We start from the raw sequence: 264,438 nt of genomic DNA, 5'->3' as shown, positions 1-264,438 counted from the left end.
ATGAACGCTTTTTGCAGATGCACATTGTGTCTCACAAATTCATACTGAATGGTGTTGCAGTCAATGTGCAGTTCCACAGGAAACTGCTCAGGAGTTAGCAGGACTGGCTAATCTTGGAAATGTACCCAGCAACCCAGAGATGTTTTGATTTTGAGGAGGCATTGTCTAAATCAGGAAAAGAAGGAAGTTTTAGAAAATGTGGCAGACAAAACAGAGAAACAAAAGGAATCAGTAAATCTGAAATCCCCATCTATGATATTAAAACCTGTATGACACATGTTTAAAACACATGTTTCCAAAAAGAAATGTCCATAAAGTCAGAAGCCTACAGAGTATATCATAGGAATCATAAGGGAACTAAGGCTGAGAGGGCTTTTCCTGACACTGTAGCAGAATTAAATGTGTAGCACCCAATAATCCTCAGTTGAACAGCTCTTGAATGTAGCAATATGATAAAGCTTACTTTGTGCCAGGTCTCTTTCATGTGAAAATGTTGTTATTTGACCTCCACTCACAAAGGGTTCACTGAATGTTGACAGCAAGGCTTTCCAGTACAATGTGTAAGAGTAGACCAAAGAGTGGTTTGCAGACAGTGTTGGCATACTGTGTTTCACAGTTGTGCAGTCGATGTGTGCCATCAGCATGCCTGGAATAGTCAATTAATTTTTGTCATGGACTGTACATATATACAAAACCATGACTTTGGCTTGCAGAGTGCTTACCCAGTCCCTGTTCTCTAAAGGACTATAAAGAGTACCTATGAAGATGAGGGATTACAGAAGTCACCATGGGAAACAGATAACTGGATTTGAGTTTAGCCCCTTCTTCATTGAATCATTTCCTTCATTGTTGTAAAAAGGCAGAGTTGGAAGGGAAGAGGGCAGGACTCAGCTGCCCTGCTAAGACTGGGCTATGAAGGGCATTTTTCTTGTGGCAGCATATCATTGCCTCAGACTTCTTTGGGTACAATGCTGCTGGTCAGCCATCAGTAGGGCTTGTCCTGTTGGTAAGTTTGATGAGGTTTTCAGGTAGTAGAATGTCCCACTGAGCCAAGACAGCTGGAGGTTAATGGACTGGGAAATTCAGAGCATGAAATTTGCTCACTGTCTTAAACACTTGCAAGGTTTGTCATCCCAGCTGCTGCTGCTAGTGAGCAACACACAAAAGGAGGCTCAGCACGACTGGCTGTGAGAACACACATTCGTGCAGCTGTATGGGGCAGCTGGTTTTACCATGTGACTAAATTGTGGGAGTATCTTAGAAACTTACTAAGCCTTGTAACACACAAATTTTTTTAAAGATGGTGAAGGTTATTTCATCACTAACTCATACCTAACATAAAAGCCAAGAAAGATATTCCAGGATTTTTCTTTCTAGGAAATTTTGGGGACATTGGTTATTCCTTTATTAATATATTTAATAAAATTTTATTAGATATAATATTAGTTAGCATACATTTGCAGAGTATTGCAGCACATACACTATGCAGCTGCAGATCTCACAGGGGGTAATGTTCCTGCCCTGTAGGGGTTTGTCCTGTGTGTGAGGGTCCTGAGGTTTTGGGATAGTATGGTCATACTGAGCCAAGTCAGTTTCTCTTTAATATGTATTACACTAAAGGCAAAATAATTAGTGAAGTTTTGCTGATACATAAACCTAAAACAAATGCACTTGACAGGATTACTTTCTGGTTTTCTTATGGGGCTCTCTCACTGACTGTCACAAGTATCTTCTGCAGTTCTAAGGCTGAGAAGGCAGACTTTGTGCATGAAAGCGTGGAAGTTTAATGCTATGAGACAAAGCTTCTCTCATAGGCTTGTAGGCATCCATAAGTATGCCCTTTAGCCTTCAGAATACACGAGATTCTAATGGAGTAGCCTTTGGCACCAACCAGGAAGGCTTACATGGGTGCCAGTGCAAACCTGGACTCCATTTTTCCTGTGTTCTCAACATGTAGTGAAGACACCCTGACCTTGTAAGCAAATTGATTTGATGACATATGCCCAAACGATCCAACAGAATATTACCTTCCACCTGCAAAAAATGTGTAAAATCAGCTGATTGTTCCAGTCCAACCTTAGAAAAAGGTCCCAGATTATAAGTCTGCTGATGAGGCTGATGGATCATTTGAGTATCCAAGAACAGACATCTTGGTATCACTCCTATGCTGTGGTCACAACCGCCTGACGTTTTTTGTCTAGCTGTGGCCATCATCTGGCACTTCAGATAATGGTAAACTCCACCCCACAGCCTCCCTCCAACCCCTGCATAATATATATGAAGCTGCATGTGTTGTCCTCAGAAAAAAAAAGTCATTCTAGGTTTTGGGTGGTGTGACTGCATGAACCTTGCAGAGCAACAAATTCCAAAAGGTACACCTGAGGTGTCTTCCCTGACAGCTCTCTTGGGAGACCCTGGGAAGAGGTGAAGAAGACATTATGAAGATTAATGGGAATGTACATCTTCTCAGCAAAATTTAAGACTGATAACACTATAAAAGTGCTTTTTCTTGTGCTGTTTCCACAGTTGTACAGAATAAACACCAGTGTCAAGGGACCAACAGTACAAGAAGAACCACTGTGTGGAAGTTAAAACTGCTTCAATTCAGTCTTGAAGTAAGGCAGGAATTTTTAACAATAAAGCCAGTTAATGCCTGGAAATAATACTTTCTCGGAGATTCTTCATCGCCAGCATTGGAGGTTTGTTGAAAAGCAGTGCAGAAATGCTCAAGCAGGAGGTACAGACTTGATGTAGAAATTGCTGAGTATTTTTTTCCAAACTTACAGGAAAAAAATGTCTGTCTTCAGAAGCTCTGTGCCAAGTGATTAAACAAAACACTTCCTCAGTGTCACATGCTGCCCTTAAAGTTATTACCCTCAGATCTAATACTAAAAAATTAAACCAACACATTCTGGCTAATGCTGATGTTTTCTGATATATGAGATAGGGTACTACTGTCATGTTTGGAGGGTTAAACAGTGCACAAAAACTAGAGCAAACTGCATGAGTCAAGTGGTGAGATGAGTTAGTTTAGGAAGCCAAACAAGGATAAAACCATTCATTTACTTATTTGATAGGGCCGGTGTTATGTCAGCTTAACCCTGTGATCAAGCTGGTCAAACAAGCAGCAATAGTGTTGGAAGAGGAGCAGCAAGCACAGAAGAGTGGAGAGAGAAGTAGGGCAGCTGGATAATTTGACCACTGTCTTCAGCAGTAGTTAAAATTATAGTTCGTCTGAACTGTTCCCTCACCCTGAGAGCTGCTTTTTTTTTAAGCAGACAAGGTAGCCAGCCACTTAACTCCACTTCCTCTTTTCTTGTGGGAAAGATGAGTAAGAGCTGGTGTTATTTTGGTTAGTATTTATTGTTTGTATTTTACTGGTGCCTCATGTATTGTACTGGGCCGTCTTGTGTGCCTGTCCATTAACTGGGCATTATTCCCTCCCCCCATATTTGATTTCCTTATGATAGATATAATAGTTGGTGAGTTCCATCCCTTAATTCTGGCAAGATGGAACCTTTGTAAGGCTTGTCAAATGACATGGCATTCAGATACTACAATGATGGGATGAAGTGTAAACACATAAACTGTTAGGGAGTACAGACTTGCTTCTGAAATTATCCGGGTCTCAGATTGGAAGAAATGGTTGATCCATGACCAGGATAATTTTTTAAGCCCCCAGACAGCTGTATGGCAGTGATTAGGAATGTGGGAGGGCCTACAACTGACAAGCAGCAGGCCAGGAAAAGCAGGGAAGCAGGACCTTCTCAGGAAAATTTCATCACTGAAGTAAAGGCAGCACTGAGACAGGCTGTTGGGTTCTCCATTTTTGGATCCCAGGTGACTTACTCTAGTTTCTTTTGTTTTGAGAAGGGGTTGAACCAAAAGCCTGAATACAAATTTGCAAATACAAAGAGTAGTTTCACATTTAAATTATTCTGTGACCTCATTTTAGACCTAAACTAAGCACCATGCATGAGTGATAAGGTGGCTTAGAGAGAGAGCAATTTTGCAATTACATATAAAAATTCCCTGGACAACTATAATATCCATAGTTTGTATTTGATCTCTAGCAGACAACCAACTTTTTTTTAATGATTAATTATCCTCAAATAATGAAAGTCTCAGTCTCTAATACATAGGTGTAACTACCAGATAAATCAGGAAGGCAGTAATACATCCATGAAGACCTTTCACCATAGATGAAGGCAGAAAAAAATTTAAGTAATGCTTAGTCCCTATCTGTGATTTCCCTATTTGATATTTTTTTTCTTTTGTATTCTTGTGTTTTTAGGTATCTTGTCATTGTTCTCTATGACAGCAGATACAGATTGCCTAAGTGCATGTCAAATAATTTCAGTCTGCATGAAAGCTTCTCTCTTAGCCTATATCAATTGCAAGTATATATTTTTCTTTCTATGCTTTGCATTAAACATCTGAAAGGTTGTGGTAGAGATTAGATCTGAACTATAAGCACATAATAAAAGATGTTATCATGTAATTGAAACTAGCCTGAAATGGATTTTTTTTTTTCTTGAACTTATGTTCTTCAATGATCTTTAAAGTTCTGAATGGAGTACTGTATTGATGCTTAAAAAATAATGTCTTACTTGAAGAGCATCTTTGCGATAGGTAAATAGTTGGCTGAAAATGCTATAGGGACACATTCAGGTGTGGTCCATTGTTCTCAATATAGGTATCACATTAGCTGATGCTACATTCCATTAGACATCTATTTAATTTTTTTTTCAAATGCTGCACTCTGAAAGCACAAACCAAGTTAAAAGAAACGGAGAGGCAAAGCTTCATTAATACATTCATACCCTTCTCTCAAACTCTTACATGTTCCACCTTAACCTTCTCAAAAAGATGGTTTCAAAGCACCCTGCCCCACTAATTACATGTATTTATTTTCTGTTTTTGTAATGTTTTCTCTATACAGGTTTTTAGAAAATTAACAATTTTACATTCACAAATTGTCACAGCTAAGTAGTGTTAATATTCCCAGAGAGAGAGAGAGAGAAAGTGTGTGTGTTTGTGTTTTTGTGTGTGTGTGTGTGTGTGTGTGTGTGTGTGTGTGTGTGTGTATGTATATATAAAATTATGGACAAATTCAATCAGATGTGGTAATGGAGTTTGTCTTTTAAAACACAGTGACAAAGCTAAAAGATCACAGAATTGTTAATGAAGAAAAAGATCTCTAAGATCATTGAAACCAGCTGTTAACCCAGCACCACCACACTCAACCATTACATCACTACAAACACCACATCTACATGTTTTTTGAATACTTCTGGGATGGTGATTCCATTACTTCCATGGGCACTCTGTTTCAATGTTTGACAACACGTCTGGAGAAGAAATATTTTACAATATCCAACCTAATCCTCCCCTCTCACAGCTGTTTCTTCTTGTCCTGTCACGGGTTGCCAGGTAGAAGAGACTGACTCCCACCTGGCTCCGCCCTCCTTTCCAGCCGCTGCAATGCATGATGCGATCTCCCCTGAGTCTCCTCCCAGCTAAACACCCCCAGCTCCCTCAGCTGCTCCTCATACAACTTCTGTTCCAGACCCTTTACCAGGTCTGTTGCCCTTCTCTGGACTCACTCAAGCTATTTCATGTAGTGAAGGGCCCGGAGCTGGATGTAGCCCTTGACCTGTGGCCTCAGCAGTGCCAGTCCAGGGGGACAGTCACTGCCCTCCTCCTGCTGGCCACATTGTTGCTGATGCAGGCCAGGATGCTGTTGGCCTTCTTGGCTGCCTATGCTGGGTCACGTTCAGGCCCTCATTGACCAGCACCCCCAGGTCCTTTCTTGATAGGCAGTTTTCCAGCCGCTCTGCCCCAGCCTGCAGTGCAGAATGAGGTTGTGACCCAAGGGCGTTTCACCTTGTTAAATCCTCTTGAACTGGCTTTGCCTCCCCACTTCAGAACGGAAATTTGCAACATAAGACTACTTATCAAGAGCTAAATGATACTTCAGATTCACATCTGTCATTGCTCCAAGCAAGGGCTAACACCATGAGCTAACTCTTTACTCCAAACAGCCTGCTGAAGAGAATTCTTAGCTAGTATCAAACTGCACCAACACTTAACAGAGATGCACAGAATGAATTTTTTGTTTTGTTTTGTTTTGTTTGTTCTCAAATGACTTATGACTTATCTCAAATACCATGTTTCTTTGTTGGTGCCCTTTCCCTCCAGCCCATGTGGGAAACAGAGGGCATAATTCCCTCCACTTAGACTGTACTGTTTATAGCACCTTTGAGAAGAAAATTTCTGCTCCTTCAAGCTTTGGATTTGTTCTTATAACTCAAAGTGGCTTTTTGTTACTCTGTATCAGTCCTGCCTGTTAATTTTAAATTAACACTGTACCAACTACCATTTCATAGCAGCTAAGCCTATGTGCAGTTTGGATTTCTAAATGTATTTGCATAATAATAAGATATAAAGGTACTCCCATGCACAATTATCAAACCTTCCTTGATTTCATTGTAAGATAGTTATTTGATCTACTGAGATATTTTAGGAAATCTCCTTCTAAGGCTACCAAGCTTTGCCTGTCAATCTTTGCTGCATATGTTAGCTGAAATGTTTTGGTCCTTTGCACATAGTGATTGAGAAGATGTGCCATAAATAAGTACGGGAATGGGAAAAAGGCAGTTTTGTGCACTTATCTTTTACTCAAATTGACCTTTTTTTTTTATTGTGGGATGGGAAAGAAAAGGAAAGACACTGACTTAAGTAAGATATATCAGGAGCTCTGAGTATAATCGCAGTTTCACTGTTGGCCACAGGACTGGCTTTGCACTAAAGGCCTTCTTTGAACTGAAGGCTGTACATTTAGATTTCATCAGCAAAAGTACTTTCTGGTGCAACTGGCTTGTAGTATTTTCATGCAAATGACACAGGTGATAAAACTGGATCCTAACTATAAGATCACCAGGCAGATTGAGTGTAGCAAACACATTGCAAAGAATAATAATCATCAATGACAGGAGTGAGTTGATTCTTCCCACGTTGTGCAACACTTTTATGCAATATTCTTCCTCTTAGCATATGATTTCTTCCCACATTTTGCACTGCTTTTCTGCAACATTTTTTCTCTTAACATGATGCTTCCCCCCCCAAGATTTTTCCACTAGTATGATACAAACAAAGAGAAGCTACATTGATAAATGGTCAAAAGTTCAGTTTAAGGAGAGTAAAAGCTCTGAATGCAACTAGACACACATTTGTTTCACTAAGAAAAAAATGCAGAATTCACAATTTTTAAACCAAACCATCATTTTTTGTGTTGGGACTCATGACTTCAATGGTAAAATGGGCAATAGATATACAGATGTGTTTAACCACATGTCTTCATCTTTAAAGCCAAAAGATAGATAATTGCAGCATGGTGTGTTTGGGAAAATTGCAGCTTGGGAATTCTAGCAGTTATGGGCTTTCTGCATTCTGGTTTTGTGATGGCTCTGCATTCTCAGTGTATGATGGCTCATACACATTGGTGATTTTAATAGCAGCACAGCTTACCGAATCATAAAGTTAGCTGGGGTCTGCAAAGAGACAGATCTTTTCAAACTGTTAAGTCTCATTCAACATGATTTCCAAGGAAGATGGGTGAGGAAGTTGAAATACCCAGACTGTTGGTATATGAGTTATTATTACTTGTCTATCTGAGCCTTTTTTTACTAAATTTTTATATAGACTCTGCTGTGTGCCTTTTACTGATGGTTTCTAGCTGGTCAGTTTGCCAACATAGACATGTATCTGGAGATGAGCCCCTTTTGAAAACAGCTATGAGTTTGATTAAGGAAAGGTTGGTGAGGAATTAGCAACGCCCAAAGGAACAAGAAGGCAAACATTTGAATAATTTGTATATATTCTCTCTTTAAGCCATAATTATGGGAGTGTTGTAAGTGCAGAAGGTGAGGCAAAAAGAGATGGTAGATCCTGCACAGGTGTGCCTGTGATTTGGACATCACAGCAAACTCTGAGAAAGTTGCCACATTTTATAAGTTGGAAAATCTCCAAAAAAGCAGTAAATATGTGACTGTAAGTTTGAAATACTTGTTGTAATAAGAATATTTACTTGAATAAAACAAAGCAAGGAAGGTATTTACAAACATATGGTTTTTTAGCCCAAGCACTAATGACCTAAAACCTTCAGCAACCTAGGTAGAAAATAACAGGGTAGTAATTCATAAATGAAGAAAAAAAATGAGGCTTGTTGTCACCATTCCTCAGCCTAAGATCACAGGTGCTCTTTATTACCTGCAACATAAACCTGCAAGATTCATCACAGCACACTCTTTCCCAGCTTTGAAAGACCATAGATGAAGATCACACACAGTTGACTATTCTCAGACAATCCACCCAGAATTTACAGAAAGCATCCTAAATGACTCCTCTGCTGAGGCACATGGCTAAAAATATTTCTTTCTAGTGAAAGTATCCTTTTCTAATTTTGCACTCTGCAAAAAGCTTCTTCAGTAGAGCAGTGCACTTGGCATCTCTCTTTTAGCAAAAATCAGTGCAATAAAAATTTTTAACACCAATGCAGCATTAAGAAACAAGCATTCTTTATTTAGCACCAGACACATGAGGGGGTATTTCCTCTGAAATACCATGCATCCTGAGTACAGAAAAGGTTCCTGTGTACCTACTATATTAAAGATACTAGATAGGTTTTTCAGAAGAAATATGTATATGATAACGGTTTCCCCGGAGTCATTAGCTTGTGTTTCCTCTCACTGGCACAAGCATTCTCTTGTCCCAGGTGTCCCTCCAGTGGTCTCTGATGGCTGATGATCCTGAAGTTATACTTCAGTGCCTAATGAACTTGGTAATACGTCCTAAATTAGGAGAAAAGTTGGCATAACTGGCCTGGTTCATTAACTTGCAAGTCCTCAGATCAATTAAGTATAGTCTCTTATTCCTTTCCTTGGTTAATGTTTATTGTTGTTGTAATTGTATGGTTCCACCCACTAATGATTTTGCAAAATGATCATTGTATTAACTCACCAGGTGCAAACAATTCCTCCTTCTCTCCCATATTCTTTCCTTTATTGTGGTGGGGAAACTGTATAACAAAATAGTTCGAAATGTTGTCACTGTCCATGCAACTACTCTACATTTTCTCTGCATGAAGAGTTTGTAGCAATATGTCTTGTCATGAGAAGTATCATAGGAAACTCTGTGATCCTCTAAGGAACTTGAGTAAGCTGGACAATCTGCTGTCAGAATCAGAGATGTATCTGTGTCTGCAGAACCACAGACTTCTGTCCAGTACGTGTGTATGCACAGTATTAGAAAATGATTCTGTGCTTCTTGCAGACACCAGTGTAATGTAGTTTTCATTAACACCTCTTTTCTTGGAAAATCAGTGATATGAATTGATACTTGCACATTTTTGACCAGCAGCTTTTAGAGTTTCTGTGTGTAAAATCTCAATCTGAACCAGAACCCAATCTGAACCAGTTTGTCCCATGTGAGGACTGCTCTGCTTACAACACCAGAAACACCAGTTTGTGACAGACTGCTAAATTATTTGAGGGCCAGTCAGCACAGTAGGGCCACCTCACTATCAGTCTTTGTGCAATGGGGGTCAGAGGATCTCAGAGAGTGATCAAAAATCCCTTATCTTTTCTGTCTGAACTTTCAGTTCATCATTAGAAGTTAACATGGGTGACAAGAATGTCAGTCCTCAAGCCTCTGACACCCAGACATTTGCATTCCTCAGAAAGGGAAAGAAATTACACAATGCTGGCTATCTCCTAAACCAAATGCCAGCCCAATTCTTACTCTCAGAGGACAGGGGAGGATCACACAAAAATAGTAGACAGAGCATTTTTGTAAGCACGTAATGATTAAAACAGTACAGAGAAAAGATATTTTCTCTTGATGTCTACTGTACCCTGTTTTTAAGTGCAGCTTTGGTCTCATACTTGAATACCAATATATTTTAAAGCTGTATTTCACAGAAAATAGAACATTAGTGAAACTTGCTGTGCTTCAGATTAAAATGAAATGCCATAGAATTTTTCCAGAAGTATTATTGATGAATTATTGTGAAAAGAAAGACCTTTAACTAGAGCAGATACAAACAGAAATGACCCAAGAATACTAACACTTTGTGTTAATTCCCATTTACTTCTTAAGTTACATCAACTACTTGAATTTTCTGCTGGATCAGAAGGGAAGTGAAACAGCACATTAAGTAAAAACCAGGATATCCAAGAGGACAGATGACTCTGGGTCATACTCCAGCATTAATTTCTGATGTGTCTTTGGGCAAGTCAAACAGAATGATTAAACCCAACCAACTATTGTTGCAGTAATGCCTAATTAAAACTAATTGTGTAAATTGTTCCTGAAAAGGGGGTTTTTATTCACATGTATGAGCTGTGTGCTCCTTGGCGGACATGGCCCTCTCTCCATTTACATCAGAAGAAAACTATGGGCTCAGTTAGATATTTAGCTTGTGCCTTCTTCAGATATAGGTAACTGAATCTAGGGATTATTTTTCTTGAAGTTCGAGTTTAGACTTTATTTTCTCTAAATCCATACGTTTAAAACATAGTTATTCTTCTTTTCATCTTGTCTTCTACAGCTGAGTGTTTAGCTCTTTGGAGATGGGACTGCCCCTCGATAAGTGCATGTAGTACCACACAAAATAGAATTCCTGGAGGGTTAAAGCACTACTATAAGACAACTTCTTCTCTGACTCTTGTAATGGTTGATATTTGACTTGCAGTCTGTAGTCCAGTGGTTACAGTACAGTCTAAGCTTTTGCTTCAATCAGAAGCGAGTTTATTTGCTAGCGAAGGTGACAAAAAATAGGAAAGAAAGGCTCAAACTAAAAAGAGTTAAGATCAGTTGTTTATCCTTTTTTTAAAATTTTATTTAATCCCTTGTGTTGGAAATAACACAGTACTTACAGAGGTAGTAGGTCTCAGCTGGCTTCTGGCTCTGAGAATGTTTCACCTCATGTTGACGGAATAGGTGGATTCCAGCATCTCCTGACATCCAGGGCAGGAACCTGATTAGGAATGTGTGTTTTGAACAAATTTCTGTTTGCAAATCTCTTCCTGAAGTACTTACTGTTTTGAATGTCACAGAGAAGGGAGAATATCTTCCTGCTCTGTCTGCTGTTAACTCTGAGATCAGCAGGGCCTTAGTCACCACTAGCTGTGGGGAAGTTATTATGTAACTGCAATGAGTTGTCCATATAAAGGGTTTATATGCTCTGGCATAAACACAAGACATCTTGTGGGAACATATCTGCCCTCAGAACAGCCTCTGGAGTTCCAACAGCCAGCAACCTCACCTCTGGTCTGCAGCTACTGCAGCCCTGGTTAAGGACAGTGGCAGAATAGATGAATGCATTCTTTAGAGCCTTCTGTGGGGATGGGTATTTCTTGGGTAAGAGAGAAACTTCATGAAAATTAAACATTTTTACCCCAAATTTCTTTCTTTAATATCTACATCCCCAGTTTGTTGTCTGAAAAACACCTGCACAGGTGTTTACACCTGCTTTTGCAGTAGGGTCCACACAGAGAAAAGTGTAAGGTGAGCATAGTTCTGTGTGCCCCAGCAGCAGATACACATGTCTGGCACCACCAGTGCCCAGCTGTCCAGACAGCAAAGAGCTGCATCCCAAGTTTGGTTTATTATCTTTGTCACTTCTTCCTTTGTAGAGTATGGCATAATAAACATTAGGATCTTTAGAGCAAGGGCTACCTTTTCATTATTTGTCAGTGCAACATCAATCACTGTGGCATCCCTATCCATGCCCGGAGTTTCTATACGTTACTCACAATGTAAATAGTAACTAAGAACAGTAACTGACCCCTGTGTGCCAGCAGCTGAGGTTTAAGGGAGTTTATGTCTGTAGTTCATAAAGAGCTGTGGAATCCTCCCTTTTTAAATAGCACGTTATAAATCTCAAGTCATATATTTTTCAAAATTTTACCCATTAAAAAAAAAATATTTTGCAGTTTTAGTTGAATGATGGCAACCATCCTTATCCTGAGTTGATCTGTAGATAAAAATCTGAATACTATAGAGCTTGGGGTAAGCTCTGGGGTAAGGATTAGAGACACCGTGCACTGCATGGTCAGCTGATGCCACTGTGACAGTGATGACCCTCGAGCCCTGCCACAGCCCATGACATAAACCTGATGTAAACCACGGGTGACCAAGACACCAGCTGCAGTCCTTAGGTACTCTGTCAGAAGTGCTGTGTCCCAGGTTTGCTTGTATGCTGGATGAAGCAGAAACCCAACACCCATGAATTCACAATGACAAGAGCCTGCATTGAGCCAGCCCCCCTCTGACTGAGCCAGTGCTGATGCAGAACAGGAAGACATCAATTTATTCAGGAAAGGAGAAAGAACAGAAGGATCCTAAGCTTTAATTTATTCAGAGGACATAGACCTGGCAGTGAGCTTAGGATTTAGAGGTGGCATAGATCCTGCCCCACACCTCGTAGCAGCAAAAAATGAAGATACCATTGCTAAGGTTATTGATATGCAAAAACATAATTGGATAAATTTCTTTTTATTTTTAATGTTCTGGCAGGATAATGTAGTGGCTGGAAGGAGAAGGTCACATTGCCCAGTCTCAATAGTATTTATCACATGAGGAGCAGAGAAATATGGGCTACTTTTACTTAAGTGTTAATTTCAAAAACAGCTTTTTGTGTAAAATCAACAGGAATAATGAATGAGCTGAGTAGCTGCATAAAAATGTGTAAGCCTCTTAATAATTCTTATCCCCAAAGTCAGTCTGCTATCATTTACTTGTTTTCTAACACTTTACATGGTCACTTCAAGCAAAGACCCTTGAACAAGCAGGATGCAAGCATGAAACTCCACTTACAGCTTGGGCTCAGGCAGTTCTTCAATAAGTTTTCCATTATTTGCTCCATTGCTTCCATGGGAACCTGTAACTTTGTTGCTAGTAATTGAGAACGGAAAGATTCAGAAAGTTCAGCAAAACCAGTTGATAACAGTGGCTGCAAGCAGTCTATGTGGCCTGAAAAAGACAGAATAAAGGGAGATAGGAGGGAAGAAACTGTAGTCTCTTGAAAATAAATCAGTATACCTGAAGAAACAAGGTATTTATTTTTAGTGTATTGGTCCCGTCAGTCCATAGAGAGCAAAATTCAAGTGAAAGTACATATCACACTTATGATAGCTCCAGGCATTATTGAAATTGCCATATTAAGGGCAAAATTTGCTTGACTGGGTAAATTGCAAGCAACAGACAAACTACATGTGAAAGTAAGAAGCAGCAATGCTTCCTTAATTTTGGCCAGAGCATGAAAAACTGGACCTGGCCACACTCTTGGTTTTTCCTTGTAATTTACTGTATTTCTTGGGCTCTTAAGTGCATTATACCAGCTTCTGCTCCTTTATTGCCACACTAGAAGTATATTTTTTGCTCAGTAGAAATGAAGGTTGGGGCAAAGCTTCCTGAGGCTCTGTTTGCTGACACAGCCTTCAGTCCTGCTAAAATTGTACCAAATGAGGGAATGTTGCCTCTGAAGTATGAAAACCAATACATCATGACTTGTCAATAGACAAGGACAAATGTCACTTTAAATGTATTTTATTAACAGAAATATATATATATCAGTGAAAAAAGAGATCTATGGATTGAATCCTTCTATTAATCTAAAAGAAGGAAATTTACTTTTTCTTAAAGGCAACTTCTTAGATTTGTACAGTTTATTTGTTAATTTGTAGAGTATAAAGTTGTAACCTAGAATTTTATGAAACATTAATTTTATGAAGCATTAATTATAATATGAAAATTTGAAACCACTGTTCTTGATGCTGAGTTTGTTCTTGTAACATTCCTGAATTAATCCTACTAGGATTAAAGGAAACTGTGTTAATTTTTGAGCAAAATCATGAAAAAAATTTTCTAGCAGAAACTAGTTGCTAAGTTCTGGGGAATTATTTGATTTTTGTCTTCCTGGAAATTCTCAACTTTGACAAGCTCAAAAATTGTTTCATCTACTGTCTCTTTTAAAGTAGTACTTCAAGGAATATATTTGGCAAATGCGGTTTGATACTTTTGCTAGCACATGGAGTGACGACCATTGCATGCTGATATTTTTGATGATGGCTTGGCATGTTAGTGTTGTTTAGCCATGAAACTAAGGCAAGACATTGCAGTTCTACCCTATTCTATTGCTGATAAGACGGGAAGATGAAAACAGGAATGCAGAAGCTCAGGGATTTGGGGATTTATTTTTATGTTGTGTGGCTGGGTCGTATTGCTACAAAGGGAGTAAAACATCTGTGAGAAGAGTGAAATTACTGTCTTTAACTCCAAGGTGAATCACTGTGCAAGTGCTCCTACTGCTCATTGCTAGGTAGCTTTAGAAGTCCATCACCAGAGCAAAGGGAATCACAGAAGACAGGTTTACATTGAATTAAAGAGCACTGATGGAAGACTTTGCACATGCACTACAAACTTGCTTTCAAAGTGATTTGCAGTAAAGCTTGTGCAGAGTGATGCTGTTGAGTGCAGCTGTCATAGAGAAGGATGAGGGTATTGGTACTGGAGGGGGATAGCTGGACTGCTAAGTGAAATTTCACCAACTGCTGATCTCTCTGGCTGACAAGAAGAAAAGTAATTTAGTCTGGAGTCAATGAATCTCATTTACAGCTGGGTGAAGTAGATTAATGCTTTTGAGATTCCTTTCTCTGAATTGTTCAAAAAACTGAACAAAAATAAACCTTAATTTTATCACCTTAAGAAGGCCACTGAACTTTGCATTTCAATTATCCTTTCAGCAAAATGTGGTAACTGTATCCACTTGCCTCCTTGAACAGTTGTGAGAATAAATTGTTGTTCCTAAACAGCTTGCAAGCTGAAAAGAGATGAAAAAGGGAACAGTTAATGTTAACATTTAGGAAAAGGAGAGCAGAAAGAGGAAAAGGTTACAGATATGCTTTTTACTGTTTCCTCACCCAATATAGCAGTCACTTCAGAACAGAAGAGGCCAGGAGTGTGAAAACAATTCTGAGGCACTGCTGTCAGGTTTTGCAGTGCAGGCCAGTACTGCAGCCATATCTGCTCACGGGTCTTCAGGATCATCTCTCATCATACGGGAAATGCACACGAGAGCGGGGGTTGATGTACAAGTGCAGGAAGAGATGGCTAATCATTTGCTGTTGCTTAACATGGGCTCAGGCAGTGTTCTTCCCAGGCCTTCTTGAACACACCCTCGTACCTGGGAACACTTTCATATGGAACGGTTATGAAATGCTGTGGCTGATGTAGTTCTGATAAGAAGCTGTAGCAATATTTATAAACTGCTGAGCTCTATAGATAGCAATACACTTGGTAACAGGAAATGGGACATGGTTGCTTCACCTTGCAATTAGTGAAGCAAGTCTCTGCATGTTCATATACTCTTATACAACATGAACTTGATAAAAAGACTCTATTGGCACTTAGGCTCATCAAAATGCCATGGGGATAGTAAAGTATCAGAAAGCACTGGGCAAAACTAAAGAGCTTAGAATGCCCTGCCTTCTTCCAGTAAAATTCTCTAATACCTGTACTGCTGTGTAAATAATTACAGCACTGAAAATGCTTAACTTTTGATATGAATGGTATACATTAATCTCAAGTTGGGATTGCTTTTTTCATCCATACAGAAAGGTTTTAATTTTCTAAAATGCCTGTCAAACTAAGGAGCTCTGTGAATGCTGGGCCTCTGGCTACAATCAAAACCAAATAAAGCAAAATAAATGTAAAATCATAGAGAGAAATTAAAATCTTAGTCACAGCATCTTGTGTTAAAGTTTTGCTCATGTCCCTCAGCAAACAGATGTAATTTACTTTTTCCCAAGCTCTGAGTTAAATTGCTTATAAATAGCATTTTCCCAGCTCCCTCTCCCCTAAATTCCAGATCCAAGGAATTTAGTCTGATTGGAATCAAAATTCATGGTCTCAGTGGCCATAAACTTCAGATCAATGTGGTCAGGTTTTGTTTAATCATTACCAAATTTCACACCATTTCAATTCATGTAATCTGACAGTGAGTCAAATTAGCTTTTTTCCTAAGAGTTAAGATTTCAAAACATGTTACATAAATATGATTGTCTTACTTTTAAGAAGTTTTGTCAGAAATCTACTGTGTATATAGAAGGGGAAGGAAATGGAGAGTTAAACTAGATTATCACTGACCATCTGCTGTGGCGGAGAGGGGGCTTAGCACACAGTGGAAAAGCAAGATGGGGCAAAAATTTGGTAAGTTTCTAAAATCTTTAAAAGGCATGACTCTAAAGACACAGAGACCACATAATTGTAGGGTTCATGGTTAATATTTGTAATGGGGAAAAGCTTCTGTAAGATGACAGCAAGTGTGATCTTGGTGGTGGAAAACCACTGCCCTGACAACATGAATAGAAACAAAACCCTACTTGTCTCTGAACTGGCTGCAAATAAGTACAGCATTTTAGTCCTGTCTGTTGTGCAAAAAGGAGATTTTTCTAGATCTCAAATACCTAAAAATACAAAATAAAAAAATTAAGAAGTCATGTAAGTGGATATAAATTAGAAGAAAAAGTTGAAAAAACATGTTGAACCTTGGGAAAGGAGGAAGAGGTTTATTTTCTCTCCTGTGTATTGCTGATGGCATGGTTGGCACTGTGTGCATTGTAATCACAGCCATTAGAGATACACAAGTGTTGCTGCAGATATTCTCAGCAAAGTTCTTAGCTAGTAATGACTTCTACTAGTGTTGCCCTTCATTACATATCAGCAGAAATATATTATTCTGTGGACCAAACATTCCTGCACATTGCTGTGCCAGCTGGCCACTAATTCATTTCAGTGAGAAATCCAACTTGCAAAACATGATTAGGGTGTCTCTCTTTGGTAAGCTGCACACGCAGTGCTTATTGCAAGCTAGACACACACGTGGGCTTTGACAGGGTGCCACAAAACCACACAGCACATGGGAATGTTTCCAAACACTCTTGCCACCTATTTTTCTGTACTACATTCTGGTGACTGTCAATGTTTATGAAGGCCTGCACGTCTCTGACTTGATCCCCTTTTTCTGTTGCTGACCCAGGCTGAATTATTTTTTTTTTTCCATTTGGTTGGTTTAGGATTTTTTAAAACAATAACCTCAGCTTTTTGTTTTACTTTACTACAATACAATTTCATCCTCTTTTTCTTTTGCTATGGGGTCCCTCTTCTCAGGTATGTGAGATCTTTTCTCCTTTACAACAGATTTAAAGAAAAAGTGGTAATAAAAGGAAAACTGCTATATCTATCCAGGAGAGAATTTTTCTATGCAGGCACTTCAGAAGACAGAAGGCATGGCATTGAGAAACAGAGGTCAGTGTTCTCTGAGCATTGAGAAACAGAGGTCAGTGTTCTCTGAGCCACAGACCTCCTTAGAAACCTTCTTTGCAGGAAACAAATGGGATGGTGAAGAAGCTGGAAAAAGCTGCATGTGCTGAAAAGGGTCTAAGCAGATGTGTAGCCTGTAGAAACACACCAGAAGGCTTTCGGGACTTCAGCTAGTTCTCCAGGACTAAGTACCTGAAGAGCTTCTTTTTGCTTGGCCTACATCTATGGTAGACAATCTCAAACCTGTATTTTAAGTATGACTTACCATGTACTTAATTTTCCTGTCATTTGTATCAGTGAGACTGCAGTGCCTTAATAGCTCTCTTTAGAAGTCAATGGTCTGAAAAGACATCTCAAGCAGGTAGTAAGAGAGATGAAGTTAGACTGAAATGAAGAAATTACTCATAAAACAGAGTTTAGGCAGTGTAGGCTCCTAACTATTGAACACACAGCACAAAGAACTGGATGGCTGGAAATTTTAGGATCAAGTTACAGTGAGCAGTGAGAGCACAAGAATCTATGTGCTGTGTCAGTAAATGCAAATAGAAGGCTCTAAAAGTGAGCATTGGAACAAGGGAAGTGCTCGGGCAGCAGGGTCACTGAGAAGACATAGGTTTTGAGGTTCTCCAGCCTCTGAAGATCAAGATAGCTCTTTGAACATCTGGCTCTTCATTCCTATATCACTGTTCCAGTCATTTACATCAAACACAGCAAATAAATTATACCAAGTCTTTTACAGACTTTTGGAGTACTCATTCTCATATTTTAAAGTAGGCCTTTACCTTCCCTGCCCTCTTACTTCAAGCTCATTTCAGCCCATTTCTTCAGGAACAGATCTCCTTCAGCTGTATAATGGGAGTGATCTTCTGAAGGGAGAGAAAGAGGGACAAAGTCAGAGCAGAGTGTCCACTGCAGATATTGGGCAGCACAGCCAGGGTGCAGGGCAGAGGAAAGCCCTTTGAAGTCAGATGGGCACTCTTCTCTTACTCTCATGTGTAAAGGATGAGGTTCATAAAAACGAGAATTACAGATTCACAGATTCAATTAGAAGAAGTGCATAGCACACAAAAATGCAGAAAGAATTCAGGGAGCATTTACTTTGCTCAGAGACATCTGGATATTAAGTGTATTGAAGCCAAAAGTTGAATCCGTAGACAGTAATCTATATATAGCACAGCAAAAAATGTGTGGCATTTGCAGTATCAATGTCACCTCTCATATTACCTTTGTGCTTTGGAGATGTTCTTATGGAGCCCTTTGCCACCGAATATGAGCCCAGTTCTTGGGTGGAAAGGGTTTTTAACATGTTGTTTCCTTTGTGGTTCCAAAGAGGATGCAACGTGTCTCTGAATATCTGTACAATAGACAGACCTGGTGCTTTACACTAAGAAAGCTGGATGTTAGAACAGATTCCCATTCAGAAAAAAAAATGGGTAGATTAGAAAAATAAGAGAAGTGCAGCAAGCTTTGGGACTAAAGAGGGAAAGTGTTGAGATATGAATATCAGAAAGTAACAGTCTTATTTGGATATTAAACTAAGAAACAATATACTAGAATAAAATTAATCTTCATAATTTATTTATTCTTCTTTAGTGTCTTGAAAAACAAGCCTTAATTCATTGGAGCTGGCAGATTGGAACCACTCTAATGTTACCAAATTTCTTAGAAAGAATAAGAAAGAAAGAAAGAAAGAAAGAAAGATTCTTTTTCAATGAAAACATTTCACAAAACACTAACCTTCAGAATCAGAAAGCAGCTCAAGACTGTTGTAACAAATATTTAGTATTCTGTATGCCCTGAAGCCATTTTTTGCTGTTTACAAAGCTTTTAAAGTTGCTGAGGTTTATTTCAGTGTTCTACCAACGCATCCACTGAACCTGCCTTTACTTTTAAGTTGATAACAAACAGAAGATCTTGGTAATGTGCCCAATGAAAGGGACACAGAGGTTACTTTCTTAAGGAGAGCATGATTTAAAATTAAGCCCGAATTTAGGGGCATCTTAGAAAGTGTTTTTGTACCTTAAATAGAAAAATAATTTTGTAATTTTTGAATAATTTGTATTTCTGGGTACATGGCAATTACTTGCATTCTTATTTGCCAAAATTATCACAGCAAAACTGATTCAGCTACTGTGCTTAAATAGGTGCTTTATGCTCTAGTATTTTATATTTGTTCTGTTGCTCTAGAGGGACTATGAATTGGATTTCTATATATGAAATGAACATCTTTATACTCCACAGTATTACAATTAAATCTTTTAGCTGTAATCTTAATTTCCCTTATTTATTGCCCCATCTTTGTTTATTGCCTTTGTAGAATAATGACTAAAATCTGACAAGAAACTGCTTGAGGAACAGTCTGGTCTCTTTGTAGTACCACAGAATATGCAACATACTTAGAGCAGAAGTGAAATGAATTATACTAAAAAAATCTAGAAGATTTTGCATGTAAGTACCCATGATTTTATCACAGTAAACATTTAAAAATTGCATTAATTGGAAATTGTAGCATTGGGAATGATTTTCCTAGCTCTCAGAAATGTGGGTAAAAATTACAAACAGATATATAAGAATGTTGGTATTCCCTGTGTCAAAGGAAATAATCTGTTAGCAAAAATTCAATTTCATAAGTATAGATAAAGTAGGAAAAGATAAATATAAATTAATTGGCATGATCAGATGTGAAACATCATATATTTTAGGTACCACAGTATGATTCAGGAGAGCAAAAATTGGATTTGTTCTGTTTCAGTCTTTGCAAAAGGGCGGGCACTGAGGTTTCTTTAAAACTTCAGAACATTTCTAGGACAAATAAGAAAATTTCAATTATTTCTTGGACATGAAGCATGGACTTACTTTAATATCTAGAAGTGGGTCTTTTTAATGTTGGGCCAGGCTTTAGGCTGGTATAGGTGAATATTCCATTGCAGTCAGGGTTAAATACTAGGATACCAAAATAGCATCCTGGGCTGCATTATGGAGAGCATTGCCAGGAGGTCAAGGGAGGTGACCCTGCCCCTCTATTCACCCCTGGCAAGGCCTCACCTGGAATGCTGTGTCCAGTGCTGGGCTCCTCAGTACAAGAGAGACATGCAACTCCTGGAGCAGGCCCAGCAGAGGACTATGAAGGTGATTAAGGGACTGGAGCATCTCTCGTGTGAGGAAAGGCTGAGAGAGTTGGGCGTGTTCAGCCTCAAGAAGAGAGGACTGAGAGGGGACCCCATCAAGTATTTGAAGGGAAGGTGTTAAGAAGCTGGATCCAGGTCCTTCTTGGTGGTGCCAAGCAGTAGGACAAGGGGCAGTGGGAATAAATGAGGAATATGAGGAAGGATTTCTCAACTGTGCAGGTGATCTTGCACTGCAGCATGTTGCCCAGAGAGACTGTGGAGTCTCCTCCACTGGACATTTTCAAGAACCGTCTGGACATAATCATATGCCATGTGCTTTGTATGACCCTGCTTGAGCAGGGAGCTTGGAACAAATGATCCACTGTGGTCCCTTCCAACCTGACGCATTCTGTGATTGTGAGAACTGTCAGTGCATTGCATCAGTGTGGAGTCAGCTTTGGGACACCAATTAGGACAGCTGCTGACGTGTTGCTTACTCTTTTGCTTCAGCAATACTTTGTCATGGGCTACATATTTAATGCATAATAGCATGTATGAACATATATTACCAACCTATCCTCCCCTTAACCCAAGTGCTGATATCTGTCCTTTAAATAAGAGGGTATTTACTAATGTGGTAAAACATAGTGAAGTAATTTATTTTGCATTTCTCAGAATAAGACAAATGCTGTGGAAGTATTCACAATCATAATTTAATATTCCTTAATTAATTGGCTTTGTCTGTCACATCATTTTCACATTTCCTAGATATTTATTGGTCTCCATACAAGGTAGAATACCTGTAGGCAAAGGTACAGATGAATATTTGGGACTACTTTTGCTGGAGCCTTAACTCTAATACATCTACAACCTTTAAGTACCTAAGTGTAGAATTGTACCACTGTGCCAAACTCTGCCCATAGGACTCCAGTGGTCTGTGCTCTCACCCCTTTAAGTTTCCCTAAAGTTTCTCAAAGAGGTTGCACTCAGACCCCGTGTGATATGCTTGCTCCCCATTAAAGGTCTGACACCTGCTCCTTATTCCCTAGGGATGGAGAGAAGCACTGCAGTCAATATATTCCAATTTCTTTGAGCCCCCTAACCAAAGAGTAATTTGCCGTGTAAATGTCTGGATCAGCCAGAGGAATTTTTTTTCTAGCCTTTGGAAAAGCTGATTACTTCATGCCAAGCATAGCTGTATTGCCCAATGAGAGTTTGTTTATCAGCCCCACTCTCACAAGTAGCTAACTGTGAAAAGACTCAGTGGTGAATAAGTTCCTGCTGGAAATAGTCTGGAGTTTCTTTCAAAGCCACACCTGTTCATGTGATACAAGTCTCTTAGCTGAGCTGCCTGCTCTCTCATGGCCTTGAGAAACAGAATGTCACAGCCCAATGAAAAGCAAGGTAAGACCATATTGGACACACAAACACGTATGCAAACAAGGAAATGGCTTTAGACTGCAGAGAAACATTGCCCATTTAACCATATCTAATGTTTGTACTCTCTCTCACACACAAAACATTTGGTGCCTGAGTAGTATTTCTATTTGCTTGAGAGGGAAAAAGAATGAAAGAGCAAAGGACAGGTTACTAGGAGGGGATGCATAAAATATTTCTGATTCAACTGTGATGAAGCCAGCTGAAAACAAAATGCCTACTGGTTTTCTGAATTACCCAGGACCTTATGGTTGTGATACACAGAAACAGAATTTTCCATATTCAAACTTACAAAAATTACATGCCTGAAAAGAACCTTTAGCCATAATAAAAACCAGAACAAGTCACAAAGAAATGGATGAGAATATATATTCTTGCAATAGTCCTTTGGAGTCCATGGAGGATGTAGTAATTTGTAGACTCTTGCTTCCTACTTATCAAAATCAACTGTCACACCTTACACTGACACCATGGGTTTGGAATACGTGATGCAATGCAACAATGGCTCATGATGACGAGCACGCAGAATTAACCTGTTCCCTGTATTACAGCTGATCCACCCAGTTATGACTCACTGGTAAAGGACTGAACTTTTTGTCCTGAGGGAAAAGGGCACAGCAGCTGTGTCTCCCAGACACAGTGCCAATGCTTTCATGACATCTTCAAGTGCACTCAAGATAAGACCGATCCAAGAGCAGGTTTTTTGTACCACAGGGATTTTTGGCACAACAGACAAGTAGAAGGCTTGCAGACAAACAAGAGAGATCAAAAACTCCGTGGCTTTCACTTTCACTCTCTGGGCTGAGGTCTCAAACTTAAATGAAACTGGGGCAAATTACCCAATCATTTGTTTGTTCACTTTTGTCAGTATCTGAAACAGATCATGCTCCTGAACAAGGTTGTCCTGGTTTAGAGGAAAGTTGGGAAGAAATTTGGGGTGAAATTTTGATGGATACTGCAGCTGTTCCCACTGTTTCATCCTTGATGTCCAGATTGATATCACTAACCTTAACTCAAAAACAACCAACTGCTTATACTTCTGTTCCTGGCAAGACTCTGCTCTTACAAATGTACGCAAGGCTGAAGACAGACACTGGTGGTTGCTAAGACCAGTTGATTCCAGAAGTAGGTGAGTCGATATTCCATTTCAGGAACATCCTTTTGGAGAGCATTCTACCATTTATCCACACCAAATCACGTTAATTCCAATCCGTACATCTTGATATAACAGTCACCCTCTGGGTCAACATGAAAACTGAACTGAAGAGAACTCCTGAGTAAAAGAGAAGTCACTCCCTGAAAAGACCATGATGCTGAGAGCTCTAGTAAGCCTCTATCTCTTCTACTTCTGAGCAGTCCCCAGCATGAAACTAGTTCACACAACACCTAACAACTTAGTATTTGCAACAAACTAAAACAGGTTCTGCTTAGAGAAAGGAGAATGTACATAGAATTTGTTAATTCACAAATTAACAAATTCTATTTAAAAAATAGAGTTCTTTTATCAGAGCTGACTCCATTGTAATTGTAAGAAATCAAAATTCAGCCTTCTCTCTCACCTGTTGTGCACCTGATATAAGAATATTCATTTGCAAAGAACTTTAGAAGAACATAAAACTGTAGTGCTTTTGTAATGGGCTTAAATAGTGACTGAAAGTTGATAATTTCCTCAGCAGTTTTCCTCACATTTTGAAGAAATAAGCCAAGGACAATGTAACAGCGCAGCTAAGGATGATGATCTCTCCTTTGCAAAGAACAGGAAAATGCTATGGAAATACTGAATGTTTTTAAAAACAGAAACTCAGATAGCATCATTTATATTGGTTATCTAGAGAGAAACTGAAAACTCAGGTTTCAAACTGTGCCTGTCTCGAGTCAATGTATGTTAGTCTTCTGAGCCACTGAGCTGCTTCACTGTGGAAGTGGTAATTAAATAACCACAGCAAAAATACAAATGACCGGCAACACAGGAAACTTGGCAGATCAGACATCTCAGGTCACCCTGATTGCTTCTAACTGGATGCATATCCCTGTGCAAGAGTCTGTAACTGCTATGGAAAACGGGCAAAGGTCAGAAGAGATGATCCCTGTGAGCTAGGTAAGGAACATCCAAGGCACCAACTGCAAACACTCTGCATGAAGGACTGCACTGTTTCAGCTAGTCTCTGCTCACCAAACCCTGTGCACCTCTCAGACATGTAGGAGTAGCCTGCTGAGTAGCCTACTGAAGTCATGACCTATCAGCCCAGTTCAGCACACAACTGGGAAAATGGCTCTGCTACTGCAAGTCCTGAGCAAAACAGTTCTTTTGTTCTGGAAAAAAACACATTTCTCTGTTTGAAATAACAGGTCTGGACTAGGCTATAAACACATAACACAATTTGGAACAGCAAAGCTTCTCAGGTACAGGGGCCTGTTACTTGCAAATCCTTTAAAGAAATGCAAGTACAGCTTTTGCAGGATGTATACCTGTATTAGACATGGTAAATAAGAGTTGTTCCCAAAAAAGAGTTGGGAAGACTTGCTCAATGTGGTTGTGAAATATATTTCCATAGCGGCTTTTGTCATGTTCCTGTGACCTCTATTATTGAGCTTAGTTTCACAAAATAAAGGAACTGGAATATCAGAAAGCATTGTGGTGAGATGGGGGAGCAGCAATAACAGCTACATGAGCAACTCATATAATTAGTATCTGATTGAAATATCGTGTTAACAACTATTTAGAAACAACTGTTTATAAACCACTTCAGGAATTGCGTTTTAAAATAGTTTTTTAAAACAATATTTTTAAAATGCCAGACAAACTTTCCTCGACAATTTTAGCTGTGTATTTCTGTCTTTAGGTTGCACGGTCCTCAGGTTCTTTCAGCAGCACCCAGGCAGAAACTGAAGAAGTCAAGATGTCCCTTTCAAACAGTGCTATGAAACTGTGACTCGTTGCGATGAGAACCAAATACGTGGCTAGAACAGATGTCTCAGTGCATTCTGGCTACTTACACATAACCTTTCTGTTCATCTTCAGTCTGTACCTCCACTCATATTGTGGGAAACTACATGCAAATACTCACAGATATCAGGAAGCAGATCCCAGCACTCCATAAATGAGTGCAGAGTGATTCCTGGATGCTTGACAATTCTGTAGTGGTTGGGAAAGATTCAAATACAAATCATATCTTCCCAGCCATTTGGAAAAGAGGCATTCCTTAGGGATGCCTCTGATGAAGCTAATGGTGTATGCTGTAATTGCAGCCCTTGAGACATGAGTAGGAAACCCTGTGAGATATCCTGGACTGTATTCAATCACAAGTTATCTTGTCGTCAGTGTCTTAATGTCGACTTGAGAAATTGCTGGGCACTCAGCTTCAAGGCGGGGCTGATCCTGATTTCTAAGACAAATGTCTTTCTAAAGCACTTAGTCCCTCCACCCTCTAAGCTTTAATAAGTAATGACCAAAACATCTTTACAATTTTGCTCACCTGTCTGGCCAAGGCAGTTTTGCTTACAGGCAGTCATGGCTGTAGTAGTGAGAAAGGACTATGAGCTTTCCAGCTGCTCCTGGATCTGCTTTGACTGAGCTCAGGTACCAGCTCCTACCCTAGCCACCATTTTTGTACCGTGGTGCCACTGTTGGGGCCCAGGAGTTTCTTAAGGCCTAATCTCAGTGTCAGTATCCATAGAACAATTTAAATTTATTGTGTCTATATGTATTCTTGGAGTATTGTCAGGATCCTGGTTTCTCTGGGTCTGGATTGAAGACACTTGAGACAGTAGTTCATGCTTGGACTCAGGTGTTTATTATTTCTTATCAGTAAAACAGTCTCACAACCATGAGTTCAGCAGCAAGGCACAAAATTTAACTATCTCTTGTTACAAGGTCTTTTAAGACTAAACTGTCCAATTAAGAAAGGATGCCTAGATTATTTTCCCTTTTAACCCAAAAACTGATCCCAAAGAGCCCGCAATGTGGACTTTTCTGTCCAATTACAAAATGCCACCCAAACCCACGAAGAAGAAGGAAGAAGAAGCATGAAGAAGAAACCCAGGATGACACCCTGTGCCCTCCATCTCGCTTCCATCCACAACATACTAAAAACCCCAAACCTAAATTTCTCAGCAAGTGATATACCTACACTGCTCTCTATAAACTATTTCCCACTTTTGTGGATTCTAGTCTATCTTGAAGTCTAGGAAACTTTCTCCATGAATGAGGGTCAAAGTCAGTGCTCCCTGGGGGATCATGACACCCTAGAGCAGACAGAGAAATATTCCTGGTGCCCTGAGTTTCCACAGAGCATCAAATACTTGTTCTTGGAAGCAACAAACATTACCTTTAGATATAGTGTCCCATTCAGCCATGAAACATCACTATTCAGCTCACTTCTGTGGTAGATTCTGTTTCACCCTTTTTGGCTTTTGCTCTTGGCTTACAAAAACACTCATGTTTTTGATCCCCAAGGGGGCTCTCTGACCACAATTTCTGTTGTGTTGCTCCCTGACTAAATTCTTTCCCCCAGTTCAAGCCCTTGATGTATGTCTTTGGTTTCTAATCCCCAAAACAACCTGCCCTTCATTGAATCCACTAAAACTTTAGAATAGCTCTTGGCTATCCTTGCTAGGGTTAACAAGAATGCAACAGTTTTGCAGTAAAAAGGGTTGAGAGATGCAAAGAACCCTGAGTGTCTGCTTGGGTCTAGCAGGTGGAAAAAGAAATTTGATTACATGTTTCTAATAGCAGTAGTATACCTTTAACTTGCACTCAGCATTTTTAATTTCCAAGAAGGTTTGCACTGATGCAGACTCAGAAACTCACCTGTAAAATGAATGCTTACTCTTCTGAAAATCATGAAATATGTAGCTAGCTAATAAATTTGCAATTTTGCTGGATTTTTTCCTTATCTTTATAAAACTGAGATATCCATAGAAGATATTGGCCATTATGAGATGATGCCAAGGGCCAATTGAGTTCCATAAATATAACAATAACTTATAGTCCTCGTGAAAAGTCCATGCATGGTGTGTATACAACTGGACAATTACCAGTAAGTATGTTTTTAAGATACTTGTGAAAAAATCCAACTTAATTCTCAAAAGTATTAATGAAAAGTGTAAATTTAAAACATTACCCAAACAGATAATTACCTTCTTAATTACGGTGATTTACCTTCTTCTTCCCTCTCTATACTTGTACTCAGTATTTCTCTAACATGTTTCTTGGTTAAAACCAACAATTATATTTTGAGATATATTCTGCTCAGCATGTGAAATTCCATGTACGCATACTGTTGTCAGATGAAGAATTATTTGCTCAGCTGGTGGGAAAATACAATGCTTATGCTGCAAAACCAGTAGCCAATGGAACAAATAAGCCAATGTTTATTCTGCAGGATCATGTTAAATGCTAACCAAGAAGAGGTGCAAAATAATGAAGTTACTTCCATGTTTGGGTAGTAACGCCCAACTTTATACAGCAGTCAGCTGTAACTTTAGCATTTAGGACCACCAGAGGAAACCCCAGGGCATAAAAACACATGTGCAAAGGGGAGGGAACTTTCAATAATAATAATTTCAGGGAAATAATTATCACATGTATGTTTATTCCAGGAAAATCAATTAATATTATGTAAAATTCAGTATAAAAGCAAGAGCATTTCTATACTCAGCTCAACTGGTAGAGATATCCCGTGTGCATCCAGTGCCATAATAAAGAATGCCTGCTTCTTAATGCCACATTGGTAATTAGGAGCTTTATTTTACTGATTTTTTTTGGTAATAATATCTGCAACAGATTTTGTTCTTAAAAGGAACCTGTTTGCTTAATACTCCTTAGAGATATGACTTTTAAAACACTGGAGGTGGTGGAGTCACTGTCCCTGCAGATGTTTAAGGAAACACTAGATGTGGCATTCAGTGCCGTGGTCGAGTTGACAAGGTGGTGTTAGGTCAGAGGTTGGACTCGATGATCTCAAAGGTCTTTTCCAACCTAGCTGATTCTGTGATTCTGTGAAATATATAGAGATATAGATATAGATAGATTTCCTGTTTCCTTTTGTACTTCAGATATGAAAAATGTCATAACTATCACACTTTTTCAATCAGATGCTCTCACCCCGATCAGCACCCTCTTTTTCTCATACGACCACACAGGGAGAGATTCCTGGCCATCCTGGCCTGTGGCTCCACAATAATCAAAATACTGTGTCCAGATGGTTTTGGTTTCCAGGAGGTAAGGATAGCATAATATGCCCTAGAAGGAGCATGTAATTTGTTTATAGGACATTTTTTAAAAAATAAAAATACACTGGTGTGTAGATATGACAATTTTGTGACAGTCTGTATATTGAAAAAAAATGTCTTTTCATTTCAGAGGGAAAATCCTTGTTCTGAAAATTTAAAAATAAAAATGGAGAAAAGAGAAGGTAAAGGAATAAAAAGGGAGCAAATAAAAATTGAAAAAAAATTACCTGTTAACACTTATAATAAAGCCCCATTGTTCTTGCTCACTGATAATTGTAAATTAAAAGGAGAGACTCTGGAGTACATAACAGAGGACAAGCCAGAGTAGACATTTGGAGGTGGGTCTTGGAGAACAAACCCTTACAAAATGTGGCTGCTGAAGTGAAGAATAAGAACTTTGAAGGAGAGTCAGGAAAGAGCAGTAAAGAAATGCTTTATATTCAGAGCATATAAAGGAAAAAGGTTGGAATGACCTGTATGAATAAGCAAGGTCTCCTCATCAAAATTAAGTAAAAATGGAATCTTAGAAGAGGTGGGACTGGCAGCTCTGAAGGAATACAGACACTCTTTCTGAGCACAGAGGGAAAGCCACAGAGCTGAATCTGATGAAGAATGTGAAGGACAGTGAAGTACCCTGTAGCAAAAGAAAGATCACAGAACACTACTAGAGCAGGGAGGATACGTGGTGACAAAGGCTGTGGATATGACTGAACTACTCAGTGCCTATCCTCAGTGGAGGAAGATCAGGACACCATTCCACCTGATAGATGCACATGAGTGCTGAAGCAGTGGGCCTCTCCTGATTGTCTTTGACACATCAGCAGAACATGGTAGGTTCCTGAAGACTAGGAGAAAGCAAATGTCTCTCCTGTTTCCAGCAGGGCCACAAGCTACAGCCATGAAACTACAGGCTGATTGGCCTCACCTCATTGGTTGGAAGGCAATGGATCAACTATCCTGGAAACCATTTCTAAACAAAGAACAATAAAGCGATTGGGAGTAGCTGGCATGGACTTATGCAGTGGGAATCAACCTTCTATGCGCTTTCTGTGAACAGATGACTAGTTTTGTGAATAAGGGGTGATAACTGGATGTTATGAATCTGAACTTCAGGAAGGCTTTTATGACTATCTCCCACAATATATTCCTAGACAAAATGACAAGGAATAAACCAGATAAGGGTGTGGTGACGTAAACTGAAAGCTGGCTTGGGCAGCCAGGCTCCAGGCCTTGTGATCAGTGGCAAGAACTCCAGCTGGAAGCCAGTCACTCTTGGAATGCACCAAGTGTCAATAAGTGGGGCCAGTGCTGTTTGAACCCTCAGAAAGTTTTCAAATGATATAAAACTGGGAGATGTGGCTAATAACATACATGGGTGGATTGACATTCAGAGAGATTTTGACAGTCTGGATGGATGGGCTGAGAATAATTACATGGAATTCAGGCAGAACTCATGGAAGAACATTACAAGCCCATTTCCCCCTGGGGAGGAAAAACCCAAGGCAGTACACACTGAGGGCAAACTGTCTGGAAGGCAACTTTGCAGAGAAGAAACCGGTGTGCTGGTGAACACAAAGTTGACCATAAGCAGCAATGCACCCTTTAGACAATGAAGGCCAACATCCTCGTGGCTTTCACTGTTATGTGCATTGCCACTGCATGCAGCAGCATGGAAATAGACCAGCTGAGGGTCACAAAGATGACAGATACTGAAGCATCTGAAATGAGCAGTGACAAGAGAGTCAGGATTGTTCAACTTGCAGAAGGCCCTGGGGAAATGTTATCAATGCACACAAATACCTGGTTGGGTGGAGTAATGAAGACTGACTCCAAACTCATTACTCTCAATGACCCTGTTCAAGCAGTAAGTTGGAATAAATGATCTCCAGAGGTCTATTCCAAACCCAACTATTCTGTGACTGCAAAATTATTTACCTTGATTATCTAAATGTAACTATTCTCCAACTATTCCACAATTTATTGCTGAGTGCACAAGCCTAGTTATTTCTGACAGCAATACTTGGGAGGTTTATAGGTTAATCAGCCTGGATCAACTTGTCAAGAAAAATACATAGAGCTGAAACATTGTTTGAGTTTTTTTTAAAAACTGCTTTCATTGTTTATGACAAAATTATTTCTCAAGATCAAAAGTACTGAGGCTTTATTCCTTTCAGACTTCTACTTTGAGGTTTCACTGCAACCTGTAGTTTTGACTATTTCAGTCCTTGGGCATAAGAGCTCTGGTCTGTTTTTTCTGGTGTTTAATTTTTTGAGACACAGTAACAGACAAGACAAAGACTGTGTTATGGGCTAGCCTACAACTACATTTGTTAAACCTCACAAGCCACTTCATACAAGCAGATCAGATTGCTTGTTACTGTCAAACAAAGAGGATACTGGCAGAACTGTCTCTTTTTGGTCTCCCTCTCTTGCCCCTCCTAGACAGGCTTTTATATACACAAGTGCTCTAGGACTTCAATATAAGTTCTAAACTCAGTTAGGCATGGAGGCTAACAAGCAGGGAGCTATTGCATAGATTTCTCTTTCAAATCCAACTAATAACTGCAAACTTTATTCTTAATGTAAACATTTAAGAGGAAGATGCTAGGCAGTGTATTTATATTGTAAAAAACATGCCAATACACACATTTCTTTGATTTAATTCAAAGGAACAAAAATGGATTTTTAATAAAAGAAGACAGACATCACAGAGTTTAAATTACTAGAACCAAGTTTTGAATACACACAATCCTTACCAATGCAAGTTCCCTTTATAATAAAGCATTTTACAAAGCAGTGCAGTTCAGAGTGCACATGCACTAATGGATCTAATCATTAAGCAAAGAGAAAACTTCCACTGTCTCCTTATTTTATATTTTCATAAGGAAAATTACATATAAGCAAGAGAAAGCAAATTTATTCTTGCCTTCTATTTGCCCAGAACCTCAGTGTACCATTCTAAATGGAAACATTAATAGCAAAGTGAACTGGAGAAAATGTACTTGAAACACTAATAAAAATTCTGATATAGCATTTCAGCAGATTTTAAATACAATTTTAACTGAAATCTAGGTGACAAGCTGTCTTGCCACCTGAGGATGGACACTCAGATCAATTTTATCTCTCCAAAGCTTATGTAAGCAATAGTTTTCAACAGACACTGATGGTTGAGAAGAAAACTGGGAGGTCTGTATAGGGTTAAAACCTTTCAAAGGTATACCAGTAAGAAAAACTTTAGTGGTTTTGGTTTCCACAGCCTTCTCAGCATTAATACCAGTATCATTACAGGTTAATCCACTATTGTTCCTTTGTTAACTAATTATATTTATCCCTTTTTATCAGTTCAAAATTACATGAGTGTTTCTATTGCATCATTTTTGTTGTTGGAACAAGTCACATATCTAGGCCACCTAAGACCTTTATGACGAAGATTTGTATTAAATAATCTTTTTCAGTCTGCAACAAACTACACTCAAACGCTGTTAAAATGAATCAATATTTTGGCAAAATGATGAATGAACCAAGAACAGCAGCTCTATAGCTCATGGGAAGGCTGATTTTGTTTTTAATTTAAACATAGTACACATTTGCATTAAGTCCCAAGCACTGAATTAAAACACCAGGGTGTATCATGCCCCAAGGCATAATGAGGCACCTTTGAGTAGGCAGATTTGTCCTGCTTGAAGAACACTGCTCTCTGTGAATTGTTGCACTCCATGCTTACAGAGGGGAGACCAAGTACACCTCCCCTGCTACTGAACTGTCACAACTCCAGGCAGCCCCATGCTTCAGGCAACCTTTACTCTTTGCTTCCCCACTAATCTTAATATGCCTGCTGAAAGAATCCATGTGGCAGCAAATTTTACTAGAGAAATTGCTCAGGTTGAAGGCTTTACTATACCTGATTTTCCTCCATTACAATTCTGAAAGTATACTGAAGATTCTAGTTTTAAACCTCACATCAACTTGAACATTGCGTGCTGCAGCTTTTTACCTTAAACACCTCATGAGAGAGCTCTTTCTCCCCATAGAACCAGAGGCAAAATGACATCCCAGAGAGGATGACAGAAAGGTGGATCCTTTTCTAGACAAAGTTATTTGACTTAGCTTGGTGTTTCCCCACAAAACACTGCTTGAGGACTGCTCATTCATCAGTGTTGCTGGCTGAAGTACAGGAGTCAGTACCTCTATTCATTTCATTTATGAAGAAGCCTCAGCAAAGTTTGTTTGCGTGGTGTCATTGACCCTACCTGTTGCACAACAAGCAGCCTCTCAATCTAATCTCCCAGGCAAACACCTTCTAGGACAAAAAAATAAGCTTTACTGCTTCAGTTTAATAAACTCTGATTATTTGCTTTACTGATTACTGGAGACAGGCCCTCAATCTCCCTCAATTCCCTGTACTGTCATATTTTAAGCCAAGACTATCTTTTGCATAGGCTGTTTCTGCCTTAGAAGAGAGATGCAAGACAACCAGGTAAGGGTTATATGAGCTATATTCCAACAATTAATACATATCAGCTCTGAATTCTCTGACTCAACTTGTCTTGCGACTGTGCCAACATTGAGCATAGCAATTCAAATCATGGCTAAAAAATGCCTATAAAGCTCATTGAGGCAATCCTAAATTAATATAAATGTGATCATTAGACTCTAAATGAAGGAACAATTAGGAAAAAAACTGCCACTTTCAGTTACAAATGACATACAAACACAATAGGGGAATTTGAAAATTAAGGTAATTTGTTTTACTTGAAAAGTTATTTTTAAGGAAGTTATAATAAGAAATCACTGAAGCCAGTGAAAAGGCATGTTGCTGGCCCCATGATTTATTTATGTGGAAACTAACATTAACCAGGAACTACAGACTATACAGGCAGTCTTTGCACTAGAATGGACTGATACCTCACCTCTTCTCACCAGTTATTAGTAGCTTTTCACTTTTAGTTTTAAATTATACTTTTAATTTGGTCAATTCCACACCAGATGAGATCCCTTTTTAAGTTGCCTTTAAATTACTATATCTTAACTTCTCACATACAACTAGAGCTAACTTGAAACCCAATTCTTTCTACAGTTGTTGTGGTGGCTAGAATACTTTTCAAAACCACAACTGAGGTCTTAGCAGAATTTATGAACACTCCTGAACCTACATTAATAAGAGAGAGCTGTGGAGGAAAAAAAAAAAAATTAGAGAACATGCATACACTGCAATGTTCAGCTTGTGTTATTGGTGAAGACTCCTGAGAAAAAGTATACCTTCTCATGTACAGGTAAACATAGTCCCTTATGTAAGGCTATGCTTATTCTGAAAAGCTCAGTATAGTCAAAGAACAGCCAGTCAAGTCATTTTATCCTCCCACAGCATACCCCAGATTAATGGAGTTAAATTTAAAACAGCTAATGCAATGCATGTTTGCCTATTACACAATAAGCAAAAAAAAAAAAAAAAAAAAAAAAAAAAGAAAAAAAAGAAAAAAAAAAGAGATGAATTGATATTTCTCACCCCAGATCAACAATGCTGAACTGTAAAAGAAAACAGAAGTGTTGGGAGGTTTCTGCATATGAACCCCCCCAAAAATGAAGCCACATCACAGTAATAGGAATTGCCATAAACACTGTAATGAAATAAAGGCAAGAATAGCTGGCTCACAGGATTAGCAATGAGCAACGTACTCTTTCATTAACTGGGCACTAACTCAAACGTAGCCAAGGCTGGTAGTCACCAGGTTGCTTTAGCACTGCTTGGGCTCCAGAGATGTCAGTATGACTGCTGGAATTACCCCAGTCCTTGGTGCAGCTGCTCTGACTCACAGAGTTCAGTGCTGCCAGCAACTTACAGGTGCACACCTATGCTAGAAATAGCAATCCTGTCCTGCAGCATTCAACATCACCAAGTAAGTATTCGGACTCAAAAGCAATAAAGAAAAACAACAAAGGCCATGCAGCCCTATATCAGAGCCCCTGAACTAGATCTCAGAATCAGAGAGCAGTTAGTGTTGGGAGGCACCTCTGGAGATCATCCCGTCGAACACCCCTGCCAAGGCAGGGTCTCCTAGAACAGATGAACCAGGAACAAGTGCAGGTGGGTTTAGAATGTCTCAGGACAAGGAAACTCCATGACTTCCTTTGCGTAGCCTGTTCCAGTGTTCTACATGTGTAAAGAAGTTATTTCTCACGTTGAGATGAACTTCTTGGTGAAACTTCTATTTTAGTTTATGGCCACTGTTCCCTGTCCTGTCGCTGGGCCTCGCTGAAAAGACTCTGGCACCTTGGTCTTGGCACCCACTTTTGGGATATTTATATGCATTAATGAGATCTCCTCTCAGTCTTCCTTTTTCCAGACTGAACAGCTCCAGCTCCCACAGACTCTCTTCAAAGATGCTCGGCAACACCGGCAATACCCGTCTGCCCCCGATCCCCGCCTCTGTGCACAAAGGGCTGCGGTCTCCTCAGCCGCCAACACCAAAGTTGGACGATACGGAACCAGCGCCTCCGCCGCTCCCGCACCCCTCCCCGGCGGCCGGAGCGGGCGGGGCGGGGTACCGCCGCCCTTCGCCTGCCGCCGCGGCCCCGCACCTCCCTGGGCGGCCCGAGGGGGACGGACCCAAGGTCAGGCGGCAGCGGCGGCGGGCGGGGGCCGGGCCGGTAACGGATGTGCCCGCCCGCCCCGCCTCCTGCGCTGACAGAAAGGCGGCGGCGGCGGCTCTCGGGGTGCCAGTGGCTGCCGCGCGCAGGCCGGTGCGGAGCAGCAGCGGCGCCTCCGGAGCCGCCCCAGAGTCCGCCCGCAGCAACCGCCGCCCCGCCGCCCCCGGGCCGCCCGCGCCCCCGCCTCGCTCCGCTCCGCTCCGCCGCCGGCTCCTGCCCGGGCCGCCGCGCCCCCCGGGGATGGCGGTGCTGGCCCTGGCCTCGGAGGGACTCGCCATCTTCGGGCTCATCCTCTTCGTCGTGCTCTGGCTCATGCACTTCATGTCCATCATCTACACGTAAGCGCTGGGGTGCGGGGGGATGGCGCCGGCGTTGTTCCGTCACCCACCCGCCATCGCGCCCGGAGCGCCCGGGCAGCGGGCCCCGTCCGCCGCGCCGCCTCCGCCCCGGGCTGGCGGCTCCCCTGCCCCGGGTGTCAGCCCGGGGACCCGCCTGCCTGCCTGCGGAGTGGCTCCCGCAGACCCCGCTGAGAGAGCCGGGGGTCGGGCTGGCCGTGCTTAGGGCACGGCTGTGTCCCTGCTGTCGGTCTTCGGGTAAAAACCGTCCTCTGGTTTTCTGCGTCTTGCTCGGTGCGGTGATCTTTGCTCCGTAGCCCTTAGTGCTGCTGGGGAAAGCTTGGTGGTTGTTGTGTTGTGGTATACACTTGTAAAGTGTGGCTTTCCCGGTGGTAGTGGGAGACGAGGGTGCACAGGAGTTACCAAATGTATGATGTTTGACTGCAAAGACTGTGCGGTGGAACAACTGAAAGAGCACAGCACTCTCTGCCAGCCATAAGCACACTTCTTTTTTCTATTGAGAAATAATGATAGTGCTAGTAAAACAAGTATATGTAGTGAGTCAGATCCTTCTCGGATAAGTCCAAGTAAAAAATGCCTTTGGAGATTGTGAGCAGTGTTTGCATTTTAGTGACTGACAAAGCAGATAGAACCTGGCAGAGGATTTTCTGTGGGTATGTGGGGAAAGGATTAGGAATCCATCTCTTTGTAGATAGTTGTTTTGCTCTCTTAAGTAAAAGGCTACTCTTGCATCACTACTAGGATTAGAAAATACCTGAATTTCTGTTTGCTTTCTTTGTGCTTATCTGTTCTCCTTTCTTGCTGCTTTACTGCATCTGATAGGTACCTGTGATAAACCTCAGCCCTTACTGAGAGCAAAGCTCACAGAATGGGTCAGGTTGGAAAGGACCACAGTGGATCATCTAGGATTTTAGAGCACATAGCACAGGACTGCGTCCAGACAATTCTTGAATATCTCCAGTGAGGGAGACTCCACAAGCTCTCTGGGCAACCTGTTCCAGTGCTCAGTCACCCACACATTAAAAAAGTCCTTTCTAATATTTAGGTGGTACTTCCTTTGCACCAGTTTCTGGCTTTTGTCCTATTGCTTGGCACCACTGAGAAGGGCCTGGCTCCATCCGCTTGGCACCCTCCCTTCAGGTACTCACAGACACTGATTGGGTCCCCTTTCAGTCATCTATTTTCAACATTGAAGAGGCCCAGCTCCCTCAGCCTTTCCTCATGTGAGGGATGCTCCAGTCCCTTAATCATCTTCGGAGTTCTCTGCTGGACACTCTATATTGTCTCTCTTGTACTCAGGAGCCAAGAACTGGACACAGCATCCCAGGTGAGGCTGCACCAGGGCTGAGCAGAGGGGCAGGGTCACCTCCCTGAGCCTGCTGGCACTGTGCTCATATTGCAGCCCAGGATGTCACTGGCCTTCTTGGCCACCAGGGCACTGCTGGCTCATGGAGAGCTTGTTGTGCAGCAGGACCCGCAGCTCCTTCTCCGCAGAGCTGCTTCCCAGCAGGTCACCCCCAGGCTGTGCTGGTGCCTGGGCTTGTTCCTCCCCAGGGGCAGGACCCTGCACTTGCCTTTGCTGAATTTCAGGAGGTTCCTCAGTGCCCATCTCTCCAGGCTGCTGAGATCCTTCTGAAGGGCTGCACAGCCCTCTGGGCTATCGGCCACTCCTCCCAGCTTCGTGTGTCAGTGAAAGTGCTGAGGAGGCCTCTGCCCCTTCACCTAAGTCACTGATGGATAAATTAAACAAGACTGGGCCCACTACTGGACCTTGGGTGTCATCATGAGTGATGGGCCTCCAGCTAGGGCCTGTGCCACTGGTTAAGAATCTGGGATCTGCTGTTCAGCCAGTTCTCACTCCGCTTCACTCTTCACTCATGCAGTCCACACTTTCTGAATTGAACTTATGGGTACCAAAGATTTGCTTCTGCTTACTTTTTTTTTCTTTTTTTCTTTTTTTAATTCCTTTTGTGGTTTTTTTGTTGGTTTTTTGTTTGGTTTGTTTTTGGGAGGGGTGTTTGTTTTTTTAAAATGTGAAGATAAGTTCTAATAGTTCTATTTTCTTTTACTGTAGTTCAGTTATCCTTAGATCTTATATTCACTCGGATAATTGACTTCTTTCTTGAAAAATACCTGTATGGGTTGGACACAAGTGGCAGGATTTCAATACTGGGGGGCAGAAAGGGTGCTTAATGGGGGAAAAGACTACTTTGGGCCTGGCTGATTTTGTTCAGCTTTAAAGATGATTAAAACTGTCTATTGCATGCTTAAATCTCAGCCTGTCAAGTGAGCATGTGTGGTTCTGCTGCTCATAGCTCTTCTATGAGTAAGTGACAACTGAAATGGGCAGGAGACACAAATGGGCAAGATGTGCAAGTGGATGAACAGGAGGCAGAAGGATGAGATATGCTAAGATGTGAGAAGAAAGAACAGGGAAGAGCTAGAGGGAAGAGTACACTTTTGGGCAGATGATGCCACAGGAGCTATCCCCTCAAAGGGACTGCTTCCTATGGAGGCAGTACTGGAGCAGGGACACTCCTGAGTGCACTCTGGGCTGCAGGTGAGGCACTCCTGAAGGGACTGTCACCTGTGGGCAGCCCATGCTGGTGTAGAGATGCCCTGAGGGGCTGCAGCCCCATGGCTGACTCTCCCCTGAGGAGACTGCAGCCCGTGGCAGGCCCATACTGGGGTACAGACTTTGCCAAAGGGATTGCAGCCTTTGGCAAAGGTAACTGCTCACAAGGAACAGCAGTCACTTGTGAGTGGTTACACCTGCTAGAGCAGAGTAACAGCTTAAGAAAAACCAGCTGTGGAAGAAAATGAATAAGAAGTAAGGCATGGCAGAAAAACCATTATCTGCTGACCCTTGCATCCTGTGTCATCTTGTTGAAGGGCTGGGGAGGACTGAGGGGAAGGAACCATGCAAATGAGCAGTTCACATAGAAGGGTGAGGGGGAAATATTTCTTACTGAAGCAGAGCCTGGGGAAGGGGGACAAGAAGTACTTCCCTAAAAGTTAGGTTGTCTTTTTTTCCTCAGTACCCAAATTGATAATTAGTTGCCTGATGGTTGCCAGTAGTTTAAATTGAATTGCCTGAGTTGAGGCAGTTTTGCCTGTAGCAGTAGTTGGTAGGGAATGCAGGCAGCAGCTGAATCTGGTATGGCCTGCATCTAGAGTATTTGCAGTGGGGTGAACTCTGGAAGGAGCTGTGTTTTTTGTTAAGGGGAATTAAAAGTGCATTAAATTAAATTGTGTGTTAACAGGTGGAAAACTTGTCAGTTGTGGATGGAGTGGGTAAGAAGTGGGATGATCCAGTCTCAGCCTCTGAGGCTCCTGTTCTGCTTCCAGCATGGCTCTGGAATTGCCCTGTCAGTAGGGCCAGGGTCAGGAGCTGACTTTGACAGAGTAATGGGCTGATGTCAATGGGGATAGTTAGAGTTCAGATCAGCAAAACAGTGTCCTGTGGTTGGAAGTGAGCAGCTGGTAGCACTGTGGTGACCAAATTGCAAACTGTTCTGGGCTCACAGGCGGTTGTGGAGGAGCTGCCCTGGTTACAGTGATTTGGCAGATCTGAGGGAAAAGGACCACAGCTCCACGCAGTGTCACCACACAGCTGCCCTCATAAATGAAAATAAAGAAGTGGGGGATACCATCCCAAGCAAATGTCCTTGCACATCTGTGGTGGTGCTGGGAAACAGTAGGTGATGGGATGTAGCCGGTGGCTGGAGAGGGCACTGTGCTGGTGCGTTTGTGCCACTTGTTAGCATTGCCTGTGCAAGGGAGGATGGCTGGGAGGTTGTCTGAGGGAGCTGCACGTGGAGGAATGGCCTGGTCCTGCAAGCAAGATAGTCCTGGGAAGGGAAGGTGAAGGAGGTGATCAGTGGTATTTGCTTTGAGTGCTGGAGCATCTTTATGGGGTAGGGCTCCAGATAAATGATGATTGCTGGTGTTATGGCTGAAAATGCTGGTGGCTGGACACTGTTACTAGTGCCCTTCATCTCATAGAGACTAGTTTTATTCTGGATGGCACAGCGCACTGCACCCCTTCTGAAAGCCCTGAGGTAAGAAAGGATCTTCACTTATAGACAGAAACTGCTTTTTATGTTGGAAGATGTGGTATTAGAATAGAATTAGATGATATTTGGCATATACTGAATAACACATTGTTCCTATTACAGGCAGTAAAGAAGAAGGATGAAAGTAATTAGTCTTCCTGATTTCTCCTTACAGACAGTATTGTTGGTTTAATTTTTTTGAAGTCATTGAGGTACTGCTTGTACTCAATCTACACTGTGTGTAGCCATGCTGTATTGGTGAGTTGGAAAGTCCCATCTGTGCCACTGGAGTATTATGATAATGTTGTAACATGTCAGTAAAGCTGTTGTGGACTAGACAGTCATCCTTCTGTGGTTTCCCATTGGTATTTAAGGAGTTTGATTTAGTAAAACACTTAGAATGTGTGAATTAAGTAGGTAAATGGAGGTATTCAAGAAAGTAAGCTTTTTTGTCTTGAAATGCTTTCAGCAGTTGTTGAGATCAAGATCAAGTCAATATTTCTTTTGCATTGGTTCATACTATACTTATATTCAAAGTTGTAGGGTTTGGATATCTAAGGTATTGTTCTTCCATTCTATATTTGCAAAATCTGGTTGTTGCCACCTCTTTCCTCTACTTTGAATGGGTTTGAAACACAGAAACATCTAGGTTGGAAAAGACCTTCACAATCATTGATTCCAACCTTTGACTGATCATCATTGCATCAATTAAGCCTTAGCACCAAGTGCTATGTCAATTTCTTGAATATCCCTGGGAAAGGTGACCCTGCAACCTCCCTGGCCAGTCCATTCCAGTGCCTGACAACCCTTTCTGTGAAGAAATTCTTCCTGATGTCCAACCTGAACTTCCTCTGACAGAGCTTGAGGCCATGTCCACTTGTCCTGTCTGTAGTTACCTAGAAGACATCACCCCCCACCTGGCTACGCCCTCCTTTCAGAGCTGTGGAGAGCAATAAGATCTCCCTGAGCCTCCTCTTCTCCAGTGTGAACAACCACAGCTCCCTCAGCTGCTTCTCACAGGACTTACTCTCTAGACCCTTCTTCGGCTTTGTTGCCCATCTCTAGACAAGCTCCAGCGCCTCGATGTCTTCCTTGTTGTGAGAGCCCAAAACTGAGCACAGGATACAAGTACCAAGTAAAGAGGGACAGTCACTGCCCTGGTCCTGCAGGCCACACTATGCCTGATATAAGCCAGGATTCCATTGGCTTTCTTGGCCTCCTGGACACATGTCTGGCTCATGTGCCGGCAGGTGTTGATGAGGACCTCCAGGTCCCTCTACTGGGCACCTTTCCAGCTACTCTGCCCTCAGCGTGTAGCACTGCATGGGGTTGTTTGACTCCTGAGCAGGACCCAGCAGCTCACCTGGTTGAACCACTGTCATGGTTTAAGCCCAGATAGAAATTAAGTACCCACAGCAGCTCACTCACAGCCCCCACTGCTTCTGCCTGGGTGGAACACCACCTCACAATTGATCCTGGCCTATTGATCCAAATCCCTCTCCAGAGTCTTTCTACCCTCCAGCAAATCAACACTCCTGGCCAATTTAGTGTCATTGTGAACATACTGTGCACTTGATGCCATTGTCTGGGTCCTCAGTAATGATATTAGAGATGTTACATAATATTTGTCAACTCTCTTAAGCTATTTATTTATCTTTTTGTCTTTATTTAACTGGTAAAAAAACCTGAACTCATGTGAAGTCATGTTCTGGCTTTGAGTCTTCATTGTTCTTGTCCCACTTGTCCCACAGTGGCAATTCTGATTACAGCACTTAATGGAAATCACTTTAAGGCAGCCACAGTCAGTTGATATTGAGGTTGCTCATTTTCTTGGTTCCTAGGTGTAAGTGGGAAGGGTAGTTCATGACCCTTAATTGGTAAACATACTGCTGGTTTTAGACAATTATTTTAAAAAGCTTTTAGTTACAGTAGTAAATGAAGAAATAATGAATTCTCCATTTATGTGTCATTTTGGGTAAAACTGGGCCTTGTCTGCTGAGTGAAAATCAAGAGTTTTCAGAAACATATACAGGTAATAAGAAACCCAGACATAACTAAAAGTAATTAATAGCATTATGTGTATGGACACTAGGAGGAAATTCAGTTTGCACAGATGCATAAAACTCAAGTTTCCTGAGGTACTTCTGCAACATCAAAAGGCTTAAATATGGCTTCCAAACCTAAGCAAAAATCTCCACAGAGCTGATGTTTAGCTGCTGCTTTTTTTTTAATGTGAAGGTAACATTTTGGTTAATAATTCCTCATTGCATTGTAATTGTGATCTTAATTCTTAAGAAAATAAAAATTTTATTTCCCTTGAGCCTGTTTGTCTTGTCAGCCCTTTTTTACTCTTTGACCATCTCTTGCCGGTCAGTCTATTTTGTGTCCAGGTTTATCCCACTCTAATCTCTCTGCTGCTCATTGGCATCTCATTTTCACCTTTTTTGTGTGTTGGTGGGACTGTCTCATCTTTTAAACTTTATTGTATTTTCCAGGTCTGGCAATAGACTGGGTAAGATCACTGTTAAGAGCAGCACTAGTTATGCAATTAGCCATGATGGAGTTGCATTTTCTTTGATTTGTGGAACTGCTGCAGACACATCTTGTTGCAGATAGGAGCTAGGTAGGTTGTAGCTGTTTAAATCTAATTTAAAAGGCAATGTTTGGAGAACTCTCCTGTTACTATCAAGTGTTACCAGACATAAGTGAACAACCGCTTTGATAGACTCTGATGGAGATAATCCAGCTACTCTTTAATGAGGTGAGAGGTACCCTTACCTCCTGATGATAACCAAACTTGGAGAACTGCAAAGCGTGATTGTACTGGAGCTTCTCCAGGAAGGGGCTGGCATATGTCTAGCACATGCAGAATACCATGTGTGGTTTTGGGTAGGTGACTTAAATGAACTTTTATTCAACTTGAACAACTTGCACTTAAATGTCCTATGCAGGTTATCTTCCTCAAGGTACGTAGTTTTTCCAGTTATGTAGCTGATGACAAGGATGTTGTAGAGTGTTGGTGACTCTAACAACAAACAGATTGTTGTCTGTCATCTTGTATGTGTGGAACAGGGAATGAAGCAAATTCATGATCTGATTAGCAGTGTCTTTTTGCAAAAATTCTTAGAGGGTTAAAAGCAAGCAAAATAAATACCTAAGTGTTTGACCATAAACTGGGACATTGGAGAGGCAGGAAGAGTTGGAAAGTTATCTGAAGCTTATGTTTGATCTGAGGTGACATTTCATCTTCCTGATTTTTCCCTGAGTAACCCTTTTTGCCCATGATCTGTGCATTAATGATGGGCCCTACTTTATGCAGAAATCCCAAGGTGTTTGCTGCAGGTGTTACATCCATAAAACTTGATGTTGTGTGGGTTTTCGGCAAGCGGATAACAACATTGTAGCGAGGCAAATCTGAAAGATAGCAACTCAAAGATTGGAAGTCAAGTATAGTTACTGGGGAGGAACAAAAGAAATTGATAGGGCATGGAAACACAGAAGCCAGAATAAACAGAATATCCTGAGTTGGAAGGGACCCACAAGGATCACAGAAGTTGAGCTCTTCTTCCTGCACAGGACCAGCCTTGAGAGTCACGCCACATGGCTGGAGCTAAAGAAGTGCAAACACTTCTTTAGCTCCAGCAGGCTTGATGCTTTGACTGTGTCCTTGCAGGGGAATCTTTTTCTAATATCCAGCTTAAACCCTCCTTGACCTTCAGGCCATTTCCTCAGGTCCTGTCACTGTCACGATAGATCAGTGCCTGCCCCTCCTCTTCCCCTCACAAGCAGCTGTACCTGCAGTGCGCTCCTCCCTCAGTCTCCTCCAGGCTGAACTGACTTCAGCCACTCCTCAGAAGGTTTCCTCTCCAGACCCTTCATCTTTGTTGCTCTCCTTTGGATATTCTCTAATAGCTTTATATATACTTTTTTTTGATTGTTGTGCCCAAAACTGCACACAGGACTTGGGGGGAGGCTGCACCAGTGCACAGCAGAGTGGGACAATCTCTAGCAACTTAGAGGTGAAAGCCATTTTTTTCAACACTGTGAAGGAAAGTGGAGTGCTTTAGGTGGGAAATGCCAATTGAAGGTAAAGTTCCATATTTTGCTTGAAGCTGAAACAAATTTTCATAGTTTGCTGTATACATGTTGCATTGATATGATAATAATAGCTTGTGATAGAAGATGGAAACTGTTGAAGGAATGTTAAGTTTGAGATGGACAAAATGAACAGGTGTCAATGATTGCTGGGGCCATTTGTCATCTTCATTGAGATATGGACTATGTGACATGAACATCAAGTTTGCTCATAGTACAGAACTGGAGAGGGTGACTAATACACCATGATGGTGCCTTCAGAGAGACCCAGACTGGCTGGAGAAATGGTCTGACAGGAAGCTCATGAAGCTCAACACAGGAAAGTGCCATGTCCTACACCTGGCAGAAGTAACTCCATCAGCACAGGATAAGGACTGAGAGGCTTGGAAACAGCTTGGCAGAGAAGGACATAGGAGTGCTGATTGGTGCCAATCAGCCTACCAGACATCAGTTTCATTATGAAGAACAGTGGCATGCTTTTGGTGAGAAAGCCATTGCTGCATTGTTAGCAGGTTGAGGAAGGTGATCCTTCTGTTCTGCACAGCACCAGAAAGGCTGTCTGGAGTGCAGAGCACAGTTTTGGTCTCTCCAATATGAGTCATGGGTATGCTGGAGCAAGTCTAGATTAGGGCTGCATGGGTGATGGTGGGACTGCAGCACCCTTCACTCAAGGAGGCACTGAGAGCTGGAACTCTGCCTGGAGAAGGCTCGGAGGGGTCCTGTCCATGTGTGTGAGTACCCGATTGTTTGGGGGAGTGAAGGGTGTGAGGTCCAGGGCTCATGTCAGTGGTGCTGTGTGACAAGATGAAAAGCAACAAGGACAAATTCAAGTGGAAGACTGTAACTTAAGGCAAAGAAGACACTCATGGCTGAACCTTGAAACAGGCTTTCTGGAGAGTTTGTGGAGATAGGAAAAACTGGCTGGTCCTTAGCAACCTAATCTAGTTACCCCGTTTTGAGCCAGGTGTTTGGAGTAGCTGACCTCCAGAGGCCTTTGGGGTAAACATTAGACCTCTGTTGTATGGTGATTTTTTTTGTGTGAAAGATGACACTGAGGTGACTGTTTGGACTATTAGAGAGAAATAAACTAAGAAAGGTTGTGTGGAGGCTGTAAGTTTTATGTGGTGCTTGTTTGAAACAAGCTGAGGTTTACCTTCAGCTTACCTTAGCTGAAACTAAGTTAACCTTAGCCCATGTAATCATAGGGCTTAAATTTAGTTAATCCTTAGTGGAAGACATCTGAAAAAAACAGGAGGTGATTCTTTTGTATACTAAGATTGTGGTTGGATGAGTTTCTGTATTACAGGCTTGATAAATGGGGAAAACAAAAGAGTGCAGGACCAGAAATCTGAGAGTGGTAAGTGTGGGAGGAAACCAATAATGTTGAAGGCAGTCAAGGCAGGCCAGTTCTTTAATAGGAGAGTCAGGAGGATGAGACAGACTATAAAATTTGGGGTAAACATTAAGGTATTAGTGTCCCTGAATGATTTACCAAAATGCAAGAAACCAAAGCCTAGATTAAGGATTGTCTAGTGTTCATTTAAAGGAGAGGAATCATGGCAGTGGTGGATGGTGTACTTATGTTGAGAAGAGAAAAGATAGTACAATGGATGTATTTTGATTTTAAAGCCTACTTGTCACATCTCTTGGAGTGGTTTGTGTGGAAGGGGAAGATAGAAGGCTGTAAGATTTGGAGTATGTAATATAGAAATGAAACAGGTTGAGTTAGTGGAGCTCTTATAGGGCAAAAAAGCATCCAGCTTTGTATGTGAGCTGGAATGGAAGAAGCTGAATAGTGGGATGGGGAAAAATATCTGTCAGATTTTGTCAGGATACAAAGATTTTAAAGAAGTTGATGTTTTACATGAACTGTTTCCATAAAAGCACAAATTTTGATTAAGGTGGATGAGTAGAATGGTAGATAAATTTCTCTAAAAATTGAAATCTGAAATTTCTGTCCTAGCTGCTCCATGACATGCTGAGCACATAACTAGATTTACTGGTTTACTAGAGCTCCCTTCGGTATTTCTGTCCCTGAGAATGGTGTAATGCTAAATAGTGGTGTCAGAGTTCATTAGGATTTTTAAATTGCTTTTTAACGGAAATAAAATACCATAGTTTTGACACATTTAATATTGGTTTTGCATTTTACTGAAGACTACTGTTTAAAATAAGTTACTGATTACTTTATTGTGAGAGATTTTCTTATAGACTAAAAAAATATTTTCATTTTGCAAATTGCAAGGTGACTTGTTTTGCAATTTCTTCTATACATTACTTTTAATAGTAGGTTATGAGGACATATTGAAGACTATATCTTCTCATAAGTAGTCTGGGTGAATTCATACCCTGAATCAAATTATTTCAGTTTCAGCATGTATAAAGTTTTCTACTGTTCTTTGGACAACTAAGGTAAAAAACATTCTTACAAGTGTAAACTTGTAGAATAGAAAACTGATGGGATGCATTGTGCTAAGTGGAAGATTTGGGCTTTCTTGCCAGTGCTACTTTCCTGAGGGATTGTTTTATTTCTTGTGGCAGTTTTTTGAACACCTGCTGGGTGTTTCTAGTGGACCAATCTTTTTTCATTAAAGTAGCAGGATAACTAACAACCTATCCTTGCCCATTTGTGCTGGTAGCTGATCTGCTCAGGTTTTGACCGCTTGACTTCTGCTCTTGGAAATACCACTTTGTAAGCTACAAATTGTTTTGTTTTCTTCCCCCTCTGTTGATAGGGCTCATCTTGGATTTGTTAATAATAACTCTATGAGGGGGAATCTGTAAATGAGGTTAACCATTCACTTTTATGTTGTTTGCAGCTGTCCTATTCTTGTTAAGCACTTGCCTTGATCTTGATTCAATTTGCCCATGTTGCAGTGATTTCCCAGATGACTGCTGCTTTGGTTTAATAATGGGTGGTATGCTACACCTTATTTTATAAAGCGGAAGTATCACTTGTCTGGTCATATGCACACATTGTTAAAATATTCAAGCTCATGAAAACCAGATACTGGTCAATGTACTGAGCTTTTATTGTGCAAATATCCCATGTGTTTTATATTGAAATACTTTGAGTTAAAAATTGGGTCCAAATTGAGTTCAAAATTGTTAGTTCACATTTTTTTTGAAGCATTTTTAAGAGAGATAATACATATGTTTTATGCCTGCATTTCCAAGAAGATTCTTTTGTGCAGGTTGTGTAGTGGTGAGGGCAGTAAATTTTTTGACAGCACAAGCCAAGTATTGTGGGGTTTTTGTAGACATAAAACAGGTAAAATTTGCGAAGTTAGTTTTTCTGGTTTGTACCTGTCAGAAATGTTAAAAAAAAAAAATTACCCTTCTGAAATGCAGTCAAACATGATGTTGAGTGTAGAAGTGTTATTTTAGCTTTATATTTTCTTTCAATGCATTTTTGTTTTTATGTAATTGCTTCCTTCTGTTTCTGATGTTTCGTACAGGAGACTTATTCAAGCTTTCCAAGCCATTTGCAGCATGAGGGCAGTGACCCTCTCACTGACAATTGTGTAGTCCAGACAAGATTTACAGCTTTTTTATTACCACAGCTGTGGGTAACCTGGTCCCAGACTGTGCGCTCAGACTTGTATGAATTGGTGTTTCAGTGTCTTTTTCAGCAGTATGCTGTTTTGTACTCTGGAAACACTTGTTGCTGAGTTAATGAAATAAAAATCAGACTGTCCTACACTGAAAATAAAGAAAAAATGTTGGCATGGTACCTGCAGTGTGGTTGTTAATATAGTTTCTGATAAGCCGCTAACATAATTCTGCTACTGGCAGTGAATTGTTTCGGAAGTTTTGAGGGAGAAGAAACCGGAAAAAACTGCACAAAAGGAGCAAGGAGCAACCCGGGGTCTGTAGGATGCACATTACATAATGTTTAGCAAATCATGTTGTAATTTAAACTTGTGCTTTATGAAATAATTGAGGCTGAGCTAGTTTAATATTAAGAGATTTTCAGAATAAAAGTCAGAAAGCCAAATTGAATAGTCTCAAAATAAAATTGTTGTAAAGCTTTGTGTTTTAGAAGCTGCTGAAGACTGATGGGTTGATCCTGTATTAAAAGCTGTCTTCTGTGGTTGGTTTTTCTGGCCCAGAGTTAAGGCCATCCCCTGGAGATGCTTTCATAAACAAAACACGAATTGTGTTGGATGCAGCAGTTCTCTAAACTTGCTCAGTATTTGTTGCAAGGAGTGCCAAAAACATTTCTGTTTCTATGCCTTAGTGAATCTTGATTTGATGCTCAAGGGGATAATCTAAATCCCTTCCTTCTGTTATACTTTTCTAAACATTTCTGCCATTCTAATCTGCCTTTAGTGAGCATGTGGCTATGTGGTGACTCAGATCAGCAAGCGAGTTTTTTCTGTGGGGTAGTTCCCTGTTTGATCAGCAGGCCGATCCAATTTGTCTTGTGGTGCTGCCTGTTTTATAGCCACAAGTGGGCTGAGGGTGTGGGAAAGCAGATTCAGGGAATAGGCTGCTGTTTTGATGTCAGACTGCAGACAGACTACAAGGAAAAACGGTGTGTTTATTTTAATGGTTAGCAAGACGCAGTAATGGGTGTGTTGTCTTGCTATGTCTTTGTTAACTCCATTCAACTTGCTGAATTGTGAGCTATCAAAGATTCGGTCACTAAAAGGGTTCCTATTGCTTCAGGTTCAGGCACAGCCTATTGTATGGCTGTTTCTTTCTCCCTTTATCCTGAGGGAGTGGGAGGGGAGCTGGAGAGGAAGTGTGTTTGCTGGCTTTAAGCTGAGGTCTCTAGTGTTTGCTCTTTCTTACTCCTAAAAGATAGGGTTGGGGTTTTTTCTACTTGAAACTGTAAAACAGATTTGAAAGCATTTTCGATTCCCCCCCATTCAATTCCCCCCTGTTTTAGAAAAGACTGTATCAAGTTATGGATTGCAGGTACTGAATGTGACTTAATTGTAATACTTGGAAAATGCTGGTTAAAGAATTTCAGTAGTGCATGGAGGTTTTAAATTTGAAATGGCAAATACTACTAGATAGGACTTCAACTGTTCTAGATTTTGTCATTTTTGTCCTTATTCTTAGCCACTGATTGAACAACTCCTTTCCAAAATTGAAAAAGCAAATTGGTGTTTGGTTTTTGAGAACATTTACCTTCTGAAAAATAACAGTGATCACAATCTATGTTCTTTCTTGATAAATTCCAGTTCAAGACCTCTAATTTGACCCTTTTTTTTGTAAAGTTTAGATTCTTGAGCTTTTTTTTGCTTAATTTTTTAATGATTTGTCTTCCTCTCCACTACCCATTGTGATTTCAGTGCATTACATTGTAAGATCATTTTCACTTTGTCTGTGGAGGTTATGTGTAGGACAGGAGAAAATATGCATTGGAATTGAATGAAGTGTTGTATTTGCCTTGTACACTCAGCTGGCATGTGATGAAGCTCAATTGTAACATGCTTTTCAACATAAACCCCTAGTATGCAAAAGGCAGGATTGCATTTTTTGTTTTCAGTGGTTTTGCAGGCATTAACAAACCTATGACTGTTTTTCTGCTGGCAGACAGCCACAAGAAGTCTGCTACAAAGTGCTTACCTGAATCACACCTGGCATGTTCTTCTTTCAGACTCTTATACTTCCCCCTATCTCTAAACATTTTATCAAGGCCAAGTGACTTGTTAAATGTTTTTAATTACATTAGGGTCTCCCCTGAAGTCCTTTCCTTGTTGTCCGCAGCTGCCTGTTTCTACTCCTCCTAATAGTTGGATCTGAGGGTTGTGTAACTGTCAGGCTGGTGAGTGGGTGGATTGACTTGCCATGTGTCCGTATGGCTGTTGAATTGGATGTGAGCAGGTGACAAAAGTGGAGGATGGGAAGGAATGCCTCTCTGAGAGCAATGACTGCCTGGTGCAATGGTTTGACCCAGGCCAGCAGCTAAGCAAGGGTGCCTGGCACTAGCATATTTCTATAGGCTGATGTCTTCCTTTCAGTCAAGAAAGGTCGAAGAGGGGTATGCCTGAAGTATTAATTCAAGAGTCACTTTTGAACACAGGCATTGTTTTCTGTTACTAATTAACTTAAGTTAGCTTTTTCTGGCAGATAAGGAGCAACCTCTAAGGGAGTGAGTGCTGTGAGGGAAAACTATGATGTGGAGTTGGTTGTGGGATAGTTTTTAGGGGCCTGAGCCAAATCTATTGTTGGCTCAGCTCTTCTGGAATCCTGCTGATGCATGAGGTAGAAGGAGACCCTATTCCTGCTCCTCTCCTGTGATCCTGGCAGCACATTCAGAGCCTTCTTGAACATACTCTGGAGCTTTGTGCAGCCTTCCATGAGATGCCTGAACTCTAATTTGGCAGAAGACAATCTGAAGTGGAAGAAAACAAAATCCAGATTTAACTTTCAGTTGTGAGAGTGATTTGAAGCAGGATTGTATGTGCATCAGTACTGACACGATGTCTTGCTTGGCTGGTATTGATGGCAGCGCTGCAGAAGGATTGCTGGGGGACCTTTGCTGCCTGTGAAGCTGCATGGTTATCTTGCTGCATCCTTTCAAGCTTGCTAGGTTGAACTGATGAAATTCTAACATTATATGTTGAGTAATAGTTATGTGGTGGTTTATGAATCTCAGCTAGTTTACTGTGGGATCAGACAACTGCCAGCACAGGAAATGCCAGAAAAAGAGGAGAAAGGGGGAAAGAGGGAGTGCCTCTGAGCAGTAGCCTGCACTTAAACTGGTTCAGCTACATTGTAAAGCTCCTCTCAAGGGGTGGAATGGTTTAAAACAAGACCAAGGTGTTTAATTCTTGCTTTAGGAATAATTCTTTCAGTTTACTAAGAGACCAGTGGCCACAGGTGTTTCTGGGTTTTCTGTTTGATCTGTCTTTCAGTTTTTAAAGCTCTGATGTCTGTGAGGTCCATAAAAAAGAGTAACACTGTACTAGGCTTTCACAGTAATGCAGCAGTAGTATTTCTGTGGGCTTAAATCTGGACAGAGAAGTATGAGAAACAGATACTTGATAATAGTATGTTATTCAGCCTTACTTGTATCATTGCAGAGTTCTCTTGTGTTTCTCTGCCTCCATGTTTTGCTTCCTGATGGGATCTACTAGAGCTATGACAATGGTTGCTTATATATGCCCAGTTCCTCCCACCTTCACATGCAGACAAAAACCTGCACATAGATATTTATTATACAAAATGTAATTATATTCATATTTATTATATAATATTATGTATAGAAAAATATTATTCCCTTAGGAAACATAGCAACATATGGAGTCATAGAATAGTTTAGGTTGGAAAAGCTCTCCAAGATCATCAAGTCCAACTGTTAACTGAACACTGTCATGTCCACCACTGAACCGTGTACCTAAGTGCCATATCTACGCACCTTTTAACTATCTCCAGGTTTGGTAACTCCGCCACTTCCTTGGATGGCCCATTCCAATGCTTGCTAAGCCTTTGGTGAAGAAATTTTTCCTAATATTCAACCTAAACATAACCAACTTGAGGCCCTTCCTCTTGTCTTGTCACTTGTTGCTGGGACCAGAGACTGACCCCCATGTCACTACAGTCTCCTTTAAGGAAGTTGTAGAGAATGTTAAAGTCACCTCTAAGTCTCCTTTTCTCCAGGATGAACACCCTCAGCTCCCTCAGTCTCTTCTCATCAGACTTGTGTTCCAAGCCCTTCCCCAGCTCCTTTGCCCTTCTCTGGACACACTCCAGCACCTCAGTGCTCTTCTTGTAGTGAGGGACCCAAAACTGAGCACAGCACTCACGGCACAGCTTCACCACTGTACAGGGGGACAGTCCCTGTCCTGGTCCTGCTGACCACACTACTGCTGGTACAGGCCAGGAGGACACTATTGGCCTTCTTGGCCACCATGGACACAAGGCTGGCTCATGTTCAGCTGCTGTCGACCAGCACTCCCAGGTCCTTCACCTCTGGGCTGATTTCCAGCTCTTCCCTCTCCAGCCTGCAGCTCTGTTGTGACCCAAGTGCAGGACCTGGCACTTGGCCTTGTTTAACCTCTTACAACTGACCTTGGCCAGCCAATCCAGGCTGTCCAGATCCCTCTGCAGAGCCCTCCAGCAGATCAACTTGGTGTCATCTGCAAACTTACTGAGAGTGCACTCAATCCCCTCATCCTGATCAGTGATAGAGATATTAAATAGGACTGGATCTGATACTGATCCCCAGGGAACACAACTGCTGACTGGATGCTAATTGGATTTAAGTGCATTCCCCACCATTTTCTGGCCTGGCCATCCAAGCAGTTGTTAACCCAGCAAACAGTGCATCTGTCCAAGACAGGGGGAGCCAGTTCCTTCCGGGAGAATGCTGTGGGAAATGGTTTCAGTGGCCTTACTGAGCCAAGGTAGAAAACACCTATGGCCCTTCCCTCATCTACCAAGTGGGTCACCTTGTCACAGAAGGTGATGAGGTTGCTCAAATAGGACCTGCCTTTCCTAAATCTGTGCTGATCCCCAGGTTGTCCTGTACATGCCATATGATGATAATCTGCATCAGAACCGTCTCCAGCACTGAGGTCAGGCTGACAGGCCTGTAGTTAGCTCCCCAGATCCTCCTTCCAGCCCTTCTTGCAGGTGGCTGTCATGTTGGGTAGCCTCCAGTGAACTGGGGCTTCCCTCATTAGCCAGGACTGCTGGTCAGTGATGGAAAGAGGCTTGGTGTGCACTCCTTGAGCTCCCTCAGTAGCCCTGCATGGATCCCATGTGGCCTGAGGCACTTGTATGTCTAAGGTTTGTCCCAGGTTATGGGGCCTTCGTTCTGCTCCCTGCTCATTTCTTTTCACTCAGGGACCTTGTTACCTGGAGAATAACTGTTCTCACTATTAGAAACTGAAACAAAGACAGTATCTGAGCCTTTCCTTATAATTTCCCAGTTTGTTTCCCTCTGCATCCAGTAAAGGATGGAGGTTTTCCTCAGCTCTCCTCTTGTTGCTAATGTGTATATATATATATATATACATACATATATACAAAGTCTTCTATGGCAGTAGCAAAATCAAGTTCTAATTGTGTTTTGGCCCATCTAGTTTTCTCTGTCCATAACTTAATGACACCAGAGCTGCCGGCATTGTCTTTCAAAGGTCATAAGCTCTCCTTTTCATCCTGAGTTCCAGCCAAAGCTCCTCCTTTAGCCAGGTCATTCATCTTCTCTGCCTTGTCTTTTGGCACATGGGGATGGCCTGCTGGCTGTGTCTAATGTGAGGATAGCCTCCCAAGGTCCTCTGTTGAACAATCTCCTAAACAGGCCAAAGTCTGCCCTCTGGAAGTCCTAGGTGGCAGCTCTGCTGACCCTTCCTTTTTTTACAAGAATTAGAAACTCCATCATTTTTTGATTGCTGAGCTGCAGACAGCCTCCAATCATCCCAGCATCCACCAGTCCACAGACTACAAACAAAAGATCCAGTGGGGGGGCCCCTCAGTGGGCTCACTCAGCTTCCTGACACCATTGGTATCTTCTGCACACTCCAGGAACCTCCTAGACTGTTTCTTCTTTGCTGTATTGTATTCCCAGCAGACATCTGTTAAATTGAAGTACCCATGAGAAAAAGGGCTAATGATTGAGACTTTTCCCAGCTGCTTGTAGAATAATTAATCTGTTTCTTTTTCCTGGTTGGGTGGTCTATAACTCCCACCCAGGTTTCTGCCTTTTTGGCCTATTACCTTGATTACTGCTGATAAACACTTAACCCTGTCATCACCATCATTAAACCCTAGACAACCAAAACAGTCCCTAACACACTGGCTACCCCACCATCTCTCATTCCCTGCTTATCCCTTGTGAAGGGCTTGTAGCCATCCATTGTAGCACTTGAGTTGTTGTACCGTGCTTCCATGGTGATAGCTATGTCATAGTTTTCCAGCTGCACAATGGCTTCCAGCTCCTCCTGTTAGTGGCCTATGCTGCATGCATTGCTGTAGATGCACTTCAGCTGGACAATTAATCCTGCTGCCTTTTTTTGGAGGTTTGTGACAGTTTTCAAACACTTCTGTTGTTTCTAGGACATCAGTAACTCTTGTGTCTTTGCTGCAACATAGATCTCAATCCCCGCCTGCACTGAGATGGCCAGCTGACAGACCTCACTAGCACACTGTCCTTTAAATACTGACAGGTTGTCCCCAAGCTTATTTCTACCATGCCTGATATTTATCCCTTCCCCCTTTAAATTAGTTTCAAGCTCCTACAATGAGCTGTGATAATACCTATGCAAAAATCCTTTCCCCCTCTTTGAGACAGGTATACCCCATCTGTTGCCAGCAGCCCATGGTGTCACATAAACCAACCATGGATCAAGAAACCCAGAATTCTGCTGATGACATCAATTATAGAGCCCGGTATTATATTCTGCTTGATCTTCCTGTGATGCTTCTTCTCTCATCCTTCTTTGCAACTGGAAGGATATAGGAGGAACTATTTGTGTTCTGGCCCCATAACCAGTTGTCCCAAGGAGATTATTCTGTGAACATTATTTTTCATATGGAAGTCCTATTTCTGTATAAAAAGGATTCTTGGTTACTTAATTTTAAAAGGATCAGATGACTGTATAAAAAGTTACTGCTCTGAGATACTGGAACTTTTTTGTTACCTGTCTATGACTTCTTATGTGGAACTATCTTTATACTATTACATTAAGGGTAAGATTTTAGGTCTGCTAATATTAGTCTTGGTGAAGCAATGAACTTTCATGAATATAGTACTTTTTGAAGTCCTCCAGTCTTTTTCAGTTGTATTTAATGTACTGACCAATGTGATATACCAGTAGCATATTTCATTGTTTTTTCTTTTGTGGATAAAGGTACCAGCTTTTGGGTGTGTTTTAATTATATATACATGGTTAAATATGTAGTTACATAGATAAATATATTTCATTATATATGTAATATGTAAAGTGAGAAGATAGGAGGAGCTCATCCTTTTAACCTTTCTGTTACCAAAAGGAGAATAATCTCACATTTTCTTATTCCTGTTTAGGATGAGATCTTATACTCTCTATTCCATAGCAGACCAACACTCCACAAAGACTTGTTTGAGATGTTTCAGATCACTAAAAATTCAAGCAGGAAAAACAAGTCCCTTTCAGAAGTAGTAATCTGCTATCTTATCTTGATGGTCTGTGAAACCACAGTCTTCAAGGAATGTCATAAGTGCTTTCTGCATCTTGTTTTGCTGTCTGGCAATATTTAAGTATCTGTTAAAAATTTCTCATCAAGATTTGCTTACCTCCCTCTAACAGATAGTTCTTTAGTTGATCTTTAGTTGAACCAGCTGCTGAGGAAGGTTGACATGAGGGAATAAGGACTGTCGAGGTTTTTTTAGCTGTGTTTAAAATGTGTATGTCTGGGAGACCCAGCAGCTTGTCTTCTGTAGCAAGGTTTTTGGTTGTGCTAGAAGAGATGGCAAGGGACTTTCTACAAGGTCATGTAGTGATAAGAGAAGGGGGAGTGGCTTCAAACTGGTGGAGTAGGTAAGATTAGATATTGGGAAGAAATTCTTTACTGTGAGGGAGGTGAGGCATTGGAACAGGTTGCCCCAAGAAGCTGTGGATGCCCTATCCCTGGTAATGTTCAAGGCCAGGCTGAGCAGGGCTGTTGGCCACCTAATCCAGTGGAAGGTGTCCCTGCCCATGACAGAGCATTGGAACTAGATGGCCTCTAAGGTCCCTTACAGCCCAAGTCATTCTGTGGTAATACTCTTCTGCCCTTAATGAGGGGAGAGGAAGTGTTGTCTTGGCCTTTTTTTTTTTTTTTTTGGTTGCATAATTTGGTACAGATTAGCAAGAATTCATTCTGAACAGTGATAACTTGTGGGGAATTTGTCTTTGGAGACTTTTTTCCCCTCTGCCGAGAGGAAATCTGGGGTACAGGCTTCTGTGGGTTAATTATATTGTGATAAGCAACCAAGTTAGAGAAGATTTTACAGGTGCTTTTTCCATGATGCTGGATAGTGAATCTGCAGCCCTTGACATGATTTCCATATGGCTGCTTTTTCTTTTTTCTTTCCTCATCTATGTATGCCAGTAGCAGGCTGTATAAAAAAAAAGTCTTTCTCTACCTATGGACTGCAGGCTGATTAATTTGATAAATGTGGACTTAAATATAACCTGGCTATGTTCATACATGTTATCTGAAAGTGCTTACGAACACTGCTCTGCCAGCAGCTGTTTTAGAGTTCAGAGGTCATTGGTGGTTTTGACTGCTTGGAACTAATATCAATGCAAAATAACATATATTACCCTGTACACGGTATGAACCTTTGAGAAAGGATTGCTTAGCTTTGTAATTTTGAACTGTATGTGTTAGACATGCAGAGTAATGTAGGAATTAAGACCTTTGTGATCACAACGTGTGTCTGAGAGAAGTGAACCAGCATAAGCACAAGTTAGTGCTCAAAACCACCATCTTCATCTTACCTCTCTTTGGAGACTTTGCTACATAGACTGTAGCAGATTAATTTAAAATGTACTTGCATCAACAGTGTTAATGATCCTAAAATTTAGTCTGTTGTTTTTACTTTCACATACGTGAAATTAGCCTGAATTTCAGCACTGTAACTTTTTTAATGGTTGGCCTGTTTCTCTGGTAGGTTTTCAATTTAATTCTTTCTCAGAATATGCCACTTCACAAATAGTCCCCAGTGTAAAATGATGTGGTTTACTGTTAATTTGCTGCTTGGTACATGGACTCTAGCAGAGCACCACAGTTACTGTGGTGTCACAATGCCTCAGTCCTTTCAAAAGGGCAGGCTGCCCCTTTTGTGCAGTGTTATGAATAGCACATGAACTGAAGTCTTAAGATAGAATGTTAGGGACAGTCTTGCCAGTTGCTGTCAAAACTGTATGCTTCAGAGCTGAATGGATTGTGATAATGCTGCATGTCTTGTTTGTGTGCATCTCTTTCTTTCTCTTACTGTAATTCAGTCACCCTCATAATACTGCCAGCATGGTTTGTAATATGTTGCTTTGCAAGAGTCTGCAGTTTTTTTGCTTCATGCTTACTCACCACAGTCCTGCCTCAGAGCTATCTTCACAACTTAGTACACTGACACTTCCTTATAGTGCTTCCTGTTTGTCACAGCTTTTGTTGCTGTACAAAGCTCTATGCATTGCTACACTTTTTTTTTTCTCCCTTGCATTATTTACTTTCTGACCCTCCTGGTCAAAGTTGACACTCTCCCTTTTTATTGGCACTAAAGGCCTTATTTCCTGTTATGTTTTTGAACATTGCAAGGCAAATTTCTGCCTGGGGTAGCTATCTGAATTACTGCCTTTTTTTTTCTTTTGGTCTGACCATCCCTTGGCAGTTAAATGGTCAGCAAGACTATTTCAATTTACCTCTGAAGAGCCCAGGCCTAGACTCAAAAACAGCACTAGGACATAATCTGCTTTGTTCTTCTGTCTTTTTGGTCAACCCCTTGTTTATTTTCTGTAGCATGCTCATGATGTCTAGCCGCTAACCTACCTAAAGGCAAATGTGCTGGCTAGGGCTGCTTGGGTATCAAATGACACTGTCCCACTTCAGGGGAAAAAATAGCTAGAGATCTACTGGAGTCTCTTCTCTTTCTGGAGCTTCTTCATAGTTCAGTAATTTTACTTGGTGAAGATGAGGGTTGATATCATTGGATACAAATTGCAAGAAAATAGTCTTTCAATATGATTACTCTTCATCCTAGAGAGTTCCAGTATGTGGTACATATCTTAGTTTACAAATTTTGTTTCTACAGATACTTGTCCTTCAGTTGCTTGTGTATATGTATTTTCTTGATGCAAAATTGATTGTATACTGGCCCATTGTTACAATGTGGTTTACCACAGAAAACCAAAAAAAATGAAGCTTCTGTGAATAAAAGAGATTGGACCCAGAAAGTTTTGAAAGATACCCAAAAAATGTGATTAAAACCAAACCAGGCTAGGTGCTGGTACCAAAAAATGATGCATTTTATGTAATAGTAGAAGAAGCAAAGAGAAGGGAAGAGGAAAGAAAGAAAGAAAGAGGTGTGCATGGGGGGTGGGGGGACAGGGGGAGAGTGACAGGGGTTAGGGGGAAGCATGTCACCCATCTGAGGGTCCCAAAGACATCTCGTTTCTCCCCTCTGTCTGATCCTCTCGGTGGTGAGGGTCCCCTGTGGCCGCTGCCACACGCCGAAGGGTTCCGAATTCCGTGGGTTCATCCCCACCTTGGGCAGGTGGGAACGCCCAGGGGCCCCCTGGCAGGGGCCAGTTTGACGCTGTCCCTTGCAGCACTGAGGGTCTGGTGCATCACCTGCAGCGCTGTGGTGCAGGTCTGGGGACCCTCTGGGGGCCTTTGGTGGGCCATGACGCCCCCGGCTGTGAACAAGCTGTTCCCGGGGGGAAGGGGCCCCTCCGGGGATCCCTCTGCCCAGCTGAGGATGGGCAGTCACTGTCCCTCTCCAGAGGCTTCCCAGCAGGCACCCAAAAGCTCTCCTCCCCCCAGCCTTTGGTGCCAGGGTCTGTCTGGCTTGGGGATGCCATCTCCTCCCTGAAGGTGCTGAGCTGGAGTCCTGTGTGAATGTATTCTTCTTTCCGAGACCTGAGTTTACTGTGTCTTATCTCCATCAGCGAGCAGTTCACTGCCTCAGTCAGAAGGTCTGTTCAGGGTGTGGAGGTCTTTTTGTAACACAGTTTCACTATTTCAGTGAAAGTCCTTCATGAAGATGTTTAAGCCATAAATTATAACATTCAGTCTCCAATACTCATCAGTCTTTCAGATTCAATTTTGTGTTAGTTTACACAGGAGTGTAGGATTAAACATAATGAGTTGTGATGTTATTGCCATACATTTTATGTATTCATTGTGGCAGTTAGGGACGTGGTTTAGTCGTGCACTTGGTAGTGCTGGGTTAACAGTGTGACTTAATTATCTTAAATGTCTTTTTCAAAGCCTAAACAATTCTGATTCATGTGGAATTACCAGAGACTGTTTGAAATTTTGTGTAAAAGTTTATCTATGTTTCTGACCCAGCCTGGTGTCAGGCTTTTAAACTACAGTTTTGATCCTTAATCTTTTCTCGAAGTTGTTAACAAACTGATCAGTAGGATCAGCTGTTGCACCTGTGTTTTCAGTTTGCTCTGAATTTTGCATAACTTGATGCAGGAAAAAGCACCTGAGCCCTTTTTGACTTGTTTACAGTAAATTGTTTTTCATTATTATTTTGTTACAATACTATATTATAAAATTACAATATTATATTGGCTTTTGCATTTATGTATTAGCGTTTGCATGTTGTTATTAATCAGAAGTATTTTGATATGGTACAATATCTACTTACTTTTAACTTCTTTTGGCATAGTATAGTCTCTCAGTTTATGTAGGCACCATGTAGCTCCTTTAAATAGTAGTGAAATATATATATATATATATACACACACACACATAGGTAGATAAAATTTCTTAGACTATAACCTAATAGGGACTGTAGGATGTTAAAGTGCTTTTTCATGTAACTAACTCAGCAAATGGTGTAAAATAATTAATTTCCCACATTCAGGGACTATCTTATCTGAAAGACAAGGTAACTCCAGCTAAAATGAGTACACCAAGAAAAGAAGAATTTATTGACCCTTGTTATCAGGGTGTAAAGCCACAAGAAGAAATAAACTGTATTGAACTAATCAACAGGATGGCATGCAGACAAGTCAAAGGTTAGAAACTGAGCAGGAAAATCCCTGAAACATCTAAAAGAATGTTGTAGTAATGAACGGAACTCATGAATATGTATGTGTTTTCTATCCCATCGCCAAAAACACCTCAGCTCTGGATATTTGTATTTTTTTTTTTTTTAATCCTGTATTAAACTCTTAAAAAATTCTCAAGTGTGAACTTTGTTTTTCACATTCTGCAAGTTTTAATGCTGTGAAGGAAGGCAGAAAATTCTCATCTCTGCTGCAGTTAGAAGAAAGGTCATATTCTTATTGCTCAAAAATGCATTGTGTAAAATGCATTAATCTGAAATACCTATTAAGTTAAATAAAGCTGAATGTAAACTGCATGTCATGCTAAGGTTTTTTTAGGCATTGTCTTTGACATCAGCTGTTGACATCAACTATTGGATAGAAAAACAGCTGTTGTTTCAACAACTAGATTTAATTATTTTAGCAGCGATTTTAACTCCAAAGCTTTCTTAGTTCTGATTGTATTTTGAACGCCTTTCTCTGGCATATTTTCTTAAGTGGTGTTATATGCTGTTTCTCATTACAGACGCCTCCACCTCAATAAGAAAGCCACGGACAAACAGCCATATAGCAAGCTTCCTGGTGTTTCCCTTCTAAAGCCGTTAAAAGGCGTGGATCCTAACCTGATCAACAACCTAGAAACCTTCTTTGAGCTGGATTATCCTAAAGTACGTACATTATTTTGTGTAGTTTTTTTCCCTGTGTCTCAAAAAGTCACATGACAAGCTTGGATGGGAGCTATGCTGCTTGGTTGTCTTGTATTGTTCTTCCTTCTGTAGAAGATGTATTATCACATATTTTACGTGTTGCAAACAACACTTCTTTTTGAAGAGCTGTCTATTGAGGAGCATGTCGAAGGCTTAAGGGTGAAACATACACTACAATCCTCTAAGGTTTACTTAATCAATATTCCTGTGTTGTGGTGTTTATAAATTTAAGTGTTTCATACTGCTGCAGGAGCTTACTTGAGAGGCAAGAAATTCTCCTGGTTGACTGCTTCTCTCTAAGAGATCCTCCAATAGAGAACACTTTAACTGATAGCCTGAAACTTTTTGGTGGTTCTTACTGATGGCTCATCTAATGAAGAGTTGCTCAGTGGTGAGATACACTATCTCACCAGTTGTTGATGGGTAGGGTAATCTCTAAGCTCTGTGTTAGTGTTGGGAAGCAAATACTTCATAAAAGCTCACATTTGCTGTTGAGCACTGTTTGAATGTGTAATACAAGCAATAAGTAATGTAATTGTAAGTGTGTCAGATGCTCTCCTTGCTCTAAAGAGCTTAAAAGAAGTCTGTGAATGTTTGCTGTATCATTCAATATTTGAAGTATGCTCCTGTGGGTAGGAAGAGGTACATTTTTTTACTGAATTTCTGTCTGCTGAATTCTGAAATTTAAAATTTAGCTTTAATATAAAAACTTCTTTTCTCAATTCTTCTCAAAACTGCATCTTACACTGCTTCTCCAATTGTAAAAGGTCAAAGATTTGTGTGAGCTGTACAGTAAGTGTTTGTGTATTCTGAGAGCCTTAAACTGACACCTAAGTAGGCAGGGTAAAATATAAAAATAAAAATCCCTAGCACTTGGAACTAATCAGAAATTGGAAATTTTTTCTGTAATGAAGCTTCGAGCCTTTTGAAAAACTTCAGACATGAACATATGAATTCTTTCAGCTCAAGAAAATGCAATAAAGTGTGGCCAAGCACGTTTTAAAGCATACTTGAGGCAAGCTGCCTATGCCAATATTGCAAACAGTGCAAAGAAGGTTCAGCAATACCATAAACTGTTATATGACCTATAATGAACATCCAAACATTATGCAGCTCAAACATTTGGCTACAAATAAAACTTGTTTAATAATTAAAAAAACCAGTTATGTTGGATCTTGCTTTACAAGAGGTTGTCTTCGTCCTTAGTTCTGGAAACACATGGATAATAATCTTAAAATGTTGCTACTCCACACAAATCTGAGTTTCAGATAATAGTAGATAATCATATTTTTTCCAAGGAGAGTGAAAATGCATGTGGGAATGCTTCAGTTTACTGCAGCACAGATTAGACAGTATGAGTAAGGTCCCCAAACTGTCGAAAAACTTTCTATAGTTACTGTCCAGAACTACTTCAAGAGATTGCCTGGTATTCAAAGTTCAGCTGTGCAGTGAAAAATCACTATGAAAGATTAATCTGAAACTTTTTCCAGTGAAGCTGAATTCAACCTGCAGTGATAATGATTCTCTTCTGTGATACTCCATGTGTGAAATACTCTTCTCTTGAATGGAATCCAGTTATACTGTCTCAAAACTGCAGGACTTAAACATAATGTTGTTATCAGTGAAGAGTTCTCACCTACTGTGCATATTGTAATTTTGCAAAAGTTTCTCTATTCATGTGAAATTCAAATTAATCTGATGGTATTGTTTGTGTCAATAAGTGTGTGGTTTTTTTTTACTTTGCTACTGCATACAAAGGCCATTTGTTTTGAATTTTTCTCTTTTCAAGTATTGTAGTCTGAAATATCTGGTTTACTTCTGGTTGAATTTCTTGGAGAATATGGATATAGAAGTGTCATTACTGCTGTGGATTGAAGATTGATTGTATAATGACTTGGAAAACCAGTTTTATTTTACAAATTTAATTCAATGTGCAGTAAAAAGATAATTTCCTCAGTTATTTATTTCTATGGTGTTCATGCTATCAAGATTCTGTTGTTATGAGAGGACCTGTCTGCTCTTAAAATCCATTTTCCTTGCTGTAAGATGGTAGAAGTCAAACACTGCATGCTCCTTAGCCAAATTGACTTTAGGTTTGCATTCTGAGAGGTAAAGATATTTGCCTGATAGTTTGTAGTGCTAGAACAAATTTTAACTCCCATTTAATTGATTTTAAATTTCCTCAATATTCTGAATGGAGTTAGAGTAGATCAGGCTTTTGTGTAAAAAAATGCCATTTATTAATTTGAAATATATATATTTAACTTAATATCTTCTGTTGTATTAGATACTTTACCTTACTGAACAAGAACATCAAAAATTTTCATCATAGAGCTAATAGGAAGCTTTCAAAATTCAGGTAGTTTTTGCTTAAGTAGTTTAGTGAAAATAAAGTTTAGTGAAATGACAAAATAGTATAAGGGAGAATAAGAACTGTTTTGATTGCTAGTTGGGATTCTTTTTTACAGGAACTACTACAAATGTCCAAGAAAATTGGTTCTTCTTGTGATTGAATTTTTCAGTCTTGGACTGTAAAAATGGCTTCTGGGTATCTTGATCAGATTTTTTATATTTTAGTCTTTGTATTGGAGCTTTAATAGCTCTAATTTTAACAGGGTAAAAAAAAAGTTATATGAAGTATGAAGTATGTGCTTCATTGCAAAAGCAGAAGTACCTTTATCAAGTGATTTATTTCTTCGCCCACTATCACTAACTTGTATAAGCATGTAGCAGCTAGTTTTCCCTTACCACTTGTTTTTTCAGCCATTATTCTATTAATAAGAGAATACAGATATGTTTCATATACATGTTCCTGAACTTTGTTGTACAACTAAGTATACATATGTACATATACTGATCTCTGTGGGTTGTCTTCCAGCTCTGTTCTGCATATGTGTATCTATAAAGTAAAGGAATGGAAGATGTAGTTCAGTGGTATGCAGTCATATATGCAGTGTGTCATAACCCCATTTTTTAGTATTTCAGGTGCTGTCATTTCACTGAATGTAATATTGGATTTAAAATTTGTATGTGAGCAAAAGTGGAAGGGGAAACAAGAATTTTACCTTGAACACCAGAACATCTTATTTCATGACTAATAGAAACCCTTCAATAACAGCAGAAGTAATGTTCATCAGTAAAAGAGTTCATTGAAACACAGCCTTGGTTGTTTTTTCACAAGTACTTGGCTGTGCATTAAAAAACTAGACTCATTTAGCTGTAAAACAACCCCTTTGTTTTTGATTCTATAACAGCACTCTTTATTTTTTTAGCTTACTACACTCTTAAGCTTTATTTCATAGAGGGTATGGATGTTAGCTGTATGTATGTAAATATATATGTGAGTGTATACATTTTTGTTTTTACTAGTATGAAGTACTACTCTGTGTACAAGATCATGATGATCCAGCTATTGATGTGTGCAAAAAGCTCCTTGGCAAATACCCAAATGTTGATGCTAGACTGTTTATAGGTAAGCAGTGCAACTTGAAGGTGGGACTCTGACTTGTAAAATGATAGGTCTTCAGCTCCATATGGAATACTCTACATGGAGTTGAAGACTCCATATGTATACAGACTTAAATAAATAGTTGTCTTGTTCAGCCCATGTTGTTTCTGAAGTTTAATCACCAGTTTGCAGTAAAAAGTAAGTTTGTAGTCAGTCCGTGACAAAAGTCCAAGAAAACTTTAGAAGGAATGGTTTGGGTAACCCCCTGCAATTTTTCCTCCTAATTCCAAAACAACAGTTTAAATCCTGTCTTTGCACTGAACTGAATGTGCAGAAAGTGACTCAGAGTTGTGGCTGTATTTGAGCTTGAGGTCCTGCAACAATCCTTTTTACTCTGCTTAGGCTGTATGGCTCTTTCTTCACTTCGTATTTGAATTAGTGGAGGAAAGGGGTATTAGAACAAGGTAGTAAAATGTAATTGATTTTTTTTCTCTGATATAAAAAAAACAACTTTACCATGTCTGTCAGTTGGATGTAAAGGAGTGTGTCTCACTTTATTCTGCTCCTTTTTAATTTTTCTGCTGAAATTACTGTACAATACAATCTTCGTAATCGTAGTCTCAAAGAATAAGAGATGAATGATGTTTACCTTACAAGAATGTAGTAACAAGCTTTATAGTACTAATGTTCCTTTAATTACATTAATCTTGCTACCCTGCCATTTTAAGGAAGCATTTGAATATTTTTTCCTTTTATTTTTCCAATTATAAAATATAGAAGTGAAGATATACTTAAAATGTAGATATCTTGTATAAAAGTGGACTTTAAGAATTGGTGGGTAAAAATTTACGCTTCTTCAGTTCATATATTTAAATATTTTGGATATTGAATCTGAATTCCAAAAACTCCCCATGCGTTAATTTTGTATGATGTTTGTATTTTTTAGGTGGTAAGAAGGTTGGCATCAACCCCAAGATTAATAACTTAATGCCTGGCTATGAAGTTGCCAAATATGATCTCATATGGATTTGTGATAGTGGAATCAGAGGTAGGTGTATATGTGCTAACTGTTAAACTGTGCTTATTCACCATAAGCAAGCAGATTTTGGAGACTATTTTAACTGAGACTATAAGTAGAAATTAAAGTTAAAAGTCTGCAAAGAAATGTTTTTGTCAAATAAAAGATTAGCCTCTAATTAGAGGAGAAAATGCCTCTAAAAATATTATTTGGACTCTTTCCATTTTATTTTTTGTCTATCATAATAATTGTTAATCACTAATATTATTTTTAAGAAACCATTTTTATAAGATAGGATGCATCACAGCATATGTACTCTTGATACTGGTAATAAAATGAGAATTAGTGTCTCGCTGCAGTAGCCTGCTAATGACAGAGTTGCTCCATCAAGTGTCATTTTTTCATTTGTCACTTAGTAACACCAGACACACTGACAGATATGGCCAATCAAATGACTGAAAAAGTGGGCTTGGTCCATGGGCTTCCCTATGTTGCAGACAGACAGGGATTTGCTGCTACCCTTGAACAGGTGAGTGCAGTGTTGGGGGGGAATCTTGTTTTATTCTTTTTGCTTACAAAACCTTGCTGAGTGAAAGCTGTGTTGTGCCTCTTGTACTCTGTGAGTGAGGAAATGATTATTTTTAGCTGCAGTCACACTTCCAACTCAGGGTAACTAGGACAGCTTCTAAGTGCTCCAGAATTCCTCTGTGGTGCTCTGTCTGTTGATTCAATGTTTAAGTTTACAATATGAGCAGTAAAGATTACAAGATACATATTTTTGAGTTTATATTTAAAATTATTAAAAAACTGAAGAATTGAACTGATGAATCCTTTCTAGTGCTTAGTCAGAAGGACTAATTAATTCTATTTTGATATCTGAAAAAGCACACAAAAATGGTCATGACAAATCTAAGCTAAGTTTAGCTCACACAGTATCTTACTTCCAGCAGGATTTACAAACAGAGCCTTTATGGAAAGTAGAATAAAAGCAAGGCTTATATCCTATTTTCCTGTAATACTGCCTCAGTGTTCTGTAATTTTCATCTGAGAGACTACCTGAGCAGGAGCTAGACTCATATATTTACTAAACCTTAATATAATAGTATTCTAGTGAGAACAGATTTCTTAAATCAACGTTTCCATTTTTTTTTTTGAGTCCATATAAGTTTTTAAAACCTGTAATTTTCTATACCAGGAAGCTGCATAGATCTGTTTGTTACAGGATCTGTATCTGGTTTATTCTGACTCTTGTTCTGTAGTGCTATTTCATGTCTCATAATTGCATTGTGAAAGAGAAAGTGAAAGGTTGATTCCTATCCACCATCTTCATATTACTCATTCTGTTCTATTCTTCCCTCTCGTCTTTCTCAGTAAGTTCTCTTTGGTAGAATGAAGAGGTTGAGTTTGCTTTTTTGTTCCTTGTGTCTCAAGGCATGTAATCTAATAATTTTTTATTTGGAGCTGGCATGTATAAGATATTTTGGCCCCAAAGCTAACTGTATGGATGAAAGACAGAAATGTGAAAGATGAAAGTATGGTGAAATTCAGTACTCCATTATTGATCTAAATAAGGGATGGTTTTGTGCTGCTTTTTTTTTTCTTCCTTTTTTTTCCTTTTTTTTAATGATACAAAGTCTGATTTTTTTCTTACAAGAGAAAAGCAGAGGTCTATAGCACAGATTTCCTAGTGCTGCTACTTGTAAAAGCAAGAATTACAACTCCTGCTCCTATATTCCTGGAAGAGCTTTTTGCCTGCTGATCCTGTATACTGCAAGATAGGCATGCCTTTTCTTGAATGAGTTACTGTACCAGTGTGAAGGCAGTCTACACTAAATAATAATGAGAGGCACTAGCACTCATTCCCTCTGTTTTGTAGGTCATTCCTAGTCTTCATCTACTGAATCTTGTAAAAAGATTTTCTCACAATCTGAGTTTTTTCTTCATTGTTTTTGTTTGCAAATGTGCTAAGTAAACAAGTTTCCCATGCTTCTGTAGAGTCATATAGTAATTTTCTAAGAACATCTGTGCAGGAATGCAGTTAATTTTCACAGGAGGAAGGCCAAGAGCATGTCTGTCAGTTATCACCACATAATACATTAATCTTAGTGATTAGTTGGTTACTTAATGGATTTTTAATACATACATTTCCTGAGAAAAACCTCAGTAAATTAGAAATTAAATACAAAATGAAGTGCAGTAGTTCAATATGTGGATTTAAAACCTGGTTATAGATTTGCAAAAGTACAGGCAATATCACCAGTAGATTTCTCAGATCTGGTGATACACTAGGTTTTTTAAAGTAGTACTAAAGATCTTTCCAAATACATCATCATAATTGGTCACACCTAGTGTTTTTTGCCCTCCATATGTTTCCAGAGGAAAAAGTTGTCAGTGTAGTACTTACATACAGAGTTTTAAATGCCTTTTGTTCTTTTGACAGGTCTATTTTGGAACTTCACATCCAAGGTCATATATTTCAGCCAACTTAACTGGCTTTAAGTGCGTAACAGGAATGTCATGCTTGATGAGGAAGGATGTCTTGGACCAAGCTGGAGGACTGATAGCTTTTGCACAGTATATTGCAGAAGATTACTTTATGGCCAAAGCTATAGCTGACCGGTAAGATGACTCTGAAGTAAGCTTATTCCTTTAAGTGTAGTTTAAATCTTTCTTTTTGTTTGCTTTTTGGGTTTTTTTTAAACACATGGCACATACTGTAACTATAGGTGTTCACGTCAGCTTCACTTATATATAGCAAGCATGTTAATGACATGTGCTTTGTCCTATCAGTATAAGGCTTTTAGAAATAATTAAGGCATATCATTGTCAATTCTTCTAGAGAAAAGTTTCAGGACTTAGTTTAAGTTCGGAGTTTAAGTTCTTGTTTTAAGTTCTTAGTTTTTTTTCCAAAGAAGAGTCTTGTTGAAATACAGGGGTTTTTTTTTTTTGGTTTTTTTTTTTTTTTGTTTTGTTTTGTTTTGTTTTGTTTTGTTGTTTTGTTTTTTTTTTGCCTACACCCATTGTAATAATAGGGCACATATGCCAAAGAAACTTCTCAAGCCTAATAAAATTCTTCTGCTTGTTATCTAGTTGGTTTTTGCATCTCTTATTTACACATTTTTATTGTAACAAATTCCTTTTTCAGGGGCTGGAAATTTGCAATGGCCACGCAAGTTGCTATGCAAAACTCTGGTTCATATTCTATTTCTCAATTTCAGTCCAGAATGATCAGGTAAGATTTTGATCTTTACTTCCTCTCCCACCCATCCCTGCCCCCTTCTTCTGATGGGGACAACCTGATAATGAGAGGGAATACATTTTTCAAGCTAATTTGATCTGATGCCCAGTGTGCTAAAGTTCAGTGCACAGCTTGATGCATGCTTCTTTGTTAGTGCTGGGAGAGAGGTGCTGACTTTCCACAGAAGAATGACTGCTACAAGTGTTAAAAAAAATTAATACACCCCTGCCCTTAGTATCTTTAAAATGCTATCCATAGCATCTTTGAAGGGGAGGTTTTTTGCAGTATTTTGTTTGAAGGGGCTAATTAAATTTGATAAGCGTTTTAGAAAATACCATGATGGCTCATTTAGTGAGGCAGGGGAGGAGGAGGTAATGAATAATGCAAAGTCAAAACTGATTTGTTTTTCTTTTCTAGGTGGGCCAAATTACGAATTAATATGTTGCCTGCCACAATAATTTGTGAGCCAATCTCAGAGTGCTTTGTTGCCAGTCTAGTTATTGGATGGGCAGCCCATCATGTGTTTAGATGGGATATAATGGTATTTTTCATGTGTCACTGCTTGGCATGGTTTATATTTGACTACATTCAACTAAAAGGTGTTCAGGTATGTAACTTTTTTTTCCAGGAGGTTACTAAAATTACTCATTGCCATTGGTTTCAGCAAAAAGCTAAGCTTAATTACAACCATAAATAATTCTATTGACATGCAGGAAATAACAGATCCAATCCTGTTACTCGTCAGTCTTCTAGGTTCAGTTACAGTATCATGAAAAGGAAGAAGTAGTTTTGGTTGTCATTTTGTATTCTACAAAATTCTGGACTTACCTCTGACTATGCTCTGAAAATTTGTCTGTGACGTTAATTAATTTTCATATTCCAAATCTGCTCTGCATGGGCATATGCAGAAATTTTAAGCTCATTTGATAGTACAAGAGCAGAAGCTTTGTGGGATTTCATTTTTGGGGAGGGGGGGTATTATTTTATTTTATTTTATTTTAGTTGTCACTTTGTCTTATATTTGTTGAGGTGTATGTGGACTCATACATACATTTTTCACTTCATTTTGTTAATAATGGGCAAGGAGAGCCTTGCAAGGAGAATCTGTTACCTACTTCCAAGGCCTCATAAAACTTTTAACATAGAAAGGTGCCACAAATGTGAACAGTATTTGTTCTTCTAATGTTGTAGAAAACACTTAATATGGGTAATTGTATCTTGAACAAGAAAATATTTTTGGGTTTTAATGAAGGGTGCTATTGATACATAAATCTGCCTAATAAGCTTTATAAAACATTTTTAAAAGGTTTTAAGTTACTTTAAAATTTCTCTTGAATTATCAGTATGATTAAATACCTTGCTTTTTATTATTTCTAGGGTGGTGCTCTGTGTTTTTCAAAACTTGATTATGCAGTAGCTTGGTTCATCAGAGAATCCATGACAATTTATATTTTCCTATCTGCTTTGTGGGACCCCACCATTAGCTGGAGGACGGGGCGCTACAGATTACGTTGTGGAGGCACTGCAGAAGAAATTATTGATGTATAGCCACACATTTGTAGCTGTGAATGTCAAAAAGTGAAGGGGGAATGAAAAGTATTATAAGTTGTTTATATACTTCCAAGAAGATCTACCTTCAGTAGTTTTATTACTTGTATGTTTGATATCTGTTCTTCAATTTATTTTTGCATGGCACTTGCATCTGTGAAAATACATATGTAGTCTTGGCCAAATGGTACCTTCCTTCTATGTACAAATAAAAATAGGGAGAATCGGTCCTGACATCTGCTTTCTATTTAAATGCTCTGCAGTAGACTTTTTTTAAAAAAATATCCTCTGGGATATGAACAGCTTCTTACTCCTTGGTATGCTAGGCTAGCGAATCTAGGGTTCACATAGCTATTTTCCTGCTGGATTGCACAAGGCTGTACCTAGTAAAATCAAAGAGGTACAGCTGATTTTTGTTTTATCCCACTAAATTGAGCCAGTAATGGGACCTTGGGAAAGAAGCTCTGAAATGTTTTATGCCTACCTCTTGTAGTTGCTGCAGAACAATATGAATAGAAAGACTTAACTGCTTTGCAAAAACAAACTAAAGTAAACCTGTAGTCTTGTGTTTATATGTATATAGGAAATATTTTAATCATTGCAGTAACCAAAAGTGGACTGAGTTTGATAAGAATGAGTTGGAAGGATTACTGGTCAGGCACGTATTATGGGCATCTTTTGGCCAAGTCAGATCTGGTTCTGTCTCTTGAACCTCGTTAAGCACTGTGCTGTAACTAGCCAAGGTGATCCCCTCAGTACTTCCATCCTTTTTTAAGGGGTGTTTGTTTTTCCCTGTGAGTGAATGCTTTCGTGGTGGGGGGTGGGGGAGGGTATTGGGGGTGTGTGCGGGACAGTAGGGAGCAGAAATACATTTCAAAAACATTTCACACATGAGCTATTTTCTTACACAATGTCTTAAGAATGTAATTTCATGATGCAGGTATTTAATATCTTTGTAAAGTGAACATACATACCTATACTAGTCATAATTAAGTATTCAATTGCAGTAGATATTGTGAATATATTAAAGGGCCGGGTGAGTTTGCTGTTACTGATTAAAACTGTAGTCTTAATTTAGATATCAAACTAAGTTTACTCTTGGCTGTTTGCCTGTTAGTCTAGCCTTTAAATTGGACTTCTGTATTCCAGTGGTATGACTAAAAGGACTAGATTATAATGCATGCCATGGTTTTCCTCTCTCTGTTCTCTGTAATTTGGTTTTCAACCTCATTGTGATATTTCCTAATTTGTGGTGAACTGGACTTGTTTTCTTTGAACACTTTTTAATTAAAAAAAAATAGCAAAGCTAGAGAAGACTGTTGCATAAGCCTTTTGTTTTCATAATTGTATTTGTGCTGCTTTACTTTTCTTCATATGGAATAACATATTGTCACCATAAACGTGAACTGCTAATAACAAGGTCATGTCAACAAAGCAGCTTTAAAAGTTGGATGATGATGTGTAGCATATTAGCAATAATGACATGTATTTATTTATAAAAAATGGATTTTTACCTTACTGAGCCAATCCCCTACCCATCATATGCTACACAAGTGTAATGCATAGGTATTTGTTGTAAAACATACTCTGGGCCAAGATGCTTCATCCACCTTAATATCTCTTTTGCCTTATGGTAACATTGAACTTTTTTAATGGGCATTTCTGTATGAACAAAGGCTTGTGATGCATGCTTCATTCTTTTCATGTGAATCAGGAAGAAGCACTTTTCCTGAGGAAAGATTTACACTGAAACCTAGTCTAGTTGTGACCCACAAAAACATTCTTTTTTTAATATTGTTTTTGACATAGTTGAATTTTACTGACAATGTTTGTATCTTTGTTTCATGAAGTTTGATGCCATTCATTGCACTGCTGAAGTGAAGCTTAGCTTGCTACTTAGCTTTATGCTGATTTCTATGCAGGCAATGGAACAGAACCAAAAAAAAAAAGGCTGAACAGACTTCCGTTTAAAAAACTTGGTGGGGATAATTGTTTAACAGGTGCTTTGGTATTAGTAGAGCCAACTTTGGCTGTGAAAAATAAAGCTTCACTTAAGCAAATGGTTTCATTTGGGTATTGTTTGGTTGATGATGAAATGGAAACCAACAGTGTCAAATGTTGTAGACAATGCTGCAACAGAACTTTTAAAAGTTAAAAACAGTTTATGTAAAAGTTATGTTGATTTACAGCTGTGTAGAATACACCTTGTTTATTTTAAATAATTGTATTGTTTTTTCCTTTATTTAAAAATAAATTTTGAATACAATCTATTTGGAGTACTTTTTTTTCTTTCTTCAATGATGCTGTTATGTGACAGATTTAAGTGCTTATGGCAGTTTTGTTAGATTATATTTCTAAATAATCTTCATAGCAGTAAAGGGATGTGCCTTTAAATTTTTTTTTACAACTACACCATCTCTTTTGGATTTTATATTTGACTGAAATTGACTCAAATGTGCTAAACTGATTTTGAGTTACTCTTAATTTTTCAGAGTGGCTTCAGTGCACAAAAATTTTACAAGTGAACAGCATAGTTCCATATCTACTGTACAAGTGAGCATAGTTCCATATCTATTGTAACTAGCTTGGATTCAGATTTTAGAGACTTTTGCCACAAAACATATTCCGCGTGAGAAATAATGTTGATCCTTTGCTTTCAGGTGCACTAACTCAAAAGCACTCTGAACTTGCCCTGCCATCTAACTTGGCTGTTTTTTGTCTCTTCCCTACCATTTATGAAGATCATGTGAAACTTAGTAAGAGACTGTGTTTATGAAAGGGTTGTTGGAATCCTGCATGCATGGTGTAAACAAACACCGCTGGAATTACTTGAAAACTATTTATAGAAACTTAAATGCTCCCAAGTGTATTTTGTGCTCAGTACGTTTGCAGCCACACAGCGCAATACTTAAATCCTCTTCCCTCAGTCATTTCACTACTTTCCTGCCTACTGCTAAAATAATGTTGTTGTTTTATTCTGTACTTTCAGCTGAAGTCTTTCTCCCTTGAATTCCTTTTGCCACTCTCCTGTTTCCTGCTGAATGCTGGCTACCTACATTTCCTCTCAAGTCTGTTTTGACAGCTGGAAAAGCTTGTCTCTAACCACCTGTTTTCACAAATCACTTCTGGAAGCTGTTACATTCATCTTAAAACCTTTTAAGCCTCACACCTAATTTCTGATCATCTAATTTTAGGGTGAGTTTGAGCTCCAGCTGTTCTTCCAACTTGTTCCCCAACAGCACTGATAATGATGATAGCTGTTGACACTGGGGAAGACTTAAATTTAATATAGCAGATAAAATTTTAATAGTGTTTTAATAGTTATACAAAAAGATTTCTGCTTTTATAGTGTCTATGCTTGCATAAATAATACTTAGAAGAGAGAATAGCACTGTATGGAATGGCAATAATTTCAAATTTACTCCATCTTTTGGGTCTGAGAATGTGTTAGTTTTGAACTAATGATCAGATTATTCTAAATGGTTTACTACTTTGATATTCAGAGTGAATGCACAGGTTTAAATAAGGTTTTTTCTTATCTCCTAAACTAAAATCTGTGTCATAGGCAGTACTTAGTGTTATAATGCAGTTATCTGGGCAGATGAGAACTTCCCTCCACAAAGTCATCTCTGCTTTTATGTTGGCTTTGGAGAATATATGAAAGATTCTTATGTTAGTGTTGTAAAACTGCACTGTAATTGAAATCAGGGTCCTGGGATGTGCTTTTAACAAAAAAAAAATCATAAAACCAACCCGAAACACAACAAACAAACAAGAAACCCCCACCAAACAAACAAAACCAAACCAAAAACCACCACAACCAAGGAAACCAGCAACCACAGAACCAAACGGTGCTGACTTTGTGCATCCTGCTGATTCTGAGCCTTTAGAGTTGGACTGCTTAAAAGGTTGTTATCTGTTCTGCACTGCACAAACCAATTTCAATTGCCAGCTATGCCACAATTGAGAATAAGTGATAATTCTTATGGTTAAATTCACCACATTCTGCTTTTGTTTATTTGGCAGGTCTCTAAATGTTTCTTTGTAGCAGTTTCTAAGGACAGGTGGCTGTGTTTTCAGTTTTAAGTCCTACCTGTAATCAGTGTCCAGTTTCCCTACAAATCCAACATTAAATGTAAGCCTACCAGCCAGTCTTGTGGATCCTAAGGCTTTGCTGATGTTCAGCTGTAACCTTGCAAGGCTGTGACCTTGCAAAGGTTTCCTTTTCAATGGCAGATCTGGGTTAGTGTCCTGCAAAAGTTCTATGCTGGAGCCCTGCATGGTCCATCTGAAGGGACAAGTGTCAAACAACCCTTTTAAGTGGAAGATGTTTGTGCTGCCCATCTTTACGTTTAGCTGAGGTTAAAATAACTAGCCATCTTAATTCTGTAACCTAAGAGACTGCAAAAAGTGAAGTATTTTAAATGCTTTTCAACACAGCATTTGGAATGCTTTATTTCTTGAATTCTCATCAGATCAAGAGTGGACTGCTGTTTATATGTGGTTTGTGTTTCTGGGGAGAATAGGATTCTTCTTGATCTGAATCAGACCTAATGATTTTTGCTAAATTGTTGGTGTGACTGCAGATGCTCCATTAGGAAATGCAGACCAGGGAGCCCTGCGCTAGAAGTTTATGGATTGCAGCTTCTTTCTGTCTCATCCCTCCACACATTCCCCCAACACTTTTTTTCCCCAGTTTCAGACAGGAAGGAAGGGCCTCAGCCAAAAGCCCATGTGCCAGCTGGAATTAACAGCCATTTTATATGTACAGCCAGTTTGTGGGTGAATGGGAAAGGTCAGGCTCATGTCCCTGTGCAGGAAGCCAGTAAATTCACAGGGAGCACAAAGCAGGAGCTGTCAAAAGAAATCTCTTCACTGGGCTTTCACATGAAGTGAATTATTATTCTTGACTTTGTCTTTTCATCCTCTGGGCCTCTGTCAAACTTAGATCTGCTCACAGGGTGGAAGTGAGCTCAAGCCAATTTAAAGCTCTGCTAGCCCTCCCCCTGCCTTTACTGTATGATGAATAGCTTTTCTTCTTTCAAGGCTTGCCTGATGCCTGGAAGAGCGTATTTTTACATGTTGAACAGTAACTTATTTTTGGTGGCAATAACTTTGCCTTTTCTCTGATACCAAAACGCTGGAAGAGGTGATGAGATAAACACAGGCCTGTAGAGTACACATGTAAAATGCAGTAACACATTCAAAAGTGACTCCCTAACCCTAGAGAAATGAGAAAATAGAAACTATGAAGCCTTTGGAGGAATCTGTACGTACAATTTTTGTTTTTCTATTGCATGTACACACTACATACATAAAGGTATAGGTGCATGCATTTTTATGTATGAACTTTTATATATAGATATGTACTAATGCCAGAATAAAACCTTGTAAGAAGCCTTGAATTTGACAAACCTATTCTTTCTGCAAGTGGACCATACAGATAAATTAATGATTTGCTAGCTTACAAAGTTAAATAAATCATGAGCCACTGGGTCTAGTATCCAGTGGCTCATGATTCCATTTCACGTCTCAGTAAGCAGACAGAGGAAAGCCCAAAACCTGGCATTTTCTTCCTGGACTTTTTACTTATAAGCTTGAACAATGTTTTATCCATCTAGGTTTTGCATCTTCTACTAAGAATTCAGAAACTCTGCTTCCTTAGCTGGCAGCACCCCACATCTGAGCAAGACAAGGCACATACTTTTGTCACTTGCCTCCTTTCTGTTCAGTTTCATTGGCTTCTGCTCCTCCCTTTTTGGGGCAACTGTTGTTCCTGAGGGTCTTTATAAAAGAGTTTTCCCAAGGAGAGAAACATGGGAAGGAGAAATAACAGCAATGAGAGGTGAATGCAGTGTTAAATTTGCTTGTGACTAATGCTCCAGAATGAAGTATGGGCAAATCTGGCCACCTTTGCAACATACTAGGTAACAAGGAAGAATAAAAGAGGTGAATATTTAGAAAGATTCTTTAAATTTTAAGAGTCCTCGCTCAGAGAAAGGCTGGAGACCTCTGAGATATTCCAGAAGGCTAGACATCTAGGATAAGCCTGTTTCCATGGATTTTAGGAGGCTTTCAGCATGATTTGTTTAAGGGTTATGTTGTATGGCTGGAAAAGAAGGAAAGCATTTCTGCAGGGATTGCAGCTCACTCTGCAAGACGTGGGAACTTACGCCTGTTGTCTCTGGTTTACAAACCTCTCCAAGGCTGCTTTATTTTGGCTTCCCATGTCTCTAGGCATTCAGCTTGCCCTCCTGCAGATGATTGGCAGGGAGGATAGGGACAACTTGTCACTGTTGGGCCATTGGCTGAGCAGGGAGGGAGCTCCAGCTGGAGCAGGCAGGTTTGGACTTTCCCCTTATTTGGGAATAACTGCAGCCACAGACTTTATTTGAGATGAAAATGTTAACTCTGTGATATGGTGGTGCCTGTACCATGAAGGATCTCTGCTGATGCCGTGGGACCAGGGTGTCTAAAACAGACAGTGTGTCTAGTAGAGAGGAGGCAGATGTTGGAAGGAGTGTAGCTCTGTGAGTTCCACACTGGTGGTATGAACTAGGAACCCTCTCACTAGAACTTAAAATCTCAGGCTTAAAATTTTGGTGTGTTTCAGGCATCCTCCTGCAGAGATAAGTGCACGTGATCGTGAAGCATATCTTGTCTGTATGCAGACTGACACAAACAATGATCTCATCACAGTGCGTCAGCAATGCGCTAGCTCTGCTAGGAGTCAACAGTCATATTTGGCATTCATATTTTTATGTGTGTACATAAAAACAATCTTTCTGCAGCCAGAATATAACTGCATAATATTTTCGTGCTTTGCCTGTCAAACAGATTGCTTTTGTATGCAACAGGTGATGACTAAAGAGATTATTTCATTTAGTTTAAAAACATAGCTGAAATGAACATCAAAAGTAAAATTTGGCATTTCCAGCTCTCTGTCCAGTGATTAAAAGAGAGTCTGGTGCAATTTTGCCTCAGGCAGTACGTTACTGCGAACAGTGGAGTCATTCTTCATGAGCATATGAAGTCATAAGCCAAGTCTGTGTAGCAGGAAGGACTGCACTTGTCCATACAGTCTGTCTCGAGGCTGGTTTTTGTGGCATCACAGCAGAGTAGCCAGAGTTGACTTATGCCAGGAAGCCATGTACCCATTGGGTTTTCAATGTCAAAATGCTACAAGTATCCAGAGAAAATTGCCCTTCAAGTCCTTCAAATGGGTGGTGATAGCTGATTAGTAGGGTCACAGAAGCCAAGTTTCTAGCCACAAAATTATGATTTGCGTTGCATGAGTAGGTAGCATTTCCTGCTGCTCTTTCAAGCCTAAACACAGATTATATCCTAAAGGAAAGTATGTTAGAGAATAAAGAATACTTTATTCTTTAAGATACTGCTGCTCCAAAATCCAGCAGACTTCCCTCTAAAAAAAAACCACCATGGACTTTGTCTAATTTATAACTCCCAACATCATGGGGTCTTTTCCCCCTTGTAGGCTGTGAAATGTTTTGAGCTTCTCAGTCCCCAGAAAGCTGACGTTGTCATAAATAGGCTGGACACAGTTTTCTTCATTTTTCTGGGTGGGAGATGGCAAGTGTCTGAAGGGACTGAAGCTCTACTATTTCAGTGCTCTGCTGCCTTCATCTGGTTTGCACTGCAGCCAATTTTGATGTCCGCTGCACCTGTGGGAGCCATTTGCTCCCACTGCAATACTGCAATCAGTGGATAAATGCGTTTCCTCCTGTCAAGGGAATTTTACCATCTCCTCCCTGCTGCTAGCAACGTGTGAAAATCAGAGAGCACTAAAGGACATACTGCGTTCCAGGCTGGAGAACCTAACCTCCGTGTACAACAGTGTGAAGATGGTGTAAGTCTGGTACACTGATGCTTGGCAGCTGCTTTTGAAAACTGGTTCCTGCCAAGGTGGTAATAAAAGGAGTGGGGGGAGGGAGCGAAATACTATTTCCTTAGCATTTATTTAGAGAAAAAGACATTGTTTGAAAAGTCTTGCTGTAATATTCCTGTGAAAAAACAGTCCTTGCTACACATCTAAACCTTGTTTCCAGTTTCTGGGCTATTCTCCATATTTAGCTGAAACCTGTTGTTTTGCATGGAAAAAGGTGCATCACTACTCACTTGAGTTTGATCAGATCAGCACAAATGTCCATTTTCCTTTATGTGCCCAGCTTATAGATCCTTAAGGATTTTTTTCCTGTATGGTATGCTTTAGTCCTTTTGTGACAAGCTCACTTTGTTTAGTTACTATCTCTGTGTCCTCTAGGAGTACTCCACAGATATCCACAAGTCCACAGGCAACAAATCAGAAGGCACTACTCTAAGAAAACTTTGTGTGACAAAGAAATTTCTGCTTCCAGCCAGAGAGTGTCTGTGCTACCACAAGGATCTCCTCAGTAAAAATGGGTACTGGATTTTCAGTAGAAGATTGGTGATCACTGCTGCTTCAAACAGCTTACTAGAAGCACTCTTGCAGAATAGGAACTTCTTGCCCCCCGCTCCATTCAAGACTGGATGTGTGAGCTGGTTGCTCAGGGCTGGGTCCAGGTGGATTTTGAGCATGCAGACAAAAAAAATCTCTGGCCATGCTGAGCATCCACTCTCACAGCAAAAGTGTTTCAGAAAGTCCAAAAGCAATATCTCCTGTGTTTCAGTTTGTGCCCACTGTCTCTAGGCCTGGCACTGTGCACGGAGAAAAAAGTCTGTCTCCTTCTCCTTCACCCTCATCAGATATTTGTACATGCAGATAAGATGCTCTTGAGCTTTCTCTTCTCCACACTGAGCAGTCCTAGCTCTCTCAGCTTCTCCTCATATGTCAGATTCTTCAGCTCATTCATTGTGCTTGTGGCATTCCCATGGACTTGCTTGAGTTGTGACCTCACCAGTGCTGAGTAGTGGGAAGGATCCCATTCCTCAGCCAGCTGTCATCACTCCTTTCTGTGCAGCCCAAGACACCATTTGCCTTCTCTGTGGAAAGGGCACACTGAAGCTAAAGTTCAGCTTGGTGTCCACCAAGACTTTCCTTCCTTTTCTGCCAAGCTGCTTTTCAGATTGTCAGCCCCCAGGCTCCAGCTGTTCCCATCTGGGTTCAGGATTTTAAACTCCTCCTTGCTGAACTTCATGATGTTCCTGTTGGGCCATTTCTCCAGCCAGACCAGGTCCATCTAGATGACAGCATGACCTCCTGGCTTTCACATGTACATGAAGATGGTGTAAAAAGGGAGCCTGAATCTGAAGTTATTTTACTTCCGTATAAATATGGAAAAAAAAATCTATTTGTGTAAACCAAAAGCAAAATATATCTTTCTTGGTCTGAAATGGAAACAATACAGATGGATTACTGATGGTAATCACTGGCTGTGACTACTGGCTGCATCACTAATTCCTGAAATACCTGGGTGAAAAAGAGAATAAACGAGTTTTGTTAATCCTTGATGTATCCAAGCAGAGAGTCTGAGTGCCTTCATTGCATGTTGGATATGAGTCGTCTTGTCTGGGTGAGGGAATCAACATCTTGTACTCCACAACAACAATTCCTATTTGCCTCCAGTCCCTCTGCTAGGTTTCCCCTTCCCCTGCCCAATATTTCCAAGGCCAGTATCTTACTTCTAGATTTCCTGTTGCTGTTTTCTCTACCTCTAGGTTAGCTCTCTCTGCTCTTCCTTCCTATTTCTTCTCTGCCAGCCAAGTACAGGTACAGGCTGCTGCTCCCTGTCCAACCACCTATCCATGGGACTGAGGTGCATTTCCTCATCTCTGGGCCTGGTGCAAGGCCTGACATGGTTCTCTCCACCTTTGCCCTTCTCCATTTCTAGGAGGTACCAGCTCACACAGAAGCCAACCATGTGTTGCTGATGTGCACCCTCCTGGAGGACTTGCATGTGGCATGAACCTGCTCCTCGATGGAGGAGATGCAGAGGCAGCCAGGGTGCCTTGATTGTCACCATCCTGCTGACCACCTGTCAGTCTGTCCCACTGCCTCCATGCCCGGGGGGATGGTAAACAGTGGGAGCAGACAGCGCGTGTGGTGGGTGTAGCATGGCTTTCAGCTGAGCTCAGGGCGCCTCCAGCCTCTGTGCCCATTGAACCCATTGCTGAAAACCTAGTCAGTGTTGTCAGGGACTGCTGGAATGGAGTCCTGGATGCTCCAGAGATGATTTGAAGCCAAGCTGGAGGATAAAACAAAGGATTGTCTTCTGTGTTGTGTTTTTGCCTAGCTATCCTGGCACCGAGAAAGATGGTGCAAGGAGATGCAGCGTGTCCAGCACCTGTGTCCCTGAGAAGTGCAACTCTCCTGGCTTAGACAAACCAACATGCTGGCTGTCCAGTGGCCAAGGGCTCTTCAGCTTGACAAGGCACTGCAAATTGTAAGCTTTGAAGCACATCCTCCACAGCAGAAATCTGAGCATCTTCCACCGTCCAGGCTCAGGTACATTGGGGCACAGGCCAAGGAGGTCAGACGTTAGTGAAAGCCACTCCATTGTGCTGGCTGCAGGGATTGATAAACCCTTTGCAAGCCTGTTTTGGCAAACTAAATCCAGTTGCAAAGGAAGGGAAGGAGTCAGGTTTGGCAGTTTTGGGGTCGATTTTTCTGTTTGTGTACTTGTTTGTTGCTCTAAAGTTGGAAGACCTCAGTGGAGGATCTGGTGGCTGGCAGAGGGAAGCCACTGCAGTGACCAACACCAGTATAAGCTGCAGTAGGCTCACACCCTCAGACAGCAATGCCTTTAGTGGCTTAGCACAGATTTCAGTGCACATGCTGGGCTTTGCGTGTTGGGTTAAGTGATTTAGATTTTATGACTGGCCATTAAAGCAGCAGCTTAGTCATAAAATGTATTAAGCTGTGGGAATTTGAGTTGCATATTGGATTAGTTTTAGCTCTAAGCTAGCTAAGAAACATTAACCCTGTGCATGTTTTGTTTATACACAATATATACATGTTCAAATGAAACACATTTACTTTCAAATTAATAATTAGTTTTTATTCTTTAGCAGGATAGATTTTAAATAAATTTAAATAAACATTAGATGTGATTGCTATATCATAGGTTTTGTTTAAAAATAGAAATAAAAGGAAAATGGGGACTTGATTAATTTCTTCCCTTTTATTTTATATTAAAGATATGAAATTTTTATGCTAGTAAATGAAAAAAATGTAGATTCCATGCTTACCTGAGCGCTGTCTGGGTGTGTTAGAATTCCTAATTGCTAAAAAGACCTTTTGTTCAAACACAGTATTCTTTCAGCTGAGTACCAGATATTAAAGAAACATAAACAAACCAGTTTTTAGCTTTGAATTTTTCCACCAGGCAATACAGTCTATTCCTGAGAAGCTTTATTATCTATCTGGCAGCTGCAGGGTTGGATTCCTCATTGTCTTAATTTGTTCCAGTGTGAAAGAGAGGAAAGGAGTATAAAATGCTGCCATTTAAAAAATCTAGTACCTTCCACCCTCTTTATTCTGGTTTGACTGACTTAATGGTGCATAAGGCAGTGGATGTGTTCTCTTTGTGTTTTGTTTGAATGGTGGTAGTGGTATTTGCAGCAGTGTTACTTGGAATTAATGTTTTTTGGCTATTACTGCTTTTTCCTAACTGATATCTTATTGAAACTTGCCTTTCTAGGGTGCCTTCTTTTGCAAATGTGTCCTCTAGACTTACATCACCCTGTGTGTGTACCTTAGATTTGCTGTCTCAGGCTATGTTTCCTGCTCAGGAAAGAGCACAAAATTTTGTGTCTGTCCTGACAAAGTAATGCATACAAAGTAACTTATGCTGATGAAGTCAGACAAAGCCTCTGGACATTGCCACGGGAGAAGATCAATATTTTTTTCTCGGAAACACATCTGTCAAAATCCTACACGCCTCCCATAGCACTGCATTCGTGCCTGGGACAAAGGGCACTGAGAAAACCTTGCTGTGGTATTTGCTGTGTACCTGAGGAGGTGGCAGCATCCTGCAAGGGCAGGGACCAGGCTCAGGACCCTGAGGCTTCATTGATGTCTAAGTAAATGCTGTGAAGACCCAAAGCTCCTGCTGTGCATGATCACAACCCATGAACTTCCTCCTAATCTCCGATCTCAGAACCATAATCTGAACCAATGCAGGCTGAAGGTGAGTGCTTTTAACCCATGCCATGTACTAAGCTGTTTTTCTTCTAGGCTGTTTCTAATATTATTTTTGTCATCAGTATTTAGTCATGATGACCCAAGAAGGGATATTGAATTAGCTTTTTAGATGTACTTTGCAAATAGCACTGTTCTCTTGCCTATTTCTTGCATTGTTTCTCTGGTGACTGAACAACTCTTGTGATGTAAGCTTTTTGGAAAGCCTGCTCTAGTATCACTGCCTGCTGTTGTTTTTCTCATTAGCAGCCCTTTGCCCAGTCAGCCAAGAGCACAGCCCCGATGCTGTGTATGTCCTTTTGCTCTACTTTTGGGAAGTGGAGCCTATGGGACATGTGGTGCCATGGCCACTGTGGTTCTGGGAGCAAGGGAGTTGCTGAGCAGGTGACAGTATATTTTGGGCAGCCCAGGCCAAACAGACATTCCTCAGGTGTCCTTTTTCCACGTTAACTAACTACATGTAAACCTTGAGCAATCTAAAAATGAGAACTCTTGGCTACAGATTGTGCAAACCTGTAATCAGTGCCAATTATACTGGGCCAGAGGCAGGTCTGAGGATGCCTTCAGCTGGTTTTAGGTTACTCATCCTTCCCAACTTCCTTTGCTAGGAAATGGCTGTCCCAGAGTGTGGTTCCTCCTGCTGCCAACAGACAGCCTTGACTCCCACCAGGATCAGGCCTCGGCTGGGCAAATAACTCTTTCACTTAGAGGGAATGCAGCTATCTGGACCTCTTCTGTCTGAGCCAGGATGGATGGAGCAACATTATGCACACAGTTAGCTGCAAGCTTCCTAGTGTGGCAGCCAGGAGGCTTCTGTGGGCAGAAGCTGGGGGAAAAGCTTTCAGGCAAATTCAGAGAAAGACAAGGAGAGCAGATGGAGACGTGAAGGCCTTTTCTAATTCCTTAAAGCATGTGTTCCTCTTCTCCTTCCTGGGGCTGGGAGGAAGTAATTTGGAATTATATTCTTAGGAGTCCTCCTTCAACCCTGCTGGAGTTATCACTGCACAGGGAAGCAGAATTAAGTGGCATCCCTCTCCATCAGCGATGCCACTGAAATCAAGTAGTCGGCACAATCCATTTTCCCTCATGGCACTGCACAGGTTGAGCCTCTGCTGTGGTCCATGGAGTGGATTTTGCTACTGTGCTCTCTTGCTGGAGGAGGGAGCACAAAGAGGCAGAAGTGGCAGAGTTGGCACAATCACCATGTGCAGCTGGTGCTGCCAGTGCAAGAGGTGCTGCCACCCTGTTGTGTCCTTGGGAACCAGTGTCCAGGTTGTATAATTAGGTTTCCATTCTCCAAGGAGCTGACCCTGCTGAAGTCTCTTTGCTATCCAGTTCAGAGGTGCCAGTTCAGTATCAGGTCCCCACAGCCTGCACAGCACCAGCACTCTGAGATGTGTCACAGGGTCCTGCATGCCCCTGCAGGGTCTGAGCATCACGTTCAGGATCTGTAGGGCAGCCTGCAGGAGGTGTGGACAACATTTGTGAGACGAGTTGTTGCCTAAAAATTTTGCTGAATCTGGAGTTCAGACAGAGCCAACTGTCTTATATTCACACAGAGGGCAGGACCCTGTGGTAAAGGTTAGGAGTAACTAGTATCCTTTAATCAGAGAGTTCCCTGTTCCTTATTCTGCCCTATGGCCAGCTCTGATCATCTAGCTGCCAGTGGTGCTGCGCTGCTCAGGGCCCCATTTGTAGCACAGCAGGCTCCCAAAAACAGGTACCCACTCTCCAGACACCTTGGTGATGGGCCTCTCCTACCAAGGGTAGTAAACCTGTTAGTGACTCTCACAAAAGCTGCCTTTAATTTTTTGTGCTCTTGGAAGTCTCTGCTGTGAGGTCAGGTGGGAAAAACCAGCAACCTCTCCTCCCAGCAAATGGTGCTGTGGCATTGCACAACAGTGCTGGTTATTCACTTGGCACATGCTGAATACCACAGAGGTCCTTTTTTCTTATTTTTTTGTTCTTTCCACAAAGGATGAAAGTAATGCAGTTTCCAGAATGAGGGGCTTTTTGAAGCATAGTGAACAGAGTTATGCTTGGAGCAGTAATGCAAGATTTGTCAGTGCTGCCACTTAAGAGAAGCACATGAAAAACATCCTCTGCCCAGCTGCTTTTGTTGTGTACACATTACTCATCCCCTTGCTGTCTGGATAGGAAATAGCAATACTTAGCAGCTTAATCCAACCCACTGCCAGATAATGCATCTGTTCTGTGCAAGTCCAGTTCCTCTAAAGCTTAGTTTGTCTCCAGAGAAATGACAAGAGCCTGTAATCCCTGATGCTAGAGAGAAGGTTCACACCTCTCTGGAGCTGCTGACCAGCTTGTAGGTTTTCTCAGACATTTTGGACTTGCATTTTGGAGCATGAAAAGTGTTCACAAATGCCAGAAGAAATAGCAAATTATCAGCACCAGGGGTGACAGTGTTTAACCACAGACTGGATCTCAGGTGTAGCTGTGTAAAGCAAATATTTCCCATGTATGTCCTCCCAAGATATCAATGAGACTGGCACCTGGAGGGCAACACCTCACATCCCAGGAAACTGCTGATTATCAGAAGAGGGTTAAAGACCAGTTAAACTCACATGCACATGAGCAATGTCCCAGAGCCACCTAGATAGCAATGTTGTGAGATAGACCTTCTGTCAGTGGGCAAACGTGCTGCTGGCCCATCCCTGATTAATCTTCTGAACACTAGCCAAAGGTTCTAGCAATAAGTTTTACAATGCCACAACAGTCAGCCAGGACAAACAGGCTACTATTTGCACAATATCAGAGCTTACTACAGTCACAGTAGACTGTTTTAGCTGCAAAGCAAGGCAAAATGGCTAAGCTCAGGTCCCCTCCATTGTAAGGCCTGATAAAAGGAGTGGGAGGTGAGATCTGAGACTCCAGCATAAAGTAAAATTACTCTCTGACCAATGTAAATTGGTGCAAGTCTGTTGTTGGTCATCACTGTTGCCAGTCAGATTTTTGTTTCACCAGCAGCACTGATAGATTTCACCCTGCTGAACAGAACAGAAAGGAAAATAAGAGAGAAAAGCAACAACATAGTCTTTCTGAGAAAGGAAGCAGATTGCACAGGCATATCTTTAGTCTATTTGTCTTGAAACAGTCCTTGGCCTCTTTCTACCACAGCTTTACTGTGTGATGAGTCATAAATTAAAGCTTTATGCAAGAAATAAAAGAAGTAAGTCTGTGGAATATGCAGGCATCGAAGCTACCTGCAGCACGATTCCGTAAGCTGAGATAGTTTTAGAAGGAAATTTTTTCAAAGAAATGTTTCTACTTATGCATTGGGGAAAAAAAAAAAAAGAAAGAGAAAAAAATCCTCAAACTTCTAAATTATGGAAAGTTCTGCATGAAATCAGTCAAAAAACTTTGGATTGCAGCCCAAAAGGAAACTCTTACATACTGGTGCATAGCAATGACCTGGGACAGGCTTGTGGAATAAGGCTTAACAATTCTGCCTGGTAGAGGGGCCTTTCATTAAAACACTTCTTGAGAGAAGTCATGTGCCAAGCCAAAATATCCCTGGCTGTGGCTGTAGTGTGGATTTTGTTCAGCATTTGCTATCAGCATTTACAGAAAAACTGGGCATGGTGCAAGCAGACCTTGGGACATCTTGTCCTCTCTCTTCCACACTCCACAGCAACAGTGGCATTGTTGACAGCTTTAGCGGAGAAAACTGGCCCTTGAGTTTGTGCTGCAAATGGTGACAGAGGGGTTTTTTTCTCCTGACACCCCACCCTAGACAAGACCACTTCAGGCAGACACATCTAGGCTCCAGTTTTTGTTTGCAGGAAGACCCATGTGGACCAAACAGGCTGTATGGGGACAGCAGGCAGCCTGCCTTTTAGGCATCAGCACCTCCTTGCAAACTGCTCTCACATATTCACATGCCATAGCTGGCTTGCAGGAAATGGCTACGGAAAAAATTGTAGGTGGTGCAGCCTTTAATGGTGCAACCAGCGTAACATTGGTGACCTGAGAGGCCTTAGTGTAGAAATTAGGCCTTAGCATCTTTATCCTGCCTGTCATATCACAGTTGTGTTTTTTCTGATTTGTAAGAGAGGAAATACTTTTGCCTACTTACAGTTTTTCTTCCTGAGATTTTTTCCTGTGAAGTAATGAGCATGCATAAAAATCAATGCAGTAAGTAATTTAGCAAATGTTTTCACTTAAAAGAGAAACAAGAGCGTGTCTATTTTGGAGAGGAGTTGGTAAAGCTGCTACTTTCTAGGAGTCCTGAAATTTTCTATTTTCCTTACCTCCCTCCAAAAGTCCAAGTAAAGGCAAAGCACCAAAGGAAAACTTTCTGGGCCTGAGGAGTTATAGAAGTGTATCTGGAAAGGTCTAGATAGAATTTTGACTTAACAAAGTGCACAAAAATGCATTTCTAGAGATCTTGGAGACAGATCCTGGATCTGCTGGCCAGTGGCTGAGGCTGACCAGTGTGAGGGGTAGGAGTACCATGGAGACGGTGGATCTTGCAGAATGGGCAAAACCAATGGGAGAAAGCACTGCCATGGGAAGCATTTCCTGCAGTGCAGCTGGCACTGTGCTTTCCCAAGAAAAGGAAGAAATGGGCTCCTGCCCTCAAACCCCAAAAGTTGCAAACACCATTGATCCCTTTGACTACCAGCTTCCAGATCTCCTGTCTAGGAGTCATTGTGCTCTTCTGGTAAATGCCGAAAAAAGGGCTTGGTTTTGGTTTTTTTTTTTCTCTACGAGGTTTTCTGAGGCTGTTCAGTGCTGTGGGGCCGGGTGGCCAGGATGGCTGGAAGTCACTGCTCGGTGGGGCCAGGGCCCAGCGCATGCCCCAAGGCACTGGGGGCACCATGCACAGCAGGTACTGACCCTCCTACACAGAGAGAGTAAGGGATGTCAGCTTTGGCACCTTGGGCTCATTGCCAGTCTCACAGAGAGGTCCAGAGCGTGTGACACTGCGTGTTGTCACCTGTTGTCTTGTGGCATGTGCTAGAGGAAGATAACTAGAATATGCACATCTGTATTCTTGAACTCAATATTTTTGATCTACTGGGAGTTTATGCTGGTTTCACAGTTTAAATTTAATAAGAATACTGGGTCTAGGGCAAATTACAAATTATGTGGTGTTTGGTAATTGCAAATGGCATGAGCTAGTTGTCCCTGGGCTTGGCCTTCAGAGGGTAGTCCTTGCATATGTCCAGCATGCTCGCAAGGTTACTGATTCTTCTGCAGAGAAGTGCCAGGAATGCTTGGAAATACAGCTCCAGGCCCTTTGTCATCTTTCTGGACTTGGTCCAGTATATCCATGTCTGTCATACAGGAAGCCCAGAAAAAAAAGGTAGAGAAACCTGCATCAGAAACCATCAAAAGCATGAACCAACAGAAAGCAGCTGGGATTGGATGGGGCCCTCGGTGCCATGGTTTAGTTGAGGTGTTAGGGCTGATCTTAAAGGTCTCTTCCAACTGAATGATTCTGAGATTTTCTCCTTTCAATTCAGTGAGAGGGATTCAGCTGTGTGAGTTTTTCATTTTCATTTCAATCTCTCTGCTGAACTCAGTTGAACATTGCATGTTTGGAGAGTTTCATTTTCAGTGCACTTTAACAATTTCATTTGCAAGTAAATGTCAGGTTGTGGTTTCTCTGCTACCCTGCACTGCACTGGTGGTTTTCTGCCTACCAGGCCAGCAGAAAATAAATCAGTGGAAGAAACCTATTGCTCAAGGGCTTCACTTGCCAGATACAGGTCTCTGCTTCTACTAGAAAACCTGGAAGCTTTGGATACAAAAACAAATTGAAAACCACTACTGTAGTGTCACTCCTTTAATTCCAAACCATGCTGCCAGATCCAAGCACCAGCATTCATCATCAAAATGCAAAACAAAATATCCCTTTGCTTGACTTCATCCTGAGCAGAACACAATTTTTTTTTTGGGGGCAGGCACCAGAAGCATTCAGCAGGTGGGACAGGGTCTGTGCCTTGGTTTTTCTTCACTAGAAATGGGAACAAGACTGAAGAAAAGATATAGGTGCATGTTTGGTTGGTTGTCTGATGTATTGAAACAGACCTGAAATACAGAAGTTTTTTGGGCTGGAGAAAGTAGCTTAGTATGTGAAAGGAGTAATTTGACTTTTGGTTTGTTGCATTATCTCACTCACAGTGGGGAGCACTATTCATGGATCAAGCCTTCCAAGTGGCTGGCACAGAGCAAACCCAGAGCAAGAGAGTGTCTGAGGCAAACCCAGGTGTTTTCCTTCACCTGCACACTCTGCTCAAACGCAGCCTCTCACTTTGCAGAGCACCTGTAAAACGTGCAGGTGAAATAGAATGCTACTTTTGCAATTAGCTGTTGCAGCTGCATTGACACAGCTAACAGCCTGGCTGCAGGTGTAAGCCTCTTGTGAAGGCTATTGTAGCACACCTAACAGGGGACACACCTGAGCAGTTGCAGCCAATTTTACACTTCAAGGGATGAGCTGCAAGTCATTGTATTGAAACAGCTTATTCCCTTTTTCAGTGTCACCTGTCTTGTAGAATGGGGCTGCCCAGAGCAGCAAGGCTGTCTATCACTACAGCAGCAACCTTACTGAAATGCACACTAAATGTACTCCTGTTGAAATCCTAATGCCACACTTTCAGGCTTGGACCTGGCCTGCTTGAGCTAGTTCTAATGTATTTGAGAGTGTTTGAGAACTGGAATGTTCTAAATTCTGTGTAAACCGAAATTTCAACTAATTGTGATTTTGTGGTTTTAAGGAAGTTTTATGTCTGTTTCATAATTTGTCAGTGTGTGAGTTCTGTACTGATATGCTTGTGATTTTTAAATCACTTCTGTTTTTTTTATGTGCAACAACTTGGAATAGAAGAAGGGCTTAGATCTTCTGAGATGAGAAGCCAAAGGGGAAGTTGAAAATGCAACATCTGATCTCTGGAAACATGGAACTCACAGGGCTGTAGACATAATCTCCTTGTAGGGGGTGAAAAAAAACCTGAGGGAAAAATGTATCTTTTGCAGCTGATGTCTCAACTTGAAATTCTGACTCCAGGCATGACACCTAACATGTTCCTCTCAAAATTGATTGAGTGGTAGCTAATTTGCAAATTTTGTGACCACAGATGTCATTTGTTTCCTTTCAGGAAAGTGCTTGCCCTCGGTGCTGCACATTTTGACTTTACATGGTCAGGAATGCATTTGAAGGCAGCTGTAACAATGGTTTAAATGACTGCCCTTTGTCTAATTCAAGAACAACTGGTTTTGTCTAAGAGGAATTTGCACATATTCATCATGTTCCTTCAGAAAATGCCACTTATGTGTTGGATTAGATGTCTCGCTCAGACATACAAATTCCCAAATTTATCCCGAAATACACGAATTCCCCCACTCCCCCAATGTAAAGAAACAAACCCAAAAACCAGAAGCTGACAATGAAGCCAGCTTGGGCTGCAGGCTGAATGCCTTTTGCTTGTCTGCCTGCACTTTCTGGAGGTGGATGCTCTGTTTTGTGTGCTCTGGAGTGGCAATGCTTCAGTGCCATTTACAACAATCCAGGACAATCCAGGACAATCCAGGATAGCTGTTTTTAAAACATATAAACATATGTCTGAAGCATAGTTTTAAACAACAGGTTTAAAGCAATGTCCTTTGACACTTCAAAAATAATCTTCAGTTCTTAGACTTGCATCAGCATAGAGATGCCTACATATACTTATGTACAATAAAAGTGTGTGTGGTTTTTAGTCTAGCAAGCATAGTAATTCCCTGAATTCATTCTCTCAGCTAAAGGCTGTCATCTGAAGGGTGTACTTGAGTCTTGGCCAGAGAAGGACAAACGCATTCAGCATTTCCTTGCTTCAGTGAGTCTTGTGGGAAGTAGTTCAAAGGAGGAGGAAACAAGGACTGTCTCATAAGAGCATAAAGTGAGGTTTTTCCTTTTTTTTTTTTTTTTTTCTCAAGTTCTCTGATATTTTCAATATACTGGGTTTAGCCCTGATGTACACAGCACCAGTGATGCAGCCCAGTGATATTCTAGATGACTGCGCTGTGGTCCTGTTGAGTTTATGGCTCAGTGTACTGTTTTCCTTAATTTTTTATATATATCTTATATATTAAGAGTTTCAACATGGTTTATCCTGTAGTTGCAAGCAACCATGTGGTAGCTGTGTCTGATACTACTTGGAAGGAATTAACTCAAGAGTAAGGTGAAGCAGGCTGCAGAGTGGATCCTAAAGTGGAAAGTGGAGAGAGGTTGGTATGTAAAGGGGAATATGGAAAAGAAGTTTGAAATAATGCTACAGGATGTAAGATTCAGTGAAAAGGTGCAACATCCTGAGACTTTGATGCTGTGGTTTGACTTGAAGTGGTATGATGGTCAGTGTAGCTGAGCCTCATTGGCTGAACAGCCAGAGAACAGGGGTGAATGGGGGGGATGGAAGTGTGTGTGTGTGTGTGTGTGTGTGTGTGTGTTTGGTACAAGAATTTACACTAGGGATGGCTTTGCTGCAGATGCATTGGCTTGCTAATCGTAAGACTCAAACTGCATGTTGTAGTCATTATGTGCATGTCATAACATGTTTGCACAGGCTGCAGTTTTCCTTATTACTACAGCTGGATTGCACAACTACTCAGATTAATTCGCTTTGCAGTTTCATTAAACCTTATCTTCACCTTTAAGGTTGTGGTTGAACAATGACTGCTGCTGCTCTAAAGTAATTATTCCCAGAGCTGCCTCCTCTAACCTTTGACATGATCCAGACAGTGATTGCCATCAGAGCCCTTTGCAGCATGCTGGATGTTCATGCCACTGTAGGCTTTCTTCTGTGATGGCAGAGACTTTGGTCTCCCCTGTGCTGGGGTCTGCCTGCCATTCATGTACTCCTTCATCCTCTGCTGTTTACTCTGTAGCCTCCCAAAATATCCTCTGCTGGTGCTTATGTTTGCCTGCTGCTCCTCTGAGGACTCAGCTCCAGAACAGAGGCATTGTCTTGGTGACATTAAGACTCAAACTGTGTGTTCTACTCATTATGATAGAAATCTTCTAGTGTCTTCTGTTGAAAGCCATTTTTATCTCAACAAGATACTTTCCGTATAAGTCAGTCTGTTCCCCTTTTCCCTGTAAGTGTTAATCTTGTAAACCTGCTGCTCCTGTGTGAGCAGCTTCTTTCCATACAGCTAGCAGGGGTTAATATGATTCAAGTACAGCTGCCAAAGGTTAATGTCGTTCACACAAAGTTGCAAGATTTAGGCCTTATCTGCCTTGCCTGTATTGCTGCAGTTCAGAGGAGAGTCACAGCAGGGCTATCAATGGAAAGTTTGGGTCTAATTTCCACCAACTAATCTAGGTCTTTCCAAGATGAGTCACCACTGAAGCCACGGACTTGTGAACCTCCATCACGGTCCCACACAGATTTTTCTGCAATGGCTGACTAGTCACTATCAGTTAATGGAAATCTAGGCATGCTGACCAGGCTTGCAGGGTAAATTAGGCCCTGGGTTTTCTGGGCAGAGGATCCTTCAGTGTCCTGTGGTAGTCGCAGGAGGCAGGTGTGTGCTGAAGAAGAAGCAGGAGAGGCTGAAAGAGGCACAGAGCAATCTTAGGGGTACGTGCATTGTTGGAGGGCAGTCTACTAGAGCAGCCAGTTGAAGGTGGAAACGCTTTAGAGTTTTCACAGCATGTGCAAAGTTGGGACTCTCTTGTGGTTTAAACCTAGACAGCAACTAAGGACCATACAGATGATCACTCACTCTCCCCTGCCCCCTTGATGGGGAGGAGAATTGGAAAGTAAAGTAAAATTCCAATCTAAACCTCACATCACACAACTACAGCCCACTCCCTTGGGTCCTGTCACTGTCACCAGAGAGAAGAGATCAGTGCCTGCCCCTCCTCTTCCCTCACAAGAAGTTGTACCTGCAGTGAGGTCTGCCCTCAGTCTCCTCCAGGCTGAACAGACCAAGTGACCTCAGCCACTCCTCACACAGCTTCACCCCGAGGTCCTTCACCTTCCTCGGGGCCTCCTTTGGACACTCTCTCACAGCTCAGTGTCTTTTTTGTGTTGTGGCACCCAGAACTGCCCCCAGCACTCGAGGTGAGGCTGCCCCAGAGCAGAGCAGAGCGGGACAATCCCCTCCCTTGCCCGGCTGTGATGCTGTGCCTGATGCCCCCCAGGACACGGGGGCCCTCCTGGCTGCCAGGGCACTGTGGGCTCAGGTTCACCTGGTCATTGACCAGAACCCCCAGGTCCCTTTCCTACACTCATTTCTGCTTTCCAGCCTGTCATTAGTTTGTCTCTCTGTACATCCAGGGTTGCCCCATTGCAGGTGCAGACCCCAGCACCTGCCCTTGCTGAATTTCATACATTTGGTGCCTGCCCCATCCTCTCATTCGGCAAGGTGTCTCTGCAGGGCCTCCCTGCCTTTGAGGGAGTCAGCTGCTCCTCCCAGTTTTGTATCACCTGTGACCCTACTTAGTAACCCTTCCTGTCCTGTGTCCAAGCCATTGATGAAGCTGTTGAAGAGCACAGGGCTGAGCCTGGAGCCCTGTGGAACCCCCCAGTGACAGGTGACCAGTCTGGTGTCACCCCATTCACATTAACCCTTTGTGCCTGGCCTGTGATCTGGTTGCTCACCCACCACATGATGTGTTTATCCAGCTGTGTGCCAGACAGTTTATCCAGAAGGATCCTCTAAGAGACAGCATCAAGGGCTTTACTGAAATCCAAGAAGATTACACCAACTGGCTTCCCTAGATCAGCTAGGTGGGTTATCTTGTCATGAAAGGAAATCAGGTTTGATAAGCAGAACTTTCCCCTCATGAAGCCATGCTGGCTGTGACCAGTGACTGTGCTGCTCTTCAGGTGTTTTTCATTACCTCCCAAAATTATCTTTGTGTAATTTGACTGAAGACTGAACACTGAAGTGAGACTGATAGGCCTGTAGTTTCCAGGGTCATCCTTCTTGCCCTTCTTGAAAATCTGGACAATTCACCAGATTCCAATCAGCTGGGACCTCTCTGGGTTTCCAAAGCTGTTCAAAAATCACTGAGAGAGACCTCACAATGACATCAGCCGGTTCTTTGAGTGCTATTGGATGAATCCCATCAGGCACCATAGACTTACAGGGATTCAGCTGGAGCAGCAAATCCCACACTAGTTCAAGATTGACTAGGAGTTTATCATTCTCTCAGCTGTGGTCCTCCAGCTCAGGCCACTGCAGTTCCCAGATTCTGTCACTGGTGTTGAAAACCAAAGCAAAGAAATCATTAAACTGCCTTGTCTGTGCCCATGTTTAGGAGGTGACCATCCTCATCCTGTAATGGGCTGATGTAATTTCTGCACTCCTTTTACCCATTAATATATTTTTTAAAACTCTTTTTGTTCCCCCCAGTATTGGCTAGCTATAACTTCAATTGAGCTTTGGTTTAATGAATTTTATTCTTACAATAGCATAAACCATCTCTGTATTGCTCCCATATCACCTGACCTTGCTTCCACTGTCCATACACCTGCTGGTTTTGCCATGGCTTCACAAGAAGATCCCTGTTCAGGCAAGCTGGCCTTCTGCCTTTTCTGCTTGACTTCCAGTATTTGGGAATTGCCTGCTCCTATGCCCTTAGGGAGTGATGTTTGAAAAGTGACCATGGGTGCTGGCAAAAGCATTTCCCCTAGGGACTTTACACGTTAGTGCCCTGAGCAGCCTGAAGTTTGTTCTCCTCACGTCCAGAGCTGAGGTTTTGCTGGCACTTGACAACAACTCGATGCTCTGTGGTCACTGAGGCCTGGACAGCCACTCGTCTCCACTTTGCTCATGAGATCCTCTCTAATAATAGGCAACAAATCCGATAACTGTATCTTGAGGTTATAACCCAGGTATTTTAGCACTCTTCCTGACCTGATTGTGTCATCTGTGTGATATTTCCAGTTAACATCTGGCAAGTTGAAGTCCCCCATAAGGACGAGGGCAGATGATTTGGAGGTGTCCCTTAGTTTCTCAAAGAATAGTTCATCAGTGTCATTGTCCTGGTTGCATGGCCCATAACAGGTTCCCACAAGGACATCTGCATTATTTATGTACCCCTTAACCCTTACCCAGAGGCTCTCAGGTGTGCCACTGCGAACTGCAAACTCCATACACATTCCAGCCCCTCCTTTACTTTTCCTTTACAGTGCCATACCACCTCTACCTCACCTGCCCAGCCTGTTCCTGCTGAAGAGTCTACAACTATCCATCGTGGCACAGCAGTCACAGGACCCATCCCACAGGTTTTGCTTATCCCAGTGATGGAGTATCTCTGGGACTGGGCCAAAGCTTCTGCTTCCTCTTCCTTGTTCCTCATGCTGTGTGTGTTGGTATAGGAGGGTTTCAGGTGTGGTTCATTGCAACTGTCACCTTGTGGAGACAATTTAACCATCTCACCAACAATTTCTCCCTCAAATTTTGGTGCAGCATCCTGCTGCAGATCACTGGCAAGACTGATTTTTTTCCCAGTCCCCCTTCCAATCTAGTTTAAAAGTCTAGCAATCAGCACTGCTAACGTGCAAAAAAGGCTTTTCCCCTTCTGAGAAAGGTGCATCACATCAACTGCCAGTGGATCCACTGTTGTAGATCACTCCATGATCAAAACATTGAACAGTCCTTCATTTAGGATAAGCTTAGCAACAGACAAGACATCTGTGTTCTTCAACATTATTTTCACTCTGAATCCAAAACAGAGCACTGCACCAGCTACTAAGGAGAAAATTAACTCTATCCCAACTAAACCAGGGCAGATTCCCAAGAGAAGAAGCTTTGGCTTTGCAAATTACCTTTTCCCACAGCCTGTTTCTGCTGTCTCTCTGTTGTCCCACAGCATGGTGCCTACTTTGAGAGACCAACCTTGCTGCATGTCACAGCCCTGGCTGCATCCTCCTCTGCAGCAGGGGAAGGTTACTCACATACAAGCAGCAGTGAGAACAGTCCTGCAGGAGGACTTGTCATGGACAGGCAGCTGTTACTGTGTGCTTCAGGATCTCTCATCTCATGGCTGTGGACTTTGCTATTGTTATTGAACCATTTAGCCAGCCCTGCCATCCTATCCTTACAAACATCCCGTTCAGCAGCTGTCCTTTTGCACCCTGGGGCTTGCCAGTTCCTCTAGTCAAAACAAAAGACCAACACCTGATGTGTTACCAACTGAGTTCTGCAGCCTTTTTTCCGGGAGAGTTATTTTTAGCTACAGGTACCTTTACCCTCCTCGATTTATTGTGAGTTGAGAGAGTCTTTACTCTCTCCACCTTGCCAGCTGCTAATATCTGCCTTTTGCAAGACTGCTTTGTGCTCTCACTGTTCACCTGTGCAGGGAACAGAAAAGCAGGGTGGTGCTTTCATGAAGACGCTTCCACAGACACAAGAAGACTCCTCAGCCCTTGCAGAAATGGACACTTGCATTTATTATTTATTATTTACCTGACACTGGCCTTGGAAATTAAGCCCTCCCAGCAGACCAGGTGGCACAGTGTTTCTGTGTGTGTTTCTTCTGGCAGGCAGGGTTTACAGTCTGGCCTAAACACCAAGTGACAGAAGTGTCTGCTTACAGTTAACAGGCAAAACCATTACAGCACACCAGAAGCAATGCAGGTGCAATGAATTTTGCATGAGCATATTTGCTCTTTGCCCATGACCCTCTGCAGTTTCAGGAGGGAGGAATTTTTAGTTGAGGACAAAATGCAAAGCAAAATAATCCTTATACATCCAAGGCAAATACTTATCATTAATCCAAACTACATAAAGCTGAAGAAATATCTTCTGAAATGAAGTGAGACTAAAATAGCTAATATTTCTAAAGCTTGCAGAAGTAAATTCTTGGTGAAATGATAAGAGAGCAGATGAGCTGGAACAAGGCAGAATTTTACCTCACCTGTTGTGATATCAAACCATCACAAAGTGAAATTATTGTCATATCAGACCACTACCATGTAGGTGCAGGCATTTTCTGCACCTAAGAACACATAGCCCCTCTTTTGGACTATGGGAAGTCTTCCTCCAAAATCCACATTTGGTCAAACATATTGGCACAACCATTCTTCCACTTCTCAACTTACAACCACACTTGATCCAAGGCAGTCTCTGAGATGAACTTGATCCATGCTTTGGCTATTTTTATAAAATCTTGAATATTAAATGGGAGCCATTGTGAAAACACAGCCAAATCTGCAGCTGTGGTAACTCTGGACAAGGGCGTGTGGACAACATGTGGAAGGCAGAGAGACAGACGACTGCAATGGCTGTGTATGGTGTAAAACTGTCTTGTCAGGCTACTCTGGACCTCTGGGAATTCCTACAGGCTTTTCTTGAGACCCTTATTGCTTGTGCAATAATCCCTGTTTTTTTTTTTCCCAGCTGGATAGACTTCACTGTATCAGCATCAGCAATAACCTTGTTTTACTCTGGAGAAATATTTCTTTTCTCCTCTGTCTCTCTGGTCCTCAGTTCTTGTTGATTAATTTTTCCCACTTCTGGGCAAACAACAGCATACATGATTCTGCTGATTTGCCCTTCCACTAGTGTATTTCCATGCTAAATTTTTTGTGTGATGCTATTTGAAGGCAGCATATGTCTTTTTCTTCATGGCTGTATCACCAGGACCACATTTAGAAGCTTTTGGCTCTCTTCTTAATGGTATTTTCCTTACGAAAGTAATACTATTTTAGTAAGAAAAGCCATACCAGGAGCCTGACTATTATGAAGCTAGACCTTAATCATCAACAGCTGATGAAGACCTCTTGTTGTTTCTGACGTAGAGCACAGGAATGAAAGATGTTAATTGCCAACATTTGTGTGAAATCAGTGAAAATAAGCCAGACTGCTGTGAATGTCAGAGAACACACTCTGCCTGTGACAAGAATAACGTTGTGTAATCTCCTTTTATTATGGGCCAGGCTAATAACACATTATCTCATGTTTTCTTCAGCTAAATGCATGCACACAGACCCTTACCACAGATCTACTGGTCTCCATACAAATTAGGATCTCTACTCCCCCTGCTCTTCTTGCATTCCACACTTCTTTCCACCTTTCCTACCTCACACAGAACCCCTTCATCCATCCACTCCCCTTAATGTCACCTTCTTTTTCTCCTCAGCCTGATTCTGCATCTTGTTTGGGAGACAGGGCTGGGGGGCTGCAGGAGTGGTGCTCAGGCTGTAAGTCATACAAGTGATGTTTGTACCAGCATTTGTGCTGGTAGTACCAGGCTCCTGGGGGCACAGGAGTGCCTGGCCCCAAACATACCTCACAGACAAGGCCCAGCCTCTGCTCCAGCTCTGGATGGCTCAGGGGACTGACCAACTTCTGTTGATTTTGCCCTGTTCCTCTCCCTGATGGATGCCACCATCTCAGTGTTCCAACTGGCCGCAGATCCAGCAGCAGTGCTGTGGGGAGATGAACAGCCACCCTGAAACTCTGTGGATTCCCTTTGAGTGGGGGCTCTGGAGCCCTAATGCTCCCATTATGCTTGTAGATATTTTGCTCCTCCCATTAGTTCTCTGACACTTGTTCACCCGCACCTGAGGGTCAGAAGATGGGAAGAAATGTGGAAAAAATAAGTGTTTGAAGGTTATTATGGCTGGGCTGTCTCTCTGTAAATATTTCTCCAACATGTAATGAAATAGGAAATCTGGCAAAACACTGCTTTGCTCTTTATTTTTCCCACAGTGGGGGCTTTTGGCATCTTATTTAGTTGTGAGGGAAAAAATCCTTCTTTAATACAAAAATAGGTGATGGCAAGTCCATGCACAGAGAGCTGCAACAGTCAACACACAGCAGAGTGTTGAAAACAGGAAATTCAGCAGCCTTTCAAGCAGGTGAAACATTTTAAAAGAGTCTGAAAATATGTGCAAATTCTATTTCTTCTCTTTTCCAGATAATTAGCTTCCCACCATGGATAGTGGGTTTGCCTACGATTCCTGGTAGAGATGCCTTTTTCCATTACTTCAGTAGCTAAATGATGCAACTCAGTGGATGAGCAATTGCTTCTTGACAGAATGCAGGAAAGACCCACCTGGAAAACGATTTACCTTACTCAGTCTAGCTGACTTAACAGAAAAAGGAATTACTGCACTTTGACAACGCCTCTTCCTCCATACTCTAATTTTTTTCTCAGCAGCAGAATTTTGCACACACCTCTGGACAGCTCTGTAGTGGCTTGACACCTCCCTGGAATGACTCCATGCAGGGCTCTGTACCATGGGTGTGGGATGATGCAGCCTGGCAGAGTTAGGGAAGGTGCTGTCACCCATCTTCACTTCTTGGTGTGCCTGCAGCTGAAGAAATACTCTGTTTCGCTTCCAGCAGCTTGAAGGTCTCTCCAAGAAAAGCAGGGAAAGTTAATCCATTTTGATCTCTGTGTTAGCCATGATGCTGCACAAACTTCCAGGCGGGCCCTGGTGTGTCTGTTAGATGAGGATGGCTGGAGGTCAGCCCAGACTCTCTTAGTATCCAGAGATCAGGACTGTTACTGGTGGCGCAGCTCAAGCAGCATCACCTGTTTGAAACAGCCCACAGTAACACAGAGGCCCCAGGATGACCTAATTTCAGCTCTTCTGGGAGACTGCCGGTGCTTAGGAGATTTCCCCTGGACTGCAGGAGGCTGAGGCGCAGGAAACATCCATGCCATGCTTTGAAGGCACCCAGCACTCAACTGTAGGACACATCAGTGCTTTCATACCTGACCCTGGATGTCAGCAACAATGTTTAGTGTGTCTTGGGTTTGTGCCCGGTGCAAGAACACAATTGGCCACCTGATCTGTCCACACGTGGGAAGCTCATGTCACTGCAGTGATGTGGAGGCAGAGAAGCAGGATGGTAAGGGAAAAGAGCAGATGGATACAAAGGGGGTTTTGGCTGTTTGCAGGGCTGCAGCTTACCATGGTAAAGGTGGTTGCAGACTGTCTTTTAGCAGCCTCCTGCACCCACCCCTGCAGCTCCTCTGCAGCAAGGTCTGAAGCCATTGTGTGTCTGGCCTGTGTGCAACAGCATTTCTTTTGGGGGCAACACCCCTGCATCCTTCTCCATACATCTTATCCCATCCTTACCAATACACCAACTATCTGAGAAGCAGTAAAATGAACAAGCTTCCATGGTAAAGCATGCTATCTCAGTGCCTGTCCTTCAGCCCTGAATCTCCTGGGAGTTTGCTGCCTGTTTCCCCCAGGTCTGCTCATTGCTGGGCTCCCTGCCTCAAGCAATCTGCAAGCTCCCATTCTGTCCTGTGCCAGGACAGAAACCTCACTTCCACAAGCACAGCATCCTGAGCTTGTACAGGCAGTTCTTATGAAAAAGTGTGGCACACCCATGTTCAGAGGCCTGACTAGGGATGTCAGTAAAACCAGCTTGATTAAAAATGCTGCCCAAACCAATCCTGAAGGCCTCATCGTGCTTTAGTTTAGTTCTTTTGTCTGGCAAATATTTCTTAATATCTACTGGGGAACGCTGAAGTTCACACTGTTTTGCAGATTTTTTTTCATTTTGGTTAGGCTTTACCATTTCTGGTTTTGTGTACTGGAGACTTAAGAGCACTATGGTGCAGGAAGGAAGTGTGTGGAAGTGATTTTTAAGCAGCAAGGCAGAAATTTGCTGGTGTTGCAGCATTCTCAATGGCTCCAGAGATGTCATGATGTGTTGTCTGCCGCTTCTCCCTGATCATCCTCCTCTTTGTGTCCAGGAGCCAAACTGAGCTGTGTGCTGCAGCTGTGCAGAGGTTTTTCAGTGGGATGCCTTCACCAGTGCCAGTTTGAGTGACCACAGGGCTGCTGCTGCCGGTGCTTTGTGCTGGTGTGGCCCTTGTGGTCTGCAAAAGGATGAAGGGCACAGAACAGTTTTGACAGGCTACCAGCTAAAGGCCTAGTGATTTAAATCATCTCAAAGGCAGCAGCTGAAGTCAGTCAGTAGTAGTTCTGCTGAAGCAGGAAGACCGTATATCAGAGGGATGGAGAGAGAGAGAAAAAATAAACAAGAAAGAATAATTACACTGAAACTCTTGTCCAAGTAAGGGAGTTTTCGTGGCTGTCTCTGTTTCTCAACCCGTCTTTCTCTACCTTTCCTGTTGGACAAACATTGTAGTTTTGTCCCTTACTTAAAGCAGACTTCAGTGGTTTTTCCAGCAAAGCTACCAAGATTATTATGATGTGCTTACCTTGTAGGCTATTGTCCTGGCGTGACAAACCAGGTGGTGTCCAAACCAAGACAGCTATTAATCCCAGGTTCCTGCTAGCAGGTGTTTCTGTAGAAACTTTGTACTGTAGCTAAAGTGTCTTTTTCCAAGTAATCCCAAAACATCAGCACCCTGGCAGGCACCATGTCAGGGCTGTGCAATAACTACCACACTGGAACAGTGTCAGGCGTGTCAGTGTCAGCATTTCATCACTTACATAGCTATTTCCATGCCAGGAAGAGGACTCCTGGCCTGTTCCCTTATTGCCATGAAGCACAGCCTTCCAACACATGCTCACCTGGTGATCAGGTTGGGAGGAGTCAGGGCTTGGGGTCATTTAGTTTCTGTACATTATAGGAAAGATGCAAAATGCATCAGACTCTGAAAAATCAGATGGAGGTTTGATTCTGCTCACATCAGTCAGTTCTGAGGTGTTGTACTTCCTTCCCACCTGAGATACCAGAAGCTTTGTATGTGTGAGTATGGCTTGCTCTCATAAAACACATCCTAGAAAAGGAGGAAGAGTGCTGCCTGCATGCCTGTGCCTCCTCTCACACCCTGCTTCTTTGCTAGCTCAGTGGAACCAAGAGTTCACCTCGTGGCCTCCGCTTGTCTTTGTTCAACTTCTTTTTATGGAAACACTTTTTTACCCCCCAAGTGCCTTTCAAACAAATGGCAGAATCCTATTGCTGGGCTCCCTACTCAGTGCTGTGATATTTATGAGCTAAAACCACAGTTGAAGACAGAAACTTTGGCCAACAGGAACTTCAGTGTTGGCTTCACACATGAAGTAATGCCAGGAACATAGTACATCTCAGCAGATACCCTTTGGAAAAATAAGTATTAGAGCATGCGATCCTATTGTAGGAAACACTTTGTGCTACTGTAGCTTGAAAATCAGAAGATTGAGACAAAACAGAAGATGAATTTCTGCAGAGAAGTCAAGCCTGTCTTTGATTCAGAGTGCTTGGGAGTGGTGGAGGGAAAGGAAAAGGAAAAGGAAAAGGAAAAGGAAAAGGAAAAGGAAAAGGAAAAGGAAAAGGAAAAGGAAAAGGAAAAGGAAAAGGAAAAGGAAAAGGAAAAGGAAAAGGAAAAGGAAAAGGAAAAGGAAAAAGTTGCTGTCTTATTTTAGCGAAGGTTTGCGCTGGAAGCACCCATCCCCACCTGACATTCCAGCTATGATTATTTCTGTCAATTCTTTGATTAGTCACTGAGGATATTTTTCAGCTCTTTGTTACATGTGTGGCAGTGAGGGAGACTGGGAGACATTCCTCTGTCAGCAGTGTTTAAGATTTTTGGTTGTTTTCACTTAACAGGTTCCTGCAAGTTGAGAACAATTGAGGGAGGGAGAGACAGGAGAAGGAAAACAGCTCAATAATATTTGTCATTTCTAAAACCTTTGGACAACAGTATTGTATCCTCCTCCTCTGATGTCAGTAGTAAGGTGAGGTTTAGATTCAAGGACAGGCTGCTCACTGACACCTCCCTGCAAATAAGGTTTTTGGGAGAGTCCTTATGAGTGTGTTCAGAAAACAATTACTTGCAGAGCTTTTTATAGTCTCATTGTTCAATGGCTTTTTAAAAATACACAAATGTCATGTACATAAGAGATGTCAAATGGATAGCTAAAGTTTAGGAGAAAAATCAGCCTTTTTTTTTTTTAATGAGGCTTTTGTTTTCGATAAAGAGCTCAAGGTCTGCTCTTTTAATCTTCTGTGGCATTTCACAGAAACACCAACTTCTAACTGCTTCTACAGAGTACCAGCTCTTTTCAGAGCTGCTTTCTGTATGAACACAAAACATATGGGAATGCTTAAAACTTATCTTAAAGAAGTAGCTAAAAAAAAAATGCCTGCCCAGCTGACCTGAAATAGCAATATTTGCTGACATAACATTGGAGTGTGCAGCACTTGCATGCCTGGCAATTTCACAGTGTTTACTATGTTGAACTTGAGATCCACTGTTCGTCCTCACACAGTGTTTAGTGATGCTGGAGAAAAGAAACATGGGAGACGACTTACTCCTGTTCCCCCTCTGCTACTAGCAGTGTTTTTAGGGATGAGCTGGCATACAATCAATTAATGTGCATGAAAAAATGAACTTCTCCCAGCCTGTATTTTTCAGAAAAGACAAAATGGGCATGGCTGTATTCCACTGGCAAATTATGATTTCAAAAAGGATTTCAGTGAATGTGTGTTCAGAATTGTGTAAAAAATTTGCAAAGCTGAGTAGCTGATGAAGATCAACCAAGCCTCCAGTTCTGCTGTTGGCTGCCTGTCTTGGAATAGCATGTATGAGATTAATGGGCAGATCTTAAGAGGGAAAGCTCAATCACTTTCTTCTTGATGGTGTCCCTGAAAGATCGAAGCTTTCAGGACAAGAGAGGAAGGATGGTCCTTCCCAGCTGGCTCAAAGCCACCTGACATTGACCTGACTAGTCCAGGATGAGAATGGAACTGATCCCTGGGGAGCACAGTGAAATTATCATCCTGACTTGATGGTGGCAGCAATTGTGGTGTTATTTACACAGACATGTATTCACAGCTCTGCAGCATCTTTGGCTTCACCTGGTCCACTCCTGAGGCTGCCACCAACCTGGGGACTTCACACTTCACACCAAGGAGCACAGCCTTGGGCCCTGCCACTCTAGATTTGCCATGTGTACTGGGCACATCAGTGATATTCACCATTTCTGGGTACAGAATTCCTAAGATTCCTCAACTGTGTTCATCAGCTTTTCAAAGTGAGGCATGGGACTTATCTGGCAGATGGCTGCTGAAAAACTGCTTCTAACACCATCTGTCTGCCAGATAGGTTTTTTGTGGGGTACTAAGTTGTCCATGTCTTTGCTGAAAAACATCCAAAGAGGGGGAGTTGGGGTGGGAAATAGGCAATAATACTTGGTAATCAATTCTGTATATATCAAATGGCAAATCTCATTAAATTAAACTGATTTTCAAACACACAGGGAGACTTGCTTAAATAACTCTGATGTAATATATAGACACTACCTCAGGGCAGAAAATTAGGAAATTAGAAAATTAGATGTGTTTCCATGTGTGGAGATCCCTGTGGGTTGAACCTCCACAGGGTGGTTGTTAGGCTGCCTTTGGTAGTGCCGAACAGCAAAGTAGATGTTTCACAAATCCACAGGAGCAATGCCACATCCCACAAGGCTTTTACCTGACACAGTCTTCCAGATATGTATGTAGGCTGTAGAGGGATAGAGGGCCCGTGGCTGGTGTTTTGAAAACCAAGCTGCAGAAGGATATTATTTTGGGGCTGAGAGCCAGCAAGCAGTGAGTTCTGGGCGACCTGTCAGGGTGCACCCATGGTTGTGTGGGTCTGCTGCCAACCCTCAGCCCACTGTGCACTGTGGGTGGCAGCCACAGTCACATGAACAGGGATTTCTGTTTCTGCAGAGGGCTCAAACAGTTCTGGTGTATCCACAGGGATTTTAAAGGCCTTTGCTAGATTGCCTTTAGAAGAACAGACAATTTTCCATAACAAAAACCAGGTGGATGTTCTCTGTCGGTAATTCTTCCTCTTGGAAATATATTTTTATTGCTATGATTCACAAGGACGTAGATGCTTCATGGGAGTTGTGGGCATGACTCAAAGAAAACAGAAATGGTGACAAAAAGGTGGAGAGGCTTGCAGGCTTAGCAACAGTGCCATTTTCCTGACTTGCTCAGTCAGAGGGTAGCCTGCACCAGGTTTCAGATTGCAGCAGAAAATCTTTGGGGTAGCTAATGTCCTCTCATCTTGTAAGGCACACATGTTTTACAGCAACCAGTCTAAACAGGGCTAAATATTTAGGAGTGAATAACCCACATTATTGACAATAACTCAGGCAAGCAAACGTTTCTGCCTGTAATATTTCTGATTTTCCTACCTGTATGGCTTTTCTCAGGATTGTTATGTGCCAGATTTTAACTTCCTATTGCCAAAAGTTTGAGATTTTGCTAGCCCAATAAATGTGAGTTATTTTGTTAACAGAAAAGACCTGGTCTTTCTAAAATGGTTTACTGGTTTCTACAAGGCCCCTTTTCTTGACTGAGCCTCAATTCATTATTGTGAAGAGCTTTTTGAAATTGTAAGGAAAAGAAAAAGAAAGAAGAAAGGGACTGTGAGTGAACCAAGAGGATAAGCCACAGAGTTTAGCACACATTTGCCTGTCTCCTCCTCTTTCTCTTTTTGTACTCGGTTGCTTTGCTTTCTTCCCACACACACCTCCTTTCACAAACCTGAGTCCCAGGATAAGCACAAGAGATTTTGTATTTTATTATGTTGTGCTTGAAAACTGTGTTGGGAGGGAAAGATCAGGCTTTTTCTTCATAAATACAAGCATAAAACATCTGATTTATCCTGGCGATGAGGGAAGTTGAAAGAACAAGAAGGCTAGAGAGAAAATGGGTAATAAACCTTTAGGGTTATTCTACCTATTTAATGTAAATATTTCTGTGCTTTCTGGAGGTCCCTGGCTTCTTCCCCACCTCTTCTCTTCCGTGTGTATCACCTTCTGGATGGACACAACTGCGAGCAGAGTCTGGGTAGCGTGGAAGGCTGAAATTGCTAACCTGGGAAGGAGGAAAAAGGGGAAGGTGTGGGAGAACTATGCCAGGTCCCTTTGTACTGCCACTGGAAGACAGCACTCCCTGGCATCCCTGCCTTGTCCCCCAGTGATGCTCCTGGGACCAAGGCAATAAAGAGAACAGTTTTCAGGTGACAGAGGTGGAAGAGGGGGTGCAGCATCTCGGAGCACCAAGGTATCCTCATCATCAGTGAGGTGGGATACCCTCTCTGCCACAGGCCATGGACTAGCCCACATATTTTAATTTTCCTTCTGAGGACACCAGTCCAGACTCTGTTGTGTGAAACAGAGGTGGTAAGTCTTCAGAGTGCCACAGTTATCCCTACCAAATGTTTAGTGGCTACCAGAACAGGAAAGCAAACATGACACAGGCAAAACTATGCCAGTCTGACCCCAGAGGTTCTCTGCAGTACACAGCCCCAAGGCTGCCAGGAGAGAGTAGTCCTCTGTCTCTCCAGCATCTGCTCAGCTCAAGCACTTATGCAGCACAGCTGCTTTCCCAGGCAGAGATGTGGTACACATCCTTATTGCTTTTTCTTGCCTGTAAGCCAAGTGTTGTAGGAAATTGAAAGAGCAAATACAGCTGAAAACCTTGTCCTGTAGCTGTGTCCTTGAGGAGGTGCCCAGCAAGCAAGGATACATGTGGTGAGGGCACATGTACCTGCCTGGTTTGGTCCCTGGGCATGCTTGCTCCAAACGGCCCCTTTGCCTCCCTGACACATCCCTGGTGGCCATGCCTGCTGGCAGCAAAGCAGCCCTCCTTCCTCTGCCTTCTCTGAACACATCTCACAGAGCACGCCTTTTCCCTGTCCCTGCAGGCCATCAAGGTGTCCTCCTGCAACGCAGGTGTCAGCCAGAGACCGAGGTCTGTCAAGGGCAATGACTTTGCAATTGGTTAGACCCACTTCAGGCAGGTCAGCTTCAGGTGGATCCCAGCTCTGAAAAAAGCCCCACAGATTTCCACACAGCTTGCCTTCTGCCAGAGATAGTACTGTGTTTTGTGTGTTGCTGTCAGAACAGCTTCAGCTGTATAAATCCAGACTATGTAAACAGTAGACAACAATTTTTATCATCAGTGCTGAAACACAACAAAAACAATCAATCTTTCTCTCCTGAACCATTTTAATCAACAGGTTTTCAGCATGACTCACTTCTTCTTTTGTCTGTCACATGCAAATTCAGGGAAACTCCAGATCCTGCCCCTTCAAAACTTTACCTATGTAAGCAGATTACCTTACACAGTTTTTGAAATACTTTATGCCAAATTATGTTAAGCCGAGGAAAGCAGAAAGGTGATTGACAGTAATTTTTGGTCCGTGCTTTGTTTTGAGTGCTCTTTCACACTTATAGCCGCTAATGCATGTTACATCTGCGTTATTGCATGTTGCAGCTGCTGGCCCAGCAGAGAGAAAGAATCTGCTTTAGCTACAAAATTATTGTGTATCACAGGAAGGGACCGAACAGTCATCTCCAAATTGGCTATGCTGCTGTGGCTGAGACCTCATTAGGAGAAAAAACAATCTCTGTGCAGAGAGAGAGGTTAGGACTGTTCTCTGTTCAGCAAAACAGCTAACCGCAGGCTCAACATTGTTCCCATAAATTGCTCTGCTAAGCCAGCTGCCATTACCGTGAGTGCTCTTTTATTTAAATCTGCCAATAAACACGTCTTTCACTTTGCTGTTGAAAGCCAACATTTGGAACAGACTAGCCTTGCCTAGGATGTTGTTAACACCAGCGTGTGCTGGTCACAGTTCTCCAGTCATGGCTTTGCTTCTCTGGTTTCCTTCCTAATGACTTTTCTCACTTGGCTGCTTCTTTTAGTTGCTTTGTTACTGCTTTTCTGTTTCTCCACAAGCTTTCTGCCGAGTGATCACAAAAGGGAGACGTCCTGCCTGCTTCCTCTACCATCCCACTAATACCCAGGGATGACACAGACACATTTCACTCCAAAGCTTGCAGCTAGAGCAGGTACCTTCCACCAGCAGAGAGAAGCGGTTCAGCATCCAGTGGTTTGCTTGAAATCTTTTTCCACCCAATTACCCTGGAAAGCTGCTGCTTCTAGGATCATGTGCTTGTCATTTTGAAGCTTGGGATGATGGATAATAACAGTGACCCACCAAATACAGCAAGTGTTTTTGAAAATATCTGGAATGCAACCTGTGGGCTCAACTCATCTTGCCAATTAACAAGCCTGAACAGTTTAAACAAGCAGAGGACACTCTGGCCCTCAGACCTTAGTTACAGTTTTTTTTTCTTTTTTTTTAACACTAAATATTTCAAGTTTTGAAGCCTACAAAGGACAATAGAGTTTATGAGAGATGCATTAATGTGCAAGTAACTTAGTGATCCTCTTGGATTCAAACTATTCAAAAATTCAGAAATGAACCCAAATGTGATAGAAGAAAAAGGTTTGGGGTTTTCTTCCCCATCATATCTGCAGCTGGCTGATTGCTGAAAGACAGTGATGCAGGAAGGCAAGTGTAAAGTGCTTCAAGAACACAGGCCTTTTACTCCCACGGGGCTGTACTCCAAGGAGGCAGCTTGCAGCTGGGTGATTATGGGACTGGAAGGGGACCCACAGCTCAGAGAACTGGCAATGGGCCTGTCATCTCCAGATCAGTGATTCCCATCCAGCCTAGATTAAGCCAGGTCTCAACACTGAGGACTTCTCTGCTGGGCTGGGCAACTCATTTTTGGATGTGGCTATTGCCACAGGCAGCTGTAACAGAGCAGCAATTACAAGTGACCCAAGGAAGCCAGCAAACCCGATTTTCCTGGAAAGAACAGACCCAGCTGGGGAAGGGAGCTCTGCTGATTTGTGAACCACCTTGGAGAGTTTCCTCTTCTCTTTTGGATAGTTTCAAATGCGCATTTTACTTGCTGTGTTTCCTGTAGCACTTACAAGAGCACTTCTAAGAGCCTAAGGGACAGAGTGTGGACATGTTTGGAAGTCCACCCAGATCATTCATCTGCTCCTAAAATTTTTAATGGGGAAAAGGCAAGTAAACAGCAACAATTAAACACATTACCCCAACTGCTGCTCAGTGAGAACAAGTCTGACATGGGCCTGGCTCCTGACACCTCTTTGCTGTGTCACTACTTTAAGCATGGTATGAAACTCATCAAGTGATGTCTGAAAGTGGACAGGGTTCTGGAAAATCCAGATCCACTCTGGCAGCATGAGCAAGGGTAGTTGCTAGCAAGTCTCTGGGGAACAAGGACATCCAACAGAGCAGGAAATCCCCTGCAGTGGGAAGGGCCTGTGTGCAGTCGAGCTCTGGTTTAGCACAGACTACACAAGAAGTGTTTGTGTGACACTGAGTTGCGGCGCTCCTGGGAATAGGATACTACCAGTGTCACACCAGAAACTGTTTATGCTCAGATATCAAGGAAGGGAGGAACAGTACAGCTGTGCTAGGGAGCTCTCCCTGAATTGCTGTGTGATGCTTTGATCTGCCTTTTTCAAAGAAATCTCTGTGCTGGAACGTGTCACGTAACATACATTCACTTTGTGCAGCGGTCTGTGCAGTGTACCGAGCGGAGAGGAAATGGAGCGAAGGCTGAAACATGAAAGGGGCCTTAAGGTTAACATTTGGCTTGCTCATCTGTCTTCTGGGAGCTGGTCCACTGCTGGACAAACCTTTGGTTTACAGAGAAAGCACAAGATCTTTGCCTCCAAACCTGACCATCCTGCTGACTCAGGTCATTTATCTATGCTGGATTGATGGGGCAGTACTGATTTGCATTGACTAAATCATAGCTTGGCCCACCATGACAGCAGGTGTCAGACCCCATGGGCCCTTGGGAATGGCCAGAGAACTTCAGGTGACCCTATTACCCTCATCAGAGATGTTACTAACAAGCCCTGCTCTGAATATGGACTACCGTTTCACGTTTGCTGCTCTCACCATTTTGACTTTCTACCTGTCCAACACTTTGACTGGGATTTGTTCTGACACTAAAAGGTTGAAAATACTTCTGCAACCCAAGGTTTGCCTGGATTAGCTGCATTACCTGGATTACCTCAGGCCATGAGTCCTGTTGAAACCATGAACACCTGCCCACCTGGACCAAGATACAAGGTTGTCTTTCTCTGCTTTTGGGAAGGGAAAGCCAAAGCATGGACTTGGCCCCCACTTGCACTACATGCACTCAGGCAGTCTGTAAAAGTCCTGTGTTTTCTGCAGCTCTAACAAGCATCAGAAATTACCAATTTGGCTTTATACTGTGTATATATTCTCTGCTGACAGCAGCTAGAGGAGATCTATGCAGGTCTTAGAGGGAAATGCAGACAGGCTGTGCAAGGATTCCCTGCCTGCAAGGGTGGCTTCCAGTTCCGCACACCCACCCACAAGTGAACTGTTCATCCCCAAATGCAGGAAGAACCAATGAGTTCAAGAATTGGACAGGGTCTGTTTTTCCACGCCACAGCTGATCTCTGTGAGGATATTTTGTGCACTGTGATCTATCTCTACATTTTTCATCAGATGTAAAACAGATAAAAAACACAACAAAATTTGTATGAGACACACACATGGTCAGTGGTATAAATGATCAATTCTGCAGCCAAATTTACAAAAAATATTTTATAAATTTATTAGATCGACAACCAAAAAAAAAAAATATTATAAAACTGCCACAGCCAAGACAGCGTCAACCCCGGACTTTGATGCTGGGTGAACTTAGGTCGAGCCAAGGTGGTGTCAGCGTCTCCCCAGAGTGTCACACCAACTGCTCCATGCAGCCAGCTTATATACAGTTTATTCTGCCTGGAGCAGAAATGACCTAAGGTTTCTGTAAGTTCCTACATATGTATAACCGGAACTATACAGATGCAGTCCTGTACAAAAGCAAGTCCATAGGCTTGGATGGCTGTCTGGGCTCCTCGAAATGGTCTTCCTTTCAGTTGTAGCTGAGATGTCACCTGTTTTTCGATGTAATCTCTCCCAGGTGTTGTTCAGTGAATGCTCTGGACATTCTTGGGAAATGGTCACTGATCACCCAGGAAAGACTCATTCACTCGTTAATGGCCATGATTTTATCTGGGCGAGTCCGGGAAATCTTTTGGAAATGAAAAGCCCTGCTTCTGGCCATGGGGGTCAGATGCATGGTTGGATCTTTATGATTTTTATACAATCTCCAAAGCATGTATTATCTACATCATATACTACAGTCAGGATGATGTCCAAGCTGTGTGCTTCAGATCTGCCACCACTCTGTTTTTCCTGTTGGAAGGAAGGATTATGACAGCAGCCGTGCTGCAGTCACTGCAGCGTATAGCAGTTTCACGTTTCCATTCACAGGCAGCAGGTTTGGTCCCATCTGGCCAGAGGAGGGGCCAGGCTAACAGCTGACTGCAGAGCCCCCATTACCCAGCCCAGGGCTGCTGCTCTGCCAAGGTAACACCATTTTGGCGAGAGCCAAAATCAGAGCACAGCATTCAAAACCACTGAAGCATGTGGAAGTAGCCCAAACCCACAAAACACCTATGATTCCTCCAGTGCCCAGAAATCATAGCAAGCCAATGGATAAGACCCTCCATCTGAAAGATATTTTATTTGGATTGAGAAAAAGGAAGAAAATGACAAAATAGAGAAGGTAGAGAGTACCTCTCTCAGGAAAGCCCAGAATACACTTACTTCCAGGTTTTGTCAGCTAATCTTCCCTCACAAGCAGCTGCAGTTATCAGTCTCTTGAAAAGCTTCATACCAATTGTGTTGTGCACAGACAGTAAACCCCAACTAGTTCCCTAGCTGCTACACTACAGAACAAAAGCAAAAGAAATGACGTGGTGGAACCTGAATGTCTATGTGACTTTGAACGTTTCTTTGCACAAATCACTGATTTAATATATGCACACTGTCTAATGACAAAGATCAGTATTTATGTACTGGTACAAAAATTTTTCTATCTTTTTTCTCTTGGGAACATTTGGAATTCAGCACCTTTTGGCTGTGTCTTGGATCAGTTTTTTTAAAAAGGAGACCATTTTCCTAACTGCATTAAAGAAACGCTTTGACTATTTAGGGAATTAACCACTTTCAGTGTCTGATGTAGGTTCTTTCCACTCTTGATGTATGTTAAAAAGACCTTTACAGCTGGAACAAATTTTTTAGCCAAAAGAAACTTCCAAGTACCGCTGTGGAGGTTGGAGGAAGTGATTGAGAATCATAATGAAGATAGATTGATTTGGATCTTCTTAGGCTGCATCAACAGTAAGTGAAGTCAGTATTGATTCATGCACTGATTTTATCCTTTCCTCTCTGGAAGCTAGAACACCTTAAAGATCTCTACCTCAAGGCAAAACTGTGTATCTTTTTCTGATGAAGATCTGAAGTCTGGGTCCTCAGGCTCCTCACAGCAACTCCTCACAGTTTCCTTAAATGCCCTAGGGAAAAGTCCAGCCCAGAGGGAAATATCGTCATTATGTATATTGTTTTATTACTGCCAGATGTTAAAAAAACCACCCAGATTTTCATGAGGAGTGGGATGAGGTATGTGTGTTGCTAATGGCTCTAGGCACAGAAGGAGGTTCACACCACTGAGTAAACCTGCAAATAAGGAAAATAATTCCATTGGTGTTTCATGAGGAGAAAGGGAAAGAAAAAGAAGAGTTTTCATTTTACTGTCCAGCAAAATGGTAAATATCCATTGATGACTCTGTTATTTTGAACATATTTTGACAAGTGTTGACTGCATTTGACCAAGGGGCTATGATCCCAAGTAACATCAGTTCTTTCCTTTTCCATTGAAACATACACTTTCATAGTGTCCTTCTTCCTCTAGCATTCTCCACTGGAAAATGTGTTTGGCCTGTATTAATCATCACAGTAGCCCAATCACTAGGCAGATTAGCAAGGCAAAACAGGCTTCACTGATTCAACTTGCTAATTATTATGAAGCCAGGGAGACTTATGTCCTGCTGCCACCTGGGCTCTGTTACAAGAAATCAAGAACTGGAAGCAGGGCAAAATTACAACATAAGTAAGAATTGTACCAGGCTGTTAATTAAGTGATAGCAGGGCTATTCAAACACTATGCATGCTGTTTCAGTGGCAAGATTATGGATTTAAGGATAGTTACAGCAGAAGTCAGTGGCCATTGCTCAGTACCTGGCACAAGCTGACACTGAGACTCCTAGTAAAGGATGATAGGTGAAGGATGATGCCGGGGAGCACTGGCAGTACATGTTGGCACTCTAGTTTGCTACCATCACAGCAAGCTCGTTTCCAGGGCTTTTCTTCAATCTGCATTTCCTTGCCCTTGCTTGTCCCAGAGAGAAGCCCATGCAGATGACTCACTGTGCATGCATCATTCTTGTGACTGACCTATAAAAAAATTGTTCTGAAACTATATCTCATTCTGTGGCTCTTGAGTTTCAAAATGGGAGAAGTCCCAGACCATCCCATATTCCCTGCAGTCACTGGATATTTAATGCATGTCATGTGTCAGGTTGACTCAAAACAAAGAGACTGAAAGAGGGTGTATTCCCTGTGACTCAAAATGCTTTGTTTGAAAAACAGGAGAGTAGTTAAGACTACCAGAATAAAAGTGAAGGTGATTGTCTAAACAAATAAAAGTTTGGGGGTTTTCCTCCACTCAAGAAAAAGCAAGCTTCTGAATGTTTCTAAATAGGCATCCCTCCCCCAGAGCTGGTCTTGTCAGAGCAGCTGTTTGATTTCTTCTTGCTAGGTATCCCTGGAGGAGACTAAGGTGAGTGGTTTTCTGCATTGTAGCGCAGCACATGGGCTCTGGCCACCAGAGGTAGCTGGGGAGGTAGTAGGACCTATGGGTGGGAAGTGTGGAGGGGAGATGTCTCCCTAAAGCCCCTGCATTCAGCTGCAGCTTGGGATCAGCTGAGAGCTGTCACACAGATGAATCCAGGCACTAGGGATAGCTGAGCTTTTAATCTTTGTGTGTCGCAATGTGCCTGACCCGGTGTCCGGGTACAGACATAACGTGTCTGAGGTCTCCTGCCGTTCATCCCTAGGAAGTGGCTAACTCCCTGGGTGAAAAGGAGCAAACAGCCTTCCAGGAGGTTTAGGGATTGGCTTGCAAGAGAAAGGCAATTGAGCATAATGACTTTCAAAATCTGAGCTTTTGTGGCTGTCCCCAGCACGTATCTTTCAGCTTAGCTGCGATTACCAGAGTCAGGGGTGTCCATGTGTGCCACAGGAGCTTGAGGATCCAAGCAGCCTGCAATTGCTCTGGTGGGGATGGGCAGAAAGGAGCACAGAGCAGATGAGAAATGAACCCGGTAAACAGTTAGCAATTCCCCAGGAGTTCCCTCCTAAACTTCATTAGGTTAAAAAAGCAAACACACACACACCCTCAAAAAGAAGAAAGCACAGCCCTTCTTCATAGGGGTTTTAATGCAATTTGCAAGAACAAATCTCTGTGGGACAAAATGGGACAAAATTAAATGCTTTCCAATTCATAATTTTTTGTGTGGTGATTTGGGACTGCAGCTAGGGACTTAAAGCAGGAACAAGTGGCAGTATCATGAAGGAAACACCACTTCATTTCAGAAATGTCCATGTGACTTTGAACTTTCCCTGTCCATGGCATCCTTTTGCTCCGAGATTCCTTTCCAGTTCACATAAGGTGATAGCTGCACAGCTGAACCTCAGTATCAGTGTCACTTCCATAAGTCAGTGTACAGTATGATCTGGTACTCTGAGTGAGGAAAAACAGAGACTGATTAAGTTGGGGAAACAGAGTGACTCTTATAGTCTTTTGCTCTTACAGAATAATTGTGCAAAGGAGGAGATAAAACAGAACTGATGACTGTGAAGAAGGATGGGGCTAGTGATCACCATTTGGGTAGTGATATTGCATTAATACAGCAAGAAGAAAGAAAGAAAGAAAGAAAGAAAGAAAGAAAGAAAGAAAGAAAGAAAGAAAGAAAGAAAGAAAGAAAGAAAGAAAGAAAGAAAGAAAGAAAGAAAGAAAGAAAGAAAGAAAGAAAGAAAGAAAGAAAGAAAGAAAAAAGAAAGAAAGAAAGAAAGAAAGAAAGAAAGAAAGAAAGAAAGAGAAAGAAAGAAAGAAAGAAAGAAAGAAAGAAAGAAAGAAAGAAAGAAAGAAAGAAAGAAAGAAAGAGAAAGAAAGAAAGAAAGAAAGAAAGAAAGAAAGAAAGAAAGAAAGAAAGAAAGAAAGAAAGAAAAAAGAAAGAAGAAAGAAAATTTTTATGATTTTGACCTACTTAACAAGAACAACGTGTAAGCTAGTAAAAACCTTAATTAACAAGCAAGGTTTGGCTGGGTAAAACTGTAGTAGTAGTAGGTAGTAAAGCCAGCAAATATTCAGAATGTAACCACAATTTTTTTTTGCTGCAGAGACCAAAACAGAGTTTTGATCCTACCATGCAAGTGAAAGCAGAATGAATGGCAGAAGGGATTTTGGTGCTCATCTGTCTGCTTTTAAGGTTCGCAGATCCTGCTTACACCTATAATAAAGGCAGAGCCTGTCTTGGTTTTCATGGCTCAATCTGTCTGCTTGCTATCACATCTTTTATTATTGTTTTATATGCACATGTGTATGTAATGTGGTTCCTAGTGGTTCCTAGGGCATGTGCACAGGCACAGAGCCTCTCTGCCTGCACTGCCCATGTTTTCACAGCGCAAGCTAACAGTCTCCACTTGTCCTGTCTGCAGACTGCTGTCTCAAGAGATGCTCAAGTCCCTCAGAAGCCTCCAAAGTGGCATATGTACATGAAAATAGTCTGCCCCACTCCAACAAGGTGGAGCCCCAAGCCTCACGTGCCTGCTGGAGAAGCAGAGCCTTTGAGCACACTTAGACTGAAGGAACTGGTCTTTCTCTTGTGACAGCCTCCCCTGCCAGTCTCTGAGAACACCAAGATCTAAATGCTAAGGTCTAAAGGAAAACAACTCCTTCCAGATGTTCTCACGAAAAGAAAATATCTCAGAGGAAGAAGAAATGCAGAAAAGAGATCTGACAGAGAGAAAGGGAGATAGAAAGAAGTGGTCTGAAAATATTTTTCCTTTAATTATGTTTTATGTGAAAAGGGAGTAATATCGTGGAGTGGAGAAAAGTTTGCCATTGTATCAGGTGCAGAAGTCTAAGCCAGCTCATTATTCACACATGCTTGAGCATCTTCTTCACTTGCAGCAGCAGATTCCAGCACTGCAGCAGAAAGGCTCACCCCAGAGAAAGTGAACAAATGAAACAACCAAATGAGAGTGGGGAAAAAAGGGTAGGAAAATTTGATGAAGAGCAATTTAAGAGAGAACAAAAGCTGTCTGAGACCCCCTCGAAACTTGAGAGGCTCTGTTTATGTTACAGAGCTACTTATTTGTTATCTGATAACAGAACCCGTTTGATGGCTGGCACGGTTTACTTGGGCAGATATAGGAGCTGGAGGGTGGCAAGTTGTAGCTCGAGTTTGTAAGAAAGGAACAAGAGGAATAGGTTGCTCTGCTGTATCCATCCAGCACCAGGAGGCCTTGATACCCACCATGAGTTTTGCAACTTGAAAATGTGTAAGGGTTACATTGGAAGGGTGAAATTCTTCCAGTGACCATCCCAGAGGAAGACTTTAAGAGAATGATTTAGAGTTCTTTTTATAGTTTTTATTGAAATAGTTGGATAAAACAAGTTTTCTTGTTTTAGTCATGTTTGCAATTGGGAAAACTACCTCAGCAAACATCAGGAAGTTGAGATTAAGCATCAGCGATTATTGACGGTGTTCAAGTTCAAGTTTCTTGCAGCGAGCCCTGTGTACACCAAGGCTGTCAGTGAATTAATACAGTTATCTCGACATCAGTGAGAAACAGAAGGAGATGGCAGATAAGGAGAGATAAGAGAGAAAGAAACCATGAATCAGTTCTCCAAATAGCAAAAATTTTTCCAGTATTACCATTCTCTACAGAAACCTTTCTGAATCTGTTTTAATCATGTCAACTCATATTACCATTCTTCTGTGGTCAAGTCAGGAAATCAGTTATCTGATGTTACAACGTATCTGAAAGTGCAAAGTATCAACATTGCCTAAAAGAAAGCCCCACCAAAACAACAACAACAAAAAAACCCCAACAGCAATGCCCAGTAAATACAGAGTTTTTGGTTTGGGCTCTGAAATCACTAAAATATTTGAAAAACAACAAAAGAGTCTATTGCATAGGAAATATATCTTTAGGGGCATTGTTCCCTGATCTCCACTTTTATCCTGGCTGCAGTGGGAAAATGCAAATAATTATCAGCCTTGGGTTAGCATGAGAGTTATAATATATTCATTTTTTTAATCACAAATGTAGGAGGAAAATGAATTATAACCATGCCCAGTGGCTTCATGTTCATTCAGCATAACCAAACACATTCAGAGATTGTCTGCGTCCTGAAAACAAACCCACACATTTTCCATTTTCATTGCTTCCCCTTTTAGAGTTCAAGGCTCTTCTTTCCCACAGTTGTTCCTACCAAATTGCTACAAGTAACACCGGGCTTGATTTCATACTGCCACTCTACCACCCACTTCAGGAGCAGAACTGTCCCTTCCCATGGGTGCATTCCAGTAAGGAATGCACTCAAGCCTCATGCTTCTCTTTGGAGTTGTCAGATGAATATGAAGACCTTTTCAAGCAATAGGGGCTTTTCTTAATATTTACTAGGAGTATGTGCTCATGGGCATCTTAAAACAGAGATTGTATTTCCTGTTGGTATCAGTCTGCCTGGTCACAGTGACTTTAAGAAGGAACATCTCAATCAGTTGGGCTATTGCAGACAGTGTGGGGCACCCTTGGTGCCTTGGAATGGCTACCTACAACAGGGGCCAGACAGAACTAAAAGAATAAACTAGGCATTTATTAAAGGCCTTCAATAGGTACACCTTGGGCAGTGCAAAATCCTCTCAGAAGCTACCCCCAAGATGTGGACGGTGTTCATGAGTTTTTCAGACAGATTTAAGTTTGGTCTATTTGCATATCAGAGGTCAAGTGTCCAATTGCACCTTCAGGTTAGGAAGTCACATACCCCCAGTTTGCTCCCTCCCAATTCACTCTTGTTTGCACTTTTCAGGGCCTGAGGCAGTGACGGTGACCTTGGTTCTCAGGCCTGGAAGGATTGTTTGGTCTGAGCAAACAGTGAAGAGAGCCCACTAACGCTCTATATGGAGTTTGGAGTTACACACTAATGCAGTAAAGTGTTATACATTAATGCAGGATCTTAAAACTATAAAAGCAAAAACTTAAGGCATCACCCTTCTACCAAAACTTATTGGTCTTTGAATTACAGGCAGTAAAGAACAGTGCCTAAGCCAGCACTGTGCAATCTGTTTGGCCTAACCTTCTGTTTGCAGCTATGTAGGTTGCACTTTTAAATAACAACAGCAAAAGACAAAGCTCAAGGGTGCGGCATTGCAGGTAGGAAGGGAAAAGAGCTTTGTTTTCCTTTTCTAAATTGGTTTGGATAATGGGGACTACAAACTGAAACTTAAGAATGACTATAGCAAGCGCCAACAAATTACAGGTTCTTCTGTCTTATTTCAGGTGAATCAATAATTGTTTACTTATTGGACTCTCCTTTTTTACAAATTTATAAAGTTAATTTCAGCCAGCATGATGGCATGGCAACATAAGGGCAAATTTGTTATTTTCTATTTCCTGTAAAGCTATCAAGAAATTCTTCTCTAATCTGTAAAGTCCCTTTTGGAACCTCTGACACAAACCATGTGATCAGTTCAGCAATAATCTTATCAGGCTGCCATTGTACTTTACACAAGCACTAGCAAAGAGGGACAGCTGGCATTTATTTTTAAACCTAAACATGACCGTGAAATCTGGAAGTGCCTGGGGACAAATTAGTCATGGTTCACAATGATAATCTTTGTTAATGAAGCTCCAAGAAGACTTCTATCCAGAAGCAGCAAGTAATGAGGTACAGAAATGTTTACAAGTCCATAGAGAATTCATTAACCAAGCTCCTGTAGCAAAAGAGCTGCAGGAGTCTGCAGGATTTGAAAGGTGATATTTTCACCTGGGAAAAAGTTAAAATACCAGGCTGGCAGTACACACATAGGCAGGAGCTGGGCTTGTTAGCAGTTTGCTGACTATGCTTGTAAAAATCTTGCATTCAGCTGCCCCCCCTTCCTGCCTGTTGAGGGAGCAGAAAGATGGACATCGAGCTTTTGTTTAAAGTTATCTGTGATTTGGAAATCTCTGCAATTTCCTTGGTGACAATATAGAAATTCAATGCCCACACTGCCAAGTTTTTCCATGAGAACTGCCTCCTCCCACGCTCATTGGTCAGTGATCCAGAAATCAGGCCCTTTGTGACACAGGGCCCAGCAGTTAGTTATGGAGAAGGACTATCTACAATGGATTGATGACCACCTGTACATGTTTGAGTGGTCATTTCTGAGTTGGAGATGGCCTTAGGCAGACATCAGAAAGGCTGAGTGCATGTCCACACCTGGAAGGTTAAAGCCATTGAAAAGCTATGTGATGCCATGCCTGGGGCCAACAGTGACAGATGGGAGATCTTCCCAGGGGTTCGTGGCATAGGAGGGATAGCACATTGCAGAAGCAAGACATCCGAGGTCTTGGGCATTCAGTTGCTGATAAACAACAGCAGATAGCTACTGACTCCTAAGCCTCCCATAAGTATGAGGGATCATGGAAACAAAGGTGTCTTGATACTGCTTCTGCTTGAGACTTTGAGGAAATCTCAAAATCAATGTAAAATGCATGTGAATGTATGAATTTCTGTCCTTCTTGCTACTCAAAAATCAGAGTCGCTGAGCCTCCTTTGGCTGACAACAGAAATACAGCACTAACAAATGCCGCATGCTGCAATCCTGTCCCTGGAGGAAACTCCCTCTGAAGTCAAAAGCAATATACCCTGCTCTGCCCCAGCACTGAGCTCTCCCTGCTTCCAGGGGTGATGCCTCTCTGCCTCTCATGCACAGTGGGGTGCTGACATGGGAGACCAAGGTGCTCACAGCAAGGAACAGCATTGCTTTGACATGTAGGCATTTTCTCTATCCCTGTGAAGGGTTACTACTAAGCAGGAGTGTAGATAGGCATTTGGAGTCAAGGCTGCACATTGCGATCCAAACTTTGGGCTGAGTTTTCCCTTGAATACATTCGGACTCTCACATTGCATGAGAGCTGCACAGAGCCAGAGGGTCAAGGGTAGTGATTACCATCTTCTCTGCTAATCCTAAAGGAGGATTATCAAGAAGACAGAACCATAGTCTTTTCAGCAGTGTTCAGCAGAGGTAACTGTAAAAAAATTCAGTAAAGCAGTTTCTGGCTAGACACAAAGGCAAAGTAATTTGCCTTGGGGATGGTGAAGTAGTGGAGCACAGTGCCAAAAAAGAAAGTGGAATTTTCCTCCTTGGGAGCTTTCAAAACTAGGCAGAATAAAGCCCTCATCAACCTGACCTGGTGCTGAAGGTAACCCAGCCTTGTACAGGAAGCTGGATGTGAGTTTTCTAGTGATCCCTTTCTGCCCATACCTGTCTGTGTTTCTGCTTTTTTGTGCTCCTGAAGTTCTAAGTAGCTTTTATACTTCCTCTCAAGATATCTCTCAGACTGGGAGAAAGGCTTGTTAGGAATGATGGATTTAAACTAGAAACGCCATCTTGCCGCAGATTTTCATGTCTAAGAGAAAGAAGAAAATGTCCAGAATTTCACAAATTTCTTGTGGCCATTTCTGCAGCATGTACAAATTCAACATGATCCAGCTGCCTTCAGGTTTTTTGCATGCAGAGGCATGTAAATTAGGCAGAGGCATTGTCTCCTGGTTCAGGTGCTTTCTTATTTTTTTTTTTTTTTCAGATTATTTGCCTAGATTCTGTCTAAAACACACGAAGTTTCAGATGTCTACTGGCACAGTTGTCAACAGGCAGTTGGTTCTGAATTACATATCTAAGGGAGTGATTTGCTTTATCTTCTTCCTATGTCTTTTTTTTAAATTTCTTTTTTTTTGTCTTTCATTTCACATTTCTGAAGAAATTCTTTAGTCTTGTTTGTGTCACAATAAATACTTCTAAAAAATAAGAATCACTTACTGGAAATACTGGTCACCTGTAGTTGACCCAAATGGGAACAGTGTGCTCAGGGGCATGGCTGGGACAGGAGGAGAAGGCTGGGACAGGGTGAGAAAGAGGCCAGCTTGCATGGGGCAGTCCTGTCCCAGACAGGCAGAGCCCAGCAGCTCTGGGCAGTCCAGAGCACTGGAGCCAGGGGCAGTTCTGTGACCTGGCATGGAGCAAGCTGAGCCAGGCCAGTGAGGCTGGAGGTAGGCACAAGCTTTTTTCCCCAACACATGCAGCACAGGGAGGGGAAACCACCTCTGTCCTTGGAGATTTCCAAACTTTAGCTAGATAGAGCCTTGAGCAACAACATCTGATCTCATTTCTGACCCTGCTTGGAGCAGGAAGTTGGTCTTACAGACCTCTCAAGGTCTCTTCCCCTCCTTGCTAATTCTATTTTATTTTGTTTTGTTTCCTTGCAAGTCTCTGGAGAGAATAATTACATAGATACAAAGGCTATAAAAGCTTTATATTTAGATTGGAGAAGACATTATTCTTTTCAAAGACCTTGTCCTTCCAATGTCTTGCCAGATGCACACAAAGAACAGTAAATTGAGGAGATAACAGAAAACAGAATCAGAACAAAACAGAACAAGAAAACTCCAAATTTTGGTGTCTTTCCCCAGTCCAGAAACTTGGAAAAATCAGCTGAGAACCAGCTGAGTTAGCCAATATTACACAATGTAATACTAAAAAAAGGAAGATTAAACAGAACATCTGCTGAGTGTCCCCCATCAGCCAGTTCAATGAAATTGGAAACCATGGACATTTTTCAGCTATTTACAGAGCTAAAGCCTTCAGAGATGCTCCACAAGGTAAATTAGATACTTCACACCCTCATGCTAATGCTTGGTCTGCTGACAGCTATCAGGTGGTAATTTGTTAGCCTTTTTATACAAACAATACTAAAAAACCATCATATGGAGTGTTATACCTGAATCAGTGAATATTTTTGCTTTAAGCTTCCATTATTTCTGCAAAGGAGAAGTGTTTTGTTTTACTCTGATTACTCAGTGGGTAAAGGTATTCCTGACCTCCGTATGAATCTTGGTTCTTGTAAGAGAGGATGTAGATTTTAGTTTCTAAATCTAACATAGGGAGAGCAGCTCTGAGAATTGGAACAGGCTCTTTGATTTTTATTGGGAGTTTTGATTCTCTACATGAGACAGCATGAGCTTGGTCACTAGGACTCTGGTTTAAGATGATTTTCTTAATGGGATTCTTAACAGCACAGTATAAGGAGTTACCTTCTGGTTAGCAGCCACACACTGCAGGCTGACAAGAACATAAGAGGCTTTTGTTTTTCCTGGGCATATTTCTCTCCTTATCCTCACAAGACATGTGGTTAAATCACTTGACTGTTTGGAGACAGGAAAAGCTGTCCAAAATACAGTGTGATGAACTGCAAGGATGCCCCTCAAGGGAGAAAAACTGCTGATCCAGAGGCCAGTCTGTGCTGGATGCTGTTTGGAAACCTGCAAGAAAAGGCAGACTAGTTGTGGAGCAGGGGCCACTGCCTCCTACGTGACCAGCAGATTGTAAATTTATAAGCACTGTTGTGCCCAGCTTTAACCTGAGCTCAAGCTATGGTACATGAGCCAGAGCTGATTGGGAATCTGCTTGGGTTTGACGGGGGCTGCTGCCTAGACTGACAGAGAGCAAATTTTCCCAAGTATTTTCTAGAATTACCCACAGCAGAGAGTGTAAGTCAAGTAACTAATTTTTTTTTTTGTTTGTTTTTTTTTTTTTGTTCTGGTTATTATTAAGCTCTTTAGCAAATAGCGTGATATTAAATACAGAAACTTTTTTCTTTTTCTTGGGGTATTATCTGTATGTTTGAAGTTACAAGGTTTGCTATTTTGTTAATATGTCCTTGTTGCTATTTTTGCACCACCAGCAAGCATTTCAGCCCTGCACAGGGTTTTTCACTGCATCCTCTTCACTTGCATGTCTTTTCTGCATTTTCTGTTAAAGGGAAATATATGAACAACCTAGGGACTGAAAGAAACAAATCCACTTTGATATTCTTACAATAAGGAAAAAAACATTCATCATCTGGTGAATATTAATTTAGAATCACAGAAAAAAATGTAACTTCAGCTATTAAACACTAGAAAAATAAAATATGGTTTGTTTGTTGGAAATGCTTATTTCCAGGGTTAGTTGTCATATGTCTTCATTTGGTAATTCTTTTATCTAATTTGAAGCTTTAAGAAATGGAAATAGGATTTGGTGCAAGTTTCATATATCTCTGTAATTAATAATCAAAAATAATAGAATTATAATAAACACTATCAAGTGTATAAGAGGAAATTTTTTATTCTGACAGAATTGTTCTAAGAAATGAAATTACTTTAATGAAGACTTTTTTCATATGAATTTTGTATATTTCTATTTACAGAATAACATACAATTTTTGCTGCTTTGTAATATAACATTTTAATAATTAATATATAGTTTTGATAAGAAACAATAAAAAATAATGTTTTCTACTACCCCTCCAGGAACTAATAAATTTTTGTTTGGGCTGCATTTATTTCCTTAAGGTTAAACCTTTCTACTCTTAGCAAGAATAGGTTTAACAGAAAATGTGGGTAAATTACAATGCTGATCCTAAAAGAAACAGTAATTCAGTAGCACCATTTGCCTGAAGAATAATTAGGATTATTTCTGGCTTAAAATCTTTGGTAAATATTGCTTATAAATTTATCTGGGAAGAGTAGTAACCATATAACTAGACCAGCTGATAACTGATATTCCACCTGTAGACTCTCTACCTTTCTGCTTGGATTAGTTCATCTCGAGGTTGAAATACAGCTGGAATATTTATTCCTGCTCATGACAAACATTCTCAAGGAATTTTTATGTTCAAAATTTTTGAAGTCTTCACAGGAATGTGGAACACTAGTGAAATCACATTTAACGCAGGTTTGGACACTACAAACTGTCCCATGTTTTGTATAAGAAAATGTAAAAGATGATTTCTGGAAGATCAAACTCTTTCAGATGTTCGCCTTGCTAGTACAGACAGCTGTTACATCACCCTGTTAAATAGAAGCATTTTTTGGGGTATCACTGGGAACAATTTGTGCAATAAACCTTATTTCTCTTTCTTCAAGTAGACATACAAATTTTATTGACAGAATTACACAGTTTATCCACAGTATTATAGAGGAAGGCAACCTGGACTCTGAAGTGGCTTTATCAGGTAAACATTTTTAAAGTCCTGTCTCTTTCAATCCTTCTCAAACAGTGATTTTGCTTTGTGAATGCCTCTCTTTGGTTTTTCCACTACCAGACTTCTAAGAGATTAATAATTACCATAGAAAGATATTGACCCTTTTGATTTCACTGCTGGTCAAAATACTCCAGTCCTGAATAAAAAGCACAATCCAGAAGTAGCAGCTGAGGTTCAGTAAGGCCTTAAAATGCCATTTACCCCAGGACTCAGTCTGCTAACAGGACATCCCAATTCTCACTACAGTTTTCTAAAATCTTTTTTAAGGATAAAATTTGTTATTTTTATTGTACTAGACCTTTGAAGTCAGTGAAGAATAGCTTTATTTTAGTGTTCAGCAGTTGTGTGTGAGCTTCACAGACCTCTCCGGCAAATTATGATCTTTCATTGGAAATAATTTTAAGGTAAAAGGGCAACTTTGCTTTAGGATAATTCTAGCAATGACTTCTGAAGAAGTACTTTTAAGACTAAAGGTTTCATCCATTTTTCAAAGCTGTTGTAGAAGCTACTAGTACTACAACTATGATAAAAACTACTGGTTCTCAGGTGTTTGCGGAAGTGACCCCAGAGACTTGATCTGGACTTCAGCAGGAAACTGGAAATTGCTTCTGACACTATTTTACACTTAATTTTGTAATAGGTAACTATTACAAAATCTTCAGTAGCAGTAAAATTTGGAATTCCCACTCTTAGTGCATTTCTGCAGCTTATTGCTTACTAGAGGTTCTTCTATGACCTTTTTGCTTCTTTTCATCTGAAATTCTTTTTAAGTGCCACCTTCTCCCTAAGGGTTTTCAAATTTCCTTTCTGTGGCTATAAGGCACATGATGTCTACCACAAGAATTAACTGTAAAGCATTGCTTACTTCCTCTCTATAGAAAAAATGCTTTCAGGAATTGAGATGATGGGGGAATTCATCCAGGAATTTATTTTGCCTGATTTAACTGGAACTGAAAAAAGCAAAAATGTTTTATTTTGTTTTGTTTTTTTTAATAGTATTTCTTCTTTTGAGTTGAAAACATGACCTGCATATCTAATGAACTTCTGTCATGTTGGATCTCCAGTGGTCCAGCCAGCTGCCTCTGCAGCATCAGGAAGAACATAAATACTTGCAGAAATGGGCTGGCTGGTACCTCCTGCATGGTGGTCTCCAACCCAGGATCCTTCCCACCCTCCACGACACCCAGCATCCAGGGCAATACAGGGTCAGAACTATTTGCATATACCCGTCTCTGCACTCTTTGACACCTGTGCAGATCTGAACTGGAGAGTAATTGATCAGGAACAGCCTCACAGGGATCTGATCCAACCTCATCTACCAGAGACAAAAGAAGGATACCTTTTTCTGTTAATTCGAAATATAGGATTTAAGGAATCTAACCAAATTCTGTCCTTGTAAAACACATAATTAGTTTGTTGTTCTCTTCCATTTAACATTTCCATTTCTATCAGAGTCAAGAGCCTTGATGCAGCTGGAGCCTGCTCTGTTCATTCTATTCACCTGAATACCTTCAGGACAAAGGAAGTCTTCCACTGCAGCAGGGTATTCCTGTTTCTCTGTCTATTCTCTCCTACAGATGAGGACAGATCATGGTCATCAACTAAGCATAACACGGTGTTATAGGATGGAATTTGCTCAATCTCTACAAGGCATTTCCAGATTATAGTATTAACCTTTCTAAAGCACTCAATGAATTGCTACTCAGAAGTGTTTAGACATTTTAAAATACACCTTGTTTTAAAAGTTTACAGTTTTTTGTTTTTCTTTTCAGCATCTTTTTCCAAACTAATACCAAATACAGCTAAAAAGTCCATGACTCTGCATCTTTTTAGTCCTTCATCTAATTTAGGAAACAATTAATGTTGACAAAGCTTTGGACTGTAAAATTTTTTCTGCAGTTATTACCTTGGTTTCCCTAACTGAAAAACCCTGAGCCAACAGCACCGAGCTCCCATTCTGCTGCCAGACCCTGAACACCTCCCCCTGCATCTGCAGAACAGCAGATGTGAGCTCTCAACACGCCTCATTTTGTTCCTGGAGATCACAAGGGAAAGGTGCCACAGGAAGAACTGGAGCAGAAGACAAACCATAGAAATGTCCAGACAGGGATGAGCCAGGAGATGGGGATCAGCCTGATGGCAGCAGAGTCAGCGACCGTAAGGCACCCTACACACTGTCCATACCAGATGCAGCGAGATGTGGGCGGATTTAGTTTCACAGGTGGAGTTCTGGGCCCAGAGGTGCTCTGCAGCTGCAGTCGGGGCCCCTTCAGTCCCTGCTCCGACACACAAAACACCCGATGGGGCACCGGCTGGCTGCCCGCTGTTGTGTGCCTGAGTTCTCACTCAGGTGAGGGCAGCTGGCAGGTCACTTGCTGCCACCGAGGACACTGAGAGGTGCCGGCCGAGGTCCCCTGGAGCACGTCTCCCTGCTTTCCCCCTTCTTTCCTTTCCCAGGACCGTGTTACTTTGAGGATGCGCTGGCCCTGGGCGCCGCCGTCCCTGAGGGAGAGAAAGGCCCCTTTGTGCAGGCGAGCTCAGGCCCCGGCGCGGGGCCGGGCCCGCGGCGCTCGGCTGCAGCAGGGCTGGGCCCGGCCGGGCAGCGCTCCGGCTCCGTCTGCACGGCTGCCTCGCTGCGCTCACACCTTCCTCATCATCAACAGCCTGCTGTGACATTCTGCCGCAGAGCAGGAGAACAAAGCCACAGTCAGCAAAGGCAATCACATGAGTGCCGTTTCCAGAAATGACCAGTTCTGTTGCCAGACACTACTGAATGTAGGTTGAGTTCTAAGGTAATTAAACAAGAAGGCCCAGAAAACCCAAACCCATACTGCATTTTGTTTTCAGATTACCTATAAAGAATTAACAGTTTCTGTGTGATGATCTGATGGAGATAGAATGTGCTCTCAATCCTGATGCTGTAGAAAGATTAGTGGCAGTTTGAAGAAGACAAAGCCTACTCCTCTCCTGAGGGCTTTAGATGAAACAGGATTAAGTAGTATGTCATTCTTTGGATTGTCTTGATTTGCTCACCCAGTGATATTTGCTGAACTAAATTAAAACAGATATATCACAATTAAAAAAAAAAAAAAACACCAAAAAAACCAAACCAAACCAAACCAAAAAAACCAAACCAAACCAAACAACCAACCAACCAAAAACCGAAGGCAGAATAGACTCAAATAATAGGCATCTCAAATACAAGGATTTAAAGTTTATGAACTATTTCATGGTGGTGGGATAAAAGTAATCGGACCCCAAGGCAGAATGGGAATTTCACTATTCCACTCAATACGGCTTCAAAACTGATAAGTACATGTTTGTTGGAGAACTGCTGCTGCTAGACCAAACCACAAAATTTTGCCTGGTCACAGGGAGCAGATGCAGAGGGAAGGAAGAGCATTCAGGAGGTGTGAGAAGAACTCACCCTCTTACAGTAGAGTTGCTTTGCTGGTGGGGGTGATCTGGCTCTACTGGCCTACACTAGTTTTTCCAGGCATTCTTACCATGTGAAGAAAATATAAGGCTTTCCTATGAGACTGCAGGCATGCATTTTTTGGACCTGAGCTTTCCCTGGGACAGTGCCTCTGAAGGGGAAAAAAGTACTACTTTTGGCCAAGGGTTCTGGCCAAGGGTCTGTCTTAGAAGAATTGTTGCAGAAGTATTAATGTCTGCACAAGATAGCTTGTGGCTGCAAATGGGCTTTTCCTAAAAATGTTGTCTTTTCTGGATGCAGAAAATTCAGTGACCTCTCTGTGTTTCTAAATGACACAACATGTATCTATGTAATGAGCCTGCATATACTAAACAAGAAGGTCTGCAGTGCTTCTTTTCGACAGTTTTGTACCACATACCCCACCTCAAGCCCTGCTTCCCCTTTTAGTTTGTCCACTGCAGTCAGTGGGCTCACCAGCTACTTATTGTTGCCAGACCTCCAGCACTGAAAAAAACAAAAATGATGCTAGCATAGCCAGGCTGATATCTACACTGTGAAAAAACTGTCTAGAAGGGAATGCCTTACCCTAGCCAAGGTCTCAGTGGAATAACAGTCATTACTACCCATATTGCACAGAGGAGAAACAGAGACAGAGAGGGCATAACACGCATTCCAGGGAGGTGAAAGCTGGAGACGTGTGGAACAGCTCTATAGTGACTGTTCTGCTGGCACTGTACTCACAAATTCCTCCTTCTACCATGTGCTTTAACAGTAGCTGTGCAGTTCATATATTTTAAAGGTGACTTGTAAGTCTCTCTCTAGCAAAAGAACTTTATTCAGTGAACTTCCACATCATATAGGGATGCAATGAAAAATATACTGTAATACTGTGTAATCAAACACATGGCAATGGAAGCTGCAAAAATATTGCATCATGCAGAGCTAGAGCAGGACACAGACCTGTGATTGTATCCACCAGAACTAGAGCAGGACACAGGTCTGTGATTGTATCCACCATTCAACCCCTCTACATGTATCAAAGGGATGCTGGAGGGCTAATAACCAAGAAAGAAATTTTTAAAATCACTACTAAGCAAACATTTCTATGGCTTAGGCATTATCCACCCTATTGGAGATAAAGGGCATTGTTTTTTTTTGTGGATCTGATTTGGCTTACACACTTTGGACTGCTCTTTGAACCCTTCCTGCTGGAGAATAAGTAAAAAGTCATTCTTCACTTGTCGTGACAGAGCTCTTCGCTTGTAATGCCAGAGCCTTCAGTTTTCTGTGGGGTGCAGTAGCTGTACCCATTACTTTCTTTCCAGTTCTGTAAAAGTTACTCACAGTAAACAAGACTTGTCTCTCCTGTACATCCAAAACATCTCCAGACACCTCATGAAACCCAGTTTGTAAATGCATAGGTACCTAGATCTTTATGGGTGTTCGACCTCCCCCAGAAGAACAGCTAGCACCTAAATGCCTTAGAGAACATCTATCAAAATCCCAGTGGAACAGACCAGGCAGAGGGTATGCCTTTGGATGTGAAGTTCATGCTCAGAGGCAGAACTATGAGATTATAAAGGAATGTCTTCCTATTTCTCCAACTCTTCCCTTACATGGGGAAAATGTGGGGGAAAAAAAGGTGGCTTTAAATCACTGTACTTTTGTAGTTTGTACCTGAAAAAAAAAAAAAAAAGCCTATTTATATATGTTTCAGCAATCCTTTTCTAAAATTTTGTTCCTCAATAGCAAAAGGAGTGGCTTTGTTACAAAATTATCATTGTTCTTGTAAAAAAATTCCAAAGCCAGTACAAGTCCTTTGATATATAAATACCAACAACTATTTATCATCTGTGGAAAATACTATGAGGCTGTGAAACCCACCTGTACCAGATTTTAACAGTCCAAATTTCATGCTTCTCAAAGTCAGTCTCACAGAGACCCTGTGTGTGGGGAACAAGGCTGCAAACAGGTCAGCAGTGCCAAAGCAGGAGCTGTTTTTTTGGTTCACATATATCTCCCAAACAAAACAAAATAAGAGAAGAGGAGGCACTTTGTTTCAAGTTACCAATTTTTAAAGCCCTTTTTTGCTAAAAGAAATTCTAGTTGTCAGAGGGCAGGCTGCAGTGCCAGACAAAAAAAATGGGTGAGGTGTGGTGGAATTCTACATGCCAAGACAGCACAGCAGCAGTCCCATGAGTATCAGAGGCTGCAGCTGGTCTTCCTGTGCTGTGCAGCCCAGACTCAGCCCAGCAGCTGGTGTGCAGCTCCTGCTCAAGCTCACCTCATGGCTCTGGCTACACCTGCACACGGCTGGAGCATACACACTGCCTTTGTGCTTGAGTATAAAAAAAGTGCAAACACCCTGCTTGTTTGAAAAAAAAATTAAAAAGAAGAGGAGCAAAAAACAAGAGCAAGCTTTTCTTTTCTTAAGGTGATCACAGGGAGCTTAGCATTATTAGCATTGGAATATGATTGGCTGGGTGGATGGGGATGTGCTTTCTATAGTTACTATGAAAGTATCTAAGATTACAGTATTCAGGGCATTCTGCATGAGGAGAGATTCAAATTGGAGCTCCTGCTCTCAGTCGCAAAGAGAAAATCTGCCTTTTGATAGATGCTGAACTACCAGGTATAAAGCTGTGCACAAATGCCTTCTTCCCCCTGAGCTTTGCCGAATTTAAGTCAGGGGAATTTTTTTTGTATTTCTGGAAGGGGAAAAAAACCAGTCATATTAACAGGGACAATTATGATCTCAGCTTTAACTTCAGGCTGCTTCAGCTGTTCCCAGTCCTCCCACTACACAATTTTTTCTGTGTAGGTAAATATTTTTCTGGAGAAATAAATTTCTTCTGCTCCCCACATGAGCCTATCCAGAGTCACCACGACATTGCAATCACTACACCTGTGTTGCTGACCTGCAAATGACCTGTCTGGCTGGACTCTCAATCTGACAGCTAAACATGGCTGGCTATGAGGAACTGCAACAAAGAGGACATGGAAAGAAAACAGCACAAAAAGCAGAAGTGGTGCATTCATCTCTTTCCAAATTCTGTCTGCTTGCTTTTGCTTTATCTCTTGAGCAACTCATTCCACTTTTTAATCATGTTCTTGTGACAGAGTTTCTTATCAGTGGCTTCTCCCTGAAGTGATAATGGTCCTTTCCCCTCAAGAATGTCTGTATTTTCCACAAGTCACTTGAGTGTGGACCAAAAATATGATTGTAAGCCACAGTTTAGCACTTTTTTCCAGTTGTCAATGAGGTGTTTCTCACAAAGCAGGAGAAATAAAAAAATAAAATTTCACTAAACATGGTTGCTTTTTATTTTCCTTACTGCTCCTCAGGCCCAAAGGAATTTCAGATGTTTGCCATTCCATAGCCACAGTATTCAGATCACAACTGTACGCTAGAGTTTCTGATATTTCTACTCCCCTCATCTGTTTCCTTGTATCACACACTAGCAGATAGAGACTATCAGAGGAAGCAGATAACTCCACTGAGATCCCACAGGAAGTGCTTCCCTGCTCTGCCTCCCAATACTGTTTTGGAGTTGTGGAAAACAGGCCACTGCTGGTGGCCAGTTTAAAGCAATGGAAACTGCAAAGCTCACACCAAGACTGAGGGGAGCTGTGCAGGTAACACTGCCTGCTGCAGTGATACCACGTGTACAGGATGTAGACAGGGTGCTCTCCTCACAGTTTTTTCAGATGAGTAGCTAAGAGATCTAATAGAGACTTATGACCTCCTCTTCGTGATGAGAACCAGTGTCAGGCATGCAGCTACAGAGCATACATAGATAAAATAACCCTTCAGAATAACATTCACACTGATAATTTTCACCAGTTAAAACATAAAAATGCATTAATTCCTACAATGGAATATTTATATTTTCTACCCACTCTCAAAATCTATTCTATTTGATTTCATTGTAGACATCTACAGATTTCTACAATGGAATATTTATATTTTCTACCTACTCTCTAATCACAAGCACAGTGGTAGATAAAAATGCATGGGAAATGACCCTATATTAACAAGCACTTTACGTAGCCTTCTCATTCAGCAATGTAATGTAAAATCAGGCTGTAGTATGAAAACCAGGCCTTGATCACAGTCAGGTATATGTAGTAGAAGCAGCTTTTAAAACGTAAAAAATAGTTATCAGAGAAGAAGGGAATAGCAATGTTGCTGTTGAGATGGACACATGACATACACACATTCTTGTGTAGACACAACAATGGCTTTTTCTTTATTACAAGTTGTTCTCAAGTTTTATACTCTTAACAAAGTGTGATCTTAAGTCATTAGTTACATCAAAACAGTTTATTATATTCATTGGATAAAGCAATAGCTTATTGTATTTTATTGGTATAAAGCAATTAATGTCAATAATTAATTGTAAGTGTTTATAACAAATCTTTATAACGGCACATACACTGCTCACTGAGGCATGTATCCTCTAACTGTAAATATCTTTCATTATCTGTTTTTATGCTAATGGCCTTGTTTTTTCCTTGCTATGTATAAACTCATTTTTTTATCAATTTCTTCTTCTGTTAACTCAGTCATGTGGCCTGAGACCAGCTGCTAAGCCTACCCATACTTCCCCCTTATTGTATTAGATCTACAGATACAATTGTTAAGGATTTTTGTAGGGCCCTTTGTAAAATCTAATAGGAAGGGGAGACACAAACCAGTAATTACAATCACTGACAAAATTAGCAATCTAGTCTTCAACAAGGACCTAAGCCATCTAGTGATGCTCTAATAACTATATGTTAATAACAAAAAAAATTAGTAGTTGTTTTATTTTGTAAAGTGGCACATCTAATGATGTCTATATCTAGTAGTAACCTATTTAAAATTACGGATGTGTTATTACTTTGTTTGGTTAGTTAACAACTAAATTTATTTAATGTGGTTAAAATGTGAGCTGTAGCTACTATGAGTGTTAAAACAGATGTAGAAATAATAGAACTAGGTCTTTAAAAGGTTACATCATCATGACACTGAAAAGTAAATTTGTGTTGGGGTGATCATGTATTTATTTTTATTTTTTGATGTATTATTGTTATGTTGGGGGTTAGTAGGGTTAATCACTCTAAACTGTAGGGATCTCCTGTTATTTTACTTGGAATAACAAGTACAATCACTGCAGGTCAAAAGGACACCTTTTGGCAGGGTATATTAAAAAAAAAAAGAAGTTTTTCCCTATAAAATAAAAAATTTAGCACATAAACTACTTCATCTAATCCTACTTAATCTTGGTCTCTAAATCAGTGTCCATGATAAAAAATTGACAGTCAAATGATAACAGCCCTAGTTTAATGGTTTTTTACCAATTCTGTGGCAGTCAGGACAACACCTAATCTCTCTGTTCCTCATGCTTTCTTGTGGCAAAAGTGTTTTGGGTTCTCTGGGAAAGAAGATAAGTATATCTATATATGATATAAAGAACACAAAAGGACTGACAGGCATCTGTACTCAGAACCAGACACAAGATTTTTCATCCCAGTCAGGGGCATCTGAAGATAAATAACTCCAGATAAGCAGCAGAGGAAACATTATAAGAATTTTCTTGTACAAAGGGAAGAAAGAGCATTGGACACTGACATGGTTTTTCCAAAGTACAAAGGAGAAGCAGCAGTTCAAAACAAATAAAGAAGTGAATACAGGAATGGCTAAAAATGCAACTTGTTCATAAAATCTACATTTTTTTTTCTGAAAAGCAAAATCAATTTTAATAAGGTTTTTTTAAACAAAGCTTTATATATTTTTTTAAAACCTCTGATGGTGTTTATCAGTATTTTACAAAAAGGAAAGGAAAAATGAATCTATAAATGATTCAAAGGGGTACCAGTATCTCTGTTGCACAGAGGCAAACATGCATACCCTGACCACCAACACGTATACAAGCCTCATATCCAGAGCACTCTCTTCCTTCCCTAAAGGCACATACCCCAGATCAACCTTCCAGGAAAAATTTACCAGCCTTGCCTTGGTGCAAATCCTTATGTACTTCCGCAACATCTTGGGATCTATTTACATTATGCTTTTCCTTCTTAATCAGATTTTATGGTTTTGGTTTGGTGAATTTTTTTTCCCAAGGAAAGTGTACACTTCCAAAAGGAAATCTAAAGAATTTAAGGACACTGTCTCTCCCTGAACCTGGTGCATCATTTTTAGAAACTGCAACTTCAAAACAACAGCAGACCTTCAGCCTTCCCTCAGAAGGAGACCTATTTGCAGGGAAATGGTCAGTCTTGATATCATCAGTCTTTTTTAAAAAAGCTCAGCAATTACACAATAGGATGCCTCTAATCGGTCTCAGGTCACTTCCTCATTATCCATTTGGGTCTTTAATTGGAACTGCGGTAATGCTTCCCTACTGACACATAAAAATTGCAGACTTTGACAGCCTGAAGTTGCAGAGGTTCTGTCATAGCTTTCATTTGCTGATCCCTTGATTGAAAATCTACTGGGAAAGATCATCTCAAAAGCAAGTACTGGATAACACTTCCTGTCAGACCCACTAGAAAGGCTGACTGCCATGAGTGCTGGTCTCAAGTCACAGGCAGTCTGTTTCAAGTGCTGTGGAGAAATGCAAAGGCTAGACAAGCAATGAATACTGTGATTCCAAAATATATGTTCTCAAATGGGATGTCAAGTGTTTTAAGAGCCTGTAGGGAACCATGACAAAAGGCAGATTCAATGACTGGCAGCAGAAGAAGAAGTTCCCTCTCAAAATTCTGATAGCAAAAGAGCCAGTCACATTTGGGATGATGTTCTGAAGCAGTTTGGGACAATGTGACTCCTCACTGCATTTTTTACAATATGAACTCTCACTAGAATTTTTTTTAGATCAATAATTTATTGTGAAGAATTAGCAAAGCTTTGTTCTTGTCAGATTGCAAGACAGGGGTTAAAGTTGCATTAAGAGGCACTTCTTTATCTCTCTCTGATTCTCCTCCTGCTGAAAAAAGTTTCAAATTTAAAGTATATCCATGCACTTTTTCTGTCTTGATTTGAAATGTAAGTGGAACAGTGCAAAAGAGCAAATGTCGCAGCTAGTACATTTGAAATCATCAGGCTGGAAGACTTTTTAATTAGAATATATTTCCTAGATGATTTTATTTTTTTTCCCCACAAAAGAAGCAGCAATTCCTCTCCCTCTTTACTCCAAAGAGGAAAAAAAGGCAATCCTGTATTCCCACAGGATGTTGACTCAATTGGGAAAAAGACAAAAGGAAATTAATGCAACTTACAATGCGGGAGAAAATTAATACAAGATAAAAAAGGTAACAAAGCAAAAGTCAAAAAATGGTAGGCTTGCTCAGGGATGTCAAAGGTAGGAATGAGAACCATTTCTATTGGTTTTGAGAGCTCCTTTTATACTTTGAAAAACAAGGACTGATTATAGTGATTTGCATTTGGCGATGGCAGGAAAGGAAACTGCTGCTTTTGCAGTTTCAAGACCTGTATTTGTTGTCTGTGATTTTCCAGCAGCTGGTCACCAGATTTCTACAGCTGTGAGAAGCCTAAGGTTAAAGTGAGGACTTCCCCTAGGTAATTAAAAATCAGCACATTTTTGCTAAAGTCAGGCAACAGCAAATTTAGCAAATAAACTACAAGCTGCAAAAACAGTAATAAATTCCTGCTAACACACACAAGGACCTTTAACCTGCAGCCTCTCATACAGAGTGTTACAGACATAGGTTCAGACATTCATTCTCAACAGTTTCTTGAAAGAACAATAATGGGTAAGAGCATGAATGGGGTGTGAAGAGTATGGTTTTAGTGGACATCCTGGAAAGCCCACTGTAAATATCTGAGACACAAAGGTTTTTTTAATCTGAATCTAAATGTTATCTTGATTCACTCTTAAAATCTTCTGTTCAGTTATGCATACCTGCATAAGCCTGTTTCCTCTATTCATATTAACACCAGGGTTTAGTTTCTCCCTGCATGACATATTCTCTAGATATTGTTTATGCTGTGTCCATGTTTCCCAGAAGACCAGAGTTAGGGAAAACCACGTTCCTCAGGGAAGACTGAGTCCTTTTGCTTATGTGTCATCATTCTGGACCAGCAAATATGAGAGATGACCTATTTATGGAAAGATTGCACTTACATTATATTTTTTTCTCTTAAACAGGGATAGATGAGTTCAGAGAATTTCATTGTTCTTATCTAGTAAGAAACACTCCTGTGATTCTCTATGGCAGCCACCTCCAGCTCCACTGATTTTCTGATTCTCACAATAGGCTTTAAGAATTAACAGACTGCAAATGAACAGTGGAAAAAACCACTGCTCTATAATACTTTAAATCGGTCTGCAGAGAACAGTCTGCAGGGATGCTAAAAGACTTTAGATAACAAGCAGATCTATGAACACTGAGTTCAGTCAATCCTTCTTTGGATTTGTATCCTGTTACTGACCTGAATTCTTAACATAACTTGAGCAGTGTTATTAAATGAATTCAGCTCTTAGAAGGCACAGGAGACTAATCACATGCTAAGCAGTAAAAGGTTTTCATTGCTGTTTGCATGCAGGAAACAGAGAACTGACTGTGCAATGGATTCTACTGTATTCCACACTTCATAAGGCTTGGGCAGAACATCAATTACTAGTGCAATGGATTCTCTGGGGTCTGACAAGTAGAGAGGCTGGATTCTTGCCCTTCTCAACTGACTGCTTTCGCCAAACTCAAACCACAACAATTTTAATATTTCTGTTGCTCTCAAATGTGCCTTAACACAGACAGGAGGCAAAGATATTATTGTGGGAAGACAGAGTTTGTAGCACAGTCATTTCTTTAGAAAACCTAAAACTGCGAGACAGCTACTTACAATAAGTAGTGCAGAAGCAACATTCATAATCCCAAGATTATGAATGAGAGCAGTGGGGGTCAGCAGAAGGGGATATGCTGGTCTCTCTCTCTGGTGACTAGCAGTGGAAATGGATAAAGAAATGGAATGAAGATGCATCAGGGGAAGTTTCAGTTGAACATTAGGCAAAAGGTTCTTCAGTGAGAGAGTGGGCACTGGAATAGGCCCCTGGAGAAGTGGTCACAGCACCACACCAAGTTCAAGTTCAAGAAGCTCAAACATTGTCATACGGTTTAGTTTTAGGTAGTCCTGTGAAAAGCAAGGAGTTGGACTTAACGGTCTGTATAGGTCCCCTCCAACTTGAAATATTCTATGATTCTATGAATTTAAGTCTTGACTCATATTCCACTCACAGGAAAATATACCTTAAAAATGGAAAGGGATAAAGAAGTGAAGTTCATTATAAGAGTTTCAGGTTCTTAATGACTGCTGAGATAAGATTTTTAAGAGGGAGTAGAAGTCTTAAAAAAATTTAAAATCAGGACCTGATATTTAGACTGTTGAGAAATACTATCTCTTTTAAATATTGTAGTCTCCAGACACTGTATCAAAATATTTGAAACCATTTTCACCATGCCTTTATTCCTATAATGAACCATATCCTGACTGCAGCAATTTTACCCATACAGAGAAAACTTATAACTAAAAGGAAAGGATATGACTAAACACAGGAAGCAATTAGTCAATAACTAAAGCAGACTTGCAAGGAAAAAATCTGGGAAGGGAAAGTCCAAGTACCAGATAAAATGCCTGGAGGCAAAAGTATTTTACTATCATACTGCTTTACTCTTGTCTGCTGTGATTTGTTTGCACAAAACCAAGTGACATCTAAATGACATTACACTGGATTCCTTCTCATATTAGCTTATTATTCATGCTTGCTGGTATTCTACCAAGTGTTTTGGGTTGATCACTCCTGTGATTACAAAATCATTGTATATTCAGTCGTACTCTGTCACCTTAAATACAGCCCCTTTTCAATGCACGAACTCTGCTTTTTGCTTTGGAGGATGAAGCTGAGCAAAGCTAGAGCTGCTGCTTGCAGTAAGTCATATAATTGACAAAGGAATACTTGTTGCACCTTGTCAAAGATGGCATGGCTTTTCATTGCTAAATGCCCAAAGACAATACATTAAAAATGTGTTTAAAAATTTTGGTTTATTTGAAAAATATTAAACAGCCTTATGGTAATTATCAGGTTGTGCAATGAAAAAAAACATCAGGAGTTCCAGCAGAAAGTAGAGCAGAACAACAGGATCCTAAACTAACTCCAACAATCTTATTTCATCTCATATGCTGTTGTTGAACAGATTAAAAAAAGAAACCTTTCAAGAAGGAACACACACACATAAAGTATGAAATTGTATCTTCAAACAATAAAGGGAATTGCACAAAGGCAATGTGCAGTGGGAAATTCCTATCCACCTTGCTTCACACTGACCTCCTGTGTAGACAACAATGGATAAATAATAGTACTGCTGAAGATTCTGTGGATACTTCTGTGGCTATACCAGGAAACATTCTTACATCTATTGTTTCAATTTTCTTAAAAAAATACACAATACGTTCACCTCTCTGGTCTCTTCTTTCTGCCTTGAGTTAAACCATAACAGTAGATTCTAAACTAATGTAAATACACGTCTCATTGAGCTAAATTTAGAAATAACAATGTTATATGGCACAGGGTGAGAATATGCGTGATTCCACAAATTCAAAGGAATTTAATGAAAATCTGGGGGAAAAAAATAAATTCCTCTGTATACCTTGATCTAGGCCCATTTTTGAATCTGTTTTACTGTAATAAAAATGAACATCTGGCAGATTGAAGTCTTGAAGAGTAATGTGATTAAGGTAGTATTTAGGTGAACCAGAAAGAGCCAGATATCATTAAGCCATAAACCACTCAAATTGTCACACTGAAACATGCTGTATAATCACATAATAATATTCATTTGCCAATTGGAGATTGGCATACTGTAAGAATGCAGAACTGTTGAAGCACTCTTTCACGGAATCACAGTATGTGCTGAGTGGAAGGGACCCTCAAGGATCATTGAGTCCAATTCCCAGGCCCACACAACAACGTTCCCAAGAATCACAAGAGCCCAAGATTATTTTCCAAATTTCTCTTGAACTCTGCTGTGACCATTCCCCTGGGTAGCCTGTTCAGTGCCCAACCTCCCCTCTGAGTGAAGAACCTTTTTCTAATACGCAACCCAAACCCTCTGACACAGCTTCAAGCCATTTCTTCATTTACCATGGAGAAGACATCAATGTCTGTCCAATCCTTCATGAAGCTGCTGAAGAGCACAGGGCTGAGCATGGAGCCTTGTGGAACTCCCCAGGGACAGTGACCAGTCTGGTGTCACCCCATTCACTGCGACCCTTTGTGCCTGACCCCTGAGCCAGTTGCTCACCCACCACATAATGTGATTATTCAGCTGTGGGTTGGACAGTTTTCTCCCGAAGGGCTTTTCAAGACTGGAGGGTCAATATTGAAAGCTTTACTGAAATCCAAGAAGATTGCACCAACTGGCTTCCCTAGATCAGCTAGGTGGGTTATCTTGTCATGAAAGGAAATCAGGTTTGATAAGCAGGACTTTCACCTCATGAAGCCATGCTGGCTGAGACCAGTGACTGTGCTGCTCTTCAGATGTTTTTCAATACCTCCCAAAATAATCCTTCTATAATTATACTGCCCACTGAAGTGAAACTGACAGGCCTGTAGTTTTCATGGTCCTGATTTCCTTTTTCAAATCTGGAACAATGTTCATCAAGTCCAATCACCTGGGGGGTGTCTGGATTCCCAAGATTGCTCAAAAATCAAAGTAAGTTTTGCCATGACATCATCTAGTTCTTTGAGAAAGCCCTTCAGGCCACACATATTTGTAGATGTTCCATTGGAGCAGCAGATCCTGCACAATTTCAGGGTCAACTGGGAGTTGATCATTTTCACAGTCGGGGGAGACTCTCCAGCTCACGGTACTGAGACCCCCTAGGTTCATTATCCATGTTGAAGACACAGGCAAACAATGTCTTAAACAATCCTGCCTTGTCCCTGTGCCTCTCAGCAGATATTTACAATTGCTACTAATCTGGCATTCACAGTGATCTGATTCTGTTTTTCTGTGTATGAAGGAATACTCCAGGTTAAAAGAAAGAACTGGACAAGTGAGTGCATGAAAATAATATAGCCAGAATGGGTCAGAATACACAGGAATACAAAACAAAATGAAACTTCCTAACATTTTCATCAGCTAAGAGAAAAACTGAGGCAGCCATTTTACACAGTTGAAAGGAATAGCTGAGAGCTGGCTTTCATCAACCCTACCCTTTGTTATTGTTACATTAGTCTTTATTCAATGTATTGGCACAGCTGATTTGTGGTCATTAGCTTGGAACATCTTCACCAGTCTGCTGCCTTTTCACTTCTCCCAGGATGACTGCAGGAGTGACTTTTAATGAACTGTTACCAAATCAGGCTAAAATATTCCATGCTAAAAGCTACTCAAGAAAATCTGGGCCTTCAGAAATTACTTTCTGTTAAGAATTTTCTTTATTTCTCTAATTCTTTCTCTGTTGCTTCCCATTCTACTAGTATTTTTTGCTAGTCTTGGGGTGGAAACTAAGGTTCTCCACTCTTGGTGGGAAATTTTGACTGTATCTCCAGTTAGTTAAGTGCAATGGAACAAACAGAAAAAAACTATGTATAAATATACACACACACATGTATATACATATCATACATGTATAATGTAGAACATGGTAATCCAACAAGGACTCCAGGGAACATAAAACATGAACTGCAACTGAACTGCATAAATTTTGCTACCTCAAGGTTGGGAAAACACTAATAAAATGCTGATGTTCCTTATTCCACTGTGAGATTGCACGAACAAAAGCACTATTTCTGGAAAAATACACAAAAAATTTGAGGTAAGAGGGGGAGGAGGAAAAAGAGAACTCCAGAGCAAGTCTCCCCTTTTTCTTCTGTGACTGTAATGGTGCCATTTTGTTAACTTCAAAATGGAAACAACTCCATAATAGCAATACCACAAATTAAATCATTGTGCTCTGACTCCTCAGACCTCATCACTGTCGGAAATGGAAGGACAGTGCCTGTGTTGTCCAAAGAGTCATTCTTCTGCTGCCAGGAACTGCTGTACTTCTGCAACACTGACACTTAATCCCTTACATTAGAGCTCAGCACTGAGATCACCAAATAATTTCACAGAATCTACTCAGTATATGATTCAAGGACACCAGCTCCCTCCTTGAAAGGATTGCAACACTTAGATTTTTCACAGACTTTCCTAACTTCCCAGGAGTTCTATCACTAGGAGCAGAAATCCTCTCCTCTGAGCTAGAACCTGTGAGCCCACGCTGGATTCTAGCTGAACCATGCTGAGTATGAAATGCCCTCACAAAATAGTGCAAGACCTTGGAAACAAGAGTGGTAATTGAGAATATTTAAATCTGAGAACATACACAAACACAGGGAGCAGACTGGCTGTCCTGGTTACAGCTGGGGTAGAATTTATTTCTTCTCAGTAGCTGTTACAGGGTTGTGTTTTGGATTTAGAATAAGAATGGTGTTGATAACACACTGGTGGTTTGGGTTTTGCTAAATAGTGTTTATCCGTAATCAAGGGCTCTCTTTTTCCCTTGTCTTGTGCTCTGCCAGTGAGCAGGTATGCAAAAAACCCAACAAGCTGGGAGGGAGCATAGCTGGACAGGTGACCTGAACTGGCCAAAGGGATATTCCACACCACAGAACGTCCTGCCCAGTGCATAAACTGGGGGGAGTCACCCAGAAACTCGTCCAGTCTGGGTCCAGGAGGGGCGTCTGGCATCTGTCAGTGGGCAGTGAGCAATTGCATTGTGAATTATTTGGTTTTTCTCTTTTCACTATTCTTCTTCTTCAGCTCTATTACTGTATTTTGCTTTATTTTCAATTATTAAATTTTTCTTAGCTCAACATGCAAGTTTTACTTTGATTTTCTTCCTCTTTTCACTGGATTGCAGGGAGAAAGGAGGGAGGGAGGGAGGGAGGGAGTAGCTGTAAGGTGTTTAATTTCCATGGACTTGAGGGCCTAAAACCATGACACCGGCTCACTTATCTGGCCCTGTTTGTACAACTGATTGACAATATAAACACTGAAATAAACAAGCCGGCTGACTTCTGTGTTTATCATGCCTAAAACAAAGAAACTTCACCAAAAGGTTTAAAGGATCATCAGTGACATGTAGTAGAAACTGTATTTTACAATAAAACCTTTTTCATTTCATATACGATCACAATTGCATAAGTGCTGTACTTTTACAGTATCACGTGTTATTTCACAATTATAAAATAAAATAGAAAAAATAGTTTCATTTAAACTTACAAGACTTGTTTCTCCAGGACTAACAACTTCCCATTTCCTATAAAGAGGATTAAAACACTCTCCATATAGTGCAGACATTGGTATGGATCTAAACCAACAAGTTTCTCAATACAGCACATTTCAACATAACACCATGAAGTGGTACAGATCAGCAGTAAAAGCAGAGTAGGTTCAGCTCAACTAACCTTACTTGGCCTGGGTGTGGAAAACCTATCCAAGGAAGGAGAGAAAAAAATCAGAAAAAAAGGACAAATTTCAGTGTTAACTGAAGGTACTAGAAATGTCTCTAGAATCACTAGAAATGTCTCTAGAATTTCTGGAAACATGAGAGTGTGGTTATGACATTGCAATTAGTTCAGCAGAAAAGCTTGGGAGCAGTAGAGCAAGGGTCTAACAAAAAAAACCTTAACATTTACACATCTATCTGAGCATGGCAAGGTTAAATTAGTTCTCTTTTCTTTCTATGTTTAACTGAAACAGATATAGGTGGAAGAAAGATAAGTAAACATGAAAATAATAAGATAAACACAGATGGAGATATGCTCATAGCCAGTGGTAGGTCTGCCAAGAGTGACAAGGGAGGCAGAAGGAATGAGGGAAACTTGCAGAACTGTAGCTGTTGTGGAAAATTAAAGTTGACAGAGAGTCTTGCCTCATCTCTTCTACCTTATCAGTCCATTCCCCGGTATCAAGAAGCTACACTGTGTGGAGATGTCCAAATCATTAAGTATGTTATCTAACTACCAGCAGAAGCATGGATGTTTTGTAAGGAAAAAACCTTGCTCTGAAAAATTTATGAAAAAGCAACTTAAGCAAATAAGAGGCACACAGAAAAATAACCTGCTGAAGACTACACAAAGACCTCAAGTTTTCCAATTATACCCACTGACAAGATGAACTTTAAGTGCAGCATACTGGAACACTGATGGTGTCAGTAAAGTGTAAAAATAAGTTCAGTTTTTTCACAGAGGATGGCACATCTGTCTCTCTAAGTAATTTCCAGCCTCTCCAGCTCTCCCTTACACAGGAACAGCTGCTCATGAACTCTCTCTAAGGACCAGAGCCGCAGGACACTGTATCAGAATGAAGTGGTGCAGTTTGTACTCTATACCAAACCTTGCAATCTATTCCATTGAGAAAGGAAATTAGGCATGGAATGTGTGAGAATGAATTCCACATGAGAAACTGAAATATTAAGGCATGGTTTCCCAGTATGAACAGTTTAGCTATTCTTTCTTAATTAGCAACAGAAAATGCTATCGACTTTTAATCCCTAATGCAGACAAAGGCGTTACTTAGCTGTTAACTATGAACTTGAAGGACAGCTCTGAAAATGCTGGGTAACAGAAACGGTATCTGCCCAGACCTGGAAAAAAGCACTCTCAGCTGGATGCAGCCATTGAAAACTCTTTTTGGCTGTAACTCTTCTTTGCTTCTAACTTTGAAATCTGCTGTTGTACTTTAAACCAAAAAAGACCCCAATTACATGTTATAGAGAGACAGAACATCTAAAATTATAAGAGCAGTAGGCATCAGAATCTTAGCAATTCAGAAACTTAACAATTCAAAAAATGTGCAGCATATATTTAAAGTGGTAAAACACAAAACATAACTTAGGAAAAAAAATTCACAAAACCAAAACTTCTTTTTTTTATTTTACCAGTTAACATCTTTTTTGCTAACATATAACAAAGCAATTTGTGAAGAGGAATGGAAATAATCAAAGCCACTTGATTCTTTCTTAAGGAAGAAAAAAAAAAAGTATTATCTGGGAGTATGCCACAGAAAATTGGTTAATTGTACTTTATTAAGTGACTCTAACCAGATGTTACACACCAGCCAATTAACTAGACAATGATTTAATGGCTTTACTCATCTGTAATTATAGAACAGGGATTAACAAAACTACACTTAACACAGGAAGGTCCTTCCTTAAATTAGTTTCACATGCCATTAAAGCAAGAAGCTTTTGAGCAAACTGCAGTTTTATAGATTGGTATATTACTCACAATTACTGCTAATTGCTATGAGCAATGATTGCAATATCTCTGGAACCCATCAGTTGCTGACACTACTTGAATGTGGCAACTTCATGGCTAACAAGTGTACATGTCACTGATGTATCATTACTTGTAAGTGACTGACAGAAGTGTTCTACCTTTATAATTGGAAGTACAATAGGCACTTTATCTCGCATAAGGGTAGGTCTGTACTTTGGTTCACAATAGGCCAGTTTATGTGTGCAAAGGTATCTAAAGTAGCAGTTAATCCTCAAACAGTCTCCGCTGGATCAGGGGATTACTCATGTAATCAAGTACAATACAAGCACTCATTATCAGGCACTCATGCAGCTGGAATAGCTGAAAGACTGTGACCAACACATGGGATGCATGATAACCTGCTTTGAGGGAAGATTCTCCTTTACACACCACACCATCTGGAATAGGGCAAGACAATAAACATCCCACTCCAGTGACAAACACATTTAAACTGACCATGGATAGTACATATGTGACATGCAGATACCAGACACACGCTGGCTTTGAAAGAAGAGCATGTTTTTTTCTATGCTGACTTCAGGGAATAAACCATCAGAGAAGAGAGACACTTTCAGTCTCTAGGAATGATGATGCAACCCCTGCTTGTGCCACGTCTACTGTAGTAGATAAATGTACAGCCTCACAGGCTACAGCAGCAGGTGGGGGATGCATTGAGCTGTGGAGACAAGACCTGAAGAGAGAAAAAATTCCAGTTAAAAAAAAAAATCTTACAAATTATTCAAGACTCAAGCCTAGATCTGAGAGGGAACTTGTATAATTCATATTGATTAGATACATGACAATGCTCCTGAAGTTTTTTGAAGACACGTGGTGCTGCTAAAAGTCCTGATCACTACAGCCAGTATGAGATGGGTAGGAAGCATTCCCATCAGTTACCAGATGATTACCTGATCAGTGTTAACTTTGGTACCAACAACAGTGATGCCGAGATCCTCAGAAATCTGGAGTTCTGGCACTGTCCTTATGCATACAAATGGGCATCACATACAAAAGAAAGCAAAGAGCTAAGAGGAATGGAGCAAGGTGTATGAATGACAAACCACTTTAATAACAACTATGGGCTAATACATTTTTTAAAATGAAAAATGTAATATCTAAGGACATCAGCAGTCAGACTTCGTTTTGTGAATCCACTTCCAGACTTTTACTTATTGAGGAACAGTTGGAACTGCTGTCAGCAACCACGCTAGCAGGAATTCACACCCTGACCCATTGTGGAAACATAATTCCTGAGACAGCAGACATGTGGCAAGCTGGTGAGCACTTGAATACAGAGGCTCTTTGTGACAGAAGTTTACAAGGACCCCAAGAAATAATCCAAGACCATTCACCTGACACCGTGGCAAGATCAGCCATAGCTATGTCATTACTGACAAGTTTGTTTAACCTCCTCTTGCAGACCACCCAGAAGCTGCATTCACAGCAATTTGTTTCCATGCCTCCCTCTCTTACAATTCAGAAGCACACGGGCATGCTGTACATGTACCACTGGCACTACCAGCAGGACAAAGCTGATCTTGATACAGTGGCAGAATTATGCCTCTCAGCAGAATCTTCTCTGCCAGGCTAAGCAACTCACCACTAGAACGCCCTGTTTAGATTAAATAGATCCCAGGTCTCTCTTATCAAATTCCACTATCTTTTTCTCCTTCTAGGCCACATCTGTCTTGGAGTACAGTGTCTAAAACAGGACCATGGTTTTACAACTGGATAGGGCAGAAGGCTGACTTCACGAGGGTTTTTTTCAAATCACATTCTTACTCGGAAATGCTTTAAACTCATGGTTAATTATAACTAAAAACACATTTGTTATTTAAAATATTACAGATACTTCTTTGTGAGCATTGTGAAGGGTCTTATCACAACTGACAGCTAGGGTTTTCCTTCTCTGCCTACTGCTGGGATGGGGCAGTTGTAATTTCTGTCCATGGTTCTGTCTGATATTAGAACAGGAGAATGGATTCAAAAATTTCTCTGTACATGGGATCAAGGGCCTAAAAGATACTTGCTGACTTATTAAGTCCTTGTCCCCTACAATACACCGCTGTCAAATTTACTCAATGTAATTAGCTCCCTAAGGATTTAATTTTCTCTCACTCCTTTTGAAGTGGCAGCTTCAAAAGAAGACTGAAGTGGCAGCTCAGGGTCTCTCACCAGTGGCTCATACTCATACATGATTCTTCCAGTACTGTCTCATACCTCAAATTACTCTCCTATCACTATGAACCTAATTGATCTGACATAGTTTTGAAAAGTACTAATATCCCTCTGCCACATTTTTGCCAGGGAAACTGAAATAACTGAGAAGCCTTTCACACCATGACAGCCCAGGGAATCCCCTCCTCCTGCAATAGGTCCTCTGTCAGGAGTCAGCTACTTTAGAAATCAAGACAGTAAAAGCCCCTTCCTTCTCAAATATCAAACTGATATGAAAACTGACTCTGAAAATGTTTTCAAAATCCCCCAAAACAACCAAGACTGCAAGCTCAAGTCTACCACCGCATTATACTGCAGGGAAGCCTGAGATCTGTTTATTTAGTTAATTAAAGAAAAAAATGAGACCACAGAACCTTTAATTCAGAAATTTGATTGCAAGAACTGATTTGAAATTCAGACAACCACAAACAATCTAAATAAACCTACTTTCTTCAGCCCTATATACGACTAATTCCTTCTGTTTCAGAACACCAAACAAACAGCTTAACCAATCAATGCTATATTTCACAGTCCTGAGCTGCAGGCTCCTGACCTTTCAAGGGAGATATATCAGAAGACTATTCTTGCAGACATGCATATTGAAACAACAACAGAGACACAGATTTTAGTGAAGAGGTTTTACATGTATGTAGGCATTTACAATTACATAACTTGCATATCTGTTTTAACTTTGAAAGGAAAACAGTTATGAAATTACTGACCCTGCTTGAAGGATCATGAAGCATAAATTAATAAATCTCCTGAAAATTTTAAACATGTTTTTATCATGGCCTATAGGTAAAACGATCTTTTCAGGCCTTTTGAATAAATTTGGGAAGACAAAAAATTAGCTCTGTACATAAGCAAAGTGCATCAACATTTTGACAGCATATAAACTTCACGTACTTAATTCCCATTAAATCAGAACACTTCTCTACTAAAGTCCTGGTTCTACTCACTGTCTTAAATCCTTTCTTTATTAAGATAAGCCCTACACATTTCAGATGCTTTGCCAGTAATTGCAAAGATACAGAGGACATTAGCTCAAGCAATGGACAGCATTAGTGGCCACTAAAAGCACCCTTGATTACAGTTTCTAACCACCCATGATGCCTAAACCAAGCATGTTGGCAAGAAAATCTATCTGACAAAAAAAATACAACACGTGAAGGAGGACTGCAAAACTGGAGGCAGCAACATCACATACCGTGCCATGGAGAATGACAGGAACAATATAAGGCAGACAGCAGCCACTGTCCCTAATCCAACAGCAGTCATGTACTGCAGAGTGGGTGACAAATCTGAAAGAAAGCATCAAACAATTCAAACAAATCAATCAAATAGTGCAGCACCAGTCTGCTCATAGCTGAAGTACAGCAACAAAACCCAGATGCTGGATGTACAGCTCAGTTAGTGAGAGTAATGGGGCTGAGTACCTAGTAGTTATCATCCAGTTGAGGAATAAAGATTATTTAGGGTATTAAAAAAATTATTATAATGCTCATTTTTGGTAAAAGATATACCTGCCCTTATAGCACTATAAAACCAGTTTCCATCAGGAAATTACACATCTCTAGAGAAGATGCCAGCCCTGCATAAAAGTTAGAGAATTGTCTTCCCTCCATATTGTAGACTGAAAAACCATGAAAAATAATGAAAAACCCTAAAACTTAATTTAACTTCTCTGTGGCAGAAGAAAGTGTGCTTTTAATAGAGTTTTCTACCATTTTTTTATGACAATGATCTATCACACAATATCTAGCTAGATGGCATCTGAAGCAGGGCCATTTGATATAGATTTAATTTACAGATTTGCCTTCTACAAGTTGAATTAAGAAATATTTCTCAAAGGATTCAGCAAGCCAAAAATACTCTCGGCCTCTCCAGCTGCAGAAGTACATTAGGGTAAAGGACACTTTGACTATAAGTCCATTCAATATAAAGGCAAATGAATTTACACCAAAGGCCTGACCTGTCCTTCTCTCTTCTTCCTATGCTTATTCTTTTCGCCCCAAAACCAAAATCCACCTATTTGTAAGGCAGCCTTTGATGATGCACTGCATGCTGATAAATGACAAATAAAGAACAGAAGAGTTTTCTGTCTTTCCAGAGTTATTCTACAACTATTGCCTAAACAATCCTAGCAATGGAACCATCGAACCTAAGGAGTTCTTGATCCTAGCAGACTCTCCACATTATATTCTAAGTGTGGTGGTAAATGAGCTAGGTCATAAGAGTAATTAAAGAAAGAGTAACTAAACAAAAAAATAAACACAGAGTTGTCACCAGAAGATCAGTTATAGTGATAATTTGATCAAGCACTCCATGCACCACATAATTTGACATCATTCCAAAGTACTGCCCCACTTTCCAGCATTACTGCATTTCCTAACTCAAATTTACAAGACTTTCAACTCAAAAGCAGATTTTAGGGCTTATAAAAGACTCCACTGGTGCTGCTTTCTTTGTCAGAGGAGGCAAATGTTTGCTTTTTGCCGAGACATGAGGTATGAGGAGGAGTTTCAGCTATGGTCAAAAGGAAGGAAACAAGTGGATCCCAAACTGCTGTGAGATAAACTCATTAATGGGAAATATTTTAAAGTCAAAAAGTAAATAAAAATAAGACCACACTGACAAATTTACAGCATTTTAAAGTTATGCCACTTTTATACTTAAGAAACTGTACTTACCAGTATTCAAATTAGCCATGTTTTACATTTTTGCATAGTATCTTCTGGTTTTTTTAAGACTGTGAAATTCTTGTTGGACCATCTGAACATTCTAAAGTAAAAAATATGGCCTTTAAAAGCTAAAACATATTGTGGTGATGTGTTTCTAGTTTTTGTTGTTGTTGAGTTTTTTGTATTTTGTTGTTGTATTGGTGGGGGGTTTTTTTTGTTGATTTTTGTTTGTTTGCTTGTTTCTTCAGTTTTTTTACCTTTTTTTTTTTGGTTTTTTTTAATATAGTTTTAATTTTAGCTATTGTTGTTGTTCTTAGACTGATTTTTAAAATCTTTAAGCCAATATAAAACTACCTTAAAATACACTTCCAAAATTTCACATTTTCTGTGCTTCAAATCTTTGTGCACAAAAATTGCCGTAAAGATCTGGATATGATGCAAAGAAATACCAACAGTGAAAACCAGGAAAAAACAGGAGAGTCCATTTTAGTATGGACTGCTGAATCCATTGGAATGGAATAGTGAAGAGTAAGGAAAATTTTCTGTCTCTAATATTTTCAATCCTTGAAGTCAACAGATCATGAATGGCAAAAGAAGAAACAGCCACATCAATTATTAGTTTATGCTGCCAAGCAAAGCCATGACATCTTAGACTTTTTTACTGAAGGAAAAATTGACTTACTTTTAATTTGTGCCCAAACAGCACAGGACTGTGTTCTTACCTAAAAGAGAAAACATAAAAATTACTGTTTCTCATGAGAAAAATTTATTGTTACTAACACCTTCTGAAAGATCAGTCATAGAAAAAAAAATTATTATTGGGAATGGATAGCAGCCTCAATATAGTCTTAAAAGATTATAAATTATAAAAATAAGATTGGACATAGAACTTTGATGATAGGCTGGCTCTAGCGTTTAGCTCATTATTCTTCCTTTCTTTTTACAACCTTCCATCCATGGAAAGATCTTTGACATTGCTTTGATCAGGGTTCAGAATTTATGAAATGTGAAGATAAGGATAAATATTCTGTGTTAACTCTCTCCCATGCATAACATATATGTTAAAATCAAGTATCTGATGGCATATTTTACAAATACTAGATGTAGCATTTTCTTCAGTTATGATAACATGCTTGGTAATTTTTAATAACTGTATAGAATACTTACAATAAAGAAATATTTATCATCGGTCTGCTTTTGCAGACTTGTTAAGCAAGTTTGATTTTTTTACAGTAAGTTTTGGTCTCTTTAGAGTATTTTCCCCCAGCTCTTCACAGTCTTAAATACACAAAAAAGTTCTATTGTGGGTTCTATTATCTATTGTGTAATTACTGTGAAGTGTATTTTTGTAGTGCTTCCTGCTAAATGACTTTCACAGACTTTCACATAATACATACACAATACATGCATTTTTCATATTGTAGCAAAGTGTGTATTATGTTGTTCTGAACAACAGTATGTTTGAGAAAGAAGGCTATGGTTTGAAGCATTTGGATTAAAGGATGAAGGCACATTTGTGTGATTAATCTCACTTCTGTGCGTCTGCATGCTGAGTTGTGGAATCTCAATGATTCTTAAACCCATTATTTTTCAAGAATTTTCTGGTTAATTAAAAAGACAAAAGGCTGACAAGAAAAATCTTCTCAAAATTGGGAAGATAAAGGGGTGGGTTTAGAAACCCAATCAAATGCCAGATTCTGGGGCAGAGGTGTGAGTGCCATAATTTTGAAATAGCTACTTTCACGACACACTCTAGTGTGCAGAAAATCAGACATCTCCTGCCTATCAGGGAAATTACAGAGGTCTCATGAATCTCAGAGAAACAAAAAATAAATGGAAAGTAAAAAACTCACAGCAGACACCCTTTTCAAGACCTCTGAATCTGAACAATGGAAAAATGAACACAATAACATATTAGGGATTTTCAGTAATAATGTTAATAAAAATCAAAATGATGCAATGATTTTGCAGCATGATACAAATTGTACCATTTTTAGTATGAAAGGAGACAGAAGGGACCCTTAAGGATGCCAGATTATGAAAGGGAATAATGAGAACATTAGTTAGGAGCCTATTACATCTATTTCTAATTTCTCTGTATTCAAATGGAAATGTGCTAACAAGTAAAAGACACTTCAGAAATGCTGATTTCACAGGTATTAAGGATTGAGGGCCAAGCATTTTTTTTTAAAAGAAGACTGAGCTCTTGAATACAAATACAGTCACTTAAGTAATCACATTTTTAGAAAGTCTCAAAACCCAACAACCTGCAATTCATAATTCCGATTTTTTTTTTCAGCCATTTAATACCAGCAATTGCACAAAATAAAAGGGCATGACAGCTGAAGATAAACCAATACTTTTGAACCAGCAGTCCAAGATCCATTTTAAAGAAACAGAGCTGCAAAGCAAAGTAGTTTGGTATTTGCAATCCCAATAATGATTCATAACTGTTGTAAGTAACTTTGTGTATTTCATCAACCAACAAAAGCCACACAGGAAAGTGTAATGAGGGAGATGATGCATTTTTAATGGTAGGAAGCAAGTGTGACCTCTACAAATAACTATAATATTAATCTGTCAAATCAGTTGCCTAGAAAATACATCTGCAAATGTCAGCAGTGAAAGATCAGGAAATAATCCATAAGAAAGAGAAAGAATAATGTAAGTTAGAAGCAGCTTCATAAATGGCTGGTAAAGATGTATAAGAATCTACTTTGTTCTGTGCAGCAAAAAACTCCACAAAAGTAAAAGAAGTTAAAATACCCCAGTATGAAAAAAGACTGAGGGTAAAGAGCTAGGGAAGCCAATGCATTAATTCCCCAGGATAAAGAAACTAAGCTCAAATATATATTTAGTAGTGCTTGAAGAGGCTAAACTTGTATACATTTGACTGATTAACAATCCTGCTCCACTGAGCACATTCTTCTGTGAAATACAGTTCATTGTCCAAATTCCAAGACATTTAGGATGTCAATGTTAATAACTTAACATTATTTATGAAATTAAATGCCTCCTACTGTCATTTTCCTACCTTTCCCCTCACACAATTAATTACAAAATTATGGCAAACAACAGACTTGTATCAGGATTGGAAACCACTTCATCTCTGCTATAAAAATTTCTCAGAGTATTGTTAAATAGTACTGAACAGATTAGTAGATACCAGAATCCTCTTATTACATGCACTTGTTTTATTTCATTGACTTGAACTGAGGCAGTTACAGGTAAAAGGTAAATCCTTTTACTCTAGAAATACATTTTGATAGTAATACACTGCTATGAAAACAGTACTTTAGACTATGCATAAATGAGGATGCCACTCACTATTTCTTAACAGAAGCTGTTTTAACTTACTGAGATTTCAGTGTAGGCTTCCAGAATTGCAGAGAATTATTTGTAAGTGACTCATGGATCAGTTTTTGCATGCCTCCTTGGTAAGGTGCTGTTTAGGTGTTTCTTTATTAGAGGTTGCTTAGTTCAGTTTTTGTATTTGACATTCAGGAACTGTATTGCACACAAGAAGTTATCCCCTATTCCACACAAGAAAAACTTTCTACTGCTGAGACTTATATTATAAAAAAAATCAAAACTGTTGACTCCTGATGTAGGGGGATACAGTATGGGTAAAGGAAGGTGGTATAGAAGGTAATCTTATCCCCCAATGAGTTACAGCTGGACCAATTACTAAAGATTAGAAGCAGGCCTGATCTTAACAGGCCACACCTGTAGCCAATAAGAACAAGTGGTATAAAAGAGTGGATTGGTGGGATCTGGAGTCAGATGACTGCTGCAGGGACCAGGAGCACTCAGTGCTTAGAGGAGCTGCTTGTGAGCAACATCGAGGAGGTATGCAGCTCTGGCAATATGAAATCCTTGCACTATAATGATGTTAGAACACGTGCTATCTAAGAAAACATCCTGAGATAGATACAAATAGAAAATCAGATGATATGCACGTTTTAGAAACTTTTGTCTCTAATGAAAAATTTATATTTACTTTAAAATTATAAAAATTAATTATGAAAATATACTTTTTTTAATAAGGCTTTCTCAATGGAGCTGGAGCTTACATTCACTGCTTTTTGGAAGGTAAAAACACGTAATAAAATATATTTTTTCTATGTCACTTGGAGAATTGGGATATTTTGTTATAAAATATTTAATTAAAAATTAAAATGGGTGAATTCATCATTGCTAAGAAGTGATTTTCAAATTCACATGCTAAGCTCTTTTAGTAAATTCTGGCCCAATACAGACATCTTCAATAACTGAGAGCAGGGATGACCATTCATTTATAATTATTTTCCATTGTCTGACTTTTGGCATTCAGAGTTGCTTCACCATTACAGTGACATAAGTGCCATTAAGGAATTTTAAGAGATATTTAAAGAGCTTCAGATTTAATCTAATTCTGTCAACTAGGAGATCCTTGAAGTGTCATAAAAAATTTAATACCCAGCTAACATTTTTGTCTTTTCCCCCAGCAATATTTCATTCAAGAGTTGTAAAGAAGAGGTTTTGAAACATCCCTTACCTTATTCCACTCACTTATTATTTTCAAAAAAACACAATACTCTTCTCCCAGCTTTAAAGGAGCATTATAAAACTTCCCATAATAATGTCTGTCTCCAAGAGCAATTGACATATTATCAGCAACATCCTTTGCCTGAAATTCAGCTGCTACATATCCTTTCATGTCAGTGGTGTTACTAAAGAAAGATGTAGCATCAAAGGAGTCACAAATAAAAGTGCTTTGCAAATCCAGAGGAAGCACAATCACTTGATACAGACTAGAGTGAAACAAAAAAGAAAAGTAAATATTAGCCGTCATTTCAATGAAATAAGCATCGGATATTAATTAATCCATACTGGTTTTTTTTATTTGTAGCCTCTTAACTGGTTTTTATTAACAATGTCCAATACGAACACTTATACTAAAATATTTCTCTCTGTAATTCCATCAATTTTAACCAAATGCACTGCATGCACAGCTTAGAGCTGGGTCTTCTGATCACATTCCTGTTATTGCTAGATGCTTACTGATGTTCAGAAATAACACTGACATCAGACTATCTCCTCCTCCTCCTCACATTGAAGCTCACCTATGAAATAATGTACAATTTTCTCTAAAAATTACTTGTAAGTTCAAAGAAACAAGACTTCTTCAGTTGAAAGGAGGAGAGGACAGGTACCATTTAAAGAAATTTAATCAAATCTGTCTTCATACCTCTCAAAACAATGTTTAGTTTATCATATTCAACCATACAAAGACTATTCATTAAGGTTGTTACACTAGCCATTACAACAGCACTCAGTAACGGGGAAATCCTTTTACTCTAGAAATACATTTTGATAGTAATACACTACTATGAAAACAGTACATCAAAATATGCAAAAATGAGGACATTATTCACTACTTCTTCTGGCTCAGGGGGGAAGAAATACTGTCTGCATGTCATTGGAAAAGAAAAATCACTTCAGTAGAGGTGTGTTTGTATCTGTCAATAAGGATCTACTGTAACCTCGCTATGGATAAAGGGAAAAGAAAAACAAAATCAAACCACACAGCCAGTGGTGAAAACTCACAACGATTCCAACTAGGATTTTGTTCCAGAAAACAACAAAAAAGCCTGAAGCTAAATATTATTCTGCTAAGGGGAGAGAAACTGGGAGGTACAGTTCAAGTTTTTTCCCATTGCTAAAAAAATAATTTTGTCACCCAAAAGAGTTCTAATCTGTATGTAACATGAATCTGCAGAATGTTCTTTGAAAGGGTGAAAAGCACAAAGACAAACCTGATTGGTCCATTTTGATCTTCTGCTTTCCGGAGTCTGAGCAAAGGTGCAGAACCTTTAACTGCAACAAATTCTACTTCTGGGAAAGGGGGATCTGAAAAGTGAACAAACACCTATTGTTCAGAAAGGTTTTAGAAATATTTCAGGCATCAGTTCCTAACAACTTTTCAGTTCCTTTTTCAATTGCTAGCTAGTTTTTCCGCCAAAACATCCTCAACTGAGCCTTGAACCCCAAACAGCTAAAGCCTGCAGGCAACATAAACTGGCCAACAAAAACACAGAGCAAATATGATCATGATGGTCTGGCAGCCCCTGTACTTTGGCTAGCTGGGAAAAAGAGAGATGCCCAAAAATGGTGGCTGACTACAGAGAAATGAGCCATGAAAGCTTTGTTGGAGGAAGCAGTATTATTTACTAGACTAATTGAAATGGTCAGGGAGAAGAAAAATATGAAACTGTGCACAGAGCCCATTGCAAGAAATACCACAGTATGAATAAAGGAGAATTTAGTAGTGCTAAAAGTACTTTCAAGAAGGCTACTTCCTTAGATACTGCTCGTAGTTAGGTAGCAATCTCCAGGCCCTTAAATTGGATTTCAATATGGATACAGAACTCTAATCTGTTTTACTGGGAGTTTGCATCAAGGCAAGGCTGAACAAATAGTTCTTCCTCTAATTTCAATTTCAAATAGTTCTTCCTCTGATTTCAAAAAATTTCAATGATGACAGCTGCACACTGATATGGAAATTACCACTACCAGCCTGGAAACAAAAATGAAAATAGATTCAGTGTGTGCAACCAAGGGGGCAGAGTGTGAAGCATAGACACCATCTAGCCCAGAAGTCTGAAAGAAATTGCACAGGTAAATACAGGTACAGCTAGGCTTTTTGAACACCAGTGTATCAGGCTGCTGATGTGATATCTGACTGAAGACTAACAAATGCAGTGCTTATGTACAGAACACCAAGGCTTCAGAGCTAGAAAGAATAATCAATATGATGAAGAGAAACCAAAGAAAATCAATGCAGATCTCCCAAAGTTAGGTGACATCAGGCAAAATATTCCTGAGATGCATGGATTTTTCAAAGAGCTGGAATACAAATAGCTGCACATATCTTTTGAAGTATAGAAAATCATTAGTTTTGCAGGAGAAAATGAGGCTTGTTAGAAAAACTGTCAAGAGGGTAAGTAACTGCTAAAAAGGGAGCTAGAAAATCATGTTGAAAGCAGAACTACTGGGGTGGAGGAAGGTTATTAGAGGTTAGTACTACTAGCATTTTGTTAACAATCATGGTGCAAAATCCTAGTATGTATAGATGGATTTTGCTGCTCAATGTTAGAAACACAGAGATTTTACAAAAGGAGAACTGAACCACCCTAACAGCTGTTTTTGTTCAAAACTGGGATTAAATTCACCAGTACAAAATACAAGGTGATACACCTGGGCTTCTAAGAAGAATTTATGCTAAATATTCTAATTGCCTTCGAGTAGTAGAAATGTCATATTAATATATCTCTGAATGAGTGCTAGGCACCAAAATGATAACAAAAAGCAAAAATCCAGAAGGCTGCTCTAAAAGACCTAAGAATCAGGCTAACATAACACTAGATTAGTAGTGGTCAGGATACACAAGGCCCATGTGTGACCATTTCATGGTGCCTGAAGTTCCAATCATCAGTGTGACAGAGCCATGTGAAACCAGCTCAAAGGATACAAAGAAGAGATGGATAAAGAAATCATCTTATATGAGGCAAACAAAATTTTGGGTTTGTAACATATGAAGAGGAAATCTAAAAGCTTATATGACCTCTGTTTTAAACACAAATGAAACTTAGGAGGGGATACAACTTTAGCACAGCGTGCCCAAAATAAAGCTAACAGGCCATACAAGCATCCCTAGTAAGAAAAACCTCTACCCCTTGACAAAAATCATCCTCAGAAGAACCTCCTGAAAGCTTACCTATCAAATAAATTGCTTTGGTAGTTCACTTTACTAGGTTATCTTCAAAACCAGGCTGTGGGTGAACTACCAGTAAGGAAACCAGCTATGAATATTTAGGATTGAATTGAGAGTAAGATTTATATAGTGGTCTAAAGCTTCCTCACCAGGGAAAGCAGAGGGGCAGGTACTGATCTCTCCTCTCTGATAACAATGACAGGACCTGAGGGAATGGTCTGGATTTGTGTCAGGGAAGGTTTAGTTTGACTATCAGAAGGTTCTTCTCTCAGAGGGTGGTTGGGCACTGTAACAGGCTTTCCCAGGGAAGTGGTCACAGCACCAGCCTGACGCAGCTCAAGAAGCATTTGGACAATACTCTCAGAAAGATTTCGACAATACTCTCAGGCACGTGGTGTCACTCTTGGGGTGTCCTGTGCAGGGCCAGGAGTTGGACTTGCACGATCCACGTCGGTCTTTTCCCAGCATCTTCTATAATTCTCTGCAAGCAACTGCTTTACAATGACTTGCTTCCCTCTAGTAGAGTGAGGGCAAAAAACCCTTTCTGAGAGTTTTCCAAGTTAATAAAATGTCCTGCATGGCTGCCTGCAAGAACATCAAACAGTCTTTGCTCCTGCTCTTTTCAATACATCTGCAGCTGCAGATACTGTAAAAGGTACAGGCAGAATTTCTATCTGAACAAAATAAATGAACAACTAATATTTGAAAGCCAACCTTTAGGCCCTTTGCACTTTGCAAGCTTAAGCAAACATTAATTAAGAGACAGAAATTATCTCTTAATTTCATTGGTTCCTTAGCACAGGCACTGTCAACAGACAGTGTCAGGAAAATATATCTCTCAGAGTGGTTTTATCTGGTATACTCCTTCTATCTTCCTTTCCTTTGACATTTAGTATCATCACAAGACACTATTATTAATTTCTCTAAAGAATTTTTCAATTTCTAAGAAAAACTTGGGAATTCCTTCTCCAATGCCAGCCAGAATGTGCATTGCATGCAATGGTTTTGCATTGTTTTTATAGATAAACAGCACAAGAGGAAAGAGATGTGGACTCAGATGACAAGAAGATGCTGACTAATGTCATAACAATTGATTTTTCTATTTTCTATAATTTGACAGGAAAATACAAATAATGAAAATAAGCACCCATCCAGAACTGACAGCTCTAGAAAGTGAGTAAAAGAAAGAAGAATCTGAAGAAACACATAGTGCTGTTAAAGGAAACTAAGCATTGCTATGTTTAGTTTCTGGTAAAAAATGCTAGTTATTAGAAACATCAAGCACACAAAGACAATCTACCTGTTTTAATAAAAAGAGCGAACGGTTTGTAGCAATGTGAAGGAGTAATAATAATACTAATAATAATATAATTGAAAGGAGTAGTTTTATTTTTGCTTCGGTGATCAGAAAATAAACTCTGAAGGAGTTGTTCCATATGCAGTATTTGCCCACTCTGATTTTTTAAATAAAATAAAAACTTTGCCAGAAAAAAAAGTCTGCTGGGAGGTCAACATTATTACTAGATTTAAAAATTCACATGTTAAAAACAATGATTTAACACCACAGAGAACAGCTGTAGGGAAAAGGGGAATACTACAGAGAAGTAAGGACTTGCACTAGGTGAAGAAATCAAGAACCTCCAGTCTGTTCAGGCTCTGTTAGCACCTTGCCGTTCTAAAAGAATTAATTTTTTTAAGTCTCCATGAGCAGAACAGCCTAATGTATCTGTAGCATCACCAGGAAAACAGAGAAGAGCATAGCAAGAAATCAAAGTATATGCATAGATTTATGCATACATTGTCCCACTCTAAGCACTTCCTTGTCATAGCAGTCTTATGGTTAGTAACACTTGAACATTTAATATAAAGGCTAGTTTTCTACAATAAGAATCCATCTCCTGATTTTCTCTGAACCTGAAGGCAAGCTACAGAGAAGAAAGTACATGCCAGGAAGTGCTTCCTGCTGCAGCAACACTGAGAATCATCCCAGGCCTCAATGCTGGAGCCAAAGCCTGCTTGGTGTTGCACTGTAAGGGCAATAACAAAGCTTTAAAAATAATAATGGAATTGAACAACAAAGTTCAAAATCACATGTCAACTCTCCACCAAACTTAACATTGCAAAGAATCCAAATCAAAGACTATTCTTAAGGCTGGGTTTTAAATAAAACATCCCATTAGTGAAACAAGACCATTTGCATGACCTTAATTCCCTGCACACAAGGGATTTCTTTCATGTGATGACTATACAACTTAGGTCAAAGTTACAAGGTGCTTCTGTACCTTGAGTTATAAGACATCAATATAACCTGATATATCTACATAACCTGATACCAGTATAACCTGAATCATCACTTTCTATATGTAAGTAACCTGAATCATAGCATTTTATACCTATATAACCTGAATCCTAACTTTTTATACCTATATAACCTGATAAAAAGTAACTTTCTATACAATGTAATGGCTAGTATGTGGTTAACTAGCTGCTTAATGCTGAATAGACAAAAAAGAAAAAACACACCAGGTGGATAGCTTCAGAGACAGATAATTATAGCACTATGAGAAATTTGTGATGCAAATGTGATGCCAATTAGCCATAAAACAAAGAATTTAGGCTGGCTGGGACCAGACAGACCAAGGAGCACCATAACTGTGCATACTCTGAAGACAAAGCTGAGAAGTTCAGACGTGAAGAAGACCTTGGAAGCCTTCATCAAAGACCCCTGACGACCCCCAAACTGGGGAGGGACAAGCACAGTGCAGAAGAGCTTTTTATAACCATGAGATCATACCATGTAAATTAGTTCTGGCACGGATGTGATGATGTTGTAGTGACATAGTGACACGAAGCAATGCTTACGGTGTAAATATACCACAGCACTTGACAAGGGTGGGTGAGTTAGGTGGAGATCTCTCCTCACCACCAGGGCTGCAATAAACAAATACCTGCTCTACAGACACAGGTCTGTAGGGATTTATTTCCAGCCTTTTTTGGGCATCACATGGTTATTTGAGGGCTTTATGTCCAAAAGGTTTTTGCTGAATTTTAAAACAAGGAAGTAAAAAATACTGCTGTAAAAGTAAAAGTAAAACTAAAATAAGGTAGAGATATTAATACAATAGAAAACTTTGTTTACTTCTTGTATTACTGTTTGAAGAGTAATTAACTTTACTGTACATATTTAAATATAATTGTTCTAGTACAGAGTGAGAAGAGATTTTTCACATTGAGAGGAACATTATGTAAAAAGAAGGAAGGAGGGAGAATAAATAAATCAAGACCACATCTACAGAAAAAATCATTTAGATCTTCTTTAAAGACTGGTCATTTCTGGAAATGGCACTCATGTGATTGCCTTTGCTGACTGTGGCTTTGTTCCCCTGCTCTGGGGCAGAATGTCACAGCAGGCTGTTGATGATGAGGAAGGTGTGAGCGCAGCGAGGCAGCCGTGCAGACGGAGCCGGAGCGCTGCCCGGCCGGGCCCAGCCCTGCTGCAGCCGAGCGCCGCGGGCCCGGCCCCGCGCCGGGGCCTGAGCTCGCCTGCACAAAGGGGCCTTTCTCTCCCTCAGGGACGGCGGCGCCCAGGGCCAGCGCATCCTCAAAGTAACACGGTCCTGGGCAGGGAAAGAAGGGGGAAAGCAGGGAGACGTGCTCCAGGGGACCTCGGCCGGCACCTCTCAGTGTCCTCGGTGGCAGCAAGTGACCTGCCAGCTGCCCTCACCTGAGTGAGAACTCAGGCACACAACAGCGGGCAGCCAGCCGGTGCCCCATCGGGTGTTTTGTGTGTCGGAGCAGGGACTGAAGGGGCCCCGACTGCAGCTGCAGAGCACCTCTGGGCCCAGGACTCCACCTGTGAAACTAAATCCGCCCACATCTCGCTGCATCTTGTATGGACAGTGTGTAGGGTGCCTTACGGTCGCTGACTCTGCTGCCATCAGGCTGATCCCCATCTCCTGGCTCATCCCTGTCTGGACATTTCTATGGTTTGTCTTCTGCTCCAGTTCTTCCTGTGGCACCTTTCCCTTGTGATCTCCAGGAACAAAATGAGGCGTGTTGAGAGCTCACATCTGCTGTTCTGCAGATGCAGGGGGAGGTGTTCAGGGTCTGGCAGCAGAATGGGAGCTCGGTGCTGTTGGCCCAGGGTGTTTGGTTTAGGGGCCTGCCTGGTCCTTCCACAAGAGGGGACCTGGTATGACAGCCTCCTAACCCCAGGGAAAGAGGTCTGGTCTGGGACTCTGCAAACTGCCATCACTGCTCTCACCCACTACCTAAGCTGATGACAGGACCTTGCCTGGGTAAGCAGAGGGGTCCAGCAGCACTGTGCTGGAATCTCAGTGTGAGCACAAAGGCTTACAGTGCCAGCCATTTCCTATATCCCCTGCCTTTGCTCAGCACTCTGTAGCTCTCCCTCCCTCCTGGACCTTGGCCAAGTGTTGTGGTCCTGTGCATGACTTGGAACTGCTTTAATGGCATGTGAGGCACAGAAGACTGGCCAATATGCATAGGTTCATATGCACCAAGATGAAGGCACTTTTACAGTACCTGGCCATGGGAGAGGAGGAAAATTTGGTCAGGGAAAGCAAGGTGCTTTTGGTGCATTCAACTAGAAAGCCTGACAGAAGATGCCATGTTTACTTTTCATTGTTTCCCTTCTGTGAGCAACCCACCCAAAGCAAACACAATGCAAATCAGAGTTCTATTCCTCTTGGAAAGTACTGGCTATAAAGCAGAGACTGTGTCTCTGATAGCAATGGCTTTGTAAACAGAAAAAGAGAAATTATCTGAATGTTCATGATTTCACAGAGACTCATGAAAAATTCTTCCTATGGAGGAGTTTGGAAAAATGATAGCAAAGTGATGTTCATATGAACTTAATTATCATGCATTTAAATAATCTCTGCACAAAAATACAAAGTGTATGCATATGTATGAAATTATTTACATGGCTGGCAGCTAATTTCCCCCCTACATTAAAAAAAAAAGTAACCATGCTCATGTTTTCATCACTTCTCTTCCCTCATTACATAAATCAGAAACTTCCTTCTTGGCAATTCTTGTGCTCCAATGCTGCACACTTTACTGGATAGTTTCTCTGGAGGTACCTGATGCTGGTGCTCTTGTGCTCTCAGAATATGAGCTGTGAGATCACCACACCTCTAACTTCCAGTCTTTCACTTCCTCACTGGAAAATAGATTTTGGGTTTTCCTTTCTTTTCCAGACCTTAAAGAACTCCCTTTATGAAAGAACGAGTATAGAAGTTTTCCATCCTACATCAAATCAGAACAACAGTCTATCTTTTATGTGCAGGTGTACATCCATAGGCATATGAACAAATGAGACATCACAATCTGATCTGTAATGTCAAACATTTTCCACATGCCAAGACAAGAGGCTCTAGAAGATTATACTTAATACATGATGGAATAAATTCCCCTTTCAAGTAACTTTCTAGACTCTTTGCTTGTGAGTCTTCTTTCTCCCTCATGTGATCATATGAAGACAGAGATGAGACACACACAAGTACATGGCCTGCTGGCAAATCTTGGGCTGAACCAAAAAGAATAGCAGCTGAGAAATACAGGAAATACTACAATTATCTGAGGTACAAAGACTCAAGGACAAGCCTACTCAACCCCCCTGGAAAGTACATGTACAAATATGTAAGGAACTGCAGCATGTGAATAGTATGCCTTGAGCAAACTCAAAATACAGCTTGATTCTAAGCAGAAAATCAAGATGAGGAAAAGCAATGAGAAATCATAATTTAACCTAATAAGAATTATTTTACAAGAAGGAAATGTAATCAATTACTCAGGCACAAAAGATCTATTTCTAGTGTCCAGAAACACTTTTGGTGTTACTATGTCTTAAGTAATAGTGGTCTGTTCTAAAACAAAAGAAACCTAACCAGACTCTGTAAATATATAGGCATTCACAAACCACCAAAACACCAGAGTTTTCATAAAGAATCTACCCAAAGCAAAGCTCAAAACCAGATTCAAATATCAATAGAATTTTGATGTGGCTGAACTGAATAAATTACTCTAATTCAGAACATTAGCAATGAAAGTAAAAGAGACCTAGCTCCTTATTTCAAGCACTTGAAAAAATGGTTACAAAATGGTTCAATCATCTTCATTTCATATGTAAAAACAGGTAGTGAAATTAAGAACAATGCCTCCCCGGAGCCTACTTTAATAAAGGATATTCCAAAAGAAAATGAACAGAGCCATGTGTAAGCAGTATAATCACAAGTGTGCCCACAAGACACTCCTTTCCTTCTCTGGAAAGGGACACGAGATTCCTTGTTTAAAAGACAATCTTGCTACCATCCTTTTATAGCTACAATATAATCACTGCCTAATAATTTTTGATAATCAAGTCAATTTCCAATTTCCAGTCGACAAGTGGTGAGAGTTTCTTTAAAATAAGTTAAGACAACATAAAAGACTGTGCAAGATGCCTGTTACAATGTTCCATGAAGCATTTGCTAGACTGTATTTACTAACCACAAGCCGAAAGGCAAAACTAACTTTGTGCTCAGCACCGAACTATTTTTTTAGAGGATTCTACTTGTCAGGGAGAAAAACAAGCTTTTAGGTCCAAGTTCTTGGCTTTTTTTTCTTTTAGAAATAATTTAGGATATAATGTATCCTCATTCAGGGTGAGTATGGACATAGATATAGATATTCAGGATACAGAAGTAACTTTCATTACAGGCATTCACATATCTTGGTTTTTTGAAAAAATACCCAAACTTATTGCTAGCATTTACATACTTATTGTATTCTGAAATAGTCTAAAAATTACACAATCACTATCCTTGTCAGGAAATCAGGTCTGTAAAGCAGTGATCCTCCAATTGTCTGGGACATGTCTCTTCACATTATTCAAAACTCCATAGTTAAGATTTTCCAAACTCTCAAAATGTAGAAGGTTTGTAAAAGTCAAGGAGACACAACATCTGGATTTGTTCTCAGCTGTGGCTACAGACCAAGTGTCATGTACCTCTTCAAGGACAGCATATGAAACCTCAAACAACCCGTGAGAACATAATCAGTAAAACACTTTTTTAAGTCTCGGTTTCCCTAGAGCTTCTGTGCTTAAGGCATATCTTGCCTTTTTACAATACCATTTAGCTGGAAAAGCACCAGAGCTAAAAAAGTCAATTTTCAGAATTAATTTGGCAGATAAATTGAGATCATTCCATCCACCATGGAAAATGCATATATGATTACAAAATAACTGAACAAATTAAGATGAAAATAATAGTATAAATAGTTTAAATTATAGTTTTTATATAAATTAAGCTGCTTGTACAGGTAATACAATTCAAAGACATAAGACACTGAAGTCAGAGCAGCACTGCCAGAGGAATTATTTCAGCTGGATCCTTTTAATCTTAGATGAGATAACAACACAACTAATCTTATTTAAATTCCATTATTTGGCAAGTTTTGCCACAAGATCATTATTGGCTTTTTAATTTTCTGCAATTTCTACAAAAACTATTAAAAAATACATACTTTTATGTTTTTTCAGTAGAAGTCAGAAAATAAGAAATGTTTTCACACCAAGTTTTTGATAAAGACTCCTAATATGGCAGAGCAACACCCATCTTTTATTGCTTATTGAGTAAGATAACTACCAAGTATAAACAGGCTTGTGTAGTAAAATCTCCTTTCAAAATGGAAATAACCAAATGTTTACACAAAGACCTTTCCAGGGGCTATGCATATGTATTTGTTAAGCACTAACTCAGCAGAGAGGAAAATACGCCAGCTAAATATGCCAGCTGCCAAGACACAAATACCATTTCACACAGCACCTGCTGCAAAGTGTTCTCTAGAGCTCTGCTGAGTAAGTGACCTGATGCAATCCTGCAGAATTGAGGAAATACCACAGGATGACAGAGTAAACTGAGTATGTACTCAGTTTACTTACTTTTCTCTGAGTATGTATTCAAAAATTATCACTATCAACAAAATTCTGAGAATATCTTACTAGCTTTTTAAAAAAAGACACGTACTCATGAAACTTATGGGTACTACTATTGAGTGACAATTAGGAAACTAGTGAAAAGGAATTACCAAATCATTTCTGTAATTTCATTTAAAAAAAAAGAAACAGGTCATTGTATATCTTAAACAGCAGCCTTAAGAAACAAGAGATGTTTTACCTTTCATGAAGCTTTAAACCATCAGATTTACTATTGAAAAACCAGCAAAACTATCAATTTCAAAACATAAATCTCCAGCGCTTCCTAAGCACTCAGAAGAGAATTGATTCCATCTAGTGGTTGAACAGAGTTACAGATACTCAGAGAGCTTTCATGTTCCTTACCTATTATAATTTGTATCCCTGACAGGAAGAGATGTACCATCATCAAACACTGCACTGTACTTCACCTAATACAGAGATTCTGACAGTACAGAGATGGTGAAAACTGTGCTAAATAAATCAAGACCCATAAGGTGATTCTCATCGAGGCATTTTAGTGAGATACATCTTGCTAAATTGTAAACCCGAGGCTCTTCCTTCAGAAGCTAATTTGCTCAAAGGTCTTTTATGTTTTGTACTCTGCCAATCAGAGGCAAAAGTATCTGTATGAGGTACTTGCAGATTCCTGTACTCTACTTTGGATTCTTGCAGACTTTATTGGTAGCTGTTTCTGTTGCCACAAATACCAATATAAAGTGCAGTTGAGCTATTAACTCCACTGTGGGGAGAAGTTTTTCTTTAAAAAAAGCCTTAGCCTTTTTTTTTCTTTAAAAAAGCCAACCCTTAGGTGGGTTGGACACAAGACTAGTATCTAGGACTCAGCTGTCCTAGATACTAGTCTTGTGCCCAACCCACCAAACTATCTTTTCCCTGACGTCCTAAAATGACACATTAACACTCTGTGCCTCAATTTTTTCCCCCCTTCTGGCTCTGAATTCTACAAAACCCATAAAAAAAACAATGGACAGTTTTGAGCATGGAAAGAATACTTTGGCAACCCACCACACAAGACTGAGATCAACAATGCAGATTCACTTGAGTCTCTTACACCCACTAGGTGCTTTTGTAAATATATAAAATAAATGGCATGACCCACCTGTAATTTGTGTTGTCATAGAAACAAGCAGTGAAAAATTCATAGCTACCATGGAAATATTAATAGAGTAATTGGTGCCGGGTTGCAAATCTAAACAAACTTCAGGAGCTTGCTTGTGTGTGGAAAGTTCGAAGGTCACTTCATGAAAGAAGTTCTTCTGATACCAACGCTGGCCTTGCACATGAAACTGTAACCAAAAAATCACAGCATGAAAATTGAAATGTTAAAATACAATACTTGCATTCAGCCATGTCATGCTCCATTAGAAGAAACAGCAGAGGAGAGCACTGCTTATGATGTGTCAAAACTGTAGGCATTGACAGTTACTCAAATTCTAATCCTTCCAAAAGTTGGTTCGTCTTGATCAGATCTGGTATTTTCCTGTTTTTTTCACTTCCCCCCCTAGCCTATCTTCTTTTGTATTAATTTCCCCTAGACCATATTTCCTGCTAACATACAGGCTTCCAGTAACAGTTCACTTTTATTGAAGTATATCCTCCTGGTGAACTACAAAAGTAAGCTCACATGAACACCTCTTCAGTTTCACCCTGAGGATCAAGGCAAAATCAAGTTATTTTGACCCATATCAAAATGCCTACTACACTCTGGGATCTGTCTACAGACACCTATATTCTCAGGGAAATTTACAGACTCATAGGCTCTTTTTTTTTTTTTTGGGTAGGATTTCCTCTTTTATTGTTGATGACGGAAATGATCATGAAGTCAGTAACTTAAGGCCTCTCCTCATCAAATGATTTCTCTGTAATGAAAACAAAAATGCTTGCTGGATATGAATTGTGTGTTGATTTCCCTTTAAATAGATCCTATGCCTTCAGATAATCTCTTACTGTCTCCTGGCACAGAGAAACTTGAGACAACAGCAGGTGGTCAAGAGTCACGGCAGAAGTAGTGCATGTACAAATTCCCCACTGGAATAAGGGCAGACTGAAGGCATACCACAAGGCAAAGAGAACTGACTCAGAGGAACTGGAATAGAGTTGTGTGAGTTGTTTGCCTGAACAAACAACTCACAAACTTGAAAGGAGATCAAATTAGGAGTTAAGTATGGGAAAAATAAGCAAGAAACAGTAGACTGCAAGAGAGTGTGGTCTCTCTCTGGCTGCTATACAAGATTATTCTTCGGGGTTTTATGAGACATTATTATAATAAGGAACACTGATAGCAGTGAGTGTTTGAAAAACTAGGTTTTTGATTGATAAAAATTTCTTTCTAGATTCAAAGTACAGATTGTCACTTACTGAGTATTTGTCTTCCACATCAGTTCCCCTGACATTTCTCCTCCATTTCAAGCAGGTATCATTAAAAATTAATACATTATTGAAAGCTTCCTTAACTGCAGAGACAATTAAAAAAGAGATCAACTTACTTTAAAAACTCTACCTCCTTCAACTTAATTGAATATGAGTAGCTGAGAATAAAATTTTTTAAAAAGTTTTAAACTTCATTCTCTTCTGAGACAGAGAGGTAGGCTATCATTTCTTTTTGAATGAACAAATAGGATAAGTAAAGCATGATCATTTTCCAAAGAAACTGGCTTTTGGAAAAACCCAAGCATGCTATTCAGGAATTCTAACATATAATTTACTTGTCCAGGCCTAGAATGTTATAATGACAGAAAGATCAAGTGTTCAGGCCTCCTGATTTAAATAAAATTATCATAACAATTTGTCATAGTTGATACCCTTCAGGAAAGAACATGTGAGCAAAAGCATTTTAGTGGATTCCAAAAGCAATTATTTCTCAAGGTCTGTCTCAGACCTTGAGAATTAGTAGTCAGAAGACAAGCCTAAAGTCTCTTTAGTATTTTATGACTAAAATACTACAGAAATCCACTGTTAGAAGATTACTTCTGTACAGTTACTGATAACTGCCAGAACCCTGCTAATCACTGGTAGACACAGGAGCATTGTCTGTAATGCTCAAACCACTTAGATTAGTGTCACATAGCCAAGCAACAAGGAATTCTATAGGCAGAGAATCATACTTCAAGGGAAAAAACAGAAACCTGTAGGCACTGTACCATGGACCAAAATTCTGTACCAATCCTGCCTCAGCCAGAAGGCAAGTCCTGAAAGAGCAAATTTGCCAAATCTTTCTGAAGGACACTTTCTGCCCCTGCTCTCCTTGCTCATAAGAGTCAATGGCCAAGTTAGCAGAAAGAAAAACGTCTTTCAGAAAAAGAGGATGTTGACAGTGGCTACATGCGCATAGCCAGCTTAAAGAATTATGAAGTCTAGGAAACAGACCCTTTTCCTGTCTGTTAGACTCAAATCAGTGAACTCTGCAGCACAGTAAGTTCTTTTATAAGCACATAGAATACAAAACACAACCTACCTTTTGTCTGAATTGCTACTGTAACTGAGACAGTGATGTTTGTAGAAGAAATGGTAGTTACATTTACCACATAGTTACTTCCAGAGTCCAGGTCTAAACACACCTTTGGATTATCTTCACTTGTACTGATGTTAAATACCATATCTTCTGAGAATATCTTCTCATCCAATCTTTGGCCCAGTATATGAAACTATTGAAACAAAGACAACAGTGCAATTTGTTGTGGCTCTCCAAAATTCAGAACACTAGCTTATTTAATCCTATTGGTTCTTAAAGAGACCACAGGATTACATCTGGTTTAGAGTATCAGTTCAAGGAAAATATGTAAGTTTTTGACTGGCTATGGGATGTCTCAATAAATTGATCTTTAGTTCTTCTGGCTGTTAAAATTATTCATATTATTTCATATATTTCTACAACAGATAGAAGGAATCTATTATGGAATCTAATCCAATCTATCAGGAACCTAATCCACTGGATCCTACAAAGATACCCAACTCAAATAGTAAGGTGTCAGCAAATACTGTTTCTTGTTTATAGCACATAGATACAAAGTACATCTACTTGTTACTTTCTTTCACTTTTGCTAGATTTTCCCCCTTGCCCCACAGAAACAGCAGTAAAACAGAACGCCAAACAACAGTAAATGAGCTTGTCTAATATTGTCCCATTGTAGTGAAAAAGAAATCTGTTGCTTGTATGGCATGAAGGGACAGACAAAGCTCACCTTCTCTGGCCATTCTGAAGTGTCTTTCAGATGACAGAATTCAGGAAAAGCATGTGAAGAGAGCACATTATACCAGAGATCCACAGCTTGCCAGTTACCATTGGCTACATAAAAACCAGTTTTGGCCTGTTAAGGGAACTGGGAAGCTGTGTTTTCCATCTCAGGAGTGCTCAAAAAAAGTACACAAACTAAAAATACTCCCTTTACAACGAAAGAGGAGAAAGGAGGAGAAAGATTGGTTGTTTTCCTTATTACCCAGCCTTGAAATGCACTTACCCTGGACACCCTTAATATTCCCTTTTATTTTTTTCCTTACTTGTTCACATTAAAAAAAAGGAAAAAAACCAAAACCAAATAACTCACACACACAGAGAAAACCCCTTTCTTGGGATGTTATTGAGAAAACATGGAAATTCTTATCATGTTGTTTTGGCCTTCAAGAACACTGACCAAACTTTTGTTTCTGAGAATTTATGCCTTAAGTTTTATTCTTATGCTCATGTAAATTAAAAAATAAAATAAAATAAAATAAAATAAAATAAAATAAAATAAAATAAAATAAAATAAAATAAAGAGAAAAAAAGAAGAAGTCCTTACAAAGGTTGTTTTCAATTTCCAAGAAAAATGGTTCTAAAATGCCCAGATATACATTAGTTGAAACTTTTGAGCAAGGCACACTATTTCGATATACCTTGCATTTTTAAAACATGTTATATCCAGTATATGCAAGTGAGACACAGTTCAGTTGAGATGCTTGTCAAAGACAGGGACAGAACCCAAGTTCTGCAGTATTTTCTGTGGCAATGTGAGCTTGAGCTCTTCAATGGAACTTCACTAAAACCTAAACTTACGCTGTAACCTCCTACACATTCAAGCAGGCATTTAGGTGATTTACTGGAATGAGACCCTGAACCCTGAATTTTTTCACCTACCTTTAAGACAGGAATTTTCTTCTTTCCTACCACCTCCAGGTGTTCCACTGGGAAGATCAAGACAAACTGCCATACCAACAAAACCCACAATACAAATATCCACTGCTGAATCAGCAGATATAACCAGAACAAAATAACTCCCAATCTCAAGTATTTCCATTATTACTTACTGTGTATGTTTCCTGCACTCCCAGCCTTCCGCTTTTCCTTTGCCAGCTCACACAGGTTTCATTGAAAATGGATAAATTACTAAATAATTCCTCCTCTGTGACCAAAAGCATGAACACAGAAAGAAAGTAATTACTTCTCATGCATATCTTATGTTTGAAGCAAGTGCTTATTTCTTACTTTTTCTGTGGTTTGGTCTTTTCTTGCTTTACTTTTTTGTCCAAACAGGAAAAAACCAAAGAAGGTGAGCACATGTTAGGTAGAAGGCTTTCTCTTAACTGTGTTGGCTCCTAAACATAAAATAACAGGCTAACTGAAGAAGCATGTCCTGAGCTAAAGACTGTGAACTCTTTAAACATACAGCCAGCATTACATAAACTGATCCAAGGAACTTTTAAGAAAGCTTCTGTGTTAGACTGGAAGAGAGTTTATATGTAGCTGAATCAAAGTTTTGGTTCATTATTGAATCAAGTTGCTTTTTAAAATGTGTTGGCATTTTTTTCTTCTGGTAGAATAAATAAAATTAGGTAACACAGCAGAACACTTTTCAAAACAAACACTAGATTAAAACAACGGAGCCCACAGAACCAAGCATGTAGGAAGTACAGCTCTAGTTACCAGAGATACATCCCTCAACACACATCTGTTCATTTATACACTTAGAAGAGCAGGCTTTCTCAGAGACAAAGCACAGCTAGGAAGGTCAGCTCATCCACGCTTTTTTTCAGCAGCTCTCTCACTGCTGTCATTAGACAAAGTGCAGTTGCTCTCACATGATGAGATAACATTCTCACATAGCTAAGAACTAAGCTCCCTCTGGTCACAACTCAGATCGACAGCAAGCACACCTACTCCTTTCCTTCACCAGTCTTCAAATTGTCATTCCTTTGTCCTACTACCATATTTTCTTACGACATTCACTATATGACCAAGGTCATACAAACCCAACCTGATATAGAATCTAAGCTGAAAAACACTTACTAGCTGCTGAAAATTTGAAAGGTATTTATAGGACGGCACTGGTAGATACTTCAGGGAATATTCACAAAACAGTTAGTGTATTGTTCTGATGCTAAAGAAAGCACAGGTCAGGGCACTCTTCCCCTGTATATAAAAATCGTAACCATCTCACAGGAACCCTCTTGTAGCATGTGGGTATCAAGATGGCACTAAAATAAATCAGCACATTAAGAGTTTCTAGCATTTCATACTTAGGTAGCTATTTAGAACTACAATGTAACTGTTAATGTATTTTGCAGCCCCCCCCCCTTTTTTTTATATTATTATTAGAACTGCCATAAAACTGTTTTCTAACATTACCTCCCTTTCCATATATTCAACAAATACATGCCTCACTCACTAGACCAGTTCATCTCCCAACTAATTTTAACTCCCCCATTCCATATTCATTGTATATGGAAATGCTTTCATGTTTCCAGGACAGAAGAAAAAGATTAATCTGTGTGTCCTCTAAAACAAATTTCTTACAAATAGCTGTGTGATTAACTGTATTTACGGGCTGCTTATTGTTATTGTTATCTGCTTTGCAGTACTGTCCCAAACTCTGCAGTCTAAAGCTTCTGTAGCAAGACAAAGCAAAATATTATGTTCAGTTGTTGCAGTCTTTAAATCAGACACAGTTTTTTTAAAGAGTGGATAGCAAGAAGGACACACAGAGGGAAAATGTTTCCATATCCGTGAGATCTGAATTAAAATGCATAACAAGGAGGCGGGGGGGGGGGGGGGAGGGGGAACAAGAGAGGGAGTAATCTGCAAGACTTCTTAGCCAGAAAATCTGCAACTTGACTTAGGAGTTTATATAATACAGCTAAAAAAAAAAAAAAAAGGAAAACAAAGCAGCAAACAACAAAAGGGATTGCACTGGATATTTAGGCAAGGAAAGAAATCTTTACAGTGGCCTCCTTGGAAGGAAGAAGGCAGAACTAGTAGCATTTTTTTTCTGTAAATACATAAACTTTCGGTTATGCTTTCTGAACTTTGAGGACAAGGCCACTGGGCAATGACCATAAATTCACAGAATAGCTGTCAGATCTTTTCTCAAAAGTTTCCACTTTAAACGGATGTGAGTGAAAGAGCATGAAAACCTCTGCAGAGCAATTACCACAACAAAGTCTTCAGCCTTCTGAGGAGACTGATTTTTCTCCTTTACTCTTACTGATCACACAATCTTTGTTTGGACAACCAAATATACAGAAAGGGCTTGGTTTAACATTAATCCCAGTAGCATAAACACAGTATCTAATAGCAGCACAAAGATTTCTCTGAAAAACACATTCTGCAACTAGAGGGAGACAGGTTTCTTGAAACATTCATTCTACTGTTAAATCTAACAGTGCCAGTGCCTTACAGAGCTTGGGAACTCAGTTCGTGAAACACACAGTAGCATCTAGGTCTCAAATGTATCTGATTTTGATCAACATCTTATACTTAAACTCACAAATAAGACGGAGGAAGCAAAGACCCTGCATCTGCCTGTATCTCAGCACTATAAATTTTAACTTGTGATTAACCAAGGCAAGTGAAGTTCACTGCTACCCCACTGATCTTCAGGTTACCTTCACAATCTTTTTCCCATCCCAACAGAAAGTGTCCAAGGAACAACATGCAAATAAATATATGGAGAACCAGAGGTGAAAGGTAAAAAGAAATCCTGGAGGAATCAAAGAGAGAAAGGCAGATTTGGGAGAGGACAGAGAGATGCAAATAGCACCTGGCTGTTGGCAGCCAGGGAAAGAGAGGTGCTGGTAAACACAACACAAATGGTAGAATGCAAAAAAAAGCAAAGTGTTTCAACAGCACCAGTGAGTGTTGGAGGGGGAGAAATTATGTCAAGAAATTCAAAGATACCATTTTTTTTTACCAGAAAGCAGACAGAATAAGCTCCACTCTGACATTTATCTTCAGCAAGTAGCTAAAAGAGAATCTACACATGCCAGTTCATTTACAGAGCTCTTGCTACCTATCCCAATGCATACACGCAATTTAGTGGAAAGAAAAAATCCAGGTATTAGATTTCTTTGAATGTTTTTGCCTGCTGCATTCTGTAAGTGGTGAACAATGTTGCAAGTGCCATCTGCTACCAATCAAACCACATTTTTGCAATTAAATAAATAAAAATATCTCAAAGACAGGTGCCAAGATGATGGTGCCAGACTCTTTTCAGTGGTGCCCAGAGACAGAATGAGGAGCAATGGCATAAACTAAACCACAAGAAGTTCAACCTCAACATGAGGAAAACTTCTTTACACTGAGGGTGGCAGAGCACTGGAACAGGCTGCTCAGGGATGCATGAAGACATTCCAAACCCACCTGGACACATTCCTGTGTCACCTGCTCTAGGTGACCCTGCCTTGGCAAGGGGTTGGGACTGGATGGTATCCAGAGGTCCTTCCAACACTAACGGTTCTGAGATTCTGAGAAACCAAGAACTTCTATTCCACAGGAAAGAAGTTCTGTGAGGACCAGCTATACAAGATGTCCAGGCTCACACACTGAGCACACTAGACAACAGGTATTTTAATTGCTAGTCTGTTCTCTGCACTTCAATCATCTCATTTTATGTGTATAAACCAGAAGTTGGTAAAAACTGTAATCCAGCTTACTACTGCCTTCCCTTACTGATGACTTAATCCAATCGGCATCACAAGTAAAATTAACTTTGTAATTAAAAAGTTGAATTAACTAAATGTAAAATTAACATTTTTTGGTATTTAAACTAGCTACTTAGAAAAGTGCTTGTATAGACAAACACACATATATATTTACCACATATCAAAACTGACAATGCACCAAACAATGCAAATAAAAGTCATCCACAGCAATCACTTTTTAAGAAATGAAGAAATTAATTGTCAAAGAGAATTTCCTGCAGATGTTCTCTTAACTGCCTCATTTCTAATGGAATTTTTCAGGCAGGATAAAAAGACAATTGGTTTTCCAACACCTATCATGAATTAGTTTGGAATGGTACATAATTTTCTCTCATTTTAATGGGTGTTATTGTTACATGCTATTAAGAGCATGTAAATGTCAAAGGCATCCCTACACAAGCAGAAATTTAATTTAATTTTAAAGCAATTTGTTAACTCTAGTGAATATGAAAAATGTAGAAGTCAAGAAGATGCAAGATTTTCTAACAATTTCCTGTTGATGATTAATTTTTTTTAAAGAAGTCTGGACTAGTTAGTCTATTTTTGTAACTCTTCTTTACCGTTCTATTTGACAGCAACTGACTTTTTTGGCTCTCTGATCCAGCAGCAAGGACTGGAATCTGACAGTCTTGCTGAAATCCATGGTAATCCTGTTAGTGCAGTCTGCAGGTTCAAAACTGAACCTTGGCCCTTCAAAACTTCACAGCACTCAAGACAAGTCTTGGCATTTCAAAGACTGACAGACCTGACTAACTTAGTCACTTTACATAATGCTAGCTTCAAAATCAATTCACAAAATACAGTCACGTCAGTTTCCTGAATGAAATATGAATCACGACTTCTAACAACAGCAGTTCCATTTTCACTTGGAGACTTTAACAGCTGAGAGAACTGGTTTTCTGCATACTCATTTTACTTGAGGTCACATGTTTTACATTCACCACAGATGCTCAAGAGGTCAAGTGAGGGAAGAGAGGCCTCATGCAGTAACTCTGTATGAAGTTAAGTGGCAGCAGTCAAGGACATATTGCTAGCAATTTTGAAAACCATGAAGATGTTTCAAAGCTAAATGAACACTATCTTCTGCAAAAGACAGCACTGCTACTTAAGAACTAGAGATAGAAAGTGATAGACAACTCCTTTTTAGGACACAGGAGAACATTAATGAGCACAACAGTAATAGTCCAAAACATGCTTGTTGCTGCTGTTTATAAAATGTCAGTGCATCCTGTTTCCAAGCACACAGTATGACAACACTTTTATTACACATCTCCCTTGTCAGAACTCATTCTTTAATAAGAAAATAATCCTGGAATGAAATTCAGACAACTAGATGTAGGCTGGAAAGATGTAGGTAACCATGAACAAATTTTGCTTTGGTCATTATGAGAAAACAAAAAACAAATCAAACAACGAGAGAGAGAGAGATAAAGGGCTTCAAATTAAATTGCCACTATTTTCACTGGAGTGCACTTTACATATTAGAGTAAGAAGAAAATATTGTTAAATGCCTTCTGCCCCTCTGGTGACACTCCATGGGGTTCTAAAGCTGAAGGCCCTCAGTGAAGCAATAGAACTCCAGTAGCATTAGTCTCTTTGTGTTTGAGAAAAAAAGCAAGACAGCTATAGAAAGATCTGTGGCATCCAGTAGAAGCTGCTGTACTGTTAACACTTTCTTCTGCAATGTCTCCATTCAAAAGTACCACCACATTCCCTACATCATAAATTAGAAGGGGATTTCTTGCCCTTATTCTTCCTCCTGCTCCTAAATTTAGAACAGGAGTGACAAACTAATTAAATTGCAATTTAAATAGTGACTTTGTATGGTAATACTTACCTTTGCACACGTAGGTGATATTCTCCCAAGACTGATCTACTGTGCATTCTGAAAAATTCCTGTCTCCATTGAAGTAATATCCCTCTTTACAGTGGTAGTACACTCTGCTCCTCAGAGTGGTAGAGTTGTCCCAGGTCATTGTTGTGTGTGGAATCAGCAAAGGTTTGCCACAGTCTATTTCTAGAACAGAGAAAAACAGGAAAAGAAAACCTTGAAATGAAAATAGGCAAAACATATTGAAGTGCTAAAGATGGAGGGGATGAACTGTCCCAGCAATTTACACTTTGTTTTTTCCACTTCTTAGAGATTCCCAGAAGTCAGGGAGTTCATCAGATCCCAGAATTTTGTGCCTGGAGACCTACTAGCAGGGTGAGATATTTATCCTACAAGATGACCCATAAAATAAGTGTCCTCATTAAAAATGGACAGCAAGGATCTTTAAGCAAATTTTTGTGAATAAGTCTATCTTCCCACAACACTCTCTTATCCTCCACATGCTATTTATTCCTTTATTTTACCTACCCTTAGTAACAGTAGATATTAGAATAGACACATGGTCCAAGTAATGTCATGAAAGAACAGCATCAAGAAGGTTATGTTCCTTTATCAGTGGATTTAACTCAAGTTTTGAAAAAAGATGCTGCTACAGACAAGATGAATGAGTAATTCTGGGGGAAAATTTGATAGATTATGCAAACCATTTACAGATAATTGGAAAGCTGGGATAATGAACTAATAATTTAATTCATTTGCTCAGGTTTGGGGGTTGAATAATAAAAACAGGGAATAAAAGGAATAAAAAGTGAAGATCAAATACATGGAACAGTATTATTTACGGTAAAATCTGCTTTTCAATTCACAATGAACATTATACCTCAATAAAAGACTCTACACCACTTCAGTTATAAGAAGCAAATACTCTAAGAATTAAAATCTTACCCTCATTAAAGCTTATATGGAGCAAAAAAGTCCTTTTAAAACCATTCAATAATTTTAAGTGTTTCTGAAATTCAATTAAAAAAAAGGAAAGCAAAGAAGTAAAAACCAAAGCTTATAGAAACATGATCAGTACAACCTTTAAAGGAAAATTCAAACATATGTATTTCAATGGATAATACATCCATCATCATGACTATCTTCCTTTTCATACACCAATGAATATGAATGTATCTACAGTAAATGATGAGAACAGGCCTTGGATTAACTAATGCACATGGAAGCATGTGCTTAACTCATAGAAGGACAGTATGTGGCAGGACACAAAAATTCCTCCTGCTCCAGCTACCTGCCCAGGGCCATTCTGAAAGCAGACTGAAATGCAGAAGCACATTCTTGTGTAACATTGCAAAGATTCTACTTAGAGTCATGACACAGGATAAGAATATTAAAGGTCATTCTAATAGTGGAGAGTGGTTATAACATACACATGGAGCATTCAAAAAAATTACTATATTTGATTGCAATAAACTTGCAAAGCTTGATCCTGGATAAGCTGAAAAGATATTGCTTACCCAACAAGTGGATAATTGAAGCTGTGAAAACTGACAAAAGAATGTATTTATTCTAAGGTCTCCTAAGTAAGAATATAAACCCAGATTAAAAAAAAAAAACAAACAACAAAAATCAACAGAAGAGGTTTTTTAAATGTATTGCTGTGTTCCATCTTATTGAGGAACTCTTAAGGCTACATTCCTCCAAATCAAGTAAGAGACTTGACTCATCTCAAATAGCAACAGCATGTATGAGCAATCATAATTTGCAACTGGAAACTGTCCAAAAACAGGAATTTTGAAGGTATGTTAATACCTAATAGGAGTTTGATTTCTGATAGTGGCTTCAACTGCTATCAGAAAAGTAGAGTGGATATTCAACTGGAAAAATCATCAGCAATTTAGGCTGTGTTTTCATCTCTTGGTAATTCCAATGCCTGACACGCATTGGGATTATGTTCTTGGAATGTTAACTTTTAACAATTTATTGTAACTTCATAAGCAACACAGATTAAAAAAAAAATCACCCTGTTCAATATATGGCTTTTGTTTTGTGACAGCTTTCTCTGCCAGAAGACTGTATAAACTGAATGCCCAAAGAGGATGACTGATATTTATTACAGTGACTTAAACAGTATCTATGCTAAACAAATCAGAAGCCAGGCTTTATTTACCTTTGCACACCAAATCAGGGCCATCCCACTGTCCTTTGGCATTGCAGACTGCAATGCCACTGCCACCTGCCATCAGGTACCCATGAACACAGTCGTAAGTAACTTCACTTCTGTACGTGGTCCTGCTCACAGATGTTGGACGTGCATTCAAAACAAAAGGTGGGGCCCCACAGTCCACACCTGAGGAGATGAAGGAAGAGGAAGACAGACCTACTAGTCAACGAGCAGGAGCAATGACAGCTGCACTCACATAATTATTTCTTCATCTTTACCAGCTAACCCTCTTCTCCTGCAGTAATGCAGCATTTCCTCAGGTCCTGTGCAATATTCCCACTATGACTGACAGTGCTGTAGCTACTCCAAACATCTACTTCCAAACAAAAGGACACTTTTCTGTCTTTCTCTCAGAATAGTTAGAGCATGCTAAATCTGTTACTCCCTCCTCAGTCAAGCCGATAGTATAGAGAAAAGTCCTGGATTTCTTCTGAATCTTTCGACTCTCCTGCTTTTACAAACCTGATTACATTGGATAAGGTGGTTCTATACCATAAGCAACACTCAAAGGAAGGCTGATGAGCAGAAACTGCCTTTAGTTTTAAAAGTATACAATAACTATAAAAATGCAAAACCACAGAAAAGGTTACAACATACTACACAAAAGTTTCCTGTTAAGGAGAGAGTCTACATAATGCTTAAACAAAGAAGTCAAGTAGCACACACACACCCACACACACACCCACACCCACACCCACACCCACACACACACACACACACACATACACACACATACACACACACACACACAAAGAATTTGTTAAAGGTACATTTACTAGTATTAAAAAAAAAATCAAACTTGCTGATTTTAGAAAGAGAAGCCCTAATTGAAAAGGGCTTGCAACACAAGGAGGAAATAAGTTTGACATTTCAGACTTTTGACTGTTTCTTGGTGTATCATGCACATTATTTCAATCAGCCATAAGAGAGATGCTGAGAAAGTCTCACCTGACCTATTGTTTGATTGTAGAAATTTTAAAAAATCACATGAAAAACTTCTGAAAAATGTTACCAAAAAAAAAAAAAATCAACAAGTCATAAGAATTACATTCCACAATCTTTCTCAAGGGACCTCTTGAGACTCTGGGCACTCCCTTTTTGTTTTCAAATTCATTGTCCTTTATTTTTTTGGGGGGGAAAGTGTTACTTGCATTGTTTTAAAATAGTTTTATCTTTTCTTTCTTATGAATTTCTAGCGATAGTCAATATTTTGCTTTTCCCAGCCACGCTGTTTTAGCACCCTTATTTTAATTTATTCACTTTCCATAAATGTTACATTTGTATCCATTCTTGGAGGGGAAAAAAAAAAAAGAGAGAAAGGGAGAACTGTTTCAGAGAAAGAATGAACTCTCCTCACTAAGTGACAATTTCCAAGAAGACAGTTCTCCCCTACAGAATTGCTATATGCAGTGTGTCTTCTGTTAGCTAGCACTTCAAGTATCATGTAACTAATATCAGAGATTTTCTAACTCCTCATGGGAACACAAAAAGAATCCTGCACTCATCAGCAGTAATATTGCCAGAGAATGGATGATTAGAACACCAAAGAAAGTACATGTTTTAAAGACAGTCATAGGAAACTTAACTCTTCAGAGATGTGGAAGTGTCTGTTCATGCACAAAGGTTCTTAAAATTATGAAGACTACCCAGAGATGAGGAGTGCTATGATGCCCTCTTTTGCATCTACAGCAAACCTTCTGACAAAAGTTCACAAGGTGTCAGGAAAATTGATGTTTTTATGAGAGGTCAGTAATGCCTTTCCCATGAAATGCTAGAGAAATCTAGTTGTTTTCTAGGTCTCAGCTCACAGGCAGGAGGACACACTGCAGTGTCTGTAAAAATGCAGGGACCAGCATAAAAAATGTCACTACACTAAAGAAAAAGGTAAACAATAACATGTCCTTTAATTTTCTTCTTTTTCTGCAAATAACCAGATCTTGAAAAAACATTTGCTTCAGATTGTGGAAATAGTCTACTGTCTTCACAAACATGCTCCCCCCATACATGAGCCCCATTAATGTAGAATTTAAGAAAGATGTAAGACTCCTTTCACCTTTACAGCTTAAAGTGGCAGGTTCCCAAGTTTCATTTGCAGTGCAGTATGAGAACTTTCCTTCATTGCTGTAAAACCCTTCTTGACACTCATAATGAACTGCACTTCCTGGTAGCAGGCTGTAGTTCCCCACAATGTAGCCATGCTCCATTTCAGGAGGGGAACCACATCCGATTTCTGCAAAGAGACTGGGTTGAAAGATCTCACAGTACATAAATCACAACATTGACCGCTTTAAAATCAGCTAAACTAGATGGTCACACCCCAAAATACACCTGATCTGATGAATCTGAGGGCTTACCAAAGAGGCATAATAATAGATTTGAAGAACTGTCTTGGCCACAGTTGGAGGAACACAGGGAAGCAGTTACTGAGCTACACTTTTACAAACGTACAGCTGGAGCCACTCACAACACCAAAGATGAGACACTGCAATGTGATGGTGCTTTGCGTGGGCCAGTCTCATTACAGTCATGGCTGAATGATACTTCAACACCACAGGAAAAATTCAGGTCCCAACACACAGCTTTATTTCCCTGTGCATGGGAAAAGTGAAGCACTCTGCAGCAGATAAATTGAAATAAAATGTTCTGCCCCTCAAATCCTTCATCTCATTGAAACAGCCTGCATACAAAAGCTCCACTCCTCCAGCACATCTGCTTGGACAGGGCTCCCTTGTGCAAGAAACACAATCGGTACAGACACTCTACTTCACCACAGAATATGGAGAGGCCAGTTAGTGAGATAAGAAGCAGGGTTATCAGCAATTCTGGCAAACAAAGCGGAGCACTCCAGTCAGAAAAAGTGAGCAATTACAGGCTGTAAGCTGTACTGATGGTTCTGGCAATAATTCAGAAATAAAAGCTGAATATAATCTAGGCAGCTCCTTCCACCTGGGATGCCTCTGTTCATTACATACTCTGATATCCACAGCTTACACTACTAGCAGTTTGCATCTGTGAAAACTGACACTAAAGACAGACTTTCAAATTGGAAACTTGATTCTGGTTTTTTGTTATGGCAACACAAACTGAACTGCTTATTTATGCAGGAGGCACAGTATGTAATAAATAGCTAAACTGTTATTTTATTATTCCTGTCCCCTAGGCTTTTTTCACTCATCTAACTGCTCTTATCAGCTATTTAGTCTCTCTTCTCTTCCCCTTTATGTGGTGTGATTACATAAACAACTGGATTACAACAGAATCCAGAATCCTTTCTACTCAGAAACTAACGACATTACTTTCATAACATTATCAAGCTTCTCTGACTCTGCACATCTGAAGCACCGCTGAGAACCTGAAGGAATATCTGGTGTTGACTTTGGGATCCTGACATTACTGGGACAAACTGAATATAAAAAGAGAAAAAAACCAAAAACATACAGTGAGCGAAGTCCAGAGAGAGGGTTTCTGCCCTGGAGAAGCACAGGCCAGAACAGGCACTACACTATGGTGCAACATGTGATTTTATCTGCTAGCAAAAACAGCATTCAAAGACTCTCACCTTTGCATGAAACGATGTTTCCATCTTGACGAAAAGAATGCTCTCCAGTTTCTAATTTATAACCATCATTGCAGTAACACATGTAGCTTCCTTCAGTATTCACACATCTTGCATTGTGACCACACAGCCCAGACTCCTCACATTCATCAATATCTAAAAATTCAGAGAAAAGCAGATGCACTTCATAACAGGGAATTTTGTTTTAATTAATTAATAAAGGCCCCAAGCTTAACTCCTCCTTGAAAAGTTGTACATAGCTTCTCACAGCTCTTCTAGGAAAACAAAGAAGCTTATCATTGTCTCATCTTCAAGCATATGGAAAGAGGACTGTTGCAATTTTGTCACTAGCTGTCTTTAGAATTACTGCTGGTTTATTTTACAAACAGTTTCCCTGTTCAAACAATTCAAAATCCTGTATCTGGACACCCCTTTAATGGTTACAACAGTTCATCACTAACAAGAAACTGGCTAATATTCTGCACTAAACACAAAAATTACAATCCAGGGAATTTTAAGTATCATCCAATTTCATTAATCTAGCTGCTGCTGCTTCTTCTGAAAAGATCACTGTTTGAATGAGGTCGTGAAACAACGACTTGTAACATAGCAGAGTTTAAAATGGAACTGATTCATAGCTTTTAGGAAGCCAGATGTCAAACAAGCACATCAACAATGGCAGTTCTCTGACATAGTATCGGAAAATAAGTTCTACAGTGATAGGAAAAAAAAAAAATTTGTGCAGTTCTGGATTTCTCATGCTCAAGATTCTTTGTGATGTCTACCTGTACAGTTTGTGCCATCATTGGGAATAAATGTCTTGTTATTGTTGGAGGCTCGGTATCCATCAAGGCAAACACAGTAAAAACTTCCATGTGTATTATGACACAGGGTATGATTTCCACAGATCTTGCTGGCTCCAATCTGGCATTCATCTTTATCTGTCAGTACATTTAAAATAACATCAGAGAGAGAGTAAGAAAAAAGGGATGTCCTCCCCTCCTCATTCATGCTCAAGTAACCAGACTTCTCCTTACTGATTTCCTTCACAAATTATTTGGGATGTCAACACTGCTGGTAAGCTGGAGAACAATGGAAACTTTTGTCCCTGGATGAAAATGTGAATAGAGTTTTGTGACACAGCTTAAGTTATCTAAGAGTCTAAGAGTGGCTGAAACCAGAGGACCCTGCTCTTCCTTATGGCCTGATTATACACTGATTATAGCACCTCATGGAACACCTGGGTGGGGGCAATCCCAAGCCCAGAATGGATCAGGTGCAGCCCTGCTGAGAAGGATTTGGGGGTGCTGGTAGATGAGAGGCTGGACATGACCTGGCCATGAGCACTCACAGCTCAGAGAGCCAAACGTGTCCTGGGCTGCATCCAAAGCAGTGTGGGCAGCAGGGGAGGGAGGGGATTCTGCCCCTCTGCTCTGCTCCAGTGAGAGCCCACCTGGAACCCTGCACCCAGCTCTGGGGTGTCCAACATAAGACAGACATTGCCCAGCTGGGGCAAGTCCAATGGAGACCATGAAGATAATCATGGGCTGGAGCACCTCTCCCACACAAAAAGGCTGAAGGGATTGGGGGGTTGCTCAGTCTAGAACAGAGAAGGCCTGAGGAACCCTTATTATGGCCTTCCAGTACCTAAAGAGTACTTTAAAGAAAGCTGAAGAGGCACTTTGGGCAACATCCTGTACTTCTGGGACAAGGAGGAACTGCTTTAAACTGAAAGAGGAAGTATTTAGATTTGGCACTATGAAGAAATTCGTCCTTGCAAGAATAGTGAGGCAATGGAACAGGTTGCCCAGAGAAGCTGCGGATGCCCCAACGCCCCATTCCTTAAAGTGTTCAAGGCCAGCTTGAACAGAGCTCTGAGCAACTCAGTCTTGTGGAAGCTGCCCCTGGCCACAGCAAAGGGGTGGGAACAGTGTAATTTTTAAGATCCCTTCCAACTTGAAGCATTCTATGGTTTTCCTACAACGAGATGCCTGAACGCTGTGCAGGAACCAGCAGCTGTCAGTGCTCTGTGAAAGAAGGGTAACAGAAAGGGAGGAGGAGATCATTGGTGAAGAACCCCCTTTAAGCACTGGTAAGCTATTAGAGACACTAAGACACAACGTTTGACATTGTCCTTTGATTCACATATTGATATGAGATAGTCTTAGAAGGACATTATCAGCCTGTTATGTTATTCATAAAAATATTGCTGATGTTGCCAGGAGTAAAATTATTTATAATAAATTACAGTAACAAAATGTTAAACAGCTTGAATACGTACAAGCCTTTTGGTTAGGAAAAACAATCCAAATATATTCTATGGGAGATTCTTCCAGGAAATGACAAAGCTTTTAGCACACTTTGAAGAATTCATTAAAATTACTTGAGAAGGAGCATTTTAGGAATTTACAGAGTTTCTTTCCATTTTAGAAGCAGGCAGCTTACCTTGACAATGGGTTCTTCCATTGCCTACAAATCCATAATTGCAGATACAAACACTTTTTCCTCCACTCTGCTGACATGTTGCATGAATGTGGCAAGTGGCACAGACATCAGGAATGGATCTGTTCACAATTACTTTAATGACAAAAAACCACAATTACCTTTTTAAAAATACCTACAAGTGGCATGGTAGGATAACCAGCACAGAATTGAAAGTGGAGATAAAATCCAGATTAAAACACATAGAATAGACTACTACCACCTCCCACCTAATTTTGAAACTTGTAGGAAAACCACAGTAATTGTAATAAAAGACTAAAGACTAAAAATAAACAGAAAAGATTAAACAAATAACTACACTGAGCATTTTTGTCCATCCTTCTCTTCTCTGACAACAAAGAAAAGAGTTTTTCAGGTTTCAGAAAGGTTTAGAAGGTACAGAGTAAGTAGCTCTATCCAATATTATTAATCTTTCCTCCATGTGCATTTCTTTCTCTTTTGTCTTTAGTTCTGTTTCCTCTATTCTGTTGTGCTTTTTTCTATTATTTACACGTAGACATTTGGGATAGTTCACCATCTGTTTATATCATGTGTCAATATGGTAAAAATGTTATTCATAAAAATGTTGCTAATGTTTCCAGGAGTAAAATTACTTACACTAAAGTAATTTTAGAAATTAATTTATATTAAAAGTGGTTGAGAAGCATACAACCTAATTTACTGTAATTTGACAGGGCTGTAAATATACATGAAATTAGAATAATTTTTTTTTTCTTTGCATTCATACTTTCAGGGCATTATGTTCATTTTCCTCCATTTTTCAATAAGCTAACTTTCTAAATGACAAATGTCAGAAAGGATGGATTTAATGTAGACAAATCATGTGTATGATGATGCCTCTTTAAATTTTTAAATAAAGAACTAATACTGCACAAGCTGATATCTGATGTTGCTTGAAGTATGGAAATTTTTACTTTTCTAATGTAGCTGAAATTGATAAGAATACTAACACCGCTGTATATTTAGCATCTCTGACAAATTTTGGCTATGTCTAAATACATAACCAGAACTGGAAGGAGAAGGCAGCTGAACACTCTAGTATTTTTTTATGCAGCGAATTTACCACTGTGATAAAACTGCCTTTCCACATGCACAGGGTTTCAGGGATTTTTTCAGGGTTTTTATGAGTGCCTCAAGGTTGTTGTGGGAAGCGTCACAGATTCCTATTCCTAATCATCCATGCTTTTATATACTTGAGTATGTGCGTGTGTTTCTGATAAGAGCAGAAAACAAAAACTGTCAGCATGCAATGGCAGCCAACATAGATCAGAAAATTAAATTTACAAACAGCCACAGAAAGAACTTTCTCATGATACCTCAATCTTCTGATAAGGCATGGGAGTATCCTACTCAGATTGCTGCTTCAGGAGATATAAAAACGTGCTTCTAGCCCCCGCCTCCCCTTACTTCTACAGCTGAAATTTTATTACTTATTTGTCCTTCACAACACACAGTTTATCATGCCAGCACTACAGTCCCGTCACTGTTTTGGCCCTGCCCATGAGCTCCCTCCGGCGCGGCTCCCGCCGTGGCAGTCCCTCTCAGCCCGGCGGGACACCAGGTCGCTGCCACCACCGCCGTCAGCAGGTGTCGAGGAGGCGCACCAGCCAGCTCACAGGACAGCACCCACCACGGCCACCTCCGCCTCAATGCCATCACCACCACCACCAAGGGATGCTCCGCCACCACCGACAGCTGCCTCCAGCACTCTCACCACGTGCTGCTCCGCCACCATCACCACGGGATACCCGCACACGCATACCAGCAGGGGCTGTGCCCAACACGGCCACCAAGGAATGCTCCGCCACCACCACGGGCTGCCTCTGCCACCAACACCAAGGGCACCAGTCAAGCCGGGCGCCTGGCGTCGCGGCAGGGCTGGCGCCCCGATCCCGCTCGCAGTCCCGCTGCCCGGCCGCACTCACCCCGCGCCCCGCACCGCGGCAGCGCCAGCAGCAGCAGCAGGAGCGGCCCCGGCGCCCGGCCGCCCCCCGAGTTCATGTCCCCGCCGCCGCCGCGCCCCTCAGTGCTGCACGGCACCGGGGTCTCCGCATCGTTCCTCGGGGCGGAGGGCGGGAAGGGACCGAGGGCAGGGCAGGGCCCGAGGGCAGGTCCCGGGCGCAGGGCGGCTGGCGCTGCCTCCCGGCGGGCGGGACGGCCTTATCGGCGCCGCCGTGCCCTCGGCCTCCCGGGGCTTTCACCCGCAGCGAGGCCCCTTTCCTTCCCCGCCCCACTGCCCGCAAAACCCTATCTTTTCTTCCCTTTTTCTCTTATTTTCCTTTTTTTTTTTTCTTTTTCCTCTCTTCCCTGGCACAACGCCTTTCCTTCCCCGGGACACCGCCTCTGCCCCGGCCAGGCAGGTGGCAAGACTGATAAGGGCTGCTGTTGTCCATAGCCCGGGGGCGGGGGGAGAAACGGAATGCAGGGTTATTTATGATGCCCGGGAAGGGCGGCTGGATTGGCACACCTCTTTGTACGTGGGAGCTGTGCCGCTTCCCGCCAGCCGCCGGCAAACGGGGCCGAGCAGCGCCTCGGGCGGGGGGCCGGGCCGGGAGAGCTCGGGGTGTCCCCCGGGAGAGGCCGTGGCAGCTGGCGCCCCGCACGGCGCCGCACGGAGTTGGCGCATCAGTCCTGCCATGTACGAAGCTGGCGCAGCCGTACACGGCCAGCACTTACTGCTTGAAATAAAGTAAAGCTTTCTCTTGCAGGCGTTAGACGCTACTCGGGTTAATCCCTGAACCTCGTGTTTAGGCTGGACCAGTAGTGCTGCCTGAAGAGTTTTCTTCTGCAGAAGAGTAGTGATAGCCCTAGCGATCAGAGTCGTCATTTGTGTCCCTGAGTCTGCGTTTTAGAAGCTGCATAAACTTTATCTACAAATGCAGGTGCCCAGTTACCACAATAGAGGAGTACCAAGGTGAGGAATAGGGGAAGCCTAACTCAAGAGTAGAATTTGTCGTATTTGAGAGCTCTAATGAGATTCTTGAAGGAGTTTTGAGCTCATGCGCTATGGTGGCTTTTCATTACCACCTTTGAATGATAATTCAGCTTAGTCCTCCATCACCACTGCGTTTAAGTGAAATAACCTGATTTTTTCCTATTGTATTATAACAAACACCAAACTATCACTGTCTGATTTCAAGGGATGCAAACCCCAGTGTCACTGAATTATCAGCTTTATTGATTTATTTACATAAGCTCCTCTCTTCCAGTTTTTGGGGTTTTGTTTTGTTGGGTTTTGGGGGGTTTTTTGGTTTGTTTTGGGGTTTTTGTATGCTTTGGGTTTCTTGTTTGTTTGTTGTTTTGGTTTTTTAATTACTGTTCTGTCTACTTAAGCATGTATACACTTTAAAGCAGCTTCTGCTATGCTTATACCTCTTGACCAGATTCTTCAGCAGCAGCCAGATACATACAAGTGATCCTGCTTTTGGAAGAACACACTACAGATGTCATTACTGCATATTTCTCCCTTAAACTTACTGAAATTGGAAGTGGTGGTAAGTAGCTTATCATTATAAGGAATGATTCAGAGAGCAATTGTTCTGCACAACATATTAAAATGGTTTGGAAATTACAATTTTCCACTTTCTTGGCAGCTCACTGTGTAGCAGACCTACTAATCACTGCAATTTCTACTATTCCTTTCATAAAAAGTAGTGGAAGCAACTTTTTATAATTATAAACACCTCATGCAGCAAACAGGAAAATATTTTTGGCACAAAGCCTGAATAAATACATCATATTTATAAAGATAACAAATTAATAATTTTAATAGAAATATTCTTTAAAGAAAGTAATAAAGATGTGTATCAGCTGAAAAAATACAGTACCTAGACTGGAACTGAACTCCTTGTTATGTTCCTGTCTATTGTGTCTCAAACACACAATTAATTGCTGTTTAAGACATACTTCAGAACAAAATATTAAAACTACATACAAAGGCTACTTTAAATTCAATGCATGGTAATAAGAAAGTGTCAAAAGACGTTTAGAGGTCATTTTTTCTGTTTTCTGCTCTACAACAAGGTCAATTCTATGGTTCCTGACTTGTCTAACTTGCTCTTTCTGCTGACAGTGATGTAGAATTCACAGCACTACCAATCTCTTCCACTACTTCAGGTTTGAATCCACCAGTGAGATTCATCACAGATCACTTCTGCCCTGAGGTCACCTGCCCAACCCTAGCTAATTGGTACAGAAAGATAAAGATTCAGGAGGGTAAGACAGACTAGTCCCAACATGCTCATCCTTAGCATCTTCAGCAAATCTTGCTTATTTCACACAAAAATCTCTTTAATGAAAACACAGACTAATATCTACCTATATGGTCTGTTTTGGATAGGATAAAAATTTTAATCTTTTCTTTGTCAAACCTAAAGGAAGCCTAGTTTGCAATTACAGTGTTTCCTTCATCCCCAACATGAAATTAGCCAGAAGATGTATGTACCAGTACTTGCTTCAATTGTTCTTCTTTGTGAAAAGAAAAGAGTTGTGATGGTCAAAGCAACTCAGTTCATCCAGAGATGCTTGGAAGTTTCCTCTGCATTTTAGCTTGCAAGTGTCTAAATGCAGATAATTGAAAATCAGACGGGCAAGCTGGATTAAACATCTCCTCAGTCATCTGTATTTGTTCTGTCTCCTTTGCAGACAGTGAATATCGCCGTGTCATCTAAATCTCTTTATTTTTTCTCCAAAGGATTTTTGGCATAGACTACACTACTTATTTTGACAAATGAAGACAAAATATTTTATATTAATAGCTCTTTCAGCAAACACATTTTTAAAAACATCTTCAGCCAGAGTGAAAAAATGTTTTTCATCCTTGTTAACAGATCACTCAGCTATTCATTATGCAGTTGCATTCTTGAACAGCTTTCTATCAAATGCTTCTTTCCAAATGGCAATGAAAAGAGTAACTACAGCTTGATCGAAGATTTCTTCTATCTGAATTCTGTCTCCCTTGCTTATTTAAAATTAATCAAATTAATAAGTGGGGTTTCTGGTAATCCACTTAGCTTCCAGAATAAGAAACACCAGTTGTTGAAATTAACTCAAAATATTCAGAAATAACTGAAAAGATTGGCTGACCCTCTTCAGTTTCTATTGAAAATGCTTCAGTAAATACTGTGTAGAAGTAAAGCAGTATCTTGTTTGATTTTTTTTAAAGGAAATATTATCACTCAAGTTGTTTGCAGTATTTCTGTCTGTACTCTCAGGGTGCCTATGCCACTGTCTCAACTCCTAGCAGATGAAGTCAAGATGAAAACATAAATGAGATTTCTGCAAAAGCATTGGATACCTGAATTTGAACCTTAAATATTGAATGTTACAACTGAATGAACAATTTGCCTAGAGGATAGGCCTTGGATGTGACATATATCAGAGCATGCCCTGTACATCTCATAAGAAGGGCACAGTAGGTGATAAAGTCTGCTGACAGTTACTGCTAATCAGAAAAGCAGCTCTCCAGAGCAAAAGGGCTGCTATCTGTGGGTTTTAGCATAGGAGACCAAACTAGGCTTTGCCACAAACCCAGTGGGAGCTTTGATAAGATAACCCCTCTCTCCACTTCTTCCTCCCACTTAGATGTGTAACTGGGATAGTATTCCTGCATAAGTGGGTACGGTGCAATATAACCTCTGGTAGAAGCTCCACAGCACCCTACCCCAGTTTTTAGAAGGTTTTAAGCCACAAGGACGTAGTGTATATTGGTTTACGGGGGGTGTCCTGGTGTTGTCAGATCTTGGAATGTCATCCAAGAATACTGCTGATAGCCATTGTTTCTGATTGTTTCATGCTGTGTCATTATTTTGAGGGTTGTGCTGACTGAAGACCATAGTTAGGAGGAAAGAGGCAGAGAGGCACAAAGGAGAAATTCAGAAAGGAACAGTAACAGCGCTTCCTTCATACATTTTAAAAATAATAACTAACTAAATAAAAAGTAATGTTCTGATTTTTTCAGCTCCAAGTAGATGAACAGATATCTTTTCCTTTCAGATCCTAAAATATCTGCTAAAATCTGAAGAGAAATAACTTGGCAACAAGATTCATGCTTTATTCTCTACCAGGCTCCCCAAGCTCACCCACAGGGGTGTTGGCCTTTCTATGGAAGCTGCATAGAACTTAATAACAGCTTGTCAATAAGGCAAAAATTAATGACAATATCTTTGATAGGTACAGGAAAAAACCCAAATCCCACTGACTACACTTGTAATAATCCTTGTATTATCCTTCTGTCACCATCAGCTTTGCTGTATTTATGGGCAAGATGAGTCTTAAAGTGAATCTAGAAACATTAGATGGGAAATAGGGCAACTTGTCAAATTATATTAACTATGAAGACAAAGTCCATATTTGTGTTGTGCGAGTTCCTGGCCATCCTGAACATGTTCCTGTGAACCTGCTTTAGTAGGGAAGTTGAACCAGATGATCTTGAGAGGTCCTTCCAACCCCAACCATTCTGTGGTTCTGTGACCAGAGAAAATAAACCAAACCATTCTGAAGCTGCTCAGGCAGTTGGGGATTCTTTTGCCACAGCTTCTTTCTCCATGGACCAGATATATTTTGTTACCAGGAAATCTCAGATTTGCATCAACTGTGTAGTGGGAAAGAAAAGGGAATCTTGAAACCAAACCTTTCATAGTAAATACCTCAGCATTTACTCTCGGAGTTGTTGTGTAAGCAGTTAAACTTTTACATGCTGTTCATCAAGTTTAAAGTAGCTGTTTTTATCTCAACTAGAAAGTACCTTAAATTACTGTATATTTAGATCCTGGGAATAAAAAGCTAGCAGAATGAGTTGGATTTTAGATTCATAAAAGTATGCATTCATTGGCATAAAAAAAGAGAGTGCTTTTGTTTTGTTACAAAACCAGCACAAGCCCTGCTCTTTGATCTTGGAATATTAAATTAGGTGTAACTCTGTTATTTCTACATTTACTGGCAATAAGAAGAGAAATAAACCCTGGGTGATGGCATTGTTATAAATTGCAATAAAAACTTAAGATTAGCATTTCTGTGGCCACCTTGTCTTTTTATTTCCTTTTTCATTCAAATTGCAAAGCTGAAAGCCCTATTTATCTTCAAATAATACCTGCAAGAAATCAAGTTTGTCTTACAATCACAGAACCACAGAATGGGAAAAATTAGAAGAGAGCACTGGAGGACCCTGGGCCCACCTCCCTGCTCATGCAGGGTTATCTGAGAGCACATTGCACACGATTCCATCCAGATGGTTCTTGAATATCTCAACTGAGGGAAACTCCATGAACTCTCTGGGCAACCTGTTCCAGTGCACTGTGACTCACGCTGTAAAGAAATTTGTATGTTCAGGTGGAACTTCTGTATATCAGTTTCTGCCTTTTGTTCTATTGCTTGGCATCACTGAGCAGAGCCTTGCTCCATCCTCTCAACACCCTCCCTTCAGACACTCATAGACAGTGATGGGGTCCCCTCTCAAGAAGTTGTCTCTTCTCAAAGCTGAAGACGCCCAACTCTCTCAGCACTTCCTTGTAAGAAATCCAGTCCTTTAATCATTTTTGTTGCCCTTCACTGGACCCACTCTAAGAGTTCCATGTCTCTCTTGTACTGAGGAGCCCAGAACTGGACACAGCATTCCAGGTGAGGCCTCGCCAGGGGTGAGCAGAGGGGCAGGATCACATCTCTGGACCTGCTGGCAATGCTGCTTCCCATGTAACCCAGGATACCATGGGCCTGTTTGGCCATAAGGGCACCATTGGCTCATGAACTTTCCATATAGCAGAAAAATTTGACATTCAAATAATGTAAGTCTCTGAGAACTAAATAAGGACTGACCATTTAGGCCTGCACGAGGCTGAGAATTTTTTTTCATGCTATGTGCTACATTAATCCACTGTCTATTTACAAATACAGATTTTTTTTTTTTTTTATACCCATTTGATACACCATCAGATATACACCAAAGGGTGCTTCAAACTTTGCCTGAAGGTACAGCCCCATCATTTGGAGAGTAAGAAGTTATATGTATGTCAGTTTAGAGTGTGGTTGTTGAGACTGGATTGCAGTCTTTGAAAGGGACAGAATCAAGATTAGTCAGCAGGATTCCCAAAGTTACATTCAGCATCTTAATCAAGCCCAAGTGTTTCTAGGCAATTGATCAGCAAAGTTATAAGCAATTTTCCTGTTAGATTTCATGAGACAGTAAGTGAGTCAGATATCCCCGGCAAGACAGGATGCTGCTGCTAACATCTTATGGTCAGGCTCTTCAAAAGTAACCTCCTCCTTGTCTATTTTCCTGTTGATGAGTAGCAACAATGACCTAAAAATATTTTTGAAGGGCCTTGATTAAAATCACATGCATTAAAAAAAAACCTAAATGAAAAATGCAGTCTTCCCATAATATAAAATTGGGATAATCTAAGCCCTGCAGAATAAGCAGTTTGTGTAAAAGCTAGAGGTACACAGTGATTGAACAATTTCCTTAAAGAAAAACTGTTCACACAAGTAGCATAGTTCTGCACTGACTGGTGAGTAAAGAGCTCCACAAAGTGTTCTAATAAGTTCTTTGGGACTCTTACAAGCACATATAGCATGCCTTGAAGGAGAAATTAACTCAGGCCATCTTCTGTCAGGCAAGCTGTAACCAGTGGTGCCAAACCAGAGCAGAAAAAAAGGCATTTATAGCATAACAAGTCTTAGCATCAAGAAGTGTAGTGTTTTTTATTAACCTTCATGTCTCTGTGGCTGAATCAACATTGAAAGATCTAATGCTCAAAGAGCATAATGCACAGTTATTTATTATTGAGAGAAACACACTCAACAATGATGGAGTTGATTGGGAGAGGTCTGCTATCAGTTCAGTATCTGATAGACCACTGAAGGCTCTGAGAAAGAAGATAAACTTATTGAAACACAAAGAGCAACAGTATAAACCCTGTATACTTTTGAAAAGATAATTAAAGCCTCAGCAAGACAGACTTTTAAGCTGTCATAATGAGAACATACACATAAAAAGGAAAAGAGCATGTCATCCAACCAAAGACCACATATGAAGAAAAGTATAGAAACCACTTTCAGTTAATAGATGTGATAGAAGAGACTACTTGGGTAGCAATCTGTTTTTAGAAATTTATTGTGACCTTAAATAGAAAAACTACTTTCAAAGCTTTTAACAACAGGGAACCTTAGTTACACAATTCACAAGATACTTCAAATCTGATGACCAGATGACTTGAATTCTGCATATTCAGAAATGCCATTTTGCTGAAGGTACTGTATTGCTACTATTAAATCTCACACTGCTTTTGGATAATTTGGCCATAGGAAAGAATTGGAAGAGGGAAGAAAAGGAAAGAAAGAGAGGTCTGCAATGCTGAAAAGTCAGCCAGTAACAGTGCCATATTTTTTATAAGAACTAAACCTGACAACATCAGGTTTTTGTCGGAAGTTTTTAATTAGAAAAGAACCCACAACCCTTCTTTCCAGCACCCACCCACAATGCACTGACTAAAACAGACCATGGACCTACAGACAGTTCTTCCTAGATCATCAACAGAATTCATAGTACTGAAGAGCAGAGTTATCTTAATTTCTTTACCCTTTGTAATATTTTTGTGTTGAGATTGTATTTGTTTTAAAAGGAGATTCAATTTTATTTTTACAGGCAGTGATCCTTACTGAATATATTCTTTATGTATGTGCTAGGCAGCACCATGGCAGGGTAGAAATGGAACCTGTATCCAACCACAGAGCTGCAAGCCTGCAGCATTGTGCAATATCCTTCAGTCCACCCTCCTTTAAAAAAAAATTTCCAAACATTGAGCAATGTGGCTTTGCAGACCAAGATGGGCTCTAGAAGGAAAAAGGAAACAGAGAAATCCCTCAATAAAAATCCTTACAGACCCTGCATTGTACAAACAATATGTACACACCTTACAGATCATATAGTTTACCTGCCTGCCATGGGCAATAACACCTTTCACCAGAGCAAGCTGCTCAAAGCCCCATCCAACCTGGCCTTGAACACTTCCAAGGATGGGAAGTCCACAACTTCTCTAGCCAGCCTGTTCCAGTGTCTCAGTCCACAGTAAAGAAATTCTTCCTAGTATCTAATCCAAACCTACTCTCATTAATCTTGAGGCCATTTGCTCGTGTTTTACTACTCTTGTGAAAAATCCCTCCCCAGCCTTCTTGTATCTCCCCAAGCTGCACAGCTAGAAAAACCCTTTCATAGTAGATTTAATGGAGGAATTACAGAAGGTATACTTTGCTTCCATTAAAAGCTCTGATTCTCACAAAAGGGCAGAGTAGCTGTACTTGAAGCAGATTTGAAATAAAACACAGGACCTAAAAGTGTTACCCTGATGAACTGTCTTAGACTAAGCAGCAAATACTATGGAATAAGAATGATCACTAACTTGAGATTAAAGTATTACTCATTGTAAGAACTTTTTTGGAGCCAGACAACTCATACTGCTACCTTAGCACTATCTTAAAGAGATTCATTCTCATTGTCACCAGACTGTTCTCTCTGGGTTTTTTGCAGCATCTGAGATGAGTTAATGTTCAACAGCAAAGGCATTGGTCTGGAAATGGTCTCTGGGATGACTCACTTTTCTGAGGTCTGTTTTTCCCTCTACCTCTACCCCCAAAACCTTCTCTCACCTACATATTGCACCACAACTTCTGCTTTCATTATATTTTTATTAGACATCCTTGTACTCACCTGCTACATGTCAAAGAACTCAAGTACAAATGTTTCAGCACAGTTAAGAAAACTCAAGTGGGAATTTTTATTGTATTTTCAAAGCATACAATAATCTTCTTCCCACCTCTGTAAATGGGTGAGCCCTGGGGCTATAAAGAAATCTTTTGGGACTGATCCAAACCATATGAAAAATTAGATGCTGGCAAATTCACCAGTTACTGCCTTTTCTCTTTCAGCTTGCAAGTAACAGAACAAATGCTGGTATCAAAAATTTTATATCTGTGCTATTTAAAAGTTGTATTTTCATTTTCCAAGATGGACACATATAAACTGCTTAAGAAAAAAAGTTACTGGATTGTATTGCAGGGTTAACAACAGAAGACAAGAATTCAAGATGGGATTTACTTTTTGGTTAAGGAGTAATGGGAGAACACAACAGTCGGGAATTTCAGTTCCTCACACATTCTCAGGCAGACTTGGTCAAAAAATAAGAAGCCAGATTATGGCCACCAAAAGCTAGCATTTTCTGCAGAATGCTCATCAAATATTTAAGTACCAAGAACAAAATCAAGAGTTACACATGGGGACTTGACATCTGTCCTTCGCAGAATAATTTGTTGAAACCTGCAATTCAGTCTAAACTGAGTCAGATTTTTCTCCCTACAAAAGCATCTACACTTAGAGACTGGCAATTGCATAATTTACTGGGTGGCAGACAATTAAATCCTTGCCAGACTGGCTGAAAATTTTAGTTCAGAAAGAGGTGCTGCACTCCCCTCGTATTTGGATCTATGGTCATAAACTACTATCTGTTTACCATCAATCCTGAATTTTGCATGCAAGAATAAGACAGTCTAAATTAGTGTTGGGCAACACGGAGAAGGGCAACCAAAGGAGTATGAAAGAAAAGCAATCAACAAGACAGTTGAGAAACAGGAAGCTGAAAGCAGACCATCATTTTAAGCTGCTATTTACATTTTTTTAAATCTTTGTGCAAAGGATATGAACTTCAGTCCTAGGACTAGAAAAGAGTACAGCATGGTAAAAGATAAAGGAGTTCTCAACAATAAAGCCCCAAGTCTCTCTTCACAGAAGCCGCTCATTTCTGTCTCAAATAATAAAATAGTCATCAACTACTGTAGTGGTTTAGAGTTGTAGAATAAATTTCCATCCTACTGAAAATAAGAATTTCTGCACTGCTCAAGAAAAACTTCAGGTGCTGCTGACCTTCACTTCTTGCTGAAGATGTGCATTAATCCTCTTAAAATACTTTTCATATGAAAAGCTTTTGTTTAGATGCCCATGTACGCTGAAGGAAAAAAACCCAGAAAATTAGATGTTATTAGCTCCACAATTGTAAGACCAAAAAAACCCCAAAGTAATAGACAAGAACACAGGAAAATTTAAGAGAGTATAGCCATAATTACATTTATTAAAAGACATGCTACAACAACTACAGTTAGGAAATTAGTTAGGTATAGATATCATGTAATCAGAAAACACACTAACCTAAAAAAACAGAATATATTACAGCACAAACAAAATCATATTCACCATGCACTACACAGTCACAAAATAGGTTTCTTTAATACATCTTATATCTTTTCAGTTTTATGTCATCTCCACAGATATAAAATACTTTTCATGCAATGCCACAAGATGCTTTACAAATGAAAGCTTTTGCTTATTAAAATATACAGACAATATTTTTATATAAAAACATTTTATATTTTCATTTGTTTCCCCAAACACTCTTTTGCCAGATTAAAAAAAAAACAACAAACCAAAATAAAAACAAAACAAAACATGATGCTACAAATATTTACAGTATTTTCTTGAGTTAGATGAACATTTTTATAAACTGAAATGGAATTTTTATTAACAGATCATGTGAAATGAGGGAATGGCAGCAATTCTTAGAGATGTTTACTGTGTCTTGAGTACAGTACTAAAAGCAATATATTAACTTTTTGCCTTCTCTCACACTATTTGGTTCACATTACTATTTCCATTTTCCACCATTTCTGCCACCAGTTAACAGTCTCAAATAGAGGCCAGTTTGCTTTGGGGTCTTCCCATCAGAAAAAAGTGTGAGAGAAAACAGGTTTTCATACATTTCAGTAAAACCAGAACAGTCTTTGGTCAGAAAATGAAGTGACATAATGATGCAAGAATCTGCTTGGTTAGCAACTTTTATCTTGTGCTGCAGCAGTTCTATGGTGAACTTCTGCAGAAAGTGGGTAATATATTCAAAAATAATTGGAAAGTGCTTCAAATCAAGTTTATGTGTGGTAGCCTCCCACTCATAAATAAAGCACAGTTTCCAAGAACTGAAAAACTGCTTACAGGGATGACATTAATCTGCTGAAGTAAAAGCTTTCTTCATTTATCAAGGACCTTCAATTATGTAAGCATTTAATTTCTTTGGGACTCCTCCAAGCACAACATGTCATTATTATCTGAAGTAGGAAATAACGTGAGTTATGCTTGGATTTCTACATATTGCAGTTAAAAAAAAACCAAACCTGTAATGGGAAAGACAGTGGAATAATTAAATGTTTATTGAAACAGCTGTAGTTCACGTATTGTATAGTCAGTAGACAATATTAATTTTTCACAATATAAATATACATTTTCCAGAGGAGAAAAATGTATTTATTGTACTTAAAGACACCTACAGATATGAAAAACCCTACATATAAAACTACTGAAGGCACAAAAACTTTGGTCCAATTTTGTTCCTATATCACATCCCCCATCAATAAAACCCTGAAGTTAAATACTTCAGAAATTTTACATTCTAACTGTTAGGATTTGCTTTGAAAAGAGCAGGAAAACAATCTTGTATATAGCAAACCAAACTTCAGAAGATAAAGTTGATGTAAAGAAAAAATTCTGTGCAATCTGACTAGTATCATTTCAGCACAACAATGACAAGACTAAGTCTGGTAGTTGTGCTCTAGCTAACAACATCAGGGCCAAAGGTTAAGGCAAAACAATGCTTTTCATAGGCAGCTGACCTCTCATTTAAAAACCAGAAATATAAGCTAACAGCATAAAATGGCAAGTAGTAGGTCTACATCTCTTATAAAAAAACCCCAACTTACTACTTTCCTACTGATATCAATCAGAGGAGGGGAAGATAATTGACTAGACAGACCTCACTGGCACTACTATCCACAAAGACTCATAGTTTTCTTGGCAAACAAACACTGGTTTGCTGCCTGTAATCAGAAAAATGTCACAAATAGGCAAGTTTCCACAGGTATGTGGAATATCTTCTGAATAAAAAGGACCTCAATTTATCAGTACACAAATCCAGTGCAACTTACAGGACCAGCAGACAAGGCAACTGAGTCAAATTATAGGTCAAAGTTTCAGAAATTGGTTCTGATGTTTTAAGAGTTCTGCAGAAATTAAAAGAAGTAGAACTTTTACCATTATATAACAAATCAAGGATCAATTGAAAAGGCACTTAGCTGCTCCTGGGTTGTTAAAAAGGCCTTATTACACTTTGAACCAAGCATGCATCCGTCAAAAAAAATGGACTAGGAGGTAACTCAGAGTTGATTCAAGGATATGCCTTATTACACTTTGAACCAAGCATGCATCCATCAAAAAAAATGGACTAGGAGGTAACTCAGAGTTGATTCAAGGATATGACATAAACAGAGGCATAACTATACAGTCACAAAATCATAGAATATGTGGAAGTGGAAGAGACCCACAAGGATCATAGAGTCCAACTCCTGGCCCTGCACAAGACAGCTCCACCACATGCCCAAATTCCAACTTGAACTGTGCACATTACCAGATACTTCACAAACAGAAATTACGTTTATAATTTCTTTACATATTTCTTTAAAATACGTTAAAGAAATTATAAACGTATCTTTAACAGCTTAAGGCTACAATATAGAGAAGATGAAGCCAGAATCCTCTTCAGATGTACATGAGTAACAGGGAAAAAGGCAAAAGACATAGAATGCAGTATGTTTAAAGCCTAGTTACATATTAAGGAAGCATATTCACAGTGAGGACCGCCAAACAGAACAGCAAAGAACAAAGAATTTGTTCCATTTGATTTTGTTTTTCAATTTACATTTTTGAGTAACTGCTTAAAGTTGTATATAATCTGACTGAGAGGTAGGACTAAGGCATTTGGAGGTCCCATTCCATCCACATCACTGTGAGACTCTGTAGAATATCATTCTTTCCCAAATCTTACTCTCTTCATAGATATCAAGAGCTTTAGAGAATCAAGAACCGAGATGCAACTGTGCTTCTGCATGAGGCACTAATGAGTCAAGCACAAAGTATAAGAAGTATTCCTTCTGCCATGATTCTTCACTAACAATGCATTGTAATAACTAAGGTGTTATGTTCATGCTTTCAGTTATTCAAGGTGGAACACTAAAAGGGAAAAAGTAGCCTTAACTAGTGCCTTCGCACTGCTAAGCAAATGTTAAAGTGTACTGTCAAGTTTCAAAGGTTATCTGCATATCTTGTAAAAGCAGATCTCCCTAAGAGGCATCATCTTTCAGATACACACAAATCAAAAAGTATGTTGGCAAGAATAATTAGATTGCAAAGACAGAACAAGAAAGGTGAATCAAAAAAGATACACAATACTTGTATTACAAAACCAAAAAGCAAACACAATAAATTCCAACATTCAGATTTTTTCTAAGTTAAAAATTTTTAAGATTCCACAGGCAGTCTTTTCATCAATGCTCACAGTCAAAGGGAAGGTGTTTGAAAGGGCCAGTCAAATCTAGTGAATCAACAAATGTTTCTGGGGCTGTGTCCAAGCCAGGGGTTTGTCTGCTTTGATCATGGGACTTGCTTTCAAAAACTGGGTCTACTGAGGGCTGACGGGGTCCCTCTGTCAGAAGAGGGGAAGTGCATCTTCTGCCATAGGCTTGCCAAACTGGTGAGAAGGGCTTTAAACTAAAGATGCCAGGGGGAAGGGAATTTTAGTCCGTCCCTGTGGGAGGATGGATTATAGGAGAATAGAGATAGTGCTAAAGGCAATCTCACCCCTGAGGAGTTGCAGCTGTACTAATTACCAGAGTAGGAACAGCCCTGCCCTTAATAGGGCACAGCTATGTCCAGTAAGGATGGGGGTTATAAAAGAGTGGGTTAGCAAGTTGGGAGGAGAGCTGGAGTTTGTTGGCTGTGCTGTGAGGAGCAGTAAGGGTCAGGTGGTGTGCAAGGGACAGGAAGGAGTCAGCCAGCCATGCAGAAGGAAGAGAAAAGGAGTCAGTGCTGTGAGAAGCTGCCCATAGGAACTCACAGAGAGAAGGTATGAAAGTTTTACAGTAAGATGATAAACTGATGGTGACAGTTTCCATCCACTGTCAATTGGTGCCAAGCACTGACACCAACAACTGGTGGCCCATATGGGGATGGGTCCCGACACATCTCACTCTTATCAATTTGCTGCCAGTGCCAGCAATAGATGCCCAGAGCCTAAAGAGGGATCACAGGTCAGCAGAAAAGCACCAGAACAACAACACAAAGGAATTCCAGCTACTCCAGCCAGTAAATCAGCTTCATTAGGGTCTCAACTCCAAAGCATCTATGCAAGAGAACCTAAGAAGGGGATTATTCCCCTTCTTGTTTATTCTTATTATTATTCTTGTTTATACAAGCAGAGCTAGACATATGGGCATGCCTATGACCTCACTGGTATGTCATGGATGCATAGTGGGATGGCTCTAAAGAGTAGACTGCTGGAATGGAAGGATATAGGCTATTCAGGAAAGACTGGAAGGGTAGGCAAGGAGGTGGTGTTGCCCTCTATGTCGATGACCAGCTGGCGATCATGGAGCCCCACCTGTGGATGGATGAGGAGCTGACTTGAGAGTTAATGGGTTGGGATTAAAGGCAGGGAAGGGAAGGTGGCTTTATAGTAAGGATCTGCTACATATTGTCTGACCAGGAAGACAGAGAAGATGAGGTCCCTTACAGAGAAGAGCAGCCTCACATACACAAACCTTGTTCCTCATGGAGAACTTCAACCACCCTATATTTGTCAACATAGCAGCACATAAACAATCCAGAAGCTTCCTAGAATGCATTGATGGTACCTTCCTTCTTCAATTGATGGAGGAGCCAAGGAGAGAAGGTGCTATGCTGGCCCTTTTTTTTCCCAACAAGGAGAGGCTGATGGAAAATGTGAAGCTCAAGGGCAGCCTTGATTGCAAGGACCACAAAATGGAGTTTGAGATCCTTAGGGAAGCAAGGAAGGTGCACAGAAAGCTCATGACCCTGGACTTCAGGAGAGCAGCCTTTGGCCTCCTCAGCGATCTGCCTCATATAGTATCATGGGGAAAAAGCCCTGGAGGGAAGAGAGACCCAAGAAAGCTGGTTGGTATTCAAGGATCACCTTCTCCAAGCTCAGGAGTGATTATCCCAACAAAAAGGAAGTCAGGCAAAAATGTCAGAATGGTGTTAGATGAACAAGGAACTACTGGATGAACTCAAAACATTAAAAGAAAGGCTACAGAGGGTGGAAGTAACATGTGGCCAGGGAGGAAAAGAGGCTTTCTTAGCAACCCAGGTCTATGAAACTGTAAAAGCTAATGCTTTTCTGAGAAAGGGGAAATATAGCCTACATTGGTAAAAAGGGAAATAAGAAAGACCCAGGGAACTATAAGTCTGGAAGTTCCACCTTGGTTCCCAGTAAGATTATGAAATAGATGGCTTTACTAAAGCCAAATCATGCCTGACAGATTTTATGGCCTTCTACATTAGAGTTACAGCAATGTTGGATAAGAAAAGAGCAACTGATGTCATCTACCAGGACTTGTGCAAAGCATGACACTTTCTCATGTAACTTCCTTGTCTCTAAACTGGAGGCACGGATTTGATGAGTGGACCTCTAGCTGGAAAATTAAATGCCTTGATGGCCAAAGGAAAGAGTTGTGGTCAACAGCTTGATGTTGAAGTGGAAACCAATAATGAGCAGTGTTCTGTAAGGATTATAAATGGTACCAGAGCTGTTAAACAGCCTTATTGGTGACATGGACAGTGAAATCAACTGCACCCTCTGCAAGTTTGCTGACAACATCAAGCTGTGTGGTGCAGTCCTAGAAAGAAAGGATACCATCCAGAAGGATCTGGACGGACTGAGCAGCGAGACTGTGAGAACCTCATGGAGATCAACCCACACCATTCTGTGAAATTCAAAAGATAACATCCCTTAGGGGAATATTTTCCTAAGCCAGTTGAACTTTCCAGTACATAGTACATTCTGCGTATTTATATAGTTGTGTTGAACAGCTCTTATTATAGCTACATCTGTGCAGTCAGATTGGCTGCTACTTTTGAGGAACACATTCACTGAGGTAGCTCGGGGTGCAGCTGCAGGGGGAACTGCAGGTTGAGCTCAGGCTGGGGAAGCCCAGGCAAAGAGGCCGTGAAGAGCCAACCCTGGGCACACAAGGGCCGGGGACCTGTGGACCAGACACCGGGACACGGCAGGAGCCGACGATCCCAGACCTTCCCACGCTTAGACTGGTGAGGGGATAAAGGCCCAGGGGTTCCTTTGTTCTGGGTCCCTCCTCAGAGACAGCAGCCCGAACTGTTTGTTTGTTATTGCACTGTGATGAAATCGTTTTAATGGTTGGGAGACCTGAGACTGCTATGGGAAATCTGGGCTCAGCCCAGTAAGGAAACCTGTTCTGACTGTGGGGATGTGGGGGCTGTAACTGGAAGAGCTTCAGCTCCAGCCCAGGTGGTGCAAGAGTGACTGCCAGAATGGCTCCCGGATGGTCAGGCAGGGAAGTTTTCTTAATACTACACCTGTAATCAATTTATATAGATTAAGGTAGTATCTGCCAAGCTTCTGTAAGGCTGATTTTGCAAAAATAATTCAGAGAGAAAATTTGAGAAAGCTCACTACAGAATACTCAGATCATGGTAGAAACATACTCTTTCTTCTAGAAAGATAAAGTCATACAATTCCAATGAACAAAACCAATTATGAGTGGCAAAACATTACAGCAGAAACAAATTCTGCAATAGTTAGAAGTAAATGCCAGATTTGAAAGAAATAGGTCTTTAAATGTGGTAAGCAAAATTAAATTAATTTGTGTGAAAGAAAATACTACAGAAAAAAAAGCTCTCAAAATGAAATTTAGCTTTTTAAAATATGATTAGTCATTAGTATTCATCTGTACACTCATGGCAAAACCTAACTGCATCTCAGCTCATTCCCCAAAGAGGAATCAAGATTCAGTATCAAACATTTTTTCATACTTACAAAGGAAAGAATGATAGTATTCTATTACTTTAAGTTTAATACTGTAAACTATTAAAAATGAAAGAAATGCAGAAACCTGAAAGAATATTCTGATATAGCCAGTGTCTCTCAAAAAGTCAGATGAAGTCCAGGAAACTAACTGGATTTGCTGTTTGGCCCTCCTATATAGGTTTGTTTGATTTTTTAGTATATTTTTTCTGGGTGTGAATTTTTTATCAGTGAAGAACTACCATCAGAGAAGTGCAACTAGGTAAATTTAAAGAATGCCTATGTGATTTCACAACAAATGAAACCTTATTCCCATCTACATCCAATCTCCATAAGAAAGCACAAGAAACTAGAATTCAAAATATTAATTAATGAAAAAATATATATTGAATTATCATGGAAAACATTTACAAAAAGACCAAGAGGAGAATTTTCACAAAGCCCACAACATTTTTGCAAGATACTTCAGGTAACACTCTAATCTATTCATACACATATAGTAAGGCACAAAATAAGAAATTAGGTAAATACACAGTAATTTAAGTATTAGACTGTAGAGTGGTAAAAAACCTCGAGGTTTAATTTTTCTGCCCTGAAAAATGACCTTAGCAAAAATAACTTCTTAAAAACTTGAGAAACCATCACAGACCTGAATATTTCCCATATGATTGCAAACATTTAATTATTTAGAGAAATGTAAAAAAATTATTTTTAAATCAAGATAATTTTCTTGTTTTATTTTCTCCAAGGTATTGTTACACATCCCTTCATAGTAGAAATAGGACATCAAACGTCCAACCCACAGTCAAGTCAAACTAATTCTCCAATACCACACCTTGAAGAAAATTGTCAAATACTTTTATTCCACAGAGAGAAGGCACTGCCTTTTCTCTAATAATTTAATCTATAACAACAGCACAGACTTTTAATTTTTATAAACAAGTTATTTGTAAAGATTTGCCAAAGTATGAACACACACCTTGGTAACATAAATACTATTTAGAGGATACTCACAGTTACTGTTTGCTTTTCTTCAGGAAACCCAAGCACTATTTCACATTCAAATTAGTGTTTAATCTGCACAAAGTAGGTTTACCTTTTAATTAAACATACTAATTTGGTAAATTGTAAAAGCACTCAGAAATTGTTTTGTAAGGCTGACTTCAAACAAAAGCTGAAAGGATGGTTTCAAAACATAATTTTAAGTAGGAAATTTGATGATAAATATTGTTGCTAAAATGATTTCACAGAAGAATCTATGGATGACATAATTGCAGCTAAAATCAGAAAAAATCATCACTTAATTCTTTGTGTATGAATGAGCTTTTCCTTTTAAGAGACAGAGTTGGTCAGAGCTGTCTCAGTCTCTCTTTGAAGATTTTACTAAAACCATTATGCAGCCTTAAAGGGAAAATTCACAGAAAATTCAGATTGAAGATTTTGAGAAGGAAACTCTGAGATGCTGGTTTTCTCCAAAGTCATGATTGTGAAGCTCAATGAGAGCGTGAACTGCTTCTTCCACAGAACCCAGCTGGATAAGAGCCATTTTGCAATCTTTCCTGAAGAACAATAAAACTGATTATTAATCCTAACCAAATTTTCACTAGCCAATACAGAAAAGTGGCACAAGTGGGGTTTTTTTCCTCAGGTATATCAGAAACACTTGTACAGCAAAAGAATCAGAGCTATTTATGCATCTGCTAAAATGCAAAGATAAAATAATGACATAAATTTTGTGAATCTATGGCTTAAAGTCATGTCGTTTTTTCAATACACTGGACTTCAAAAAGCTGGGTCAAAATAAGGCTTGAAGACCTCTAAAAATATTTGCACTGTCCATATAGATGGGATTATTCTAGCAAGCATGATTGTGCTAAAATAATATTGCCAACTAAACTTAACATAGATGCATTGTCATCATTGTCATTTTTATATGGTGTTTTACATACACAAAGCTTGTATTTTTTCAAGTGAGCATTTACTTTCCTTGAACTTGTTTTACTTTGAATGCACATAGAATTTGTCAAAAGGCTGCATATTTTCAGTTTAGTAGTGCTAACCCAGTATTCAATTTAAAATTTTAAGACAAAGTATTTTAAAAATTGTGATAGGTGTACCACTTTTGCCTATAGCTATATATACGTAGAATTTTGCCTGTAGTTGTATACACATATAAAGTCCCAAAAAGCAATTAACTATTCTCTAGCATGAAAGCTTGGTTAGGAATTTTACAAGAGAACTTACTGGAAAAATTTGAAGCCTTTCACAGTAGATCCTTTACTTGTAAAAAGGTTCTTCAAATCATCAACAGTAACAGAAGGCCTATTTGAAAACAAGAAAAAACAAACAAAACAACACCAAACTCCCCTCAACTTGTAGAAGAGCACAGCATAATAAAATTGTAATAATATCAACATCTCGATTTTGGCTTCTAAACTAGTTTTTGCTGTTTAAATTTATCTCCATCAACTCAAACACTTCAGCTCAAAATACTTGAATTTACTCGACATTTTAGTATCACATTGTGCTTCAAAAATATTTTAGACACTATTCTTTTTCATCCAACCCTGTTTCTTTGTCAGTAAAACTCAGATTGCATAAAAATCTCCTAAAAATCTTAAGGAATACATTTCATCCTGCAATTTGTGCAAGTGCACATCACATATGTTCAATTTAGAAAGATTTTCGTTTTACTCAAAAAGCTGTTTTCAAAGTATCTTATAATTTACTTCCTTACTGTAGCAAAATTCAATAGTTTTCTTTTTTCTCCCTGCACAGCTGCCAAACAAGAGAAGCCTGTAAAACCTATGTTTGGCTGTTACTACACACACTACTGATAATATTCTAGACATAAAAAAGATTATTTCAGTCTTAGAGAGCACACTAAATACTTAATTTTCACTTTCTCACAACTTGCCTTCCATGTAAGAGGTCTGAATTCTGTAGAAACTGTTCTTTAAAAAGTGTTAGAATTATTAAACATCATATCTATATTAAATAACAATGTCCACGATGAATTTGTTGGCATGTACATTACCTCAAAAAATACATCTTTAACCTTTGTGAAAATCTATGACACATGATTTAACATGTCAAAAACTAAAAGCATATAAAATATTTGAAAATAAAATATAAATTGATTAAAACTCAAAGAAGATATTTCCTTCAATTATCCTCTTTGCTGATGATATAAACAGGACAGTTAAAGGATTCCCTTATTGTTAATAACATACCAGGATGACCCACAGCAGAACGAATAGTAAAAGGCCAAGGAAAGAAAACCAAAACTTATGTTAGACTTTTTAACTTGACAACACCACCTAAGAAATATCTTTCCAAGAAGACGACACATGCAGATACTCACGGGATGTTGGACAGATGCAAGGTTGCAGATGGAGGAAATATATTTTGGAAGTTCTTAGAGCAGGGATTCTTAAAGCGATGTAAAGGGCTATTGCTATAGTCCTTTGTCAGACCTTTGTCCTCTTGTCCCTCACGAGGAAGTTGAATTGTCTGATATTTTGAAAGAGTAGCATGCATGACCCTTCCATAAAGCCTCTGTCCATTCAAGTAGTTGATAGCTAACCAGTGGAAATGTAATTTGAACAGGAATTATTGGAGGGGAAGAAAAGACAATTCTTTGAATACTAATACTGTTTTCTACTTAGTGTCAGATTTCACATTCTAAATTTAAACTGCAACTTCCACATCTACCAGGTGGGCTATGTCACAACACTACATTTTAAAAAGGTATAAGGATATAATATAATCTCCAGTTCAAATGCCAAAAAAATGCAAAACAGCATTTCAATACAGATGAGTTGATCATTCCTAAATAGGTAGATATAAGAAAAATTACAGGAAAATAATATAATGTATTATTAAAATAAATATCAGGAAAGTTGTATGTTTTAGTTCTATTATAAACTAGATTGAGAGTCATAGACTATTTTTTTTAAAACCACTAAGAGTATTATCAAAGTTTGCATGTAGTAATGCAGCACTACGATGAATTTGTTTATGCTTGTCACTGACAGATGAAAAATTCCTCCTTTATATTAAACTCATGTTAGCTTGAAGCATAACTGTGCCTTAAAAATCAATACCTAATTGGGCTTGGGTTGCATCAGCCATCTGAACCAAAGCAATTCCTCTTTTCTTAAACATGATTTTCACACGATGCACGTCACCATACACACCTGTGGAAATCGAGAAAGGAAATTTATTCAGAGCACTACTAACTAAAGCACAAGTCTGTTTATTTTGACTAATATTAGTGTTACAAAGAATAGTACCTCATTAAACAGGTTGGTTAAAATATTAGTATAAGGAGAGTTTTAAAGCTTGTTTATTATATTCTGGGGCTCCTAAGTGGAGGAAAATTCCCCAGATCCCAGTCATACTACTGCATGTTTATATTCAGTTTTTAAATAGTGCAATAGTTGTCAAAGTCCTCTTAACTGAGGCATATTAAAATATTATTCTACCCAACACTGTCCCCTGCAATTAATGTATGGTCCAATTCTGCACAGCATTTCCTCTGATGCAACCTCTGTTTTTTCATCTAACTTTTCTTTCCCATTTTTTCTAGTAAACAAATTGGACCACACACTAAAATTCTTCTGACACTGTTTTGCCATTTTGGTATCTGTGGCTTTTAAGTAATGACTCAACTTACTGCCATTTTAAAACCAGTGCGTTTCCTGGACATTCACAGAGCAATGGAGTCTGAATATACCAGCATGGGTCAGATTAAAAAAAAAGAACCACTAGCCCTGTGGTTTGTCAAGGTATATTTGACATATCTTACCAAACAGGATGAAAAGTCCATAAGGTGTGATGGCCTGTTTAAATGATAAAATGAGTACATTATTTCTAAAGCCATGCAAATGAAGACATCTATTCTATAAGTGCATGGTAAACAAAAAGAATGGAAGAGATGCTGCATACTAATATGTAAACCTGTATCTCCAAAAGCCATTCCCTGCAATAATCAGTGTATGGCACTCTTGTTAATACACATTTGCTACGCACATGTAAAATATGTAAACAAGGCAACACTTCAGCTCATGCATTTTCATCACTCAAGACTCATTCTGTCATGCTGCAGAAGCTATTAATTTTTTAAGTAGCTTCATTATTTGACCTTATCCTCTCTAAGCTACCTGCTCATTCTGTGAAAAGAGTGAAAGACATTTGTTAAATTAGAAATAAAGCATTAAAGAATTCCTTTGTATTTTGTAAACAACAGACAATACCAACAAAACTAAACCCAGTTGCTTCAAAATATATTTGCTTTGTCTTCAATTTTTTCCCCATCCCGCTACATGGCCATGACATTCTAAAGGGAGACACAGAGAATTTAACTGTTTACGTATTAAGCATATAGAAAGTGGTATTTACATTGTATTCAGTTAGAAGCTGTGAATAGAAAGATAAATAAAGAAAAAAATTTCTCTTCAGTGATTCTCAATACAAACCTTGCATGTCAACTACCAAAGAAGACAATTTACAATCTAATGCAGCCAAAATTTTTTCAGCTGAGGCAAAGGTTTGGCCAGTAATGAGTTCTAAAAATACCTGCATATCAGAAGCACTACTCACATTCTCTAGCCCTATTCCTTCTCAACTCAATTTCTCAAATGTGTACCAAACGTACCTAAATTAGTCAAAAAAGAAGATATTGCAGCCTAAGTGTAAGGCCATACCCATTTATCATCAGCATTTAGTGGTAGAGAACAATTACTATCAATATAAAATCTAAATTCATCAAGAGTTTATTCTTCTGGCCCAAATATTTAAATTCATCTAGAATTTATTCTTCTGGCCCAAATACTTGAATTCAGGATGGAGACCTCTGTTTTTAAATAGAAATTTCTTATTCAAATGAGACTGAAATATTTCTACTTAAAAAAAAAAGGGGGGGAGTAGAATGGAAAACAAAACCAGATAATTTAAAAGTCATGAAGAAATGTTAAAATGCACACTGAAACCCTGCAACAGGAGAGAAATATGAACTAAAATAAGGTCAACCAGATTTTCTATACAGAGAAAAAGGAGCAACAGGCGTCAGACAATCAATACTCAAAAACAAGTACTACAGAACTGCCAAGAAATATATTTCCAACAATTAGTGCTGTAGCACATTCTTATTTTTATCCTTTTAAGAAGTTGGGCATTACTCAATACATTGATATCGTATCATGCACTACAGCACTAAATTCTACATGAATTCTTAGCTATGATTTGTACTATGTAAAGCATCAATGTCCTAAAAAGAGCTTCACATGGGCTTATTTTTAAGATGCAAGCTCCTTTTAGATTCAGAAAATAAACAGTCAGCTGCAGAAAGCACATCTGCAGCCATCATCAGAAACTCACTGATATATTGTAAAATTAAAGAAAAAGTGACTTGTCTTACTGCCCTGCATACAGCTGGGTTTTTGATGATTACTGTGAATTTGGCTGTTAGTATGAAAACAGAAACAGAACAGTTACTTAAAGAAACTGGTGACCAGACTTTTAAACCTCAGAAAATGAAGGGAACTTCAATTTTGCCAACAACTCCTAATAGTTTTACAGTTAAGGAAATATGTGAAGTGTGTGCAACAAGAATTTTACATTGCTGCAATACGACCACTTATCAATAGTCAAAAAGAATTGTGTTTTAAGTCAGGGCCCTGGTAAAGCTTGTTTAATTTTTGAAGATGATGTATATTGCTTTTAATTAAGAACTGATCAGTGTTCAAATAACATGAGGAAGATTATAGACCAGCCTATGTAATTTCCACTACAAAAATAACTTTCCAAGTTGTCCTTGGTAATTTTACTGCTACCATATGAAAAAGCATCAGTGTGGTACTATGAAAAGTGAACATGGGTACTTATTAACTTTTAAAAATAAATGTAGAGTGATGTCAATAACATAATGTACCCGTGTTCTTTTTCCTCAATCTCAAAAATGTTGCAAAACTAGAAAGATCCTAAACATGTTTAGAAAGGTACTTGATTTGGCATGGTTTTGTTTCCTTTTCTGTTTCATCCTTTCCATTTAATTTCTTGTTTTTTAACCAATGTAAGGAAAAATCCTTTGCTTTCTTTACAGACAAAAAAGCACACAGAGAAGTCATACTAACTAAGAGATACTACTAAGAGATACTAACTAAGTCATACTACTAAGAGATATCAGTAAATTATCATATGTATGTTGTTTGCATCTTCAAACATTTCTTACAGCTGACTACAGACTTCTCTCTAATTACTAGCTGCACTGCTAACATAGGGTTCTTAAAGGAAACTGTGTTAGGAAGCTTTTCACTGATGATGGGAGTTTTTAAACCTCACCAATACTGCTAACTACCTAAAACAAGTATAGATGTGTCCTGGGTTTTATATTATCAGCATGGAGAATTTTTCTTATTCCTTCAGCTAATGTCAGTTTTCAAGGATTCTGACAGCTGGCACAAGGTGACACATCAGTTTCTCCAATCAAACTTACTTCAGGGTTGAGGTTGCTAACTAGTAAAACAGAGTTTCCTGGAATACCAGGAATAGTCATGTGTCCAGGCGCTGCTGATGTGGTGACTGTGAGAGGACCAAGTGCTCCAGGAACAGGCAGAACAGAAGGACCTGGAAAAGTATAAATAGCATCACTTGACATCTCAAAGTGGTTAAGGAAGAATAGACAAGCAGGTTATATTTGACAAAAACATCAATATCCAATTTAAAAATTATTTTAAGGAATTTAGTTATTACTAGTATCTGACCAATAAAGCAGGAAGCACCTCCCTTTCAGAGAAAAAAAGAAATATTCAGCTAAGCAAATAGATCCAAACAAAAGGGGACATAAATTGCAGCCCAAAAAAGAAAAAAAAAAAAAATTCAGCACACAAGTTTATCCCATGCTATAAAGGGAAATCTCACAGTCTAAAAAAACTACGTATTTATCTCTTGATAGCCAGAAAAGGGGAGACTTCCCTCAATTTGCTTTGAATGTCATAGCAGTTTTATGATTCTGAGAAAAAAATAAATACTCAATTTCTTCTCTTGCAGGTAATCTTTATCATGGAATTTAGATTCTTTGCTTATTGAATGATAAACTACATCAGGATATGGTTTTTATTACAGAAACTTATTTTATTGAGTGTATATATATATATATGAGAAACACATACAATTACTCAAATTAATACTGTGTTCTGATTGCTATATTTTAAAACAAATGTCTCTGAACGAATGTATTCAGATAAGCCACTAGCCATAACAACAAACACCACATTTTTAGAAAACAAACTTACCTGCTCCCTGAGGAAAGCCCAAGGCTGGGGCAAACCCAGGAGGCCCTGTATATGATGGAAATATGGTATTTTGGGTAGCTAGAGAGAACAGATAGATTTTTTTGAAGCAAATTTTAAAAGCTTTAGAAAACAGAAGAGATTTCAGCAATCAGAATCAGCTACCAATATTGCTATTTTGACTTTATATGTGCTTCCAGATGTTTATAAAAATGTTTGGGTTAAAACTCTGATTGAAATCCAAGATTCTATGTTGTACAAAGACAATTTTCAGCCACTTTTGAAAGCAAATATTCTGCTCAGCCTCAACTTTCCTCTCTAAAATGAAGTCCGGGCAAAGTGTAAATAAGAGAAGTTTGAACAGGAAAGCACAGCAGAGACTAATATCCATTAAAGCCTGTGTTCAATGGTTTCAATTCACACAATGGACAAGTATTCTAGAAATTTTCAGCAAGTAAATACAGTCAAAGATGTTTTGCAATGATTAGATACAACTCCTGAATACTAAGATCAGTATAAGTTAAACACTGCAAACTTCTACAACTAATCTGAGGTTCTGAATTTTACTAGCTGGTGAAATGCATAAAGCATATATATTCTGCTTTTTAAGGAGATGCACTTTCCCAGTTTGTGTAACTTTGTACATAACCAGTGTTTTTTACAGCTACCCTGGAAATCACAAGCATTAACCAGATTTGGAATAGCAACATATGGCGAGTCCCAGCACCAAAGATAGCTCAGTGATTTCCACATTAGTATGTGGAATCAAGTGCTACCCAGGGTAGCTCACAAAGCTATGCTCTAAGCAGTTAGATACAAGCTTGAGCTGTGGATTCATTCATATGTAAGGACACACCAGATTTTTTTTTTTTTCAAATGGGGCATGTAAAATTAGGAAACATTCTATAAGCTTGGTAATATGTCTGTTTTACTACTCAAACATCCACACTACTGACTAAAATAGAGCTACTAAAAAATGGTTATCAATAGGATAATACAATATCAGAAAAAGCATATATTATGAATTAGAAAAAGAAATGTAACAGACACCACAGATCAAGTATCCATGAATACTGCATCACATTACACCACCTCTTATCTGTGGCCAAAAAGTATCATTCATACAAAAAACTGAACATATTTATGACACCAAAGCAAGCAAATACATTTTTGAAATTATACTGACAAGTTCTGGTAATAGAGTTATTAATCACTTATACACAATCCAAGAACGGTAATGGAAACATTAATGAATAAATAGATCAAGAACTTTTATTCTGCCAAATAAGACCTGCATGTTGCACCCTGATACCAAAATCAGGAATGTAAAAATTGTCAAACTGAGCAAATGCAGAAAGATATAGAATTCTTTGCTGTTTTTTTTTTTGTTTTGTTTTGTTTTGTTTTTGGTTTTTTTTTTTTTTTTTTTTTTTTTCATTTGCTTCATGGCTATCAGCCTAGCTTTCAAAGCAAGCCAATTCAGGTATTTCTGCTCACTGGATGCAAGAACTCTTTAAATGCAAAATATGCACAAAATCTGTTTGTTTATAGTGCAGTATCTTTTCCACAGAAAGCAGAAGAAAATTAAAGAAAAAAAGAAAAAAAATTAGTTTCAAGAACAGTTTAGTTTTGCTATTAAGATAACTTCAAGTCTACAATAAAAAACCAGATACATTATTCTCACAGTTACCAGCTTCGTCTTATAATTCTACATCAAAACAACATCCACTAGTAATAAGAAGTAGTGAAGGTAGTCCCATGACTTAGAACATCTTTCCCTCATGTTCTGTAACTAAGCTTCTCAGAACATGCCAATGACAATATGTGCATGTTGTCATCACTGACAGAAAGGCTAGGAAGCACATTTCTCCATGTCTACAGCTATTTTTTATTGATTTTTTTAAATAAATGTGCAGCTGCTTCACTATGAATGTACCACAGACAAATTTTGGTACAGACATCAGACTATTTCAGCACTTCTTACTCTTACAGTAAAAGAAAACACAGCTCCTAGCAATGAAAAGCTTGGGAGAGTGAGAGGGAAAAGAGGGAGAATTGGGGAGAAGTGTTCATGTGTTATTCTCCAAAAACACAGTTATTTCTGCCCTACAAGCTAGTGCAGAAATAAACTATTCTAACTGTACTTTTCCCTTCCACTGACATTTCAAATAGTGCAAGTCTAATTAACTAGAATATATTAGACTTGTAACAGCACATTTCTATAATGCTGTATGGCAAATTCCACCATCCTCCTCTGCCCCACGCTGTAATGACATTTGTCCATTACCTAATGATCCAAGGCCTGCATTTAAGGGCAGCATTAAAGACAAAAATCAAGAAAGTAGTGAGTGCAACTCACTTTCTTATTCTTATCTAAGCTAACTAACTCAACAATCCAAAAAATCAAACCAAACCCAGTATTTGTCCTAGTTGCCACAGAAAAGTACAGGAAAATAGGGAATTATTCTCCCACACTTTTTACTGTGATAGTCAATTGGACAGCACTTAGACACCTATTCAACAGCTAAGACAGTTCTTAGCTGTGTATTATTACTAATAGTTGTCATTAGAGAGATAGAAAAATAGCTAAAATCACTCAGATTGTGTTGTGAGCATTTCTCCAGTGTCACTTCAAGCAAATACTGTCTCCTCTACACCAAAATGACTTCTAAAATTTAAGAAAAATTCTTAAATTTTATATTTTAAAAGATGAGTATAGACATATATAAATAAGTATAGAATTTTGGATTTTCTTAGTTTTGTTTCTTGAAGCACTCAATTATCCTAAAATACCAACAAATAAGAGCTAATATCCTTAAAACACTTATTTTCAAGCAGCTTTAGGCAGCCAGTGTCAATTTGTGATGACTTCCATTCTAATATGCAATATTTACTACGTTACCTGTACCAATGACACAATTTCACAGCTTTTTTGTAGTATTTTGTAGCTTTTTTACAACACTTTAAAATTTGCCCACTAGTACTCCTCATGTTATCGTTCCAGATATTAATTTACATGACTTCGACTTTATGCTTTCCATACGAATTTTACTGAACATAGCAAACACAAATATACCCTTCTATGAACCTGATATGAAACCAAAGCATAAATGCGACGTAAATATTATGATCTCAGCGTGTATTTAGCACTAGAAGTGAAGGTTTCTTACCAAAGGGAGTAGATAAGGATGTCTCCACAGTTCGTTGGCCATCACCAAAAGGAAGGTCAATGCGAGTGAAATCTCTACTTTTGTCATTGTTGTACTTCACCGTTAGGTTAGTTAACTTGGAGAAATCAATACGCAGAGTGCAGCAGCCAGTGTAGATACAATGGCCATCCAGAGACTGAAGAAAAATAATTACATTTTTAGAGATAAAACACATCATGGCAGCCATCACTACAAGTTTATATTATTATTGCAGCCTTTCGGGACTTGAAGGTGGTCTATAAGAAAGATCAGGACAGAACTTTTAGTAGGGCAGGTTGGTATAGGACAAAGGGTAATGTTTTTAAACTGGGAGGGTTGATTTGGATTAGCTATATAGAAGAAGCTTTTTACAATGAGTGTAACGAAACAGTGGCACAGCTTGCCCTGAGAAGAGCTCATGCCCATTGGACAGGGCTCTGAGCAACCTGATATAGCTGAAGGTGACCCTGCTCGCTCCAGGGGATTGGACTGGATAACCTTTAAAAGTTGCTTCCAATCCAAACCACCCCACTATTATAAAGTTTTCACTTTGCAATTGAATCCAAACAGTAATTCACCTTCTGGTATTAAGGCCTCTTTTTAAACACCAAGTAGACAATTATGCTGTGACTATCCTTACCTAAACCTCTAGTATAGTCTACTAGTTAGTATTATATCACTTTGTGTAAACTGGACAAAACACACCTTTAAGCATGACTTGACTTCTTATGTCTCTAATCTTACTTCTCTCCCACTCAACACACAATATCAGATGGTAATAGGAATACTATTTTGGAAATTTTAACTGCAAGAATTGACCCTTACATGAAGGACTCTCATGTAGGATCTGAAGCACAAGTCCCATGAGGAGTGCTGGAGGGAGCTGGGATTGTCTGCCCTGAGGAAAAGGAGGCTCAGGAGAGACTGTATTGCTCTCTACAACTGCCTGAAAGGAAGCTGTAGCAAGGTAGGAGTCAGTCTCTTCCACGAAACAAGTGACAAGAGGAAATGGGCTCAAGTTCTCCAAGGGGAGTTTAGACTGGATATTATGAAAAATTTATTCATCAAAAGGGTTATCAGGCATTGGAACAGACAAGTGGTGGAGTCACCATCCCTGGAGGTATTTAAAAGAAGTGCAGATGTTGTGCTTCAGGACACAGTTTAGAAGTGAACTTGGCAGCATTAGGTTTATCATTGGATTCAATGACCTTAAGGGTCTTTTCCAATATAAGCCCCAGACCTAGGCATGACAGAGTGGACAGATCCTGTGCCCAAGAACACCCAGAAGTGGTGCATAATTGTTGTAGGTGATGCCCTGTCACCACAGAGGCACTTATCTACTGACCTGACCATTGGTCTAAAAAGGTCTCTCTGGGACTTGAATCACAGGTGTCATGAAAGGACTGCTAAAGCTTTTCTACACATCTGACTACTTATTACCTCCTGCTCCCTTTGTATGAGAACTAAAGATGACTTGGGTGAAGGGGCAGAGGCCTCCTCAGCAATTTCACTGACACACGAAGCTGGGAGGAGCGGCCGATAGCCCAGAGGGCTGTGCAGCCCTTCAGAAGGATCTCAGCAGCCTGGAGAGATGGGCACTGAGGAACCTCCTGAAATTCAGCAAAGGCAAGTGCAAAGCACAGACCAGGGCCTGATCTGCTAGAAGGCAGCTCTACAAAGAATGTGTATCTTTGTGGACCACAAGATGCCTGTGAGGCAGCAATCTGTCCTTGTGGCCAAGAAGGCCAATGGCATCCTGGGAGGCATTATAAAGAGCACTGTCAGCAGGTCAAAGGAGGAGATCCTGCCCCTCTGCTCAGCACTGGTGAGGCCACATTTGGACTGCTGTGTTCAGCTGTGGGCTCCCAAAAGAGACATGGAGCTCTTGAATGGGCTCACTGTAGACTTACAAAGATGATTAAGCAATTGGAGCATCTCTTTCACAAGTAAAAGTAGAGGGAGCTGGGCCTGTTCAGCCTCGAGAAGACTGAGAGAATATTATCAATTATTTTCTTTTTGACAGACTCATGCAGGTCCTGGAGTATATATGCTATAGATTTGTTTGCAGTTGATGATAGAGTGGTGTCCTCTTAAATAAAGAGAGATGACAAAGTTATTCATGTGCAACAAGAGGGTTAGAATGGTGAGAAATCACAAAATTAACAGTCAAAATATTCCTAATGCTTCCCCTGTACCTTAGCAAGGAAAACCCCCCAACAAACAAACAAACAAAATCAAGCTGAATACATTATACTTACCAGAATACATTATACTTACCATTTTGGCATAATATGCATTCATTGCATCAGCATATTGGAGAAGAGCTTGAAATTGATTGTTCTTATGGAACATGACAATCTTCAAGACAAAGCCAAATTTAGAGAAAATCTGTTAGGGAAAAAACATGGGCTTTAAGAAGCAGTGAGTAATTCATGCACACTAAAAGCTAGCATTTAATATCCCAAATAAATTTATGAAAAATATTTCTGTTGTGAGAGCTGGACAAAAACTGTGTGAACTGAGAATTTTGTTTCAGGTAAAAAAAAAAAAAAATTAAAGAAAGGCTACAAAAGACAAGAAAGAAGGATAAAATTTCCCTAAAGAATTAGCAATGTCTAATCAACTAAACAGGGAAGGACAGTCCAAACAGGAATTTGTCAAGTGTTTGCAGATAAATTGTGAATAATAAATCAGAGTTGAGATTTGAGAAATGGACTTCACAAGTCATAGAGTCACAGAACACATTGAGTTGGAAGGGATCCACAAGGATCATCAACTGAGTCTAGTTCCCAGCTCTCACCCCAAGAGTCACACCATGTGCCTAAGAGCATTGTCCAAAGGCTTCTGGAACTCTGTCAGGCTTGGTGCTGTGATCCCTTCCCTGAAGAGCCTGTTCCAGAGCCCAACACCCTTTGAGCGAAAAACCTTTTCAAATCCAACTTAAACATTCCCCAACTCGGCTTCATGCCATTTCCTCAAGTCCTGTCACTGGTCACAACACTGAAGAGATCAGTACCTGCTTTCCACTTCCCCTCTGAGGAAGCTGTAACTGCAAGGAGGTCTCCCCTCAGTCTCCTCCAGGCTGAACAGACCTCATGCCCTCAGCCACTCCCCATAAGGCTTCCCCTCCAGACCTTGTACACTGCTGATTCATATTCAACTTGCCATTGACCAGGATGTGCAGGTCCCTTTCCACAGTGCGGCTCTCCAGCCTCATGTTCTCTAGCTTACACACATTACCCTTTCCTGTTTCCAAGCTAGTTTAAAGCTGTCAACAAGCCCCACTACCTCCTACACGAGAACCCTTTTTCCCCTTTGAGAAAGGTCCATCACGTGTTGAATAGATTATCCCACGGTCAAAAACCCCAAAATTTATTCAAGTACACAAGAGAGCCACCTGTTGACCTGATGGATCTATTTCTATCAGTATTATTCCTTGTTACTGGAAGTCAGTTGAGATGGGAACTGCAATCTGCATATCAAGGTATCCTTTACCTTTATGTTCTTTACATTAGACAAATGCTGCAAATCTGTTTCATAAAATACAACTTAAATAATTGATGTGCTTATTAAGACCCACTGCCTAAACCAGAAAACAAGGAAAGAAACAAGAAGACTTTGATTTGAATCTACCTCTGTACTTTATAATCAAATGGTATTTGATTTATTACAAACATAAGCGTTGCAGAAATACTTTTAAAGGCTGAATTTAAATATATATACATTCAAAATGAGAGTGTGTTACATGAAGGTGTTTAAACAAAAGCAATGCCACCAAGAGCAAGGACAAAAGTAAAGCTAGGACATATTATGCAAATGCAGGGAAAAAAATGTCCAGTCAAAGAGGAAAGGTGAGTTTGAGAAATACTATTCGTTTTCCAACAAACTGTTAGAATCAATGCAAAGTCAGGAAAGCAGAAATCCCTGAGAAATATTAAATCTGCAATGGAAAGAAAGGCCTTAGATAAGTATAAGTATCTCTTGCCAACCTCTTAGGGCCAAGAATCAGTGATACAAGACTAATTTCCCAACCATTTAGACCCAGTTTCTCCATCTCTCAGAAACAAGATTTTAAGGCTGAAGTCATCATTTAGTAGAAAAAAAAAGAACAAAAACCTTTTCACAGCAATTTAAAAGTAGTCTTTGAGTTTCCATTCATAGAACACTTCCTCTTCAGAAATGCCTAAATACAGCTTTTCAACATGTTTTTCCGTGTTTATCCAGAAACCTTAATAGACCTTTTTAAGGTAATGAAATTTAATGTACTCCTTCCTGTTTGATTTGAAACCTAAACACACTGTATGTATGAACTTTGTTTCTGCAAAGATAAAGCTGAATTTTCAGCTTCTTATGATAAATATTTTAAGGCAAATTGTGATTAAAAAAAGTTAAAAGTTAGTTTTTGACAGGCAAGACAACTTACAAAATACAATCCAAGTATGGGATGACAGCTTGCCTACTAGTGTTCCATAATGACAATGAGTATTTTCACTTGTCAGTGAAAATACTCATTGTCATTAACCTTACCACACAAAGTAAAAGTTAGATTGGGCACAAAGTGCTGCTTTAATTAGAGGAGATTGTCCCCTATTAAGAACTCCAAATATGATCCCTTTTCAAATATTGCTAAATTTTCAAGACATATTGGAAAAGTAGTTGAGAGCAATTCAAATACTGAAAATATAGTGTGCTGCATTGAAGTAGACTAAAATTAAAGGAAAGTACACTAATATGAATTTCCTCTTTGCTTTTCCATTCTTAGAACTAGTACAGCTTCCATAAGCACAAGAGCAAGAGCTTGTTCTGAGGTTTTTCTGAATGCAGCAATAATCCTAAACAGCTGACATAGTATTTGCACAGGTTTGGTAATGAGTGAGCAACAGTCAAAGATAGATACAAAGGTTTAGATCCAAGTGGCAACTAATATGTACACTAGTTAATCAGTATCATGGTGAGGTGATACAGAGAAACAGAAAATTTTATGAGGTAAGAGGAAAAACAGAGTGTTGCTGAAAACAACTATTGTTTGAGATCTTAGCGGAGCAGGAAAAGAATCTTCCAGGACTGCAGGATCCTACAAAATCATCCCAGTTATTCTAAACTGTATTACTTAAGAAACTCCTATGCGGGGCATGATTTTTACTGCATAAATTACTATTAATTACAAAAGTTTCAGTATGAAAAACTTTGCAATATTTGTAAAGTTTCAACAAATATTTTGGACATGAAGAAGTGGTCTTATTATTTTTAAAACTTATTATTTTTAAACTTAGACCTTTCAACAGCATAGCCCAAACACCTAGCAGAAGCTAAAGTAATGTGTTTTATAACTACAGCCTACCATTATTCTAAGCTTACAGAGGTAGTCAAAAGCCATTCTAAAGATGAACAATCAAAACCACTTGATTTTAACAAGCAATTTGCATATTACATCACTTGCACTGAGGTATAAAAGTAAACATAAAACCCTAACTATAAAGCACACCACAAAGGTTACTCAGCAGAAGGAGTGTGAAAATATGGATTCACAAGTTCATAACATTCAGTATTTCACTAGCTCATCAAGAAACCAGAACAGTTCAAGTTCAAGTTTGTTGCTGCTTCTACAGCAAGGAACTAAATAAGACAACATGAAAATCTGAGTACTGAAGCCCTTTTTACTTGAATTTCATTTACATACAACTATTTCAAACCTAGATCCCCGAATTCAGGAAATTATTTTAAAGAGACAGTCCTCACTCAGAAGATTCAGGAACAACATTTAAAAAAAAATAAAATTAATGGATTTACAGTAGCAACACTGGAACAGATTGTGACTTTTTTTAAGCAGTCCTAATTACCTGATACAGTATGTCTAAAGTGACAGGGCAAAAAACATTTTCAACAATGATTCGAAGAACAGAACCATGACTTGGAAGGACCCCACCTTCAGCAGCAAGAGCACTTGTAATACCCAGGTTTCCATGCTGCACAGCATTCGCACACTGCGGTACAGGTTGGGGTCTCTGAAATTAAGTCATAGCAAAGAGCACAGTTATTTTACATACAAATCACTCATACTCAACAAAGTTCTCCTAAATGAAAAGGACATAAAAAATAACTTCATCAAACCATATTTCCTTCATATTATTGATTCAAATCCCACATTAATAAATAAATCATAACTCTTATTTTCCATGCTCCTCCCTAACAATTAGTCAGTGTAATTCACAGAATTACAACTATTTTTTTTGTTGAACTGCTACTACTTTGTAGCTATTTTTCTTTGGTTCAGTAAGCTAATGTCATTCTAAACATTTCTCCAGCAATATTATAGATGAAAATATTGTAATATTGTGATAGACAAACAACCAGTCAGCATACCAAAAACTATCTGCTCTGCTTTACTAGGATTTAATTCTCTTCAGGAACTAAGATTTGGTTGGAATAAGCTTAAACCTCTACATCCTAGTCTTCTTTCAGAGCAAAGCCATCCACAAAAAATAAGTTCAAATCTCACTCCTCAAACTAGACTCTGTAATTATATAACTCTGTTCACTTATTTTTCATGGGTTTTCCCCAAAGAGGTTTTCATACCTCCTGTGAGTAGCAGGACCATGGAGAGATTTTCCTTTCCAGATGCAGTATTGTGACTTCAAGTCATGTCTCAGCTACACTATCTCTTTGGAAGACAGATTAAACAGGGCACATGGTACAAGTTACCTAGTTCCAGAAAAATATAACCCTGCAAAATAATCTGTACTTCAGGGCTCAGCCCAGGGACTAGGACAGTAACAGTATTCAGCTGCTCTACTAGGGTCTCTAATTTAAATTTTATCTAAAACTCAAATTTAAGTGCCAAGCACTTAAGCTTATTTTCAAAAGTAGACAATGCTGTTATAGAAGAAAGCAAGTGCCACATACCGAGTTGAAAATACTCAGACCAAGGAGTCTTTTTTGCAAATATACATATAGTTTTCCTGAGGCTGTTATGTAAACCACATCCTTAAAAAAAAATTCTGGTAATTTGTTTGGTTTTGCAGATAGCAAACCGATACAGCAATCTTAGATGAGAAAAGAGACAAATAATATCTACCAGACTGACAAGCTTGCAAGACTTGTGTGACTTTTGTGACAGCACAAATGAATGATTTATGCCCAAATCACTATGGGCAACTTTCTTACAGATTTACACATCACAGTATATAACTTATGTATCTAAATGGGAGGTCAATTGAAATTCATCTAGGAATCCAAAATCCAGTATTAACCCCTAGGGTACTCTGCCAGTTATTGGACCCCAGCTTTATGCCATTGGTCACAACCATTTCAGCCTTTGAAATCACTTCACAGTTCACTTAACTAGACTCCATTAATCAGTTCCTCTATTTGGATGTTATTGGAAACAAAACTGAAAGTCTTGCCTAAGTCAAGATAAACAATATCCCCTTGTCTTGTCCACCAATCCAGTCATCTCACCATAAAAGGCCATCACATTGGTTAGCATAATGTCCTTTTAAAAAACATTTGCTTGACTATGATTAACCACTTTCTTCTCCTTAGAATGATTTGAGATAGTTTCTGGAATGAGTTACTCCATTCCTTACCAAGGAACAAAGTGAGGCTGATCAAGTAGTGGTTCACCAGATCTTTCTTTTCATCTTCCTTGCTGTCCTTTCTTAAGATAGGAGATGGAAGGGTTTTCTTTTTTCTAGTCCTCAGTAACTCAGTAAGTTTTTCCAACTGCCATGACATTTTCAAGATTGTACATTAGCATGTGTCCTGGTTTGAGAGGAAGTGAATTTTTTGGGATGCTGTGGTCAAACCAGTAGGGGCTCAGATTTGAATATTGGCACCTGGTGTGGCCACTGAGGACATGGATACGCCTCTGAGGACACAGTGGGGTTAAAAGCAGAGAATGCCCGGGGGAAGCTCTCTTGGGTTCAGTCTGTGAAAGAAATCAGACCTGTCCTGCCCGGCTCTAAGCTGGGCGGGGGAGGGGAAGCCTGGAGGCCTGAGTGAGGTAGGTTGGGCCTGGGACATAGAAGGGAGGTGAAGGCTCCTCTAGGATGGAAGGGTGGAGGAACCCTGAGAGACATCGGGCAGTCCCCCATCCCCTGAGGGAGAGAGAGAGGGAGCCTGTGCCTGTGCTGGTGCCACCTTTAAATTTGATGGCACAGCCAGACAAGAAGGAGAAGGGAGGGGGGTGCAGTGAGAAGGTGCCCAGCAGGGCCAATGTGGGAGTTCTGGACAGGCAGAGCCTGAAATTTTAACCCTTTTCTTGGATGATGGAAATCTTACAAATGCTGATCCTCCTGGAGCTGAATGAGGAGAGAGATAGAGGTGGAACAGCAGGAAATGGGCAAGTGTGATGCAAGTTTGTGCAAGTGAAGGATGTCTGAGAGAAGCTGAGAAGAATCTTAGGTGGGAGGAGATGATGGAGTGGCCTTTGGCTGGACTTCTTCTGCATAGCCATGGACAGAACCATTTTTCCTGGGACACAGAGACTGCATTTAGGGGGGAGGCAATCACTTAGAGCCAAGAGAGTGCAGTGATGTGATGTGAAGGAGTGGCGTGAACAGAGACGACGGGTGAGGAGGGTGGTTGTGCCCACAATCTTCAGTGAAGAAGATCTCTGTTCTTGAGACCCCTCGGCCCCAGGGAGTGAAATTTGGGGGGGACAGGTGTCCCAAAAGTGAGAGACTGTGCTCTTTTTGGAACTGGGCAAAGCACCCTTAAAAGGAAAACCCTAGAAGCAGCTCTGGTCCATGCACAGTGGTGAGAGCACTGGGCATGGAAGGAAGATGTCACGATGGCAAATGTTCTCCAGGCGGTACCACATGTGACATGCAAACACATGAAGTTTCAACTGTGTTTCCAGGGGAAGCCCATGGTGCAAGAAGGACTCCTCTCTTCCTGATGAACTGAGAATTGATTATCTGAAGGATGGTGATAGACTGAGAGTTAGTGATTGGAGGGGTGGTAACTGAACTGAGAATCCAAGGTTGTGTCCTGCTGTGATGTATTGGGAATTTGGTGGGAGGAGGAGGAATGTTTTTGGAAGTTCTTCATTCTGAGTTCTGAGTGTGTTTCTTTTTAAATATAGTTGTAGGTTAATAAAGATTTTTTTCCCCTTTATTCCTAATTGGAGCCTGCTTTGCTCTATTCCTGGTCACATCTCACAGCAGACACTAGGGAAATTATATTTTCATTGGGGCACTGGCATTGTGCCAGCATCAAATCATGACAGCATGGCCATGACACCAATCTGTTCCCTCATAATTCAAAAGTGTATCTCACTAGGGCCACCGACTTTTTATTTATCAAATTGAATTAAATGTTCTCTAATGTGATTCTTCTCTACTTCCTTCAGCAAGACTTTTCCACTCTTCTCAAGTGCAAGTCTTAACCACCACAGGCTGCCAAGAAGGTTGTCAGTAATTCAGTAGCCTTTTCCATCTCCTCTGTCTCTGCCCCATTCAGCAGCAGGCCTACGTAGTTTTTTAGAAAAAAGAAATCTTATTTCTACTGCTGATACACCTCAAGGAACCAAACTTGCTGCTTTTCACATCCCTCATCAGAGACAACTCCGTGTAGCCTTTGACTTCCCTAACCACATGCCTACTTGCATAGATAATGCTCTATAATCTTCCTGAGGCACCAGTTCATGATTCCAACTTTCCTATGCCTTTTTTTTATCTTTAAGCCCAATCAGGAGCTAGCTCCTTGTTCATACAAGCAGTCCTTCTGCCACCTTCACTTGATTTCATGGTCATTATGATTAACTACTTTTGAACTTGAGCTCCTTCACAATAATTTTACAGATTTTGAGAAGACCCTGTATGTAAGAAGTTACTGAAATTATATCAGAATTTGTCTACTGGTATAGTGAAGAGCAGCCTGTTTATTTACTAGTGTTGTGGTTTAACCATGGTATGCAGCAAAGTGCCACAGAGCTGTTCAGTCACTTTCCCTTAGCACAATGGGAGAGGGAATTGGAAGTGTAAAAGTGAGAAAATTCATGGGTTCATTTACAGACAATTGAGCAGGCAAGCAATAGCTGCATATGCAAGTAAGGCAAAACAAGGTGTTTAAACACCTCCCCCATTGGCAGAGAGGTGTTTAAACATTTCCAAGAAAGTAGGAACTTCTTTGAGTGTAAGAATTACTTGGAAAGAAATAGGCCAACACTGTGAAGATCCGGTCTTCCTCATCCTTCCCCCAGCTTTCAGTATGACGCTGAGCTCAACATCATACAGTGTGGGACATTCCTTGGGTCAGCTGGGATCAACTGTCCTAGTTGAGACCCTTTCCATGTTTTTGTACACTATCAGTGGTAGGGCAACGTTAGAGGCATAAAACACCTTAATACTTTTTGTATTAACATATACATTCACAACTCATGCAATTATATCCTGTTAAATGGAAATATTGTACTTACAGCCTGATTATGCTGATTGTCAGTCCTAAGTTCCTTGTAATTGGAATACTGAATATAAACTGGCTGATTGTGAAGATGAGGTGTAGCAGGAGTGTAGTAGTTCACCATAGAAACAGCAGCATCTACAGAAGCCATTTCCAAAAATGCCTGCAACCAATACATAGCTAATTTCAATGCTGGTTTTTTTTTTTTTTACAAGAGAGAGAAAAAGCATAATTTTTTCCCAATTCCACTCTCACTTGAGAAAGATTATGTGAAAGCATAATACTGATTTACTCAGCATTAGAGTGTGTGCATGTTTATGGGGCTGTTTTATTCAATTCGTGGCTTTTCTTAGAAAGTTTTACATTGTAAGTACACTATGTCATTTAAGAAGAGATGAAATGAGTATGAAATATGGGAAGGAATGCTGCTAAAAGTACTACATTGCTAATCAATTTAGTAAATTCCTGAAATCAAGTACTATTACTTAGGTAGCTGATACGCATACTGATTGATAAAGCTGGAACAGAACATTAAACATCCATTAGCTTATGCATTGTATTAATCCAGCTCAGTGCCCTAGACAATTTTTGAATGAATGCTTATTATTTTTAGGATTTCTGTGCTTCTTCATGACACAAACTACTCTGCCATATCTAACAGGATTAAACAGATGTCAAAAAATTACATGCATGTTAGTAACTTAAGCAGGCAGGCTCTTTGAAGACATGTGTCATCAACGGTGATGATGCAGTTCTTTATCACCTATATGTTCTCACAAAAAGTGGATATAATGTTTAGCAATATTATTAACAAATTTCTAGTTCATTATGTAATCCAAAAGCATATTAAAAACTTAAAATAAATTTCAAAACATCCTTTCACATTTAAAAATATTAAAATCTTCTGCTATCAATGAAATATTTAGACATTGTTGCAATCATTCCACTCAAGGTCAAGATCATACATGAACCACATCTTCAGTCTTGCTCTTGTTATTGAAACTCTGAAAATTACATACCTGACCTTTTCCTCTTAGCATCAAGAGATTGGTTACTTTGCCAAAAGGGAGACCTAATGAAACAACTTCTGCTCCAGTAACACCATTTGGAATTTGACGAATATGAAGGACACGTGAAGGGGAACATGGAGATCTTTTTCCTTTACTTTTTTTCTTCTCATTATCTAAAATATTTTAGGGAGGGAGACAGACAAGTAAACAAGACAAACCCATTGTACAGTGTACATATCAAAACCTAAAGGCGATAAACTACTGCCTCAGCACTGACATTGACTTAGGTACTTAGTTCTTTGAACCCTAAGGAAGGATATTTCATATCTAACAAAGGGACAGCGTAAGAAGATATCAGCTATTCCAAATCTTGATAGCAAGGGGAGGGTGGAGTATGTCTGGCTTTGCTTTGGACTTGCTTATTTTCTGAAGATTTGGTTTTGGTTTGGTTTGGTGTTTTGTTTTTGTTAATGGGAGATCAGTAACTTCTCCCCAAATGCCAACATAAGATAACTACAAAATATTAGTTGCACAAAAGAGGGGAAAGTCCCAACTGGGAGGGAATACATTAATTTTCCTTTTATTCCCAACCTGTCCTTCTGTGACTGAATTGCTAACTAGAGGTTTTGAGTTTGTTTTTACTTTATTAAAGAAAGCCTGCTGTTCCAAATTATTTTAAGTTTTAAAAAGTCTTTGAAAAAGACAGCATGAAATCCATACAAACTCATACGTCTTCCACTCTGACATACTGCCAGAAGTGGGGTTTTTTTTAACATATGCCTGTTTGGGTCATGTAAGGGACCAATTTGGATTGGTAAGTGACCAATGACTACATTTCAGGAACATTACTCAGTATCCTTGAGAGCACTTTAAAGCAGAACACCATATCTGGAACAAGCATATTGTTCAAGAAGCAGTTGCAATGGAGGCAAGAGAGATAGCCTTAATATCTAATCTGTTGCATTTAGCCTTCCAAGGAGAAACACAAAAGATTGAGAAGAAATTTCTGTATGAGCTTTATAAGAAATTTCAGATTTTGCTGTAGGTTTTGCATACAGTCTAAGGCTGAGAACTGTTCCACACAAGACATTCTGCATAAGGATGTTTACAGAGGGTCTTTTTATTACTGGAAGCCAGTAAAATTTCAAGTTGGATGATCAAAGCCCCAGCTATACCACACTTAACAATTCTCCCACCTGAAAAACTGAAAAGTCTGTTATGCATTGATTTTTCCATCAAGAAATTTTAAATGGCTTCATGTGCTCTGTATGCATTCTGAAAAATGTGAACTTTAAGACAAACATGACCATATTAAACACATATTGGTACCAAGCCACTACAGGACGTATTACTAGTAAACTCTAGCAACCTATTTTATTACTTTTCAGGTTCAAAATGGACAAGATGTCCCTGACTTAGTATTAAGTCAAGGAATGCTTGACCAAAGAAAGCAGGAGATGAAGCCTAGCATGAATTTCACCTTTAGTTTTATATGAAAGACTCTTGCAGAAGCAGTATCTTCTGCACTCTGAAACATTGTCAGAGGTGACAAAATGGAGCTAAGTGGCAAACTGTTGAAGTGCTTATTGTGAAACTTTAGCTAAGTTACTAAATTGGCAATAAAAGTTAGCACATCTCAAATATAAAACCTCATAGTTTTTTAAACCATGCTTCTTTCTCCAGCTGTGGTTCGATACTAATATTTTGATGCAGAGTGATCACCATCTGTATCTTCCAACATCTAAATTTCAAAATTGATTCAACATTTCTTTGAAGCATGTCAAAGGTGATTACCTTTCTGAATTGTACTCTCAATTGAGTGAAAGTAAAAAATGCTTTCAGACAGACCAAAAGAAGCCTTATGAATAAAGTGGAAATTGGTTCCTGATGTACAAAGGGAAGTTCATTACAATCACAATTCATGATCAGTACAAATGTATTCCCTGAGTAGCCTGAAGTAGAAAGTTACACATTTTAGATATGTGACCCACCGGACCAAAAAAGCCCCAAAACCCCAAACATAACAACAAAAAACAAGTCCTGCAGCGGGAGCATTTCAATAGTGATCATACTTTATTTTAGATTTATATGATTATTAATGAGAACACCAACTAATGTATCCCAAAAACCCTTATATCATTTAGATATCTTGGATACCACTGAAGCCATTGCACTGTTAATTAATATTTCAGCAATTACATTGCTGAGCTATAAGCTTATGCTATTTCAAGCCAAGCAGAAACATTTGGACATCACGTTGAATTGATCAGCAGAAGTATAAACAACCTGACATGGGCAAGTCAAAGAAATCAAAAAGAAAAACCTTCAAGTTAGCTCCTCAGACTCCTCCTTCCCCACTAAAAATACAGCAAGTCTTAGACACTTACCAAAAGATAATCTGCTCTGTCCTTTGCCCTGATATAAAATAAACTATTTGGAAACCACTCCTGACAGGCAATCGTCTACATAATGATTTAGTTAATTTATTTGACATAAAGTTACTTCATGCAACCATTGGTCATTAACACTCCGTGTACACCTAATGCTGGAAGTAATGTTAACAAAAGCAGAACCAGCTTTCTCTCACTTTCAACTTCCTGTCTGAGCTAAAACTACAGGTAAACAAACATATACACTTACTACATTTTCCTCAACACACACACACATACACACACACACACACACACACGACAACAAAAATAAAAAAAACAACACAGAGAAAGAACAGCGGAAGAACTTTGAGGGTTTTTTTTTTATGTATACCTGCAGCTGAAGTAGAATTGCTCATGGTAGAAGGTCTGTTACTGACACCAGAAGCAGCTTGTCAGGACCACACTAAAGAACTAAAAGACAAGATTACTAGTAAAAGCCATTACAGAGAAAGCTCAATATCAAAGTGCAACAACTCCCTTTACTTATTCTTCCCAAGAACACCCCCTTCCTATACACAATACCCACAACTGCCAGGAACTTGTTTTTCAGGAAAAAAAATGCCAACAACGTAACTTTTTCCCATGTCTCAATAAATCAGCAACTTCAGCTATGTTACACTATTGATTTAAATCAATATATTACACTGATTTAAATCTATCCCACTACACTTTTAAAAATACCAAGTATAAGAAATACTTAAGAAAAGAAAGGAGCTGGCTGTAGGCTTTGTGTCTGCAATACAACATTACTTCCATAAATGCACAGCCACACAGGTAAAGTCTGCATTTGCAACAGGACACAGGGAACCTTGAGCAAAACTAATCTGAGACATATTTAAACACACCCACGGCACATTAAAAAAAAAAAAAAAAACAAAAAAACAACTGGTTTCAGTGCATTTTTTTAAAATACATATGACTTACCATCAAATTCTTAGGACTAAGATCAAAGTATTTGCTTTAAGAACAAACAATTAACAATTTGAGGCTCTAACTGACAGAAAAGAGTTTGAGTACTACAGGTCCTTCATTCAAAAATCAGCATCTAGCTCCAGTTACATCTGTTTACTCATTGAGACTGCTGTAATATCCCAGCCAAGCATCAATTTCAAAACACCAAAAAGAAACAAGGTACACCCTGAACAAACAAAACACCTCTGAAAGGCAGGTACATTTCCTGAAACTTTCACCACTCTCTTCCATAAAAGCATTTTAATGAAAAATGGAGACAAGGGAGTGATTCTACAAGATGGAATAAGTTGATCCAAACAGCTTCTCATCACTTTGGTGGAAAGAGAACTTCCCATTGCCCTTGGTCCAATATTCCCACATGTGCAGGAACTGTTGATCTTGCATCAAGTCCAATGCCCAAGAGTTTTCCTATGAGATTAATCAATTCTCCAGCCTACCAGCATTCTGAGCTGACCTAGATTAGTTATTCAGCTGAAAGAGACACTGAGAAGTGGCAGGATACACTGCAAAGAAAAGGGTAAGAATAAAACATCATGTTGGCTTGCATCAGCTGCAAAAATACTGCTCAGAGTACTGGCTTATATGGGGTCTGTGCTAAAAGGAGCAATTAGGTTCTCCTTATCCTTGTTAATCATGTGTTCCTGCTGCTTCCCTAGTGTGGGAAAGTCATTCACAACAGAAGACTCGGTGACTAGGCTACGGTGCTTAAAAACCTTTTCAGCCAAATTTAGCTGCTCATGAAGGAGTACAGGTGTTAGTGTGGATGGAAGAAAACATGAGTGTGGGTGTTAGTGTGGATGGAAGAAAACATGAGTGTGTTCATTTCCCTCCAGCAACAGTAGAGACTTATTTTTAACCATGAAACTGCATCCTAACAGTGTGTTTAAATACAACATCTAATTGTGACAAATAGCAAAATAATTTTTACATTAAGAGAACTAAAAAATATAAACCGTGTATTTTAAAGAACTGTCATTTAAATGGTTGCTAGATGTCATGCATATCACACTGTACTTGCACAGATACTAGAATGTAATTAACATGCAATACTGATATTAATTTCCACCTATTAGCACTACATTGAGTATACCAGCACTCACATATTGCACCTAAAGAGCATATTTCAATTGTAAAATGCATATCATACTAATTAAACAAAAGCTGTGCAGCTGTAGTAGAAAGTATTAATCATGTCCTTTATTACACCAAACCTTCCTTTTATTTACTAGAGGGCAGGAAGAAAAATCACTACTGATGCAACTCCTGTTGTGGAGGCTTTATTTTGGTTTTTAACTTAGTATTTATTCAACAGAAGAAACCTCTGCATGTTTCCAGAAGGCTGTGAAAAAACATGGTGTATTACCATGTCCAGCATGTATTCTTACAATCTCATATTTAATTTTATATACACTGGTATTAAAAAATACCACCTCAAACATTTTCAGAAGAAAATATTTTCCAACCTCTTCCATTTTTAGCACACACACAAAGAAACAATGCAGATGGCTGCAGTGACCTGTTTTACAACTCTGTGTAACTGGCCTGTATCCATAAAACTGAAGCTGTAGCTTTCTGCAGCACACAATGAACTGCTGCTCCAGGATGGTGGACTAAAGCAGATTTGACAGGGGAAAAATTATACCAAAATTAACCTTCATCCATGACATGTCCCTGTACTTACAACTGACACATCATTCAGTCATTATATCCTAAGATAGTTCCCTAGATTTTGCTGTTACACTCATAATCATTAACCCACTAAAGCAGTGAAAAGACAAAGGAACTCTTTAAACCCCAAGCTTATCAGCCATGCAACTGTTTTATTTGGTTTAATGAAAGATCAACAAAGCTTTGGGCTTCTTACAATACAGGGAACCATCATAACTTCAAATGTCTAACTGTTTTCATATCTTCAAACTGATACAAGGAATATTTTTAAATTTACATACTTTTAACTATATTTGCATTAAAAAAAAAAACAAAACAAAACAATTAAACATTAAATCAAGACACTGTAAAATAATTGGCCTGGCATAGGCTTGCTAACTCTAGAGCCCTGATTACAAAACTTACAGGAGTTAAGTTTCTTACAGGAGAATTTTGAATCTTACCTGAAGATTTTGGTTATACTTTTTGTTATTATCCGAATGCTCCACTGAAACACTACTCCAAGTTTTAAATTTTAGTATCAATACTCACCCAAACAATTACAGCAAATTTATTAACTATAGCATGCCCCTTGGAAGGACGTAGTATATGAAAACTTCTAGGAATGCCACTGTTTTTGCAGGAGGCTGATCAAGATATTTCTCAAGTAGAAGAACACTAAAGAGACGCTTTTCATCATCTCCTTGTTTAGTCAGCCTATAAATGATAAGCCTTCTTATTTACTGACTGAAAGCAAAACCAAACCAAATGCAAAAATGTTCTAGAAGATTGCAAAGATAAGCTGACAGCCTGACAGTTATGCAAGGTGAAGAACAAAATGTGTATGTTTGAGATATTCTGGATTAATGAAAAAGATGACATTTACTTTTTCAGTGTTTTCATAATTCTGCTCATTTACTTTTTTAGTGTTTTCACAATTCTGCTCATATAGAATACACAAAGAAGTTACAAAACTTCAGTCTGTAAAGACCATTTGTTCCATCTCTTTCTTTTCCACATAGAGACGAAAGAGATATTTTTAAAATACTTTGTAACATGAAGCATTTAATGTAGTGACAAAGACCTGCTACAGGCTGCTCTGGGTTTGCAAGGCCTTTAGTGTTGAAAAACTCCACACAATAGGGTAGTGTGCCCTAGGTAATGTCTTAGAGTATTCTAATTGAATCTTTCTACAGATGCTAGAGAGTCCTACCATGCCCCTAATCTCTCTCTATACACGAGTCTTCCACTGGTTACTTCTTAGTTATGCAGTATTTAAGACCAGGTAAAGCAGTCAAAAGAGCAGCCAAATCCTGCTTAAAAAGCTACCTTGACATCCTTCCTTATCCATAGTTCATAGACACTTGACAAGCACTTCTTTAAGCAGAGACATGAGTTCACACTGCCCTTGTGCCACCACATCCATTTCAGTTTTCAGAATGTGGGGTAAGACAGCTGCTTAGCCTCAGCGAGCTGCTTGCACCAGTTCTCCGTGAGGCCACACAGTGAAAGTGAACAGGCAGGCAGGAAAAGTAACCATGCTGCCTAACCCTTCCCTGATGTACACTTCTTCCAGCACAAAGCTTACCTCACAGAAAGCAGCACCTGCCTTCTGAATGCCAGGACTGTAACAATTACATGGCCAATATTCCTTCTTTCAGACTATGGTAAAATGAGGTAAATGGAATAACTCAAAACAAGGACAGCTACCAAACCAAGGCTGAAACATCCTCCTCTATTCCTACACTCATTCCATCATTCCAAACATATTAATCATCTCCTAAGATCTTAAGACTCCTTTTTTTACACCATGAGACTTTCCACCTCTCCTACTTCAAGGCAGCATTTTTACATTTTTGGGGGATTATTAATCGGCGACAGGTAAGGCAAGAGCAATAGAACAGCTACAGCTAGATTAAGTTTATTCTTTCCTTGTTATTATTCAGTAGGAACCAGAAACCAGTTGCTTAGAAAGCTCAGTTTGATTTTGGACATTTCTTTAAAAACAGGTAATCTATAGCGCGGAGTAAAAAGTCAAATAAGAGGCCACCACAAAGTGTGGCACTCAATGATAGGTTAATGAAAAAAATTATTCTTCCATACCTACCGTATCAACTTCCCTGACTAAATAAGGTGCATTACACAACTTACTACAGCAACAGGTGACTGTCCTGAAACTACTTCAGCCATTCTATGACTTTTAAAATTCTGATAGTAATTTTAGCTAGTGATCCTGCAATTCCAGGATAAAACCTACTGCATTCATAGCAAAAAACATAAACATCTGAAAGTGAGCAGCTCTAAGTTTCTAGAGTCTTTGTGAGTCAGATACAGCTGGAAATAGAAGAGTAAGTCTAAAAATCCTTCTTTAGAACATGTCCACGTATTAAAACTGTGTTAGGTATCTATTAGCATTACTTCTGGAATCACTGAATCCTACAAACAATCTTTTAATTTCTAAAATAGCTGTAAGTAACTCCCTTATTACCCACCCCTCAGCATTCAGGTGCAGTATTTTCTTCCTCTCTCATTTTCTAGAAGTCACAAATTCTTCAGTACAGTTCAATAAATTAGAAATGGGATAGTTCCACAGAAATGTACATTTGTATTGATAGTTTTCTTAGAATTTAGCTACTCATCTTTCTATGCTATTATTTTTAAGTCAACAATAAGGAAGAATATGGTCATAGGTTTCATTATGAAAAAAGAGCACGGGCAATTTTAATAGAAAATAATTCTTTCAAAATAGACGTCTCTCCACACATGTAAATTAAAACTGCACATTTTTCTACAAGACTCTACACAGCAGAAAAAATGAATTACTTGAAATTTGTCCCCAAAGGGCAAATTTCAAAACACGACAATTTCAAGCTATACTACTGATAACCATAGCTATATTTAAACTAACTGTTCTACTGCATACTTTATTAATTTTTATAGAATCTGACTGTGAAAACAAAAGCTAAGGGTCACAAGAAGAATGAAAATTTCCTTTATCTTCTACTTCTGCAGCATGTCTCTACATAATTACTACATTCATTTACTTTCTTCCTCTTTCATGTTTGAAAAGGAGATGCAGTTTCTACTTCCAAAATGGGGATTTAATATGAAGTACAATGCTGTTGGTGCCAAAATAAAGATTTCAAAGAAAGTGGAGCCAAACTACGGGAAATTTCAAAACCATGCATTTGTACTAAAAATAAACTGACCTTATATAGATAAAGCCTACCATTTCAGTAAGCTGAAGAAGAAAGAAATTATAGGCAATGATCACAAATAAGAAAGCCTCTTCTCCTCCGCTATAAGGACCGTTCCCAAACACAGGCTCAAGCTGCTGATTGCCAGTCACCCTAGAAGCACTGTATTAGCACTGATGGCTGCTCTTCCGTAGGTCTGAGTGCTCACTGGCTCTGCCAGCAATATAGCTTGCTCCACTGCCTCTGTTGTCAACTCCTGAAGCTCACTCCTGTACTGGTAACAAGGAATTGCACACCTTCAAAGAGTTATCTAACAGTAATTAAAATGTTAAGAGAAAAACATTCTGTACTTTGCATTTATGCTAGATACAGGGCAAGAACATAAGGAAATAACATTTTCCTCCTGAAGATGCAAAATATGCAAAAGCAACCTTGAGCATGTGATTACCAAGAGCTGTAAAATTAAGAGTGACAAGATTAGTTTTTTAATTAATATAAAATATGCATTTTCATTCTTAAAGTCAGAAATACCTCTCTCTACTTAGTGTGAAAGCCTTAAGCTCATCCAAAAGGACAATAAGCCATTTTGAATATTCCAGAAATCCAGCAGGCATTATGACACACAGGCAGAGCTTTCTTTGAAACTTTCATCAAAGATGACTGCTTTTCTTTATGGTATCATCACTCAATTACAATTTCCAAAAATATTGTTTTCTAACAGTATAAATACAAACTTGACTGAAAACAAAGATTGATGTCTATGCTTCCAAGGTAGCTTAAGCCTTAAATATGTGAAGATTAAGCTTTCCTCAAGAGTTACCACAGGTTTTTTGTGAAGAAAATTTACTTAAGTTAAAGCAATATACTCCTTTCACATTTATTTTCTTTAAATTATCAACACAACACTCAACACAATCCTTACTAAAAGTCTTCATTCTTATTCTTAATAAGCAAATGAATACAGGAACATATCCATAAATAAACACCATACAGAATGAAGTGTACAGATGTACAGATGAAGATAGTAGGCTTTAAATTTAAAGTCACAAATGTATCTATACAATGCCACACAGTAGGGTTTTGCATCATTTTATACTTCACTATGCACAAGTTATGCCATAAACATCCGGGATCCCAAATAAACCACCAGAAAGCTGTCTCTCTTGACTTTGGTCAGAAGAAAATTTACATAGCCTTATAAAGTACCATAACTTGACAATCTGGTTTCTAATTTATTATTAAAGGTTAAAATCAAGAAAGAAGAAGAGCTGAAAGAAACCATTACACCAATGTCAAACAATATGGTAGAGGCAAAACCCAGGAGAGGTTTTAACAAAAGAACTAGTGCGTAAAGGGCTATGAAAGAGATTCTTCCATTCAAACCAACTGCTAAGAGATCGGTACCAACACTTATGCTAAATAATAACATGTATTAAAAAATTTTGAAAAAAGATTGAAAGATGTTAGCAAATTATGCAAAGGTGATGGTAAACATCTTAAAGGAAGAAAAAAAAAACCCACTGTGATAAAAATTAAAAATGTGACAAATTGTGGATTATTTTCTTTCCTCCTGCAAAGGAAATAGTTTAACTTGCACAGCATGAAGAAAGAGAAAGAAAACTAGCTGGATCACAATAGCAGTTTTGCAGAAATTTTGATTCCTATCTGAAGCATCCCTTTTAGCATTCATTTTAAACTCTAGCTCCTTCTGAAAACAGAAAGATTCCAGGATACAGTGTTTATGAGCAGTGCTACCTTGCAGCATAAAAGACATCTACTTTTGTTACTTTGATTCCTATTGTTTTGCAGAAATAAATATACACAGCTTAGTTTGAAAAAATAATATTGGGGGGGGAGGAAACTCACTTCCCATGCACCCAAAAACCACCACACACTCATAGGAAGATATCAAAAAAGATTTGACTCTTAACTGATCGATCATTTAACTTAAAAGCATGAAACTACTTTATCTAACTTACAAATTTTCAGAGACAACAAATAGTTTAAAAGAAAATCTTTCCAGTCTCAACTTAACTGTGATGCTCAAAAGACACACATTCTTGACTGTATGATTTTTGACTATTGAACTTTCTGCTTCACAATTAAAGATTTCATCCAAAAGAGAAGAATTTTTACTTTTTTTTAAAGGAAATTCATATGCATGAACACTCATTTAAATCTAGGACTGAAGGCTCTAAGAATCACACACCTAAAGTAAAGAGGTTGGAAAGAAATAAAAGTCTGTTTGATGATGTGTATCACACAAATTATGAGTTGAATAATTGTTCTAGCACGTGAAAGATTTGTCTCAAGATCAGTATTTTTATTGGGAAGCTGAGTTTTTAATTACTCCTTAATGCTTTCTACGAGAGTAGTGTTGCATGAAAGGAAAACATGGTCAAAACTATGAGCCCCACAGCACTTGTCGTTTCTGTCTCATGTGTATTTCATTTCCTCTCTAATTCGCGATGTTTCTTATCAGTTTCTCACTCTAAGAAATTCATGCAGTGGTCTGTGCTTCTCAGGCCCACCTTCACTTCATCTTTTGGAAAAATTAGTAATAAACTAGCCACTGTAAGGATCGTACTTTAAAAGAAACTTCTGTATTAATACACTAGTTGCACAAATGAGGGGAAAGTCATAATCTCAGCCTGTTGGCAGACACAGGAGATAGCACAGTATCAATAAACCCCTACTTTTGCTTACATCTCCCACATATCCAGAAATCATGCATCTTCTGTTGAAATCAATGTTTCATCTTTTCAGTATACATGGAAAATTACAAGTTCTCCTTGCTCATTCCTTCACCTAAATATTACATCAATCACACAACATGAATTTTTCCCTTCAGTTTTATTCCACAGTGATATATCCTCTAACAGTCTTTATTTTTTCCACCTCTCAATGGAACACACAAGTTAGTTGGTAAAAGAATTATTTTGCCCTGATTAAAGTATACTGTGAAGTGATTTAACAGTAAAACATACAACCAGCTATGCAAGAAACATGGTTTTGAGAAGAAAACCTATAAGCAAATACAACTCCTGAATATTATCAATAATTAAATCCATGCACCCTATTAATACTCTGTGCTCCATAAAATACTGGTTATTAAACAAATCATCACCTTTGGAAAGTCTACTGTTTTGAATTTGACCATTTGGTTGAAAATTGAATGACTAACACTTTTCAGTCTAGGACAGTTCAAATCTGTTTTGGATTGCATGCTCTGAGAACCCTGGATCCTGCTGAGACACTGCTTTTTGCCTTTTTGCGTGTGTGTGTGTTCTGAGCTGTTCTCCTTACATTTAAAGGTACACACTGAAACAGCAACAAGTACCATGATAAACAGCTCCTCTGAGAGAGCATAACATCCTTCACAACACACTAGGCTACACTTGTTACACACATGCACTAAAAATACCAATTTTGTACACAAAACAGCTGAATTGTACATGTCCAAAATAAAGTAGACAAAAATAAAGAAAATTCTAATGAATTATAATGTTACTTCAGGATTCTACACCAAAGACTGCATTTATTGTCCAATCTTCAGCCCTACAGAGAGCAACCATTATACACCAAAAACAAGCTATATAGAGCAGATGCTACAGAGGACCAGTACAGACAGAGTGACCTTTTCATATACATCGAAGTCCCTTTACTGTACATACATATAAATATACACGCATGCAGTTGAAACTTATGTGATGGCACGACAAAAATTACCATGAGCAAACTGATCTCCCTACAGACAGTATATTATAGAGCATTGCAGGTAAGAGTCAGCAATGAAGAGTTATTTTCAAGTTACTTTCACACTTTTAAAGCACTCAATTTTACTTCCATTTGTTTTCTATTTTAGAAAACTGTTGTACATGTAAAAGCAGGTTTGTACTCAGCAGAAGAAAATTATATAGAAAGCGAATCTTCTATGACAGAATTTCAAACTAATGACAATTAAGACAACTCAGTTTCTCCACCAGGTTTTATTAAACAAAAAAAAGTTTCCAGCACTGACAGAAATCAAATTAAAAACAAGCATATCACCTACTTTTGAGTTCAAGAAGTTTCCTCCGCAGAAACTAAGTTTTGCACTACAGTTTCCACCCTATTCAAGGTCATATACTGTGCACTGAATAACTTCACAGTAATTACTTCAACACTGATTGTGTTTATGAAAGGACAGATAACTGAGATGAAGGGGAAGGAACATATGTGAAGCTAGAGTAGCTCTCCTGGTAACACAGGACCAGAACAAACAGCTTGTCTGTATACATGGAGCAAGAAAGACAAATTAGAGACTAGAAAATAGAAACAGATGAACTGACAAATAAAAAGAATAAGAAAATTAATTCAGTATCATGTGTAATAAAACAATGAAGTTAACCAGCAAAAAACCTACAGAAATGGAAAAAAAAAAAAAGATAAAAAATTCCTAATTAAGCTGAGCACAATCAGAAAGACAAAGAAGGCCTAAAAATACCAAGAGGGACTACATGAAATTTATTAATTACACTACATCACCTCTTAATGTTACAAGTCAAGTCAATCACCTCTTAATGTTACAAGTCTAAAAAATACTTGGATGCTATATTATTTTCATTTTCAGTGGTCTTTGGGATCACTGTGCCATCATGCATTTCATGCTGACTCCTGAACATTATTTGTGTTTAGCCTGGGAAACATTATGGTTAAAAGCCTGAAGACATACAGAATCAAAGTAACATTTGGGTTGGAAAAGACCTTTAAGATAGGGGAGTCTATATCTCAAAGTGTTGAAGCACAATTTGCACATCCAAATGCAGTATGAAGTATGTTATCACTCTGAACACTTGTAAAAATGCGCCTTGAATTCTTGCTTTAAAAATATTTATTGTCTTTTCCAAAGTAGTGCAGTCTAGGAATCACCTAGTAAGGTGGATCAAAAGCTGGAGTAATACTCTAAAATTTTGTCACATCCTTCTCATCTGCCACTTCAGTTGTAGCTACCATGCAACCTATAGACAAGGAAAGGGCTACCATTCCCTGATTTTGCCATATGGTCTGGTCCCACTCAAAGCAGATGATGTGGTAAGATTTGATTTCTGCCTATATGTGAACTGGTTTTGGATCATCTTTATTCCCATGACTAATGCAATCTACCTTCCAAGAAAATAGTAACATCTCATTTAAATGGTAAAATCCTAACAGAGAGCACTGAGCCCACCATACACCTCTGCAGCTGTGTGAAGTATGCACACTCTCACAGCGTGCACATGTGTAAACACAATTCTGATTCCTGTGCTTCTACTACTCACTGTGCAGAAAAAATAATTTATTTTCTCCTTGACTTTAAATGCCCTTGTAACAGACCATGTGTTTTAATGAGTAAGAATAGCAACAAGTTAAATTACTAGTAGTTCAGTGTGATTAAGGAAGTTAATTGCAAAGATAATGGCTGGTTTATTGAATCATATGAGCATTCATTCCACTGGCTTTCACAAGAAATTCAGGGTGTGGTTTCCTGGTCAGTTTTATCTATGGCTAGAGTGAGCAAAGGCAGTCATGTCATTCCTCACCCTTGTGTTTCCACAGCTCTCACTGCCGTGACTAACAACTGCAAGGCAGCATGGTACCATCACAATTCATTTTACCATGCAGTTCACATATGACAGTTGCTACACTATGAGGGAGGTGCAGAAATGTACTGTTGAGGATGGTGCTGCTCTTTTGGCAGCAGACCTGAGTTTCAACAACTTCAGCCAAGAGGGAAACATCAAGAGCAGGAAAGAATGGTATCAACAGGAGCAGACAAAATACTTTTTCACCTACCCACTCTGCAAAAAGTGTCAAAAATGCTGCCTCTAACTCCAATGTAAAATTCACGTCCACAGACCTGAAGAAATAGGAACAATTTTCACATGCTGAAATGAGAAAAGAAAAAGGAAAAAAAGTCCCTTAAATATAGTATTTCACTAAAAATATGCAGCACCAAATGAAACTGTAAGTACAAAATATATACAATGGTCAAAAGCAGGAAAATCAAAAGCAAAAGTGCAGTTACATGCAACAGTTAATGAGTGCAAAAGAATTAAGAACTCGAACTTGAAACAACAGCTGCAGGCATAATTTTACAATATAACTAACTCTCATCCTCATGTTTTGATACAAGATTTTGTTTAATCAGGATATTCTCTAAAACAAAGTTGAGAAACACACACTTGTGCTTATCACTTAATACAGGATTAGTTCAGCAGAAAACCTGATATATACTCCCTGGTAGAACCCAAATCAACTCCTTATCTCCCCAGACAGGGTACACAAAGCAGATTAATTGTCTTGACTACAGACCAAATCAAAAGAACAGCAATTTGACAACTGCGAGGAAAACTAGGAGATTTATTCATATTTTGCTATTTTCATGCTTCTGATTGTGAAAGATTATTTCCATTTCTGATTATATCAGACAGTAGTAGTATACAAGATTTGGAAGTGAACAGCAAGCTCAGAAGGAGAGATAACTTCATTCATACCAGCTGTGCTACTTTTTTTCACAAGCACATAACTCAAAGTGGGTTAAAAACAGGTATTTATGAAGCAACTATAGAAAAAAAAATGTAATTCTATGTAAAATACAATTTTTTTTAAAGGCTTCAGAGCTAGAAATCTATGGATAATAAGAAGGAAGTGGTTGGTGATTCTTTAAAAGCTTGAGCATTATCTTCCAGAATTCCAAAGTCTTGTTACCTGATGATTTAATCCGGTACCAGAATGACTGAATTTAATTTGAAAATTAAATACTGTTGCTATGTACAGTGTTGTTCCTGACTTTCCCTCTTACTAACCCACAACGAGGCCACTAACCTCAACTATAAACACTCATAGGTTTAGGTACATATCTGGTTTGCTTCTGGTAGCCAACAAAAAATTACAGTTCACACCACTCTGGTTTCTTTGAATTTTTTAAGTTTAACTTGAGTCACATATTCCTGCTAACAAAATAAGCTTAAATAAAGAACCAAACAAAACCAGAATTTCTTTGCCATAAAACTGAAATTCTCGCAGCTTTTCACAGAAATTTTCTGATCCAAATAAAAATTATTTCTCTGTGTTTACCTTTACATATTCTCACCCTTATTAAATATAAGGTTTGGATCTAAATTAGCCTCAGCATTCCACAGAAAGAAATTGATGCCTCTATTTCATTTCTGTATTAAAGAAGCATGGATGCGTCATTTTTCTTCTCCTACTTTTTTTTTTTTTTTATTATCAAATGCCCTTGAAAATAAAAAGCCGCATGACAGCTTATGAAAAATTTTGTTTTACTTGAGGTTTACTAGGGCAGTTTTAATCAACACCTCAGTAGCCTGAATTTTCAACTAACAGTCTGGAGATCAACCAATGGCATTCAATTCTCAGAAGGTATTTAGCATCTTCTAACAAAAAAAGAACATTCCCAAATCACTCAAAAACCACAGGTCTTCCTGAATTGTCACAGGCAGCACTTAGCATCTCAGAGCATATTCAAACTTGCAGTTATTACCAACCTCCTGTATCTTCACTGAAACACATAAAGGCTTGACTTCAGAAAATTTTTTTAAAAACACTCAGTTTATGTTTACACCTTTAATATGTCTATAGTCTTTGTTTCACTCTCTCAAAAGTTTATGAGGGAGGTTCTACTTTGCAATGTTAGATTTGTACAGTTTAAGAACTACATATATTTTACCTGCATCATCTACCTAGAAACAATGTCAACATTAAGTTATCTTTATTAGTATTTCAGGGCAGTACACAAACTGATACAAGACTATTCTTCCCCTCTTTCTCAACTGAAACAATAAAACCTTCATGAAAATTAAAAAAAAAAAAACTTGGGAAAAGAGGTCATCATACTAGTTGTATGACAGAATAGGAATCATAAACCCACATTATATAGCAATTCCACAACTTAAGAAAAATAACACAAAAAAGCGCTCCTGTATTGTCAAATAGAACACAGGAAAAACAAAATTACAAGTTCCTCTACAAGTACATTTGACAAATTAATTTAAAAAATATTCTCACTCCAGTGAGAACTTTCTTAATTTTCTCTTGAAACTTTGCAACATGCATTTTTAAAGCAAATGTAAAAAAAAAAAAAAAAAAAAAAAGCTGATCATAGCAGAATTATTCAGTATAATTTTTAATTACATTTTTCAAAAAGATATCTCTTAAGACTATTTGCGTTCCATTAATCAGCATTTATAAAAGACTTTTCTCATCAACATGTCTCCCTATAAAGGCTTCTACTACCACAGTGTGTTAAAAGATTCCAGGAATTTTTTTGCATGACAAGGGAAAAAGAAGCCTTAACTTCTGTATCAGAATACCTAGATTTTAAGAACAGCAAAGGTCTTACATGTCACTGACATGCAGGACACAACTTTAAGTTAATGTAATATCTACAATTTTGCATGAAGTTGGAAGTGCTGACTTCCGTGAACATTTCTATTTTCACCTCTGCACACGGTTACAATGAAAAAAATAAACATTAAGCATGGTTTCCTGGGACAGATGAATTTCCCTCCATTGCCAAGACTCTAGATTTTGAAATATCAATAGGTAAATGAAAAATATCAGGAATCAAATTTTCACTTAAAAAGCAGACAGGCAAGTTAGCAGTACACACAATGAACTTGAGTTTATTACTTAGTTTCAAGTTGAGAAACTTTATCAAGACATACAACAGCCAGCTACCGTCCCACTATCCCAGCAGTGGGAGCACAATAATTCAGACTTGTTTAAAATATTTTTATCTTCTGAGGACTACAATGCTGTAGAAACTTCATCCCTATAACAATCTGCTGCATAGTTAAAGTTTTCGGTAAGGTCTATAAAAATGCATTACGTGAATAGCCATCCTGATTATTGATTAACCCCGCAGAATAGATGTCAATCAGTTTGCTTCCACATATGCACTTCCACCAGGCACCAGGGACAAGGCGAATAGCAGCAGCTCCACGTTTTCTCTGCTACAGACAAGCACCCCCCCAGACTCGGAGTACTAAACTTCAACTACCACGTGAAACCGCAAATACCCAAAAACTCATCGCGATCCACCGCTAAGAAACCCGCGCGCCAGTGGATTTTTTTTTAGTAGGTTTAACTCCCTAATAAAGTTTAAAACCCGGGCAAGCGAAGGCCCCGAGCGGCGGCCGCCACCTCCGCCCCGCGGAGGGTCGGGAGCGCGTCCAGCCCCGCAGAGCGGCGCTTCCCGGCGCATCCCGGCCCGCAGCCAGGCGCGGGGCCACGGCCCCCGCGGGGCAGGAAACCGGCTCTGGCCACGGCCGCGGGGAAAACGTGACGCCGGCCGCCCTGGGAGAAAAAGAGAGAAATAGAAAGGGAACGGAAGCCAGACCCGCACACCCGGAGTACCACAAAGTTCCCCGCGGCAGCGCCCGGCCCCTCAGTTCCAGCTCGGCGACGGCAGCCGGCTTCCTCCTTCCACAAGTACCTGGCGGAGCAGCCTTCGGGAATATCCCCACCCCAAGCCCGGCCCCTCCGAAACCCGGCCCCTCTCCGACACCCACCTTTCCCCTCGCTCCGCTCCGCTCCGCTCCCTCCGACAGGGGCGGAGAGGACCTCCCCCAGCCCCTCTCTCTCCACCCCCGCTGCTTCGAGGAAGAAGGAGCCGGGATGTGCTGGTCACCGCCCCGCCGCAGGCGGCACCAGGTGGAACCCTCGGGGCGCTCCCCACGGCCAGCGGCCGCCGCCGCCCCCTCAGCGCGGCCCCTGCGCGGCGGCGGAGCGGGACCCCCGTGCTCGGCCCGGCGGGGCGGACGGGGAGCGCCCGCGGGCGGGGCCGCCCCGGAGCGGAGCGCGGCGCAGGCGCACCGAGGGCCCGCGCCCCCCCTCCCGGCCTCTCCCTCCGCGGCGCCTGCGCAGTGCGGCAGTCCCGCCGCTGTGGGGCGCGGTTGGGCTGTGCCGGGGCCTCGCCCGCCAGCCCCGGAGCACGGGAACAAGGCTTCGATCGCTCAGCATCACTTAAGTTGGAAAAGACTCCGCGGTTATCGAGTCCAATCTGTGACCGAACACCATGTCATCTATACCATGGCACTACGTCCAGTCCTTCGTTAAACATCTCCAAGGACGGTGACTCTACTACTACTCTGGGCAGCCCCATTCCAAACTTTCATCATCCCTTTTGTGAAAACGTTTCTCCTGTTGTCCCCCCTGGCACACTTTAAGGCCATTTCCTCTTGTCGTGTCCCTGGCTGCCTGGAAGAAGAGACTGACCCCAAACTGGCTACACCTTCCTTTCAGGCAGAGTGGTAAGGCCTCCCCTGAGCCTCCTTTTCTCCAGGCTAAACATCCCCAGGTCTCTTAGCTGCTTGTCGGAAGACTTGGGCTCCAAACCTTTCCTCAGTTACATTTTCCTTCCCTGGGTTGTCTCCAGAACCCTAGTGTCTTTCCTGCTCAGAACTGAAAGCAGGACTTGAGGCACAGTCTCACCAGTGCCCACTGATGTCAGGGGATGGTCACTGTCCTGGTCCTCTTGGCCATACTATTGCTGGTACAAGCCAGAACAACATTGTCCTTTTTGGCTAGCTGGGCACACTACCGCCTCATGTTCCATCATCCGTCAACCAGCACCCCAGGTCCTTTCCTGCCAGGCAGATTCCCATCCACTCCTCCCCCAGCCTGTAGTGCTGCAAGGTTCAGGGCAGCAGCCACAGGTCAGGGGCTTCACCATCACTTCAGGGCCCCAGTGTCCTCCTGCCCTTTGGGTCCCATAGAGCACCCGGGGCAGCCAGGACAGAAGGAGAAAGCTGTTCACTCACCCAGCACCAGCAGATGGGATTCAGGTACCAGCTGTGACCTGCATGCTTTTTGTGCCATCCCTCCCTGTGGTACAGCCTCGGCACTGGCTGCTGTGCTGTTAAAAGGTGGTCAGCCCTGTCCCGTAAAGGCTGGGCATGTGGGTTTGTGAATTCGTTGAGTAATATGTTAAGGAAACTTCCCTACTTGACCAGGAGCCACTCTGCCAGTCAATCTTGCACAACCTGAGCTGGGATCAAGGCCCCTTCACAGCTACACTCCCCTACTCACACTGTAACACCGGATTTCCACAACATCTCCACCCCAGGTTTCCCAGAGGAGAGTTTTATAAGTCCCCGTGCCCTGGGTGCAGAGGACAGATGTCTGGTCCCCTGACTGGAGAGTAGAGCAGGAAGCTGGGTGATGCTGGGCAAGTGACATACTCGTGGCTATGTGCAGTTCCAAGTGAGCTGCATCTAAATCTTGCTCCCCTGCTCCTTGCCTAAGGGCAAGAGGTGCCCTGGAGATACCAGATGGAGACATCTTCATTTCATTTAACTGCAAGGAATTGTATTCCTCTGGTTATGTCCTGCGTAGGGTGGACTTCCCTGACCTCTTTTTCTGGGCTATGTTGTTAAAGAAAAGTGTAGCCTCAATCAAATTGATTACAGTCACAGGACAATTCTTGAATATCCTGTGAGTCTGATAGACTTCACTCCCAAGAATACAGGAGTATCTAGAAGTTTGCTTTTCCGTTCCCCCAGAAACTACAGGAACAGGACAAGTCACCATGATCAAAGAAGTACTTTGGGGAGTAGTTGTTTGAAAAAAATTAATTTTAGTCTTAACATAAGGGTAAAAAATAAATTTTAGACATAACAGCAGACTCAGAAATTATGTTTGAATCAGTTATTATGAGAAAAAGAAGTAAGAATATCAGTGTATCTATTTTCAATATGCTAATATGAGAAGATACATACACACATATGTATACTAATATATTCAGTATTTCCAATGTATTGGAATATGTTTTATCTATGTTAGTAATTAGATTTTTATATGTATATAAATCTAAAAATTAAGGATTTTTGAGTCCTTTGAAAGAACTTTTTTTAGAGGTCAGATTGTGAAAAATGACATACAGTTTCATCCCTTAGCACATATGTTTCTTGTTACAAGTTAAATATACAGTGTAATTTAAAAATACTATAAGGGTTCTCCTGTAATTGCTCTGTACACTATAAAAATAGAAAGAAGTGTGTTTTGCCAGTAATCTAGACTTTGCTGCCATTGAAGAATGCTTTTAAATTAGCTTTCAACTGCAATTCACAAAGCCAATAGAAATTTTGATAGATTGTTATAATAGAAAAAGAAAATAAATCCTTTGTGATAGGGCCTGTGAGCTGGTTGCTAATACAAGCAGGGAACAACAGAAAGGAAGAAAACTTTGATCATTCCTTTCCTGGGAGGCAAGGAGTGAAGGGGAGAGAGAGAGATAAAGATAATGTGAGGGTAAACACTTCTAGGAAGCAAACGTGGGCTTTGGGAATTCTATTCCTACTTCACCTGTCACACTTTTAGTGATTTTTTGGTTTTGCTTTGGAGGTTTTGTTCATTTGTGGTTTTGTTCATTTGTTTTTAATTGGTCCCCTTATTCTATTTATTAATTTCAGCTTGCTTCTCTGATTGGTTATGTCTGTAGATTTTTCTCTTCTTCTCATTAATTAAGCTGTATTCTTCCTGACCTATGTCAAATTCATGTTTCTTGCAACTTTAGGGAAGTCCGTGGAGTTGTGCTGTCTATAAATTAGGTGTGTGTGATTGTGTTGAACTGACGTGTTGTTTCCAGCTGCCTCTTTTATACAGACATATAAACTGAATGATGGTCTTGTTTACTTTAAAGAGGTATATAGTGTGATTTAATTAGATAGAACTTCAAGGAAGAACAGATATCCGTATGCACAGATCCAATTATAGCATCAGGGCCTGGGTGCACGATATTTTGTCTGCTCAGCATACAAATATGAGTAGACAGATGCAATTAGTCAACCTGATCTCTTTTAAACAAAGTACATTTATCTGATTTTAGCAACACCATATTTTACTAAAAATTACTTGTCTTTGGTGTTGTTATATCAAGTTTAGAAACCAACACCTACTGTATTTTTCTCTTACTGATATTGTTGTTGTACATATTGCTAACACTTGCTAACACAATGAAAATAAACCAAAACCAAGTTACCTGGTTTTGTGTTTTGGAGTTGTAATTGTAATTCCATGGTTTTGAGTGTTTATGACATAATTAATTTTTGGCAGCTAAAAGGTCTTCTAAACTGCTCTCTATTCAATGAGGACCTATTATCCATTTTATGTAGCTCCTATTTACTCAGAATAATTGGATACATTGTTGTTTTTCAGGTAACTCTTCTACTAAAACTCCTGGTTTTTGTAATATGTTAAGTTTATGTAACCAGATTCATTATATTTCTGAGAATACTATACAGTACCACGTCTAGTAGGAACGTCTTTGTTTAGTTTCCTGGAAAAAAAAAACAACTAAGAGATTTCTTAGCAGAGTAGTCATTGACTAGGTCATTTGACTTGTTCCAGCCTGACAACACGAGGCTTTCAACTAGGGACTGTAGCTCAAGAAATAACAGTCCTGATTAAATCTTGCAATTCACTGCAATTTTACCAGCTCCTCAGCTATTGTGGTGCAACTAAACTGGCAAAGTCACTCCACGAACTGCATTTAAAAAGGAAACTTCCTCCACATTTTTTGGTTTTAGAATTAGTATAGTAGTGTAGCAGAGCAGATATCTGGAAAGAGCAGCCATGGACTTCCATGGTCCTACCCCTCTCAGGTTTGCTGTGCACTGTACAGGCTGGCATCTCCTGGTAGGGTATGGCTGTCACAGACATGTTTTATGAAAAATCCTTTCCTTAGGATTTTTCCTCCTGAGAGGCCTCAGGAACAAAATGTAAACAATGATTATCTGCTGTGTGGAATGCAACCGGTGGATCTGTGATTGGTCTCATGTGGTTGTTTCTAATTAATGGTCAATCACAGTCCACCTGTCTCAGACTGTCTTGGTCAGTTTGAGCCTTTGTTATTCATTCTTTTTCTATTCTTAGCTAGCGTTCTGATGAAATCCTTTCTTCTATTCTTTTAGTATAGTTTTAATATAATATATATAATAAAATAATAAACCAAGCCTTCTGAAAGGAGTCCAGATTCTCATCTCTTCCCTCAACCTGGGACCCCTGTGGGCACCATCATATATGGCTACTCCACCAAACTGCTTACTGCGCTCAGCCAGCAAATACAGGCTGCGTCTTTGGCTCTGCTGATCACTTCTGGAGAGAAACAAAAGTAGATGCTTTCTCTGACTAAACCAGTTCCTTTAAGGGAAACACTCAAAGTGGCAATTATATATTTTGTTGAAATATACGTGCACTTGTCATAATCATGCATTAAGTTACCATTAAAGAATTTAGCTACACTGTTTCACTGTAAAGTCTGTAATAACCTCACATGAGGAAAATGTACCACTTGAGAGCATGTTTTATCTCCTGATTTCAATGCAGAATCATTCTAAGATCACAGTAAACCTAAATAGCATTTATTGGCAAATGGCAACAAATTAATATATGTCTGCCTCATGGAATGTACTAACTAAATTGCCAGTACTGGAAGCAACATAGCTAACCTGTTAACTATAGCCTGTTTAAATTAGTCCAGAGCTGGCAAGATTTTTGAATGCTTTAGAAGATGGCAAAAGATCAGGTGAGAACAACAAAAGGGATTGGCAGATTTTGGGTTTCAAGAGCCTTGAAGTAGTGTGTAATATGTAGGAATGGCAGAAATTAAAAGATATTATGACTGTGTTTGTTGATATAAAATTTTAGATTGTTCCTAGACCTTAAAGGAAAATGCTGATGCAAAATGTAGCAAATTTGGGATGTAAAATTATGCTCCAGAATCAGTATTTGTATGTAGAACTGACAGAATCTATAAAATTTGGAACATACAGCTCCTACCCCCAGAGAGGTAAATACATTTTGTTTTTAAAATAAATATTTGGCATTGGCCAGTTCAGAGGAAACCCAGATGATCACCCCAAATCCATGTTTAAGCTCAAAAATAGCCATTTGAATCACAGAGCAGAGGATCAGGAGACAAAAGACAGGCACAGAGCAAGAGTACTTGCTGTTTCAACTCTCAGGATAACTATTTTTCAATGCTGATAAGACAGTACCAAACACTTCCTGTTGTACCTGACTGTTTTGAGACACCCTTTGTTCTTGAGACAAAAAAAGTCGAAAAATTTAATAGGAGTCCATGCAGTGAGTATGGCAGCAAAGATCTAATTCTTAGTCCTTTTCATTGCCCTTCTCCCAGGACCCAGTCACTATGAATCTTGGGTATGTATGTAATGCATCACTAATGAGGTGGTATGTTTTAAGGGTGCATCAAAAATTTTGGTATGTTCTCCCTCTAATTCACAATGCATACTTGGAGATGATCAGGGAATGTTATATATCTTGTTTCCCATTGCATTTTTTGCTGAATTGAGTTACTCACTGCCACCATTTGCAAACCTATTAGATGTGACTGGATGTGACAGATTGGAGAAGCATTTAAGGACTGCTATTAAGGAAGGCTTGCAGAGGCAGAAGTTACCAACCTATTTGAAAGGACAAGTAGGGGTCTTTTAGGAAAGCAAGTGTCTTTTCATCATGGAACTATCAGGTAGCACCAAGAAGAGGCTGTTTCCCAAAAGAAGGTTTGAGGAGAGCATCCACAAAGCTGTGGCAGTGACCTTGGGAATACAGTGCTGTCCCCTGGCACCAGAGGCAGGTGAATCCAAACAATGATTCAGACACAGCAGGGGCAGGTGCGCCCATGATATAGATAAGCAGAGACTGAAGGCACAGACATGAGGTTAAATGGAGACTCCAGTCAGAAGGTGTAGATGTCAGCTCAGGGAGAGGTTTGTCAGGGCAACCAAAAGCTATTTGTCATCAAGGTTTCTGAGAGGGTCATACTGGGTGTGGACTCTCCTGTTGGCTCTGTTTATTTCAAAGGCAGAAAGAAGATGGGATATCAGGATGAAGAGAAGCCAGAAGAAAGTTTTTCATCTTCTCTAATGGTGAAGGACTGTTTGGAAGAAAACTAATGGTTAGAGTTTCCTTTGAGAAAAATGTTTGTTGGAAAAGCAGACATTGCTTTTGGATGAAGAAATATTCCTACTTTTTTTCCCCTGATGGGACACAGAGTAGTGATATCATCTATTGAAGGCGATTCCTCCCCCAAGCCTTCTGGATAACATCAAAAGACTCTGTCTCAAGTTTTTCTCACTCCATTTTTTCCCCAGATGGAAGTGGCTTGTTTGCATTAGTTGCTTTGTATTTTAAGAGTACTTACAGTTATGATGTAGCTAATGTAGCTAATGAGAATATCTTCAGGATGTAACAATTTTGGTAATGAAACTGTGAATGTTGGAGATAATTTGGCCTAGGGTTTCTTAGCTGACTTGGTTGTTGACTGAAGAGAAATGTCTATCTTGCCTGTTTTAAATGTCTACTTTTTAGGAGGCAGATTAATTTATTGTACTTACATCTTTACATTCTGTGACATGGATTTTTGGTACAGCTTATCTTCTGTAAAACTCTATATGTTTTCTCAATTTTTATTCAACTGAGTCTACTGCTGTGCAGTAGTCCTTTATTAATGGAGAAATGATCACATTTTTTCTATGAAGAAGCCTTTGTACTTCATTGTGTGAACAGCTCCTCATGGGTATAACAGGTTTGTTGCCTCCTTCATGTGCCTTCCTGCTACATCTTGGCATAACACCTGTATAATAAATTTGTTAGCACCTCCAGGTGCCTTTCTTCTACAGCTTGGCATAACAATACCCTCCAGTGGTAAGCTTTGTTTGTAGCATAATTGGAAGTGTCAGGGAAACTTGGAAGCAGAGCTTCCAAGATGGACAATTAGCTGATAACTATTATAGTGGAATATCATTATCACACAGCACTTTTTTTTTCTCCCTGAAGAATTTTCTTGACATTCTTCCAGTGTTTATAGGAGCAAGTTTCATAAATGGACCAAATTTCCTATCAGTGCATGGCTCTAACCATTAAAACAGATCTTTATTTTATGTATCTAGAATACTTATATTATTTTTTTCTTTCCAAATATTCAAATAATCTGGTTTTGATAGGTAACTGACAATTTAAATTTTTTTAGTATTCATATTGTCCCTTACAGACTTTGATTAATTTGAAAGAGTATCATGTTCACGACTTGTTATTTCCGTACATCTGTCATTAGTTAGTTGTCCCTTAGGATGCTCCAGTGTGATTTTAGAGTTCATTCCCACATTGTACTTAGCAAATTACTATTTCTATCTCTATAGGCATTGTTTCACAGATATAGAAGCACTATCTCACATGAAATTTGTAAATAGCTACGTGTAACCGCATACACATGACTGGGTGAGGAGTTTAAGCCAGGGAAACAGCTGCTGTATGTTTAATTTCTGGACATCTGGAATAAGGATCATTTGTAACTGCACAGTGTTACTTGTATGTATTTTTTTACTACACTTAACAATTCTGTTCCACAACTCTTTGAAATGACTTGGTACCAAATAATTCACAGAGTTGCAGAGTTTGAATTGAAGTTTGCTCAAGTGTTTTGGTCATATGTGGTCACAAACAGGTCAGGGCATATGCGTGATTACTGCAGATTAAGCTCTCTACTTGCAGTCCTGTGGATCTAAGTAATACCTAGTTTCTAAACAAAGTTATTTATGCCAAAATATCTTAGGCTGTAGCATAGTATCTGTGTCTTTTATCAGGTCATGGTCTAAATGCCTAGAAAAGTGCTGAAGGACTGAGACCAAATGTGGTAATTTTGGTCTTGGTCTTATGCCTCCTCCATTGGAAGAGCTTTTAATTGCTGCTGGTAAGAGTGTGTACTGTAGACTTAAACCTTGGCTTTCTTTCATAAACCAAATTGTTCATAGACTCTCCTGAATGATCTTTTGACCTGTCCTTTCTGCTCAGGAAGCCATCCATATTCCTGCCAGATTTACAAGGCTACATCTGCCTATGTGAAGATGTATTTCCACTCATAGTTCTCTTCTGCTTTTTTAACTAACTGTCAGGTGAAAAAGAAAATTACAAAATGAACATGAGAAGTGGAGTTCTTTTGCCTTTTAGGCTGAACTAGAAAATAATATGAAAAAGGTGGCCTTAGTTTTAGTTAAGAAGACTGCTTCTGCCAGCTCAGATTAGTCCCACTTTACAGACACTTGACCTAGTAACACTAACAAAAAGGTGATAATCTAGCAGAAGATGAAGTGAGTGTGGGGAATAGGAACTAACCAATAGAGATTTGGCACGGCTTTTATGAGAATGCTTTTCCCCTCTTTTTTCTTTCTTGATGACTCATTTTTTTCATATAGTTCTAAGGAATGACTAATCAACTTTGTGTATGACTGTACTTGAATACAGGTGGGAGAAGATGCTCATTTGGGGAAGTTGGGTATCTCTGATAATGGTATTAAAAGGTCATGAACATCTGTCAAAATCATAACTTATAAGAGTTACAACAGCTCTATTAATGACTGCATTGTTTGTCTGCTCTTTCCTGTATGCAACTCTTGCTTCTCTTTGGGTTGCCCTTTCTTCAGGGCAAGGCTAGTCACACACTCTGTGTTTGCCCACCAACTGGCCCACAGGACTGAGTCCTGAGTGTATTCCAGATAAGCAACAAGAGAGAATGGAATGGAATGGAATGGAATGGAATGGAATGGAATGGAATGGAATGGAATGGAATGGAATGGAATCTTTGGAAGGAACCTGCAAAGATCATCCTGTCCAACTGCCTGGCCCCTTCAAAGCTAACCAAAAGTTAAAGCATTTTGTTAAGGACATTTTCCAAATGCCTCTTGCTTGGGGAATCAACCACCTCTTTGGGAAGCCTGTGCCAATGTTTGACTGGATAAGACAGACTAATGAATCAATCCACCATCCTCCTAGGCTTTTACTTTTGCTCCTTCCGGAGAATCACACGCACAGAATCACACCCAGAATCACTAGGTTGGAAGAGACCTTCAAGATCATCGAGTCCAACCCATGCCCTATTACCTCAACTAAACCATGGCATCGAGTGCCACATCCAATCTTTTACTAAACTCATCCAGGGATGGTGACTCCACCACCTCCCCAGGCAGGCCATTCCAGTACTTTATCACTCTTTCAGTGAAAAACTTTTTCCTAATATCCAACTTGTATTTCCCTTGATGCAGCTTGAGAGTGTGTCCTCTGGTTCTGCCAGTTGCTGCCTGGTGAAAGAGACCAACCCCCCAACTGACTACAGCCACCTTTCAGAAGTTGTAGATACTGATACGGTCACCTCTGAGTCTCCTTTTCTCCAGGCTAAACAACCCCAGCTCCCTCAGTCGTTCCTCACAGCACTTGTGTTCCAAGGCCCTCACCAGCCTTGTTGTCTCGTCTGGATGCGCTCAAGCATCTCAACATCCTTCCCAAACTGAGGGGCCAGAACTGGACACAGCACTCGAGGTGCAGCCTCACCAGTGCCAAGTACAGTGGGAGAATGGCCTCCCTGCTCCTGCTGGCCACACTATTCCTGACACAGGCCAGGATGCTCTTGGCCTTCTCGGCCACCAGGGCTCACTGCTGGCTCCTGTTCAGCCGGCTGTCCTCCAGTGCTCCCAGGTCCATTTCTGTCTGGGCACTCTCCAGCCACACCGTCCCCAGCCTGTAGTGCTGCAGGGGGTTATTGTGGCCAAAATGCAGGACTTGACACTTGGATTTAATTAACTTCATCTTCTTAGACTCTGCCCATCCATCCAACCATTCCAGGTCTCTCTGCAGAGCCCTCCTACCTTCCAAAGATTGACGCATGCTCCCAGCTTGGTGTCATCTGCAAATTTACTGATGAAAGACTCAATCTCCTCATCCACAACATCAATAAAAACAATGAACAGGACCAGCCCCAGCACAGACCCCTGAGGGACACCACTGCTGACTGGCCCCAGCTGGATGCAGCACTGTTCACCACCACCCTCTGGGCCAGCCAGTTCCTAACCCAGCAAAGAGTGCTCCTGTCCAAGCCATGGGCTGCCAGCTTTTCCAGGAGACAGTGCCAAAGGCCTGCTGAAGTCCAAATCGACAACATCCACAGCCTTCCCTGCATCCAGCAGGCAGGTCACCTGGTCATAAAAGGAGACCAGGCTGGTCAAACACAACCTACCCCTCCCAAACCCATGCTGGCTGGGTCTGATACCCTGGCCATCCTGTAAGTGCTGCATGATGACACTCAGTATAAACTGTTCCATTACCTTACCAGGTACTGAGGTCAGGCTGACTGGCCTATAATTACCAGGATCCTCCTTCCCACCCTTTTTGTGAATGGGGGTCACATTGGCCAGCTTCCAGTCATCTGGAACCTCACCAGTGAGCCAGGACTGTGGGTAAATGATGGAGAGTGGCTTCACAAGCTCATCTGCCAGCTCCCTCATCACCCTGGGATGGATCCCTTCTGGGCCCATAGATTTAGGAACATCCAAGTGGCTCAGCAGTTCTCTGGCTGCCTCCTCTTGGATAATGGGGGGACCATTCTGCTCCCTGACACCATCTACCAGCCCAGGAGGACAGCTGTCCTGGGGACAAGCCATCTTCCCACTAACGACTGAGGCAAAGAAGCTGTTAAGCACCTCCACCTTCTCCTCATCTGCAGTTACTGAGTTCCCTCCTACATCCAGTAAAGAACAAAGGTTGGTCTTACCCTTCCTTTTGCCATTAATATATTTGTAAAAACATTTTTTATTATCCTTTACAAAAGTTGCCAAATTAAGTTCAAACTAAATTTGGCCTCTCTAATTTTTTTTCTACATGCCCTAGCGAGCCCCTTAAATACTTCCTGAGGGAGCTGACCCTCCTCCAAAGATGATACATCCTCTTTTTATTTCTAAGTTCCTTCAAAATCCCCTTGCCCATCCATGGATGTTTGCCTCATTTGACTCATCTTTCGGCACGCAGGGACAGTCTGTTCCTGTGTGTCGCGTCTTTCTTCCAGTCCAGCCAGGGAACACCAGTTGCCGCATCTTTCTTAGAGCCCACACAGGGAACGCCAGTTGTCGAGGTCTCTCTTTCTAGCTGGTCAGAGTGACCCCGAGAAAAGTTCGAAAGTTTCTTTTCCCAGCCCAGTGCTTAAAGAAGGAGTCAGAGCTCTTCATTTTTTTGGTCTCAAGGTTGTTTATTGCATCTTATCTATAAAAGTCTTTCTCCCTGTCCAGCCGAAATCCGTTCGGCAGGACAGTCAGAGGCACTCCGCCCACCCCCAGGGTGTGTTATCTTTATATACTACAAACTACGTGTACAATATTTACAATTATTTTCCAATACCTATCATCTATATTAGACAGCGAGTTTCTACTTTAGACCAATCTAAAAGTGCCAACATCACCAGACAAGATGGAGGTAGAGAACAAGAAGAAGAAAGGCTAGACATGCCCCAAACCCTCCATCTTGTCCCCAGAAACCCCTATACCAAAAATCCTAAAACCTACATTTACACTCTGTAATTATTTTATTCTTACACTATTGTGGCTTTTATCTCTTTCTATAAAGGTGACAATTTGTTCCGTGGTTCGTAATTGAACCCGCTGGTGTTCTGGGCTATGTGCCAGGGTCTCCGAGCCCCCTGGCAAGGGTCCCAGGAAACTCCGGACTCCCAAAGGAATGTCCTGAGTTCCAACACCTGTCCTCTCAGGATCTCTGTTTTGAAGCTTGCCCACCTTTCCCGGACTCCTTTGTTTTTAAGGGCTGCTTCCCAAGAAACTCTCTAAGTCTCCTGAATAGGCCAAAGTCTGCCCTCCAGAGGGCTAATGTAAAAGTTTTATTGATGTTCCTCCTAATTTCACCAAACTATTGAGAACTCTATAATTTCATGATCACTCTGGCCCAAGTGGCCTCCAGCCTCTACGTCTCCCACCAGCCCATCTCTATTTGGAAAAAGCAGGTCTAACATAGTCCTTCCCCTGGTGGGCCCACCCACCAGCTGCAACAAAAAGTTGTCCTTCATACACTCTAAAAATTTCTTGGACTGCCTCTTTTCTGCTGTATTAAGTTCCTAGCAGATGTCTGGTAGGTTAAAATCACCTACGAGAACAAGGGCTGATGATCCTAAAAGAGTATCTATCTGCTTGTAGAATAAGTTGTCCACCTCTTCTTCCTGGTTGGGTGGACAATAACAGACTCCCAGTAGGATATCAGCCTTGTTGGCCTTCCCTTAATTCTTACCCATAGACATTTAACTCCATCTTCATAAGTTTCAATATCCATGGCATCAAAAGCCTCCTTAATACAAAAACAGCCACCCCTCCACCTTTTCTCCCTTTCCCATCTCTTCTGAAGAGCTTGTGGCCATCTAGTGCAGTGCTCCAACTTATGTGAGTCATCCCACCATATTTCTGTGATGGCAATTACATCACAGCTTTGCTGTTGCACCATGACCTCCAGCTCCTCTTGTTTGTTATGCTGTGCATTAGTATACATGCACCTCAGCTGGGCTACTGACTTCAGCCCTAACTCAGGCTTAGGACCCTTGGGCCTGCTTCCAGACAGCCCAGCTGCATCCCCTTCTCCCTTCAGACCTAGTTTAAAGCACTTCCACACAGCCCAGCTGTATCCCCTTCTCCCTTCAAACCTAATTTAAAGCGCTTCCACACAGCCCAGCTGCATCTCCTTCCCCCTTCAAACCTAATTTAAAGCCCTCACAAGTTCTACCATTGATAAGCTAAAATCCCTCTGCATTTAACAGATAGATGGAGCCCAGCTGGTTCCAGCAGGCCAGGTGCTGAAAAAGTTGCCCCATGATCAAAGAACCCAAAATTCTGCTGATGACACCAACCCTTAAGCCACTTGTTGGCTCTCCTACTCCTTTCACTGTTTTTCTCTTGCACAAAAGGGACTGAGCAGAACACTACCTGCACTCCTACTCTATCAGCTACTTGTCCCAGTGCCCTAAAGTCTCTTTTAATTGCCCTGACACTCCTATTTTCAATCTCATCACTGCCAACCTGGAGTATCAGCAGTGGGTAATAATCAGAGGGCTTAATCAGCCCAGGGAGTCTCTTGGTAATATCCTATACCCCGGCCCCAGGGAGGCAGCAGACCTCTACGTGAGGTGTGTCCAGTTGACATATGGGGCCCTCTGTTCCCCTCAGAAATGTAATTGGGAGACTCACTGAGCAGATAATTTTCTTCTACATCCTCTGGCTCACCCTCTAGATCCAGAACCTCATACCTGTTCTGAAGTGACACCTGGGTAGGTGATGGGGATCAGGAGGAATTTTTATTACCTTTCCAAGTAGGGACCCATTTCCACTCCCCTTCATCCACCAGTGTCATCCTATTGCTCCTCAGAAATGTCTGACAAGTGAGAAACTTTGTCAAGCAGTTGCAGTACATGGTCCCTTTATATGTTTCTTGTAGCATTTTTTTGTGTTCCTCCTTTTGGACAGAGTAGGAGTACCTGGTAATATTTATTCCCTATTATTTTCAAGTACAAAAATCCTTTGACCATAGTATGAAGACTTCAGATTTAGAGGATGGGCCTTATTTCAGTTATAATATATTGGGATATCAAGAGTCCTTTACAGTCTGAAGAAATAAAAAATGTACTATTTGGCTATAACTAGAACTTAAATTTATATCATGCACTGGATGGCAGTCATTTTAATCTGATTTATGGTAAGGACAGTACTTAAGGAACCAGAGCCTAATTCTGCAAGTCTTTTGTACTGAGATCCAAGGACTTAATTCAGGCTCTATGAGATACTGGATCAAAGTTGCAAAGAGGTAATTTCTGTGTTGGGGACACTGGGCTAAATCCTTAAGTGTGTTTCTATTTCTACTTCTGTTTTCAAGCTGTGTTTCCAGAACTTGTAGAATATAAGATGTGATCAGTTGTATCAATAAGAATGATTTTTGAGAAGGCTTGAAGGAGCATTGTGTCAGAAAGGAGTTAATTAACTGTAAGGTTTTCTGTATTATTATTGTAAAAGTGACCAAAAAGTACTTGGCAGCAGTGGGCAGGGAAGGTGGCAAGGTAGCCAAGCTGTAAACTCAGAGAGACAGAGAGAAATGGTTTATCTTATTTTCTCATGTTCACAAGGGAATACATGAAAATGTCTCTTGAAAAACTCCAGCCAGAGGTGATTATATTAAAGAAACTACTTAAGACCTTTTTTAACAATAATACTATTTTAAAGAATACTAAATACTAATATTTAGTATTAGGGATTTTGAGAGAATCCTTATGGTTATAACTTAGTTCATATTTGTGAATATTTTAAAACTGAAATTCAGTAAGTCCACATATCCATACCTTTGTGCATGCAAGAATAGTCATAGACATGTTCAGGGTAAATCTTGCATGCCTGGAGCAGATTCACAGTTCATCTGAAGTGAGTTGTTTCTTGTTACCTTGCCATTTGTTTAAATCCCCAGTAGAGGTACGTGCACACATGCAACAAATAAGCAAACAAACAAACCCCTGTTAAAAAGTTAATGTTTTCAAACAGTGCACACTTAGGGTCAAGTCCAGTTTTCCCAATGTTCAGTCAGTATTACAGAACCCAGTGGTACTTCTAGCACATGTTACGTGAATAGGACTAAACATGTAGCTGATCTGTTTCTTTACCTATGAAATTGTGTTCTCCCAAGATGATTAGTGTTACAATGATCTGTGCTTCACCTCACTCTAGAAGACTTCAGAACAAAGTCAGACCTTATCTGTAGTAAGCACCCTTGTTAATTCCTGCTAGCACAACCTTGAGTAAGAACAAAACCCAGAGTGTGCCAAATTGTTACTTTTTTTTTGTCTAACTCTTGCCAAGTTCCCAGAAGGGAGCTGGACTGGTCTCAATGGTTCCTTGGGACAGAGCATTATAGATGGGCATGTGTCTTTGTCAGAGGCATGTAAAAAGAAATTGTTCGGGGTGTTTCCAACACTAGTACTGTTCTGGAGTTCTTTAAAAGAGTTCGTAAGGATGCTGTGAATAAAACTATTTCAGGTCAGTTATCTGTATGAAAAGTGATAGGACATTCAAATGTCCTGCTGCTTTGGTAGAGTTACTCTGCATTGATCTCCAGTATGACACTGAGGGCACAGTCAGACATTCATTCTTGCTCCACAAAAATCACACTCTGAAGGATGGAAGAGATGTAACTTCTATTTCACAGCTGCTCTCCAGCCATTCCTTTTCTTCTCCATTCAATATAAGGCTGCATGTCTGCATCTCATAAGCAAAGAGATGGTAAAAGAAGAGAGAAACTGAGCTTTCCTCTGGGTGGCAGATCCTTCTGTAGGTTCAAAGCCTAAGCTGGGTTCCAAGACACAAGATTTAAATATGGTAGCATTTGGGGTCAGAATCATGGCACTGGGGAAGAAACCTTATTCAACCTCAAAATGTTTAAATACACACTAAGCAAGGGAAATAATAATTTTGTGAAGATCTGAAGTGTATTTCACCTACTTGAGTAACAGATATTCCGTACTGAAAGATCTGCAAAACACTGAACCATGAACTGATATGCTGCATTACACTGCCTCCTTCACAGATTTCAGAATTACAAGATAAATGTTAGAGAAAGTAATTAGTAAAATTGGAAAGTCTTATTCTGGTTACAGCGCAACAGAGGAGTATGCACACTTTAGGCTCTGAAGTATTTCTCAGGTATTTGGTGACATATTCAACCTCTTTCATGGTCTTTAACAGTGCAGTGCATGTGGGCACTAATAACAGGCCAATGTAAGCCGTGCTGCAGCTAATTTCTGTTAACACTTGTACAAGACAGCAGCAACAGTCCTGATGAATATTACTAATAATTAAGTGTCTTTGAATGAACATATTATTTGAAGCTGCAAGCCTTCTTTTAAAGCTAGGGAAACATGGTTTTACTGATACCTTGATTTTTGTTTAACATTTCTTTTCCAAAGAGACACTATTTCTCAGCCTTTGTTGAATACTCATTTTTCCCCAAGATTTAGGTCCTTCTCCTATGGACATATTAAAGCTGGTATGATCAATGATCATTGGTACTTTAGAATAGTCCTATCCTGTGCTAGCAATGTGGCTCATTTTCACAGATAGCTGTCTTGAAAGTAGTGGGGGAAAAGATCTGTCTTGTGGAGTTCTCAGTACAGACAGATAAAATACAGCAGAGGAATGTGCATAGAAATAATTGCCCAAAGTGACACAGCTGAGCTGGAGCTGAAACCCAACAGTGTCCTTTGCATTGTCTTGCAGGCCAGCTTTGCTTAGTCTCGCTGAAATAGAGTACCCCATTTTTACCTGCTTTGAAATGTCTTTTCTGATACATCCTTCATAAAGAAGTGCATGGTTATATCACAGCCCTACTTCTCCCTGCTGCTGACAGCATGACGAATGTTGAAATCCACCTTTTCCTATGGTGTTTTTCACCCCATAGAAATAGAACATTTTGTTGCTTTCCTTGCCCATCTTTTAGTCAAGATCCATAGTTATGGATCACCATAACTCTCATAGATATGAGAACACCAGCTAAAGAGCTGTTGAAGAAAATTACAAGGCTTCCTGAAGAAAATTACAAGGCCGGGAACACTAGATGGCTCAAAAGATGTTTAAAGAATGTATCATTTCTTCTGCATAAATGGCTACTCATAATCTGATGCTTTGGACTGCATCAAAATAAGATACATTTATTAAGAGCCTGCATGGTTTAAAGATGTACAAACAATTTTGGTAGAAATAAAAATGCCTCATTTTCAAAGGCAGTGGGAAATGGAAACAGTGAGTTTTGTGGTTGGCACAGGTAGTCTGCCCCTGTCTGCAGTTAGCCTCAGCATATCAAATTAAGGAAGAATGTAGCACGAGTCTTTTTAATTAATCTTCATGTTTACATTGGCCCTTCAGTTCTTTGTATGCTTGAGTATGTGAAAGTACAAAGGGAAGGCTGCACCTTAGTTAATACGTTATGTAGTGAGATTTTTGTCAGCCTAGCCTTTATGCTAGTTGTACTCACCGGTAATTTATTACAGACTTATTAAAAACTTCACTTTGAAGAAGGTAATGACTCTATGTCAGCTTTTGTTTTGGTTTTCTGTGGGCTTGGCTTTCTTAAAAACAATTTTAAGATCTGCATCAGTGAGATATCAAACAGAAATAAGAAATTACCCGTGGACACTTGGCTTAGTCACAAATTTTTCTAGCCATCTGCATTTATTTGTGCAGATGTTACAATCAGTGTTCCCCATATATCAAGTTATTTTGAGATATGTTACTATGAAGGTTATAGCATAGCTATTCCCTCTATGTTTTTCCCTTGGTTTTCTGTATATTACATACATAAGCTAAAGCATGCAGAATCCACACAGTGAACACAGAGCACTGTCCTCACCACTGCAGTGGTGAGGACACCACACCACACTGCAGTGTGGAAACACAGTCAAAATAGAAACAGCCCAACCATGAGATAACCTGTTACTTTGGCATGCTCAACACTGAAAAAAGTTTTTGCTGCCATGAATGATGTAGATTAAGGAATCTGGAAGATTGCTTACGCCTATAGTTGAGCACAGCTCAGTTAGATGTAGCTGTACTGGCAAAAAAATTAAATAATCCTTTTGACACTATACAAAAGTAGGTAACAGAGACTAACAAAAAGTTTATCATGGAAATGTCTTGCTTGCAAGAAAGAGAAGAAGCTTGCTTTTAGTTGCACCACTAGTGGTCTGAATTGCTTTTGCAAAGAGAACCACTGCATACTGCTTTATAAAAAATTTTCACCTATGGTCCCATTTCAGCTGCTTTGTCTTCACACTGTGATAGCACAGTAAAATTCCACAGAGCTGTTGGCATAAGACTGGTAATAAAAATCTGTTGATTCCCATTCAATATCACAACATACATGCTGGAAAATAACAAGTTAACTGTTTCTGAAGAACACATGTTCACTAGCAGAAAATTGTGGAAGAGATCTGTAAGGGCACCCTATCAATCACCTGAGGAGAAGGCAAATGCACTGTTATAAAAAAGAAGGGGCCAGATTATTTGCTTTCTTAGATAATTTTTAGCATCTCAGTGTGAGTGGAGAGAAGGGAACTCTGGTTCTTAGAAGACAGAAATTCAGCTTTCAGGGAGCTGTAAGGAAGAACACAGCACTAAAAGAAGCTTAAGGTCATTCTAATGGTTTTCACTTCCATTTTTGAAGCAAAAGCAATGAAGTCAGCATGGCTTTGCTGAAAAGTAGATCACATCTGACAAATATGGTGGCCTTCTGCCATGGAGTTACAGCAGGTATGGATGAAGGAAGAATGATTTACATCATCTGTCTTGGACTTTTGCAAGGCATTTTAGGCTCTTCCATGAGACATCCTTGTCTCTAAGCTGGAGTTGATGCATGTAACACTTGGTGGATAAGGAAATGGCTAGATGGTTGCATTCAAAGAGTTGTGATCACTGGCTCAATGTCCATGTGGAGACCAGTGATGAGTAGTGTTCCTCAGGGATGGCCACTGGTGTCTTTGTTGGTGACACAGCCAGTGCACCCTCAGCAAGTTTGCTGGTGGTACAGTCAACGTGCTGCAGAGAAAGGGATGCCATCCAGAAGGACCTGAGCAGGGCTGAGAGGGAGGCCTATACAAATGTCATAAACTTCAACAGAGCCAAGTGCAAGGTGCTGTACCTGGGTTGGGGCAATACTAAGTACAAACACAGACTGGACCAAGAATGGATTGAAACCAGCCCTGAGGAGAAGGACTTGGGGTAGATGAGAGGCTGGACGTGACCCAGCAATGCTGGGTGCTGGCAGCACCATAAGCCAATGTGTGCTGGCAGTCTGTAAACCTAGCCATATCCTGGGCTGCAACCAAAGCAGCATGGCCAACAGGGAGAGGGAGGGGATTCTGTCTCTCTGCTCTGCTCTGGTGGGACCCCCCCCAGCATGCTGCACCCATCTTTGGGTCCTCAGCATAAGGGCATTGATGTGTTGGAATGTGCCCAGAGGAGAACCATGACAAGGAGCAGGGGCTGGAGCACCTCTCTTACAAGGACAGACTGAGAGGGTTGGGGATTTTCAACATGGAGATGAGAAAGCTCCAGGGAGAAATTATAACACCTTCCAGTATGTAAAGGGCCCACAAAAAGGCAGGAGAGAGACTTTTTACAAGAGTATGTAGTGACAGAACAAGAATGAATGGCTTCAAGTGTAAAGAGGGTAATCTTAGGTTAGATACTCAGAAGAAATTCTTTACTGTGAGAGTGGGAGCCACTGAAACAGAGAAGCTGTGGATGCCACATCCCTGGAAGTGTTCTAATCCGGGCTGGATGGGGCTGTGAGCGGTTTGATCTAGTGGAAATTGTTCCTGCCCATGGCAGTGGTGTTGGAACTAGATAGTGTTTAAAGTCCCTCCAACCCAAAACATTCTATGATTCTATGTGTCTAGAAATACTAAGAAAACTCACCATCACCTTGTTTGTGCATATGAAACTGAGGAGTTCTAAAGGATTTAGGTGTGAACCTGAGCGTTTCAGTTTCCTGGGGGTTCTTGTAAACAGTTTCTTTACACCAGAAGTGGGAAACAGAGGAGCTCGGACATGGCCAAACACAGTGGACAGACAGCTGAACTTCAGAATAAAAATCTCAATAAAAGATTATGCAAAACCTAAACTGTAGCTTAGGGAGGATGTGCAGAAACCTGAAGTGGAAGAGGTCCTAGATGACAGCCTGGAAGGTGATGCTGACTGAGGATTCAGGAGTGCTGTGCCTTACCAGCAAAGTGGTGAATGGCTAGTTGGGGGTGCTACCAGGTACAATCACAGGCCATAGTTGTCCAGTTCCAGCTCACAGCTAGATCCCTGTGGTCAGACCTTTGGGCCTGCACAGTGTCTCATGGAAATAACTGCACAGACCAAGGCAGCTTTTCCTTTCAATAAAACCCACTGAAGCCAGTGGATACGGATTCTCTTTGGTTTAATAAGAAGTAATATTTTATAATCTTGTGGTGTTAGTTAGGTAACAAAGAAAATTGTTTCACCAGCTTCTCCTGGGCTTGAGGTTGTGTTGTATTTTGTCCCCTTGTTTTAGATTAGTTTTAACTCACATTATATCTGGTTGTAGACCGATTTTTTTCAGTCACATACAGAAACCACAGTTTTGTATGATCATTTTTTGTAAGGTTTTTGTTTTATTTTAATAATAAATATTTCTTTGAAGTTGTTTGATTCAGTCTTCATCCCATGTATTTGAATATGCTTATCTTATATTCCTCATGCTCCAATAAATATTTGTTCATCAAGAACACTCACAAACCTAAGTCATTGCTCCAAGCATTAGCATCACAGCTTTCTTCATTTGCTGTGTTTCACTGTGACTTATTATTAACTGACTTCCTTTGTCAAAAATAAATGAGGTTGTTTATTTTTTACGGTCCTGCTGGTATTTGACATTATTTCACTGTGGTAGGGCTGTCCTTATGTTTATTCTAAAAAACAAGGTTTCTTAATTTGTTTTAAATTCCTCTTCTCCTGAATTTCTAATTGATATTTTTTTCAAGTGGCTTGGCTTATGTCCTTGTTTTGGAAAGTTTAATTTCTTTATTTTATTTTGTGTTTGCTTGTTTTGTTTGTGGGCTTGTTGCTTTGGGTTTTTAAGATTTTTCTGGTTTATTACTGTTTTTCAAAATAATGTTCAGATAAGTGCTGCAGACAGCTTAGAACATACTCTAAGAATTCTTCTTTGACCTGTTAATTAGAATACCACATAGATCAGAAGATAGTAATTCTGATTGCTGGCATATTTCCTGTCTTTTCCCTTTGATCTATAAAATAACTCCTCTGTAAGATGGCCTCTGAGGCAATTCTTTGTAAAGAAAGTGTGCCTTTTCCCAGAGAGGTTTCTGCATGGATCAGAAGGCTGAAGCTGTTGGCCTCACCCAGTGGAAGTGTTCACAGCCTGAATTTTCCCTGGAACTGTGGCTGGAAGAGTTGACAGCTGTGTGGATGCGTAGTAGCAGAAAATATTTGGCTGATCAGCAGTGCTTTGCCTATGATTAGGGAGAACTTTGTCTGGTATTAACAAGAACATCTCTTAGTTTAGAAACACCTACTCCTGGTGAACCATTGTTAACCTTCTGCAATAGTGCTGCATGGTACATCAAATGGCTGTGGGTATTTCACACACAGCATTATGTATCTCTCTCTGTGTGTGTGTGTGTGGAGGGGGAGGTTTTTCTTTGCAGTAACTTGTTCTCACTTTCTTCTAGGAAAAAATGAAACTGGTACAGGCATAGTTTCCTTCTCTGCCAGATGCCCTATCTCACTGAAGTCATTAGCTTTATTTGCTCAGCTTTGCGTGCTCAGAATAAAATTAAGCTATTTGTTTAAGTGACAAATGTCAGGATAAATCCTATACTAGCCTGTACTTTGCTGAATGCAGTTAGTAATTGAGCCACTGGTTGATTTACACAACAATAGGATTACATAGCATGCCTTTTCATCATGGAATATTGCTCCTAGTTTTTATAGCATGAGCAAGAACAAGGCCAAGACATATGTGGACACATAAAAATAAGAAAGATCTAATATTTATAATCTGCAGGAATGCTTCAAAGGAGTGATTCCACTTGGGAAAAAAGTGTGTCAGAGACAGACTAGTTTACTGATTCTGCAGCCTTTCCTTGTGCACATGTTTTTATTTTCATTCTCATTATTTCAAAGACCAAGTTTAAGACAAACACAAATACACATGTACATATATATAATGCACAGCACCAAGCAAAAGTTTCTCTTTCTTCTCACTCAGTTTGATGGTTTGTTCAAGTTTGCAGTACACTAGCACTCAAGTTTGAGTTTCACTTTCAATAAAGAATTCTCAACAACATTCAGGACTGGATCTTAACAGGGCTGAACGATTTGGTAGCTAGCAAAGAGTCTTCCTTTTACAATATTCCATTTGAAGCAGTATAAGCAACAGAAAACTCCAATAATCTAATAATTATTAATCACTAATAATTAAAACAGAAGCCGAAAACTGGCATTTACCTGATCCCTGCTGTTTCATTTAGAGTAATAAGGCTTTGAAAAAATGTGTCAGCTGAACCAAGACATGCAGAATGAAAGTCTTAGCAGTGACATCTTAAGAGGAAAGGTAGAAAGAACCTGCATTCTGCTATTTGCACAGTGAGTCTGGTATTATCAGTACAAATCTGCAGGAGTGCAAGGAGACACAAGAAAAGCCAAAATGACAAAGAATGGGTTATTGTAGCAGCTAAGCCTCTAGTCACAAGTATTCTCATTCATAGATGATTTAGAATTGTTCTGAGTTACCACAAACATTTGTATTTAGTGAGTGACTCAGTATCAAGTGGTAAATTGTAAAGGATTGATTTTCCCTCTGCTGCTTAAGGATTTAAGAGCTACATGGGAAAATTCCAGCCCACTTGATGCTCCCGACAACTTGTCCAGTCACAGACTGAAGCATAATCCTTACATGTCTGTTTTCACTGCATATTAATTCAAGTGACTGGCACACAAACAGAGACAGGCAGAGACAGACAGATTGTGAAGTTGCTGAATGGTGCTATATTTATTTACTGTATTGCTTCAATATAAGAGACCATGTTTCATGGTTCATAAAGATGCCCTACAAAGAGATGACCCATGTATGATAATTTCCTAGGTCATCATAGAGGCTGTGTGAGAGAGGGCTGTGTCTGTCATTTAGGAAACATGCAGAAGTAAGTGGTAAGTAAATTCAGTGGGCAGTTTGACTGCCTGGACAAAAGATGTGCTATTCCTATATTTTGTATTCCTAGCAGGGTAAGGACCAAAAGTTCC

At 39.9% G+C, this 264,438-nt stretch overlaps 3 protein-coding genes across 10 annotated transcripts; 1 reads left to right on the top strand and 2 right to left on the bottom strand.

Moving 5' to 3' along the window:
- The first annotated feature begins 34,976 nt into the window (after nucleotides 1-34,976).
- UGCG (UDP-glucose ceramide glucosyltransferase) lies at nucleotides 34,977-71,250 on the top strand. Its single transcript, XM_059873600.1, has 9 exons — nucleotides 34,977-35,149; nucleotides 59,548-59,689; nucleotides 63,098-63,200; nucleotides 64,123-64,224; nucleotides 64,611-64,723; nucleotides 66,635-66,813; nucleotides 67,340-67,426; nucleotides 67,850-68,039; nucleotides 68,810-71,250. The coding sequence occupies exons 1-9, from the start codon at nucleotides 35,052-35,054 to the stop codon at nucleotides 68,978-68,980; spliced, it is 1,185 nt and encodes a 394-aa protein (XP_059729583.1). The 5' UTR covers nucleotides 34,977-35,051; the 3' UTR covers nucleotides 68,981-71,250.
- Nucleotides 71,251-141,514: 70,264 nt separating this feature from the next.
- Nucleotides 141,515-183,791, bottom strand: SUSD1 (sushi domain containing 1). Of its 2 annotated transcripts, XM_059874131.1 has the most exons (16): nucleotides 183,574-183,791; nucleotides 181,592-181,723; nucleotides 179,932-180,087; nucleotides 179,150-179,302; nucleotides 177,644-177,820; nucleotides 175,537-175,716; nucleotides 173,373-173,552; nucleotides 167,867-167,961; nucleotides 166,038-166,227; nucleotides 164,942-165,036; nucleotides 163,683-163,869; nucleotides 152,624-152,717; nucleotides 151,363-151,618; nucleotides 147,508-147,547; nucleotides 145,352-145,445; nucleotides 141,515-142,618 (listed from the first exon to the last, which is right to left on the bottom strand). In XM_059874131.1, the coding sequence occupies exons 1-16, from the start codon at nucleotides 183,647-183,649 to the stop codon at nucleotides 142,480-142,482; spliced, it is 2,244 nt and encodes a 747-aa protein (XP_059730114.1). In that variant the 5' UTR covers nucleotides 183,650-183,791; the 3' UTR covers nucleotides 141,515-142,479. The 2 variants fall into 2 exon arrangements, with proteins under 2 accessions (XP_059730114.1, XP_059730115.1); XM_059874132.1 differs by lacking the exons at nucleotides 145,352-145,445; nucleotides 147,508-147,547.
- A 6,982-nt stretch (nucleotides 183,792-190,773) lies between these two features.
- PTBP3 (polypyrimidine tract binding protein 3) lies at nucleotides 190,774-241,530 on the bottom strand. 7 transcript variants are annotated; one of them, XM_059836877.1, is made up of 16 exons: nucleotides 241,288-241,530; nucleotides 237,548-237,639; nucleotides 226,249-226,328; nucleotides 223,495-223,658; nucleotides 222,492-222,638; nucleotides 217,912-218,076; nucleotides 214,349-214,459; nucleotides 212,054-212,228; nucleotides 208,887-208,931; nucleotides 208,088-208,218; nucleotides 205,400-205,433; nucleotides 204,696-204,788; nucleotides 203,954-204,170; nucleotides 202,834-202,911; nucleotides 193,560-193,641; nucleotides 190,775-191,476 (listed from the first exon to the last, which is right to left on the bottom strand). In XM_059836877.1, the coding sequence occupies exons 3-16, from the start codon at nucleotides 226,271-226,273 to the stop codon at nucleotides 191,315-191,317; spliced, it is 1,629 nt and encodes a 542-aa protein (XP_059692860.1). In that variant the 5' UTR covers nucleotides 226,274-226,328; nucleotides 237,548-237,639; nucleotides 241,288-241,530; the 3' UTR covers nucleotides 190,775-191,314. The 7 variants fall into 7 exon arrangements, with proteins under 7 accessions (XP_059692861.1, XP_059692860.1, XP_059692863.1 ...); XM_059836875.1 differs by having other exon boundaries at nucleotides 190,780-191,476; nucleotides 208,887-208,964; nucleotides 241,288-241,528; XM_059836876.1 differs by lacking the exon at nucleotides 241,288-241,530 and adding an exon at nucleotides 241,133-241,212 and having other exon boundaries at nucleotides 190,780-191,476; nucleotides 208,887-208,964.
- Between the last annotated feature and the right edge of the window lie 22,908 nt (nucleotides 241,531-264,438).

Source organism: Haemorhous mexicanus, chromosome Z (assembly GCF_027477595.1).
Source record: "Haemorhous mexicanus isolate bHaeMex1 chromosome Z, bHaeMex1.pri, whole genome shotgun sequence".
In the NCBI taxonomy this organism is placed as follows: domain Eukaryota; kingdom Metazoa; phylum Chordata; class Aves; order Passeriformes; family Fringillidae; genus Haemorhous; species Haemorhous mexicanus.
This window is presented reverse-complemented; position numbering and strand designations above follow the sequence as displayed.

What these genes read in the sequence shown, in the direction of transcription:
- UGCG (XM_059873600.1), top strand. Translation starts at nt 35,052, where the DNA reads ATGGCGGTGCTGGCCCTGGCCTCGGAGGGACTCGCCATCTTCGGGCTC. An exon ending in TTCATGTCCATCATCTACAC is followed by an intron (nt 35,150 to 59,547) that starts GTAAGCGCTGGG and finishes TTCTCATTACAG; the next exon opens with ACGCCTCCACCTCAATAAGA. An exon ending in TTGAGCTGGATTATCCTAAA is followed by an intron (nt 59,690 to 63,097) that starts GTACGTACATTA and finishes TGTTTTTACTAG; the next exon opens with TATGAAGTACTACTCTGTGT.
- SUSD1 (XM_059874131.1), bottom strand. Translation starts at nt 183,649, where the DNA reads ATGAACTCGGGGGGCGGCCGGGCGCCGGGGCCGCTCCTGCTGCTGCTG. An exon ending in GCCGCGGTGCGGGGCGCGGG is followed by an intron (nt 181,724 to 183,573) that starts GTGAGTGCGGCC and finishes TTGTCATTAAAG; the next exon opens with TAATTGTGAACAGATCCATT. An exon ending in TAATAAGTGAGTGGAATAAG is followed by an intron (nt 147,548 to 151,362) that starts GTAAGGGATGTT and finishes TTTCTCTTTTAG; the next exon opens with GTAAGAACACAGTCCTGTGC.
- PTBP3 (XM_059836875.1), bottom strand. Translation starts at nt 226,273, where the DNA reads ATGAGCAATTCTACTTCAGCTGCAG. An exon ending in CAATTCTACTTCAGCTGCAG is followed by an intron (nt 223,659 to 226,248) that starts GTATACATAAAA and finishes AAAATATTTTAG; the next exon opens with ATAATGAGAAGAAAAAAAGT. An exon ending in ATCTTCAGCAAGAAGTGAAG is followed by an intron (nt 191,477 to 193,559) that starts GTCAGCAGCACC and finishes TTTTCCTTCTAG; the next exon opens with AGCCCATCTTGGTCTGCAAA.